At 42.6% G+C, this 244,284-nt stretch overlaps 1 protein-coding gene, 2 long non-coding RNA genes and 2 other non-coding genes across 18 annotated transcripts; 2 read left to right on the plus strand and 3 right to left on the minus strand.

Moving 5' to 3' along the window:
- Positions 1-52,863: 52,863 nt before the first annotated feature.
- Positions 52,864-228,129, minus strand: CYRIB (CYFIP related Rac1 interactor B). 14 transcript variants are annotated; one of them, XM_031013736.3, is made up of 14 exons: positions 227,793-228,129; positions 182,403-182,455; positions 114,728-114,814; positions 113,544-113,582; positions 90,638-90,720; positions 82,647-82,768; positions 73,528-73,633; positions 66,937-67,073; positions 65,588-65,665; positions 63,476-63,592; positions 62,167-62,246; positions 60,599-60,725; positions 58,162-58,232; positions 52,864-53,607 (listed from the first exon to the last, which is right to left on the minus strand). In XM_031013736.3, exons 5-14 carry the CDS (start codon positions 90,708-90,710, stop codon positions 53,544-53,546), a joined length of 975 nt encoding a protein of 324 aa, XP_030869596.1. In that variant the 5' UTR covers positions 90,711-90,720; positions 113,544-113,582; positions 114,728-114,814; positions 182,403-182,455; positions 227,793-228,129; the 3' UTR covers positions 52,864-53,543. The 14 variants fall into 14 exon arrangements, with proteins under 14 accessions (XP_030869596.1, XP_030869600.1, XP_018888060.1 ...); XM_031013740.3 differs by lacking the exon at positions 90,638-90,720 and adding an exon at positions 91,625-91,707; XM_019032515.4 differs by having other exon boundaries at positions 228,036-228,094.
- On the minus strand, positions 79,876-80,002 carry LOC115935692 (small nucleolar RNA SNORA25). Its single transcript, XR_004071311.1, has one exon. It is a non-coding gene; the product is annotated as a small nucleolar RNA SNORA25 (small nucleolar RNA).
- On the plus strand, positions 152,065-154,810 carry LOC129524245 (uncharacterized). The gene is made up of 2 exons (XR_008668000.1): positions 152,065-152,173; positions 154,563-154,810. It is a non-coding gene; the product is annotated as an uncharacterized lncRNA (long non-coding RNA).
- LOC129524244 (uncharacterized) lies at positions 157,906-160,197 on the plus strand. Its single transcript, XR_010135049.1, has 3 exons — positions 157,906-158,062; positions 159,283-159,422; positions 160,009-160,197. It is a non-coding gene; the product is annotated as an uncharacterized lncRNA (long non-coding RNA).
- On the minus strand, positions 215,991-216,055 carry LOC115935679 (U7 small nuclear RNA). The gene has a single exon (XR_004071299.2). It is a non-coding gene; the product is annotated as a U7 small nuclear RNA (small nuclear RNA).
- Positions 228,130-244,284: the final 16,155 nt, after the last annotated feature.

Consider the following 244,284-nt stretch of genomic DNA (forward strand, 5'->3'; position numbering starts at 1 on the left):
AATGTATAGTCTTGGCACCTTTGTAAAAAATGAGTTCACTGTAGGTGTATGGATTTGTTTCTGGGTTCTCTATTCTTTTTTCATTGGTCTATGTGTCTGTTTTTATGACTATATCATGCTCTTTTGGTTACTATAGCTCTGTAGTATAATTTGAAGTCAAGTAATGTGATTCCTTGAGTTGTGTTCTTTTTGTTCAGGATAGTTTTGGTTATTCTGGGCCTTTTGTGTTTCCATATAAATTTTAGGATTGATTTTTCTCTTTCTGTGAAGGATGTCATTGGTAGTTTGATAGAGATTGTATAGAATCTGAAGATTGCTTTGGGTAGTATAGACATTTTAACAATATTGATTCTTCCAATCTATGAACATGGAATATCTTTCCATTTTTTGTGTCCTCTTCAGTTTCTTTCATCAATGTTTTATAGTTTTCATTGAAGAGATTTTTCACTTCTTCAGTTAAATTAATTCCTAAGAATTTAATTTCATTTGTAGCTCTTGTAAATGGGATTACTTTCTTGATTTCTTTTTCAGATTCTTCTCTGTTGGCATATAGAAGTGCTACTGATTTTTGGATGTTGATTTTGTATCTGGCAACTTTAATTTATTTATCACTTCTAATAGTGTTTTATGTTGGAATCTTTAGGTTTTTCCATATATAAGACCACATCATCCACAAACAAGGATAATTTGACTTTTCCTTTCCAATTTGGATGCCCTTTACTTTTTTCTCTTGTCTAATTGCTCTAGCTAGGAGTTCCAGTAGTATGTTGAATAACAGTGGTAAAAGTGTACATCCTTCTTGTGTTCTTGATCTTAGAGAAAAGGCTTTCAGTTTTTCACCATCAGTATAATACTAGGTATGAGTCTGTAGTATATGGCTTTTATTGTGTTGAAGTACGTTTCTTCTACATCCAGTTTTTTAGAATTTTTATCATAAAGGGATATTGAACTTATTTATTCAAATGGTTTTTCAATACCAATTGAAATGATCATGTGGTTTTTGTCCCTTATTCTATTGATATGATGTATCACATTGATTGATTTGTGTATGTTGAACCATCCTTACATCCCTAGGATAAATCCCACTTGGTCTTGATGAATGATCTTTTTAAGGTGTTATTGAATTCAGTTTGCTCATGTTTTGTTGATGTTTCCATCAATATTCATCAAAGCTGTTGGCCTGTAGTTTTTTTTTTTTTTTTTTTTTTGATGAATCTTTGTCTGATTTTGGTATCAGGGTATTACTGGCCTCATAGAATAGGTTTAGACATATTCCCACCTCCTCTATTTTTTGAAATAGTTTGAAAGAATTAATATTAATTTGAAAAAAAATTAGGAGGGAAGTTGATGGGTCCTGGGCTTTTTTTGCTGAGAGACTTTTTATTATAGCTTTGATCATATTACTTATTATTGGCCTACTCAAGTTTTGGATTTCTTCCTGGTTCAATCTTGCTAGGTTGTATGTGTCTAGGAATGTATCAGTTGCCTCTAGGTTTTCCAACTTATTGGCATATAGTTGCTCATAGTAGCCTCTAATGATCCTTTGAATTTCTGTGGTATCAGTTGTAATGTCTCATTTTTTATCTCCGATTTCATTTATTTGGGTCTTCTCTCTCTTTTTTTAGTTAGTGTGGCTAAAAATGGGTCAATGTTGGCAGGTGTGGTGGCTCACACCTGTAGTTCCAGCACTTTGGGAGGCCAAGACGGGCAGATCACTTGAGGTCAGGAGTTTGAGACCAGCCTGGCCAACATGGTGAAACCCCATCTCCACTAAAAATACAAAAATTAGCCAGGTGTGGTAGCATGTACCTGTAATCCCAGCTACTCAGGAGGCTGAGGTAGGAGAATTGCTTGAACCTAGGAGGCAGAGGTTGCAGTGAGCCAAGATCACACCACTGCACTTCAGCCTGGCAACAGAGCAAGACTCCATCTCAAAAAATATTAATTATAATAATAGGAAATGGGTCAATTTTATCTTCTTAAAAAAAGACTTTTCATTTTTTAATCTTTTGTGTTGTTTTCTTCTTTTCAATATAATTTCTTTCCAATTTGATCTTTAATATTTCATTTCTTCTACTAATTTTGGGTTAGGTTTACTCTAGCTTTTCTAGTTCTTTAAGATGTATCATTAGGTAGTTTATCTAAAGTTTCTCTTCTTTTTTGATGTAGGCCCTTATAGCTATACATTTTTCCCTTATTACTTCTTTTACCATATCCTATAGATTTGGGTATATTGTGTTTCCATTATCATTCGTTTCAAAAAAATTTTCAATTTCCTTCTTAATCTCTTTATTGACTCACTAGTCATTCAGGAGCATATTGCTTAATTTCCATGGGTTTGTATAGTTTCTAAAATTCTTCTTGTTATGGATTTCTAGTTTTATTCCATTGTGGTCAGAGAAGATACTTCATATTATTTCAACTTCTTTTAATGGTTTACAACTTGTTTTGTGACCTAACATATGGTCTTTTCTTGAGAATGAGCCATTTGATGAGGAGAAAAACGTGTATCCTGCAGCCACTGAATGATAGGTATTCTGTAAATACCTATTAGGTTCATTTGTTCTATATTGCAGATGAAGTCCAATGTTTCTTTCTTGGGTTTCTGTCTAGGAAATCTGTCCAATACTAAAAGTTGTGGGTTGAAGTCTCCAGCTGTTACTGTACTAGGGTCTAACTCTCTCTTTGGTGCTAATAATATTTCCTTTACATATCAGGGTACTCCCATGTTGAGTGCATATATATTTGGAATTGTTTTATCTCCCTGGTGAACTGACCCCTTTGTCATTGTATACTGACCTTATTTATCTCTTGATATAGTATGTGTCTTGAAATCTATTTTGTCTGATATAGGATAGCTATTCCTGCTCTTTTTGGGTTTCCATTGACATGGTGTATCTTTTTCCATCCTTTATTTTCCCTCTAGGTGTGTCTTTATAGGTGAATTGTGTTTCCTGAAGGCAACAGATCATTGGTGCTTGGTTTTTTGTTTTTTGGGGGTTTTTTGTTTTTGTTGTTGTTGTTGTTGTTGTTTTGAGACACAGTCTCACTCTTGCCCAGGCTGGAGTGCAGTGGTGTGATCTTGGCTCACTGCAACCTCCACCTCCTGGGTTCAAGTGATTTTCCTACCTCAGCCTCCCAAGTAGCTGGGATTACAGGCTTGCACCACCACACCCGGCTAATTTTTGTATTTTTAGTAGAGACAGGGTTTCACCATGTTGGCCAGGCTAGCCTCAAACTCCTGACCTCAAGTGATCCACCCACCCCAGCCTCCCAAAGTGCTTGGATTACAGGTGTAAGCCACCATGCACAGACTTTTTGTTGTTGTTGTTTGGTTTTTTAATCCATTCAGCTAATCTACATCTTCTCACTGGGGAGTTTAGACCATTTACACTCAGTGTTATTAGTGATAAATAAAGACTTACTCATGCCATTTTGTTATTTGTTTTCTGCTTGTTTTGTGAAATTCTGTTCCTTCTTTCCTTCCTTCCTCTCTTATTTTTAGTGAAGGTGATTTTCTCTGGTAGTATGTTTTAGTTTCTTGCTTTTTTTTTTTTGAATATCCATTGTATGTTTTTAGATTTGAAGTTACCCTGAGGCTTCCAAATACTATCTAACAACCCATTATTTTAAACTGATGACAACACTGATTGCATAAAGAAACAAGCAAAAATAAAACTAATAAAAACTATATACTTTAACTTTGTCTCCCCACTTTTTAACTTTTTTGTGTCTGTTTATGTCCTATTGTACTCTATCTTGAAAAGTTGTAGTAATTTTTAATCAGTTCATCTTTTGTTTTCCTACTTAAGACATGAATAGTTTACACACCACAATTACAGTTATAATATTCTGTGTTTTTATGTGTACTTAATATTACCATTGAGTTTTGTACCTTCAGATAATTTCTTCTTGCTCATTAACATCCTTTTCTTTTAGATTGAAGAACTCTCTTTAATTTTTCTTGTAGGACAGGTCTGGTGTTGATGAAATCCCTCAGCTTTTGTTTGTCTGGGAAAGTTTTCATTTCTCCTTCATCCTTGAAGGATATTTTTGCTGGATATACTATTCTAGGGTGAAAGTTTTTTCCTTCAGCACTTTTAATATGTCATGTCACTCTCTACTGGCCTGTAAGGTTTCCAGTGAAAAGTCTGCTGCCAGATGTATTGGAGCGCCATTGTATGTTTTTTTGTTTTGTTTTGTTTTCTTTTCTTTTCTCTTGCTGCTTTAGCTTTGCTTTCTTTATACTTGACCTTTGGGAGTTTGATTATGAGATGACTTAAGGTACTCTTTTTTGGATTAAATCTGCTAAGTTTTCTATAACTTTCTTGTACATGAATATTGTTATCTTTCCTAGATCTGGGAAGTTCTCTGATATCCCTTTGAGTTTTTTTTTTTTTATTTTGGTAGTTTTTGGGGAACAGGTGGTGTTTGGTTACATGAATAAATTCTTTAGTGGTGGTTTCTGAAATTTAGTAGTGATTTCTGAAATTTTGGTGCACCCAAAAGCAACTGCTGTTGCTTTAAAGTTTGTTTCGTCTAATATAAGAATAGCTACTCCTGCTTGCTTTTGCTGTTCATTTGCATGGAATATCTTTTTCCACCCCTTTACCTTAAGTTTATGTGAGTCCTTATGTGTTAGGTGAGTCCTTATGTGTTAGGTTGAAGACAGCAGATATTTGGTTGGTGAATTCTTATCTATCTGCCATTCCGTATTTTTTAAGTGAAGCATTTAGTCCATTTATATTCAACATTAGTATTGAGATGTGAGGTACTGTTCTACTCATCATGCTAGTTTTTGACTGAATACCTCTTTTCTTCACTGCGTTACTGTTTTATAGGTCCTATGAGATTTATGCTTTAAGGAGGTTCTATTTTGGTATATTTGGAGGATTTGTTTCAAGATTTAGGGCTGCTTTTAGCTGTTCTTATAGTGCTGGCTTGGTAGTGGTGAGTTCTCTCAGCATTTGTTTGTCTGTAAAAGACTATCTTTCCTTCATTTATGAAGCTTAGTTTCATGGAATATAAAACTCTTGGCTGGGCCAGGCACGTGGCTCACCCCTGTAATCCCAGCACTTTGGGAGGCTGAGGCAGGAGGATCACCTGAGGTCAAGAGCTTGAGACCAGCCTGGCCAACATGGCAAAACCCCATCTCTACTAAAAATACAAAAACTAGCTAAGCATGGTGGCACGTGCCTATAATTCCAGCTACTTGGGAGGCTGAGGCAGGATAATCGCTTGAACCCAGGAGGTGGAGGTTGCAGTGAGCCAAGATCACACCACTGCATTCCAATCTGGGCAACAGAGTGAGACTCTCTCTCAAAAAAAAAAAAAGAAACTCTTGGCTGATAATTGTTTTGTTTAAGGAGGCTGAAGATAGGACCCCAATCCATTCTAGCTTGTAGGGTTTCTGCTGAGAAATCTGCTGTTAATCTAATAGGCTTTCCTTTATAGGTAACCTGTTGCTTTTGCCTCACAGCTTTTAAGTTTCTTTCCTTCATCTTGATTTTAGATAACCTGATGAATAGGTGCCTAGGTGATGATCTTTTTGCAATGAATTTCCTGGGTGTTCTTTGAGCTTGTTGTATTTAGATGTCTAGATCTCTAGAAAGGCCAGAGAAGTTTTTTCAATTATTCCCTCAAATAAGTTTCCCAAACTTTTAGATTTTTCTTCTTCCTCAGGAACACCAATTATTCTTAGGTTTGGTCACTTAACGTAATCCTAAACGTCTTGGAGGCTTTCTTCTTTTTTTTTTTTATTCTTTTTTCTTTATCTTTGTTGAATTGGGTTCATTTGAAAGCCTTGTCTTCAAGCTCTGAAGTTCTTCCTTCTACTTGTTTGATTCTATTGTTGAAACTTTCCAGTGTATTTTGCATTTTTCTAAGTATGTTTTTCATTTCCAGAAGTCATGATTCTTTTTTGTGCTATCTAGTTCTCTGGAGTTTTATAATCCATACCCTGTAAAACTTTTTAATTTCTTTTTTTTTTTTTTTTTTTTTTTGAGATGGAGTTTTGGAGTTTCGCTCTTGTTTTCCCAGGCTGGAGTGCAATGGCATGATCTCAACTCACTGCAATTTCTGTCCCCCAGGTACAAGCGATTCTCCTGTCTCAGCCTCCCAAGTAGCTCAAATTACATGCACGAGCCACCACGCCCAGCTAATTTTTTTGTAATAAGTAGAGATGGGGTTTCACCATGTTAGGCTGGTTGCAAACTCCTGATCTCAGGTGCTCCACCCACCTCGGCCTCCCAGAGTGTTGGGAATGCACAGGTGTGCCACCATGCTCGGCCTTTTTAATTTCTTTAAGTTGGCTTTCACCTTTCTCTGGTGCCTCCTTGAGCAGCTTAATAATCAACCTTCTGAATTTCTTTTCTGGCAATTCGGAGATATCTTCTTGGTTTGGATTCATTGCTGATGAGCTCATGTGACCTTTTGGTGGTGGTAAAGATCCTTGTTTTGTCATATTACTAGAACTGTTTTTCTAGGACTATATCAGAGGAAAGATCTGAGGCTCAAGGGCTGCTGTTCAGATTCTTTTGTCCCATAGAGTGATACTTTGATTTGGTGCTCTCCTTCTTCCCCTAGGGATGGGGCTTCTTAAGAGCCAGACTGCAGTGATTGTTATTGCTCTTCTGGGTCTAGCCACCCAATGGAGCTACCAGGCTCTGGGCTGGTACTGGGGAGTGTGCACAAAGAGTACTGGGATGTGATTTGTCTTTAGGTCTCTCAGCCATGGGTACCAGCACCTGCTCTGGTGGAGGTAACAGGGGTGTGAAGTGAACTCTGTGAGGGTCCTTGGTCATAGTTTTTTTAGTGTGCTGGTTTTCTCAAATGGCAGTTGTGCTAGAAGTGAAGCTGTCACATGGAAAGACTCAGGATGTGTGGTTATCCAGGATGTTGCAGGCAGTGGAATTAGGTGTTGTTTTCTCCTTTCTTGGAGCAGCAGTTTTATTTTATGAGTTGCTCTAAAGGCTTGAGTTGCTTGACCACCAGCAGGGAGGTGGTGCTTTTAGAAGAGCATCAACTGTGGTAGTATAGCAGGGATACAAGCCTGTCTGGATAAGTATTTGGGTTTCTCAGGCAATGAGCAGAGCCATAGAGCTTCCAAGAGATTATATCTTTTGTCTTTGGCTCCCAGGGCAGGTAGAGAAAGACCATCAGTTGGGGGCAGGGTTAAGCGTGTCTGAGTTCAGACTCTCCTTGGGCAGGACTTGCTGCAGCCACTGTGGGGTTGGTGGTTCTCAGGCCAATGAGGTTATGTTCCCAGGGGGATTATGGCTGCCTCTGCTGCATCATACAAGCCACAAGGGAAGTGGGGGAAAGCCAGCCATGATGGGCCTCAGCCAGCTCTCATGCAGCCAGCAAGGCCAGTCTCACTCTTACCATGCCCCAACAAATCACCAGGTTTATATCCAGGCAGTCGGTGTGCAGGGCTGAGTTCTTGCCCCAGGCTACAAGCCTTCCTGCTGAGAAAGCAAGTAGGGCTTTCCGGCTTCACCCCTACCCACATGCCATGGCTTCTGTGCTCAAATCTGCACTTCCTGTTTGCTCCCCACCCCCGGATTTTACCCTGGAAAATTCACGCTCGGCCAAAATTATTACAAAGTTCAGCTGGAAGTTTCCTTTACCCTGTGGTCCTTCCACAATTCCACTGGCAGCCCTCCCCAAGGACCCCTGTGAGACAAAGTCTTACATGGCCAGAGCAGTGGGAAGAGAGAGAAGGGGGAGGTGCCACACACTTATAAACAACCAAATCTCATAACTCACTCACTAACATGAGAACAGCAAGGGGCAAATCTACCCCCATGACCCAATTACCTCCCACAAGGTCCCTCCCCCAATGCTGGGAATAACAATTAGACATGAGATTTGGGCAGTGACACAAATCCAAACCATATCATTCTGTCCTTGATGCCTCCCAAATCTCATATCCTTCGCACATTGCAAAATACAATCCTCCGTTCTCAACAATCCCCCAAGTCTTAACTCGTTTCACCATTAACTCAGAAGTCCATAGTCCAAAGTCTCATCTGAGACAAGGCAAATCCCTTCCACCTATGAGCCAATGAAATAAAAAGCAGGTTATTTACTTCCAAGATAAAATGGGGGTGCAGGCATTGGCTAAATACTCCCATTACAAAAGGTAGAAATTGACCAGAACAAAGCGGCTAAAGGCCCCCATGCAAGACCAAAACCCAGCAGGGCAGTCATTAAATCTTAAAGCTCCAAAAGAATCTCCTTTGACTCCATGTCTGTAATTCAGGCCACACTGATGCAAGGGGTGGGCTCCGAAGGCCTTGGGCAGCTCTGCCCCTGTGGCTCTGCACGGTACAGCTCCCATGGATGCTTTCATGGCATTGAGTGCAGTGCCTGCTGCTTTTCCAGAAGCACAGCGCAAGCTGTCAGTGGTTCTACCATTCTGGGTTCTGGAGGATGGTTGCCCTCTCCTCACAGGTCCACTAGGCAGTGCTCCAGTGGGGACTCTGTGTGAGGGCTTCAATCCCACATTTCCCTTCTGCACTCCTGTAATACAGGTTCTCCATGAGGGCTCCACCCCTGCAGCAGACTTCTGCCTAGACATTCAGGCACTTCCACACCTCCTCTGAAATCTAGGTGGAGTCTCCCAAGCCTTAACTATTGCCTTCTGCACACCTGTAGACTTAACACCACATGGAAGCTGCTAAGGCTTACAGCTTGAACCCTTTGGAGCAGTGGCCTGAGACATATCTGGGATCATTTTAGCTAAGGCTGGAGCTGGAACAGCTGGGACACAGGGAGCAGCATCCTGAGTTTGTGCAGAGCAGCAGAACCCTGGTCCTGACCCATGAAACCATTCTTATTTTCTAGGCCTCCAGGCCTGTAATGGGAGGGGCTGCCATGGAAGTCTCTGAAATACCTTCCAGGCCTTTTCTCCATTATCTTGGCTACTAACATTCCTGCTCCTCTTTACTTGTGCAAACTTCTGCAGCCAGCTTGAACACCTCGCCTGAAAATGGGTTTTTCTTTTCTGCCACATGGTTAGGCTGCAAATTTTCCAAACTTTTATGCTCTGCTTCCTTTTAAATATAACTTCCAGTTTCAGATCATCTATTTGCTCACACATATAAGCAAATGCTATTAGATGCAACCAGGTCACATCTTGAACACTTTGCAGCTTAAAAATTTCTTCCACCAGATACCCTAAATCATCTCTCTCAAGTTCAAATCTTTAGGGCAGAGGCACAATACCTTTAACCTCTTTGCTAATGCATAACAAAACTGACCTTTGTTCTAGTTCCCAATAAGTTCCTCTTCTCCATCTAAGACCACCTCAGCCTGGACTTCATTGTCCATATCACTATCACTACTATCAGCATTTTGGTCACAATAATTTAAGAAGTCTTTAGGAAGTCCCAAACTTTCCCTCGTCTTTCTTTCTTCTACTGAGCCCTCCAAACTGTTCCAACCTCTGCCTGTTACCCTGTTCTAATGTCACTTCCACATTTTCAGGTATCTTTATAGCAATGCCCCACTCCTATGTAACAATTTTCTGTATTAGTCCATTCTCGCATTGCTATAACTACCTGAGACTGGGTAATTTATAAAGAAAAGAGGCTTAATTGACTCACAGTTTCACAGACTTCACAGGAGGCATGGCTAGGGATGCCTCAGGAAACTTACAATCATGGCAGAAGGCAAAGAGGGAGGAGGCACAACTTACATGGCCAGAGCAGGAGGAAGAGAGAGAAGGAGGAGGTGCTACACACTTCTAAACAACCAGATATTGTGAGAACTCACTATCAGGAGAACAGCAATGGGGAAATCTGCCCTCATAATCCACTAACCTCCCACGAGACCCATCCTCCAACACTGGGGATTATAATTCAACATGAGATTTGGGAGGGGAACACAGATCCAAACCATACCACACAATCACCTCTGTGGCTACCACCACTGGGACTGCACTGGGTCTTGCCCAGAGCCCTATCCAGGCCCAGAGATGCTATCCAGAAGCCAGGGCCTGAAGAAATCTACCTGGTGCTCTATTCTACTGCAGCTGAGCTGGAGCGGAAACCACCCTATCCTTCCCACTCTTCCCTTCTCTTTCCATAGACAGAGGAGTTTCTCCCCATGTCTACCACCACAGGCCCCAGAGAATACTGCCAGGGTACTGTCAATGTTCACTTAAGGCCCAAGAGCTCTTCAGTAAGCTCATGGTGAATGCTGCCAGGCCTGGGCCTTACTCTTCAGGGCAGTGGGCTCCCCTCTGGTAGGTTCAGAGATCTCATCCAACAGCCAAGACCTGTACTTAGGGACCCAAAGAGCCTGCTTGGTGCTCTTCTCCACTGCAGCCAAGCTGGTATCTAAGCTCAAGACAAAGTCACGTTTACTCTTCTTTTTGCTTTTCTCAAGCAGAAGGGGATTTCTCCTCATAGCTACCACAACTGTAAATGTACTGAGTCACACCTGAACCTAGCACATCTCAGAGTCTCACCCAAGGCCCACAGCGTGTACTAACTGGTTACTGCTGCTGATTATATTATTCAGGACCCAAGGGATCTTTAGTCATCTAGTGATAAATCTTGCCAGGACTGGGTCCTTCCTTTCAAGGCAGCAGTTTCCCTTCTGTGCCAGGGTGTGTTTAGAAATGTTGTCCGTGAGCTAGGGTCTTGAATGGGGGCCTCACAACTCTGCCCGGTGCCCTATCCTTCTGTGGCTGAGGTGGTATCCAAGTTGCAAGACAAAGTCCTCTTTACTCTTTCCTCCCCTCAAGTGGAAGGAAGGGGTCTCTTTTAGAGCTACAAGTTGTACTGCCTGGGGTTGGGGGAGGAGTGACATAAGCATTCCATTAGGTTCCCTGGCTGGCGTCTCACTAGGTCAAATGCTACCAAAGTCCACTGGCTCTGAAACACACCCAGCACCAGGACTTGCCTAGGAATTGCAGTCCTTGTGACCCATTCAGCCTTTAAAGTTTTTGTAGAACCCCAGAGCATTTTAGCCCATGGTGAGCCTTGCTGAAACTCAAGTTCTGACTGCTGGGATGGGTGATTCCCCTCTGGCTAAGGCAGGTCTAAATGCTCCCTCTGAGAGCACTTACCGAATTCTGCCCAGGGTTGACAGCACTGCTTTCCAATGCAAAGCCTCACAATCGCTGCACTCTCCCTCCTCCAAGCACACAGATTCTCTCTGTACCACACAGCCAGCCATTGCTGGGGTGATGGAGAAGGGGTGGTGTCAGCAATTCAAGACTGTCTTTCCTATTCTCTTCAGTGCATCTTTCAGCAATATGATGTTAAAACCAGCTACTGTGATTGCTCACCTGAATTTTGGTTCTTATAAAGATGCTTGTTTATGTATATAGCTGTTAAATTTGGTGTTCCTGCAGGAAGTACAATTGGTGGAGGCTTCTGTTCTGCCATCTTTCTCTGCCTCCTCAGGTTGTGGTTTTGCAGTCTTTTGTGACAGTTCTTGTTATCAGGCATTCCTGCATGAGTCCCTCCTGTCATGGCCTTTTCTTGCCCCATTTGTCAGAATTTTTTATGCAAGTGACTCCATTTTTATTCTGAAAAATTTCACAGTCCAACAAACCATCAGTACTTTCTGATTAGGCTTAGAATAAAAGAGGTTTAGTATTATGACCATCATAATAAATAGCCAAGAAAGTTACTGACACATTTTCTTATTCTCCACCCCAAAGCACCCTACAACATCCCAGAGGATGGGTATAAAGGATAAAATATGGGAAACCAAACATGTAGCAGCAGCTAAGTATGTCTGATTCTCCTATGTGGGAAACAGTGTCTTGGTAAGGAAACAGCAATCTTGGAAAACATGAAAAGAAAACTCCAAGATTCTTCTGCAAGGAATCATGCTAAGTCTATAAATAGCACCCTCTTGTTATTTATCTCTACAACAGCCTCTGCTTCACTCCTGGCAAGCCTATTTGGCATCGTCAAAGAAAATCAGAACTGGACAGCAGTTAAAGGGGCAGCAAAAGTAATTTATTTAGGAACTATTGCAGTGAGAGGTAAAATAGATAGAACTCTGCTCAATACTGAACACAACAAGGAAAAGTAGGGAGTTTACCAAAGCAGCATGGTGGGTCAGTGAATGGAAAATTACTATGAAAGTAGGGTAATTTTTGCTAAACTGACCTTGGAGGATTCTTGCTGCAGGCAGGCCAAGGTGATCAAATATCACCTGGGGAATGGTGGGAGAATAAGAAATTGGTCAGATTTGAGGGTGATCAGGTATTTAGGGTGGGAATTCTGGCTAAACCCACTCAACAGGATTTTTTTTCTAAAACTGGGCAACACAGGACAACACAGAAGCCCAAAGTTGAGGTCTAGTTGAGAAGAGGGCTCAGAGGAACCTGCCTAATATGTGGTCAAGGAGGTAGTCTTTGTCTAGATATAGAGGTTAATGAGACAGAATCCCAGACCCAAAGAGCTTGCCTTTTAGTGTGGGAGCCAGACAAGGCACATGTTTTTTAAAAAAGAATAAATATGACAGGTTCAAGGACTAATAAGAGTTATAGGCTGAGTGTGATGGCTCACACCTATAATTCTGGTGCTTTAGGAGGCCAAGGCAAAAGGATTGATTGAAGCCAGGAGTTCAAGACCAGCCTGAGCAACATAGTGAGATGCCATCTCCCAGAAAAATAAACATAGAAAAATTAGCTGGGTGTAGGGTCATCCTCCTGTAAGTCCTAGCTACTTGGCAGGATTGTCCGAGCCCAGGAGTTGAGGTTACAGTGAGCTATGATCTTGCCACTGCTGGACTCCAGTCTGGGTGACAGAGGAAGAGAAAGACCCCATCCTTAAAAAAAAAAAAAAAAAAAAAAAAGTTGTTGACAAAATAAACGAAATTAAATGGCAAAGAGAGAGTTGGCAGTGAGGGTACTATCACAGGGTGCTCACCTCTAAGTTTGAGTGGGACATGAATGATAAGAAGACAGACATGACAAAAACTGGCAAAAAGCATTCCCCAGTGAAGAAAAGCAAGTGGAAAAGCCCTCAGATGGGCACAAGCCTGGCCTGGTAAGGGGCAGGAAGAAGAGCAACGTGGTTGGTTCTTAGAGAACAGAAAGAGGATGAGGAGACAAGCAGGAGCCAGGAAGTCTGGGCCTTTCTCCTTCTCTTTGCCACTTCCAGTAAATTCACTAGGTGCTCACTGGTCTTCCTTGATCCTGGCAAGGACTCACAGCCTAGTTATCTCATTTCTGTTCCCTAAACATCATCCTGCTAGGACGTGGCTTAGGACTTAGGACTTATTCCAGCTACTAACAGAAAGGAACAAGACAGAGCACGAAAGTGAAATAAAAATGGTTTGAAACACTTTCAGTGAATGAATGTTGCCATTTGAGTGTCAGTTAGAGGATTTCCCAGAAAACTTACAGTTGTGGCCTTCCTGTCCTACAGTTTCCCCTCCTAGGGGAACTTCACTTACTCCATAAGGCTAAGGGGAACAATTGAGAAAACATGGGTTTGGGTAAGTTGTCGTTTTTACAAATCTCCTTTCTCTTTATCTTTAAAATAAAGGTTGTTGCAAGATTGGATTACATAATCTGTGCAGTTAATTCCTGGTATACAGAGCTCCACATGGAAGGAGTTCAGAGGCGCTCCCCAGGACCTTAGCGCTCCTGCCCATCCCAGCCACTGACGATCATGTCTACATCTCTTCAGTCCTGTGCTGATGTTTCTCGAGGATTATGGTCTAGTTGGCACAACAGTGAGGCTTCTGGGTCTTTATATTTAACCATTTCATGCCCATCTTCGTGAAAGTTATAGCCTTGTCCTATTTCAGTCACAGCAACTTTGCATAAATGCTTGAAAAGCATGGGTTTTGCAGCACCAAGCAGGCAATTTACACACATATATAAAGCAGTCTTCTAGTTGATGAATACAAATCAGACAGTTTGGTCAGCTTAATCTTAACTACAGTGGCATAAGACAGGCGTATGTTTACCTATTGGAAGGAAAATTCTCCTTCTCTTTGCCACTTCCAACAAATTCACCTGGTGCTCACTGGTCGTCCACAAGATTTCTTTTAGGTTTTTCTTCATCTTGAAAGAGGCTCAATTTATATGATAAATTTTATTAGCTAGCACTAAAAGAAATGAGTAACCCTGAAGTCAAAGCTTTAAATATGAAAAAAAATAAGGCATGAGATTCTTTTAGTAAATGGGATGCAGGATATGTAATGTTTCTTGGCCAGCTACAAAGTTAGTTGATTTTCCTACCTATTGAGGGTTCACCTGTCAACTTCCAGAGGCACTGCACAATGTCCAGCACCTGAGGAGATGTGTAATTCAGAACAAATAAGAAGGTGTTCTTCCCCAACTCTTACTCTTTTCCTCCTGCCTTATATCCCAGGAAACTGTTGGATGGATGGACCGAGAACCATTATTTCTGGAGTAGTGCATAAGAGAAGGGAGAACCTGTATGTGGTAACAGAGGCCACAGAACTGATCAGGACTCCTGTGCTAAAGGACAATAGCAGTATGATTGATTTCAGCAAATGTCCATCCTCGGAATACTTATGTCAAGATACAGAGCCACTGACTGAGTGTTGTGGCTCACACCTGTAATCCCAGTAATTTGGGAGGTCAAGGTGAGAGGATTGCTGGGGCCCAGGAGTTCAAGATCAGCCTGATCAAATGTGGCAAGACTCTGTCTCTACAATTTTTTTTTTAATTAGCCAGGCATGCTGGTACATCCCTGTGGTCCCCACTACTCAAGAGGCTGAGGTGGGAGGATCACTTGAACCCAGAAGATCAAGGCTGCAGTAAGCTGTGGTAGTGCCACTGTACTCCAGCCTGGGAGAGAGACCAAGATTCTGTTTCAAAAAAAAAAAAAAAAAAAAAAACACAGAGCCACCCTAAAGTGGAATGGGGACACCAAGAGCAAGCCAGCCCAGCCTCACTTCCAAGAGGGGACTGGATCCTAATCAGGACCTGTTTCTGGGAGGTCAGAAGGGGTGGGGTAATTATTTCCCACTTCTTGGGTGCCATGAAAACCTGACTCCTGTCCTGAGACTATAATCTAACATTCTCATTTATAGTGCTTCAATATATGAGATTATTCAGTATTGATAAAATTGAAAGTCAATTTAATTATGTGATACTACGTTTTGCTTTGGGTAAATGATGGATTCTAGAAGATCTAAAGGGGTGGCTGCTATACTACATACATGTTTGGTTTTATAGCTGGAAAAAAAAAATAAGGAACCACCAGCAACAAACCTTCGCAGTTAAAGTACCCTAAATGCTATAACATCCTGAGCAGAAATATTTTATGGCATGAGACTGAAAAATCTTCAAGCACATATGATTTACCTAAGTCACTCACAATAACCAACTATATTATTTTAAATTAACTTAACCAAATGCATTTATCAAATGTGTATTCACTTAAAGAGTATGCTAGGGACATAGAAAGTTTGTGAGTGTGTGTGTGTGTGTGTGTGTGTGTTATAATATTAAATAATATGCAATGTATTTTATGTGTCATTTGTCCGCACTTAAGAGCTTTAGAAACTAAAGAAAAGTAACTGGGAAGTGAAATGACCTTCCCAAGTTGAGTTGGTGAGTTACTCCTAGAAGAGGACTCGCCAAGGTTGGTGAGTTAGTCCCGCAAGAGGCTCAGGCCCCACTGAGGTCTTTTGATTCCAAGCCCCATAAACAAAGGCACTTAAACCAAATAAAACATCACTCTCGTTTGAGATTGCTTTGATACCTAGCTTTAGGTATCAAAGAGGTGGACTCCTTGAAATGGTGGACTGGGCTTTGTGAGAAGGAGGCAGAAGCCCTGTATTCTTTCACACAGGGCAGCTGCTCAGCTGAAGTGGTACACTTTGGTTCTTTTCTCTTCTGTGTGTATTTTCTATAGGTATTTTCTTTTTTTTTTATTATTATACTTTAAGTTTTAGGGTACATGTGCACAATGTGCAGGTTTGTTACATATGTATACATGTGCCATGTTGGTGTGCTGCACCCATTAACTCATCATTTAACAAAATATCTCCTAATGCTATCCCTCCCCTCCTGCCTTCCCCCACCCCACAACAGGCCCCAGTGTGTGATGTTCCCCTTCCTGTGTCCACGTGTTCTCATTGTTCAATTCCCACCTATGAGTGAGAACATGCGGTGTTTGGTTTTTTGTCCTTGCGATAGTTTGCTGAGAATGATGGTTTCCAGCTTCATCCATGTCCCTACAAAGGACATGAACTCATCATTTTTTATGGCTGCATAGTATTCTACAGGTATTTTCTTTGTGGTTATTACCACAAGGATTACATAAAACATTTTATAACTACAACTGTGGATTATAGGCTAGTAACAATGTAACTTTAATTGGATAATAAAACTCGACACTTATTTCTCTCATCACTACACTTTACATTCTTCATGTCAGAGTTTATGTCTTTTTAAGATATAACATCTTTGTCACTCAGGCTGGAGTGCAGCAGCACGATCACAGCTCACCGCGGCCTTGAACTCTCGGGCTCCAGTGATCCTCCTGCCTCAGGATCCACAGTAGCAGGAATTATGGGTACACACCACCACACCGGTTAATTTTAAAAGAATTTTTTAGAAGTGGGGTCTGATATGGTTTGAAATGCATCCCCTCCAAATGTTGAACTGTGATCCCTAATTTGGAGGTGTAACTTAGTGGGAGGTATTGGATAATGAAGGTGGATCCCTTGTGAATGGCTTAGTGTCACCAGGTTGATGATGAGTGAGTCCTCACTATTTGTTTACATGAGTGCTAGTTGTTTAAAAAGGCCTGGCACCTCTTCCTCTCTCTCTCTCTCACTTCCTCTCTCACCATGTGACACACCTGCTCCCCCTTTACCTCCTGCCATGAGTAAAAGCTTCCTGAGGCCTCACTAGAAGCCAAGCAGAAGCTGGTGCCATGTTTATACAGCCTGCAGAATCATGCGCCAAGTAAACCCTTTTTATTTATAAATTACAGCTATTTCTTTATAACAATGTAAAATGGACTAATACAGGAAGGAAATTGGTGTTGAGGGATGGGACATTGCTATAAAAATACTTGAAAATGTGGAAGCAGCCTTGAAACCGGGTAATGGGCAGAGGTTACACAAGTTTGGAGGGCTCAGAAGAAGAAAGAAAGACAAGGGAAAATTTGGAACTTCTTAAAGACTTGTTATGTTGGTTGTGACCAAAATGCTGATGGACAGTGAAGGCTAGGCTGATGAGGTCTCAGATGGAAATTAGAAACTTAATGAGAACCAAAGCAAAGGTCACCTTGTTATGCCCTAGCAAAGAACTTGGCTACATTATGTACATGTCCCAGGGATTTCTAAGCAGGGAGTATTCAAGATGTAGCCCAGCTGCTTCTAACAGCCTATGATCAAGTATGGGAGCAAATGAATGACTTAAGGTTGGAACTTACATTTAAAAGGGAAACAGGGCATAAAAGTTTGGAAAATTTGCAACCAGGCTGCGTTAGAGAAGGAAAGAGGATTTTCAAGACAGAAATCCAAGAGGGTTGCAGAACAACCACTTGCTAGAAAGATCTGCATGACTAAAAGGAGCCAAGTGCTGCTAGCCAAGATGATGGGGAAAAAGACCATAAGACATTTTCAGAATCTTCTAGACTGCCCTTCAATCACAAGTCCAGAGGCCTAAAAGGACTGAATGGTTTCAGGGGCCAGGTCCAGGGCACCACTGTGCTGTGCCACCTTGGTAAGCTTGTCTGCCCCATCCCCACTCCTCCAGCTCCAGCCTTGGCTCAAAGGGCCCCTGATACAGCTCAGACTGCCACTTTGGAGAATGCAAGATGCTGTAAGCCTTGTTAGCTTCCATGGCATGTTAAGTCTGCAGGATCAGACAATACAAGAGTAAAGGAGGCTTGGCAGCTTCCACCTAGATTTCAGAGGATGTATGAGAAAGCCTAGGTGCTCAGACAGAAGCCTGGCACAGGGACAAAGCCCCTGCAGAATGACTCAGCTAGGGCAGTGCCAAGGGGAGATATGGGGTTGGAACCCCCACAGAGAGTCCATACTGGAGCACTGCTTAGAGCAGCTGTAGGAACAGAGCCACTGCCCTCCAGACTCTAGGATGGTAGAGCTGCTGGCAGCTTCTGACATCAGTCTGGAAAAGCCACAGGAGCAGAGCTGGCCAAACCCTTGGGAGCTCACCCCTCACACTATGATGCACACCATGGAGTCAAGGATTATTTTGGAGCTTTAGGGTTTAAAGCCTGCCCTGCTGGATTTCAAATTTGTGTGGGACCTATTGCCCCTTTCTTTTGATTGATTTCTCCCTTTAGAATAGAAATGTTTACCCAATGCCTGTACCACCATTGTATTTTAGGAGAAAATAACTTGGTTTTGATCTTAGAGGCTTACAGGTGGAAGGCACATGCCTTGAGTTTCAGATGAGATTCTGGACTTTTGAGTTGATGCTGAAACAAGTTGACCCTTCTGAGGACTACTGGGAAGAGATTATTGTATTTTGCCATAGAAGGATGTGTGATTTGGGGAATGAGGGGTGGAAAGATATGGTTTGGATGTGTGTCCCCTCCGAATCTTATGTTGAAATGTGATCCTCAATGTTGAAGGTGAGGCCTGGTGAAAAATGTTGGATTAGGGGGACGGATCCCTCACGAATGGCTTAGTGCCACCCCCTTGGTGATGAGTGAGTTCTCCTTCTATTAGTTCATTCAAGAGCTGGTTGTTTAAAGGAGCTTGGTATATTTCTTGCTCCCTCTCTTGCCATATGACACACCTGCTCCCTTTCCACCTTCCAACTTGAGAAAAAGCTCCCTGACACCTCACCAGAAGACAAGCAGATGCTTGTCCCTTGCATGAACCGTGAGACAAATAAAACAACTTTCTTTATAAATTACCCAGTCTCAGGTTTTCCTTTACAGCAGTGCAAAATGGACTTGCTATGGACTTGCAATACAGGGTCTTGCTATGTTGACCGGATTGTTTTTCAACAATCTTGATCTCCAGCAATCCTGTTGCCTCAGCCTCCTAAGTAGCTGGGATTAGAAACATGAGCCAACATGCCTAGTGGTTTATATATTTTTATATTGTATATCCATCAGTGATTTGTATAGTTATAGGTATTCTTAATACTTTTGCTTATTTTTTAACTTTATATGAAAATTAAAAATGATTTATACAACACCAATTTACAATATTACAGTTTTCTGTATTTGTATATTTACCTTCTCCAGTGAGTTTTATACTTTCATATGCTTTCACGTTGTTATTTAACATCCTTTTGTATCAACTCAAAGGACTCCCTTTAGCATTTCTGGTAAGGCAAGTTTAATGGTGATAAACTGCCTCAGTATTTGTCTGGGAAAGTCTTTATCTCTCCTTCATTTTGTTGTTTTTAGGGGAAGGTTGTGATTTAGCTTTATTTATAGGTATGAATCTTGACTCCAAGGCAATGAAGAAAACAACCTTAAATTGATTTATACCACATTTTAACTTTATAATGCAGACATACTAACATCTTATGTCTGCATTATAAAGTTATTTCGTATTTGTTTTTGTCTATTTCAACTTTTATTTTAGGTTCAGGCGGTACATGTGCAGGTTTGTTACAATGTGTATTGTGTGATGCTGAGGTTTGGGGTGTGACTGATCCCATCACACAGGTAGTGCGCAAAGTACCCAATAGGTAGTTTTTCAACACTTCACTTAGAATATTGGCCTCCAGCTGCATCCATGTTGCTGCAAATGACACGATTTCATTCTTTTACATGACTATGTAGTATCCCATGATGTATATGTACCACATTTCCTTTATCCAGTCCACAACTAATGGACACCTACGTTGATGCCATGTCCTTGCTATTGTGAATAGTGCTGTGATTAATATAAGAGTGCATGTGTCTTTTTAGTAGAATAGTTTATTTTCCTTTGGGTATATACCAAAAGAAATGGTAACAGGATTGCTGGGTTGAGTGGTAGTTCTGTTTTTAGTCTTTGAAAAATCTCCCAACTGCTTCCTACAGTGGCTGAACTACTTTACATTCCCACCAACAGTGTATAAGTGTTTCCTTTTCTCCACAGCCTTGCAAACATCTGTTATTTTTTGAGTTTTTAATAATAGCCACTCTGACTGATGTGAGATGGTATTTCCTTGTGGTTTTGATTTGCCTTCCTCTGATAATTAGTGATATTGAGCTTTCGGCATATGCTTATTGGCCACTTGTGTGTCTTCTTTTGAGAAGTGTCTATTCATGTCTTCTGCTCACTTTGTAATGGGATTATTTGGTGTTTTTCTGTTTTGTTTTGTTTTGTTTTGTTTTGTTTTGTTTTTTGATGGCGTTTCACTCTTGTTGCCCAAGTTGGAGTACAATAGCACAATCTCAGCTCACTGCAACTTCTGCCTCCTGGGTTCCAGTGATTCTCCTGTCTCAGCCTCATGAGTAGCTGAGATTACAGGCATGTGCCACCATGCTCGACTAACTTTGTACTTTTAGTAGAGACAGGGTTTTACCATATTTGTCAGGCTGGTCTCAAACTCCTGACCTCAGGTGATATGCCTATCTCGGCATCCCAAAGTGCTGGGATTACACGTGTAAGCCACCGCGCCCGGCCAGTTTTTGCTTATTGAATTGTTTAAGTTCTTTGTAGATTCTGGGTATTAAACCTTTGTCAGATGCATAGTTTGTGAATATTTTCTCCCCTCTCATGGATCGTCTGTTAACTCTATTGATAGTTTATTTTGCTGTGCAGAAGCTCTTTAGTTTAATTAGGTCCTACTTGTCAATTTTTGTGTTTGTTGCAGTTGCTTTTGAGGACTTAGTTATAAAATCTTTGTGAAAGTTGATGTCCAGAATGGTATTTCCTGGGTTTTTTTTTTCCAAAGTTTTTTATAGTTTTAGGTCTTACATGTAAGTCTTCAATCCATCTTGAGTTAATTTTTGTATATGGTGATAAGTAGGTGTCCAGTTTCATTCTTCTGCATATGGCTAGCCAGTTATCCTAGCACCATTTATGAATAGAGAGTCCTTTCCACATTGCTTATTTTTGTTGACTTCATAGAATATCAGATGGTTGTAGGTGTGTGGCTTTATTTCCGGGTTCTCTATTCTGTTACATTGGTCAGTATGTCTTTTTTTGTACCCATACCATGCTGTTTTGGTTACTGTAGCCTTGTAGTGTAGTTTGAAGTGAGGTAATGTGATGCCTCTGGCTTTGTTCTTTTTGCTTAGGATTGCTTTCCCTATTCAGGCTCTTTTTTGATTCTATATGAATTTTAGAATCTTTTTTTCTGATTCTGTGAAAAATAATATTGGTAGTTTGATAGGAATAGCATTGAATCTGTATATTGCTTATGGCCATTTTAACAATATTGATTCTTCTAGTCCATGAGTATGGAATGTTTTTCCATTTGTTTGTGTCACCTATGATTTTTTTCAGTAGTGTTTTGTCATTCTTCTTGCAGAGATCTTTTACCTTCTTCATTAGATGTATTCCTAGGTATTTTATTTTTTGGTGGCTGTTTTAAATAATATTGCATTCTTGATTTGGTTCTCAGATTGAATATTATTGGTGTATAGAAATGGTACTGACTTTTGTATATCGATTTTGTAACCTGAAATGTTACCTAAGTAGTTTTACAGTTCTAGGAGCCTTTTGGCAGAGCCTTTAGGGTTTCCTAGGTATAGAATCTTATCATCAGCAAAGAGAGATAATTTGACTTCTTCTTTTCCTATTCAATACCTTTTATTTCTTTCTCTTGCCTGACTGCTTTGGCTAGGACTTCCAGTACTACGTTGAATAGGAGTGGTGAGGCTGTGTATCCTTGTCTTATTCCAGTTCTTAAAAGGAATGCCTCTACCTGTTTGCTTGATGTGACTGTGAGTTGGTCACAGAAGGCTCTTATTATTTTGATGTATTTTATTTCAATTCCTAGTTTGTTAAGAGTTTTTATCATAAAGGGATGTTGGATTTTAACAAAACCCTTTTCTGCATCTATTGAGATGATCATACTGTCTTTGTGTTTAATTCTGTTTATGTGATGAGTCACGTTTATTGATTTGCATATGTTGAACCAACCTTGCATCTGAGGAATAAAGCCTACTTAATTGTGATGAATTAATTTTGGACGTGCTGCTGGCTTTCATTGCTAGTATTTTATTGGGGATTTCTGCATCTATGTTTGTGAAGGATATTGACCTGTAGTTTTCTTTCTTGTTGTGTCTTTGCCAGATTTTGGTATCAGGATGATGCTCACTTCATAGAATGACTTAGGGAGGAGTTCTTCCTCCTTGATATTTTTGAGTAGTTCCAATAGGATTGGTCCCAGCCCTTCATAATATGTCAGATACAATTTGGCTATGCATACATCTGGTCCAGTGCTTTTTTTGATTGGTAGATTTTTTTATTACTGATTAATTTCAAAACTCATAATTGATATGTTCAGGGCTTCCATTTCTTCCTGATTCAATATTGGGAGTTTATGTGTTTCCAGGAATTTATTTATTTTCTCAAGATTTTCTAGTTTGCATGCATATTGGTATTCATAGTAATCTCTGAAGAAATTTTGCATCTGTGAGGTTGGCTATAATGTTATCTTTGTCATAGCTGATCGTTCATTTGTTCATATTTAGATCTTTCTCTTTTTTTCTTTGTTATTCTGCCTAGCAGTCTATCAGTCTTGTTTATCCTTTTCAAAGAATAAAGTTTTTATTTCATCAATCCTTTGTATGAATTTTTAGGTCTTAATTTCACTCATTTCTGCTCTGATTTGGTTATTTCTTTGGGTTAGTTTGTTCTTGCTTTTCTAATTCCTTTACTTGCAATTTTAGATTGTTAATTTGAGATCTATCTGACTTCCTGATGTAGGTGTTTTAGCATGATAAACTTTCCTCTTAACGCTGCCTTTACTGCATCCCAGAGATGTGGATATGAGTGTCTCTGTTTTCATTTTCTTTTATTTCTGTCCTAATTTTGTTGTTTACCCAAAAGTCATTCAGGAGCAAGTTGTTTAATTTCCATGTAATTGTGTGGTTATGAGAGATCTTCTTGGTATTGATTTCTATTTTTATTCCACTATGGTCCAAGAGTGTGTTCAGTGTGATTTCAATTTTTTTGAATTTATTGAGAGTTGCTTTATCACCAAGCATGTGGGCAATCTTAGAGTATGTTCCATATGCAAATGAGAAGAATATATAATCTGGGTAGCTGGGTGGAATATTCTGTAGATTTCTATTAGGTCCAGTTAGTCAAGTGTCAAATTTAAGTCCAGAATTTGTTAGTTTCCTGCCTCAATAATCTAATGCTGTCAGGGGAGTGTTGAAATCCCCCACTATTATTGTGTGGCTTCAAAATCTTTTTATAGGTCTAGAAGTACTTGTTTTTTTAATTTAGATGCACCAATGTTGAGTACATATATACTTAAGAAAGTTAAGTCTTTTTATTGTATTGAACCCTTTATCATTATGTAATGCCCTTCTTTGTACTTCTTGGTTGTTGTTGGTTTAAGTCAGTTTTACGTGATATAAGAACAGTGGCCCCTGCTTTTTTTTTTGTTTTCCATTTGCATGATAAATCTTTCTCCAAGCCTTTACTTTGAGCCAGTGGAGGTTGTTACTGTGAGACGAGTCTCTTGACAATAGCTGCCACTATGTATCTTTTAAGAGGAATATTTAGACTATTCACCTTCAAGATTAATATTCGTATGTGAGGTTTTGATCCAGTTGTGTTGTTAACTGGTTGCTATGTAGTCTTGATTGTGAAGTTGCTTAATAGGATCTGTAAATGTACTTAAGTGTGTTTTTGCAGTAGCAGGTATTGTTCTTTCATTTCCATGTTTAGAACTCTCTGATGACCTTTTGTATGACTGGTCTAGTGGTAATGAATTCCCTTAGCATTTACTCATCTGGAAAAGATTTTATTTCTCCTTCACTTATAAAGCTTAATTTGACGGGATATGACATTCTTGTTTGGAATTTCTTTTAAGGATGATGAAAATACACCCCCAAACTCTTGCAGCTTGTAAGGTTTCTGCTGAGAAATCTACTGGTAGCCTGATGAGGTTCCCCTCATAAGTGATCTGACTCTCTTCTCTAGCTGCCTTTAATATTTTTTCTTTAGCATTGACCTTGGATAGTCTGGTGACTATATGCCTTGGTGATGTTCATCTTGTATAGTATCTTGCAGGTATTCTCTCGATTCTTTTTTTCTTGAGACAGAGTCTTGCTGTGTCACCCAGGCTGGAGTGCAGTGGCGCAATCTCAGCTCACTGTAATCTCCGCCTCCTGGGTTCAAGCTATTCTCCTGTAACTGGGATTACAGGCATGTGCCACCATGCCTGGCTAATTTTTTGTATTTTTAGTGGAGATGGGGTCTCACCATGTTGGCAAGGCTGGTCTTGAACTCCTGACCTCGTGATCTGCCCGCCTCAGCCTCCCAATCTGGATTTCTTATATATGATGTCTCCCTCTCTAGCAAGATGAGGAAATTTTTCTTGAATTATTCCCTCAAATCTGTTATCCAGGTTGTTTACTTTTTCTCCTCTCTCAGGAATGCCAATAATTCATAGGTTTGGTTGCCTTACATAATCCTATATTTCTCAAAGACTTTGTTCATATTTTAAAATTATTTATTTTTATCTGACTGGGTTAGTTCAAAAGATTGGTCTTCAAGCGCTAAAATTCTTTCTTCTGCTTGGTCTAGTCTATTGAGAAAGCTTTCAAAATAATTCCTTAAGTGAGAGTTTTCAACTCCAGAATTTCTGGCTGATTTTTTATGATGTTTATCTTGTCTTTCATTTCCCGAATTGCCTTAGTAGTTTCTTCATATTAATTTTGATCTCATTGAGCTTCCTTATAATCCATGCTTTGAATTTTTTATCTAACATTTCTGGGTTTCCATTTTGGTTAGGAACATTGCTAGAGTGCTAGTGTGATCCTTTAGTGGTGATATGGTTTGGCTGGGTCCCCACTCAAATCTCATCTTGAATTGTAGTTCCCATAATCCCCACGTGTTGTGAGAGGGACCTAGTGGGAGGTAATTGAATGGGGGCAATTACCCCCATGCTGCTGTTCTCATGATAGTGAGTTCTCATGAGATCTGATGGTTCAAAAGGGGCTTTTCCCCCTTTGCTTGGCACTTCTTTTCCTGCTGCCATGTGAAGAAGGGCTTGTTTGCTTCCACTTCCACCGTGATTGTTAACTTTCCTGAGGCCTCCCCAGCCATGCTGAACTGTGAGTCAATTAAACCTCTTTCCATCATAAATTACCCAGTCTCGGGTATGTGTTTATTAGCAGCAGACTAATACAAGTTGTATCACAGCCTTCAAATTTTTCATGATGCCAGAATTATGCTGGTTTCTTCTCATCTGGAGAGGCTAGCACTTCTAATTTTTCTAATTATTTTCTTACAGATGGATTTTTTTTTCTTTCTTCATATATTTTTTCTTTTCCTTCTCCTGCCCCTTCCTAGGATGTGTGACTGTAGAATATATTAAGTAAGGTCTTGCAGCTTTGCTTCTATACCCCTGTGTACTTCTGTCAGCAGGTTTTATTTGAGATTTTGCAGTTTGGCCTACAAGTCAGTAGATAGTGCTTACAAGTAAAAGCCAGCTGCTTCCCAGGCAGATGTGTATGTACTTGATCTTTGTTTACTATGAGATGCTCTCTGTTGTTTCAGGTGATGGGCTGGACAGTGGGTTGCCTGATGCCATGAGCTTCTTCTTCCCAGGATGTAGGGGGACAGAGCTTAACAGAACTGGAGCCCCTGGCTTGCCCACAAAGACACCAATAGTGAGTGCAGACATCAACTCTGATGAGAGTGGCTGGGAGTCATTCCTGGTGAAATGCACTGATGTCTCTCTAGGGGGAGTAGAGGCTGCACAGGCTCCTTCTTTTAGATAGGCAAGAATGTGATCTGTTTCCCTATCACACCCCTGTTCTGGAGCTCATGACTTCTAGGTCAGAGCACACTGTAGTCTACTTCTAGACCACAATGTGGTTAAGAGCCATGAAAAATGCCTGTTTTGTGACTCTCTATTAGAATGGTTTCAGGACAGGACCTCATCATTCAACCCAATATATGGGTAGGGAGTTGTGGGGTACGCAGTCTCCCCATTGTTCCTCTGTTTCTTGGCTGTGACATCAGGGCTGATGGTGAACAAAAATGCCCAATCTTCTTGTTTCCTCCCTGGCCTGAGCGTAGCAGGGGCAGCTGCATTGGCAAAGGTGATTATGAAGGGCTTGTCAGCTACCTCTGGGAAAGTTGGTCCCACAGGAACACAGAGCCACAACCAACTGCAGTGTTCAGGTGGGGATGGGGTGGCTGCACTGGGAGCCCAAGCTAGCAGGTCTTGCCTAATGAGGAGCAGCAGTGGTGAGGAGGGTCACACAGTCTGTCTACTATTCAGTACCATGACTGTAGCATCTATCCTAGGAGCATGCAACAGAGCTTGTCCTTCCTTATTGGTGGGGCTATGTCAGCTGGTGCTGGGCTGCTTAGGGATCAAAAGCCCATAGGGCTACATATGGTCTTGAGCAGTGCCTCTACACAGACTCCAGACAGCACTCTGTGTTGGTCTGGAAACCCAGGGGAGTCAGGGTGGCTTTCCTATGCCCAGAATTGTAAAGTTTTATGGCAGAAGGGTGGATACACTGGGGAATCATTCCCACATTAGGGAACTTCCCCCAGCTCTACCCCCGTTCCAGTTGGTCAGCCACCCAGCTTCATTCCTCTCTGTTGTTCATGGATCCCATTGCTTCCTTGGTGAATCCCAGCATGATCTCTTAGATGGTTCACTTAAAGAGCTAAAATTTAGTTGCCACTTAGTTTTCTCTCCATAAAAGAGGAACACACTAACTGCTTATAGTCAGCTATCTGGAGCAAAATATTCTTCTTCATTTTAGAAAGACACTTTTGCCAGATATAGCATTATTTGTTGGCAGTGTTTTATTCTTCCAGGACTTTGACTGTATCATCCCACTCATTTCTGGCCTCCAATATTCCTGTTAATGAATCCACTGATTATCCTGTCATGGTTTCCTTTTACATGATGATTTGCTTTTGTCTTGCTGCTTTAAAAATTCTGTCTCTATCTTTGACTTTTGACAATTTTTAAATTTTTTTCACAAGAAAATTCAGAAGAGGCCTTTGACAATTTGAGATAATGTTTCTCAGTGTATATTTATTTAGATTCTTCTACTTGATGGTATCTCAGAAGTCCCTTGGGCTCTCTCACTTTTTTTTTTTTTTCTTTGAGCTAGGTTCTAACTCTGTCACCCGGTGCAGTGGTATGATCTCATTTCACTACAACCTCTGCCTCCCAGGCTCAAGCCATGCTCTACCTCAGCCTCCCAAGTAGCTGGGACCACAGGCACAAACCACCATGCCCAGCTAATTTTTGTGTTTTTTGTAGAGATAGGGTCTCATTCTGTTGCCCAGGCTGGTCTCAAATTCCTGAGCTCAAGCAATCTGTCCACCTCAGTCTCCCAAAGTGCTGGGATTACAGGCATGAGCCACCTCACCCAACCCCCTTGGGCTGTCTTAACTCTTTCTTCTCTTTATTTGTCTATATAATTTTAAATTACCTTTCTTTGTGTTTGCTGTTTCTTCCTTCTGCTTCATCAAGTCTGTTAAAACCTTCTATTGGATTTTTAGTTTAATTATTATATTCTTCAGCTTCAGAATTAATGTTTGTTTTCTTTTTTTGGTTTTTATCTCTTTGTTGATATTCTCATTGTGCTCATTTATGATTTTCCTGATTTCATTCAGTTGTCTGGATATGTTGTCTTGTAACTCTCTAGCTTCCTTAAGACTACTGTTCTGAGTTCTCTGTCAGATATTTACAGATTTCTATTTCTTTAGGGTTTGTAACTGGATATTTATTTTGTTCCCTTGGTTATGTCATAGTTCCCTCATGCTTCATGTTCCTTATCACTTTGTATTGGTGTTGACACATTTGAAGAAATAGACACCTCTCCTAGTCTTTATGGAATGTCTTCAAAGGGAAAGACTATCACAAATCAGCCTGGCTAGAGATTTTGAGAGCCTCTCAAATATTTTCTATGAATGTTCACATCCTACATCTCTCCATCTCTCCTGGGAAAGAAAGCTGAAGGTTATACACCTTCTCTCAAACTTGCAGAGCCATGTTGACTGCACTAAGCCATCTGCCCCTTTTCCCTAGGGCAGTGCACTGAAAGGTTGAGACATTTAATGCACATTCTACTATTCTTCCTCTCTCCTTGGAGAGGGATCTCAGGGTTATGCACCTTCCTCCAATCTTGCAGAGCCCTGCTGCCTACAGTAAGCCATCTATCCCTTTTCTTTGTCCTTGGCTGCCTCTAAACATTCAAACTATGCTTGCAGCATTTCAGTAAGGACAGAAACAAGTCCTTTGTGCAGGATCACAAAACGCTGGGATGTTGAATAAAGGTTTCACTCTCTTTTACCCACTAAAGAAGTCATGAGCCAAGGTGATCTCTCAGCACAGAGCTTTGCTGGCTTGGAGGAGGGCTGACTCAGGTAAAGTGAAATTTCTCTTCTTACCTGTTTCAATGCAGCTGTTCTTTGTTTTGTGCTCATCTGGGTTACCACAACTTCTTAACTGGATTCTGGACTTTTCATAAAGGTATTTTTGTCCATATGTCATCATTAAGTCAAAGGTTCTGTGGAAGATGAGGGCTGGAATTCCCACTCCACTTCTTCATGCTTTTGACTGAAAATGAAAGTTGTGCAATTTTATCAGTTAAGGGAAAAGCAGTTTAAAAATAGTATATCAGTTGACTTAACTATATCAAATAACTGTGGGTGCCTGAAAAGGTCAGTGAAGAAAAATTTAGAGTAAACTGAAGAAACTATTTGCCACAAAATGACAGAATCAAAACCATTGCCATATACAATTTTTTTAACTATAGAACTTAACAAATGAGTAAAGGACAAAAGTAGATAACTCATCAAAGAAATACAAAACAAATGAACATTTAAAAGTGTTGAAGATCACTAGCAATAAAAGTAAATAATATTGAGATTGCATTTTCACTTGGATTTAGGAAAGTTATTATTTTATTTTATTTTAGACAGTGTGTTGCTCCGTCACCCAGTCTGGAATGCAGTGGATTAATCACAGTTCACTGCAGCCTCAACGACATAGGCTTAATTGATTCTCCCATCTCAGCCTCCCAAGTAGCTGGGACTACAGGTGCACACCACCATGACCAGCTGATTTTTTTTATTTTTTATAGAGTCAGGGTTTTACCATGTTGCCCAGGCTGATCTCAAACTTCCAGGCTCAAGTGATCTACCTGCCTCATGCCTCAGTCTTTCAAAGTACTGGGATTACAGGCATGACCCTCCACACCCAGATTAAAGTTATTTAAAAATACAAATACTTTGCAGTGCTGCCAATAATATAGTAAAACCTGAACTCATCTAAATATTGGTGGAAACATAAGCTAGTAAAATATTTCTAAGCTTGTAGTAGTAGGTACTAAAATCATTTTTTGAAGTTCGTGTTCTTTGAATCAGTAATTTTGCACATACAAATATGTCTTAAGAAAATAATCCTCCCCTCTCCCTCTCCCTCTCCCCATGGTCTCCCTCTCCCTCTTTCCACGGTCTCCCTCTGATGCCAAGCCAAGGCTGGACTGTACTGCTGCCATCTCGGCTCGCTGCGGCCTCCCTGCCTGATTCTCCTGCCTCAGCCTGCCAAGTGCCTGCGATTGCAGGCGCGCGCCGCCATGCCTGACTGGTTTTCGTATTTTTTTGGTGGAGACGGGGTTTCGCTGTGTTGGCCCGGCTGGTCTCCAGCTCCTAACCGCGAGTGATCCACCAGCCTCGGCCTCCCGAGGTGCCAGGATTGCAGACGGAGTCTCGTTCACTCAGTGCTCAATGGTGCCCAGGCTGGAGTGCAGTGGCCTGATCTCGGCTCGCTACAACCTCCACCTCCCAGCCGCCTGCCTTGGCCTCCCAAAGTGCCAAGATTGCAGCCTCTGCCCAGCCGCCACCCCGCCTGGGAAGTGAGGAACGTCTCTGCCTGGCCGCCCATCGTCTGGGATGTGAGGAGCCCCTCTGCCTGGCTGCCCAGTCTGGAAAGTGAGGAGCGTCTCTGCCCGGCCACCATCCCATCTAGGAAGTGAGGAGCGCCTCTTCCCGGCCGCCATCCCATCTAGGAAGTGAGGAGCATCTCTGCCCGGCCGCCCAGCGTCTGAGATGTGGGGAGCGCCTCTGCCCCACCGCCCCTTCTGGGAGGTGAGGAGTGTCTCTGCCCGGCCTCCCCGTCTGAGAAGTGAGGAGACCCTCCACCCGGCAGCCGCCCCATCTGAGAAGTGAGGAGCCCCTCCGCCCGGCAGCTGCCCCGTCTGGGAAGTGTGGAGCGTCTCCGCCCGGCAGCCACCCCGTCCACGAGGGAGGTTGGGGGGGGTCAGCCCCCCGCCAGGCCAGCCGCCCCGTCCGGGAGGTGAGGGGCGCCTCTGCCCGGCCGCCCCTACTGGGAAGTGAGGAGCCCCTCTGCCCGGCCACCACCCCGTCTGGGAGGTGTGCCCAACAGCTCATTGAGAACGGCCCATGATGACAATGGCGGTTTTGTGGAATAGAAAGTGGGGAAAGGTGGGGAAAAGATTGAGAAATCGGATGGTTGCTGTGTCTGTGTAGAAAGAAGTAGACATGGGAGACTTTTCATTTTGTTCTGTACTAAGAAAAATTCTTCTGCCTTGGGATCCTGTTGATCTATGACCTTACCCCCAACCCTGTGCTCTCTGAAACATGTGCTGTGTCCACTCAGGGTTAAATGGATTAAGGGCGGTGCAAGATGTGCTTTGTTAAACAGATGCTTGAAGGCAGCATGCTCGTTAAGAGTCATCACCACTCCCTAATCTCAAGTACCCAGGGACACAAACACTGCGGAAGGCCGCAGGGTCCTCTGCCTAGGAAAACCAGAGACCTTTGTTCACTTGTTTATCTGCTGACCTTCCCTCCACTATTGTCCTATGACCCTGCCAAATCCCCCTCTGTGAGAAACACCCAAGAATGATCAATAAAAAAAAAAAAAAGAAAAGAATCCAAAAGTTAAACAAATATTTAGGTATAGATACTTATTATGGCATTATTATGATACTAAAGAACTGAGGGTACCTAAATTACCAACATTATGGAAATTAAGTTGGCACAATAACTTAAGTATTATTCTGCATCCTGGAGACCCTCCCAAGAGCAGAGTGGGGAGGGAGTCCTTGTCCTCTCCCTTCCCAAATGCTGAGTCCCAGCTGGAGATCATCCTGATTCCTCTGGGGCTCAGCTCGTCTGAGAAAAGGGAATCCTCTCACCCCATCACTCACTCTCACACTCTGCTACCTATATCTACAACGTCACTATATCTGGTCCAGGGAGCGTCCTGGTGTCAGTTACCACCTATTGGTGGCCATAAACAGAAAAAGGCTAAACCCTCCAAACTTGTGCACTTAGCAGACTCCGCTTCTACAAAGACCAACCATATCCAAAGCAGCTCTCTAATGAGGAGTCGGCATGAGAATCAGATTCACACTTCAGAGAGAGGTCAGAGACTCCTGCTGAGGGCACCAGGAAATAGTGGTGCTCTTCAAGATCATGGTGAACCATACGGTGATTTTAATTTAGAGAGGGAAAGAAAAGAAACCCCATTTTCAAAAATAGCATATTTCGTATGTGTTGACAAGCGGGAAGTGAATGAAGTCAGAAGGTTAATCTCATAGCAGAGCCTGCAAGTCACGACCTGACCACTAGGAGGCAAGCGAGGCGTCTCTGAACACAATCCAGGCCTAGGGGTCAAGGGAACCAATCTGGCTTGTGCCAGTGCAGGAAACACTGGCCTGACACCAAGGACTTAACCCTCATAGCAAGTCAAGAAGGAAAATACTGTGCGGAACTGTTCAATAATTTCCAATAGCCTCTGCTGTGTAACTTCAGAGGAAATTTGAATCCATCTTTAAGTATCAGCTGTTGGGAAAATATAATTAAAAACGAAATCTTCTTCTAACCCAGAAAACCTGTATCCATAGGTAGTAGAAAAAGAAAACACTTTTTTTAATTGAATAAGCATTAAACTACAAGCAATCCACTAAGAGACTGCAAAGACAAGGATAAAATTGTACCCTTTATATATACAAGCAGATATCACCAATTACATACTTGTTTTCAAGATAAGCAATAACTAGTTCCCAAGTATGAGGATCTGACAGCACCATCTGTCAGACATGGTGCATCCCAGATTCACCTGGAAATTGGTGTGACCACCTGTTAGCGAATTGGCTTTATCCAGAGAAAAAACAAACCTCTAATATCTTTATGGCAGGAGGTAATTTTGCAATGTGAAGCAAGATACACCCCCTCCCCACCTCGCCCAGTTAGGGTCCTATCTTCCCACAGAAAATAGAAGATAAGGTTGTTTCCATTTGAAAGACAGGTAGGTTCTCAGGTCCTTGAGAAAGACATTCCCAAGTCGTCAAGCTGATAAACAACCTATCTAGTTTTCAAACGGATTTATATACGGTTTTTTGGGGGTTTTTTTGTTTTTTGTTTTTTTCTGAGACAGGATCTCACTTTGTCACCCAGGCTGGATTGCAGTGGTGCAATCACAGCTCGCTGCAGTCACTAACTCTCAAGCAAAAGCGATCCTCCCACCTCAGCCTCCCAAATAGCCAGAACTGCAGGTACACAACACCACACCTGGTTAATTTTTGTATTATTTGTAGAGACAGTCTTTCACTGTGTTGCCCAGGCTGGTTTTGAAGTCCTGAGTTCAAGCGATTCCCCTTCCTCAGTCTCCCAAAGTGCTGTGATTACAGAAGTGAGCCACCGCCCCTTATTTATACATTTCAAAGAGAAGAGAAAGTACTTACAAGTTTTCTAAATTTAAGAAAAAGGAGGCCAGGAAACTCTCTTCCCTTATGTTCAACTGGGAGAATTAGCCTTATTTTTAATTTCTATTTGTCCTAAACAGCCTTCTCTCGCAAATAATGGAAATGAGACCTTCTCTCCCTGGCTGATGCAAGGAATGGAGTTACATGTCCAGCAATACAACTGATACCAATTCATCTTCACCTTATCCAGTTCAACAGGATCTTTCCCCTAACCTGACAACACGCTCAGGTCTCTGCCATAAACCCTCTTCTCCAAGTGCCTCCCCCTGCCCTCCTCCCCCCCCCCCCCCCGTTAGTTGTCACCTCCTCCCACCCATTGTCTCCTCACAGCAACATATTTCAAGAGTCATTTACACGCTGGGTTGTCACTTCCTCCCCTGGCATTTCCATACACCTCAACCACTGCAGGCCCCCCTCCAGTGAATTTACTCATTAGCCACTAACAAACACAGCTTGATCACTCCATCATAGGGACTCTCTTCTCCCTGGATACCAAGACACCACGGTCTGTGGGGTCTCTTTTTATTGGATTCTATTTTGTCCCTTTCAAAGGCTCTTTTCCCCTCCTGAACACTTAACTTTCTGTTTTATGCTACCTTCAGACCTCAATACATTTCTCTCCATGAATTTGAAATCACCCAAGAAGATGGCGGGCTTGGGAGTGGAGGAGGGAAGGAGGCCCCATGACAGCAAGACGAACAGCAACAGGAAGACAAGCCTGCATGAAAAGGGAGGAAGGAAGCCTAACTTCTTTACCTTATAAAGGCAGTTCTCCAGTGTTAGAGGGCAGAACCATCACTAGAAGGTCCTATTTTAAATGCAGGCTCCAGCTGGGCATGGTGGCTCACACCTATAACCCCAGCAATTTGGGAGGCCAAGGCAGCAGATCACTTGAGTTCAAGACCAGCCTGGCCAACATGGCGAAACCCCATCTCTACTAAAAAAATACAAAAATTAGCCTGGTGTGGTGGCACATGCCTGTAATCCCAGCTACTTGAGAGGCTGAGGCAGGGGAATCGTTTGAACCTGGGAGGCGGAGGTTGCAGTGAGCCAAAGTCGTGCCACTACACTCCAGCCTGGGCGACAGAGCAAGAATCCATCAAAATAAAATAAAATAATAAACGCAGGTTGCAAGGCCTTCTTTCAGAGAGCCTGATTCAGAAGATACAGTGAGGTCAGAGATCAATTTAACAATCATTCCAGATGATTCTAATGCCAGGGGTGGGGAGCCAGGCCACACTGAGGAAAGCTGCCACACCTGGTCTGACAGAGGGAGCTGGGGAGGCTGAGTGCAGAGCCCATGAAAGATTAAGCAGCAATGATCTCAGCATCCCTTGGCTTTCCTAACCAGGCAGCTTCTTCTTCCAGCCGGTCTTCTCATCTCAGATGACAATAAGCACAAAATCCTTCAAGTAGCAGAGTTTCAGAGCTAGGCAGGTCCTCTGCCTGGATCCTGGGCCCTGCTGAGCCCTGACCCCCTTTGGATGCTGCTATGGTTTGGATATTTGTCCCCTCCAAATCTCATGTTGAAATGTGATTCCTAATGTTAGACGTGGGGCCTGGTGGGAGGTAATTGGATTGGGCGGGGGTGGGGGGTGGGGGGCGGGGGGCGGGGTGGATCTCTCACAAGTGGTTTAGTTCCACGCCCTTGGTGATAAGTGAGTTCTTGCTTAGTTAGATCATACAAAAATCTGGTTGTTTAAAAGAATCTGGGACCTCTCCCTTCTATTAATATCTGTCTCTCTTGCTCCTGCTCTTGCCATATGACATACTGGCTTCCCTTCACCTTCCGTTATGATTGGAAACTTCCTGAGGCCTTCACCAGAAGCAAATGCTGGCACCACACTTCCATTACAGCCTGCAGAACCATGAGCCAATTAAACCTCTTTTTAAAAAATAAATTACCCAGTCTCAAGCATTTATTTATAGCAATGCAAGAACAGCCTAATAAAGGCCTCAATACCATTTCAGAAGTCATCTGAGAGCCCCTCCCATCAGAGACCCAGAGGCCTAGGAGGAAATAATGTTTTCATAGGCCAGGCCCAGGGCCCCACTGCCCTGCACATTCTCAGGACACGGCTTCCCTCATCCTTGCCACTCCAGCTCCTTCCTTGGCACAAAGGGGCCCAGGTACAGCTTGGGCCACCACTCCTGAGGGCACAAGCCTTAAGCCTTGGTGGCTTCCACATGGTGTTAAGTCTGCAGATGCTCAGAATGCAAGTGTGAAGAAGGCTTGTCAGCTTCCACCTAGATTTCAGAGGACATATGGAAAAGCCTGAGTATCCAGGAAGAAGTGTGCCACAGGGGCAGAGCCCCCACAGAGAAACTCTACTAGAGCAGTGCCAAGGGGAAATGTGGGTTTGGAGCCCACACAGAGAGTTGCCACCAGGGCACTGCCTAGTAGAGCTGTGGGAAGCGGGCTACTGCCCTCCAGACCCCAAAATGGTAGCTTCATGCAGCTTATGCCCTCTGCCTGGAAAAGCTGCAAGCACTCAACTCCAACCCATGAGAGCAGACATGAGGGCTGCACTCTCCAAAGCCACAGCGGCAGGGCTGCCCAAGGCTTTGGGATCCCATCCCTCACACCAGAACGCAGCACATGGAGTCAAGAATTATGCTGGAGCTTTAATACATAATGCCTTCCCTGCTGGGTTTCAGACCTGTATGGGGCCTATTACCCCTTTATTTTGGTTAATTTCTCTCTTTTGGAACAGGAATGTATACTCAATGCCTGTACCCCCATTGTGTCTTGGGAGTAAGTAACTTCTTTTTGATCTCACAGGTTCATGGGCAGAAGGAGGTTATCTCCAGATGAGACTTTGGGCTTTGAGACTTGGGACTTTTGAGTTAATACTGGAATGAGTTAAGACTTTGGGGGACTACTGTGAAGGTATGAATATATATTGAAATGTGAGAAGGACCTGAGATTTGTGGAACCAGGAGTGAAATGATATGGTTTGGATGGGAAATGGTCAGATGTCCTCATATAGCCCTTAATTTTTAGCAATAAAATATTAGGATGCACAGGGCACAGTGCTTCACGCCTGTAATCTCAACACTTTGGGAGGCTGAGGCGGGCAGATTGCTTGAGCTCAGGGGTTCAAGACCAGCTACTCAGGAGGCTGAGGCAGGAGAATTGCTCGAACCTGGAGGCAGAGGTTGCAGCGAGCCAAGGTTGCACTCCTCCACCTTACATGGAGAACACAAGAAGAAAAAGTCAGGAGTTCACAGGAGTTGTGTTATCTATTTTTAGAAGGTAATTAGAGATCATCTAGCCTACTCCTTTGCTTCTCTGAAGCTCAGAGAAGTGAGGTAGCTGCAATGCCTTCCATGTCACGAGACGGGTTGGTGACCGAGCTGGGCAAGGAAGCCTGTCCCAGACTCCCACAGCAGAGTCAGAGACCAGTGATCCCAGGAGTACATACTGAGGCCCTTCCTCCCACTGTCCCACCCACTATTGGATAGAATAACTTTCCAAAGGTCATGAAGCTGGTGAGAAACAGAGCTGGGGTTCAAACTAAGGTTTCTCTGACTCTGGCTCTGCTGTGCTTAAAGAGCAGCAGATTGGAAACCCCAGGTGTAGCCCCAGCAACACTTGAGGAGGAGAGGTAGAGGCCAGGCCTAGATGGAGCCCTGGCTCAGTGGCCGGGGGAGGAAGCGGTCCATGGTCAAGGAACACCGGCCACTGGGTCAAAGCAGGACATCCTCTCCTTATGAATCTTCCTCAGGTCCCCGAGACACTGCACAAGAGAAGCTCCAGCCAAATGCACACCTTTATTCCTAAACAGAAAGGCAGCGCTGCCTGCTCCTCCATCTCTCTATGTAGATCTCCCACTAAGGATGTCATGGAGCCCAACCTTGTTATGAACATCCATGCTACAGGGAGGACAGATTCATCTGCTCAGGCTGCCATTGCAAAATACCATAGACTGAGTGGCTTACACAATGGAAATTTCTCTCTCACGGTTCTGGAAGCTGGAAGTCCAAGATCAATGTGCCAGCACGGTCAGGTCTGGTGAGGGCTCTTGTCGTAGCTTGTAGAAGGCCACCTTCTCACTGTGTCCTCTGGTGGAGACAGTGAGAGCTCTGGAGACAACAAGCTCTCTGGAGTCCCTTCCTATAAGGGCACTGATCCCACCATGACAGCCCCGCCCTCATGACGTCATCTAACTCCAGTTACCTCCCAAAGGCCTAATTTCCAAATACTGTCACTCTACTGTGAGGGATTCAGTATGAATTTGGAGGAGACACACACATTCAGACCACAACAAAGGGGAAACCAAATGCAGCCCTGCACTGTTTGTTGCAGGGCTGGTAGCTGGAAACCCAGATCTTTTTCTTCTCCTTTTTTTTTTTTTTTTTTTTTTGAGACAGAGTCTCGCTCTGTCACCCAGGCTGGAGGGCAGTGGCACCATCTCAGCTCACTGCAACCTCCACCTCCTCGGTTTAAGCGATTCTCCTGCCTCAGCCTCCTGAGTAGCTGGGATTACAGGCACGCATCACCACGCCCAGCTAAGGGTTTTCATATTTAGTAGAGGCGGGGTTTCACCATGTTGGCCAGGCTGGTCTCGAACTTCTGACCTCAAGTGGTCCACCCACTTCGGCCTCCCAAAGTGTTGGGATTACAGACGTGAGCCACTGCACCCGGCCGCAACCCATATGTTAAAGTTGGAGAGAACTGGAGAACAAATGCAAGGCGCAGGAATGGCATGAGAACTGGCAGTCCTCATCGATGCAGGACCCATCCTACTGAAACCCGGCGCTGCAGGTCACCCGCGTCAGCCGCATTAGCAGTGGCCACAAGCTCAAACAGCCACCCTGGAGCTGTCCCTGCCAGATGCCTGTGGCCCCCACCCGTGCTCTGCCAACTCACCATCGGCTCCTCCCGGTTGTAGGCTATTTCTTCCTCCTCTGTTAACTCGGACTACACAAGGAGAAGGCTCAGGCGGAAACTGTTTCTCGATGTATAACCGCAGGGCGGCAGCAGAGAGCAGCAATAAAGATGCACTATTTTCTCAGCGATTTTGAAGCTGGTTTTTATTGGTGGCGGCTTTTTGTTCATTTAAGTACAGCACAGAGGATAAGACTGCAAACATCATAGCTAGACTGCCCTGGGTGCAAACCCTAGGGCTGTCACTTACCAGTGGTGTGTCAGGGGCAAGTAACTGAACCTGTGCTTCAAATTCCTATTGTTAAAATAGGGATGATAATAGTCAACCTCACCGCGTTGTTGTAAATCACCTAAGACATGTGAAGCACCTGGCTGGGACTTCGCACTCAGAAAGCCGGAGCTTGTGTTCGTATACGAAACTGTTCCGGGATGGCCTCCAGGGAACTTTACATTCAGGTTTCCCAAACCTCCCCCATCCAAACAGGCCTGGTCCGAGAGTCCCTGGGACGGGCTCAGATCGGCCCCCCAGGTTCAGGTACTTTGGCTCAGCCGGCGCCTCTCTATGGAAAACAGCAGGAAAAGCACTTCTTCAAGCAGAAGATGCCTGGGCCTGAGGGGTCACACTGAGGGAGTCTGGGTCAATTAAGGCAGTCGGAGCTGGGGGGCAGGGTTTAGAGAGAACAGAGTCCCCTCCACTCTCAGGCTGACCCCAAGCCACCTCTGTCCTGGTTCTCAAAGTGCAGCAGCACCAGCCTCCCGAGGGGCTGGGGTGGGGGCTTGTTAGACCTGCACCTTCTGGGGCTCCATCCTGGACCTGCTCAGAAACTCTGGGGGCGAGCCCTCCTGGTGATTCTGATGCAGCTAACGTTTGACAGCCACTGCAGTAAATAGATGGAGACTCCTGATTTTGGATGGGAAATGGTCAGGTGTCCTCATATAGCCCTTAATTTTTAGCAACAAAAATATTAGGATGCACAGGGCACAGTGCTTCACGCCTGTAATCTCAACACCCTGGGAGGCCAAGGCGGGCAGATTGCTTGAGCTCAGGAGTTCAAGACCAGCCTGGGCAACATGGTAAAACCCTGTTGTATTAGTTTGTTTTCATACTGTTATAAAGAAGTGCCCAAGACTGGGTAATTTAAAAAGGAAAGAGGTTTACTTGACTCAGTTCAGCATGGCTGGAGAGGCCTCAGGAAACTTACCATTATGGCAGAAGGTGAAGGAGAAGCAAGGCACCATCTTCACCAGACAGCAGGAAGCAGAAGTGCAGAGAGAAGGTGGAGAAGAGTCCCCTATAAAACCATCAGCTCTCGTGACAACTCACTATCATGAGAACAGCATGTGGGAAACTGCCCCCAAGATTCAATTACCTCCACCTGGTCTCTCCCTTGTCACATAGGGATTATGGGAATTACAATTCAAGCTGAGATTTGGGTGGGGACACAAAGCCTAACCATATTACCCATCTCTACAAAAAATTTAAAAATTAGCCAGGCATGGTGTTCCCGCTACTCAGGAGGCTTTTAAATTTTTTTAATTTAAAAATTAGCTGGGTGCACCTGTAGTCCCAGCTACTTGAGAGGCTGAGATGCGAGGATCACTTTAGCTCAGCAGGTCAAGGCTGCAGTGAGCCGTGATTGCACCACTGCACTCCAGCCTGGGTACAAAGTGAGACCCTGTCTGTCTGTCTGTCTCTCTCTCTCTCTTGCTTTTAAATATATATAAAGAGAAAGAGAGAGAGATATCAGGATACTTGATAACACAAAGGGCAAGAGGCAGGTAGGGAGAGGAAGGCCAGGTGCCAAAATAATGGAATACCTGGATCTTCCAAAAATTGCTGGTGAGTTCAGGATGGAAAATTTCAAATCAGAAGTGTCTAGAAGAAAACTGGGGCATCCATTGCTAGAACACACAAAAGCACAACAATTATTACACAAGGCAAGAAGTGTTTCATATGAGATGGTCACAGTCACTTCAGCCTGGGGCAACCAGTGAAGACACAAGCCTTTTCTGTTCTCATACTACTTGATATTTCAGTAGCTTTTGTTTCTCTTTGTTCTTCAGGGGTAAGCAGGATAATGCAGTTAGAACAGCACATGGTTTAGATCTGTGTTGTCCAATTCAATAGCAATTAGCCTATGTGGCTATTAATCACCTGCAATGTACCTATCCCACATTCAGTTGTGCTGTAAGACTAAACTACATACCAGATTTTGAAGGTTTAGTAAGAGAAAAAATAATGTAAAAGACATAATTAATATTTTTATATTGATGATGTGGTAGAATGTTTTTAATATATTGGGTTAAATAAAATGTTACATATTACATTAATTTTATTTGTTTGTTTTTACTTCTTAAATGTAGCTACTAGAAGATTTTAATTATATATGTGGCTTGTGTTGTATTTTTATTGGGTAGAACTGATTTAGAGTAAAGGAAAACAAAAAAAGAATTCACACCCTAGTACTGCTGTGTGTCCTTAGTCAAGTCTCTCAACCTCTCTGTTCCTCTGTAAAACTGAGATAACTTTCATTATATTTTACTCATCTACTTCAGTAACAGAATTTTCATGACATTTGAATGTGATTGTGGATGTGAAAATAATTGTGAAGTGTAAAGAATGACTCAAATTTTAATTAATATCAGTCAGTAACAGGCCATGTGTTTATTTCCATTCCTCCCTTCCACCCACCAGTTGATGACATTATTCTGGAACATTCTCTCCCTGCCTCATTCATCTCAAAAGAAATGACAAGGCACGTAAAGATACCCCAGGCCTTGACAGTGAGACTCAGGAGAAGGCATTCTGCAGCTACCCCCAAATACCCTCCTTCTCTGGCTCATGGCCCTTTAGGTGCAAAATCTGGCAGCCTCCCCAGCCCCCATGTTCTCTGCCCTGCTCCTTCCTTCCCCTGAGACAATGAGCAGAGTCCATTTTTTACCTAAATTGGGTGGGAAGGGAATGAGAAAACCAGGAAATACAGAGGATTTTTTAAAAGACACTATCTCAGTATTTTTTTTTTTTTTTTCAGAAAAATGTGTATAAAGATATTGCACTGGGTTGAATAGTGTCACCCCCACAAAAATCTGTCTATCAGCGATCTCAGAATGTGGCCTTTTTTGGAAATAGGGTCTTTGCAGATATAATTAAACTAAAATGAGGTCTGACAAAGAGTTTCTCCTTAACCAAACTTTAGTCAGGCTCCTCTTAATCGTCTTTCCAACTAGGCTTTGACTTTTGGACTTCCATATCTGTCCTGCATTATCCAAATTTTATGAAGAATCCTGCTAAGTCAGTTTAGCCAGAACCCCCACCCTCAATATCTGGGCACCCTCAATGTCTGACCAAATTCCTCATTCCCACCACCCCCCGAGGTGCTGTGTGATCACTTTGGCCTGCCCTCAGCAAGAATCCTGTTGGGTCCGTGTATTACTCTGTTTTCACGCTGCCGATAAAGACATACCCGAGACTGGGAAGAAAAAGAAGTTTAATTGGACTTACAGTTCCACATTACTGGGGAGGCCTCAGACTCATGGTGGGAGGTAAAAGGCACTTCTTACATGGTGGTGGCAAGACAAAATGAGGAAGATGCAAAAGTGGAAACCCCTGATAAAATCATCAGATCTCATGAGACTTACTCAATACCATGAGAACACTGTGAGGGAATCCACCCCCAGGGTTCAAATTATCTCCCACCAGGTCCCTCCCACAACACGTGGGAATTATGGGAGTACAATTCAAGATGAGATTTGGGTGGGGACACAGAGCCAAACCATATCATTCTGCCCCTGGCCCCTCCAAATCTCATGTGCTCACATTTCAAAACCAATCATGCCTTCCCAACAGTCCCCCAAAGTCTTAACTCATTTCAGCATTAACCCCAAAGCCCACAGTCCAAAGTCTCATCTGAGACAAGGCAAGTCCCTTCCACCTATGAGCCTGTAAAATCAAAAGCAAGCTAGTTACTTCCTAGATACAGTGGGGGTACAAGCATTGGGTAAATACAGCCATTCCAAATGGGAGAAATTGGCCAAAACAAAGGGGTTACAGGGCCCATGCAAGTCTGAAATCCAGCAGGGCAGTCAAATTTTGAAGCTCCAAAATGATCTCCTTTGACTCCAGGTCCCACAACAGGTCAGCTGATGCAAGGGGTAGGTTCCAATGGCCTTGAGCAGCTCCACTTCTGTGGCTTTGCAGAGAACAGCCTCCCTCCTGGCTGCTTTCGTGGGCTGGTCAGTTGAGTGTCTGTGGCTTTTCCAGGTGCACAGTGCAAGTTGTCAGTGGATCTAACATTCTGGGGTCTGGAGGACGATGGCCCTCTTCTCACAGCTCCACGAGGCAGTGCCCAAGTAAAGACTCTGTGTGGGGGCTCCAACCCCACATTTCCCTTCCGCACTCCATGAGTGTCCCACGCCTGCAGCAAACTTCTCCCTGGGCATCCAGGCATTTGCATACATCTTCTGAAATCTAGGCAGAGGTTCCCAAACCCCAGTTCTTGACTTCTGTTCACTTACAGGCTCAACACCATGTGGAATCTGCCAAGGGTTGGGGCTTGCACCCTCTGAAGCCATGACTTGAGCGCTATGTTGGCCCCTTTCAGCCACAGCTGGAGCGGCTGGGATTCAGGGCACCAAGTCCCTGCACAAAGCACGGTGCAGCCCATGAAATCATTTTCTCCTAGGCCCCTGGGAAGACATCCGACATGCCCTGGAGACATTTTCCCCATTGTCTTGGGGATTAACATTTGACTCCTTGTTACTTATGCAAATTTCTGCAGCTGGCTTGAATTTCACCTCAGAAGATGGGTTTTTCTTTTCTATCACATTGTCAGGCTGCACATTTTCAAAACTTTTATGCTTTGTTTCCCTTATAAAACGAATGCCTTTAACAGCACCCAAGTCACCTCTTGAATGCTTTGCTGCTTAGAAATTTCTTCCACCAGATACCCTAAATCATCTCCCTCAATTTCAAAGTTCCACAAATCTCTAGGGCAGGGGCAAAATGCTGCCGGTCTCTCTGCTAAAACATAACAAGAGTCACCTTTGCTCCAGTTCCTAACAAGTTCCTCATCTCCATCTGAGACCGCCTCAGCCTGGACCTTATTGTCCATATCGCTATCAGGCTTTTGGTTAAAGCCATTCAACAAGTCTCTAAGAAGTTCCAAACTTTCCCACATTTTCGTGTCTTCTTCTGAGCCCTCCAAACTGTTCCAACCTCTGCCTGTTACCCAGTTCCAAAGTCGCTTCCACATTTTTGGATATCTTTTCAGCAATGCCCCACTCTACTAGTGCTAATTTACTATATTAGTCCATTTTCACACTGCGGATAAAGACATACCCAAGACTGGGAAGAAAGAGAAGTTTAATTGGACTTACTATTGCACATGGCTGGGGAGACCTCATAATCATGCGGGAGGTGAAATGCACTTCTTACAAGGTGGCGGCAAGAGAACATGAAGAAGATGCAAAAGCAGAAATCCCTGATAAAACCATCAGATCTGGTGAGATTTATTCACTAAGATAACACCATGGGGGAGACTGCCCCATCCACGATTCAAATTATCTCCCACCAGGTCCCTCCCACAACACGTGGGAATTATGGGAGTACAATTCAAGATGAGATTTCAGTGGGGACACAGCCAAACCCTATCAGTCTGTTTAGTAAGAATTCCCCTGATGTTTCCTCTAAACAATTTTCCATCCACCAACCCCACTACTCTGTTACTTGACTTACTTACTCTGTTACTGTCACTACTCTGTTAAATTCCCACTTTTCTTTGTTGTATTTGGAGTTGAGCCTAATCTCTCTCCTCTACTGCAAAACCCCACTTTAGGGGTCCCTATGCCTATGGCAATGGTCCTGTATAAAGCCTTCCATACCATTCTTTAATAAGGGTCTTGAATAAATTTTTCTTTAACAGGACATCCTGAGTGAAAGTGGGCCCTAATCCAATGACTGGTGTTCTTACAGAAGAGCAGATGGAAATACAGAGACCCTCAGAGAAGAGGAGGCCATGTAAAGATGGAGGCAGAGGTTGGAGTGATGCGTACAAGCCCAGGAACACCAAGGATGCTGGCATCCACCAGAAGCCAGGAAGAGGAAAGGAAGTATTTGCCCCTAGAGCCTATAGAGCAGTGGTCCCCAACATTTTTGGCACCAGGGACCAGTTTCCTGGAAGACAATTTTTCCACGGATGTTGGGGGAATGGTTTCAGGATGATTCCAGTGCATTACGTTTATTGTGCACTTTATTTCTATTATTACCACATTGTAATATATAATTAAATAATTATGCAACTCACCATAAGGTAGAATCAGTGGGAGCCCTGAGCTGATTTTCCTGCAACTAGACAGTCCCATCTTGAGGTGATGGGAGACAGTGACAGATCATAAGGCGTTAGATTCTCATAAGGAGCACACAACCTAGAGCCCTCAAATGCACAGTTCACAAGAGGATTCATGCTCCTATGAGAATCTAATGCCTCCACCGATCTGACAGGAAGTGGAGTTCAGGTGCTAATGTGAGTGATGGGGAGTGGCTGTAAATATACATGAAGCTTCACTCACTCGCCCACCACTCACCTCCTGCTGTGCAGCCCATTTCTTGCAGGCCACAGACTGCAGGGTCCTCCAGAGGATCCAGTATCTCAGGGAGGGGGTCATGGGAGGAAATAGGGGGTCCAGGGCACAGAGGCTAAAATAATCTTTGAAAATGTATTGTTAAGAAACAGATCAGATCTTCAGATATCCCTTACTCCATAGCTGGAGACTGCCCCTCCCTTATTTGAGCAGAAGACAGAGTTACTAGGCTGGGGATCACCCGGCACAACTGTGAACAATGGTATCAAACTGAAAATAAAGGAATAGGCCGGGCACAGTGGCTCACGCCTGTAATCCCAGCACTTTGGGAGGTCAAGGTGGGAGGATTGCTCAGGAGTTCGAGACCAGCGTGGCCAACATCGTGAAACTCCCATCTACTAAAAATATAAAAATTAGCCGGGTGCCGTGGTGTGCTCCTGTAGTCCCAGCTACTCAGGAGGCTGAGGTGGGAGAATGGCTTGAGCCCAGGAGGCAGAGGTTGCAGTCAGCTGAGATCATGCCATTGCACTCCAGCCTGGGCAACAGGTGTGAAACCCTGTCTTGAAAAAAGAAAAGAAATGAAAAGAAAGGAATAAGTGATCGTTTACACTTGAAAGGCTACTTCCATCCAGCCCAGCTTTTACTGGGTTTCCAAACAGCAGGCAGCCAGGATTTTGCCTTCCAGGCAGAAGACTGGAAGATTCCTCCCTGGGGACTCAGTTTAAGAAAAAGACCAACTGATACAGACATCTGGTTTCCCTGAGACATCTGATTTCCCCAAGGAAACAGCGGGGCAGATGGTTTGAAACCCTTAGCAGAGGTTTCAGCCCTAGGTGCAGACAGGAATCCACTGGGGAGCTTTAAAAAAAACACTGATGCCTGGGGTCCACCCCACAATTCTGGTTTAATTGTTCTGTGGTAAGGTCATTGAGAAGTTCAAAAGCACTAGATGATTCTAATCTCAACCAAGTTGGGCACCACTGGCCGTTGGTGAAGCTCGCTGTTAATAAGCACCGCTCATCTGCTCAGTACTCCTGATATGCTTTTTAACACCCCTCTCCAAAGTGGGAGCAGACAAGGATCACCAGACATCTCAGAAACAGACAGAGACCAAAACAAACCAAAAAAGCAGATCGGGAGGAACGCATGCAGAAAGAAGAAAGTATATATTGTATTTTTTTCATCATTAACGTCCTCAGAGAAATAGAAGAAAAATTACTGCAATAATAACAAGATGATATTTTTAAATGAACACTGAGAGAACATAAAAAGAACTCTTAGAAATTCAAACTCCGATGGGAGAAATAAAAAATCCAATAGAGGGATTAGAAGATGAAATTGAGGCAGCTTCCTAAAAAGTAAAGTAAAAAGCCAAAAGATGAAAAATAGGAGAGAAACAAGACTTTTAGAGCAGCTGTTGAGTAAGCCTAACATCTGAATGAAACAAGTTCCAAAATAAAAGAACACAGACATTTTTAAAAATGGAGAGGAAATCATCAACAAAATAATTCAAGAAAATATTCCATACTTAAGATATGAGTTTCCAGATCTAAGAGCCCATCAAGTTCCTGACACAAATGGAGGAAGTTGGGTTCACAACAAAACATATTTTCATGACATTTCAGAACATTCAAACAATGTACAAATCCAGAGAGAAGAACAAAAGTTACTTTAAAAAGACCATATGTGAGAATGACTTTAAACTACACAGGAAACTAGAAGTAATCCCTTCCTAAATTTTGAGGGAAAATTATTTCCAACCTAGAATTCTATACCAAGCTTGAAGGTAGAATAAGGACATTTTCAGATAAAGTTTTTTTTTTTTTAATGCTTCCCATGTTTTCATTACCAGAAAGCTGTAAGAGGGTGTGACATATCAAAGTTAAAAGAAATCCAAGAGGAAGACATTAGACACTAGGAAAAGGAGATTTATGTAGACCAGAGACAGAGGAATGCCCAAGATGATACTGAATTCCCGAGAGATTTCTCCAGGAAGCAAAATTAATACTTTGAATCTGAGCATATTAGGAGATTTATGCAATTAGCAGAGTTTGAATTTAATTAGATATACATAAGTGCATAGAAAACAAGGAAAAAAGCAAAAAGGACAAAAGAAGTAAAACAAAAATTCACCAAGAAAGGAAAAATAATCACAGTTTACTAATAAATGAATAGCATTTTTAGTCTTTAAAATAATAATGAACACAGGAAATTAGGATGTATAGTAGTCTCTCTATAAGGTTTTGCTTTAGTGGTTTGTTACCCCAAAAATCTTCAATGGAAAATTCAAAAACTAAGCAATTCATAAGTTTTCAATTGCACACTGTTTTGAGTAGTGTGATGAAAGCTTGTGCTGTCCTCCTCTGTCCTGTGGAGACATGAATCATCCCTCTGTTCTGCATCTTCACACTGTCTACACTACTTGCCCATCAGTCACTCAGTAGCTATAGGGGTTATCACATCAGAAAAAATAACAGATACAGGAGTCGCTACTATCTATGGTTGCCAGCATCCACTGGGGGCCTTGGAACATGGCCAGGTGGGTGAGGGGGAACCAGTGTAACTCCACTGGAAAGATGAGGGATGGGACTTGTACATGGTACGGAGAGAGGGGGCCCCAGATCCTCATCTTCCATGGTCAATCCATGGATACTTTCTAAGGCTCAACAATTGATTAGCAACACAAGCTTGTTCTTTAAGAGATGACAGACACAAAGGACCATATCTTGTACGAAATATCCAGAACAGGCAAATCCACAGACTGATGCAGGTGAACCCCAAAATTGGGGCTCACCCGGGGAGAGTTCTTGGCTTCACCCAAGAAAGAATTCAAGAGCAAGCTTGCAGTGAAAGAAAGAAAGTTTGGCCAGGTGTGGTGGCTCACTCCTGTAATCCCAGTACTTCGGGAGGCCAAGATGGGTGGATCACTTGAGCCCAGGAGTTCAAGATCAGTCTGGTGCAACACTGTCTCTGCTAAAAATACAAAAATTAGCCCAGCTGGTGGCACACGTCTATAGTCCCAGCTACTCAGGAGGCTGAGGTGGGAGGATGCAGTGAGCCATGACCATCCCACCGCACTCCAGCCTAGGCAACAGAGTGAGACCCTGTCTCAAAAAAAAGGATGAAAGGAAGTTTATTAGAGCAACAGCATACAACAAAATAGCTGCTCCACAAAGCAGAACTACCCCATAGGCAGAGGCCCAGAGCAGCACTGGTGGACTGCTGGTGGACTAGCTATATTTATACCCACTCTTAATTATATGCTAAATAAGGGGCAGGTTATTCACAAACTTTCTGGGAAAGGGGCGGGGAGTTCCCAGAACCATATAAGGTAACTTCCAGGTTATTGCCATGACATCACAAACTGCTATGGCACTGGTAGGAGTGTCTTATGCAAATGTATTATAATTAGTGTATAATGAACAATTAGAGCAATGAGAAGTCGCTTACATGGCCTGTTGGTCCTAGCTGGTGTGGGCTAGTTTCTTTGCTATTAGTTCATTCTGCTTTGATCAGCAGGGTGGTGACCAAGGTGGGGAAAACAAGTCCTGCTGATCTCCTGCCTTAAGGTCAGGGCTAGCAAGAACAGGGAGGGCCGGGAGGGAAAGGGGATGGCAAGGAGGGAGGAGGGTCTATTTGGGGGTGATGAAATGTTCTCAGATTGACTGTGGCCAGGTGTGGTGGCTCATGCTTATAATCCCAGCACTATGGGAGGCTGAGCAGAAGGATTACTTGAGCCTGGGAGTTTAAGACCAGCCTGGGCAACACAGTGAGACCCCATCACTACAAAAAATAAAAAGCTGTGGCTGGGTGCAGTGGCTCACACCTGTAATCCCACACTTTGGGAGGCTGAGGAGGGTGGATCACCTGAGGTCAGGAGTTCGAGACCAGCCTGGCTAACATGGCGAAACCCTGTCTCTACTAAAAATACAAAAATTAGCCAGACGTGGTGGTGGGTGCCTGTAATCACAGCTATTCAGGAGGCTGAGGCAGGAGAATTGCTTGAATCTGGGAAGCGGAGATTGCAGTGAGCCGAGATCACACCACTGCACTCTAGCCTGGATGACAGAGTGAGACTCCATCTCAAAAAAATAAAAAAAGTTAGCTGGGTGTGGTGGTGCCTGCCTGTGGTCTCAGCTACTGGAGGATCGCTTTAGCCAGGCTAGGGGTGCCAGCAAGGTCCCATGTGGGGCACAGCCTGGGCCCTGGAGCAGCGATCCAGAGCCTCAGGTACAGGGTTGCCAGAGACCCGGACCTAGGTGGTACCTCAGGTGGCCCCTCTGAGGAGAGCAGGCCAAGGGGCATGAGCGTAGCCACCTGCCCATCCCTGCCCTCACCCCGCCCCTCTCTAGCCCGGTGGCCTTTGGAGACCCTCTCCCTTGGTCCCGCCCATCTGAGGCGGAACCCGTCTTTGGGTGGCACCTGGGCAGCTGTCCCCTCCCTGACTACTCCCCACTGCCCAGTGGGCGCACCTCTGGCACCCCCAGAAACAGGCCCCTCTTGGGTCATTGCCTCCTGCTCCCCACGCTTGTGACTCTCGGGGACCCCAGGCACTTTGGCCTTTGTGGGGCCTTTCCTCCAGAAAAATATGAAAAGTTATCACTTAAGACTGTGTTGGTATAAAGAATATATTAGTACATTTTTGTCTTAGGCATTAAGACATTCTCTTAAGCCTACAAGTGTATTTTTTTCTTCTGATTTTAAAATATAGTCAAATGCTTTCGTGGCCCTTCAATATATATTGTGGGCCTTGGGCCCAGTGCACTGGGTGGCTGCCCTGCTCATAAACCTTCTGTGGCTCCCTGGTGCTCACTGTAGTAAGACGCTTGCTTCAATGTCCAGTGCTATCACAGACGAGTGAACAAAATGCCACCACAGCTCAGAGGAGAGATTAGAGACTCATCCTAGATCCATCCACCCAGAACATTTCACTGTATGTGCCAGGAGGACGACAGAGCGAGATTCTGTCTCAAAACAAAACAAACAAAAAAATTGTGCAGGTTTGCCTAGCACCCACACTGACTGAGGAAAGTAGCTAAACTAGTACTGTAGATTACTCTAGAATGGGAAACAATACATGTTAATGGATATAATACCTACTGCGTTTAATGTAGTCAAATGTCATGATGGCCAGAATAAAACTTATGATATGCATATGACATTGTAGGCATTAAACTAGCACAATTCTCAGGACCACCTTAGAGAGGTAGGTATTTTGAGTATTCCCTGTTATGAGGACACATGAGACTTGCTCAAAGTCACACGGTGTTAAAGAGGGAGACCAGAATAAACTACACTCCACTGCCTAAAGCCTGTCTTTTAAGTATTCACACTACTACTGCCTTTGCAGACAGTATATGAGACATGGAATCAGTGTTAGAGATCATCTGTTTCAATTTTCTCATTTTACTGATGAGGAAAATAGAGTTTCAAAGAAGAGATATGGCTTGGGTCTCCTGACCCTTGACCCACAGATCTTCGCATTGTACCTTCTATGATTGAATCTTACTCTGAAGTTTAAAATATGCTTCGAACAGTAAGAACTTCAAAACTGCAGTTAACTGCAATCTCAAATGGAACCAGAATGACGTTTCAACTCAAAAGACCTAGATTTGAGTACAAATGTCATTAATCCTTATGACAAGTCTAAAATACTTGCAGCAATCTTAAAATGGTCCAGAATGCTTCTTAGCCCAAATCTTTAAAGTGAGAAGCCAGCCAGTTGAAAAGTTCCACTTATCTATGTTGAAGGCTGTGGAAATGTGGCAGTGGTGAGTTAATTATGGGCATGTTTGGTGGAAGAGATGAGGCAATGGATTTCTCTAAATTGTGAAGAAAGGCTGGGGCATAGGCACACTAACCAGGTGCGTTTTAGAGACTAGACTGGGGTTCAAAGGATTTACCTACACCAGAGCAGACTCATACCTCCCTCCAGTGGGCAGTAATTAATCCCGGCTGATATGGTTTGGTTGCGTCCCCACCCAAATCTCATCTTGAATTCCCACGTGTTGTGGGAGGGACCCAGTTGGAAGTAACTGAATAATGAGGGCAGGTCTTTCCCGTGCTGTTCTCATGACAGTAAGTGTCATGAGATCTGATAGTTATTTTAAGGGGGACTTTTCCTGCAAAAGCTCTCTTCTCTCGTCTGCCACCAAGTGAGATGTGCCTTTCACCTTCTCCCATGATTGTGAGGCCTCCCCAACCACATGGAACTGTAAGTCAATTAAACCTTTCGTAAATTGCCCAGTATTGGGGTATTTATAAGTAGCATGAAAATGGACTAATACACTGGCTAAGTCCATGCCTACCCCCCGTAATACTTCACTCCAAGGACAGACATGAGAACTACAGATAGAGTTGGCAGAGAAGATGCCTGCTTGCTCTCTTTGGCTATCTGACTGGCAAGTACTAGATCTGAGGTTGAATCATCTTTTGGCAGCAGAGCTGTCTCCTTTGATCACACTGCACCCTCAGCTTCAATCACACTAGGTTCTCAGATAAACCTACTCTTGGATCTAGTGGAGGGAGAGGAAAATTCTTTCTGGAAAGGGCCAGATAGTAAATATATTTTAGCTTTTGAGGGCCATATGGTCTTTGTCACAACTCAATTCTGCTGCTGTCATGCAAAAGTCTCGATAAATAATGTGTCAACAAATCAGTGAGGCTTAGGTTCCAATAAAATTTTATTTATGAACACTAAAATTTGAATTTCATATGCTTTTCTCATGCCACAAAATATTATTCTTTTGATTGTATTCAACCTTTTTAAAAACCATTTTTAGCTCACAAGCTGTACAAAAACAGATGGTGGGTAAATTGGCCCACAGACCGGTTTGCTAGCCCCTGGGCTTAAGAGATCTGTCCACTCACTCTTCAACATGCAGAGTGTGAACTATGTGAACTGCATAGGCCACAGCAATCTTACTGCATCCATTCCCGCCGCATCATTATTTTTGATTTGTATTCATTCAGTCCACCGAAGCATTCACTTGGCACCTCTCCAAATCTGGGTACTGTGCAAGATCCTTCCTTGGGACACTGAAGGAAAATCAGACACGGCCCTTCTCTCAAGTTCACAGACTCTCCGGTATCCAGATACTACGGCTCTCATAGTATCAGAAAACACAGCCAAAAGCGCAGGTAAGTATCAGAGGTGTTTTACGAGATACATGTATCAGATTCTTAAGGCTGCTGTACCAAAATACCACAAACTGCATGGCTTAAAACAACAGAAATTTATTCCCTCACAATCCTGGAGGCCAGATGTCTGAAATCAAGATATTGGTAGGGTTGGTTCCTTCTCGAGACTCTGAGGGAGAATCTGTGACATGCTTGTTTTCCTAGCTTCTAGTGACTTCCTCCAATTCTTAGGGTTCTTTGGCTCATAGATACATTGCTCTAATCTCTGCCTCCATCTTCCCATGGCCTTCAGCTCTGTGTGTCTATTTCCCCTTCTTTTCTCTTATAAGAGCTAGTCATTGAATTTAGGGCCCACCCTACTACAGGTTGATCTCATTTCCAGGTCCTTGATTTCATCTGCAAAAACTTTTTCCAAATAACATCACACGTGCAGATTCCCAGTGAATGTATCTCCTGGGGGCCACTGTTCAGCCTATTACACTATTCTTAGAAGATGCCTAGAAGGATATGGCCAATGTTATCCAGAAGGCTTCATGAAGGAGGTAATAGAAGCTAACCCTTCAAAGATGAAAGTTGGCGTTCATTAGAGGGTCACAAGGGGAGGAAGGGAATGTTAGGTTCAGGGACCAGCCAGACCAGAGCTAAGGAAGTGACATCACATGCAACAATTTGTGAACAGCAAGCAGTAGGGCCTGGCTGCAGGACAGGGTGTGAAGTGGGGGAGCAGTGATCAGGAGGGCCAGAGAGATCAGCAGGGATGTGATCTTGAGAAGCCGTGTGTGCCATGATCTGGCCCTATTAATCCAGAAGGGTCTGATGGAAGCCTCTGTGATTCTCTTCCATGGTTAAACATTTTAATTGTATTATACCTCGGATATTCCTAAATATTTAAAACACTGGCATGGTTGAACTAGACAACCTTTAAGTAGTTTGTTCCAACCATGAGATTTAGATTTCATGATTTAGGTTTTATGATCTTAAACTGAAACATGTTAGTATTCTACCACTAGTGAGATCATGGCCTCTGCTTTTCTCCTGGGAAGTCCCTCTTATAATCACTCTCTTCCCAGGATTAAACGGCTACTCTGCCTTCATGTTGCTACCCGCTCCCCTGGAAATGGAGAATCAAGCAAGGATGCGGTTTTCCTTCCATTACTACATCCATACAAGAGTAAATCAAGAATAAAAGTCCAGTTAATGAAAAGATCATTGGTCTTAATATACTTAGCAAAATTTTAAAGGCAATTAAAAGTATATACATAGACAATGATCAAAATTCTAATGAAAAGACCCGGCTCTCCCCTAAAAGAAGAAAAAATCTTGTAATGTATATATGCATTCCATAAAAACATACATGGGGAAAACTTCAGAAGCCTAAAAACAAAACATCAGTAAACCAAGCCACACTTAGAAAAATGAAAGCTGATTTTTATTTTATCATCAACAGCCATTCTTTAGACATGAACATGCATACGTAATATTCTACGCACACATCACAGCTTTTAACGTTAGTTAATAAAGGTTAAACACACAACATACATCCTTACAAAAAAAGTCAAAATGCAAACTTAAAACTTTAAACAAAAGTATTACTAATTTAAAAAAAGTTTGTGTTGGGTACCATTTGTACAACACAGTTAATTTAAACATTTTCATTTTGGTTGCACATGAAAAAGGCGGCAGTAGAAAATAAAGTCATTGAGGGTTTTTAAATAGCAGAATAGGCAGTTTTGCCATGCAGGAGAAGCAATATTAAATATTAGTTTCAAAAAAAATCCACATTTAAAAATATTTAGTTCAAGTCACAGAATTTTTCTCAGTAGAGACCCCAATGCAATGCATAATTAGCTGCCTCAGATGGCCCGTTTGAAAGGATGATATCCCTTCAGAGTGTAACTTTACTGATTTTGGCACAGAAAAGAAGTCTTAAGAACAAGAACATGATTAAAAAAGAGGGAAGAGGAACAGAGGAAAGAAATAAAAGCAAGAATAAATGAGATAGTAATTGCAATCACTAAAAAACTGTGCATTCTCAGTCACTGCAGAATACTGTCTTCTGTCTACAGCAGGTGCTTATTCCAGAATTGTTATTGCAGCATGGATTTAATTTGCTTGGAGGTAGTCTCATCATTCAAATGTTTTGTTGTGTACCTAAAAAAAGAAAAGAAAGAAGATCAATTTTAGAAACTTAAAAAAGAATCAGCATCGGGTTCTCTAATTATGACAGGATGGAGAATTGGTCTCGGCAAAACTCACAAAATTATGGCTTCTCATTGTAGCTTTAACCCTGTTCAGGTTCTGCACAGCCTGTCATCCTCACCCCCTTTCTAACTGAATAGCCAGTAGCTGTTTAGTAGCTATTTAACTTAGTTACAACTACATTGCTGAAATGATTGGTTGACCTCTCAAGTAAACAATTAGCTGTAACTTCTCCCTCAGAAGAAAATGCTGTTCTATCCCAGAGGCTGGCAAATTATAGCCCATGGGCCATCCAATCCACCAATTTTTGTGTGGACTGTGAGCTAATTCTATTTTTTAACCTTTTGGATGACTGGGGGGCAAAGGAAGACAAAAAAAGAAATAGTAATATTTCATGTGTTATTGTGGAAATTCTATGAAATTCAAATTTCCGTGCTTACATATAAAAGTTTTACTGAAACACACCAAGTTGATTCATTCATGTATCATCTATGGTTACTTTCTTGTTATGGTGGCAGAGGTGAGGAGCTGTAACAGAAACCATGTGGCCCACAAGGCCTTTAATATCTACTTACTCTCCGGCTCTTTACAGAAAAGTGTTCCAACCCCTTTTCTATTCTGTATTTAAGATGCCTCAATTACTACAGCTGTTATATCTCTAAAATGTCTCAATTCTCCAAGTGCCTTATTTCTAGGCATGTGTTTTGCTACATGCATGCAAATCCAACATAAGAATCCAAAAAAGAATCACAAAGAGTGATTATTATAAAGATTCACAACAGTATTCCCTTAAACAGTAAAAATCCACTAAGCAAGCTTACTATGTCTCAGGCACTGTTCAAGGAGCTTACAACCTAGCAGACAGAGAAAGATAATGATACACTAATATTAGTGACAGGGTAAAGCCTAGCAGCAAAGGAGAGAAGTATAACAAGAAGAGGCTACATACAGAGACAGGAAAACACCATCTCACATGGACACCCAGAGGCCATACATAGTAAGGAGTTTGGAGATTATTTTAAGTGCAGTAAAAGCCAGTGGAGCATACTAAGCAGGAGAGGGGTGTGATGCCACTTAAGTTTTATCATTCTGGCTGTTGAGGTCAAGCTGTGGAGAACAGCAGGAGCAGCAGGGAGGCATTAAATAAGGGGGCTGTTACTCAGCACCAAGTGTGAGATAATCAGATGTCAAGGCTTGGGCCAGATTACATCAGCAATGGAGACAGGTGTTCAATGCGTGAATGTGGACTGTATTTTGGAGATAACCCAGACAGACAAATTTGGTTCACAAGAATTCCACATATAATCTTAAGGATTAGATCGTTTTTTCTAGGGAAAAGGTCTGGCTATATTACCCTGGTTGGCCTTCAATTCCTGGGCTCAAGCAATCCTCCTGCCTTGGGCTCACAAGTAGCTGGGATGACAGGTGTGTGCCACCATGCCCAGCTAGGACTACATCCTTTTCAGCAGGTCCACATAGATCTTTCTGTGTTTAAGAAATTTAAATCCAATTCCTATTAGGTTCATTTCAAATTAATTTAAAAACCGAAGAATGCTTATTAAGTACCTGATATACTGTCTACAATGTTACTGAGAAGTCACTCCCAAACTGTTCTCATGTTTTTGAATAGGTATCAGAGTGCCTGGCACATAACTGGTGCTCAATAAATACTTGCGGAAGGAAGACAAGATAAGCAGCCAGGTTGGAAAGAAAAAAAAAATCCATAAAGGAATATTGACATTAAATGCTAAGTGATGTCGCAAGGATTCAACCTTTTTGTTCTCTTTATGTAAAGTATACGCAATTACACGAAATCCTACAGATGTCTCGTAGTTCTCAAAATTCTTCATTTGTTTCTCCTCCACTTCTTTATACAACTAAATAGTAGAAAGAGCCAAGCAATGTGCACAGTAAAATTTCTACTGCAGAGTAGTGTACTATTCAAAGAGTGCTAAGTGTTTTCCTCTCTACCCATGACGCAAGTTCTCGCTCCTTCTGTGGGATGTGATCTTGGCTTCCTTCTTTGGACAAAGCCAATCCAGAGCACACTGCATCACCACACTCACTTATCAAGAAAAGGCCAATATTATCTAATATATGCGAAAATAAAACATGAAGATATATGGCATTATTTTCCTTTGTGCACAAAAACAAATTTTTTTCCAAGTGCGACTGTTTTACTAAAGAAAACCAATTATTATTTACCTTTACTCTTAAATTTAATAAAGAAGACAATTATCTACTACTGAATCTGAACTCCCAGCTCTCTTTTTTTCTTTCCCTCTTATGATTAAATGTATTTGGTTCCATTTTTCCACCTGCAAAATGGACATATGACTTGATGCCTTCTCTTAGTAGCACAGGAAGTTCTATATAAATAATTACTACAGAAAAGCATTCAAAACAAACATATACATACATATGGAACTATTCTCTCATTTAAAGTCTTTTGGTCTTTAAGTTCTATTTTTTGGAGGTGTGTAACACTCGTGTAGTACTTTTGGGGTTACAAAATGCTTTCTAAACATGTGCTCTCAGTAAAACATATTAAAGGCTAGATGGATTTACTTTAAGAAATATCTTTCAAAGTATCAGCATTATCTACATCAGCTAGGGTGTTTGTTTAAAAGGAAAGTGCCTGAGTCCCAAGTCAGACCTGATTTTGTTGTTTCTAAAAGCAACATTTTATTTTCTAGTTTCCATTATCTATTATAATAGGAAAGAAAATGTACCAAACTGACAGGTGACTCTTGCCTCCGTGGTGCTTTCCTTCCCTCCTCTCTCCCTCAAACACAGATTACTTTGTGGGAGACTTCAACCCTGTCTTTCACTCGCCATCACTGGTCTCCTCTGCTTTCATTCTAAGGAAAAGGAAACTGAACTACCCTTAAAGTGAAACGTAGATTCTGAGTTAGGCATACTACCTTCAAGCTCAAGAAAGAATCCTAAAACCTCCTAGATCTCAATTACCTTTAAGTTGTTAAAAAAGATTTCCTGCCACTTGCTGGCTTCAAAGAGCCTGACCAATCAGAAAGACAAAGTCTTGGGAGAAAAATCAGGTTGACTGAGACACAGGGGGTATTCAGAAAGAAACCAAGGAGGAAAGACTCATGATATCATTAAATATTGGCAAAACCACTGAAGTATGCATTGTAAAAACCCCAAGAATACATAATTCTAAAAACTAGGCTTATGGTTAAAATAGTTTGACATTATAAGGATTTTAAATTATGTTCCTTAATCTTGCTGATGTTCATTTAGAATAGATCACCTTTATTCAGGCTTATGCAACACTTTTCATAATCTTTTAAGAACTATTTTTAAACATTTTTTCATAATCTTAATAAAATCATTTGACAGTTCCGCTTAGCTGAAATGATACAGCCTACATTTTATGTGGTAAATATCATTATATAAATATTTCTGTGTTCATGTAATTTTTGTGTTTAAACCCCCAAAAAATCAAGTAATGGGACATCATCTTTTATGTCATGTGAATACTACCAATTAAATCTCTGTAGTCAAATGTTATAAAGTATTGAGATTTTCATTTAAAAATGTTCTAGCAGCTGGGCACAGTGGCTCATGCTGTAATCTCAGCACTTCGGGAGGCCGAGGTGGGTGGATCACTTGAGGTCAGGAGTTTGAGACCAGCCTGGCCAACATGGTGAAACGCCGTCTTTACTAAAAATACAAAATACAGGCACACGCCTGTGATCCCAGCTACTCGGGAGGCTGAGGCAGGAGAATCACTTGAACCCGGGAGGCCGAGGTTGCAATAAGCCAAGATCGTGCCACTGTACTCTAGCCTGGGTGACAGAGCGAGATTCCAACTCTAAATAAAGAAATAATGTTCTAGCATTTGTAGAAGTTTGAGCAACTAAATCAAGTAAAACTAATCTAAGAAAAGACATTAAATAATGACTACTTAATTTTTATTGTAGGAAATACATAAAAATAACAGAACACAAGTCTGAGCACAAATGTAATTACATTCTATTAAGAGGAAAGAGCTAGTTACAAGCCACTTTGTATGATATTATTTTGTAAAAAGATAACTACTACATAGAGCTATTACCTACATATGTAAAGAAAAAACTCTGGAAGGCTATATGCTAATAGTGGCTTATCTCAAAATGGTGAGATTACATTATTTCTTTTTATTTACATTTTCTTATGTTTTCTGAATTTTATTTATAACTGGTATATAATACTTTTATTACAAAAACAAGCAATCTGTTTGAAGAGAAGCAACAAGTAAAAGCCAAAATCTTCAACCAGAAAATGAAGCTGCTATTGTCATGCATCCCACACATTCCTCATCATAAAATACTGTAACCAGTGTTTGGAAGCAAGATCATCAATAAACAAAATAAGATCTTCATATTTCTAGATTGAACACTTATTTTTATATCCTATTCACACTTAACGCATTTTCTTTACATAAACATCGACCATTTTCCTTACAGATTTTTTCTGTACGTATGTACAGGTACATATACACACCTGAGAGCATTTAGAAGACCTTCTACACTGTTAGGAGGTTGGTCCTTAAGAACTTTGATACAACCTTTCATCTAAAGAAAAAGAAAACAGAAAAGGTAAAACAGCCATTTTTTTCATGTAACATTCCTTTTCAAAATAGTAAAATAAATCAAGACTATAACTATGGAACTCAAGAGATTACATACTATGTCAAATTAATTATTCTTAGAACAGAAAAAAACCCAAACTAAGAGTTATTATTCTCACTTAGTGAAAACAACATCTTTTTGAGAACAAAATCAGTCAAACTAATGTACCACACATGCAATGAAAAACAAAGGGTTTGCTAAGGGAAGACTTCTGGAAAAGGTGCTGAGTGGCGATTTAAAGGACAGAATGGGCTGGGCGCGGTGGCTCAGGCCTGTAATTCCAACACTTTGGGAGGCCAAGGCGGGCGGATCACAAGGTCAGGAGTTCGAGACCATCCTGCCTAACACAGTAAAACCCCGTCTCTACTAAAAATACAAAAAAATTAGCCAGGCGTGGTGGCGGGCGCCTGTAGTCCCAGCTACTCGGGAGGCTGAGGCAGGAGAATGGCGTGAACCCGGGAGGCAGAGCTTGCAGTGAGCCGAGATCGCACCACTGCACTCCAGCCTGGGTGACAGAGCGAGACTCCGTCACAAAAAATAAAATAAAATAAAAAATAAAGGACAGAATGAGTACGTTACTAAGGAAAAGAAGAGCTTTCAGGTAGAGAAACCTCACAGAGTAAAGTATCACACAGAGGATAGATAGGAATTTTTCAGCATTGCACCTGGAGTTATGAGAGGCTGAAAGCCAGGATGAGTCATATGAAGTGTTATGCCTGGCAGCAGGGGACTCACAGGTTATTTTAAAAGGTAACCACTTGATGACGATGGTATTTAAGATATATTAGCCTGGTTGTTATACAAAAGCGTAATACAGCAGAAAGAACACAGGCTTTGGAAGCCAGAGAAATGTGGGTTCTACCTTTTCTAGCAATTCTTTTTTTTTTTTGAGATGGAGTCTCGCTCTGTCACCCAGGCTGGAATGTAGTGGCGCAATCTTGGTTCACTGCAACCTCTGCCTCCTGGATTTAAGCGATTCTCCCACCTCAGCCTCCCGAGTAGCTGGGACTACAGATGTATGCCACCATACCCAGCTAATTTTTGTATTTTTTTTTAGTAGAGATGAGGTTTCACCATGTTGGACAGGCTGGTCTTGAACTCCTAACCTTAGGTGATCCGCCTACCTCGGCCTGCCAAAGTGCTGGGATTACAGGCATAAGCCACTGCACCCGGCCTACTAGCAATTCTATTACTTAATCTGCTAAACTTTAGTTGCCCTGTCAGTAAAGGGAGATGACACCTAAAAGAGTATTTTCAGAGTCACAAGGGAGAACAAACGTAAAACTCCTGGGACATGGCAACCATACGGTAAATATTAACTCATTTCTCTTTACATATGACAGGTGTACATGAAGGCAAGAAGCTTGGCTAGTAATCAGTAATCGAGATCCGAAATGCTAAGAGCCTAAACTAGCTATGAAAGGGAAACAGGAAGACAATTCTCACCCAACATTAATGAACTAGATGTGAGAGGTTGGGGAAAGAAACTACAAAGTAGAGAAATTAGAAAACTATGTCTAATACAAACTTTTACAGAGAGAAGAAAAGTCGAGAGCCAACTATAGTCACAAATTATTATGACTGGGTAGGGGAGGGGAAATACATAAAGTCTTCATCTTTTTCCACTGGAGCATCCTACTGGCTGTCTTTTTGATTTCAAGACAGGGTCTCTCTCTCACCCAGACTGAATGCAGTGGTGTGATCGTGGCTCACTGCAGGCTGGAACTCCTGGGCTCAAGGGATCCTCCCACTTCAGCCTCTCAACATAGCTGTGACTACCGATGTGTGTCACCACACCTGGCTAATTTTTCTTTTTTTTTGTAGAAATGGGGGTCTCACTATGCTGCCCAGGCTGGTCTTCTACTCCTGGGCTCAAGTGATCCTCCTGCTTCAGCCTGCCAAAGTGCTTGGGCTACAGGCATGAGCCAGCACGCCCAGCAGCACTACTGACTTTTTATATGCATTCTGAAATAAACATTTTATTTGAAATGGCCTTGGCCAAAGGAATTAAAGAACATGATTCAAAATTCCTTATATCTAATTATCTATTTATATTGCCAAATATGTAGTAGAAGCCTTCCAGGAGGTACTCATAGACAATATAGTCATCCTTTGATCATTCTATTCCACCTGAATACAGGCCACAAGAAAAACAGCACAGGGACAGAGGAGATGAAAGTCTACCATTTCACAAACTATAAATCTGAGTTTTGTGAGAGTCCGGTTTGCTGGCTCTTATCATAAAATAAAATCCTATGGTTTCCATGGAGAAACTCGTTTGAAATTATTTATATAAAACAATAACTTACATCAATTTTGGAAGTTTTAGCAAATGCTCCCACTGGATGTACGTGGTCATAGAGTATTATGACACCCACCATTACCCTCAAGCAGAATGACACTGTCTCTTCATTTGTAAATCTGCTTCTGTATTCCCTGAAGAGTAGATAAGATATGCATGGAAGAAGTGCATTACAAAATTCTTTTTAAAAACACACACACACAAGAAAACCCTCTTCTGAAATATTTTATTCAAATTTCTTTCCATTAGTTGAATGCAGTATGTTCACAAGTAGCCACACTGATACATTCAAATCTTATGTCTGTTTTCCTTTCCAAATCAACCCCCTGAAAGGGATACAAAATTCTTTAATGAGGTGATTCAACTTTCAGCTGATGCTGACCTGCCCCTTTGATCTCTAAAAGGGATACTAACATTATGCCCCTTACTCCACAATGAGATCCCCAGAGATATGAGAAGATGGTGAGTGGAGCAGTCATCACCCATGTATTCTGGTTTCTATAATATCTGCACCCACATTAGTGCATTGCTCCTCTGCTAGACCGATAGCAACAATTTTAGAGAATGGATGCTACGTAAAGGCTGTTAGCACCTATAGTGAAAAATCACTAGCTTAATAGAGCAAGCAGGTTTGCTATTTAGGTGCTAACTTGATCTAAATACATTATAGTATTACTGGATATCAATTTTACTAAAACTCAATCATATTCTCCTCTCATTTGTGAAAAAGAAAATTGAACTTTTATCTATATATAGAAGGCAGTATATCATAGCGGAAAGAGTACGGAACCAGGATAGAGACATCCAAGCACATGGATAGTGTCCCTTCATTTCCCAGGACCTCACTCCCTGAAGTTGGTGGTGGAGGGAAGGAAGACGATTATGATGATCGTTGCCCTCCTATTTCATAAGGTTTTCCAATGAGATGATGTACAGTATAGTGCTTTGGACCATCATATATGTGGCCCATTGTTGACCAAAACGTCATTAAGCAGCACAGGACTGTATTTATTATTCTGGAATCCAGGAGGGATTCTTTCTGCCTGCTAACAGGAAAAATCCAGCCAGGACACACTGTATCATACATCATAAATGTTTAGAGAGGAGAGGAAAAAAAACAGAATTCAGGTTTGTGTTGGAAAAACAAAAAAAGAGTGACAATTAATAATTGAGAGAAAAAGGGATAAACAGAAGAATAATTCCAGCCCTTTGGCAAAAGGGTAAGATTCTTTACTAAATATGGAAAAAGAACATTTATGGTAAGTATAACCAAGGAACTTTAAAGTTCTTCTCCTACATCCCAGCCTCCAAAAAACCACCACCACATTTCTGTTCTGAGAAGAGAACTAAGAGTCTGAGTCAGTCTGAGTGGTCTGAGGTACCTGAAGACCAACTACCTCTATTTTATACTTAACCAGAAGTTACGTTAAATAGCCAAATTATTTTAAGTTTGTTCATATATTAACATTCAATATTTGGAATATACTTACTTTCCACCTTCCAGATAAAACATGTTTTGAAATATCAGTCATCTCAACAGCACTGTTAAAGTGAAAAAGATCAGCTGATACTCACGGTGTTTCCAGCATGACTCTGCATACACTAGCCATTGTGCTTAAACAATCTGTGGTATTTTCTATTGGTAAATTTTTATTCTGTAGAAGTATATGAAGAACAAAAAAAGTAAAAGTAACAAACGTTATTACTTCAGCACAATTTAAAATTTAGCGTAATATGAAAAATTAGCAACTTTAAAACCTGGTAGGAACCTAATTTTCTAAATAATGTACTAGACTCTAAGCAACTGTTCCAAGCACTGGGGATACAGCTATGAGCAAGACAGTGAAGGCAGGACTCTTCTGAAAGGCATCTGCATTCCAGCAATGTAAGAACAACTGCAACAATGCAGACAGGGGGTCAAAGGTATAGAGTTTTATAGGCTATGAAATAGTTGGATTTTATCCTAAGGGTACTAGGAAGTCACTGGGAACATTTTACATGGTTTATGTTTTAAGATTACTTGGTTGCTCTATGGAGAAAGGACTATATTGGGGCAAGAGTGGAGGAAGTAAGAATGGTCAGGACACGAATGCAGTAATCCAGATGAGAAGTCTGATGTGGCTGGTGGCAAGAAAGTAACTTAAGTTTTCAGATTCATGATATATCAGTATTTTGGAGGGAAAGCCAATGAGACTGTTTGATGGAATACATGTAGGGAGTGAGGTATAGAAAGGAATTTAGGATGATGGCCAGGCGCGGTGGCTCATGCCTATAATCCCAGCACTTTGGGAGGCCGAGGCAGGCAGATCACCTGAGGTCGGGAGTTCGAGACCAGCCTGACCAACATGCAGAAACCCCATCTCTACTAAAAATACAAAATTAGCCGGGAGTGGTGGCACATGCCTGTAACCCCAGCTACCAGGGAGGTTGAGGCAGAAGAATCGCTTGAACCCGGGAGGCGGAGTTTGTGGCGAGCTGAGATCGCGCCATTGCACTCCAGCCTGGGCAACAAGAGTGAAACTCTGTCTCAAAAAAAAAAAAGAAAGGAATTTAGGATGACATAAGTTGTAAGTTTTTGCCGGCACTGGTACTGTTAATTGAGAAAGCAAAAACTAAAGAAAGGGCAGGGTTAGAAAACGCAACCCAGAGTTTGGTTTGGCCGTGCCATCAGCTATCACTGAGGTGTCCACCATCCCTCCAGAGAAACTGCAAATACGTGGACAGGTGTGCACATCGGGGCCTCAGAAAAAAGTGAGGACTCAACACATACATCTGGGAGTCTGCTGGTTTCAAGATGGTATTTAATGTCTTGGGCTTGCTGATATCACGTCTGCCAACAGGGGGATAAATAACAACACAGAGTACCTGCCTAGGCAATGCTTACCTCTGATACAAATTTTGTTGTGGCATCACTCAAGGTTTTCAGCATTGGAGTTGCCTCAGCATAAAACAAAGACATTCGATTTGCCAATTCATTATTTACTTCATTTTCTCCTTCTGCCTGTGGGGAAGGTAAAAGCACTGGATGTTAGTTCACAAATTATTACATACAATAACAATTATAAAAGGACCCAGGCAGGGTGCCTGCCTCAATTACATTTTAGACTCTCATGTATCGATAATACTTAAATATTCTTTTTAAAAAAAAAGTTATTTTTTTTAAAAAAAGATTAACCTCTTCAAAAATATTTTAAATGGTATTAAAGAATTTAAATAAAACCTTGATGAACTGTCTACCACATACAAGAGATTCTAAATGTTATGGAGGACAGAAAAATGATTATAAAATTGTACCCTGTCCTCCATTATGAACAATAAATATCCATACAACATCCACAGTAAGATTCTAACAGGTGATTACACAAAAAGGGAGTCAGAGGAACATTAAGTTGGAACAGAAGAAACTAAGGAGAAGAAGAGTTATCCTTTTGCAGGTCATATTGGGCAGGTAAACAAGGTATTCCAATCTGGCAAGGGAAAGAGTATGTGTTCAAATGATTCCCTAAAGAGTAATTCAGCATATTCAGTGTAATAAGGGGCTGCAACCAATGAAAGATACAGGTTGGGGTCAGACTGTATAGTGCCAATAAATGTTAGCTTAAGTTCATATTTTTCTTCCATATGGAATGGGGAGCCATTTAGTGTGTTAGATGAAAGGAATGACAACTAAGTCAATTTCCTAAAGAAAATTAACTGATGATCGTGGGCAGATTGTACCAAAATGGAAAAAGACTTGCAGGTCCAAAAATGAGTTATGCTGTGCAGAGTGACTGCCAGAAAGAGTGGGAATTAGGCTCTCTGTTGGAACAGTGGGAGGAGGAGATGGAAAGGGGGATGGAGAAGACATTTCAGAGATATTTCACTTGAAAAAAATTGGATTTTACCTGTAATTATTGAGGGTAAAAGGGAGAACCAAGATGACTAATGTCTTTAGCCTTAAGTGATGGCAAGGATGGGTATAGCATAGGATTGGCTGCTTTGCTTTTTGCTTTTACCTTATTTTACATGGTAGGTATGAAAAAGACAGATGTTAAGGTCAGTCTCACACAAGGAACTGGTCTATGCAAAAATCAAATTGATGCAAATTACAGATGTTTCATAAAGAGGAATCTTTTCCTCCAACTCAGTGCCTTAGTGCAAGTGCTTCCTAAAATATTTTTTCAAGGAAAAAGAAAATGAATGATAGTCTTTGATATATATATTTTAAATCTCTTATGCCACTTATTACTCCTTACATAGTTACAGTATTTCTCTATTAAACTATCTATTTGAAACAAGGGTTGATCTTTGAAATTTTTCAGACCAATTATAAGGTTCTCAGAAACACAGAGAACAAGTTAATATTTTCTTCCGCTCTAGTTTTACTTATGGTATTTAGTTCCTTGGAGGTAGAAAAGAGTAATAAACAGCTTAAGAGGAGGATGGTAAGAAGTTAACAGACCGAAAGAAGCCAGAAGAAATGCTATACTAGCCAAGGAGCAGGCACAAAGCCATTTTCTCAAACAGCTATATCAGGCACAGATGTGTTAACAGGCCATGACCTCACTATCACCTCTTGCCAGCATTAACCATTAATTTCTTGGAGGAAAACTGACTTGGGTTCAAGATTTCTCTCCAAGAAATTAACCCACGTCAATTTCTCTCCAAGACTCTTCCATTCTAAGAATATGGAGACAAAAAGCTCGTAACTATGAATTCACAGAATTTCTGTACAGTTAAAATGAGAGTACATCACGAAATTTTATAAGGATCAACGTTATACAGATAAGCAATTTTGTTGAAGTACTTGTGGGAATTTAAGAGACTGTGAAGAAAAACAGGTAAACACCATATGGTTTGTTACAGTTTGCTTTTCCTCCTACAGCTATGGCTGCCCATAATTACTAACTTTATTACTAGCTTTAACACTATCTGAATGAAGAAACAAAATAATAAAATGAACAGGCTGAGCACTAAGTTACTCTTACCATCCCCCTAATTCAAAGCATTAACTTACCGGTACATTGTTAATCCTCATACGACTCAATGTTCTTCTATAATAGCTGAAATCATTCTGTATGGCAGGATTTGTCATCTGAAGAAGACAGTTGTGGAAAAAAAGGTTATGTACTAAATGCTAATGTAAAAAATTAAGTAAAAAATCTTTAGTTTTAGTTAGTATAAAACATTCCATAATTCATAGTATCATTTTAAGACTAGCACTGGTATAATCCAAGGTGGCTTATAACTGTATTCAGTCCTTACTGAACATATAAAACGGAAGACCACAGACAGTATACTTTCCCTTTTCTTTTCAGTTAATTTCAGGTAATGTACTAAAAGCTTGTTTATCAAATAAACAAAAACAAAAAGGACTGTTTAGGCACTTGTTTTTAGTTATTACGATAAAAGTATGTAGATATGGTCAACAGAGCAATCCTCAAACTAGAATTTTACATACAAATCTGACTGCGATACAATTATAAAATGCTGAAGTTTGGAATCCAGCTCTTCCATTTTCTAGACAGGGTACCAGAGGCCCTGAAAAATCAAAGGACCTGCCCAACGTCTCATGACTAGGGTTACTGTGGCAGAGTATAAACTGGAACTCAGGTCTCTTGATATGAGACCTAGTGCTTATTCCTTTACATTCATTCTTTTTAACAACAAGGTATTTATAGTTCCAAACACTATAAACAATGACGGAAGAAAAAAGAAACAGAAAGGAAGAAAGCGGGAAAGGAGGAAGGGAGAAAAAAGAAATTTTAGCAACATTTTAATATAAAAGAATGTTGAAAAAATGGGGGTAGAGGGTGTGAGCAGAAAAGAAAAAGTATTAGAAAAAAAGCTCAACATTTTGTTTCGGAGATTAATTTTTAAACAAGGTTAAATGAAGACTGCTGAGACATGTGGATCACCTGAGGTCAGGAGTTCGAGATCAGCCTGGCCAACACGGTGAAACCCCGTTTCTACTAAAAATCCAAAAATTAGCCAGGCGTGCTGGCACATGCCTGTAATCCCACCTACTCGGGAGGTTGAGGTGGGAGAATCACTTGAGCCCAGGAGGCAGAGGTTGCAGTGAGCTGAGATCACGCCACTGCACTCCACCCTGAGTGACAAAGCAAGGTTCTTCCTCAAAAAAAAAAAAAAAAAAAAAAAAAAAGGATTGAGATGAATACTCAGTAATTTGCTCTTTGCCATGTATCAAAAGACCCATCATAATTTCTAAATCCAGCTTTGCATTTTTATTAAGGTCTAGCAGACATCATTTAAATACATTTTAACAATATTTCCCGGCTCTTCCTCCTAGTACTCATTAAAAGATTCATGATTTTCGTAACAATCAGGGCCAACAGATAATTCTACCTTGAGTTCATCAAACCGGAGTGTGAAATGAAGAATTTCTGCAAACTGTTTAGCAAGAGCCTGCTCTCGCTCTAGATGCTGGGTGGGAGAATATGGGGTACTTGTTAAGGCTCCCAGAAGACCTCTTAATGCTGCTTCTAAAGAAAAAAATTGAAAAAAACATTAAGTTGTTTGTATCTGTGTGATATTTGTTTATTAAAAAGTGAACAATTCATAAATGTTAATTCCCAGAAAAGTTCTCTTTAAAAAACAGATGATCTAAACATAATAAAACTAACTAAGAAGTTTAAACGTTGCCATTGCTAATGTACTACACACATTCTGAATACTATTTAACAGAATAAAAACCTTAAAGGGACTAATTCAAGGGTTTATAATTCTGTAAACCCAGATTGAAAATAGTGCAGAAGTGAATTTGAATTCAACACCAAAGGGCAAGTTTTATAATCACTTCACACAGTGTGGAATTTGGTTTTATGAAATGGTAACTATTATCTACAACTGAGTAACTTTCTTCAATGGCACTGGGTCCACACTGTCTGTATATGCCTATGAATCAATTACCAATTTCTCATACTTTGAATACATCATTTATTTATAACCACAAACTGTTTGCTTTCAGCTACTAAAGTAGAACAAAATATGTGGTTCAATAAGCTTCTTGTCTTAGAACTTGACATTTCAAGACTACAATATAAATATTCTAATTCATTATGTGAGCAAAATGGTCCCTTTGGAAATAAGTGCTACTTTTGGGATGCCAGGCTAATAAATACCATGTTTGATAATGGAAATACTAAATACTAATACTAATATTAAATACTAAATACTAATATTTCATTTCAATATTTCAAAAAGCCATAGAAATCAAATGAATTCAGTTACAGATCACAGAACTGGAAAATGCTGCTAGATTCTGGTCAGAGAAAATAAGAGCTTACAGAGTTAAACTATGATCTGATGTTAATAAATGTCAGATTAATAAATATTAATGATAAATTTAAAACTTTATGTCAGGTCATCAGCCCGTAACTTTAAAAAAAACCCAGTTTTCCCATTTATGAAGATTTACATATGAGTCAACATCTACTGTACACTGAATATAGTCTCCCATTTGATTTTTACCATCAACTATGACATGGTCATTCCAGATGGATCAAATGAGTTTCAAAGAGCTTAGAGCCCAAAGTTATAGCTAGTAAATGCTAGGTATTTCTGACTCCAAAGCCCTATTCTTTCTACCACAATAAACTGTCTCTGAAATAAAGCAACATTGTACGTAGCCTCTGTAACCTTATAAAACATTAACCTCCTGATTACTACCAATAGTACCAATTACTTCTGTAACCCTACAAAACATTAATCTACTGATTAAAAACAATAGTAGGTACTTCCTGTGTGTCTGTCAGATACCAGGTACTGAACTATCTCTTCACAGACATTATTTCTCATCCATATAATAACTCTAAATGACAGCTATTATCCTTTTTTTTCCAGTAAGTCTGAAAATGTACTGACTGGCTACTCTGTGCCAAGCACTGGGAAAATGGATGTAGACAGACATGCTCCCTGTGCCCATATGGAGCCTTATTATATAGAGAGAAGACAGACAAATGATTACAGTTGTGATATGTGCTGAAAATAAGTACAGTGGAAAGGTATAAAAATAAGACCTCACCTAATGGAAGGCCCAGGAAAAGATCTCCCTGAATAAGTGACTCCTGGACTGAGACTGAAGTATGTAGTAAGGATGAACATGAGTTTGCAGACGGAAAGGCAGGGAGACAGACCCTGAACTGAGAAGAGCATGACATACTTGAGGAACTGCAACACCACCAATATAGGAGCACAGACGGCAAGGAGGAGGGTAACCAGGACTAAGATGATTCATACACATATAATTTGTGGAACACATTAAGTACTTGGGCTTTGGCATCCTAATGTCCCTAGAGAAATCATTTAAGCAGAGGAGTGGCGTCAGCAGATTTGCATTTTAAAATGCTACTTCATTTGCAGTGTGGAGCACGGACTGTAGGGGTATGGATGGTGTATCGAGGTGTAACAGTGGATGTGAAGAAGATCAATTAAAAGTCAAACATTTTGGGTTATATTTTAAAAATGTTTACTTCTCCCAAGATTCATTCTTTCTGTTGGTGTTAACTGGAAAACTAAGTAAGAGAGACACCGAACAGAAAAAAACATTTTTACAAAATATTATTATACTCTGTTAAAGAAAAAAAGAAAAATGCATCTGCCTAGACTTTATCAAGTCTCAGGGTTAATTTCAGCATTCCAAGTTCTCTACCACTTTTGGGACTGGAGTCAGGTCGCTTGACTAAGTTGGGATGGTCAGTGACCAGCAGTTGCAGAACTTTTGTCTATGAATGGCTGAGGCCCTCAATGGTAGATCTACGTTGAAAGGGAAGCTCAAGATGATAAAACTGCTAATCTGCCTTTGAAGCAGCTAGATCAGCCTCACCCTGCAGGCCTGTGCTGGCACAAGTCAGTCCTACTAGCCTACAATGCTCTGTCTCAAGAGAGAAACTGGAGACAATCCCACAGAAAATGTCCCAGAGGTCTCTGGATGAGTTGGAGAGAAAGAGAGGACAAAGAAAAGATGCCTGGGATTGGACTCAGATGAAGCTCCTAAAATAAAACCATGAGATTATGATTTTTTAAAAAGCAGATGACCAGGAGAAAATTAATAGTCTATTAAGCCCTAAGTTCTGGAAGAACCAAAGGAAGCTGGCAGATGAGTGCAGGAGCCAAAACCATAGAAGGAGGTTGCAAGGAAAAGACAACTAGAAGGAATGATAAAGATGACAAATCAGTCCACAAGCTAGGACAGGGAAGAATAACTAGTTGATTAAGAAGAGGAGGCCCCTGGGGAGAGTTTCCCTATAGAGACAACAGTCGTTTATTCTCATCAACTGCCATCTATCTACTCTCAAACTCTCAGAAGAGAACCTGAGGACATGGATTCTAAAGGATTTAAGACAACCAAGAGTCATGACCACAATTACGGTGGGCATTTGGGGCCTTTAAAATACATTTTGATAAATTCTGCCCAGTGAAAAGAAGCTAACATGTTGACTTACTCATTATGACCCTTGGAGGCAGTCCCTAATGTAAGCCCCTAAAGCATGAGCAAGACTGAGGAGAGACAAAGCAGTTTGTCCTACTGCCTGACCATACAACCTTCCTTCAACAGGAGGGGCTCCAAGGCCTCAGAACAAAACAAGCAAGTATAGAACAAGCAAGTATGGCAAGTTTACTGTAGGGTCCAGCCCCACAGGGTCGGTGGGGTTCTCCCCGTGTGCAGAGACGAGAGAGTGTAGAAATAAAGACACAAGACAAAGAGATAAAAGAAAAGACAGCTGGGCCCGGGGGACCACTACCACCAAGACGCAGAGACCGGTAGTGGCCCCGAATGCTAGGCTGCACTGATATTTATTGGATACAAGACAAAGGGGCAGGATAAGGAGTGTGAGCCATCTCCAATGACAGGGAAGGCCACATGGGTCACATGTCCACTGGACAGGGGGCCCTTCCCTGCCTGGCAGCCAAGGCAGAGAGAGAGAGGAGAAAGAGCGAAACAGCTTACATTATTATTTCTGCTTATCAGGGACTTTTAGTACTTTCACTAATTTGCTACTGCTAACTAAATGGCAGAGCCAGGTGTACAAAATGGAACATAAAGGCGGACTAGGAGCATGACCACTGAAGCACAGCATCACAGGGAGATGGTTAGGCCTCCGGATAACTGCAGGTGGGCCTGACTAATGTCAGACCCTCCACAAGAGGTGGAGGAGCAGAGTCTTCTCTAAACTCCTCCGGGGAAAGGGAGACTCCCTTTCCCGGTCTGCTAAGTAGCGGGTGTTTTTCCTTGACACTGAGGCTACCGCTAGACCACAGTCCTCTTGGCAACAGGCATCTTCCCAGACGCTGGCGTCACTGCTAGACTAAGGAACCCTCTGGTGGCCCTGCCTGGGCATAACAGAAGGCTCGCACTCTTGTCTTCTGGTCACTCCTCACTATGTCCCCTCAGCTCCTATCTCTGTATGGCCTGGCTTTTCCTAGGTTATGATTATAGAGCGAGGATTATTATAATATTGGAATAAAGAGCAATTGTACCAATTAATGATTAATGATATTCATATGTAATCATATCTAAGATCTATATCTGGTATAACTCTTCTTGTTTCATATTTTATTATACTGGAACAACTCGTGTCCTCGGTCTCTTGCCTCGGCACCTGGGTGGCTTGCCGCCCAGATTTACCAAGGCAGTGTAGTTAAACCCTGTCAGCAAAACTGAGTATCTTCAAATTAAGCAGGTAATCCTTGCCCTGTCCCACTGTAAGTATGCAAACTGGCAAGGGATCAGGGTCCTTCTTCTGAAGTATAACCCATGGTGTATCTGTAGTGCTCAGGCCAAGAAACCTCCTTAGAACTGCAAGATTCTGAAGGATCATGTGTGTCTTCATAGTTGCATGCTGCTCCATGGTGCTGTTTGCGCTGGAATAGCACCCATGATGGGACACACACCACGAGACCGATTAATTCCCATGGTAAAAATATAACACTTAAGTCCAACTAGTTTGGCCTATTTTACAATTATTCTTTGTTTATTGGGATATGCTAAAAGACCAAGATGAGCTTGAATAGCATCTGAGCACCATCAAAAGCAATTTAACTATAAATGCAGCCAGAAACCAGCATAAGAAAAGCTGTATATAGTAGACAAGACAACCAAGACAGAAAACCTAGGCTGATTGGGTTATAAAGTGCAAAGCTACAAACTATAGAGACTCTTGATTGAAAGACAAATATTGTAAAATAACTAATACTAAAATTGGGAAAATAAATTACAATTCTTATTTCCAGTAAGAAAAAGATAATTTACACAATATTTCTATCCAAACTACTATCTGTCTTAACATTACATTTAACAGGCTGCACTGCATCTAAAGGAAAAACAGCAAGTGTCTCACTTTTTTTTAAGAACATAGGCATTTTTAAAAAATGGAACTTCAACTTCAGAAGTTACAAATACAAATGGCCAAATAGCAAATATAAATATAGTAAGATATTAAAAAACATGAAGCAATAAAAACTTATTACAAACTAGAAAGCACAAGTCCTAACTAATGGAGGCAGAGATGGTTTGCCATGTGGTTCTGGCTCTCTAACGTGCAGATCAATTATTGCTAGTTGGAGGCTTAAAGAAAAAAAAAAAAAAACAAAACCATACAGTGACCAAGTGTTAAACCTGGCAACTAATTAGAAATTTTTAAAATTATGTGGGCCAGACAAATCACATCTCTCAAGTCTAAATTTAGCTTTTGGGTCCCCAGTTTGACTTCAGTCTTACAGTATATACCCCCTGGTTTCTGGCTTATGTATTTAAAAAACAATCACAGTATGATTTTCTTATGATTAATTTGTAATGTTTATACATTTCAAAAATTCAAACTATATGGAAGTACGTGTTTTAACTACATTCAAATCGTCCTAATTTCTGACACACATCTATACTATTCCTCTCCTGTGTCTATTCACTGTACAAAATAAAGTGCTTCACATTTACAACTTTAAAATCAAACAAAGAGCTAACTGGCTAAATCTTACCTGCTCTGCCTCCTCCTCCTCCAATAAAGGGAGTTCCAATTTTGCTTACTCATATTGAATACACAATTCTGACCTTTGAATAATTTTTCCCAAGCAAGGGAAAAAGCAAACTGTTTTGAATTCTTTTTGCTTTAATAACTCCCTAGACAACTTTGGGTATATCATTAGCTTTCTATTTCTTTCTTTCTTTTTTGAGACAGGGTCTCACTTTGTCACCCAGGCTGGAGTGCAGTGGTGTGATCACAGCTACTGCAGCCTTGACCTCCTGGACTCAGGTGATCCTCCCACCTCAGCCTCCAGAGTAGATGAGACCACAAGCATGTGCCACCACACTCAGCTTATTTTTGTTTGTTTGTTGTTTTTTTTTTTAGAGACGGGAGTTTGCCATGTTGCCCAGGCTGGTCTCGAACTCCTGAGCTCAAGCAATCTCCCAACCTCAGCCTCCAAGTGTTGGGATTACAGAAATGAGCAAGCACACCCAGCCTATTTCTCATCTTCTACAGTTTTAGATACATAAATTAAGCGTAACCAGTAAAAATTTCAATGAAAACCTCTTTGATTTCTTTGGATGCTAAAGGGTCCTATTATGAGAAATCACTTGGTAGAATCTCTCCATCGCTACAGTAAGTCCTTTTCCCATATATGGGAAAGTAATCCTCAGGCCCTTGGTTAGTCAAACTTTTGTGTTCTCAAAATCATTTAAAATCAATGCTCAGATTCATGTATGTAAAACGACAGATGATGAGGAAAGTAACTTGCGGACAAAAATGGTCTAAATGAATTAAAAGGCCAGGGTTGAAAGAAGATTAACTATAATCTTACAGTCTAACAAGCTTGCTTTACTTATAAAACAGATACTAAGCCAAATTCAGCATTATGAACATAAAAAACTCTAAACTTCTGGAATGAATAAACATCTTTTTCACTAGGGAAGTCACAATTACAAAACTTTCAACTTACCTAACCTCTGAGAAAATTCGTAAAATTTCTTTAATTTGCCTACTAGTGGAACAACTGCACCCCATGCCTTCTCTTGCAACTTCTCATCTGCTGGATGCTGAATTGCCTTCAAAATCCAAAGAATAAAAATAGTTAGAGTTAAAAAAAAAAAAAAAAAGGTTCATTTTTACATTAAAATGTAGGCTTTAGCAAACATAGGAAACCCTGGTATAATCCATAAAATATAGAATATTGAACCTAGGAGTGTTGAATATTTTTTTTTTTGAGAGAGCGTCTCACTCTGTTGCCCAGGCTGAAGTGCAGTGGCGTGATCTCAGCTCACTACAACCTCTGCCTCCGAGGTTCAAGTGATTCTCCTGCCTCAGCCTCCCAAGTAGCTGGGACTACTGGCATGCGCCACCACACCCAGCTGAATTTTTTTATTTTTAGTAGAGATGGGGTTTCGCCATGTTGGCCAGGCTGGTCTCGAACTCCTGACCTCAGGTGATCCACCCACCTTGGCCTCCCAAAGTGCTGGGATTATAGGCGTGAGCCACCACGCACGGCTGAGTGTTGAATATTCTATATTGAGTGCTAAGGGTGAGTCTTCTCAACTCCACAGACACTCCACAGGAGTGCTAAGAGTGGGTCTTCTCAGCTCCATAGATACTTCAACCTTAGTTACATACATAACTAACATAATACATTCTTAGTTATCCTTGCAATAGATATGAACATAATGAAAATTTTAAAATGGTCCAATATGTTTGTTAAATATATTATGCCTTGGTGCCCAGCAGATCCACAAAAAAAAATATTGCATATGTTTCCCATATCACAGAGTCTCTTAGTATTTCTTTGTCAAAGAATTATTTTAGCAGTAGAAAACAAAACTCAAAAAGTAAGACAATAAGATGCCAACTCTGGGAACAGGCTAAGAAATTTCCAATAATTAAAATTCCAGGGTCTAAACTAGCATTAAGAAAACTACCTACGACTTAAGAACCTAAATCAAGCTGAAAGTGTGATTTAAGAATTGTCAGCTGGGCGCCGTGGCTCACGCCTGTAATCCCAGCACTTTGGGAGGCTGAGGCAGGCGGATCACGAGGTCAGGAGTTCGAGACCAGCCTGACCAATGTGGTGAAACCCCGTCTCTACCAAAAATACAAAAATTAATCAGGCGTGGTGGTGTGTGCCTGTAATCCCAGTTACTCAGGAGGCTGAGACAGGATAATTGCTTGAACCCGGGAAGTGGAGGCTGCAGTGAGCTGAGATCATGCCATTGCCCTCCAGCCTGGGTGACAGAGCGAGACTCTGTCTTAAAAAAAAAAAAAGAAAATACAAAAAAGAAGAATTGTCACAGACACTTATTCTCTATAACTAAAATCCTATCCTATTCTAGATAATAACTTTTCTCAGGCTTTCCTGAGTAAGATGAAAAACTAGTTTCAAATCTGAAAGGGAAGAAAATATAATCTAGAGATCCTTAATATAAATGACTTCTTCTATACCCAGTCTTTCAAATCATTAAGTAATCTTTTCTGAATAGAGGGTTATTTCCAAAAATACATTTTTTTGTCTTTATCTTTCATTTGCCCATAGATGTTTTTTGTACTCCTTTACAGAAGTTAACATGTTCTTCAACAACCTGACTTACTTTCTCTAACATCTTGAAACAAACTAAACATACCATCTGAAATTCAGAACTAAAGCAGGGACCTGCTTATAAACACTATCAAGAGGTTATATGACATGTCTCGATACTCCCAAGGCACTAGTATTCTGACTCCATCCACACAAAAAACAAAAATTCAGGAAAGCAAAATAAAATTGAACCCAGACAGATCTAATGGATGCTGTGAACAAATTAGCTGCAAACTGAATTAATGGGCTATATACTGGTTAAGCAATTTACTTTACAAGCTTGGCACCATTTTCAAATTGATGTTTTATTCAATATTTTTAAATGATGCTTAAACCCAATAGAAGCCTGAAGTCAATCCTACTTATGTCATTAATCTAGAAATATTATAATATTGAAGAAAATCTGACATTACAACATGTAACAATCCTTTGTTCATATTCTATAGTAATAAGAACATTTCAAAGAGACCTTGATATGCTGATATATATGAAAAAAATCCTTTGGCCTCAGGCCCAGACTTGGTAATGATTTCTATCAGGTAGTAAAAATTTGTTTCTTGTATTTGTTATTCAGCAGACAAGTAAATAAGCCTTTCTGTCTGGTGGCAGCCATCAAATAAGCCAAGATGGGTACACACAAATCCATCCAGGAGGCATGGAGGAAGAAGTAGTTTGATGTAGTGTGCTTTCACTGATGGCAATACCATCAGCTCTCTTCTCTCCACAGAGATCCTGGCCCCACCCAGCCCAATAAAGTGTGCAGACTAGGCCACACAAGGTTATGTCATATATAGGATTTGTGTGTACTGTGGCGGCTGAAAATGCCCAGTTCCTAAGGGTGCAATGTACAGGTAGCCTGTCCTTTATGGTGGTAATCTGAAGTTTGCTCAAAGCCTTCGGTACATTGCTAAGGAATGAGCTGGACACCACTGTGGGGACGCGTCCTGAATTCTTACTGGGTTGGTGAAGATTCCACGTACACATTTTTGAGGTTTTCCTCATTGATCAATTCCATAAAGCTATAGAAGAAGTCCTGACACCCAACAGATCACCATACCAGTCTATAAGCACAGGGTGATGCGTGGGCTGACATCTGCCAGCTGAAAGAGCAATGGCTTGGATGGTCCCTAAATTCCACAAAACTGTGTCTGGTTCTTGTCATGCAGCTTGGAGAAGGTAGAATGCTCTCCAGCTCCACCTTCACCACTAGTATATGTTTGTATAATTAACATCTAATAAACAATTTACGATAGTTATGTCTGTTTACAGGTGTTACTTTTCAAAAACAGTCTGCAGATTATTTCATGAATGCTTTGTCCAATCATAAAACTTAAAGTGATAGTATGTCTTCTTTCTAGTAAGATAAACTTTGGAGCTACATGTCAAGTGTTTAAAACATGCTGTGTGGTGCAGGAGGTTTACAATAAATTCTTTAGCTCTGCAGATTTGTCTGGTGCATGTGATTAATCTTACAGCTTTATTGGGGTGATGGCAACACTGTGCTGGTTTACTTTCAAGTGGCTGGGTTCAGCAAGTACAAACTTTTTAAGTTTAGTTTTGCTTTAGACATTTGCAGAGTGGGAGGAGGATACCTTAACCCTATGTCGTGATCATATGTAGAAAAACATGGACTCAAATAGAATCCACATTTTTGAATTTAATCTATTGTTCCATTTGTATGACTCCTGTTTCTGAGAGAAAAGTTTCCAAAAATGCCACCATTTCTCAGAATAATAAACGTGTTGCAAGAGGCTTTTCTTAGAATGAAACAAATCTGGGTTAACCTAAACAAAACTGCCTCAGTCTCCACAGTAGCATTTTAAGTTCACATAAAAGTTCCAATGCCATAGCTCTATAGAAATCAATGGATAGTAGTCAGTAAGGCTATTTACACTGGCGTATTGTGAAACTGAATGTTATATAAATATGAATTATTAACCTTAACTTTTACAAACTACTAACCAATGCTAGGATGGGAAGCCAGTAAGCTTTAGATAAATACCTTTCAAGTGTGAGGGTAGAAAAAGTCAACTTTGATCAAGTTTTTAAAATATTTATCAGTAACACTAATTTGTGACCATTATGAATCCCTTCAGCCACATCGGGGAAAATAGTTGGCTATTCAGAAGTATGTACATCATTCTTAGACCAGTTAGCCTTACAAATAAAAACATCTTGAGCCAACCCACTCTGTCCACACTCACAGGCTACAGAGAAAAGTCATAATTGAAGCCAATATAAGTTCCTGGTTTCCAATCTAACCGTATGTGTTGTGTGCAGTTATTTTTCTTGTCCCTGCTCAAACTACCCTAAAATCCTTATCATTCCACAAAGCTGGAACATCAGGTATGTGCCAACATTTACATACCACCACAATGCATTGCATTTGTTTTTATCACGTTTTTCCATAGACTAGGCTACTGTCTACCAGGGTAAATTTGAGTGTGAAGGAAATGCAGAAAAGGAATTGCACAATTCTTCTCAATTCTGGATTTGCTGGCTTTAATTTAAATACTGATTTCTATGGACTAATTTTTCTCCTATCTTCTCTATGGGATTCAAAAGGCTTGGTTAACTGATTTCCAGGGAATATTCATAGAAAGTTCACAGAAGTTCTTGAGATCTAAATTCCTTTCTACTAAAAAAAAAATAATAATAACTTAAACCACACATTTTGACTGTATATAGAGATTGTTCAACTAAAGGAATAAATGTCTATTAAACTAAAAACAGTAACAACAACAACAAAGCAAACAGACAAAACTTATAATTTTATTTTCTTCTCTTAAAGAAGTCAATCCTATTTTCTTGCAAGGATCTAAAAATGCTTTTCTAAATATCAATTCATTCTCACAATATAAAAATACTCTAGCAAATGTCACCCATTTTCATAACTGGACGGAGATAATTATTTCCCTGCCCCTGCCTTGCCTAGATTTAGAACTGAAGACACTGGCTGCTCTCTTATAATAAACATTTTATGGTTCTTCCTTATACTTCTAATTCCTTGTCCTCTCACAATAATTTACTCTGTTAGATAAGGTTTTGGGTCAACACCCATTATAGCCCAACATGCAAAAGGGCACTTAGTAAACGTCAATGGTGAGGTTATTACGGAGCAGGTATAACTTATTTTCAAAAATATTAAACTGGCTGTGCACACTGGCTCACGCCTGTAATCCTAGCACTTTGGGATGCTGAGACAGAAGGATCGCTTGAGGCCAGGAGTTCAAGACCAGTCTCGGCAACACAGCAAGTCTGTCTCTCTGTCTCTATTTATTTATTTTGATGGAGTTTCACTCTTGTTGCCCAGGCTGGAGTGCAATGGTGCAATCTCAGCTCGCTGTAACCTCCACCACCCAGCTACAAGTGATTCTCTTGTCTCAGACTCCCAAGTAGCTCAAATTACAGGCATGCGCCACCACACCTGGCTTTTTTTTTTTTTTAGTAGAGATGCGGTTTTACTATGTTAATCAGGCTGGTCTTCAACCCCTGATCTCAGGTGATACACCTGTCTTGGCCTCCCAAAGTGCTAGGATTACAGGTGTGTGCCACCAAATCTATTTATTTTTTTTAAATTTACAAAAAAAAAGTTAAAACGGTTAGGGACATATTACATTAATGGAAAGTACTTATTTCCCTCTAGGTGGTTAATCCTAGACAATAAGCATTGTTTATTTAATAGATTCTATCTTAAATCAAATTTTATTCTATTTAATAATGTTTAAAAAATTATTTAAACTAAAATATATTAATATATAATTCAACATTATTAGTATAGTAATAATAAGAAAACTCTCAGTTCATTTTAGCTTTGTATCAGACATGGTGCTATGCTGTTTACATGGATTGTCTAATTTTATCTTCATAATAACGCTGTGAATTGCTTCCACATTTTTGCTACTATGAATAAGGCGGCCATACCAGTTTTTACATTGACATTTCCTCTTAAACTACAGTTGTTTGCAATGTTTTATAAAATATAAGTACCTGGTGCAAGAGCACAATTTTATAGTTTTTTTTAAATATACTTCAAACCGACCTCCAAAAAGACTACCCATTTTACAATACTTCTTGCACTAACTGAGATTACTGTTTCTTCACAAACCAACCAAAACTTCTTCACAGTGATGTGCACTTACTAGCAAAGCTGACCATTTTTTGTTGTCTGTGCTTTTTTGCAGGTAGAATAGTTGGCTGCTCTAAGTCTTATTAATTAACACTATTAGCAATTTAATTATTGACCTATGACTGTTGTAACACATCAGTTATTTGTATATTTGGTGTATATTCATCTTTTATTTGTACATTCCTTTCTTAATTTGTTTCTCTACTCTTCAGAAATCTTTTCTCTTTGTATCATTAAACCTGCATCAACTTCTCAACAAAAATTTCAACTGCTTCAAGTTACATATTTGTCCCCGATCTACAGTAGATTTAAATGCAGCTTTTCCATTTTTTAGCTTACATATTTTTTATTTCAATGCCTATTTCTCTTTTATTACTTCATTTATCAACGTTTAACAATGGTACCTTTCTTTATAAGTTGTTTCAAGCCTGGTAAGACGAATCACTTACCATTGCTTTTTACTTTTCCCTTATATTTTGGTGTTCTTCAATGTTATTTTTCTATGTAAACTTTCTCTTTTCTTTTAAACTTGGAGACACTTACTTTCTCACATCACCAATCATGGACTATTTTTGAGTGAACTATGCGTGGCTATGTCTTGTATTTCCTCAGGAAAACAGCACTACTGAGTGACTACGGTATCCTATGCAAAACTTCAATCTTTGGTCATAGCATTACGAGATCCTGGTTTCCCAGCCCTAGAAAGTCTCTTTGATATATCCTATATATAAACTTTTCTACCACTATACTCTATTCCAGAAGATTACAAATGAATCTTAATATGCATTAAATCAAATATATAAACAGACTTTAGAGAAAACACTATTATTATTATTATTTTATTGTAGAAAGCCTTCCCACACACAGAAGCAGAATAATTCTCCCAATCGGAAGTACTGCAATTAAAAAAAAAAAAAACAAAAAAACCCAGGCTGGGCACAGTGGCTCATACCTATAATCCTAGCACTTTGGGAGGCTGAGGCAGGAGGACTGCTTGAGGCCAAGAGTTCAAGACCAACTTGGCCAACAGAGCGAAACCCCATTAAAAAAAGCCTAAGAGTTCTATATTTAAAAAAAAAAAAAAGAAGAAGAAAAAAAAAAAATGAAGAAGAAAGAAAAAAAGAAAGCCTGGGCGCGGTGGTTCATGCCTGTAATCCCAGCACTTTGGGAGGCGGAGGTGGGTGGATCACCTGAGGTCAGGAGTTTGAGACCAGCCTGGCCAACATGGTGAAATCCCATCTCTACTAAAAATACAAAAATTAGCTGGGCATGGTGGTGCATGCCTGTAATCCCAGCTACTCGGGAGGCTGAGGCAGAATTGCCTGAACCTGGGAGGTAGAGGTTGCAGTGAGCCGAGATTGTGCCACTGCACTCCAGCCTGGGTGACAAGAGTAAAACTCTGCCTCAAAAAAAAAAAAAAATCAAACAGGTAATGAATAGTGTTTGTCTCTATAGCGAGTAAGATTTTTCTCTTCATAACAACAAGCTTTAAAGAAGTTTAATGACCTAACACTTATAAACAATTTAAACTAATTTGTAGCACTGATAACCATCATAAAAAATTTTACCAATTAATTAAGATCCTACTAAATCATTTAAATCTTTCACTTCCACAAATGTTTGATTTTTCAAAATACATTTAAATGTTTAGAGAACTTGAATTTCACAGAAATGCTTATATGCCTTAGTTACTGAAATCTTAAGGTTTTACTTGAGCCAATAACAATGCCAAGACCAAAGCCCTTGTATTTATTTGTTCAACAGCTAACCGCTTACTAAGTGCTGTAAGTTTACAATGTACTAGGTGCTGATAATAACAAAATATATAAGAAACCAGGTTTACCTTCCTCAAGCTGGAAGTACAGTGGTACAGAGATAAACACTCAATAGTAATGTTTTACCTCCCCCCTGCCCAAAAAAAAGAATGGTTCCCACAAAACAAATGTGTATAAAGTGGGCAAAAGAGTAAGAGGAAGTAGGAGATTATAGGGGGGCGGGGGGAGGGGGGGTGTTGAAGAAAAAAATGAAAGGAAGGGCATTCCAGACAAAAACAAAGGAAGGGTGCATATCAACAAACAGAATTCACACCAGAATTTCCCTCAGTTAATGACACTACGATCTGCTAATGTAAAATAAAAACAAGGGCCAGGCATGGTGGCTCATGCCTGTAATTCCAACACTTTGGGAGGCCAAAGCGGGTTGGGGCCGGAGGGGATCACTTGAGGCCAGGAGTTCAAGACCAGCCTCGGCAACATGGCAAACCCTGCTTCTATTTGGCAGGGGATTAGCCAGGCATGGTGGTGAGTGCCAGCTACTTGGGAGACTGAGGCAAGACGATCACTTGAGCCCAGCAGGTTGAGGCTGTAGTGAGCTGTGGTTGCACCACTGCACTCCGGCAGGGTGACGGAGCTAAACCCTGTCTCAAAATAAAATAAACACCATGGAATCATTTAACTCTCTCTCTTCCCTTGCCCTAAACATTTGGTCAATCACCAACACATGTTCTGAATCACCACCTTCTGGTGTCTGCACTTGATTCTGCCTTCACTAGTACTCCAAATGTCAGAAGAGAAATCAAGGTGGATATGGAATGTATGCCCCAAAGAGTGACCCTGATGACCTCTGCACTCTTTGTTATAGACAATAATAAACAAAACAGAGGATGGGAAGAATCAAGAAACACAGCACGGGCAATGGCTTCAAGAAATGCAGTAATGAGAAGGGGAGAGATGAAGGCCCAGGGGACAGGGAGTTCCTCTGTGTAGTTCTGGACACCTAAACATGGATATGCTACAGGGAAGAATTCAGTAAAAGAAAAAAGATAGAAGATTTAATTAAGAGAAGAAATAATTAAAAGAGTAGTTTCAGAACACGATGAAGAACAAAGGTAAAGAAGTCAGTCTTGGAAAGAAGCAAGGACACAGCTTCTTCTGAAAAACAAAAGAAACAAAAAATGAGATGAATGCAAACCTGAAAAAGTTCAGCAGTTTCGGAGAGGAAAGCTGAGGGAGACCACACTACATATTTTCTTTGTGATGTAAAGTCATGGGGAAGGTGTACTGACTGCAAGGATGATTTCCACTTTCTCCTAGGAAGCACCACATAAATACTGCAAATTTCAGGTATAAGAGCAACCCAAAAAGTAAATAACATTTTCTTAATTTACAAAAACTACCTATTTATGGAACACAGTTTTTCCTTTTATGCTCATTTCACTGCAATCACTTCTGAAACAATGCCAAGTGAGCATCCTTCAAATATAATACTTAATATGAAATATAGAATTCTGAAGTCTAGAAAACAAGAGATTACAAAGAGGTGGGACAGTAAGTTTTAGTTAACTAGAAAATACATAAATGCGCTTTACCTCTCGTATTTCGTGGCCAGCTCCTCTGTATGACTGCAAGTCCTCCAAGATGCCTTCTGCATCTTTTAATACTACATTCACCTGATTATAAATTTCCTTCTCAGACTCTGTAGGCTGGGCATCTAAACAGCAGGAAAGCACAAGAAAATTTACAGTGACATGAATTTTTTAAAATACATGTGTAACTCTAAGCAATTAACAACCCAACTTTCCAAAGATGAGTTAATTCTAGTTAATGTTAACTTTGAACTTTTAAAGAAAAGACTAATACTTTTTCCATAGTTCTACATTTAAATGACTAGTTTCAAGTTCATAGATATTACAGAAAACAAGGGAACACCAAACATTATTAACTTAGTTTAAGTTCCAAATTAGGACTTGGTATATTAAACCAATCTGAGAATTATAATTAAAATTTTTAATTGTGATAGTTTTAACAATCACTTTTTCTACTACATTCATCACTATCACTGTAAATGCATCAGAAATCACAGATTTTAATGCAAAAGAAAGCCTACTAAAACATGTTGCTCATGTATAGTTTAAGACAAACTATTTTTATTTTCCTATAAAGTTCATTTGACTTTTAATGACTGAGTTTTGATATAAAAAAGTAAAAAAGCTTTAATAGTTTTTAGGTGCTCACCCCCTTTTCCAAGAATCACTTCGAAAGTGTCTCAACATATATGATATTATAGGTTAAAGAAGAGAGGATATATATATATCTAACAACAAACCCAAGAGAGTATCACTGAACTATTCTGCTGATGAACAGAAGGTCAAGAATCCTGTGCAGAGGAGTTCAAGTTATAAAACTGCTCCACAATTACTCAGCTGCTGAAAACTAGATACTTTAAGCTACACTACAATACTACTACTGAAATTTTGAAATACTAAAGAAAATCTGAGTTCCTACACACTCGGGAGTAAGAGAAAAATGAAGGAAGAATTACAGTTATAAAAAGCAGAATCAAGGACACAAACATATGGGCATTTTCACCACCTGTGGTGTTAGCCACAAAACATATGTTAATGAATGACTAAATCTGGATTTCTCTCTGCTTGACTCAAGTTAACAGAAATCTTGCTTTTAATAATACTGGTCATTTGTTTCTCTAAAGACAAATCTTTTATATTTTAAGGAAAAAGGTGGACTCTAAGAGGAAATGAAGGTTTCTTTACAAATCTTTCCAACTAGGCCACATTCAGCACCACAGGTAAGGCATAAAGCACTTAAAATCATAAACATTATGATTATCATATTTTAGAGAAAAATGACTGGCAGAATTCCTCCATGCTAAAATTTTCTCTTATGAGGGAAAAGGAATCAGTCCAAATTTATAAGATGAAGTAAGAATGTTTTTAATACTATCACACTGGTCTTTTAAGTTTAAAAATATTTTAACAAACAAGAAGGTTTTTGGTAAATCTTTGTCTACCAATCATATAAAATTAGTTAACTAGACTTTTCTGCTCCTTTTCACCTCACCACAAATACACAATGATTTATTTATTCCTTTACTTAGAACACTGTAAAGAAACTTTGTTTACACGTGAAACTGGGAGTAAAGATCCCTAAAAACTGTAACGTTATTTTCTGCTTGGAGCAAGTCATAATTCAATTCTACCTAATAAACCTGCCAAATAGTCAAAAATATACCACATATTTTTTTAAAATTCAATAATTACATTACCAAATTTTAAACTCAACATATGTAAAACAGTACTACAGCAACAATAAAGTAACATTCATATGTAAAGTCAACTTAAGAATGTGTTTACATATCTGTTCCCTTATTTTTCAAATTTCTTTTCAGAAATCATTTTTTAGGAAGAAAATACTGTGACAAAATAATTATACAAGAGGAGCCAATTGAAAAATTAAAAAGACTCTCTATCCAAGGCTACAAAGGTATTATCACTAGGAACAAATACTGATATTGCAAATAAATGGTTAGCTTTCTTATAGATCAAGCTTTGCTATTTAGCAGTAATAATTTACTGCTAAATATTTTACATTTAGCCAGACCATATTTTCCAATGTAACAGTTAGACATACACTCTTTTTAAAAAAGCACACTTCATAACTTTTATACTTACATCAGATTCAGTAGAGAAAAATATGTTTTACATGCAAAAAAAGACAGTCTTACACTTTTTCATATGGAATTGTGAAACTACAGACATAACATCAATAGTAGACACGTATTTAGTTTGAATTCATGAAGTGGGAATTCATGACAAAGGACAATAGTTTAGCTATTATATATCAAAGGTATCTGTGAAGTTTGAAAATGCTAGACTATGTATTTTAGGTGTGGTGACTAGCTGTTAACATAAAAATGTGACACTGAGACTTAACATACAAACGAAACATTATCAAGTAGACTTAAGTAGACCTTGTAAGTGGTTAATAACTAGTAAAGGTTTAATAAGTACCAAGAAATTTAAAAATAGAGGAGAAGATTTAAGTTTCCCTTTAGGGTGAGAAAAACACCCAGCACCACAATGATTAAACATTTTTTAGACTGTCACAGGAAAGTCACATTTATAATTTTGAAAGCTGCTGAAGACTGCTATAGAAATGAAGACAAACAGAAAATAGCAGACAAGTAAGCACTACTTTACTGAAAGCAAGTCATGCAAAAGGGTGAAATACTAGGAAGGGGGAAAAGCTGTATAAAACAAAGCTTTTTATTTTATTGTTTTCAAAAAACGGTACTATATAATGCAACCAAGACTTGTCACTTTGATTTTCCATAGAAAAAAATGGCTTTACTATTTAAAAAAAAAAAGTACCATTTAGTCAGCTTACAAAAGGACATGCAAAATTGCAAAATAATGTATCTACTACTGAGAGTAGACATATTCATTACTCATCAAGCTTAGTTTTTAAAGCTGTTCAAGGGAAATTAAGGCATGTTTCAATTGTTCTTATTGAAGGTAAATTAAAAATTTTATTAACTTCACACTAATTTCCTATAGGGTGGAGAGTAGAAAAAGAGTCAATATAACTGCTAAAATTGAAGTCATTATAATATAAAAAGAAGCAAAGATTAACTATGAAATGAAAAAATAAAAAGTCAACATAAAAATTATAATTGTGATAAGGGGTCTTTCTGCTTTAATTTTACATTAATTCATTTAATAAACCTACGCAATCTATCTCTGTAAGTTACATCAAGACAGAGACCAGAATGTACAGTATGTACCACTGGTACATCTGTAAACTCAGTACCTAGATTTTCTGTAATACATTTTGAATGAATGAGAGGGTACAGAGACATAAATAAGCCTCTGGCATTAATTAAAGGAGACTACTATGCTTTTTGATCTCTGAATAACTATGATCCTATATCATTTTTGAAAAATAAATATAAGAAAGATGACACCAGAATAAAGATATTTCAAAGTACAGGGCAAAACCAACTGAAACTATGCAAGAGATAAATGAAAAAATAAGTTAGAGTAGGTCCCAATATTTCTAAATGATAAGGGGGAAACAAGTAACACAAAGGACACAAGAACTATAGAGGAAATGCATGACTCAATGGAAAGGCACTATAACAGAATCAGAGAAAATATACTCTATTTCTCCCTTAACAAATGACTACCTCTATTTACTCTCCCATTTTGATTTCCCTGGAGGTAAGTGAGTCAAGTTTAAAAGATACTTACTGAACTTCTACCATTTAAAAAGCACTATGCTAAGATTGGGAAAGGACACAAAACTAAATAAAAGTCTCTTTTCTCCCAAGAACTAGAATTTAGTGAGCTAGCAGATATGGAAGTTACTGAGGCTAAAGATTTGTCATTAGAATAAGCTATAAATTAACACTGTTGTTATAAAATAGGAAATTCCAACAACTAGAAGAGGCTATGCAGGCTCCCATTCAGTGCTTTTTTTTTTTTTTTTTCCAAAGACAGTTTCACTCTGCTACTCAAGGTGGAGTGCAGTAGAGCAAATCACAGCTCACTGCAAGGGCACACATCACTATTCCCAGCTAATTAAAAAAAATTTTTTTTTCATACAGATAGAGTCTTGCCATGTTGCCCAGACTGGTCTCAAATTCCTTGACTCAAGTGATCCTTTTGCTGTGGCCTCCCAAAGTGCTGGAATTACAGCCATGAGCCACTGCACCTAGCTCGATTGAGTGCTTTTTATATGCTGTCAATAGCATAAATGCTGCCAAATTTTATGGAGCAATTTTGGGCTTATATTTTAACTGAACTATTATTAAATAAAAACAAAATAAAACTTATCATATAGGTGTAATCTGTTCTAAGGAAAAAATCCTTCTATCAAGACTAAACGTTTAACTGAATACAGAATGACATTTCATGCCTTAAGGTCTCTGTCCATGTTGTTCCTTCTTTCTACTGTCCTTTACTATATTAGTTCAAAACATTCTAATTCACTCTCCAAAACCCAATTCAAACATCACCACCAGAAAGTCTTCCATGGTGGGCCAGGTGTGGTGGCCCACACCTGTAATCCCAGCACTTTGGGAGGCTGAGGCAGGTGGATCACCTGAGGTCAGGAGTTTGAGACCAGCCTGGCCAACATGGTGAAACCCCATCTCTACTAAAAATAAAAAAATTAGCTGGGTGTGGTGCTGCATGCCTGTAATCCCAGCTACTCGGGAGGCTGAGGTAGGAGAATCACTTGAACCCAGGAAGTGGAGGATGCAGTGAGCCAAGATCATGCCATTGCACTCCAGCTTGGGTGATGGAGTGAGACTCCATCTCAAAAAAAAAAAAAAAAAAAGTCTTCCATGATGATTCTCAATCTACTCATTGCCATTTAAAGTTAGTATCTTCATGAGCTACACGTTGAAAATAAATAATTTAAGTAAAACTGAGTTTTCTGGCAGGTGGGCACCCGTAATTCCAGCTACTTTTGGGTACTGAGGTGAAAGGGTCACTTCAGCCTGGGAGGTCAAAGCTGCAGTGAGCTGAGATCATGCCACTGCACTCCAGCCTGGGCGACAGAGACTGACCCTGTCTCAAAAACAAAACAAAACAAAATTATGAGCTTTCGTTTCTATCCTCTCCTACTAGATTGAGAGCTTCCAGCATGTTTGGGTTGTATCTTAGTTATTTTGCAACCCCAGCACCTACTGGCTGGTATACAGGAGGCAAGGCATAAATGTATGTTGAACTGAAGTGAAAAACAGTTACAGGGGTCATGAGAGGAGTAAATTAAAGGAATAATGATTTACTTTAAAGACAATCTTAATTTTGTAAACTACAAGATTCCATTAAATTACGTTTCAAATGCACTAGAGTATGTCATCTGTATATAATATGATACAAATAGCCAGGTAATCTGCATGAATTATTTCTATAGTCACCCAACTGCAGAGACATATTGGGATAGACTTAATCAATCAGATTAATAAAACACTAAAACTAAATTACTCTGGTGACATGAATATTAAAGTGCATCTAGAAATAAACAATGTAGTACTAATTACTCTAGCAAAAATAATGTGGCTTTAAGTTATTGAGAATTAGCAGATAACTATGTTGGCAATTTTGAGTCTGGTATAAAGCAGTATAAAACGGTTTAAGAGAACACCCATCTGATAGGCCAAGGTCACCATAGTAGCTTATAAGGTAAGCTTTTACAAACGCATATTTCCAAAAAGAAGAAAAATATACAGAGATTAAATTAAGATAATGCCAATGTTAGAATCAAAAGACAATGTATCTAAAAATCTAAATAAGAAATAACAATGGGTAAAGTCTAGTTTGGTATACAGTATGCTGTCACTAAATTTCATTTATAGTATATCAGTAAGTATAAAACCAGAAGATCTACATTGGCTGATATAGGCAACAATATCTGCCTTTACAGTTAACATTTTATATGTATTTCTGCATTATTGGTTATTACTGTTGTTTGCAATTTTTACCTTTTCCTGTCACTATTATTAAATTATAATAATGTACCAGGTGCAGTAGCTCACACCTGTAATCCCAGCACTTTGGAAGGCCAAGGTTGGTGGATCACTTGAGCTCAGGAGTTTGAGACCAGCCTGGGCAACAGAGTGAAACCCCATCTCTACCAAAAATATGAAAAATTAGCTGGGCTTGGTGGCATGTGCCTATAGTCCCAGCTACTCTGGAGGCTGAGGTGTGAGGATCCCTTGAGCCAGGTAGGCAGAGGTTGCAGTGAGCTAAGATTGTGCCACTGCACTCTAGTCTGGGTGACAGGGTAAGACCTCATATCAAAAAAAAAAAAGGGTGTGTGTGTGTGTGTGTGTGTGTGTGTGTGTGTGTGTGTGTGTGTGTGTGTGTGTATAAAATGATCCAACACTCCCACAGATTGGAAAGCCAAGACCAAGTAATCTTTTAAATACTACATTTAAATTCATGCTTCCCACTTGACCATAACATAATGCTAGGTTTACAAAAAGATCAAGTGCCAAGTCTTGAACAAGATCTTGACTATCAAAGTCAAGATTCTGTAAATGTAAGGAATTTGAGACAAAGAGGAAAAGGGAGACAGAATAGCAGAAAAAGACACAAGACCAAGTTTGAAACAGATGCAAATAAACTAAAATACAGCTCTAATGTAAGTTGCCTCATCTGAAAGAATATCTTCAAGTCAGCAATCTGCTCGACATCCTCAAGCTGATTAAAAGTCATGCTAAACATGCACTTAACATAGCACTGGTAAATTGTTGAGAAGGGTCAAGAAAACTAATATTCATCTAATATTTAATAGTATTTCCCCTAAAAACCCAATTTCCCCTGAAACCCAATTTCACATGGACCTGATATTGATTTACTACTCTTTACTAGCCTGTACACAGTACCCAAACTGTAACAGATCCTTTATAGAAATGGAATAAAAGTAGAAAATAACCAGAGACCACAAATTATTCTACAAAATGGAGATAGCTATAAATTGATGTGTTCATATGAACTGCCATGGTTTAGAATGATTCATAAAATAGAATGAATTACATAAAATTGTAAAAACTAAATTGAAGTTGGAGGAAAAGGCAGTGACTTTCTGGGGGTTTAAGTGATTTATTTGTTTTGTTTTTAAAATCAGAAAATGTCTTAAATTTTAAGTATATAAAAATACATTCTAACACTTAAAAATATAAGGGATCACATGATTAAAAACCTAAGAAATACCTCTTCACCCTTTCCTAACAATTTTCTATTGATCAGTTAAAATAGCATCATTCACACTAAAACACCAATTTAATAATTCTTCTCAATTTAACAATCAGACAAGCTAAAGCGATATCAACAGCCAAAAAAAGCAAAAGCTTTGCAACATGCACCAAGGTCAATGACACTTACCTGCCACTCTTAGACCATATTACAATAGGTCATGCAACATAAAACAAACAGAAGGCAAATTACTTAAAGGTCTGTGAACCCATTATTTTTCCTTTCATTTAGAGTCAGAAAAAATAAATTCCTGAAATAAATACATTCCATTTTTTTAACTTTTCAAATTATCTGCAAAGATTAAATAATTTAGGTTCACACTTACCTTTTAATATTATGCCCAAATTACTGAGCTCTGAATGGCCTTCATGAACAGATTGATATTTGAAATACTTAAATATGTACCCTAGAATAACTGAAACCTGTTCGATTTTTCTTGACTATAAGTTTTCCCCAAATATTGCTTCTATTAATAAATCTTGAGGTAGTACTTGTCCTTTCCAACAAAATTTTTTCATAAAAATGTTTTCATTAGAGAATAGATCGTAAATTACAAAATAATCTCCAACTAAGAGATATGAAATCTCTTATAAAAACTCAAAGACATTTTATCATCACAATTTAATCTATAAAATAGGACTTCCAGTTCTAGAAGGCACCAGAAATTTACTCAAACAATTCATAGCTCAGTCATGCAAAGCAGTTAAAAAGATGGCAAAGTGGAAACATTCATTTAGTGCAAGACAAACGCAGTCTACTGCAGGCAAAGAGAAATAGATATAAAATCATCTTCTCACTTTCAAAATCAAGGAAAAAATTTGGCCCCTGCTCAAGGTCTGTGCATGTCAAAACTTTAAGAAGATTCCCCATGTTAAGGTACCTGTCAAGACAAGAATGAGAAAAGAGAAAATATCCCTTTATAAAAAAGAACATCTGAAGTTTACTTAAAGAAAAATAGTAACAGGGAAAATGTTCATTAGGCCATGAATTCATTCTTCAGGTTACCCAGACTGTGCTCTGGCAGACAGCAAAACGGGTTCTCAAGGTGTTGATATGTAGGACCTAGAGGTGAAATGTGGTTTTCCTGTACACAATGGCACAACTGTTGCTCTAATTCTTCTCAAAATTCTCCCAAGACAAGTTTCATTAATGGCCTTATAATGAAAAATTCTTTAAGTATTCCAATAGTGCTAATATTCTGAAAAAGAAATTTCTGATCAAGAATTATTTACATGTAGTACTGTTAGTATCGCACTGAAACAACAATTTATTTCAAAGCCAAATATTAATACATTTGGCCATGTCTCACCTTTGCATCTCATCTTAAAACAGTATAAAACTTTCTTCCTGCATGCGATTAAATAAAGCATGTATTTCTAACCAAATTTGGATTGTCAATAATTTGTGGAGGTATGGAGACTACTGATTCAAGGTATGCAGCACAATTCTGATTTTTAAAATAAAATTATTACAGGATTATAAGCAAATATTGTTTGACATAGTCACTAAAGCATACTATTAGAATGTTCATCATAAGGCTACTTGCTTCATGGACTAATGAAAGGACAGCACTGGCTACAGACTCAACATGATTTTAGCAAATGAAAAACTAAATTATACATATGATGGTGATGTTTGCCTACGATTAAGAAAAAATCATGCAACCTTTGTTTGATTCCCATGTTTAATTAACAAATATTCTGGCTGGCCTTCACTGTGGTGAGTATAATTCATCTTTCACCTTTACCATTATGCACCAGCTGTGAAGGGCTAAAGAGACTTACTTTCAAAGTCCAAGAAAAAATGTGCTGCATTGTGGTCTATGTCCCTGGTTAGCACCTTAATGAGATTACCCATGCCAGCAAACCTAAAAATAAAAATGGCAACATCATTTAGTTCCAGTAAAAAATTTTAAGCAGAGGCCTGGGATTTGGCAAAGGCTGGCTTGCTCATAATTATCAACAGGTGCAGGTTTATATGCTTTTGGCATTGAGAATTTGGAACAACAAAAGCACATTTGGCTCTGAGTTTATAGCTCCTGTCCCTCTCTTCCACATATCAAAAAAGTTACATAAAGCAAGATGGGAAAAAAGATTAGATTTTGACATATAACTTGCAATATTTACATTTTATTACTATCTATGTTAGTGTTACTCCTTTAAAATTTTTGAGGCATATATTTCTCAATTTAACAGCAAAACTAGATTTCTCAAATAAGTAACTATAGAAACCATTTTTTTAAATAATAGGGATATTTTCCTTCTTGCAGAGTCAAATCCTATTGGGAACACAAAGAAGAAAGTATTCAAACCACATTTAACCATTAAAGCCTAAAGAAAGTTATCAATTAATGACCCATCTAAAAAAACTTTACCACGCATAAAATGTTTTTGATATCTTCTATCTCCTAAGATTAATCAAACTTATTATTTAACTCTTAGACTGAATAATCAACTATACACAACTATACCATGTATGGAACTTAAAAGTTAACACAGCAAACAGGTACAATAGGGAGCCAGCAATTATCACAACTTAGTAGGTTTGCGGAGGAAAAAAAGTGAAAATACGGCATTGGCATAAATGTTGCCCAAGATCTCCATAATGCAGTGAGGATGAAAGTGGGAAATGGGGTCAGAAACATCCAGGAAACCAGGTTCAAACCTGGAAGGCAGAGTAACAAAAGGGGAGGCAAACTATGGTATCACGACTACCCACATCCTCCTCCCTCCAACTGCTGTACTTTTCCTCCAATTGCTATGTGTTTTTCTCCAAAGATCCCGTTGCTGGCAAATGTAAATAAGGCAAAACATAAAACAATATTTTTATTAAGAAAAAAGACAACTTGCCACTCACTCTCATTATAAGAAGCTTGAAAAAAGTTAGCACTTCCCATCACCTGTGGCATCCCCCTCTTCCACCTACTCTCCAACATCAGCATATGTTTCTAACTGTAAGCTTCCCATGAGGAAATACAAATAGCTATTTGCTTCAGAGGTCAAAGTCTGATGTACGGAAACACAAATTTCTTACAAAATGTTAAAAGCAATCCAATTTATTCATATATGGTAAGTACTGAATGGTTCTTCCCTTTCGAAACAATATTCCCCCAATGGGGGAGGTGGAGATCTATCTTCTTTTTATATTAATATTTCTATTACACAGAATTTCAATGGTCTGATTTTGTAAAATACTTTACACAAGTGGATTAGGTGACATTAAGCTAAGAGGGAAATATTTAATATTTCGACTTAATTACCGTATACATTGTAAAACATTTAACAATACCAAGCTTTTATATTAAAGGAAAAGATAAACATTTTTCCTAAATCATCACACCCAAATAATTATCTCAGATTGGTTACTAAAGTTCTTCAATAGATGTTGGAAGAAACCATTTGGAAGTAGCATATTTCACAGCTTTAATTTTTAAAAGCTTTCCAACATATATGGAATGACTGTATCCAAACATATATACGTTTTCTCACTAACAAGAACTGAGACCAAATACACAAAAAATTACCTAGTGGTATCAAAATTGCAACTACAGATGAAAAATAAATCATGAGAAAGGACTATATTTTTAGTAGGAAAAAAGCAGCACACCATTTGGTTTTAGGAGTTTAATCTATGGAATCAAACCAGAAATTCGACTCTAGCTTACTAGCTGTTTGACCTTAAGGATGGTAGTTAACCGTTCTGGGGACTCATTTCTTGATTGGTAAAACACAGGTAATTATAGTAAATATCTTAAATTCCTATTATGAGGGTTAAATTAGATTAAGCACTGACTCAGCTTAGTGTCTGGCACACAGAAAACATTTAATAAATATTGGCTGTTGCTGTAATTAAAACCTAAATATCACAAAATAACCTTTTAAAAGTAATAATGGCTCTATTTCTTTTAACATAAACCTGAGTCCTTATCAACACATTCCAATGTTGTAAATCAGAACGAAGCCCATATTTATCAAGAATATTGCTGAAATGTTGTCCTAAAATTAGTTCTATTAACATCATCAGGTATGCATGGAGAAGAGGGAGATTAGGTTTCCTTACCTTTTTACCTGTATGCACACAGTCCAACCTTGGGGAAAATTTTGGAACTAGCCATGTATGTCTGCTCCATTTTCCTACAGCTTGTTCTGTAAACTTCTTCCTCTGTATATGGTTCTTCTTTCCAGGCACCCGAGGCTAATGTAATCCTCCCCTCCTCATACTTGGGAGTATGACCACTACATCAGACTTGGTCCTGACCTATTTGCTCTCATAAGGATTGAGAATTTCTTGCCTATTTATCCCATACACAAACACTTAGTTTGAAAATGGCTCAGTTGGCTGGGCGCAGTGGCTCACGCTTGTAATCCCAGCACTTTGGGATGCCAAGGTGGGTAGATCACAAGGTCAGGAGTTCGAGACCAGTCTGGCCAACACAGTGAAACCCCGTCTATACTAAAGGAGGCGGCAGTTGCAGGGAGCCAAGATCACGCCACTGCACACTCCAGCCTAGGCAACAGAGCTAGACTCCCTCTCAAAAAAAAAAAAAAAAAAAAAAGGAATTGGCTCAGTTTATCTAACACAGTGTTTCTCAGTCTCAGCACTATTAACATTTTGGGCTGAGGAGTTCTTTTGTTACTGGAGTCTGTCTCACATTGTAGGAAATACACCAACATCTTGGGCTTCAATCCACTAGATACTAGCAGCTACCCCCCCATACAAGCTGTGACAATCAAAAATGTCTCTAGATACCGCCAAATGTCTCCTGGGGGCAAAATCATCCAACTGAGAATCACTACAACAACTGTTGTCCAGCGCAAAAATTCGCTCTACCACACAGCACATAGGACAGATGCTACATAGGCAGCCCATATCACAATGTCTCTTTGAACAAAAACTCATGGAAGTTTTCAAAGCTCTAAAAACAGTCCCATTACAACATTATCGGTTCTCCTATCCTTTATAAGAATAAACAAAAAATTAAAACCATAACCCTATCTTGCTATATTTTAACCTGGCCAAAAACCAACCAAACAAACAAACAAAAAACCCTGCTGTCCTCTCACTGTGACTGTTTTCAACTAATATGACAGTGGTTAAACATCAGCTTAGGTGGGACCAGACTGCCTGGGTCTGAAACCCAGCTCTGCCACTTCCAAACTTTGTGACTTCAGTCAAGTGTTTTTTAACTTCTCCATTCCTCAGTTTTCTCATGTGTAAAAGGTGCATATTAATAATATTCACCTCAGAGGGTTCCTAAAATCATTAAATGGGTTAATATAAGCACCACATTTAGTGCCATACCTGGCAGTTTATTTACTATTACTGTTGCAGCTGTCAGAGCAACCTAACTAGCGGCTCTGTTCCCAGCAGCAGAACTTATGGAATGTGAGGCGTGGGCGGATGTGGCAGTCATACTTCCTGCCCTAGAGGATGGCAGTCTATCACAAGAGAATGAACCAGTATTACAGTGCAAGGTCTCAAAGAGTGTCCTGGAGTCATTAATTTCCTTCCATTCATTCCCGAGTTCCAGCTGTCACTTCTCTCAGTCCAGCTGCTTGATTTTCCTCTGGTTTTAAGATACCCTAGTTTTTTTAAACCAATACCCCTTTTAGCTGTTGAGTTGGATTTCTGCCATCTAAAGGAGACTAGTAAGATTTCTAAGTTTCGGATGAATAAATACATTTGATATGAAAGATACCAAAGAATTTAAGATTTTTTTTGAGACGGGATTTCACTCTTGTTGCCCAGGCTGGAGTGCAATGGTACGATCTCGGCTCACTGCAACCTTCGCCTCCCAGGTTCCAGTGATTCTCCTGCCTCAGCCTCCTGAGTAGCTGGGATTACAGGCATGCACCACCACCACGCCCGGCTAATTTTGTATTTTTAGTAGAGACAGGGTTTCTCCATCTTGGTCAGGCTGGTCTCAAACTCCCAACCTCAGGTGATCTACCCGCCTCAGCCTCCCAAAGTGCTAGGATTACAGGCGTGAGCCACCAGGCCCGGCCGGATTTAAGATTTTAAAGCAGACCCAAAACACTATTGATATATTTTAGAGGTAACAAATATCATCATTTAGAATAATAAACTAAGTCTTACTATCTGAATCTAGAAGGGAAAAGCTAAAGAATCTTCTTTCAAATTATTTTCTATTGTAAGCCTTGGATTTAAACTAAATATTGTATTTACTAAATAACCTAAAAATAAATTTAACACAGATTTAATATACAGAAACCAGACATGGTTTACCTCAGGAGTTGTCCTATTTCTGGTGGAATTTTTTTTACTATGAGCCCTTACATTAGACATTTGTTTCCACGTTGACAACTTATCTGGAAAGGAACACGCCCTTCCTGGCCGGTAGTCTGTGGAATGTATTTTTAAGCTAACAAAAGGCACTTAAATACATTAGACCATTTTCCCATAAAACATTTGAAAAGAAGTTTCCTTACAGAATAATAGCCAATAGAAACAACTATACCCTACAATTACTATAATATTTCCTCTATCTTTCTACAAGCTTCCTAAGAGATGCTGTTACTTCACTTACTTTTTCTCCTCAAGGTACTTTTTAATTTTGTCTCCTCTTCCTAGAATGCTAGTCCCAAAGATTTTCCCATGACTGGCTTCTTTCCATCCTTCAGGGCTCATCTTAAAAGGCATCTCTTTGAAGAGGGCTTTCTCTGCCAACCTTCTCAAAGGAGTTGCACCGGTTGCAACTTCTAGTGATAATCTTCTACCTATCTCTTCACTCAACTTATTTCTTAAGCATATTTATCAGAATCTGAATTTCTCTTGTTTAGTGTCAGTTTTCCTCACATCCAGCTTATAAACGTATTAAAGACTTGTGAGTGGCCAGTGAGAAGGAGGGGGAAGAAAGAAAAGTAACAAACACACTAACCAGCTTCACTTTAAATCAGGGTTTCTTAAACTCAGCAATACTAACATTTGAACTGCACAATTCTTTGCTGTGGGGGACTGTCTAGTGCCTTGTAGGTTGTTTAGCAGTATTCTGGGCCTCTGCCCACTAGATACCTCTTATCACCCCGCTCCCAGCTGTGACAACCAATAACGCCTCCAGACATTGTCAAATGTCCCCTAGGAGGCAAAACTGCCTGTTGTTGAAAGCTGCTGCTTTTAACATATTACCACCAACCTGAAGTGCACCCTCAGTTTTGCTACCTCACTCAATCTCCTCTCCCACTTTCCCAGGTGATTATTCCACACATTAAAAAAAATTCTTACCTTGCTCATGATCTCTTCAAAAAAAAAAAAAGAAGAAGAAGAAGAAAACCACAAAAACCCAACAACCCATCCTCCATTCTCACTTGCAGGAAATGACCTCACTGTATCTTTCACACACAAAACACATAAGCATCTATCTTTTCTACCATCCTTTCTTCAGTAACCATACACCCACCCTCTGTACCTGTTTTCCTGAAGGACAACCTTTCTTCTGGGGCACTACTTCTCCCGCCTGCTTTTGTCTCCTCAAGGACTTCATGTGCCCTCTACTACAACATCATCTTTCCTGTCCTCTTTATAGCAAGACTTGTCAAATGAACTGTCTGTAGATGTTTCTTTCCACCTTTCAAACTCCGATTCCTTCAACTCATTCGTTTGGCTTTTATGCCCACTACAATAAACCTGTCCCTGTCAAGGTCACCAAAACTTGCATTTGGCTAAATCTAAAGGACAATTCTCACACTTCAACTTACTGAACTAGCAGCTCTTGACCCAGTTATCACCCACGCCTTCCTGAAAACACTTTCTTCAAAATTTGACATTCTGAACAATACATTATCTTGAGTTTCCTTCCTACTTCAGTTTTTCTTTTTCAGTACCCTTCTGTTTGGCATACATACATTTATTTCTTCCATCTTAAAACATAAACAGAAATGTACCTTGATTCTATTTCCCTCACCAGCTCCCACCCTATTCCCTTGCTTCTCTTTGCAGCAAAATTCCTTAAAAGGAATAATCTAACACTCAGCATCTTTTGTTTCTCTCCTTTCGTTCTCTATTAAACCCACTGCAATGTGGCTTTTATCCCCATCCCACACCACCAAAACTGCACTGGGAAGGCCATCAGGTAACTTCCACGTTGCTAATTCCAGTGTCAATACTCAGCCCTCACACCTTACCTTGCTGGTCAGGAGCATCTGCCCTGACACTCCCCTCATCCTCCCCAACACACTTTTATCATTAGCTTAAAGGGCAGCACGTCTCACCTCCCCCACTGCCACACCTCCCTACTTCTTGCTACCCTCACTTCCTGCTAGGGTTGCTGGTCTCCCTGTTTCCAACCCAGCCTCCTCCTACAATCTCTTCCACATATAAGAGGCAAAGCACTCTTTTAAACATATAAATCATCCTTTCTCTGCTCAAAGCCATGCAATGACTCACTAACACACTCAGAATAAAATCCAAATTCTTTACCAGGTTGATATGATTTGAATTTGTGTCTCCGCCCAAATTCAATGACAAATCAAAGACAATGGGGAAAATGCCCGAAGGCATCTCAGAGACCTTTGTGGCAGCCCCTCCCACCACAGACTCAGAGGCCAAGAGGGGTAGAATGGTTTCACAGGCCAGGCCCAGGGCCTGGCTGCCCTGGGGACACTGCTCCCTGCATCCCAGCCACTCCAGCTCCAGCCACGGCTAAAACGGTCCTAGATTATGTCTCAAGCTGCTGTTCAGGCAAGTAGAAGCCATAAGCCTTGGCAGCTTCGATGGGTGTTAGGCCTGCAGGTGTGCAGACAGCAAGAATTGTTGAGGCTTGGGAGTCTCTGCCTAGATTTCAGAGGATGTATGGACATGCCTGGATGTTCAGGCAGAAGGTACACTGCAGGGGCAGAGCCCTCATGGAGAACCTCTACTAGGACAGTGCACTGAGGAAATGTAGGGTTGGAGTCCTCACTGAGGCACTGCCTAGCATAGCTGCGAGAAGGGGGCCACCATGCTCCAGACCCTGGAATGGCAGATCCACCAACAGCTTGCACCATGCACCTGGAAAAGCCACAGACACTCAATGCCAGCCCTTGAGAGCAGCCATGGGAGGTAAGCCCTGCAGAGCAAGAGGGGCAGAGCTGCACAAGGCCTTAGGAGCCCACCCCTTACATCAGATGGGCTGGATATGAGACACGGAGTCAAAGGAGATTATTTTGGAGCTTTAAGATTGAACAACTGCCCTGCTAGGTTTCAGATGTGTATGAGGCTTAAAGCCCCTTTGTTTTGGCCTATTCTGCCCTTTTGGAAGGGGAATATTTAAACAATGCCTGTACCCTCATTGTATCTTGGAAGTAACTAACTTCATTTTGATTTTAAAGACTCATAGGTGGAAGGGACTTGTCTCGTCTCAGGTGAGACTTTGGACTGTGGACTTCTGAGTTAATGCTGAAATGAGTTAAGACTTAGGGGACTGCTGAGAAGGGCTGATTATATTTTGCAATGTGAGAAGGTCATGAGATTTGGGAGGGGCCAGGAACAGAATGATATGGTTTGAATTTGTGTCCCTGCCCAAATTTCATGTCGAGTTGTAATCCCTAGTGTTGGAGAAGGAGCCTGCTGGGAGGAGACTGGATCATGGGAGTGGACTTCCCCCTTGGGCTGCTGTTGTGATAGTGAGTTCTCATGAGATCTGGTTCTTTTAAAGGGTGGGGCACCTCCCCATCTCTCTTCCTCCTGCTCTGGCCATGTAAGATGTGCCACCTTCCTCTTCGCCTTCTGCCATTCAAGGTTTCCTGAGACCTTCCCAGCCATGCTTCCTGTACAGCTTGCAGAACCATGAGCCAATCAAACCTCTTTTCTTTAGAAATTAACCAGTCTCAGGTAGTTCTTCACAGCAATGTGAGAACAGACTAAAACAGAGGTCCCACAAAATCTTACACAATCTGCCCCGACACACTCTGGCCTCATCTTTCTTTACTCTCCACTGCACACATGCGCATCTAACCACAAAAGCCTGCTTGCAGTTTCTGCTGCTCAGTAAGGCCTCACCTCTTCAAGAGAATCCTTGAGCTACCTACCCACCTATAAATGCCCTTTCCATCCTCCTCTCTATCCCCTTCCCAAATTGATGGTTCGTACCATCTAACACACATTCCTGTTACTCTTATCTATTTACTCTGTCTTCCTCTGAGTAGGCAGGGGTTTTGTTTTGTACACTACTCTATCCTGAGCACTTAGAACAATGCCTGGGATGTAGTTGGTATTCATAAGTATTTGCTGAAAAAATACATGATTAAAAATAGAGAGGCCAGGCACAGTGGTTCATGCCTGTAATCCCAGCACTTTGGGAGGCCGAGGTGGGCGGATCACCTGAAGTCAGGAGTTTGAGAGCAGCCTGGCCAACATGGTGAAACCCCATCTCTACTAAAAATACAAAAATTAGCTGGGCAGGGTGGCAGGCGCCTGTAATCCCAGCTACTCAGGAGGCTGAGGCAGGAGAACTGCTTGAACTAGGAGGCAGAGGTTGCAGTGAGCCAAGATCGCACCACTGCACTCCATGGGCAACACAGCTAGACTTTGTCTCAAAATAAAAATAAAAATAAAATCCTAGGACCCTTAAGAATTATACTACATCCACTCTGCCTGTGCTCTCTAAATGGTACAACAGAGCCTAGATGACAGCACATCTGTTTACAGCATGGTGTACTCAATATTCTAAGCCCACTATTGAGCCCTATTCCTCAGAAAAAAAATATTCGTTTCAATAAATTACTGCTCACTGACAATGCACCTAGTCAATCAAGCACTCTAATGGAAATGTGTAAGGAGATTAACGTTGTTTTCATGCTGCTAACACAATATCCACTCTGCAGCTCATGGATCACAAAGTAATTCTGGCTCTTAAGTCTTATTATGTAAGAAATACATTTCTTAAAGCTAAACCTGTCATAGATATGGATTCTTCTGATGGATCTGAGAAAGTAAATTGAAAGCCTTCTGGAAAGGATTCACCATTCTGGATACCATTAAGAACCTTTGTGATTCATGGGAAGGGGTCAAACATCAATAGGAGTTTGAAAGAAGTTGATTCTAACTCTCACAGATGACTGTGAGGGGGGGGTTCAAGACTTCAGTGGAGAAATGGCAGATGTGGTGGAAATACCAAGAGAACTAGAGTAGAAGTTCATCTTAGAAGGGCCTTTAAGATGTGACTGAATAGCTGCAACCTTATGATAAAAACTTGAGTGGATGAGGAGTTGCTTCTTACGGATAAGCAAAGAAAATGGTTTCTTTCCTTTTTTTTTTTCTTTTGAGACAGAGTTTCCACCTTGTCACCTTGGCTTTCTGCAACCTCAGCTCTCGGGTTCAAGCAATTCTCGTGCCTCAACCTACTGAGTAGCTGAGACTACAGGCGCAAGCCATCACAGCCAGCTGATTTTTTGTATTTTAGTAGAGATAGGGTTTCACCATAACGCCCAGGCTGGTCTCAAGCTCCTGAGCTCAGGCAATCCACCCACCTCGGACTCCCAGAGTGCTAGGATTACAGGCACGAGCCATTACTCCCAGCCGAAAATGGTTTCTTGAGATGAAATCTACTCTAGTGAAGATGTTGTTTAGACTGTTAAAATGAGTATCACATGAACATTGCTGATAAGCACTGGCAAGGTCTGAAAGTACTGCCTCCAATTTTGAAAGTTGTACTGTGGGTGAAATGTTACCCAACAGTATCATATGCTACAGAGAAATCTTTCATGGAAGTGTCAACTGATGTGGCAAACTTCATTTTTGTCTTATTTTAAGAAATTGCACAGCCACCCAACCTTCAGCAACTACTACCTTGATCAGTCTGAAGCCATTAACATCCAGGCAAGACCCTCCACTAGCAAAAAGGTTAAGACCTGCTGAATGAAAAGGCTCAGATAACTGTCAGCATTTTTATCAATAAAGAATTTTTAAATTAAGGAATATACACTGTTTTTTAGACATAAATCATATCAATAATCTCAGTAACCCTTCTGAAAATATTCAAGGCACCACCCTCATCAAATATTGCCCGAAGTCTGCTTATTGAACGGCTTCTAAGAAACTGTACCATCACTTGAAAGCAGGCCAGGCGCGGTGGCTCACACCTGTAATCCCAGCACTTTGGGAGGCCAAGGTGGGGAGATTACTTGAGGTCAGGAGTTTGAGACCAGCCTGGCCAACATGGCAAAACTCCGCCTCTACTAAAAATACAAAAATTAGCCAGGCGTGGTGGCACGTACCTGTAGTCCCAACTACTCAGGAGGCTGTGGCATGAGAATTTTTTGAACACGGGAGGTGGAGGTTGCAGTGAGTCAAGATTGCACCACTGCACTCTACACTCTGCAACAGAGTGAGAATGCCCCAAAAAAGATAAAATTTAAAAAGAAAAAGAAAAAATAAAAGAAGAAAAGAGAAGAGAAGAGAAAGCAAGCAATGTCACCAAAAGGAAATGAAAAGGTGGGAAGAAGAAAAACAAAGGGATCTTTCAAGTCCTGTCATAATTTCTTCCAGCAGTAAGACAGCTAGGGCTCCAAGCTCTAGCTTCTTGTGGAACTCCCAGCAGCAGTGCATTATCTGGCCCCCTTCAAAGGTCTGAGACTCCAGGCCTATGGGGTTCTTCCTTCAGGCTCCTAAATTCTCCCAAATCCATCTCTTCTCTTTTGTTCCCTCAGCCCTAAAAGTAATTGCTGCTTCTTGTGGTTTCTATTAATATCTAAGTTACCTCAGCAATCTCTTTTGGCTCAGGTTTCCAACACTTGTGAACTAAATACATATATTAAAATCCCTCGTTTTAAAATGATTTCTGCTTTCCTGGTTGGAATTTGACTGATATCAGGGAAGTTCTAGAGAACAGCTTAATCCTTAACCTTACTAACACTATCTAACTCACTGCTATCAAGTACTAGTTTAGCTATTAATAAAGTGATGCTTTGATTCTCCATCTTTTGTGAAATGTAAAGGAAGACACAGAGAGATTAGTACAACAGGATTCAGGTATTCCTGGATGCCAGTGTTAATATCAACATAGTAGTACTAAAATCTCCCCATGAAGCCCTAGCAAATGTTAAGATCCATATATTTTAATTTTAGCTACTAAATTACATGCAGTTAACTCACTTGACTTAAAGAAATGTGATATAACAATGGAATAAAAATTGGGAGACTTGATTTCTAGTCCTGACTATCATAAAATGCGTGCCTTTATACAAGTCAGTTTACTTGTTAGACTAAATCTCTTACTGAGCTTCTGGCTATTATTCTACATCCATTCCACTCCATCTTGCCTAATGCTGACATCTAGTGGATGGATACACTTAGACTTCATATTATAGAATGAAAAATCTTATTTCACCTATTTCTGTTGGGCCATGTGCAATGGATATAATAAATTAGGAGACCAATACTGTTCCTTACGTGGAAGTGAAACACAATAAAATAGTATTAGATCAGATTGTCATGGTATCTTTGAATCTGATTCAAAGATTACTGGCACTCTTCCATGATTCCAGCCATTAAATGTTAAAAAAAACCTGTATTACAGGAGGTAGGAAAAGGAAGAGTTTAACCACCAATGCAAATTACTGTCAGAGCCACATATCTAGACCATGAAAGCACAGAAACACATCCTGCTACAATGGTTTGCATCAAGTACAGACAGAGTATGAGAAGGGCTAGTACAAAGGCTCAAGGCAAGTAATACAGAAGTTTCTGGAATGGAATATGATGGAAATATGCAAAACAACTCAAAATGACCTATTTTATAAGGACTTACTGTGAAAGTTTCTCTTGAAAATACATTATCATTAGACAAATATAGTATTCTGAATTCATTTTGCAAACATTATTTTAAAATCTATGAATGCAAAATGAATTTTATTTCATGTCAACAACTCAAAAGAAAAGCCTGGTCACACAAGTCCACTGTCACATTTAATTACCAAAATTGTCAGACTTTTTTTTTTTTGTGGAGTAGTATTCTGCTTTTAACTATGGCTTTCTTTATATATCATGCTGTAAAATAAATATATGCCAATAGTTTCAATGATTACTTCTGGAAATATTTTATTTTAGAAAAGTTTCATTTCATTATGTATTTCAAAATTACACTAGGCTGATGTAAAACGCAACAGCAATGGGCACAATTGGGTGGAAGTGTAAACTACTATGACAAGTTTGGAAAATTAGTCTGACATTCCTTCTGAAGTTCATGTGCAATATTCACATAATGAACTATAATACTGTGCAAACAAATTAACTCCAGCTACATACGATAAAGATGAATAAGAGAACTATAATGCTATCGGAAAACTGTACACAATATAATACCATTAAATCAAAAATCATATTAAAGATACTGGTTATTTATACAGGGGGAGACAATCATAGGATTGGGCAACTTTAAAGACCTGAGAATTATTCTAGTTCCTCAATTAGCGGTGGATTCGTGGGAGTTTTATTTTTAGGCTTCACAATTTACAAATGAAGTATGCACACTCTTGTATGAATCAGTAATTTTAAATGTTTAAAAATGTAAAGCCATTGATGCTCAGAGAACACGTATGTCTCACTGAAAGATGCCCAACAAAAAAGCTTAGAATGGAATTCAGGTACCTACCTCTTTCTAATACATGTGCTACAATGCATGGATGATCAGTTTTTTAAAAATGTATCATTATATAAGCCTCAGATACTTCTATATATTTAGCTTTTACAGTATCAGTGGTGGTAGTCGTTTTAAATCAAACAACATTTACTTAGCACCTGCCTGCCAATGGCTATGATGAATACTGAATATCTGGTGCTGAGGAATTCACAGACAAGTGGAAGAGACCAGACAAGCAAGTGTGGGTATGCTTTCATAAAGAAAAAAGCAAAGGGCATTCTGAACACACAGAAAAAAGAATACCTAACCCAGTCTTGGTAAAGTAAATAAAAGCTTCCCAGAAGGGCTGATTCTTAATTCTTTCTTGTTTGCTATTTATTTAAATTAGGAAGTAATTCCAACATAAAGTATAAAAAAAAATACTATTCACAGTCTGTCACCCAGATTAAAACTATAACAATTTAGCCATAGTTGCTTCAGATGGGCTACTTTTTTGTGTGTGCAGTTGACCTCCCAACCTCTTTCAATCAACTTTCCTCCCCTCCTCTCTCACTGAAGATAATTAGTATCTTTTTAAAAAAATTATTAGATAGAGATGGGTTCTCGCTATATTGTCCAGGCTGGACTTGAACTCCTGGCCTCAACCGATCCTTCCACCTCAGACTTCAAGTGCTGAGATTATAGGCATGAGCCATCACACTAGGCCTTTTTTTTTTTTTCCAGCATGGTTTCCTTGCCAAACATATTTTAAGATTTTTTACTCCAAAGGTATATATTCATCATAAACAATACAGTATTGTTCTGCTTTTCAATTTGCATACATGATATACTGCGCATATTCTTTGAAAACTGGATTTTCTCACTCAATAGTTTTTAAAAATTATTAATATGTTCATTTTAGCTATTACATACTATTGGATTATTCAAAGAAACCAGTTTATTCATTCCTCTACTGATTGACAATGAGATTGTTTTCCACTTTTAAATATTAACAGTTATGCTTTACACCTCCATACACACACTACATATACTTAAGCTCATGTACAAGAGTCCTATAGGACAGCTGTCTGAAAATGAAAAGGCAACTGTAACTTTACCACATGGTGCTAAATTGCTCTCCGAAGTGCTTCCATCAGTTCTGTTCCACAGGTACAAAGATTTCCTATTTCCTGTCCTCCAAAACCTCAAGTTTAATTTTTAGAGTCTGAAATGTCTCACTGATGTTTAAATTTGTATTTTCTTAACAGTAAAAATGTGCACCTCTTTGTATTATATGTTTATGGGCCATCTGTGAAGTGTATATGCATTTCCTTTGTCACCTATGGTCCTTATTTTTCTGTTGTTTCGCAGCCCCACTCCTACCTTTCTGCACTGCTGGGGCTGAGAATGCAAATGACATTTCCCAGACATCTTTGCCAGCTGGGTTCCTGTTAGGAGGAACTGGAGGGTGAGAAGACAGGAGGAAGAGAGAAGTTACTGATTAGAACAGGCTAGCAGTTGTTGTAGGAGCAGTGTGAATAGTATCCAATACCCTAATTAGGGACAGGTGCAGCCTGTAGGTTCCAGCCTAGTGGTGGCAGCAGCTTGTCTCTGGTAAAAGCAGCATCACAATTTCTTATTTTATTTTTGCTACTCTGTTCTCTCCCTTGTTCCTTTTGCTCTTCCAGCTTTTCTAGTATCTTTGTAACCAATCTTCTATATTAAATTGTTTGAAATATCCAGAGTGGTAAGTTTTCCTAACTTAACTTCAACTGTCATACCACTCTTTTTTCAAACTGAGTGTTAGAAATATATATATATATATTTTTTTTAATTATTTTTTTGAGACAGGGTCTTGCTCTTTTGCCCAGGCTGGAGTGTGGTGGTGTGCTCATGGCTCACTGAGACCTCAACCACCCTGGCTCAATCGATCCTCCCACCTCTGCCTCCTGAGTAGCTGGGACTACATGCCCGTGTCATCATGCTAGTGTGTGTCGGCGGGGGGGGGCGGGTAGGGGCAGGGGGAATATTGTTGTTGTTTGTTTTTTTTTGTAGAGACAGGATCTCATCGTGTTGCCCAGACTGGTCTCAAATTCATGGCCTTAAGCAATCCTCCCCCACCCTGGCCTCCTAAAGTGCTGGGATTACAGGCATGAGCCATCATACCTGGCAGCTTTAGAAATTCTGGATACCAACCTTTTAATGCTTATATACAAGGCAGATACTTTCTTCTAGGCTCTAACATATCTTAACTTTGTTTATGGTGTTGTTTGTCTTAACAGTCCAGTTTTTCATCTTTTCTTCATGGTCTGTGCTTACTGTTTAAATAATAATTCTTCAAAATTGCCTTATTCTTGCCCTTTTATTCACTCATGTGATTGTCAAATTCTACAAAAAAGTTCTGATGGGATTTTGATTTGATTCTGCATTAAATATATAATTGCCATCTCTATAATTTCAATCATTTTGTCATTAAATCTATGAATATGACAGATTACATAAATTCATTTTCTGTTGCTAAACCATTCTTGCATTCCTGAGATCAAGTCTGCTTGGTTGGTTATTTATTTATGTATTTATGAATAAATGAATGAGGGTGAATGAATAAATTTGAAACAGGGTCTTGCTCTGTTGCCCAGGCTGGTCTTGAACTCCTAGGCTCAAGGAAACCTCCTACCTCAGCCTCCCAAGGTGCTACAATTACAGGCGTGAGCCACTGCGCCTGGTTTATTTGATCATTTAAAAATATATATTCCTAGATTTGGTTTTGCTAACATTTCACCTTGGATTATTTTTTAAGACTGACCTGTAATTTTTTTCTCTGTTCCTGTCTGGTTTTGCTGTCAAGCCTATTTTTATACACATATTTTTCTATTATTTAGAACCATTTATAAACAATACAATGTGTCAATTACTCAGTGAGTTTTATAGGAAAGCTCTTCCAAACATCTAAGGAAGTCTACATGTTTCATTTTTGAAACTCCAGCCTAACAGACATTCTGTCACACAGCCAGTACTCAATAAATATTTGTCAAATTAATGAATGAACAATTCAAGTAAAAAGCAGCTTATTTATCCAAAAAGAGAATACCTAAACTAAGGGCATCCCATAAAAAGAGTAGGTTTAGGTCAAATGAAACAAAGTGCAACTTAATAAATTAGGGACTAAGTTTATGGAATAATCCCTTAGTCTTACCTATGAAGAGATAATTCAAATACAAGATCTATAAACATCAAGAAAATCAAGGACAAGGTTAACAGGCAAAGGTTTACTGCTAAAACATTAAAGCTGGCCTGGACAGCAATGATATTTTCCCACAATACTCTTTACCACCTCTGAGCTAATCTTCAATGGTGTTTCCCATGTTCTTATGCATTATCGCAATGAGAGTTCAAATCCTTAAAAATCCTGATGACCAACAGTCATCTTCAGAAGTAGCAATTTTAGTTTTCTGTTTTTGCACAGAGAATAACTAACGGCTACAGAGACATTCTCATCCATTACTTATAAACATGCCACCCACCTCCCCAGAGTGAGAGTCTCTGGTGCCTCTTCCAGTCACCAAACAGCAGCAAAAAAGCAAGGAACTTAAGGACCTACTGCCAAGTAAACAGGCCTTGTGGCAGTGAAAGGATAAACTGTCCATCATTCTTTCTTCTCCTCGGAGATTTCACAGGAAAAGGAGAAAGCGCGGGAAACGGGAGGCCTACAATTGAAAGGAAATCTGCCAGAATTTGGCATATAGAAGTAAAGTGTCATTCCTAGTCACCTCACTATGACTGAAATGGATAAGAGATTCTTAAAAATTGTTCTGCTTTCTCTCATAATTTGAGTTAAAAGATAAGGTATTCTCTGAAGTTAAGTATCCCTTAATTTCTGGGGTTGACTAGGGGCTCTTCTCAACACTACAGTCACTGTGAAGAGTGAAAGACAACAGGCAGAATGGCTTTATATCCCATTACCAATAAATAAGAGAATCTCAGACCAGGAAGGGACCGTTCACGGTCAAATGGAAGACTCACCCTTGACTATTTAACCTTAGTATGAATCTATTCTACAACATATCCACACCAAGTAGCCATCTCACCACTGCTTAAATACTCTACATGACTTAAATTTTAGACTTTGGTCAATTTTTAGAAAAATTTGTAGAAACTTAAGACAATGACTGAATAAGCACAATTAAGACACGAATTCTACCCTCGAAAACCATACAATCCTTGTATTAAACTGAAATTCACCCATTTGTTAACTTCTCCTCCTTGGTTTAAATTCTCTTTGGCCTCCTAGAAATAAACTAAACACAATCCCTGTGCTACTTAACAAACCATTAAATATATGAAGTATCTTAAAACAACAGTCAAATGAGGTCAAAAGAAAGTTACCCATCAGATTATGTATGTTCACATTTGCAAAGGTACAAACAAGACATCTCCTATCTAGTAATGCCAGCCAAGAATTTAGCTTCTGAATAGAGTTTATAAGTGATTTTCTAGGTAGGGAGAGGCATGGTGGGCGGCTAATGCCTATAATCCCAGCAGTTTGGGAGGTGGAGGTAGGAGGATTGCTTGAGCCCAGGAGTTCGAGACCAGCCTGGGCAACATAGCGAAACTCCATCTAAATTTTTATTTTTTGAGACAGAGTTTCACTCTTGTCGCCCAGGCTGGAGTGCAGTGGAGCAATCTTGGCTCACTGCAATCTCTGCCTCCTGGGTTCAAGTGATTCTCCTGCCTCAGCCTCCCAAGTAGCTGCAATTACAGGCATTTGCCAATACGCCCGGCTGATTTTTGTATTTTTAGTAGAGATGGGGTTTCGCCATGTTGGCCAGGCTGGTCTTGAGCTCCTGACCAGGTGATCCACCCGCCTCGGCCTCCCAAGGTGCTGGAATTACAGGCGTGAGCCACTGTGCCTGGCCCCCATCTAAAAATTTTTTTTAAGTTTGTTTTTTTTTAAAAGGAATACTCATCACAAAGACCTTGTTAAACATTATAGGCTAAAGAACCAAGGGCAGTGGAAACTTTTTTCCCTGTGATCTTAACTTCCGTTTCCAAAGCACCCTGCAGAGGGCTTTGCATGACGTTAGTGCTAATGTTAAGTTAATAAATGAACGTTTATTGTGGCACATACAATTCATCCAAAAACAATTAAGAAAAATTTCAAGTGTTCCTAAAAGAAATTAGTACTAAAACTTCTAAGTTAGAAAAAAAATTTCACTGGAAAAAACTTTTTAAAGAAAAGCAGTAAGTATGTTATGGATGGTTGGATGCAGAAGCTAAAAGTAAAATAAATTTAAAAAAGAAAAATGTATGCTTATTAGGAAAAGAAGACGGATGTTAAGAAATGTTCTTAAATAGTTTTCAACAGTTTGTCAGGTCTTTCTGTTTGAGCCTTGTACACTAACGGAATTTAATACAAGTGAAATTACAAAAGGCACAAATGTTTTCCTGGTTCTTGAACTTAATTTAACTGAACTAAAATTAAAATCATTCTTTTAAATGTATCTCCTCCAGGCTTATCATAACCAAACAGAATACAAAAACATATTTTTCTTCTCTTGGTAATAGAATTTTAAAGATACGTACTTGAATAATTTTCTACATTAATAAATCAGTATCTCTTACAGTGCTAAAAAGAGTCCAGCAGAGGTCATTCATTTACATTCTGATGTTGCCAAGGAGGTGGTAATTATAACTGAATATATACAGTTTTACTTTGTCTTTCTTTTTTTTTTTTTGGAGTCTCACTCTGTCGCCCAGGCTGGGGAGTGCAGTGGCACGATCTCGGCTCACTGCAACCTCTGCCTCCCAAGTCAAGTGATTCTCGTGCCTCAGCCTCCCAAGTAGCTGGGATTACAGGCATGTGCCACCACGTCCGGCTAATTTTTGTATTTTTAGTAGAGACGGGGTTTTGCCATGTTGACCAGGCTGATCTCGAACTCCTGACACCTCAGGTGATCTACCCGCCTCAGCCTCCAAGGTACTGGGATTTACAGGCATGAACCACTGCACCTGGCCTTTCATTATATCATTTTTTAAAATACAATTTTACTTCAGAAAGAAGTAAAATTTTACAGCAGAAAGAGATCCCCCTCAGTAAATTTAAAAAGCAGGTCCCATAACTATTTTCAAATGACAAATGACAAGGCCAGGTATCTTTGTAAATAATTTTGCAAAAGCTGGTTTGTTTTATTTTAAAGGCTGATTTATATAAAATAGGACGAAACCTATGTTTTCTTAATACTGTGGAATAAGCTAATTGTAAATGAAATGTTGAGATCATTATTAGGACTAAATGCAGTATGTGCATATCATATAAATTTTTTTAGCTAAGTATGCCATTAATTATTACAGCTTCTAGTTTCACAAAGCATATAAAAAGGAAATGTTTATATAAAGCAAAGTTCAAATCACTAAACCACTTTGAATTTTTACTGTCAACCTACATAACAGAGAGAGGATCACAAAGAAAAGATGTTTATTTCAGAACAGAGCATTGCAATAGGAATATGCATAACATAGTAAACTATGCCATACATATTCAGGGAGGTAAAGGAAGACAAAGGTTTTTAAAGGAAAAACAAGGGTTATATAATAGTTTTGAAATAAATATCCTTAGCTACAAAGATCAATAACAAGGGTGACACCAGTTGGAGGCTGAACAGGCAGTTGCTGGGCAGATGTCCTTGCAGAAGTACTATTTTGTGTAAGGTGGTGATGGCCTTTGTGCAAGGATATGGTCTTTGTAATCTCTTTCATTATCAGGCATACAAGTGTGAGAACACTCTCTTCACAGCCTTCCCTGGCTCTGTACACAGCTTCCCTGGGTTTCCTTAACATTAGTAACTCCATTTTGATTCTGAAGACTTTCACTACCACATGTCTAAAGGCGCTAAGAAAACGGAGAAAGGGGATGACAAAGGATAGAAAATCTGAGCCCAGACTAAGGGGTTTGTGAAATGACTTGAATGAGCTCAACTCCCTAATTTTATGAAAGAAGGGAAATAAAGACTAGAGCAACCTGGTGACTTGGACAAAACAGCAAATGAGTAAAAAAAAATGTGGGGCTTAATCCACTGGCTCTGGCAGTGCAGCTTTTGAGAACCTCTTTAAAACATGGCATCAGGGCCAGATGACATCAAAAGAATTAAGTACCACCACAACAAAGGAAACAAAAACGAAAGTCACGTTCCCAGCTATGTCCCCTTTGAAATGATTGTTAATGCTGTTTTTGCTGTTAATCAAACTTTAACAGACCTGACATTCAATTTGTAGTCAGTGTCAGCTGCTGGGCAAACACTGGGATTCGGGGACATCATTCTAGGCTCTTTCTAGATCAGGCTGAAACTTACCACCGTACAGCTTAAACTACTGATGGAACTGCAAAACAGCTGGTGACTTTCTGCAAGTCTCTACCTTTTTCTTGTTTTCAGAACACAATTATCAGAGCACTACTATTCGTATCCTTCCTATGGCAATGATGGTGTTAAAATTTTGGTGTCTCATACTGATATTTGGGTTTTGGGAGGGCGGTTTTTTTGAGACAATGTCCTGCTCTATTGCCTAGGCTGGAGTGCAGTGACACGATCTAAGCTCATGGCAACCTCCACCTCCCAGGCTCAAGCGGTTCTCGTGCTTCAGCCTCCTGGGTAGCTGGGATTACAGGTGCGCACAACCATGCCCGGCTTGTATTTTTAGTAGAGATGGGATTTCGCCATGTGGGCCAGGCTGGTCTTGAACTCCTGGCCTCAAGTGATCCACCCACCTCGGCCACCCAAAGTGCTGGAATTACAGGCGTGTGCCACCACGCAACCAGCCCTGATACTTGTTTTTTACATATTTACTTCATGTTCTTTGAAGGCAGGCACTTGCCAAGGCTTAACACTTATTTTCTACTCCCTTTCTCCACAAAATTTGAGACTACAGCCTGGGACTACAGGCACACGCCACCACACCTGGCTAATTTTTTGTATTTCTAGTAGAGATGGGGTTTCTGTTATTACGGACCAGCAAACAGAAGCTTCTTCAAAGCTATTTCACAAACTTCTAGCCTACATCATTAGGATACCTTTTTTTTTTTGAGAGACAGAGTATCTAGCTCTGTTGCCCAGGCTGGAGTGCAGTGGTGAGATCTTTGCTCACTGCAACCTTCCAGGTTCAAGTGATTCTCATGCCTCAGCCTCCCGAGTAGCTGGGATAACAGGCAGGTGCTACCATGCCTGGCTGATTTTTGTATTTTGAGTAAAGATGGGGTTTCACCATGTTGGCCAGGCTGGTCTTGAACTCCTGACCTCAGGTGATCCACCCACCTCAGCCTCTCAAAGTGCTGAGATTACAGGCATGAGCCACTGCGCCCACCCTTGTTTTTGTTTTTTGAGACAGGGTCTTGTTCTGTCGCCCAGGTTAAAGTGCCGTGATGCAATCTTGGCTCACTGCGGCCTGGACATCCCAGGCTCAGGCGAGCCACCACGACCGGCCTGATGAGCTAGTTTTGAAAAAATATACTCTGTTTATAACTAAGAAGAACAGGGAAAGGGATTTTAAGCTAGTCATTTTCACTTAAGAACACAAAGTCTGCCTGTAAAAAAAATTACATTTTGAATACTTAATAACTTGTTATAATTAAAACAATTGCAGGATTACAAATGTTTCAGTACTCAGGACCCTTTAACAGTAACTACCTTTTATGGTAACGATTCTTTGTTTCTAAAAAAATTTTTTTTTAAAAAAGGACCAGAACCAGTAACGGAGAGAATTCTTAAGATTATGTGTAAAGTGTCTTCCCTTCTGTTTTCAATGAAAAAAAATATATATGTACATACATATACTTTAAACTACTAAAATTATGGCTTAGAACTTTCTTGATCAACTATACTGGTGACAGCTAAAATGACTTAATTCAAAGGAAAACACATACCTCTCCTATTGAAAGAAAGCTGTTAAAAAAAGTTCTAATTAATTTACATTTTCCCCACCAGGTCCTATTCTAAGCCAAAAACTAAACAATCAATATTTCCTAACAACATTTTTAGCAACTCAATATTGTGTATAGAACATTTCCCTTAAATTATATATAGTTAATATTAGTTTTTATTGAAATCATAACTTTTCATTTATATTTGAATAATCATTTCCCCCAAAGACATATTTACCTTCAGCCAGTGCTGGTGATTCTGTCCTTGTCCTTCTATCTGTTTAAAGAAAGAAAAAAAGGAAGAAAGTCTAAAACATTATTATACTTTAAAACAAGTTTTTATTACAGTTAACTTTAAAGTTTACAAATGCCATCACGCACGTGCACATTTTATACATACACACATATATTTATTTATTTCCTTGGATTACCTCAACCACCATTTATGGAGGACCTATTTAGAGTAAGGCATCATATTAAGCCCTGGAAACAATAGGTAAGACAACCCAGTTGTCACCGTCAACATACTCAGAGAGTAAAAAGTGTACGAAGACAAGTACACAATTCTCATCATAGCTTATGAAGCAAAGGGTAAGAAAAGGAAAGTTAGTTATTCCTCTTTAGTCTTACAGCAGGGGCCTAAAACTATTAAAAGAGGCATATTTATATTTCTTATCACAGTTTAAGTTCATTCAGTTTCAATGTATTAATAATCAGTTTTACTCAAGGTATTAAAATCCTTATTCCGTGACCATAACCTATTATTTGCCAGGGACACATTTGGCAAAATTCAAGTGAACCACAAAGCCCTCTCTAGGATTGGTTTTATTATTTCACTCATTCATTCATTCATTTCTGTGGAGAGAGGGTCTCGCTATTTTGCTCAGGCTGGTCTCCAATTCCTGGTGCTCAAGTGAGCTTCCTGCTTTGGCCTCCCATAGTGCTGGGATTACAGGCATCAGCCACCATGCCGGGCTTGGTTTTACTATTTCAAACACACAATTTTAGGTAAAACGGAATCTTCAGAATGAGTATAACTTTGCAAATAAGGTTATAAGAAGCAAATAAAGACATTAACCCCTTGGAGAAGAAGGTATGGATCACTCTATCAGGAAAAAGCCTCATGTTTTCACTCTAGCTGAGGTACCTCCTTCTGATTGTACTATCTGTGGTTCACCTTCTGCTCTGGGGCTTTGCAATATGAGACATCTACAGAAATTCTTCAGCTATCCAGAGATATAAACAAACCTGAAAATTTGAAGGTGTTAACACCATGGGCAACCCTTGACCAACGAGAGATGGGATCTAGCAAATAAATACCACCTTCTTCCCAGCAAAAGGCATATCTTTATTGCTTTCTCACAGGGCTTCCTCAGGATCAAGCCCCAGTTGCTCACAAAAGTGAGCAGCTCAATAACGCACCCTTGGATTGGTGTTCCCTCTTTCCTAGTTCACTTGTTCCAGTCCTTCAACTTCTGTTTCTTGCTAACAGGTGTGCAAATGAATTACCTGTAAGAAAGCACCCATCTCAGTTTCTGCTTTTGGAGTGAAACTAGGTCAAGACACTTGATTTCCACGATACCATAATCCCTTTTCATCCTACCTCACTGCATGCTCCTTCTTAATTTCGACTACACTTTCTTGCACATCCCATATTCCACCCAAACTCTCACTACCTAAAATCCTTGTGCCTACTATCTCCTACTAACTCAAGGCAGAAGATTCTGTTGCCTAAGCATTATCAGATCTACTGCTACTTCATATTGAAGAGACTAGAACAGAGGTTGCAAAAATGCACATGGAGTTGGCTGGCTGAGGCCACCTTAGGTAAGTGTTAACCAGGCAAATAAACATGTGTGTGTTTATCTAAATGGTGCCACTGCTATCAACATGCCATGCTAAAAATACAGGTGATACAGAGCTCAATATCCATGTAAAACAGATTTTAGACATTAGCAACTAATGAAATAAGTCAGACACTCAATAGGCCAAATGAAACAGTCTAAGGGCTATACGTGGATGAACCACCAGTTTGCAACTTCTGCTCCAGAACCTCACGTTGTCTACAATTTATTATTTAATTTAATTAATTAATTTATTTATTTGAGACAGAGTCTCACTCTGTCGCCCAGGCTGGATTGATTGATTGATTGATTGATTGATTTTGAGACGGAGTCTCACTCTGTCACCCAGGCTGGAGTGCAGTGGCGCTACCTCAGCTCACTGCAAGCTCTGCCTCCCAGGTTCACGCGATTTTCCTGTCTCAGCCTCCCGAGCGGCTAGGACTACAGGCGCCTGCCACCATTCCCAGCTAATTTTTTGTATTTTTAGTAGAGACAGGGTTTCACCATGTTAGCCAGGATGGTCTCCATCTCCCGATGTCGTGATCTGCCCACCTTGGACTCCCAAAGTGCTGGGATTACAATCTTTCACTTTTCTCTATGAGTCAGTTCACAAATGGCAGTCACGTTCAAAGCCTAATTAGTTCTAGCTTTTCTCAAAAGCTTGCCTTGGATCAATATTACTAGAAGTGAAATGAATAAACACTTTTTTTTGCGTTTTCTGCCAAAGATAAAATTTCCTTCACTAAGGCCCACTGCAGGCTCCCAGAAATAAACAAAACAAGTGGCTTGACTGACCACTTTTATAAACCACAGCAGAAAAAACAGTGCCACTTTGCATAAAATCATGGGGGAAAATTCAATTATTTATTCTTAATAAATCAAGACACAATAAAACACTTGTAACTGTATTCACCCTTAGAAATCAAATATCAGGTCATAAATAGTAAATATTAATTACTATTTAAATTGGATAATCCAGGCACCTAAAATCTACAAACCTAGAGATTCCTCAAGTTAAGTGTTAAAATTTACTTGCCTCCATACAAACAAATGGAAGAACATTCCATGCTCATGGATAGGGGAAAAATCAATATCGTGAAAATGGCCATACTGCCCAAGGTAATTTATAGATTCAATGCCATCCCCATCAAGCTACCAATGACTTTCTTCACAGAATTGGAAAAAACTACCTTAAAGTTCATATGGAACCAAAAAAGAGCCTGCACTGCCAAGTCAATCCTAAGCCAAAAGAACAAAGCTGGAGGCATCACACTACCTGACTTCAAACTATACTACAAGGCTACAGTAACCAAAACAGCATGCTACTGGTACCAAAACAGAGATATAGACCAATGGAACAGAACAGAGCCCTCAGAAATAATACCACACATCTACAACTATCTGATCTTTCACAAACCTGACAAAAACAAGAAATGGGGAAAGGATTCCCTATTCAACAAATGGTGCTGGGAAAACTGGCTAGCCATATGCAGAAAGCTGAAACTGGATTCCTTCCTTACACCTTATACAAAAATTAATTCAAGATGGATTAAAGACTTACATGTTAGACCTAAAACCATAAAAACCCTGGAAGAAAACCTAGGCAATACCATTCAGGACATAGGCATGGGCAAGGACTTCATGTCTAAAACACCAAAAGCAATGGCAACAAAAGCCAAAATTGACAAATGAGATCTAATTAAACTAAAGAGCTTCTGCACAGCAAAAGAAACTACCATCAGAGTGAACAGGCAACCTACAGAATGGGAGAAAATTTTTGCAATCTACTCATCTGACAAAGGGCTAATATCCAGAATCTACAAAGAATTCAAACAAATTTACAAGAAAAAAACAAACAACCCCATCAACAAGTGGGCGAAGGATACGAACAGACACTTTCAAAAGAAGACATTTATGCAGCCAAGAGACATGAAAAAATGCTCATCATCACTGGCCATAAGAGAAATGCAAATCAAAACCACAATGAGATACCATCTCACACCAGTTAGAATGGTGATCATTAAAAAGTCAGGAAACAATAGGTGCTGGAGAGGATGTGGAGAAATAGGAACACTTTTACACTGTTGGTGGGACTGTAAACTAGTTCAACCATTGTGGAAGACAGTGTGGCAATTCCTCAGGGATCCAGACCTAGAAATACCATTTGACCCAGCCATCCCATTACTGGGTATATACCCAAAGGATTACAAATCATGCTGCTATAAAGACACATGCACACGTATGTTTATTGTGGCACTATTCACAATAGCAAAGACTTGGAACCAACCCAAATGTCCAACAATGATAGACTGGATTAAGAAAATGTGGTACATATACAACATGGAATACTATGCAGCCATAAAAAATGATGAGTTTATGTCCTTTGTAGGGACATGGATGAAACTGGAAACCATCATTCTCAGCAACCTATTGCAGGAACAAAAAACCAAACACTGCATGTTCTCACTCATAGGTGGGAATTGAACAATGACAACACTTGGACACAGGAAGGGGAACATCATACACCGGTGCCTGTTATGGGGTGGGGGGAGGGGGGGATAGCATTAGGAGATATACTTAATGTAAATGATGAGTTAATGGGTGCAGCACACCAACATGGCACATGTATATGTATGTAACAAACCTGCACATTGTGCACATGTACCCTAGAACTTAAAGTATAATTTTAAAAACTATATATATATGAAAAAAAAATTTGCTGGCCTCCAGCAAGACATAAGTTATTACTTCAGACCATTCTGTCAACCATGTTTACAGCTCTGTAGTATTTCAAATGATGGTACCTTTGATGGCCTGGTGCAGTGGCTCACGCCTGTAAGCCCAGCACTTTGAGAGGCCAAGGTGGGTGGATCACCTAAGGTCAGGAGTTTGAGACCACCCTGGCCAACATGGCAAAACCCCGTCTCTACTAAAAATACAAAAATCAACCAGGCATGGTGGTGCATGCCTGTAATCTCAGCTACTCGGGAAGCTGAGGCACAAGAATTGCCTGAACCTGGGAGGTAGAGATTGCACTGAGCTGAAATCACGCCATTACACTCCAGCCTAGGTGACAGAGTAAGACTCTGTTCAAAAAATAAATAAGTAAGTAAATGGTGTTGAAATAACTCCATGGAAAACTAAGACAGACCCTTCTCAAACTATACATTACACATGGATTCGAGTTTAATTTCTCAAAACTAAATCTCAGAAAATAGAACAAAGAATCTTACTTATCTTTGGAGGAATAATATGCTAAAATATAAAGCACTATAAAAAATTTAAAATGGAAAGATGAATCAATCATGTAAAAATTAAAGATAAGGGATACCAAAATGTCTTAAAATAGTACATGGGAGTGTATATAAATCACATGAAGACAACAGAAAAAAATAAATGATAATTTGTAACAGGGAGGCAAAACAATAAATTATGAAAAAAATGTATACTCCCTAATAATAAAAAGCAAATATAGTAAAATGGTTTAGAGAACTGGTTCTGAAATGAGATAGGCTTGGGTTGCATTTCCAATTATTTAAATTATTAAGTTATTTGAGCATCTTTATTTGTAAAATGCAGATTTTCACTTAAATTAGGTTATCTATGCATCCTTTTCCTTTGTAAAAGAGCAAAAATAAACTCAAAGTGTGTAGATTAATGGAAATGCTAGTTTTGCTGAACATGGTCATTACCTTTTGTATTTAATATTAAAATTACAATAATATGTATCTCTCTACTGACACTAAATCTCAAGTACAGTACTCTTAAGAAAACCATGTCTAACAGCACCAGAACTCAAACACCTGAGGATTCCTCTATGTCATCCTACACCATGCTTACTATCACAAAATAGTTTGATCAGAAGAAAGCACAATGGTTACATTAAGAGCCTCCCTCCTTGATATACCTAGAACTACATTTTCTATATAAAAACAAATATCAAGGCATATATGATACATATAAATCTTAATACTGTGCAAATATTAATACTAAATATTAATACAATATCAATACATTCTTTTTTTATAAAGATTTTTTAAAAATGTTTTTAAATAAAATAGAGATGGAGTCTTGCTATGTTGACCAGGCTGGTCTTGAACTCCTAGCCTCAAGCAATGCCCTCATCTCAGCCTAGCAAAGTGCTGGGATCACAGGCATGAGCCACCATGCCTGACCAAGAAATTCTTAATCTCTATTGTAAACCCATGCTCCAGAAGATTTGAAATACCAACATTTCTAATTATCTCTAAAGTTTTTTTTTAATTACCTCCAGGAAAAAGTAAATTGCAGTAACAGTTGCCTAGGTAATGCCAGGCTTTCAGAACATGACTTGATTTTTGTAGAGTCTAAAAAGTTTTTACAATCTTAATTTTCCCCTTTATTATAAGGGTAAAACATGCTCACTACACAAAATACATAAAGAAAGTGGAAAGAAACAAGTACCACTACCTCTAATCCCACAACCAAAGCTTTAACAATTTATTCTCTTCTAATTTCTTTTATGTATATTTTTATACAATTTAACACCCTTTCTTTGTATTTGTACTGCTTTTTATCATTCACATCATAAGCAATATTTTCACATCATTAAAAACTCTGCCAAAATACCACTTTTAGTCTTTACATACCAACTCATCATATGGTTGTACCACATTTTTTCAAGCATTTTCTCACTGCTGGACATTCAGGTTTTTCTAACCTTTTGCTCTTTTAAACGATGCTATGCCCAAGACTTCCACAAGCACATAAAGACTTTGTGAGATTAGAAGAAGTTATCCCAGTCTAATATAAAAATGTTTATGAACTATTATTTTATCACACAACCTCAACAACTACACAATATAGCTCTGCCTGGGTTGGGGTTTAAGAACCCCAGCAAGCAAACACCCTGGCTGTGCATACACATGCCCCTGCACACAAGGGTCACACTCTTGCCTACTGACAAACATAATCCCTGAACATTAAGGCACATAAACATACCTAAGCCAGTGCCAGGCACCCTTGCCCCAAATTTCTCAAATGAGACTACCAGATCAGTTTCTGTCAGACTGGAGTGGTGGGCAAGTTAGCGAAAGACATCACCTCAGGGGATGCCTGGAGTCTGGAGCTCAGTCTGGACAAGACCATGCTGTAACCACCTGCATGGACAGAGTGTCCTCACAGGAGCTCTCCAGAGTCTTCGCATGCCATAGGTGCTAGCATGGGTTTATGTACCAGGCAACTTACTGTAACCTGGAACTCCTGGCTCCAACATGTGGCCAGAAGGCCCAGAATCCCTTCACTCACCCATGGTCTTCTCAAAGTGACATGTCTATCTCATGTCTGATACACCCACAGGTGTGGCACCCCTTGTGCAGAGGGCCATGTGAACACCTTGAATAATTATCTTAGCTATGAACATAAATCTTTGTTGAAACAACTTAAAAATGTTTAGGATACGTCAAGGTCTTTATACCTAGTGCCAAATTGCTGTCCAAAGATACATTCTAATTAACACTACCATCAGAATGATGCACTGGCCAACTTCACAGCATCCTTGACAAGTGATGCCTTTTTTCACTTTTTTTTTTTTTTTTTTTTTTTTTAAACGAGACAAGGGCCAGGTGCAATGGCTCATGCCTATAATTCCAACACTTCAGGAAGCTGAGGTGGGAGGATCACTTGAGACCAGGAGTTTGAGAACAGACAAGACAACATAGCAAGACCATATACACACAAAAAATAAAATGAACAGCCAGGTCTAGTAACATACAACTGTCATCTCAGCTACATGTGTGGCTGAGACAAGAGGATGGCTTAAGCCCAAGAGTTCAAGGCCACAGTGGGCTATGAGTGCCACTGCACTCCAACATGGGCAACAGAGCCAGACCCTAATTCTAAAAACAAACACGGTCTCGCTCTGTCGCCCAGGCTGGAATGCAGTCGTACAATCATAGCTCACTGTAACCTTGAACTCCTGGCCTCAAGGTGTTCTCCCTCCTTGGCCTCCAAAAGCGCTGGAATTACAGGCATGAGCCACCTTGCCCGGCCTCTCTCCCATTGTTTTGTTAACTACTGAGGCCAGCTATTTTTTCCTCCACAATTGTGTAACTTAGTCCTTCCCATTTTCTATCAAGGCCTTATGTATTTTTAAGGAAATAACTATCAAATCTGAACTTCCTTGATCAGATACTCAATATAAATGTCTAAAGTGAGGTACAGTCTTTTAAAATTGTCCCTTTCTACTCAGCTGCCTTTTTCTAAGTACTTCCTATGTTTTAGACACTGTACTGCATGATATATTTCACATAAGCCTGTGAACCTAATAGGTTAAAATTAAACCCTTTTCATTGATGAGCAATCAGAGGCTTTAAAAGGTTAAGTAGTTTGTCCAAGGTCATGACTAGAGGGTAAGGAATTGGGAAAAGGAGGGGAAGGGACAGAAATGAGGAAGGGAACAGAGGGAGAAAATTACTTTTCAGGAAACAATCTTGTTCAATATTTATTATAATATTCCTTTCCGTAGATGTGATTTCTTGTAAAACAAATACTACTTTTCCACTAACTTCTTTTATTGTAAAATTAAAAATGATTCTTTAAAAAAATAACCCACGGCCGGACACGGTGGCTCACACCTGTAATCCCAGCACTTTGCGAGGCCAAGGTGGGCGAATCACGAGGTCAGGGGTTCAAGACCAGCCTGACCAACATGGTGAAACCCTGTCCCTACTAAAAATACAAAAATTAGCCGACTGTGGTGGTGTGCAAAAAAAAAAAACAAAAATAAAAACAAACAAAACCTACAACAGCAATAATGCTGTTTTCAATTATGAAAAATCTGAGGCAAGGGCTAAATTAAAAGGCAAGAGCTAGATTAAGAGGCTCACCAGGCTTTGAGGACATTATACAGAACCTTCTTACTTCTGGATCTCCTGGTTACTGTCAACATCTTGCCCTGATTACTGACCATCTACAATGGGACTTTTCTGATACTTCAACTCAGCTAAGTTTTGCAACATACAGCCATGGAGAGACTGCAAAATGCATTTTTGATGGCAGGTGCTGCAATCGTGCTAACCTAAAGATTCCACAGGTTTAAGATACGTTCTGTGAAAACAAGTAAGTACCTTATTTTGCAGCTCTATAAGCTCAAACTCTGTAAAATTAAATGCTAGTTAAAAGAAAGAGTTTTTAGTGTTCATTTAATCTACCCCACATGTTCAAACCCCCTTATAACATTTACACACATAATTTTAAAGGAATGGTAAATACAAACAGAGGTAATAACATAAGGCAAATAAAGCTTTACAGTTTATATATATACACGTTCCAAATTTACCCCAGGTTCGATTTCATAAAAGATCAAATAGTTGAATTTATACATCCTGCTAAATATATATATATATGCTCCAAAATTATCTGAAGTTGCAAATTGCACTAGCACTGAAATGACCATTCCTTCCAGCTTCTCACCTGCTTCACCACTCCCCCAGTACCACTCTCTCCACCTCTAGAGTCCAATGCTGCAGTTATCTGAAATTACAAAGTTTTTTTTTTTTTTAATTATGACCAAGTTTGGCTTATCTGAGAAGTGCAAGGTTGGTTCAGAATACCTACTGTTTTCACCACCCTAACAGATTAAAAGAAAAAAGCCATATAATTACCTCAAAAGATGCACAGATGCACTCTGGGGTTGGGGGAAGGGGAGGACTGGGAACAGAGAAGGTGCATCTGAATGAAAACAAAGACTTGGGTTTTTTTAAATTTGCCTTTCTTTATTTTTATTTTTTTATTTTAGAGACAGGGTCTTATTAGGATGCCCAGGCTGGGGCTTTCTTTTCTTGCAAGTCATTTTTTTTTCAAACAATTCTATATGATAATCAACAGGATGAACTAATGAAGGCATATTAAAGAGTGGTTCAGGTAAAATGATTCAGTGAATTCCTAATCTGTGTGTCATGTTTATGGTGACAGAAAACAAGTGTGTTCTCTACTGCTGTTAAAGTTATCTCTACTGCTGATAAATTTAAATACAAAGCGCAAAAGTGAATCCTACAATGCAATACCATGACTTTCAGGAATCTGCTCCACTTTTTTTTTTTTTTTTTTTTTTTTGAGACGGAGTCTGCTCTGTCGCCCAGGCTGGAGTGCAGTGGCGTGATCTAGGCTCACTGCAAGCTCCGCCTCCTGGGATCACGTCATTCTCCGGCCTCAGCTTCCCGAGTAGCTGGGACTACAGGCGCCGGCCACCACGCCCGGCTAATTTTTTGTATTTTTAGTAGAGACAGGGTTTCACCGTGTTAGCCAGGATGGTCTCGATCTCCTGACCTCATGATCCACCTGCCTCAGCCTCCCAAAGTGCTGGGATTACAGGCGTGAGCCACCCCTGGAATCTGCTCCACTTTCAAAATCATGCCTACATAAGCAGAAGCTCTTGAGATAAACCTTGTCTTTCCCCACAGTGTTGTAATTACAGTAAAAGCTTTTCCATAATAATCAGAACTAGAAGTTGTTCAATTAATTGCAATTATTGATAGAAACATTTAAAATGCATACACGTGCATTCATTAGCTAATCCTTTTTAAGAAAACCAAAGCACATTCTTCAATGACAAGCCATTGCTAGAGTATTTTCCAGCCACTCTGATCCAATGTTTTTGTAGAAATTACCAGAGGAGAAAAATATTTTTTTAATTTTTAAAAACTTACAAAGTGCAAATTCCAATTCTTCACAGACTACGTGTGAACAGTTTATGAACCAGTGCTGGTTTGCAAAGTGCGCTTTGAGTAGCACTAGTATAAATAAAGCACGGGCTCTGGAGCCAAACTGTGAGGCTCACCCTTGGACAAGTTTCTCTCTCTCTAGTGGGGATAATATTAATACCTACCACCTAATTGGGTTATTATGAAGATTAAATAAGAATATGTCTAGCATTTAAAACTGTCCCTGCCAGATAAGGACTCTATAAATGAAAGTTGATATTACTATCATTATTACTATTGTATAGACCATAACCATAAATACACTTTTTCTAAAATGTCTAGTTTTTGTCTTTTTTAAATGTAATGAGAAATGAAGATACTGAAAATACAGAATTCTTTATAGTTTTATCCTTTTCTCCAATTTTTTATATCCTGATCCATGCCCAATCATATCACTTCTTTTAAAGTGAGTCACTAGTCACTGCAAACCTGTTATTCACTAAATGTACAGGCTGCAGAGCATGTAGCTGTGTTACTTCCCTGTCCCCAGTGACAAATCCATGAGATACTTTTTTTTTAAATGGGCAACTGAAGGAGAGGATTTGCCAACAAAGACGAAAGTGAAGCAAAGAAACAAAAGCGATAATGCTGGAAATAAAATTCTAATGGAATATAAATGGAGTTACAAAAGAAAGAGTTGACTGTGAGAATGTTGACACCGCTGCCAACAGGGAGACTAAATATGCTAAATATGCAGCCAGAGGAACCTTCTGAAGGTAAACTGATCAACATAAGAGAGTGGTTATGGTGAAAAGGATGACAATGTCTCAGAGGAAGTCACGCCAGCAAAAATCCTTCATATTAAAGGAACTTTTACATATACTTCTTGATATTCACGATGTAATGGATAAAATGTTTGAAGCTGATTCAAATTTAGAAGTATTAACAACTTGTCCAAGGCTTAGAAATGATGCTCACTCCACACCGTACAACAGGGAAGAAGAAACCAGGCACAGTTCTAATTACTCTTGAAAAGATTTTTACAAATAAATAAAACACTTTAGTTTTCAAGGTTTAAATTACACTGTACTAAGTAAATACTAGTTTTACTGTTTTATCCATTTCCCTATACATTTTGCAACAATGAGAGTATGTTTTGACGAAAATTTCTAAAAATCATGAACAACATAATTTCTAAGATTGCTTTGCAAAATTTAAGTCTGCACAAGTATTTTTACATTCCACAGCACAAAATGAGAACTGCCTGTATACAGAACTTTTACAACCTAAGAAGGAAAGCAACTGAATCTAAAAACAGGCAAAAGATTTCAACAGATAATTCACCAAAGTTAAATGGACTGCAAATAAGCACTTGAAAAGATGCTCAACACCATCAGGCACTAGAGAAATACAAACTGAAAATATAACAGATGGCTAAAAAAATACTGTAAATGACCATACCAAGTGCTGGTGAGAATACAGTGCAAATGAATTCCTATACACTTGTGCAAAGCCACTTTAAAAAGTTAAATATACACCTTCAATATGACACAGTCATTCCATCTACGTATTCACCCAAGAAAAATGAAAGCATTATGTTCATACAAAGAATCATACACTAATGTTCATAGCACTTTACTTGTAGTAGTCTCAAACTGCAAGCAACCCAAATGTTCATCAACAAACGAATGGACAGACTGTGGTATTTCCATATGCTGGAATACTATTCAGCAATAAAAGAAACAAGTTACTGACACATCCAACAATAAGTATAAATCTCGAAATCACTATGCTGAGTTGAAGAAGCCGGATATAAAAGAATATATATTGTATGAGTCCTCATATATAAGATTCTAGGAGTCAAGTCTGGGCAACATAGTGAGACCCTGTTTCTAAAAAAATTAATTAATAAAAAAGTAAGATTCTAGGAAATGCAAACTAATATTATAAGGACAGAAAGGGCACAGGTGGTTGACTGGCGTCTAGGGGCAGGTAGGGTGGATAGATTTGAAGCAGGCAGGAAAAAACTTTGAAGGTGATTATGTTCATTATCTTAATTGTGGTGATGGTTTCATGGGTGATTAACTATGTTGAAGCTCCACAAACTGTATGCTTAATAAAACTTTTAAAAATGGTCCATGGACCATCTGCATCTGCCAAAAATGTGGATTCTCCGGCTTGCCACAACCCACTAAATTTTGTGGGTCAAGCCTGAGAAATTGCATTTTCCAAGATCCACATTACTCTAAGGTATGTATTTACTCTGTAATCTAGAGGATCTAGAAGTCTAGAGTCTCCAGAAGAACTATCTCACTGAAGCTTTAGAACTTAAGACATCTTATTACATTCGTATTTATATTTTAACTTTGAAATCTGATATATAGGTGATCTCTGAAATAGTTCAATAAAAGAAAAGCCCATAGAGACAAAAGTTTTAAAGCTAAAAATAAGCTTTATGATTTCAATTTAAAATCATATCTTGTCCCAATTCCATTTCACAAATGGGGAAGTTGAGACCCAGAATGGTTAAATTTGGGCAGAGTCAGTAATAAAATGCAAATCTTCTATTCTACTTTCTTCTGAAATGAAATTCTATCCAACTTTCTTCTACAAAGGCTTCTATTCCTTTGCTTTCAATTTCTCCTAAATTCATATTTATTCTTTGTCATTTCCGTAGCTCAGATTTTTATGCTCTCACTTCTAACTACTGCAATAATCTCCTAAATGGTTAACCTACTTCTGTAGTTCTCTCCCCACTTTATTTCTATCACACAAATACCTGAGTACCTAATATTAGTCAAGCACTATAAGAGACACTAATTTTATCTCATCACTGCTCTATTAAAAAAAAAAAAAAACTTCTAATAGCTCCCAATACTCTTCAGGATACATTCTCAAACTGGCACACTTAGGAATGAATATCCATTCTGATTTCAGGCTACTCCTAATAAACATGCTACTAGAGCAGAGCCCCCTAACAGCCTATGCTCATTCCAGTCCTGAAATCTGTTTCCTCCTAAAAAGGCATTCCTTTCTTCCTTCTAAAAAGATTCTTATCCTTAAAAGGCCAATTTAAAGCTATTCCTACTTTCAACAGGCTTTTCCCGAGGACTCCAGCCCACATCAATCCCTATAATTCTAAAGCATTTTCATCCAATAGTACACTGCTACTCATTGGTTGCAGATGTTAGCTGTATAACTGAGGGAAGATAAAATTTGTTTCTCAAGTCTTTTGTACCCTATTTAATATGCAGTGCTTAAGTATTTTACAATGAAGGGAAACAGCATAGCATATATAGGTAGAAAAGTTTTAGTCTAGAGGCTTTGAAACCAGTCAAATACCAGTTTGAATCCTAGTTCTGACAATTACCATAACTCAGGATCACACAGCTAGTAAGCATTAGTTTCCTCATTTGTCAAATGGAGTTAACAGACCTTACAGCACTGTTGCAAGCATTAAATAAGATTCAATGAGAATGCATGTTTACTGCTTAGGAAAAATCACAAACATTCACTTAGTTGTAGCTATTATTAGCAACACAGATTAAATATCCACCATGTGGCAGATATTGTACTAGGTTCTAGAAACACCAAACTGTTTAAGATTTAAGCGCTGATCTTAAAGAAGTTTATGTATTAATACATACCAATACCATTCATCCATCCAAGTTAGAAAACACCAGTCATCATTCTTACCTGTACTGTAAGACCTGAAAAACCTGACCATTCTATTTCCTGAAGACCTCTACTCACACAACCACTGAACTAGCAGTTCAAGCCAGGACTCCTACTATAGCCTATTTGGGTCTCACTGCTCCACCTCTAATCTTTTCTAACTAATTCTCCATAATGTTATTAGAATAATCCTTCTAATACAGAAACCTGATCACATATCTACACATCATCCTTCCCATTAGTCTATATCTGTAATTGTAATGGCATAGGACACAGAGATCTCAGGCTGACTCAATTCTTAAAAAAAAATTTCCAAGATTTCTCTTAAATATCTTGGCCAGATGCAGTGGCTCAACGCCTGTAATCCCAGCACTTTGGGAGGCCAAGGTGGGCGGATCATGAGGTCAGGAGTTTGAGATCAGCCTGACCAACATGGTGAAACCCCATCTCTACTAAAAATACAAAAATTAGCCAGGCATGGTGGCACGTGCCTGTAATCCCAGCTACTCAGGAGGCTGAGACAGGAGAAGTACTTGAACCTGGGAAGCGGAGGTTGCAGTGAGCCGAGATCGCACCACTGCACTCCAGCCTGGGTGACAGAGCGAGACACCATCTCAAAAAAGAAAAAAAGTCGTTTTTATGTATTGTTAAAGCAGCTTTTTAAGAAATTTAATTATTTCTTTAAATACTTCAGTTGTAGTTTTATTAGAAAATCCACCCTACTACTGCAGTGATTTAATAACAAAAAAATTGGAAAAAGAAAATCCACCCTACCTCGTATTACTTCATTTTCACGTGTTACGAGTGACCACTGGCCAGTACGTACTATCAATAATGGCTGCCCACCACAATTATCCATGGACCACCACCACCCTGTTTTTAACTATGCATGCCACAGAGCTACCACAGCAGATTCTTATTCACCAAGTCTACGGTACACCATGGTATTTGTTTTTTTAAGAAGCCACACAATGTTTCTAATATATAGCCAGGATTGCCCAATCCCAGATTGAGAAACTTTACATAGAAAAGTGACCAGATATGATAATATTGCTTTGTCTATCTAAAGCAGGGGTCTGCAAACCACCCACAGACCATGCCTAATCCCATGGCTTTTTGTTCTACCTGCACACTAGAATGCTTTTTACATTTTCTAAGGGTTGAAAAAAGAAAACAACAATCTTTATCCTGAAAGTAGTTAATGACTTCCTGTGGAAATAATACTTGCATATATAAAAAGTAACAAATTCATAATAATTCTGTCAACACCAAAGTATTGTTACAGACTACAATTACAACAGAAATTTAGAGAACAGGACAATGTGAGATAAAGGTATATTCCATGTGTGAGTTAAAAATCTTCTCTGTAGGCCTCACAGCACATCATATCACTCATCAAAACGCTGGACCCTTTCCCATGACTCAAAGTGGCTACCACAGGCTGTTCATTGTTATCATACTCTGCTCTGCACTAAGCACAATGCCTGAAACATCACAGTCTCCAAAGTACAGATGCTGAATGAGTGAATAAGCAAACATCATAAATAATATAAGTACATTAGAATAAATGCAACTCGTCTAAAGTTAAGGTTCCAAAAGGCTGTCATTCTGCTAAAATGATTTGTTTGGGGAAAAGAGAGATAATGAGAGGTCAATGTATCGTTAGCAGAAAACTGGTAAAATTTAGAAAAATATGTAATTTCTCTCATTAAAAATTAAATAAAGAGACTTCGAATGAAATACTCTAAGGTGTGTCCACCACCGTTTTACAGATACAGTTTTTAAATTATTTTATTTATTTTTTTAAGAGATGGGTTTTTGCCATGTTGGCCAGGCTTGTCTCGAACTCCTGGCCTCAAGTGATTGGCCTCGGCCTTCCAAAGTGCTGGGATTGTGGGTGTGAGCCACCGTGCCCACCCAACCTACAGATAGATATAGTTTTTCTGGACTGATAAAACTCAGTTGCACCAATAAGCATAGATAACCACTTTGGAGTGATATTATATATCTGATATGTGGTAATATATATTACCGCATGTCTTGGCAGCAATAAAACAATAGATTTTAAGACTATGAAAAATACTTTGTCACATAGTGTTAAAAACGTCCTCAAAACTCAACAAAGATCAGTTACAGACTCCCAATAGGCCAGACATTCTATGTATGGCAAAGTACAAAATGCTGTGTAAAAACAAGATCTGCCCTCATAAAGCTCATAGTCTACGAGATGACATGTAAACAAATTACTACAATACAGTATAATTAAATAAAATGCTATGCTGGAGTTCTGTGGTTAAACTGCTATGGGAAAACAGATGAGGGAGTAATTTCATTATGTCTAGAGGAGAATGTCAGAGAAAGCTAGAGAAGTGAGATGTCTGGGTGCCTTACATACTTAAAAAAACACCAGTACTACTAACAACTTCCAAAGACATTTTTATATGCTTCAAATTAAGTCAAATAACTTAATTTTAGGATTTATGTTAGCATATACACTAAACTGGAAAAGGAAAACCTTCTCCTATACAAAGCATTTTAATTACTACCTATGATTGTTAACAATGGGGTAACATAATAAAATAATACTAAAATCCTTAAGAAAAAGGCTTTATTGAACTGAGACTGAGACAACTCCAAGAATTCAGAAGAACACCGGGTAAGATTTTTCAGTCCTAATAAATACAAAACTGCACTGATTTCTTCAATAATTTCTATCCCGTTTGCTATCCATGTTTGAACCTTAATCTGTTTGCCCTTCTGTTATTTCTACTTACTGGATAGCTTATATAATTCCAAATTTGGACTATCAAGTCTGAACTTACAAACCAAATCAGGGGAAAACACTTTCAAAAAAAAAATGTAGTATTCTAAAAATTACTCTTTCATGGTCAGAGTATATATTTATGTAGTAACGTCTTTAGGTCCAGCCTGTTAAATGTCCTATGAAGTGGTTCTTTCTTGTCTATCTTCTCCTCTTTTAAAAACTACCTTACATGTCTTATGAGCTTGTCTCCCAAGTGCTCATTAGTAGCCACATGGAATCTAATGGGTTCAACAGACAAGACATCAATACACACAACTATAAATATATCATATCAGATAGGTTCATTTCTCAAAAGAGCTCATAATTCTTCGGTAGAAGAACTTTATTTTTCCTAACATTTAGAAGTTTCATAGAGATAATTAAGTAGAAATCATTCAGTATTTTCAGATTTTGGCTATTTCTTTATTTCCTAGACTTAAACATCTTAGTTTAAATGATTTTTAACAGATAGGCCCCCCCCAAACATAATGAGTGCCATAACTGTACTTCAACTGCTATGTGACAGACTTCCATATCATCAGTAATTTTTACCTAGGTATTTCAGACTGGAAAAGATAAATAAAATTTGATTTTAAAATAAATTCTGAAACCATTAACTCATAACATCCTGGATGTTTTACCTTCTGCTACCCTACTCATTCACTAATTTAATGCCTTACAAAAACCTGTACAGTTTAGAAATTCCCCTATCCCCTTTCATTTGATTTCCACCAAATGTAGGAGCACTTATGTATTCTAGATTTCACTGTTTAGTTTACTATTTGCAGTATCTAGGAATTTATTTTATCTACAGAGATAGATTTCTTATAATAAGAGACAAAATTTTAGTCATTTGGGAAGTAGACCTTGCTTCCTTGAATTAACAGAAAAAATATTAAAGTGCAAGAATAGGAAAAAAATTGTAAGTACTAAAACCACAAAAATGGAGAAAAATGTTGATCTATGCTAAATGATGTACAAGAAAATACTGATCACCGAAGTGAACAGATCAATATTTATTTTAGCCATTTCTTTCAACCTTCTTCCTAATGTACCTTTTACTCAGACATAAGTCTTATCTATTAAAAAAAAAAGTTAAATTGTATGTAGCCATCATTTGTCACCTTTGCAGTCCATATTGGAGAATGACTGTTAATGCTTCTTTTCAGAATCTGAGATTCATAACAATTTACTTATCTTTCCTCTACACTATTAAAAACTGAAACTAAAACAGGAAGGTTTTCTTCTTCCCTAACTTCTTGATAATAACTAATAGCTATTATTCAGATATACATTAATAGCCATTATTTGAGTGTATGTCCTCTCCTATGTTAGGCTACTCAGTGAAAAGTTTTGGGCAACCAGATATTCACATGGTTTCAAAGTATCACCAAACCGAGACCTTTTACAAGGTCTCACTCTCTCGCCTAGACTGGAGTGCAGCGGCACGATCACAGTTCACAGCAGCCTTAATCTCCCAGGATCACACCACCACACTCAACTAATTTTTGTATTTTTTTTGTAGAGACAAGGTTTCAGCATGTTGCCCAGGCTGGCTGACACCATCTTAATTGAGGGATAAAATTTAGTATCACCAAAAATGTGACAGACATTATATGCCTGATGATGTAATGCAATGGGATGTATTCAACATTATCCTATGTAATAAACTTGTCAGGTATATATAAACTGATTCTATTTATCAAGAAACAAAGCAGACAAATCTTGATTATGAAATATTTTCTATCAGACAGCTTGCCTGGATGAAAAGGAGCAGGTGTGAAGATTAAAAAAAGAAGAGGAGTTCAGTTTTGGACATGTTAAATTTGAGAGGCTTATGAGCCACCAATCTGAAGATGTTGAGAAGGCAATGATGGATACAGAAGTATGGAGTTCAGGGAAGAGGTCAGATCACAAATACTTTATCTACACCCCAGGACTTTGTATCCAAAGACCAAGGACACTTGAAATGGTTCACAGTGGCAACAGTAACAGACCAGTGGCCACAGTGCACTAACCACACTGTTATGGTAACATAATCTGGGCAGTATTTTCTTGCTGCTCATCTGCCTCTGGTTATTGCTCATTTTGTGAAGCTGGGTTCCCACTCTCTCCATCAATTCTATAACCTACCTGTCATCATCCCAACAAATTCCTTTTATGTCCAAATTACCTAGTCAGTTTCTGCTATTTGCAACCAAGGACCCGTTAATGAATTATGAAGAATATTCTGGTCTCGAATAGAAAACTGTAATTTCCTTCCCAATTTAAAGCCATTCCTACAAACAAGCAGAATTTATGTTACAAATACAACTCTGAAGTATAAATACAGATAATAAAGATATTCAAAAATTAAAGACGGTACAGATCAGTTTTTTGAGATATTTAAGAGGTCCCAGGATAATTAAAAAGAAAACTTTGTTTCAAAACATAAAATTTGAACATTAATATAAAAGTAGAACATCCAGAAAAAAATGGCAAAACACCAAGATCATTTTAAAAATATCAAATAAAGGCCGGGCGCGGTGGCTCACGCCTGTAATCCCAGCACTTTGGGAGGCCGAGGCGAGCGGATCACGAGGTCAGGAGATCGAGACCAGCCTGGCTAACACGGTGAAATCCCGTCTCAACTAAAAATACAAAAAATTAGCTGGGTATGGTGGCAGGTGCCTGTAGTCCCAGCTACTCGGGAGGCTGAGGCAGGAGAATGGCATGAACCTGGGAGGCGGAGTTTGCAGTGAGCCGAGATCGCACCACTGCACTCCAGCCTGGGCGACAGAGTGAGACTCCGTCTCCAAAAAAAACAAAAAAAGATGCTTTACTTTGCTTTATACATTCCAAACTACTCCTACTAAGAATAGTAATGAAAAAATTCTCCGGCCGGGCGCGGTGGCTCACTCCTGTAATCCCAGCACTTTGGAAGGCAGAGGTGGGTGGTTCACCTGAGGTCGGGAGTTCTAGACCAGCCTGACCATCAGGGGAAACCCTGTCTCTACTAAAAAAAACAACAACAACAACAACAAAAAAAAAAACAAAATTAGCCAGGCATGGTGGCACATGCCTGTAGTCCCAGCTACTTGGGAGGCTGAGGCAGAAGAATCGCTTGAACCTGGGAGGCAGAGGTTGTGGTGAGCCGATATCGCGCCATTGCACTCTAGCCTGGGCAACAAGAGCAAAACTCTATCTCAAAAAAAAGAAAAAGAAAAAGAAAAAAATCTCCACCTAAGTCTACATTTATGTATATATGTATGTTTGAGACAGAGTTTCGCTCTTGTCACCCAGGCTGGAGTGCAATGGTACGATCTCGGCTCACCGCAACCTCTGCCTCCCAGGTTCAAGGGATTCTCGTTCCTCAGCCTCCCAAGTAGCTGGGATTACAGGCGCTTGCCACCACACCCAGCTAATTTTTGTATTTTTAGTAGAGATGGAGTTTCACTATGTTGGCCTTGCTGGTCTCAAACTACTGGCCTCAGGTGATCCACCCATCTAAGCGTCCCAAAGTGCTGGGATTACAGGTGTGAGTCACTGCACCCGGCCAAGTCTACCTTTAGTCTCTTATTTCATACACTTCCCTCACACGTCAGTAAAACTACTTTTCATTCTTTCTGAAAACTTTTCACATTTCAAATCAAAAGTATAATTGTTGGCTATATTAAAGATTAAACATTTCTTACATCCTTGATAGTACACCATTTATGTACTAAACTCCCTACCTCCATTTAGTACTTTTAAGGAATACATTTTGAAGAAGTAAAACATGAAAAAGAGTAAAAACACTTAATAGGGAATATTTGCTTTAAGGAGGAAAAAAGTACGAATATATGTGAATATCTAGTATGTACCATGCATTCTGCTATAGATGATAATTTTTTTTGTAAAACACTGCAAAACCGGTGATGTTACCTTTTTACAAAAAGTAAATGAGGAAAATTAATTTCAAAAATTGGTTTAGGCCAGCTGCAGTAGCTCATGCCTGTATCCCCAACACTTTGCAAGGCTGAGGCAGGAGAACTGCCTGAGCCTAGAAATTTGAGACCAGCCTGGGCAATAAGTGAGATTCTATCTCTACCAAAAAAAAAAAAAAAAAAAAAAATTAGCCAGGTGTGGTTGTACATGTCTGCTGTCCCAGCTACTCATGAGGCTGAGATGGGAGGACTGCTTGAGACCAGGTCAAGACTGCAGTGAGCTATGATCATGCCACCACACTGCAGCCCAAGCGACAGAGTGAGACCTGCCTCAAAAAAAAAAAAAAAAGGCGGGGGGGGGGGGGGGGCGGGGGGAGGGTGTTACTTACCTCACATCAGTGCTAATAAGAGGTCAGTGTCAATAAGGGGTAGATCTGTTTCCAGAACAGATCTGCCTATCCCAAAGTTGATGCCACTTTATTCACAACAAAATGCCTCCATGAGTACATTCTTCTAAAAATTCATTCTCATTAATTTTTTTATTAGAAAAACAATTGTAACCATTATACTGAACAAGCTGAACCTGTGGGATGTAACTATAAAAAACAATTTTTTGTCCACGACTAGCCTTTAAAGTTACTCTGCAGCCATAGTTAATGTCCCTGAACTTTCATTTAGGCTAGTGATCATGACTTTGGTCACTCCCAAGTTATAAAAACAATCTGACTTTTAAAACTGAAAGATCCAGCTGGGCATAGTGGCTCCCACCTGTAATCCCAACAATCTGGGAGGCTGAGACAGAGGATCACTTAATCCCAGGAGCTGGAGACCAGCCTGGGCAACACAGGGAGAACCTGTCTCTACAAAAAAATTTAAAAAAATAAAAAAACTTAGCCAGATGTGGTGGTGCATACCTATAGTCCCAGTTACTTAGGAGGCTGACGTGGGAGGATCGCTTAGGCCTTGGAAGTCGAGGCTGCAGTGACTGAAAGATCTTTAATATAATCGTCAAATTTTTCTCATTTAAAGTTAGTTTCTCTGCTTTCCCAGCTCAGCCCTACACAGTACAAGAGCACTACGCTTTTACTCCACTCCTTTCCACCTTGCTAACCTTGGGTGGGGCAATTATGTGCTATCAGAGAGCTTAGACACTTTCATGACTCAAAAAATGTTTAGGCCGGGAGCGGTGGCTCATAGCTGTAATCCCAGCACTTTGGGAGGCCGAGGAAGATGGATCACCTGAGGTCAGGAGTTCTAGACCAGCCTGGCCAACATGGTGAAACCCCGCCTCTACTAAAAATACAAAAATTAGCCGGACATGGTGGTGTGTACCTGTAGTCCCAGCCACTCAGGAGGCTGAGGCACGAGAATTGCTTGAACCAGGGAGGTTGCAGTGAGCCAAGGTCATGCCACTGCAGTCCAGCCTGGGTGACAGAGCGAGACTCTGTCTTAAAAAATAATAATAATGATGATGACAATAAAGTTTAAAGCTGATTCTGTTCAGGAATGCTTTCAGGGGTTCCTTGAAAGTTGGGAGCTCTCACTCCAATTCCTGTAATGCATCTCCTCTGGGAATCCAGCCTCCATCCTGTCCCCCTTGTACCCTACTCTTTTGGGTTTTCCCTTATGTGGTCTCACTTCTCTCAGGTGGCCCTCATGTGATCTATGGGAAACACAGATCTCTTCAGTCAAAAAAACTTTGGGAGCACTGGCAGTCCATCTACACAGCAACCTTGCTTTCTTTTGCTGTGCTGCCAAAGCAGATAGTCTCTCTTTCACCCTTGAAAATCTCCAGGTATGAGTTAGACAGACATCAATCCACTGCGTCCCCCAAATTGCAGGAGTTACATATTAAGCTCCTCAAGTGGTCACTATAAAGCCCTTCTATCTTTACTGGAGGGGGAGTACTTCCCATCCCTCCCACAAAGACAGAGGAAAGAGGTTAGGAAAGACTCCTAGAATACCAACAACTGGGTTAAAAAACTTTTCCAATTTCTAACAACATGTGTCAAAAACTCTTTTCCAATTTCCAACTTTCTGAATGAAACCTTTTACAACAACAGATGGATACATATTAGAAGTCACAAGATCCATTTTCTGGCTCTCTTTTGAACACCCACATGGTGTCCTTAAAAATCACTTTAGAAATATGCATCTGTTGACTTAGGGTCAAACTCAGAATACAAGAGTTCCACACATTTTAGCACCTTATTTCGTATTTTGTATTTTCTAAATTTTCCATGAAAAGCAGGAATAAAATAAAAATCCACAACCTTACCACTCAGCCACGGTTAACACTGTCCCTTTATGCCACTTAAAAATGTAAGTTTAAATTTTTTAAAACCTTGTACAATAACACTTCATTTATATACTTTCATTAAGCAATCCAGTTTATCACCTAATTTAAACACATTACCTTTTTCAAGCATCAAATTTCCACTGAACTAGTGTGCTGCTCTTTCTAAAATTTGTCTCACTGTGCCACTCTGAAGTCCAAACCCTTTAATGGCTCCCTACCAGAGATTAAACTTCAGTCTTTTAAAAAGTGTAATCTACACAGTCTCCTAGAGCTGTTACATCTCTAAATATGATTTTGAACCATGTATGCACCATATAAAATCATACTACAAGAAAAATGCAGGTGTCAGAGGAGTTCCTAATAATGGGATGTGACCTACACTAGCGGAGAGAAACATTTCAGAATTTGCGAATTCAACCTTGTAACCCCTCAATGAAGCTGGATCCTGAGATATTTTCAACAGGAACTGGGACCAAATTCTGAAATGCAAAAGAACAAAGGTGGCTATTTCTTTATTAGCACGATAAAACTAAGCTTGCAGTGGGGATCAGTCCTCACATGATTGCAAATAAAATTCTGGCATATACCTACTGGCTCCACACTCATTATCACCAGCTGCCAAAAAGTTAATCTAATACTCAAGAGCAGATTTATAAAAACTTTAAATGTCTAAAACTGGATTTGGGAATTAATTTTGTTATAAGTTCCACACATAATGTGCTCCATTCACAGAGCACACATTTAAAAAATTGTCTTAGAGTCAAGTGCAGTGGCTCATGCCTGTAATCCCAGCACTTTGGAAGGCCGAGGTGGGCAGATCACTTGAAATCAGGAGTTTGAGACCAGGCTAGCCAACATGGTAAAACCCTGTCTCTACTAAAAATACAAAAAAAAAAAAAAAAAGCCAAGTATGGTGGTGCATGCCTGTAATCCCAGCTACTTGGGAGGCTGAGGCAGGAGAATCGCTTGAACCCGGGAGGCGGAGGTTGCAGTGACCCGAGATTGCACCACTGCACTCCAGCCTGGGTGACAGCGAGACTCTGTCTCCACAAGAAAAAAAAAAGTTTTAAAGTCATCTTTTACCAGATGAAGTGAGAAGTAAATTCCATTTTAACATGCTACCAAGAAAAATGCACTCATAGTTCTTAGCTCAAAGAGGCTTCGGTCTGCTAAGAAGTTTAAGTCAGTAAAAATGCACAAAATTACAAAAGTCCCTGCAGAAAGAAAAATAATCAGTTCTCTCTTAAAGCTGACAATAAATGTATTCACTCAAAAAGTACACAAGAACAATGAGCGTAGGCAAATACTGATATGTCTCTATGAATAAATGTGGAGAGTATGTGTCTGTAGTCATCTAACATATATATATGCATAAAGATGGCTGGAAAGATGGTCACCAAAACAGTGACTACCTAGGTGGTGATTTTTGCTTTTTTCTTTTACTACTCTATATTGTTTCAATTTTTTTATAAATATGAGCATGTATGTTTACAAGAATTTTCATTATTAAAATACAGTATGAAAGCTACAGTAATCAAGCCATGTGGTACTAGCAGAATGATAGATCAATGAAACAGACATAAAAGTCTATAGAAAAACCCAAACATTTGTGGTCAACTGATTACCAACAAAGACATCAAGGCAATTCAGTAGAGGAAAGGATAGTCTTTTCAAAAATGGTTCGGAGACTACCGGAAATCCACAGGCAAAAAGTTGAACTTAGTAACTTACACCATAAAGTTAACAAAAATGGATCATAGACCTAAATGCAAGGACCAAAACTAGAAAACTTTTAGAAGAAAACACAAGAGTAAATCTCATAATCTTTGGTGAGGCAAAGATTTCTTAGATATGACACACACTGCACCATTCTTAACAGAAAAAAAAAAAAAGTTAAACTAGACTCTACCAAGTGAAAACGCTTACACCTCAAAAGACACCGTTAACAGCCAAGTGTGGTGGCGCATGTCTGTAGCATCAATTATTAAGGAAGCAGAGGCAGGAGGATTACTTGAGCCCTGAGTTTGAGTCTAGCCTGGGCAACACAGCAAGACCTCGACTCTGAACCCCATCTCTTAAGAAAAAAAAAAAAAAAACCATTAAGAAAATAAAAGGACAAGTCACAGATTGAGAGAAAATATTTGCACATAATGTATCTGACAAAGGACCTGGATACAAAACATACAAAGAACTCTTACAACTCTGTAAGAAGACAACCCAATTAAAAATGGGCAAAAAGACCTGACAGACATTTCACCGAAACAGATGGAAAAAATGGCTTGGTGCCGCACACCTGTAGTCCCAGCCCTTTGGGAGGCTGAAGCAGGAGGATCACTTGAGCCCAGGAGTTCTAGGCTGCAGTGAGGTGTGATTATGCCACTATACTCCAGCCTGAGTGACAAAGTAAAATCCTTTCTTTAAAAACAAAAAAAGAAAAAAGAAAAGAAAAGAAGAAAATGGCTTGAAAAGATGCTCAACATCATTAGTGATTAGGGAAACTCAAACCACAATGTATACTACTTCCCACCCAGTAGAATAATTATAATCAAAAAGATAATGACAAGTGTTGGGAAGATTCAGAGAAACTGAAATCCTCATACACTACTGGTAGGACATAAAATAGCACTGACAGTCTGGTTTTGGCAGTTTCTTTAAAAATTATGTAAGTTTTCCATATGACCCAATAATTCTATTCCTAGGCATCTACGCAAAAGAAAACATATGTCCACACATATCTGCATACAAATGTTCACAGCAGCATTATTTATAACAGCCAAAAACTGTGAACCATCCAAACGCCCATCAACTGGCAATGAATAAACAAAATGTGGCATATCCACAGAATGGAATATTACTCAGCAATAGAAAGGAACAAATTACTGATACACTCAACATGCATGAACCACAAATTAAATGAAAGAAGCCAGACATAAAAGATACTGTATGTTCCATTCATAAGAAATGTCCAGGAAAGAATAATCAAGCAAAAGTGAGAGAGTGAGAGTGTGAGGGAAAGAGTGTGAGAGGGAAAGAGGGAGAGACGGGGTGGGGGGGGGGGGAGAGAGAGAGGGAGAGGGAGAGGAAGGGAAGGGCAGTGTGTAAGAGCTAGAAGATAGGAAAGTGGATGCCTGGGGCGGGGGTAGTATGGAAGATGAATACGATTTCAAGGGATCTTACTGGGTTAACAGACAACATCCTAGACTATGGTAATGGTTGCAAAGCTGAATAAACTGACTAATAATCACTGAATTGTGCATTTGAAATAGATGAATTTTAGAGCGTATAAAGTATACCTCAATAAAATTGTTTTTAAAAAGATGGTGAAAAAAACTTAGTACATAATTATGTTTACTGAAGGAATGATTAGGTTTTTCTAGATGCCAAAGCCAAAAACCAGTGAGAAAACAAAACATTTTAAATGAAAACATAAATTAAAATAGCATACCAAAATGGCACACATACCACTTATCCCCATTTTATAAGTGATTTTCACTTTCTGCCTTTTAGTGGGATACTTCTAAGGGTCATGATTAGGTACAGGAATTTGCTACAAGACTTTATGTGCAATGTAACCTGGATACAGTGGCTAAAACTACCTGGAATAAATTGTCTTAGGGTACCGGTACCTGTTTAGCCCTACTTTATGACTTAGGACAGTTTCTATAATACAGTTAACCAGTTATGCGTTTAAAAACAAAACTGGCGAGGTGCGGTGGCTCATGCGTGCAATCCCAGCACTTTGGGAGGCTAAGGCAGGTGGATCACAAGGTCAGGAGTTCGAGACCATCCTGACCAACATGGTGAAACCCCATCTCTACTAAAAATACAAAAATTCGCCAGGCGTGGTGGCGTGTGCCTGTAATCCCAGCTACTCAGGAGGCTGAGGCAGGAGAATCACTTGAACCCGGAGGCGGAGCTTGCAGTGAGCCGAGATCGCGCCACTGCACTCCAGCCTGAGTGACAGAGCAAGACTCTGTCTCAAAAAAACAAACAAACAAATAAACAAAACTGTTCATTCATCTCTTACTTATGAGACCCTAACAAGATCCTAGAAGGGATCTGAGAGACAAGGGGCAGTAAAAGAATTTCACAAAAAGTTCCACTTGCAGACCTCAACTAGGAAGAATTGTGAAGTGCTTATATATATATATTTTTTAAATTATTTAAATCCATAGGCTACCCTCCTACCCAAACTAGGCACACTGAAAATGGTTTAAAAACTTTAATTTTAATAAAACACTGTTTTTAAAAGTTGCTTATAAGGCATGAACAATGAAAATCTGCTAAAACTAAGTTCTTAAAAGACACATATTTAAAATGTTAATAGACTACTAAGAGGTCAGTGCCACATACCAAAGACTGAACACTGGCCAGTTGTCACCATCACACATACCATAATGGAACTTTGGCACACACATTTCAAAAGGTTGCCAGCCAGGCTACATATTTTGACTACTGCTTCAACATACTGTTCTATAAATAAAAAGACAAAGCTTTAGTTTAACTATATTCACATTTTAATACAGGCAGTTCCAATTATCAAAAAGACTTTCCAAAATGCTTCATCCCTCATTTTCAGGGATCCACCTGCTTTTACCCACTGGCAACTGAGAACTAGCTCCACAGCAAGAAGATTGTTTTAAGTTTCCAAGTCTCTAAATTCACGTATGCTTTAACCCAAATGAATGGAATAAACGAAGTTGACTTCTCCATACTTTTGAAAAAAACTCGGTAAATATATTTACTAAATACCAGGATACATTTAGTATCTAACATTTAAATCAAAATAAATTCAAATATAACAAATAATCTTCAGCAAGTTAGCTTTCAAAATAACATTTTTACAAGACTTGTTTACAGAAAATAACTGGAAGGGAGGATAATTTATAAGATGCTAATAAATAAAATGGAGCCCTGCTTCCCTAAAAAAAAAAAAAAAAAAGAAAAATTGTGAATTTGAACATTCCCTTCACTAACTATGCTAGCCTCTCATTTACCTAAATCTATACATATAAGGGGAAAGAAGCCTCCCTGAAAATGTTTGTAATTGACATCATTTAGTTTCTTGGAATTTGCCAGAATTTAAAGTAGAGAACTGTGGTTTGATATAAAGAAAGCAAACTAATCTCACACCTTGCATCCCAAGATGGTTTTCTCATATTTCACTTAAATTCAATGTCCTTGAAATTCTTAAAACCCTGTAATCTCTTTCAAATTGAAAGATGTATGAACATGTCAGTCATTACTTTTTGAGTAAATGTTATTAAAGTGACCAACTCATCTTTGAGAAAATTAACCTCAAATTTCCACCAAGGTCATTACATATAACTTTGCCCTCAAAAACAGATTAAAAAATGAACAGCACCAATAATAATAATATGTATCATGTTCTTATCACATGCCAGGAACTTTTTTTTTGAGACAGAGTCTCCCTCTGTCACCCAGGCTGGAATGCAGTGGTATGATCTCGGCTCACTGCAACCTCCACCTCCCAGATTCCAGTGATTCTTGTGCCTCAGCCTCCCAAGTAGCTGGGATTACAGGCGTGCACCACCACACCCAGCTAATCTTTGTATTTTAAGTAGAAACAAGGTTTCACCATGTCAACCAGGCTGGTCACAAACTCCTGGCCGCAAGTGATTTGTCCACCTCAGCCTCCCAAATTGCTGGGATTGCAGGCGTGAGTCAGTATGCCTGGCACTTCTTTAAATGTCAGATTTAATGAGGTATAATTTATATATGTTAGAAAATAATTCTTCATAAGTATCTTTTTTTTTTTTTTTGAGATGGAGTTTCACTCTGGTTGCCCAGGCTGGAGTGCAGTGGCGCAGTCTCGGCTCACCGCAACCTCCAACTCCCAGGTTCAAGCGATTCTCCTGCCTCAGCCTACTGAGTAGCTGGGATTACAGGTGCTCGCCACTTCGCCCAGCTAATTTTTTGCATTTTCAGTAGAGACAGGGTTTCACCATGTTGGGTAGGCTGTTTCATAGGTATCTCTTTTGCATACAGTACAGGCAGAGGTACCAACTGCCCTTTGCTCTAGAGAGTATCTTTTCAAGAATGTTTGTAGAGTGAACAGTCTTGAGAAATAAAGATAGTATCTCCTTCTGGAGCAAAGGACAAGCATGCTTACGGTCTGTTCAGTATAATAAATATAATGTATCCCTCCAGAGCAAAGGGCAGGCATGCTTATTGCTCATTAGAAAAGATCTGGGTTCCCTTAACTCAGGGCTTCTCTCCAACAAGATAGCCCACTGTGTGTACAAGTACTACCTGGTCCTCTTCATGTCATCCTGTAGACTGAGGCTCAGAAAACCAGTACAAATGCTGATACTCTGGCTACTACTATTATAGAGAATAATAATCTGCCCTTGATCTTTAACACAGGAGTTTCGTGTCTTCTACCAGATTCCATGAAAATATGGCAGGATAACTTATTAGCTTGCAAGTAGGATAAAATCTCAGACCATCATGGTTCTTGACAGTTATGGGGAAAGAGGATGGGATGCTGATATACCCATAACTCTCTAAGAGAAAGGATAAAGGCCCTGCAGACTGAGTTCTGGGACAAGGGAAGATACCCTGGAATCTGAGAGTGATCCTAGTGGTGGATGGGAAGAAGGTGGGAATAAACACTCCCCCACCTGTTTACCTGTTAATGAACAGGGTGGAATTAATGTTTAGAAACTGAGCAGTGAGAAGTGAGGCTGAAATTAGCCACCCAAATGGTGGGTTGGTAGTTGTTCACTATCCTCTGGGCTGGTGGAAGGAGGGGAGTATCATAACAATAAGGGCAACAAGCCCCATGGTCCCACATGAAAGGCTGTGGCTGTGACTGCTGAGCCAAGGAATCCCCTAAACTAAAAGAAATGGTGTAAGTAATGATGACCTTGCTGCCAACTACAGAGCTTCAAGTAGACCAGAAACACTAAACTGCGAGAGAATGACCCAAAGTGAATATAAAGCCTTGATTACCAGCACCGAGTTGCTCTCTCCCCCTCCACACTCCCTGATCCCTCTCTGCTCCCACCCCCAAACTCTTCTGCTTTAATGAGCAAGATGGTTAGGAATGGGGCTGAGGTCTCCCTGATCCCCAAGATGGACTGAAGGCCAGACATACTAGGAGGTTTGCCCAGAGAAGTTCAGGGAGAGACTCAAAATTTTATGGTTCTCTTGGAAATAGGCACCCAGGTAACCATTCTATCTAGTCCTGTCAGGCAGACACCCAGATTAAGCTAATAGTGTCTGGGCAGGGTTTACAGTGGTTAGAAAAATAAATGTGACTTATGGGTGGGATGTTTTGGACCAATTCAATGTGCTTATTGTTGCCTCTACATCGTAATGTATAGTAAGAACTGATAAGCCGGGTGCGGTGGCTCGCACCTGTAATCCCAGCACTTTGGGAGGCCGAGGCGGGCTGATCACTTGAGGTCAGAAGTTCCGAGACCTGACCAACGTGATGAAACCCTGTCTCTAGTGAAAATATAAAATTAGCTGGGCATGGTGGCATGCGTCTGTAGACCCAGCTACTCAGGAGGCTGAGGTAGAAGAATCACTTGAACCCAGGAGGCGGAGGTTGTAGTGAGCCAAGATTGCGTCACTGCACTCTGGCCTGGGTGACAGGGTGACAGAGTGAGACTCTGTCACACACAAAAAAAAAAAAAAGAAGAAGAAGAAGAACCTGATGTGTTATGTGCTTGTACTTAAAAGACTCACTTAAGAGCTAGTGAGGGTTTTTCCAATCAGAAAGGGCTGTATGTATAAAAGTGTACTAGTACCTTTGGGGCCCCACAATCCTAAGGATCACTTTGAGCCATAAGTCTCATGATTTCACTGATTAGAGGATTTGGCAAAAGGAGGCAGCCTCCACCTACAGGTGCCCCTTGGGGTTTTGAACGCTTTACCTCCCCGACACAGCAATCAAGTTTACGCCTTCTGAAAAGCAGCTATTAGCTTGCTTCTGGATTCCAGTGGAAATTGAATGCCTAACTCATGGAGGCCTCACGAGTCTCCAGCCTGATGTTCCTATTTCGAGGTGGGTCAGCTTACACTCAATGACTAACAATGCAGTAAATCAATGGAAAATGCTTATATGAAACACACCTGGCTTAGTCTTAGCCCCAAGAAGGATCTCAACTTTACATGAAAAAGGGCTGGCACCTAGCCCTTTGGGGAAAACTTTATCCCCTACTCTACCACTGGAGGCAAAGCTACTGGCTCAATGAAGCCCAAATCCAGTAAATCATCACATCTTATAGATTTGACATCATCAATATTCTTTCCTGGACTTTAGCAACAGCCTTTTAACTTGTCTCCCTGTATCCAATCTCACTTCACCTTTAATACATTCTCCAAAAGCAGTCAGGACAATCTTTCCAAAAGACAACTTGAGTATTTTACTCTCCCCTATTAAGATCCTATAATGGTTTCCCCATTGCCTGCAGCTGGAACTGAATGGGACTTGTTAACATGACTCATGCAGATGGTTTACTTCTCGTCCACCTCTTTAGCTTCCTCTTTCCCACTCTTCCTTTACAGCCTCCATTGCTGTCATACTATAACCAGTATCAGTTTCTAACAAGACTTCTCTTATCTTCAGGCTTTTTAGCTCACTCTCTCTTCCTACCCCCATGTAAACTCTCCCTCTTGATTGACAAGTCTACTCTTCAGGTCAGAGTTTAGATGACACTACAACAGGGACTTTTATCTTTACTAGTTAAGATCAGGTACCCAAGGCCGAGGCGGGCAGATCACGAGGTCCGAAGCTCCAAGACCAGCCTGGCCAACATGGTGAAACCTCATCTCTACTAAAAATACAAAAATTAGCCAGGCGTGGTGGCTTGTGCCTATAATCCCAGCTACTGGGGAGGCTGAGGCAGGAGACTCTCTTGAACCAGGGAGTCGGAGGTTCCAATGAGCCGAGATCATGCCACTGCACTCCAGCCTGGGGACAGTGAGGCTCCATCTCAAAAAAAAAAAAAAAAGATTAGGTATCCATGTAACACATATCACTGAATTCATACTCTTTCTGTATCTTCTATTCTTTTGTAAGGAAGAACCACAAATGATTTATTCACTGTGATACAACCCCACTTATGTGCTCAAGAACTACTTGGGTAGTTAATGGCAATCTATATACCACATATTGTGCCAGGTGATCAAAAACAAAATTATTTTTAATAATCATTTGACTTAGAAATACATTAGGAAAATCATATGCTGCCTTCCTTGTTATGCTGAATTGAAATTAACATAAAAATTTCACAACAGTTTAGTGAGGCATGTAAGAGGGACATTATTCCCATTTAATAATCTGAGGCTCTTCATATTATCATATAAAGCAAATGTGTCAAATTAAATTCAATGTTTTTGTCCATACATACTAGAATGTTACAATGAGAAGAATCTCTCAATTAGAGGATTTTTACTGATTAGAGGATTTGGCAAAAGGTCAAGTCAACAAGTCAACAAACTATAAAAGTGTACCTCAAGTCACAGATTTCAGATTTCATTTAAACTAGTGTATTTGATTCTCTACTATCCCCACTAAGACAGACAAATGGCATAAATAATCCTTAAATTATAATATCACATTATGATATGTCATATCATGATAGGTCATAATATATATTATGATACATTATGTCATATTGCGGCAGGTCACGTCTCACTAATGCAGGCCTCCACAACAACTGTTTCAGTACTGACTGAGTAGTTAAATTAAATATTAAAAGCCAGTGTCCTTAAACAAAGCCTGGAATTAACAAAAGCCCATCATGAGTTTTGCCTAGGCCTTTCCTAGGCCTTAAAGCATGATAAAATAATGAAGGAATTCTTAAGAGGACCCATTTAGGGTTAAACAAGTTTTATTGTGGGTCTGAAGAAACTCCCTAGGCCTCCACTAACAACTTTACTGGGGGTCCGAAGGAATTCCCCAAACCTTCATGATGTCGCAGGAGACAACATAAGGGTAATCACCCCCAGCAACTGGACCCATTTAGATTAAGTAAATTTACTGAGGGTCTGGAGGAGGCTCTTCAGGACTTAGACCTTAGTTATAGATTAAAAGAAGTTAATCACTTATGCATTTAGATGAATGCACACTTACACATAGCCATATAGCTTAGAAGGCATATAAGCTCTGGAAAACTTTGTAATTTTGAGTTGGTCTGGCAATAATTTCCAGGCCTTCTCCCTATAACTGGTTGCAGAAAATAAAAACTCTCTTCCTCTCCAGTTCACCTGCATCTCGTTATTGGGCCACGAGAAATAGCAGAGTGATCCTCAGTTTGGTCCGGGAACAGTATGACATATTATGTCACATTATGACATCCGGGACTATGTCATAATTTCTTTCTTAGCAAGTGTTTTCTGAAAATGCTTGACCTAAAGTAGTATTCAGGTTAATCTGGATTATCTGAAGACATACCAACGTATGATTGGAAGGAATAAATATTCTAGATCAATGGTCCCCAACCTTTTTGGGACCAGGAAATGGTTTCGTGGAAGACAATTTTTCCACAGACAGGGCGACAGGGGGAATGGTTTCAGGATGAAACTGTTCCACCTCAGATCACCAGGCGTTAGATTCTCACATGGAGCACAAAACCTGGATGCCTCTAATGCACAATTCACAACAAGGTTCATGCTACTATGAGAATCTAATGCTATCTCCACTGATCTAACAGGAGGCAGACCTCAGGGAGCAATGCCGCTCACCTCCTGTAGTGCAGTCCAGTTCCAAACAGGCCACGGCCCAGGGGTTGGGGACCCCCGCTCTAGACACAGTAGAAAGGGTCTGTATCAATCTAGAATTTAATATATATCATACATAATGCGTCAACTAAAATATACCAAGAAGAGATTACTGCATTAGCAGAAAATAACTGTACAGGACTCAGGCTTCACAGTGTCACATACAATAGTACCTTAATGTTGATGATCAATCTTTTCAAAATGAATAGCTACAAAAATATATCTCTGCATTAAGTCTTCTACTTCAACAAAATCACACAATATCTTTGAAAGTAGTCATTCTGACCCATGGTACCATTATCCAGATGTGAAGGTGTGTTGCAAGAAATGTTTATATTTAAATAATCAAAATTCTAAGAATGATTTCTTTGTTTAAAAAGTTTACAAATGTGACTCATTTGCATTCTAATTATTTGCATAAGTGGGAAAGGGGTGAAGCTATAGCTAGCTGTCAATCCTGTATATGCTTACAGGAGAGTACAGAACAAGTGAACATTATCCATCCTCCTTGGCAGCTGAAAAAGAAATAGTTTTGAGATTTGCTGTTTTAAGTATGTTTTACAAATACTTAATATAAAATATAAGACCTCAAATTAGTAGGTTGAAATAGAATTTAAGTAAACGTGATGGGTTCAAATGCCAGTCTTCAACGTCTCCCACCTGGGAGTATACTTGAACAAGTATACCTAATTGGAAATATTTAATCATGATTAATGGCATACCTCTAACCTAAGGTCTCTGAGCCTTACTTTCCTAATGTTAATTAGGAATTAAATAGAAGTTAACCTACACATTACAGAGTTGTTATAAAACTAACCTAATGGTTATAGAATATGGCAAACAGTAGGTGTTCAATACTACAGCATAATTAAGAGCCAGGATTTAGTGAACTGATCATAATATAGAATGAGTTCACACATCCAAGAACATTTATGTATAATTTTAGAAACTCTAAATGCCCAATAAATTATTTGAATTCACTGTTGTTCATGAATGCTTACAAGATACATATATCAAGTGCCCATTCTAAGCAAACAAATCCATTCTATGAACTAAAGTATAACACAAAATCATGTCTATACTTCCTCACCCAAAGATCTCAAAGCAAATTAAATAACCCAATATAGCAGTCTTTTTTTTTTTTTTTTGAGACGGAGTCTTGCTCTGTCGCCCAGGTTGGAACCGAGTGGCGAGATCTCGGTTCACTGCAAGCTCCGCCTCCAGGGTTCACGCCATTCTCCTGCCTCGGCCTCCTGAGTAGCTGGGACTACAGGCGCCCGCCACCACGCCCGGCTAATTTTTTTGTATTTTTGGTAGAGACGGGGTTTCACCGTGTTAGCCAGGATGGTCTCGATCTCCTGACCTCGTGATCCGCCCGCCTCGGCCTCCCAAAGTGTTGGGATTACAGGCGTGAGCCACTGCGCCCAGCCAGCAGTCTTAAAAATATACAAGATATCTGAAAAAACTACAGCTCAGAGCAATCAACATCTTTTTCAAAATTTTTTGCCACATAATTACAAAATGCTGTTACAGTCTAAGATTCTTTTACCTTGCCATTAACTCAATTGTTCAAAACATAATTATTGAGTATCCACTATGCACCAGGCAGGCACTGTGCTAAACTCTGGTGTAGTTACAGAAAAGAAGAGACCAAAAACAGGAGGTATGCCACAAAGCTATTTCCAACTATTATAGTCTTGTTTTCCTTAAACAATGTAAGAGAAAATTGTAAGTTCTCACAGTTGAATGCATTAATACTTAGTAAGAGTCAAGTAACCTCAAATAAGTGACAATCCAGTATCTTCCCCCATGGAGACTAGGAGTAAAATAAGCACCCCTCTATACTTCTCCATCAATTGTTATTTACTATGTAAAGATAAATGACCATTTCAAATATGAGTCAAATAATCTCAAGAGGGACACTAATTTAACCTGTAAATTTTTAAAACCCGTTTATTCCTGGAGAGTTCAGAAAAATGAATTTTAAGTTCAATTAAGTTAAATGTCAATCAAAAATCTATCAAAAATAAACTGCATTCACTTAGTTTTACTCAACATCTGAAATTATACTTTTTCTGGGGCAGCTAGAATTAACTTACTAACCACACCTCCCTCTGATCAACCAACCACTTTCTCGGGAGACAAAAATCTAGCCTCTACCCAATTATATAATCTAGAATTCATACTATATATCCTAGAACATTTTACAAAGCAAGAGTTTCCTCACAAACAGCTACATCACTATTAAAGTTTTAAAGAATTCTTAAACATTATTATCTAGCAAAACTGTTCTGCAAATACACATTCTCTCTCTCTCTCTCTCTCTCTCTCTCTCTCTCTCTCTCTCTCTCTCTCTCTCTCTGTCTCTCTCATGAGTTAAGAAATCTTACTACTGAAGTTGTTATCCAAAACCTAAGCGGGGACAAACAGCCAAGTACCTTTTTAACACCAAGCTCCCCAAAAACGAAGCTGTTAGAAAATGCTGCCATAAATACTGACAGCAATAGCATCATCATAATGATATGCAGGTAGGTGTACTTTAGGACTAAGAGCCTCTCGTTCGTTATTATGGATATGAAAGTCACACGAAAAAAAAAGTGCTGTCATTTCATTTTATGAATGCTGATTAGGGAGTTTCAGTTAACTGCAACACTTTGCAAACAGGCTATCAAATAAACCCCAGTTATCAAGCAGTTCCAGATACAAAGCTTCTGTTTCTATTACTAAATACAATTAAAGAATTAAAAGGATCAGTGTGTTTTTCTTGAGGTATATTAGTCTAAAATGATTTGCGATAGTAAGTCACCAAACACCCGAGTGACTGAAATTCTTTTAGCTATATAAAACACTCCTTTGGAATGCCGATCTCCCACACCGTAAGACTTAAAACACACAAAATTCATTGACATACATTTTTCACATAGAGATTAAGTGGTAAAAAGGTGGCAAACTCAATACGCTTACACAGAAGTAGCAAAAAACGTGTAAGCAAATTCCAAAAACCTTTGTCTTATCCAGAATGGCACTTTGTGGTACTCCAAGGATTCAGGCATTTCATCAGTATTCCGCACATAGGAGTACTCAAACAATGCTGCTGACAGATGAGACAAGAAAGTCTCACCAACAAACATTTCTACAGCAATGTATTAACAGGTAATGTTGCAAATCAGTCAAGGGACCAAGTGAGGAGGAATCCAGAGGAGTAGAAAGAATACTAATTTTCTGCCAAATTTTACACTCAGAGGAAATTAATCCATCATAGAAGTCTTCCATGAAAAAAATAAAAAAGGTACTCAGTATGACCCAGAATAGCCATGAGGTTAAAACACATACACATACACACACACACACACACACACACACACACACACAGCAATTGCCACTTCCACTAGAGTTTGACAGTTATAGATTTGGGTAATTATAGTAGAAATTGTGTGTTTGGAAACACACTAAGACCACACCCTAAGACTGAGAATCTGGACTTTAAACGCTGATCATTAATTAAAAGGACAACGCAGTATCTAAGTTGGAAGATCCGGCCGCGCAGGTGGAAGGCGAAGTGATAGGGAGCGTTAAAGACATCAACTTCAACACCAGGGACCAGGATGGCTGGGTGTCGAGGCGAGGCGAGGCGAAGCCCGGGGGAGAAGGGGGTGTGGAGCTGGGGACGGGAACAGGGGATGAGGAGGAAAAGCGGCCGCGAAGAGGAAGGAGTGGTGGGAGCCAGGATTGGGGGGTGGGGGACAACGCCGACGCGGGAAGGGACGAGCCGGCGAGCCAGGAGTCACTGGCGGGCGCAGGATCTGGGGTGGGAGGGGGCGGCGAGAGCGCGCGTGGAGGTGCCAATGGCAGGAAGGGGGCGGAAGAAAGGAAGACCCGAATGAATGAGCGCCGGGGGCAGGCCGGGGCCGCGGGGCTGGAGAGGAAGCGGGCCCGGGGCGCCGCGGGGCCGGGGGCGGGCCCAGCGCGCCTGGGAAGGAGGAAGCCCCGCGCCAGCGCGGGCCCGCCGCACTCGCCTCTTCGCCAAAATGGGGTCGCGGAGCAGGAAAGCTAGGAGTGTGAAGGAAGAGGGGAAAATGGCAAAAACCAATCACTCACCCTCCGCTCGAGCCTCCAGGCGCTCTCAGTCCCGCTCCTGCGCCCTCCTGGAGCCGCAGAGGCGGCTCCTCAGCGGCGCTAGGGGGAGCCCCGGGTCCGGAGCGGGGGAGCGGCGGCAGCCGGACCGGGAGCCCCTCAACACCTGCCCCTGTGGCGGAGCCGCGACAAACCAGGCGGCAGCTCCGAGCGGGGAGGGCAAGTGACCCGGATGTACAGGGTAACGACGAGGAGGGGGAGGAGGGAATGCCAGGAAGTGAGGGCGCCGCGGACCTGTCCGGCCGTGCGCATGCGCCGCACGCCCGCCCCGCAAGGTAAATCCTAAGCCTATCTTCTCCGCCCCTCATCCCCGCCCCTCCCGAAGGGGCGGGGCGAAGCCAGAGACAGGTGGTCTGCGGGCGCGGCGTGCTGAGGAAGGAGGCGTGGCCACCCCCTTGCACCCCGGCCTCCTTAAAGGGGCAGCACCTTCGCAAATATCGCGCCGAGATAGCTTCTGAGTGAGTTGGGGTCTTCCAGCCTTCCAGATGTACAGATGGGAAACGGAGGTTCAGAGGTGGCGGTGACCTGCCTCTTGTCAGCGGGCTTGGAAATGGCAGGAACTGGACCTCGGGACTCGATGCTGAGCCCTGCGAAATTGCCATATTCCCCCCACGCCTGGAACCGCTAGGCTGCGGGCGCGCCTCTCCCCTTCGGGTCAGGTACTGAGCCTCGCCCGCGATTCCCGGCGCGGCACGTGTTCCTGGCAGGCGCCCAGCGCCAGGAGACTGTACCGTTACCGCCTGCGATGGTATCGCGGAGACGCCCTTGGGAGGTGAAAAATGATCATTCTGAGAACAAAAATTAGACTCCACTTACAACACTCTCAGATAAATCAGACCCCTGTTCTGGGGTCGACTCTGGGCAAAAATATCTAGTGGGCAGAAACTTGGATGTGACAGAGGGCACAGCCTCTTAATTACTTCCTTAATTCCCCTTTCACTCTTTGAACATAAATGATCCCTTTCCCTTTACAGACAAAAACAGAACATCCCATCTAGCTAGCTTCTCCTAATCCTGTTATAAAGCTGAATTTTTTTTTATTAACATTAAAGGGGAAAAGATGACAATGTTATCTCTCCCAGGGTTGTTTTCAGTTTGACAGCTGAGCAGATCACTAAGATGGAGGTAAATGATTATGAACATTTTGCAGTCACAGGCCCAACTGAAAATACTGTAACAGTATGGACTTTTCCCCCTGGGAAAATACAGACATGCATACACATTTGCATAAAATTTCAGGAGTTTCATGCAACCAGGGAGCCTATCCATGAAATCCTGATTATGAACGAAGCTCTAGTCAAAGAGCTGAGGTTCCGGTAACTATCTGCGCCTTACTGTATGGGGCCAAGAAATCACTCCTTGCCATAAAACACAGAAGGGCAGCCCTTACCTTAGCCTTTTTGTCTTCCTCTTGAGTTATGTAGAAGCCAAATGGTATGTAACATGGTGGGCATATTACTTAGAAACGTGTTGAGTCATGGAGAGATGAAGTGGCTTTTTCAAGGCACACACTAAGGGCAACATTCCTAGGCCTCAGACTTTTACCTTAATTATCATACTTCAGGAGGATTCAGGGATTCTATATTGTAGCTATTATAATTCTGGTCAATTTCAATGAAACTGAAGGAGATTTTTTTTTTTTTTTTTTTTTTTTTTGGTGACGGAGTCTCGCTGTCACCCAGGCTGGAGTGCAGTGGTGCGATATCGGCTCACTGCAACTTCCACCTCCCAGGTTCAAGCGATTCTCCTGTCTCAGCCTCCCAAGTAGCTGGGATTACAGGTGCACACCACCATGCCTTGCTAATTTTTTGTATTTTAGTAGAGACGGGGTTTCACCATGTTGCCCAGGCTGCTCCCGAACTCCTGAGCTCAGTCAATCCACCTGCCTGAGCCTCCCAAAGTGCTAGGATTACAGGCGTGAGCCACCGCCCCTGGCTGGAGATGATGTTTTACAAATGTTGATGCTGATAGAAAAGTCCTCCTAATCCAAGAGGCTTGGTCCACTTGTCTGACATACTGACAACCAACCTCAGATAACCCGGGTCCAGATGGACCACTGTCCTCAATGTGAACAGGAGGAGGAGTTCATACATGTGCACAGTCCCTTAGATATGAGCTCTGAGTAACCACACACCTCTAACCCTATCTCCCACCAGAAGCAGAAATCTTTCATATTATCTTCAACACATGAATATCTAGTTCAGCTCCAATATCTCCAACTACAGGGAGCTCATTACTGCAATCATCAGCCTTTGATTGTGAGGAACCTCTTTTACAGTAAGCAAAAATCTGATGCACAACAATTTTCATCCACTGGTTGTAATTTTCTCTATGGAGAGCAATATAGACATGACGCTGGCCTAGGGAGCTTACAGTCCAGCAAAGAAGCAGTCCACTGAGAAGTAATAATAATAAAATACTGGACCAGGTGCAGTGGCTCACACCTGTAATCCCAGCACTTTGGGAGGCTGAAGCAGGTGGATCACGAGGTCAGGAGTTCGAGACCAGCCAGGCCAACATGGTAAAACCCCATCTCTACTAAAAATACAAAAATTAGCTGGGCGTGGTGGCAGACGCCTGTAATCCCAACTACTCAGGAGGCTGAGGCAGGAGAATCGCTTGAACCCAGGAGGTGAAGGTTGCAGTTAGCCGAGATCTTGCCTTTGCACTCCAGCCTGGATGACGAGCGAAACACGTCTCAAAAAATAATAATAATAACAAAATACAATGAGTCCTGTGAGGAACACGGAATACCCCTCTCACATGCACCTTTCTCCTTAGCTGCCCTGGGTCCATTCCTGCCATGTACAAGAACTCACAAGTAAGTTCTTCCATTACCCCACGTGGGAATTCCCTAAAAGAGGGAGCTGGCTCAGAAAACAAGACTCCTATAAGAAGTGCTGAATTTATTCTTCTATAATCCTTTCTTCATCATTCTGCATGAATGTGATCATATTTTTGCTGAGGGCAAAGCTTTCAAAGACTTATGTTGAAAAATTGAACAAAAGGATGCAAAAAAAAAGGGCTTACATAAGAGCACTAGTCTCTTAATGATGATTTACGCATTGTGGCTAGCTGTATTTTGTGAGTCCTTACAATGTGCCAGGCACTGTACTAAGCTCTACGCTCTTGACTTGTTTTCTTCTTTTGCTTTTTCACAGCCATCCGATATGGTACTATTATCAGGCCCATTTTATAAATGAGGCAACCGAAACTCCGTATGTGACAGATCCAGGATTCAAACCCAATCTGTCAACTTCACAGCTTTTATGGACACTGCATTGTCTCTATCTACTTTTTAAAATTTCACAAGGTCCTGTGGCTTTCCTTCAGTGCTGTTTTCTTGGAAATTTTTATTTATTATTAAATCAGTTTTAAAACCCTATAGAGAATAAATGGTTTCACTCAATCATTGATTCACTCAATCAACACACATTTTTGCACCGCACCCCCCCCCCACCCCGCCCCCCGCACTGTGTCCTAGGCATCAGGCTGAGGGTCTGGGAAGAAGGAGAGTAAGACACCAAGTCCCTGCTCTGGAGGGGCTGAGAGTTTAGTGAAAGGACAGGCTGTCATCTTGCACTTAAAACAAAGCATGACTCATTGTAATTCAGAAGGGTAGAGGAAACAGCTTTCCCTGGGACAATTGTGAAGGCTTCAAAAAGAATGGGACCTTTGGCCAGGTGCAGTGGCTCACACCTATAATCCCAGTATTTTGGGAGGCTGAGGCAGGCAGATCACTTGGGGTCAGGAGTTCGAGATGGCCTAACTAACATGGTGAAACCCCATCTCTACTAAAAAAAAAAAAAAAAAGAAAGAAAGAAAGAAAGAAAGAAATTAACCAAACATGATGGCACGCGCCTCTGTAATCCCAGCTACTTGGGAGGCTGAGGTGGGAGAATTGCTTGAATCCAAGAGACAGAGGTTGCAATGAGCCAAGATTGCACCACTGCACTCCAGCCTGGGCAACAGAGTGAGACTCCATCTTAAAAAAAAAAAAAAAAAAAGAATGAGACCTCTTAGCTTGGTCTTGAAGGGAAGGGGAAAGGGCCAAGGAGAAAACGCAGGGGGCCAAGGGTTGGCAGGGATTGTGGGGGTGCTGTGACACACTGAGATTGTAAAGGACATCATACACCATACTAAGAAATTTGAACTTGCCTTCTGAAGGCAACAACAAGTAACCAAGGAGACACATAATCAGGTATGTTTTATATCAGGATCACTCTGACCACAGGGTCCAATATGGACTACAGTGGTAGGGAGAACAGAGGGCCAGCAAAGCAGTTAAGAGGCTGCTGTGGGGTCCAGGAGAGGGATAAGGAGAGCCTGCTCAAGGAAACTGGTAGCAAGGATGAAGAACAGGCACCGGAATTAAGATGCTACCTGATGCAGAATCTGCAAGTTCAATCTGGGGGAAGAGGAGACTGGGGTTGTCGGGATGATCCAGAGGCTCCTGGCTTAGCAGACAAACTGGATGGTGACATCACGTGATATCAATACTTTTACATGGTTTTCATTCCTCTTATCTTCCAATCTTTATCCATGTAAATGCACTTGCTTTGCCGGGCGCGGTGGCTCACGTCTGTAATCCCAGCAGTTTGAGAGGCTGATGCGGGTGGATCACTTGAGTCCAGGAGTTCGAGACCAGCCTGGCCAACATGGTGAAACCCCGTCTCTACTAAAAATACAAAAATTAGCCAGACATGGTGGCACATGCTTGTATTCCCAGCTATTCTGAAGGCTAAGGTAGGAGAATCACTTGAGCCCAGGAGGCAGAGGTCGCAGTGAGCCGATATCCCACCACTGCACTCCAGCCTGGGCAATGCAGTGAGACTCTGTCTCAAAAAAATAAAAAACAAAAATAAATAAATAAATGCACATTGCTTTCATTGGTTTCTTCAGATATGTGCAACTCTTTCCCAATACTTTTTCATATTTCTACACACATCTATCATTTTAATGACTACAGAGTATTTCATCATACTGAAAGACCTCAGTTTCCTTCAGTTGCTAAAGGTCCACATCCTACATGGCTGGTTTACCCTCTAGACTCATTTGGCTTTGGGTATTTTGCAAGAGATGAGTTGAGCCTTTAGGGAAAAAGAGCCTTTAGGCAAAAGGTGTTGGAGAAGTGTGGCCTCCGGGGAAGCCGCAACTCTCCTGGGAGGGGCCTGGGCAACCGCATTGCTGTATTGCAGGTAGAAAATGCAGAACTATGGAAAGGAACCTGTCATCCATGGGGAGCCTGAGGTCCAAGTTTCCACAGAAGCTGGTTTTCATGTCCTAACTCCCTAATCTATTTGTTCATTCATGTGTTCATGTATTCACTCCTTCTACAAAGCATTCCTGTGAATGCAGAGGGCAACACAGCAGAGCTGAAACCACGTCTATGCTCTGGATGTAACTTAGGCTCTGAAACCTGCTCTACAACTTACACAAGTTATTCAACATCTGAAAGCCTTAGTTTCCCCCACAAGTTTGTTGTGTTAACTCAGAGAAAACTTGTAAAATGCTAGGGACTGAACTAGGCACAGACTAAGCTCAATAACAGTTTTGAGTCTTGGTTTTCTCCTTATGCTTTTTTGACTCCCACCACTGTACCTTGAGTTTCTTTTTTTTTTGTATTTTTATTTATTTATCTTTTTGAGACAGAGTCTTGCTCTGTCGCCCCAGGCTGGAGGGCTGTGACACAATCTCCACTCACTGCAGCCTCCGCCTCCTGAGTTCAAGCGACTTTCCTGCCTCAGCCTCCTGAGTGAGTAGCTGGGATTACAGGCATGAGCCACCACACCCGGCTAATTTTTGCATTTTTAATAGAGACAGGGTTTCACCATGTTGGCCAGGCTGGTGTTAAACTCCTGACCTCAGGTGATCCGCCCACCTTGGCCTCCCAAGGTGCTGGGAGCCACTGCACCCAGCTGTACCTTGAGTTTCTGACCAAACCCACTGGGCAGCCATCCATGAGCTGGAGCTCAGGTCCTGAATCTGCCAGAGTGAACTAGACCCACTCACTTGATCTTTGCTTCCTATCTGTGAAATGGAGAGAAGACAATCTACTTCTCGGAAATGTTGGGAAGCTCTCATGAAGACTGTATAAGAAAATACTTTCAAAGCTCCAAAGTACTATGTCATTATTGACTGTTAACTTTTGTTAGAGACATTTTGTTTTCTTTGTTTTTCCCTTTAAAAAAACTCTGACCTCAGCATAAGCTCCCTGGATTGTAATTACTGGGTCAAAGGATCTGAAAATTTTTTAGATCCTGATTTGTTATTGCCCAATTGTCCTTAGAGAAGACTCTATATTTTGCTGCCAGCCTTCACTCAAAGACATCTTTCAATACGCTTCAGCACCTAGAGTATAGTTTTTGCTGCCTCTGTATCCAGTCTCACTCCTCAATTGAACATTCAGGGAGTTCTATCAACTGTTTCTCTCTTCCTTTTCACAGGATGAATGAACACTGAATCCTTTAGAAAACAGCTCCAAACATTTCCACCATAGTCAGGGAATCCAGTGGTGCCTTAGGGATGAGGACTCCATGGATATTTAACGAAGAAAGGGGAAGAGGACAGGGGACAGAGTCCTGAGAATCCCCTGGGAAGGGATAGAAGCTCATCCAGCATTGAAAGATGACATCAGAGCTGCTATTCAAAAAGAACCCAAGTAAGAAGGCAACCAATCAAACTGACACCTTCCTGTTATTTAGCAAAACATTAACCAATCTCACAGGAGCCATAAAGCTGTCCTTAGAGCCATATTTCCCCCGAGTTATAAGGTTTATCTATGAGCCTCCATCACATTTGCAAATCTAACATATTTCTCACAAGTGGGGCAACTCCAAGTCTCATTTCCCCAACCCTTCAGGTGACCTGCAGGAAGAAAAAAGGGTGCCACTGCATCACATTGGCTGTTCCCTTCTGTACCTCAAGTACTCTTTCCAGTCTCTTCACTTGCCTGTTTGTCAGCCTCCGGATTCAAAGCAGTTCCCCCATCACCCTTCCAAAGGTGAACCCCCCATCACCCTTCCAAAGGTGAACTCCACCTACCTTCACTCATTCCCTAGCATGTCACTGGTGTTTTTCCTTCACAGCGCTTATCACAAACTCTAATTCTTTTAATTTTTTTCTTTTTTTTTGAGACAGAATCTTGCTGTGTCACCCAGGCTAGAGTGCAGTGGTGCGATCTCGGCTCACTGCAACCTCCACCTCCCAGGTTCAAGTGATTCTCCTGCCTCAGCCTCCCGAGTGGCTGGGACTACAGGCACACGCCATCATGCTCAGCTAATTTTTTCATATTTTTAGTAGAGATGGGGTTTTGCCATGTTGGCCAAGCTGGTCTCAAACTCCTGACTTCAAGTGATCCTCCTGCCTCGGTTTCCAAAAATGTTGGGATTACACGTGCCAGCCACTGCGCCCAGCCTCTAATTATGTTACATTTTTAGCTTAAAAATGTTTTAACTAAAAAAAACCCAAAGAAATAAACAACCAAAAACCACCTCTTGTTACAATGTCAGCTGTGATGGCAGAGACAGAGCTATCACCGTGCCCACTGCAGTTCCTGCCATGGTGCCTGGCCCCTAGGAGAGCCTCCCTAAATATGTTGAATGAATGGATAAAAAAAGGGAGGACCCAAGCAGTAAATAAGGTGCCCCGATGCACTATTCACCCTGATTATATGAGTAATACATATTGATTGCAGCAAAAAAATTTGAAAATACATATGAGCAAATGAAAGAAAAAATAAACACCCATGATCCAACCACCCACACCATGTGGACACCCTTCCAAATGTTTTTCCTGTCTATATCTATATAAAGGCAGCACATATTTTTATTAAAATGGTTCATTTACTGAATTGTAATCTACTGTCTTTCCACCTCACAGTTTATCAACCTTCCTTAATAAAGGAACGTCAGCCACATCGCTGTTAAAGGCTATATAACACTCCGCTGTGCAGCTCAACCATGAAGTGTTGAATGATTCTGGAGTTCAGCTGAAGGGAGGTTTCTTCAATGTCAATAAAGGTAAAATGCTTTATTCCAGCACTTCCCCCTTGCCAAGCTTCCCATTTTTTCCCTCTGTGTTTGTATTGCTTTAGAGCTGTATTTCTACAGAACTGTATTCCCCACCGCCCATTCACCACCTGGAGTTATTAGAGTCCTCGTCAACTAGAGAAGCAAAATTGTTTGCAGCCGGAAAAGCTGACGTATGACGAAGCAAGGACGATGCCTTGAAGTTCAAATTGGGAATGTGCTGCTGATACAGGAAACAGAAATGAAGAGTGTGCTTTCTTGCCAAGATTTGAATAGGGAGAAGAGGAAAAGATTTTCTGCACGCCTTCACTTCTTCCCAAGCCCTACCCTCGAGGAGAGGTTTTTCCCAAGGGATAGGCTGTTCCCCACCATGCTGACTGATGCTGTAAGCAGTTTGCAGACCAAGCCCATGGCTCCATTTACAGACTCACTGGCTGCAAAAAAAAATCCAAGAGGGCATGCTCAGAATGTGCCACCCCTTCCACGAACAGCTCTTTCAGCCCCTGGTGTGGTTCAGCAGCACGAAGGACTGCTCACTTGGCATGTTTAGCTCTGACAATCCCATTCCTTCCATCAGGAAAAGGCACAGGCACAGGAGGGCGCCACCTGAAGGAAGGGACAAGGTGCCATAAAATCATAGATGGCTCCAGAGGAACGGAAGGGAGAAAAATGGCTGGGTGGGCTGTTCATTTCTGAGCTTCACCCCACTGTGATCCCAAAACCTATGGAGAGGTTAGTTCATCTCTGCTTTTCCACCCACCTTACATAGCATACCATCAGAATTAAATCTTTGCCTACAGAAAAAGAGAATTCCAGCCAGGTGTGGTGGCTCACACCTGTAATCCCAGCACTTTGGGAGGCCAAGGTGGGAGGACTGCTTGAGCCCAGAATTGCTTGAGACCAGCCTGGGCAACATGACGAGACCCTGTATGCAGAAAAAGTTTAAAAACAAAGGAAAATTAGCCGAGTACAGTGGTGTGAGCCTGTGGTCCCAGTTACTTGGGAGGCTGAGGCAGGAGGATTGTTTTGGCTCACAAGGTCAAGGATGCAGTGGGTCGTGATTGCACTATTGCACTCTGGCCTGGGCGACAGGGTGGGACCCTGTCTCAAAAGAAAAGAAAAAGAGAATTCTTAATTGTGTCCATAGTCATTAATTTTCAATGACATTTTAAAAGATTGATAAAGTGTATTAATTTATCAATGCCGTTAAAAAAAGATTTGTTGTTTTACAGAAATATCATCATTAGAAGACAAAAGGATTTAATATGAAATGTAATGACAGAAGAACTATTACCACCAATATCTCTGATCAATTGCTTAGTTTCTGCCATTATTATAGAAAGTGATTTCTACCCATTTATAATGAAATCCTTACAACATTATGAAAGATATTTTATTACTTCCCTGTTTTCAGATGAGAAAATGGAGGGACAAACAGTTCAAGTACTTTGCCATAGGTTACATACCTATGAGGAGGTGAACCAGGATTCTAGACCAAGTCTTAGCTCCCTGCTTTGCATAAATCATTCCACCTGCCTTGCTTCCCCACCCCGTTTTCCTTTCTGTAAACATTAACTAAATCCCTCAGTGACCAAGCTCCACCTGAAATACTACACTAAGGCTGGGCACGGTGGCTCATGCCTATAATCCCAGCACTTTGGGAGGCCGAGGTGGGCAGATCACCTGAGGTCGGGAGTTCGAGACCAGCCTGACCAACACATAGAGAAACCCTGTCTCTACTAAAAAAAAATACAAAAATTAGCCGGGCGTGGTGGCGCATGCCTGTAATCCCAGCTACTCGGGAGGCTGAGGCAGGAGAATCGCTTGAACCCAGGAGGCAGAGGTTGATCGCACCATTGCACTCCAGCCTGGGCAAAAAGAGCGAAACTCCATTTTAAAAAATAATAATAATAATACTACACTACTCATCTATAAAACAGCCACAATTATCACCTACTTCACTGTGTTATTGTGAGCACTGACTACAATAATAGGTAGAACTTAGGAAATTGCCAATTCCAACTGTCTTTGGCTATAAAAAGCAACAATTACATAGGAAACATAATCAGTAAAAGTTTGGGTAAAACTTAAATGTTTGGTAAACTCTTAAATAAATGTAAGTACCTGATTATCTTGGCTTTTGACATTTGCTTTTTTTTCTTTTAATTTGAGAGTTTGGGGCATTTTTATTGACAATTGCTGTTTTAATATTCAAACTCGCAAAGTTGTATATGATAGAAGGTGACAGTCAGACCCTGGGCTTGGTCAGGCTTAAGTTTTAATCCCTTCATTTTCTCATCTATAAAATAAAGAAAGTGTCTGGGCGCTGTGGCTCACGCCTGTAATCCCAGCACTTTGGGAGGCCATGGCAGATGGATCACCTGAGGTCAGGAGTTCGAGACCAGCCTGGCCAGCATGGCAAAAGCCCATCTCTACTAAAAATACAAAAATTAGCCAGACGTGGTGACGTGCACCTGTAATCTCAGCTACTTGGGAGGCTGAGACAGGAGAATCACTTGAACCCAGGAGGTGGAGGTTGCAGTGAGAAGAGATCGCGCCACTGCACTCCAGCCTGGGTGACAAAGCAAGACCATCTCAAAGAAAAAAAAAAAAATGAAGAAACTAATGGTACTCATTGTCAGATGTAAATTATTTCATGTAGAGTGCTTAGCACAGGGCACAGAAAATTTAAGAGCTCAGTAAATATTAACATTTTCTATTATTTATTATTATTGTTGTTTTTATCAACAGACTTGCTTTCATTAAGATGCTATTGGTATAAAGCTGCCCACTGCAGCATTATTTATAATAAAAGCCAGACACAAATTAAATTTCCCACTATAGGGAAAGGGCATAGTAGGATTCTGAAAGAACCATCTTCAGAATTAATGAAAATCACTTTAATTACAATGTAAGCCCCTGCTTTGCTACTTGGGGGCAGTATGATTTTGAGCAAGTCATTTCTTTTCTCTGGACCTGTTTCCTCACCTCAGAAATGAAGGGTTTGCTCTCAATGACTCCCATGTCTTCTCATGATTTAAAGTTACATAGTCCTGGCCAGACAGGGTGGCTCACGCCTATAATCCCAGCACTTTGGGAGGCCAAGGCAGGCAGATCACTCAAGTCAGGAACTTGAGACCAGCCTGGCCAACATGGCGAGACCCCATCTCTACTAAAAATACAAAAATTAGCCAGGTGTGGTGGTGGGAGCCTGTAGTCCCAGTTACTCGGGAGGCTGGGGCGGGAGAATCGCTTGAGCCTGGGAGACAGAAGTTGCAGTGAGCCGAGACTGTGCCATTGCACTCCAGTCTGGGTGACAGAGCGAGACTCCATCTCAAAAGAAAAACAAAGTAAAAAAATAATAATAAAGTTATATAGTCCTAAGGTTCTCAATACATTAAAATCCATCAACCTCAAGGACAACGTACAACTGAGGACATAAGAAAATGGTAGAAACGGCCGGTTGCGGTGGCTCATGCCTGTAATCCTAACACTTTGGGAGGCCGAGGTGGGCAGATCATGAGGTCAGGAGTTTGAGACCAGCCTGGACAGCATGGTGAAACCCCGTCTCTACTAAAAATACAAAAAATTAGCCGGCCGTGGTGGCACGTGCCTGTAATCCCAGCTACTTAGGAGGCTGAGGCAGGAGAATTGCTTGAACACGGGAGGCAGAGGTTGCAGTGAGCCAAGATTGTGCCACTGCACTCCAGCCTGGGTAATAGAGCGAGACTCCATCTCAAAAAAAAAAAAAAAAGAAAGAAAATGGTAGAAACACAAGAAACTATTTTATAAATTAATATTCCCAATCTTCTTTCACCCTACTCTTTGTTTCCATAACATTTGTCACCTCCTAACATCGTTTGTATTATGTTTATTTTCTTTCTCCATGAACTAGACCTAAGCCCATGACAGTAGGCATTTATGGCTGGTCTGTCCACGAATGTGTCCCCAGCCCCTAGAACAATGTCTGGCATATAGTAGGGGCTCAGTTAGCATTCGTTGAATTTAAAAATGTGAATATTAAGTTAAAAGAACAAAGTACAAAACTACATATATCATAAAATGCAAAAATTACCTTTTTTTTTTTTTTTTTTTTTTTTTGAGAGAGAGCTTCACTCTTGTTGCCCAGGCTGAAGTGCAATGGTGCGATCTCGGCTTACCGCAACCTCCACCTCCCAGGTTCAAGCGATTCTCCTGCCTCAGCCTCCCTGGTCGCTGGAATTACAGGCATGTGCCACCATGCCCAGCTAATTTTGTATTTTTAGTAGAGATGGGGTTTAGTAGAGATGGTGTTTCTCCATGTTGGTCAGGCTGGTCTCGAACTCCCGACCTCAGGTGATCTGCCCACCTCAGCCTCCCAAAGTGCTGGGATTACAGGCGTGAGCCACCACACCCGGCCAAAAATTACATTTATAATTATGTATATTACATGTATATGTATGTATATAATAAATATGTAATAAAGTTATATATAATAGAATGCAAAATTGTATATACAATTAATATAAAATATGTACCCCTATGGAGAAATGGTAGAGAGGATCAGAGAAGGTAAAACTCAATGATAACAAGATGAATGTGGGAGTGAAATAATATTCTTTTTCATTTTCCTTTAACGTTTTGAACCATTTTGTTTGTCCAAAAAGATGGCATTTTAAAAAGGAAGAGTGTGAACAGGAGAAATATGGAAGAGAAGAGGAAGCAGAAGTGGCCAAGGGAGAGAACCTGATGGAGAAAATGAGGAAAGATAGGAGGGGCCAAAGCAAACAGAAGGCTCATGGCTGGTAGTTACTCTATTAATGGAAATAGAATCACACAGGCAGAAAGAAAAGTGAGTAGATAAAGGAAAGACAATTTACCTTGAACTTTTAATTCCAAGCTAATATCTATTAAACTACTCCTAGGTTGATAGAATTTCCCCCATTAACTGCCTCAATCCACAGAAGCTTTGGTAAATTTCAGCACAAAGGAACACTTGGAACTGTTACGTGTTACTGTTCTTCATTCCGAACCTTCTGTTGATCTGCTGCTTTGGAGGCAAGAAGAAAGAGGCCCACATTCTAAGACTAACTGAATGCCACAGGCATTTTCATTAGCCAACTGATCCATCAAGCATTTCATCTAGGGTCACCTACTTGGGGGACATAGAGTGTAGGAAACAGACTTGTCTTCTAGGGCATGAAAGGCACACTACTTACTCCAATACAAAGCAACACACAACTGCCAAATAAATGACACGGATGATATATCCTGTAAAATTAAAGGGCTAGAAGAGTTCCTTCCAGCTTGGGAAGGTCAGGGGAGGGGGGCAGGGAGATGTCCAGGGAAGGACTTGTCCTGCACTTTATCCAATAACAGGGACCCTAGTGCTGTTCGTGAGTGGACTCTTGACCCCTTCACCTGGTCCCAACTTGTACTTGAGATCACTTGCTGCTCTTAATGCCTAGAGCCCCCAGCTACTGGCCTGGGTTCCTCATCACGGCCATGCATTTGCCATTTTGAGCAAACCAGGTCAGATCCCCTGTGCATGTGCTCTCAACCTCTGTGCTTCTTGTTTACAGCACACACCATCACTGCAATTGTATGGTTATTGTGTGGTTCCTTAAACACTGTGAGCTCCAGGACGGTAGCGGCCACACTATTTTGTCACCACTGTATCCCCAGTGACAGCACGGAGCCTGGCACAAGGCAGGCACTCAACAAACAGCTGCAGCTGGTCAAGGAGACGGCATTGGTCCAGCCTGAATCAGCACAGGCCTAGGTTTTAACGCCACTGTGAATCCCCAGCATGGCCACAGAGCTGGAACCAGGCAATCAGATAAGCAAGACAAGGAGGTAAGATTGAACCCTCGCCCAAAATTAGCCTAAATGATCAGGTCACTACTGTGTAACCTAGTATTTGAAATACAGAGATTTAGACAGAATGACAGGAAAAAGTCAAACATAAACTAAAAGTCTGAAAGAGCTTAGGTTCTCACAGTCACTTTTTGAGGCGACAAAAGGAAAGATATTGCATAAACCTTAAAAAAAAAATAGTCCAGTTAAGAAGAAGTGTAACTGGTTTAGCAAGCTTCCCTTCTAAAATCCTGGTGCTGATTTCATGTTAGAACACAGGTTTAATGAGAATGTATCCCTCTCCCCAAGCTGTAATACACAGAAGAGGGCAAAGGGGAGAATGTTACCTTGCCCAAGCTCTGGTCTTATCTCAACCCACAGACTTGGAGAAAATGTCTATAGTCCATTTCAGTATTTACTTAGCTTTTTAATTTTTAATTTTTTTTTGACACAGACTCTCGCTCTGTCCCCCAGGCTGGAGTGCAGTGGTATGATCTTAGCTCACTGCAACCTCCGCTTCCCAGGTTCAAGCGATTCTCCTGCCTCAGCCTCCCGAATAGCTGGGATTACAGGTGCTGGCCACAATGCCCGGCTGATTTTTGTATTTTTAGTAGAGATGGGGTTTCACCATGTTGGCCAGGCTGGTCTCGAACTCCTGATCTCAGGTGATCCACCCACTTCAGTCTCCCAAAGTGCTGGGATTACGTGCTTGAGCCACTGCGCCTGGCCTAGTTTTTTAATTTAATAGGCCGCTTGTACTTATAAGTGCCTGCATCAGAGTTTCTGGATGAAATCAACTAATTTTAGAAATGGGAGAAACTTTGGAATTCACCTTCAATCTAATATTTTTGCTTATGAAAATGCAGGGCCCAAGTGGTTAAGGAACTTGTCTAGGGGCGCGATCCCCCAGTCATGAACTCTGGACCCAGGGGGAAGATTAGAGGGATTTATGTCTATACTGCCTTTATTTCGAAAGGTTAGTCTACATCACTGAGGCATCAGTAAAGTCCTGTGAAATATCTATACTAATAAGCAGTGTGCAACATTTGGTATGGTATCTGGTGTGATCTTTCAGGGTAAAAGTAGGTAAATTAATTGCTGTCCTTATTCGGCCCTTACTACACACAACACAGAAATCTCTTCCACCATTGCAAAATGTTAGAAGATGTATGTGCTGTGGCCGGACGCGGTGGCTCACGCCTGTAATCCCAGCACTCTGAGAAGCTGAGGCAGGCGGATCACTTGAGTTTAGGAGTTTGAGACTAGCCTGGCCAACATGGTGAAGTCCCGTCTCTACTAAAAACACAAAATTAGCTGGGCGTGATGGTGCACACTTGTAGTCCCAGCTACTTGGGAGGCTGAGGCAGGAGAATCACTTGAACCCAGGAGGCGGAGGTTGCAGTGAGCCAAGATCGTGCCACTGCATGCCAGCCTGGGTGACAGAACAAAACTCCGTCTCAAAAAAAAAAAAAAAAGTATGTGCTGCATGATGAAGAAATAAGTGGAAATGCAGGCTTTCTGAGATTTTCCAATCACCCATAATAGCGAGGAATGGTATCTTTCTCGGTCACAACACTAAGCTGCTTACAGAGCTCATGTAAATACTGTTTCTTGCTGTTCCACCTTTGTCTATGCTGTTCCTCTGCTAGGAACACCTTCCACAACACTCCCACATTTCCGAACCAAACTCCTACCTACACATCGAGGCTCCCATCAGAAATCTCTACAGACATCGGAAATCTATAGAGATATTAGATAAGCATTTCAAGGTAACTTATTTCCTCATTTTACCTTATGGTAACAGCCCTATTTACCTCTTACAAGCATTCTATGGTGTATCAAAAAGACCAATAACAGTAAGATGTTTGCACAGCACTGTGTATTCCATTGAGAAAAGTGCTACAAAAACACAAGGTAGCATTTTATTAATTTATTAAATCTGATTCCTTGAGACACATACAAAGTGGTGTTGATGGATGAACCAACAAACCCAAGATTAATAGCCTGGTTTACTGCACTCTTCTCCTTCCAAGCCACAAGCCAAAATAAACTCACCCTCAATTTATAATGTTGCAAAATGTGCTTCTGAGCACCAATGCCTGAATCCACTGTGGTTATTAAAAGGATGGTTGCATCCATCGGGATGGGATAGGTTATGCTGTGGTAACAAAGAACACCTAAATCTCAGCCCTAAGGATGACCACAATGGTCCCTCTGGGGTCAAGAAGGTAAGCCCAGCAGCCCCATCTTTCTCATTTTCACCTGACAATCTGGTTAGCCAACTCTGTGGCTTACATAAGTTTGAAAGATATGACCCTCTCCTTTCCTTCTCCAACCACCTACAAAACTGTCTCGTGGAGCGCATTGAGAATCAGAAGTGATTATCTTTGTAAAACATCGAGAATGCTGCCTGGCATATAGGTAGCAGCCAGTAAATAATAATGATGGCTACTACCATTGTCACTTCCATTAGCCCCACCCCTTCTCAAATAATAATAATAATGATATTATAATTCTCACAGAGCAGTGATTCCTGAACTTAACTTGTCCTGAACATTAGAATCATCTGGAGAGCTTAAAAAAACTAATGCTTGTGTCCCACCCCTGGAGTCTATGAAGTAATTCATCTAGTGTATGACCTTAGGCTTGGGATTATTAAAAGATTGCCAGGTGATTCCAAAGTGTAGACAAGTTTGGAAACCAGCCTCAAGAGGCAGCAAGATTCATATATACACATACATGTCTTTGTGTTTGCACACACACACACACACCTGCTCCCAAGTTCCATGAATCGTGCTCCCTGTATGACAGTAGTGGTTATATCACTTAGGGTGAGCTGGGTTATGCTATGGTAACAGAGCCCCTGAATCTCATCCCTAATGAAAACCAATTGATCACCCCTGCAGGGTCACAATGAGCCCAGAAGCCCTGTTTTTCTGGTCTTTACCTGACAGTTAAGCCTATTCTTTTTTCTTTTTCGGTCTTTACCTGACATTTAAGCCTATGTTTCCTTCCTTCCTTCCTCCCTCCTCCCTCCCTCCTTCCCCCCCCCCCCCCGCCTCTCTTTCTTTCTTTCTTTCTTTCTTTCTTGGCTCTTGCTCTGTCACCCAGGCTGGAGTGCAGTAGCATGACCATGGTTCACTGCAGGCTTGACCTCCAGTGGGAGGCTCTAGTGATCCTCCCACCTCAGACTCCCAAGTAGCTGGGACTACAGACACACACGACTGTGCCTGGCTGATTTTTGTTCTTTTCTTTTCTATTTTCTTTTTGTGTGTGTAGACACAGGGTCTTGCTATGTTGCTAGGACTGACCTCAAACTCCTGGGCTCATGCAATCCTCCCACCACAGCCTCCCTAAATGCTGAGATTACAGGCATGAGCCACTGTGCATGGCCTAAGCCTCTGCATTTTATCCTCAGACCTTTCTCATGTTCTATTTTCTTCTACTTCATACCTTTCCCCAAGTCCAGTTAAAGTTTGCCTGGCCCAGAGTAAATCAGCACCCAAAGATGACACCAACGTGGACAGACTTAGGGGAAATCTGGTTACAGGAAGGCCACTAAAGGCTATCAGTACTTAAGGCTGTACTTTGCTCAATTCTCTGTCCCCAAGACTTAAAACACAGCACACAATGTGGTAGAAATTTGGATAGTTAAATCAGTTATCATCAGTAATAACCTAGAAGAAAAGCAGACACAAGAACTCAAAAAGCACAGCATCTAAGCTGAAAACCTTATTTATCAACTTGTCACCAACCACCATTTGAATTTCAAATTTTTTTATTGCCGGCACGATGGCTCACACCTGTAATCCCAGCACTTTGGGAGGTGGAGGTGGGCGGATTACTTGAAGTCAGGTGTTCCAGACCAGCCTGGCCAACATGGTGAAACCCCATCTCTACTAAAAATAAAAAAAATTGGCCGGTGGGGTGGCACATGCCTGTAATCCCAGCACTTTGGGAGGCCGAAGCAGGTGGATCATGAGGTCAGGAGATCAAGACCATCCTGGCTAACATGGTGAAACCCCATCTCTACTAAAAATACAAGAAATTAGCCAGGGATAGTGGCGGGTGCCTATAGTCCCAGCTACTTAGGAGGCTGAGGCAGGAGAATGGTGTGAACCTGGGAGGCAGAGCTTGCAGTGAGCCGAGATCGCGCCACTGCACTCCAGCCTGGGCGACAGAACGAGACTCCATCTCAAAAAAAAAAAAATACAAAAAATACAAAAAATTAGCCAAGCTAATTAGCCAAGTGGCGCACGCCTGTAATCCCGACTACTTGGGAGGCTGAGGAATGAGAATCGCTTGAACCCGAGAGATGGAGGTTGTAGTGAGCCAAGATCGTGCCACTGCCCTCCAGCTTGGGCAAAGAGTGAGACTCTGTCTCTGGGGAAAAAAAAATTATTAATTTCTCCCTGGATAAAATTGTATCTGCTGGGGTGGAATGGAAGTAGGTGAGGTTGGGGGACCTATGAAGAAAAGAGAGCCTTTCCACCGGGCAGTGAAGTGTGTACACACACACTGGGGGCAGAGCAGTGTGAAAACATTCTGCACCAGCACACAAATGACTTTTGGCAAATCATCTTCCTGATCTGTCGGATGTTACGTCTCTGCAGAATCTGGAGAAAACCAGAAAACCCAGCTTGTTTGCCCTCATTTTGGCAGTTTAATTTAGGAATCACACTGGCTTTACATAAACTCTTTACCAAAAAAACTGTATTCTGTATTTGAAGGCACAAGTTAACATGGGCCCAAGGGAAGGAAGCATTGTATACAATTACATAATAGCTACTCTATTACTTTAAAACCTAATGGCAGCCTTGGGCAGAAAAGTAAAAAGGAGAGAGAAACCATTTCTGTGAAATTATCTGATGCAATCATCTCTTTGGAGACACTGTCAGTTGACAATGGTTCTGCTTTTTCTCTCGAGCTCATTCAATTTCTGTTATTTACCTGAACCTGGAAGCAGGGTTTTCCTCCCATCTACCACTGGTTAAAAAAAAAAAAAAAAAAAAAAAAAGAGGCCGGGAGCAGTGGCTCACGCCTGTAATCCCAGCACTTTGGGAGGCTGAGGCGGGTGGATCACGAGGTCAGAAGTTCAAGACCAGCCTGGCCAAGGTGGTGAAACCCCCGTCTCTACTAAAAATACAAAAATTAGCCGGCTGTGATGGCGGGCGCCTGTAATCCCAGCTACTCGGGAGGCTGAGGCAGAGAACTGCTTGAATCTGGGAGGCAGAGATTGCAGTGAGCCGAGATCATGCCACTGCACTCCAGCCTGGGCGACAGAGACTCTGTCTCAAAAAAAAAAAAAAAAAAAAAAAAAAGGCAGGCAGGATTTCTCTAATAAAAGCTTGAAATGAAAAGCAGTAACTACTCCCAAGGCCCTGCTTATTGTAGAAAAGTCATTCAACAAATCTTTTTAGCCTCTGTTAACAATTTATTTTCTCTACCCCCATCACAAAAAAGCAGAGGAAGTAGTGTAGCAGCCCCAGCCACAGCCACAGCCACACCCCACTTGCTTCCTAGGTGTGTGTGGTGTGTGACTGCCTGCAAGCAACTCCAGCTCTCTGAACTTGTTTCCTCATCGGCAAACTGGAAATATTTATTTATTTGACAAGGATATTATGAGAATTTACTCTGAAAAATACATGTAGAGTACCTAGCATTCAATTAACACTAGGTGAATGCCCTTCTCAGGAACTGTACTAGAGAAGGTGAGTTTCTGGTCCAGTGTGATGACTCACGCCTGTAATCTCAGCACTTTAGGAGGCTGAGGTGGGAGGATGGCTTGAACCCAAGAGTTTGAGACCAGACTGGGCAACTTAGCAAGACCCCATCTCTATTATTAATATTTTTAAAAATAAGAAAAAGGTGAGTGTCTAATAAGAGATAACACTTTTACCCATCTTTGTATGCCAATCCTACCACATCTACTCCACTCCTTCCCCATCAAGAGGCATTCCTCAGTCAAGCACACCTTACCTCCAATTCCAAGGGCAGGTCCTGAATGATCTAAGCCAATCAGTATTATCCCATTTCCCACCACAATTAATTGAAAGATGAATGCATGTCCTGAAATGATCCAATCAGGACAAAGTTCAGGAAGTTTGTTCAGTGGCTCTAGGGAGAGATGGTAGCTCTTTTCTCTCACGACTATGAAGGAAGTCAATCTGAGAAGAGCCCACAGACAGAAGTACAGAGCTGGGAGGATCTTAAGGAAAGGAAGACGGAGCCCTGACCTATCCTACCTCTACAATTTTTGGTTATGTGAGCCACTTAACTGCTTTTATCAATTATCCCATTTGAACTGGGATTTCTGACACTTGCAATTCAAAGCATCTAACTGATACATCCTGGTGCATGGCTGAATAAATCACTGAATGAAAGACTGCACACTTCCAATTATTTAACTCAGACTTTAAGTTCCCTGGGAGCAGAAACCCTGGTCAATCTTGGTCACCCACGACCAAACAGAGTTTCTGTACACAGGCCCTCCATAAGTACTTTTTAAAATAAATGAATGAAATGAAACTTAACAAATCACGATCAGGCGCAGTAGCTCGTACCTGTAATCCCAGCACTTTGGGAGGCCAAGGTGGGTGGATCACCTGAGGTCAGGAGTTTGAGACCAGCCTGGCCAACATGGCGAAACCCCGCCTCTACTAAAAATACAAAAATTAGCTAGGCATGGTGGCGGGCACCTGTAATCCCAGTTACTCAGGAGGCTGAAGCAGGAGAATAGGATAATCGCTTAAACCTGGGAGGCAGAGGTTGCAGTGAGCCAAGATCAATCGCTTAAACCTGGGAGGCAGAGGTTGCAGTGAGCCAAGATCAAGCCACTGCTTTCCAGCCTGGGTGGCAGAGCGAGACTCCGTCTCAAGAAAAAAAAAAAAAAAAAGGCTGGGCATGGTGGCTCATGCCTGTAATCCCAGCACTTTGGGAGGCCGAGGCAGGCGGATCACAAGGTCAGGAGTTCGAGACCAGCCTGACCAACATGGTGAAACCCCCATCTCCACTAAAAATACAATAATTAGCTGGGCATGGTGGCACGCACCTGTAACCCCAGCTCTCGGGAGGCTGAGGCAGGAGAATTGCTTGAACCCAGGAGGCAGAGGTTGCAGTGAGCCAGGATCACACCACTGCACTCCAGCCTGGGCAACAGAGCAAGACTCAGTCTCAAAAAAAAAAAAAAAAAAAAAAAGAAAGAAAGAAAGAAAGAAACTAGGAAACTTACCAATCACCTCACATTTCAGAAGCTTTGAAAGCCCTACTCCCCAGACCTACCTGGATCAAAGGAGGGTCAAGAGGAAGCCCATATGATTTTGGAGCCATCAGACAGGGCTGGGCTCAAATCGTGACTCTAAATAAGCCTCGGCTTCTTCCCCTGAAAAATGGAGACAATAATACCTATTCCCCTGGGCAGGAGGAGCCATGTCAAAGAACCAGGGGGAGGTCTCATTCAAGAAATATTTATTTCCCCCCTGTTCAGCTAACCCTGCTTCATTCCATGGGTTCTGCTCTGGGGTTCAGAAACGGGAGTCATCATATGGACAGAGTGGTGGGACACAGCCCAGATCACCCAGCAGAGCCAGCCCTGGGAGGATGAGAATAGGTGAGGCACACCCTAAGCCTCCCATACCTCAATATCCATCAGTCCCTTTAGGAGCAGCATCCTAGGCAGACAGCATAGATAAAACTGGGCCATCCAGCTTCTTGGTTTTGCTGGTTGCCTCCTTACAGAGGGGTGGGACTAGTGCGACTCCCATTATCATAGATCTGTACAACCTTAGAGGCTGTCATTTAACCGTTTAGAAGTAATATGGAACTTGGTCAGACTGTAAGCTCCAAGAGGGCAGGGGCTTGAATCATTCACTAGTCCATCTCTGGTACCCAGGTAGGCAATCAATGGAGTATTTCCTGAGTACATGAGTGAAGATGAATGAGTGGATAAACAAATATTGATGAAATCAAGATCTCAGAAGAGAACTATGGCAAAACCCTATTATTTAGTAAAGTCTGCTGGCTATGCAGCAGCTAAATCAAATACCAGGCAATGCAAGGGGCTTCTGAAACTAGCAGACCTAGACTGAATTCTGGCCTTGTCAGAGCCCAGGCCTAGGACCTCGGGCAAGTGTTCCTAAACTCTCTGAGCTAGTTTCTTTAACAGACACAATTATCAAGATTAAATAAAAATTTGTTAATTGTGGCCAGATGCAGTGGCTTGTGCCTGTAATCTCAGCACTTTGAGAGGCCGAGGTGGGAGGATGGCTTGAGCCCGAGTTCGAGACCAGCCTGAGCAACATGGGAGACCCCTTCTCTAAACATACAAAAAATTAGCCACGCATGGTGCTGCTTGCCTATGGTCCCAGCTACTCGGGGAGGCTGAGGTGGATCACCTGAGCCTGGGAAGTCAAGGCTGCAGTGAGCCGTGATTGCGCCACTGCACTCCAGCCTGGGCAACAGAGTGAAACCCTGTTTTAAAAAAAAGAAAGAAAGAAAGAACAAAAGAAAGAAGGAAAGAAAAAGAAAAAAAAGTTAGCTAGGTGTGATGTGTGCCTGTAGTCCCAGATACTCAGGAGGGAGGCAGGATGATTGCTTGAGCCTGGGAGACTGAGGCTACAGTAAGCTAGAATCATACCACTGCACACCAACCTGGGCCACAGAGCAAGGCCTTGTCTCAAAAAAAATGAAATAACATAAATTAAAATAAAAATAAACGTGGGGTGATGTCAATTAAAGTGTCTAGCCCAGCATCTATGGCATAAAATAGGGACCCAGAAAATGTCCCTTCCCTATGAATGCCCTTTACGTTTGGAAACAGCTATCATATGTCTCCCCTGTCTCCTATTTCTTGTTAAATATTTCAGCTAATTTAATGGTATCCTTAAATGACTTGATTTCAGAGCCCTCTTCTATCCCTCCCCTCTGCAAAGGCTCCATCTGTTAAAACCCCACTCGGGGTATTGCATAACCAGCTCGCAGAATCAGCAGCACGCTCCTGTTTGCTCATTCATCTGTTAATTCATTCACTGAGTAAACACTGATTAAAAACCTACTATATTGGACATCCTTGGCTTTTGCCTACCCACCATTCACAAACGGTACCCGCATTTCCCTGGAAACCTGCACTCTTTCCCTCATTCTCAGTCTCTGTACCTGAGCAGGTGCAAGCTGCACCCAATCTCCCTCAGGGGGAGGGCATTTGATCCAAGATGGCCAATCAGAGCGTCGCATTTGCCTGCCACAGCGATTGGTTCAGGGCTGTGCATGTTACCCAGAAAAGACCAATCAGAAAGACAGTTGGACTCAGTTCTAAGACTTGTTGAACTACTGGAACAGTGGCCTTTTTTTACCTCCTGCTAGAACCGCTGACAACCATTTTGGACCACAATCCAAAAGAAAAGGGAGGCAGCGTTAAAGATGGTGAAAAACTGTGTAAGCCTTGGCAACACTTTAAGCCTTGGATCCTCCAGGCCTTATGTTTCACTCCTAGATTCTTCAATTACATAAACCAACAAATCCCCTTTCTGCGGAAGCCAGTTCGAGGCGAGATTCTGTTTCAAGGTCGACAGAATCCTGACTAATGAAATCCGAAGTGCTGTGGTGTATGCTGCATGCTGGCTATACACAGATGAAGCAAAGTGATCCATACCATCCTTCCAGGCACTCACAGGCTGATGTGGAGGCAGCTACAAACAATTACAGTTATTTAAAGCCAATAAGATAACTGCTTTAATTAAATACTACACAGTGCAATATGAGCACAGCAAAGCACCTGGGTCCAGGAAGGCCTCACAGAGCAATGGCGATTAAACCTATTCCCTCTCTCTATTCAGGCAGTGAAGATGGAATTACTAGTTGGAGGAGTCAGATAACACTGTTGATTCACATTCATCTTACAGTAAACTAAAACCATTACATCCCACATTGCACAGAAGGGCGATGATACTTAAAGCTCTTAACAGCTCTCTCTGAGCCTACAAAATACTGTCTCAAGAGACCAGCAAAGTGCTAAGGTCAAATAACTCTCACTTGCAAGTGTTTCATCTGAATTGTGCAGATAATGGAACACTCTTAAATACTACCCAGGTCAGTTTTTGTGATTTTGATTCCATACGCTTAAATTTTCATTCCAGTCTTCTTGACCATTTGGATTTCTTGTCCATTTGTGTGTTGATCACATCACAACAGCATCAAAACAGCCCTTTCAAGATGAATAACCTACTTACTGAATTTATTTCCAGATGATCAAGGGAAGGGGAAGAGAGAAAGTCTCTGGTTCTATAAAACATTTCCTGATGGGTTAGAAATGTGGCTGATTGCAGAAAACAACAATAACAACAATAAAAAGCACCTCTGGGAACATCTGTTTTGAGAAGAAAGGCCCCTAAAGGTCAGTCTTTTTAAGTGAACAGAAGCTGGTGTCTCTTAGACCTTTGATGATGCATACTCAACGGGAAAGTTGTAAAGATAAAATAATTCAGGAAACGAGGACATCACAGGACAAATTCTCCTTGCCTTTATTGTTTCTAAACACATCAGCAATTCATGTGGTCCAGAAACACAAGCTACAGCTTTCCAGAACAAAGAATCTTACAGTTGGAAAAATTAGTACTGACTGAATACTTCCATGTGGACTCAAGAGAGGTGCCAGGGACTAGTGTCAGGAGAGACAAAGTTAAGATGCCTCTCAGATAACTCAGATTTCTATGAAGCAGCTGGGTTACCCGTTTCCAAAACACCTTGCAGGCCATCATGGAATTTCCCTTCCTCTACCTGCATGCCACAGGACTTTGCACAACAAAGGTACCATCCATTTTCTTGAAAATGGGATTATCGGGCCAAGCACAGTGGCTCACACCTGTAATCCCAGCACTTTGGGAGGCCAAGTCAGGAGGATCACTTGAGCCCAGGAGTTCAAGACCAGCCTGGGCAAGATAGGGAGACCCCTGTCTCTACAAAATGAAAAAAAATGAGCCAGGCATGGTGGCACATGCCTGTAGTCCCAGCTACTCAGGAGGCTGAGCCTGGGAGGTCGAGGCTGCAGTGAGCCGTGATCGTTCCACTGCACTTCAGCCTGGGTAATCAAGCAAAAGTCTGCCTCCAAAGAAATAAAGAAAAAGGAAAAGAAAATGAGATTTATCATTTATCACACATTTACTGGGCAGCTCTGTAGTCCAGGTATCAGCAGGCAATGGAGAGAACTCCAGTGTTATGGATGTGTGAGGACACCTCCTCACATCCTTACCTGTGTGATCTGTCTTACCTGTGAGCAGATAACACAGGTAATTGCCTGGTGCTTGGCAAATGCTCAATAAATGTTGGTTTCCCATGGGGCATATGCAACCCCACCAAGGAGACCTGCTAAATCTCCTCTATAAACATTCAAAGAAACATAAAAGAACATATAGCAGGATATCTTCCACCCACCCAAGATCCACAATCCCCTAAGCTTTTCCAAGAGGTATACAGAATTCCCCCAGACACTGTGTGTGTGTGTGTGTGTGTCCTTCCAGCAATCGCCTAGGCATAATCAAGCATGAGTATGTGTGTGGGTGGGTGTGTATAAACACTTATACCCTCTTCTTGTTTTCCTACATCTGGCAGCATACCACATATACTTTCCTGCAAATTGCTTTATTCTTAAACTTAAGAATATATCCTGAAAATCATTCCTTCTTAGCAGATATGACCTACTATTTTAAACAATGGCAGAGCAATCTACTTTAAGAATATACATTCAGGCCGGGCACGGTGGCTCACGCCTGTAATCCCAGCACTTTGGGAGGCCGAGGCAGGCGGATCACAAGGTCAGGAGATCGAGACCATCCTGGCTAACACAGTGAAACGCTGTCTCTACTAAAAATACAAAAAATTAACCGGGCGTGGTGGCAGGCGCCTGTAGTCCCAGCTACTTGGGAGGCTGAGGCGGGAGAATGGCGTGAACCCAGGAGGCAGAGCTTGCAGTGAGCCGAGATTGCGCCACTGCACTCCAGCCTGGGCGACAGAGCAAGACTCTGTCTCAAAAAAAAAAAGAATATACATTCAATCAATTCGTTCCTTTTTGTTTTTTGGAGTTTTTTTTGTTCATTTTTTGAGGCAGAGTCTTGCTCTTGTCACCCAGGCTGGAGTGCAGTGGTGCAGTCTCGGCTCACTGCAGCCTCCACCTCCCAGATTCAAGCTATTCTCCTACCTCGGCTTCCCGAGTAACTGGGATTACAGGTGTGGGCCACAACACCCAGCTAATTTTTGTATTTTTTGGTAGAGACACAGTTTCTACCATGTTGGTCAGGCTGGTCTCAAACTCCTGGCCTCAAGTGATCTGCCTACCTCGGCTTCCAAAGTGCTGATTATAGGCATGAGCCACTGCGCCCAGCCTAAATCAATTCCTTATTGACATACATTAAGTTGCTTCCACAGTCTTTCTATTACTAGCAATGCTGCAATGAGTATATGTTACATGCATCTTCACACACATTTATAACTATAGGAAACAGAATTTATAAGAGAAAATCCTTGAAGCAGAATTGCAGGATCAGAGGGTACGTGCACTCAAAATGGTGCCAAATGGCCCTCCAAAGAAGTTGTACTAATTTTCACTCTCATCAGTAGTAGAATGAGTATGCCTGTTTCTCCAACCACAGTCACAAAAGGTTGTTTTGTTTTGTTTTTAAATACAAAAGAAGAAAGGCAGAGCTCACTCTTGTCCCATTGTCTCTTCTTGCCCCTGTGATATCATTAATGACATGACTACTTCTTAAAAATTCCACACCTGGATGCAAAAGCCAGAGATGAAAGTTTAAAAAAGGCTGGGCGCAGTGGCTCATGCCTGTAATCCTAGCACTTTGGGAGGCCAAGGCAGGAGGATCACTTGAGTCCAGGAATTCAAGACCAGCCTCTATAAAAAATAAATTTTACTTTATTTTTAAATTTTTAATTAATTATTTTTTGAGATAAGGCCTCACTCCATGGCCCAGGCTGGAGTGCAGAGGACCAATTCTGGCTCACTGCCACCTGGGTTCAAACAATCCTCCCACCTCAGCTTCCCAGGTAGCTGGGAATACAGGTGCATACCACCACACCCAGCTAATTTATATCTTTTTTGTAGAAACAGGGTTTCGCCATGTTGCCCAGGCTGGTCTTAAACTCCTGAGCTCAAGTGATCCTCCCACTTTGGCTTCTCAAAATGCTGAGATTGTAGGCATGAGCCACCAAGCACAGACAAAAATAAATTTTTTAAAAAATTATCCATGAGTGTTTCTTAAAAAATTAGTGCAGTGGCCCATAATCGCTTCACTGCACTCAAGCCTGGGCAACAGAGCGAGGCCCTATCTCAAAAATAAAAAAACAACAACAAACAGAGTTTAAAATAAAATGAATGCCAAAGGCAGTGGTGTTCTGAAGGTGGCTATACTGACTCAAGAGTCCTAACCATGTTCATTTCTTCCAAACTCCACGTTCAGTGGCATCATGTTGGTAGCTTGAAATTGGTCATGGTGGAAGTATTTACACCATAGGAATCAGCAAATGCTACAAATTAGGGCTTCTTTTCTTTTCTTTCTTCTTTTTATTTTCTTTTTTTTTTTTTTTTTTGAGACGGAGTCTTGCTCTGTCGCCCAGGCTGGAGTGCAGTGGCGCGATCTCGGCTCACTGCAAACTCCACCTCCCGGGTTCACGCCATTCTCCTGCTTCAGCCTCCCGAGTAGCTGGGACTACAGGTGCCTGCCACCACGCCCGGCTAATTTTTTGTATTTTTAGTAGAGACGGGGTTTCACCCTGTTAGCCAGGATGGTCTCGATCTCCTGACCTCGTGATCCGCCTGCCTCAGCCTCCCAAAGTGCTGGGATTACAGGCGTGAGCCACCGTGCCCGGCTTTCTTTCCTTTTTAAATCACTGTAAACATTTACCAGCATACCAATGTAGACTACAGTGAAAACTGAGGGTATACCACCCTCCTTTGAATATTTTGCCCTCGATGGTGACCTGGTCACAAATTCTTGGAACCTAAGGATTGGAAGATGTCTGAAAGGACATCTAATCCTTACGTCTTCTAATACTGCCTCTCCCTTAGTCCCTCTATGTAGATGTAAGTAGTGCCATTGATACTTCTTCACCATTATTTCATATACCCATCTCTTTATCGCTTAGTGCCTACTCTTGGTGATTTCCCATAGTATAATACTTGCAAACACAGACTCAAGGCTACCCAAGACAGCCTGGAGTCAAATCCCAGATCCATCACTTACCAGCTATGTGACCATGAGCTAGTGGCTTAAACTGCTATTTAGTTTCTTTGTCTATAAAATTCAGATGATCATAATAATGCCTCCTCATAATTTTGTTCTAAGGAGTAAATGAGTTAATGCAAATAAAGTACACAGAACAATGGCATGTACTATGCACTTAACAAATTTTAACTGTCATTGTCTCCCAGCTCATTAATTCTCTCTTTAGCTATGTCTAATCTGTCATTTAACTCTTTTGTTGGATTTCAATTTTAATGATTATTTTTCCTTTCAATTCAGCTGCTCTTCAAGTCAACCTATTCTTTTTCCATCTTTCTTTACATTTTTTATATCATCTTTAGTTCTTAATCATTTTATTTCTTTTTTCTTGTGAACCTAAGCTAAGAATCTTAATCATTTTAAATATACCATTTTTATAGTCTCTTATAAATGGTTTTATTATTTGCAACTTGGAATGGTTTCCTGAATATAGTTTTTCATTGTGAACTCGTCTTCAGAGGTCATTCTCACTGTGGGAGTGATGTTAGGTATGGGTTGTTGAAATATGCCTATGGAATGACTTTGCGTTTGCAGTAGAGGTTTCCATGGTACTAGACCAGTTCTTATGTTAATTTTTCAGGTTGAAGGGTCTCATACCTCATAAGTAATAAAAAATACAGATTCCACAACCACATATAGTACAATCCCATGTGTTTAAGTTCTTGCTGGTAACTTTTTTTCCAGTCAAGTCAAGCTTCCTCTCTATTTCTCCAAGTATTGAAGTTTTTCTAGCCCCTTTTCATGAAAAAGTCAGACCTTCAAGGCTCCAGAGCACTCAATTCCACCTTGAGCCCAGGTCTCCTTCCTAGAGCCACTGTGCCATTAAAACTTTGGCCCCCAGGCTCTATAGCTTCTGTGCAAAAGCCCCAGGAGTAGTCATGGCTTCAGCTCACATGCCACCATTTAGCTTAAGTTTGTCCTCCTTTTTTTTTTTTTTTTTTTTGAGGTGGATTCTTGCTCTGTCACCCAGGCTAGAGTGCAGTGGCTTAATCTCTGCTCACTGCAACTTTCCCCTCCCAGGTTCAGGCAATTCTCCTGCCTCAGCCTCCTGAGTAGCTGGAATTACAGGCATGTGCCACCACACCCGGCTAATTTTTGTGTTTTTAGTAGAGACAGGCCTTCGCCATGTTGGCCAGGCTGGTCTGGAACTCCTGACCTCAAGTGATCTGCCTGCCTTGGCCTCCCAAAGTGCTAGGATTACAGGCGTGAGCCACCGCGGCCAGCCTATCCTCATTTTTGACATTTGCAGGTTTCCCTTTCTTCAGCGCTCCCCTAGATAAAATTCTTATATTTCCATCAATTCTGTATTCATACCAGGAAGGACTCACACAAGTCAGCTTAGTCCACCATGCTGCCAGAAGTATTCCAGGTCACTAAATTTAACATAACCACTTATCCACACTTGAGTTCTCCCCACATTAAAATTGTATCTACTCAAGGGTTAGCTTCTAAAGCCAGCATGTTGTGTGAAAATTGAAAGAAGCCAAAATTCCCCTTGAAAAATCCCACAATGAGGTCTCAGGTTGGAGACAAACAAACCATCTTTCATGAAGTCCAACACAGCCAGTCTTTCCTTCAGCACTGGATTTGGTTTCTTAGGTTTGGGCACCATATGTAATAACTGGCTTAGATTTAGGGGCCATGTTGTGTGATAATTAAAATCCATAAATATGAGAAACATACTTGGTGGCACAAGATGCTCACATCCTAAAAAGCCATGAGAACAAATGACCAACAGACGGAATAGCAGATCCATGTCTGCCATTCACACCCACTCCAAGAGAGATGCCCATTGGGTGGAATGACAGGATCATCTACACTATTTAAAGCGGTGTTTTATCCTTTTGCTTTTGTTGAGCAAGTATATTTGGATACGGCTAAGGTGGAAGCATGAATCTATGTTGACAGACGTCAGAATAGTGCTTATCTCTGGGGCAATACTAAGTGCAAAGGGCATGAGGGAACTTTCTAGAAATATTGTATATCCTGATTTGGGTGATGATTAGATGGGTGTAACATATCAAAATTTCACCAAGCTGTACGATTAAGATTTGTGCATTTTACAGCATGTAAGATAGCTCGATTAAAATAAAAGTTAAAAGCATGCCTATGTAGAAATGGCTGTACAGTATTTTGCCAAAGGTCCCCATCCTATGGTTAAGCCTCACCAGTGAGGATCGTTGGGAGTCTAGGAAACCGGGGGAAAAAAGAAGTAGAAAAGGGAAGTGCACTGTCACAGACAGAGGGCACCCAGGCTCCAAGAGTCAATGGTTTTCCGTGAAGGGCCTTATAGGGTTGACAAGACTACATTAGTTAAGAGCACTGACTTTCTTTTTTTTTTTTTTTTTTGAGACAGAGTCTTGCTCTGTCACCCAGGCTGGAGTGCAGCGGCGCAATCTCAGCTCACTGCAACCTCCGCCTCCTGGGTTCAAGCGAGTATTTTGTATTTTTAGTATTTTTAGTAAATTTTGTATTTTTAGTAGAGACGGGGTTTCACCATGTTGGCCAGGCTGGTCTTGAACTCCTGACCTCAAGTGATCCACCCACCTCAGCCTCCCAAAGTGTTGGGATTACAGGTGTGAGCCACTGCGCCCAGCCTATAGTTCTTATTTAAACTAATAATTTGACCTAAAAACCTTGTAGGTTCATGGAGTGAATGAATATTCATAGAGTGAATGAAGGGATGTATATGTATTCTGATTTCAACAGAGGTAGGAGGTTCTTATTTCTATGCAACTGAAATCCATCTTGTAGCCATCACCATCCACTTTAATTTTTCCTCATAGGAAGTGTGGTTAAGAGTGCTTTCTCTGGAGCCAGATGACCATGGTCAAATTCCAGCTCTGTTACTTACCAACTGGGTAACCTTGAGTGAGTTAATCAAATTCCAGGCCTCAGTTTCTTCTCCTGTAAAAGAGTTATAGCAAGGATTAAGCAAGTTACAACAGTTCTCAGTACACAGAAAGCCCCCGGTAAATCCTAGCTATTGTTTTTTTCCCATAGTAGAGGCACAGTTTGGGAATAACAACTCCAAACAGCATTTGTTTGTTTGATTGTTTGTTTGTTTTTTAAGACATAGTCTTGCTCTGTCGCCTAGGCTGGAGTGCAGTGGCACGATCTCGGCTCACTGCAACCTCCGCCTCCCAGGTTCAAGCAAGCATGCCTGGCTAATTTTTTTTATTTTTAGTAGAGACAGGGTTTCATCATGTTGGCCAGGCTGGTCTTGAACTCCTGACCTCAAGTGATCCACCAGCCTTGACCTCCCAAAGTGCTGAATTACAGGCATGAACCACCGCACCCAGCCCCAGATAGCATTTGTACAGTCCATTATATCACTGAATTGTTTTGCAAACAGTTTTCTCATTTAATGCTCAAAATAGTCTGGTATATTACAAATAAATAAAGATTCAGAGAAGTTGGATAATTTGCTGAAGGTTGCACGGCAAGTAAAGAACAAAGACCTAAACCAAACTCCTATGACTGAAGGACAGTTTGGCTGGACTGTGTTGTCCTTAGGAGCATATATGGTGGGGCCAGCACTATCCATGGAGATTCAGTATAAAGGATATTGGGACCCTTGGCTGCAGCACAAGTCTTGGTCCCAGAAAAATGCTCAGTTCAACTTGAGTTTAAAACGGTCTTAGTCATTCTGTCCCCTGAATCACTTCCTGTTTCAGGTTTCTACTTTGCAGAGAAAGAAACACAAACAGGTACATTACGCCAGCCTTGTCACCCTCCAAAATCTCCTACAGCAACAAAAGCTGATGAATTAAAGAGAAGTTTCATAAAACCACAGTTAACATCCCATTTAATGCATTAGCCAGCAGTTAGTGTGAAGATCTGAGCAAAGTCAGCAGTGTCTAGACACTCTTACTATTGAATGGAAGAGAAACAGGATGACTTTTTCTCTGGCCTTTATTCTGATTAAATCTTTAGCTGCCTTAGTGTTTTTGCTTTTCATTGGGTGCTGAAACTACCGGAAGCTACTTAACCAGCCTTGTTTTATTCACAAAAGGTTTAGGGGCCATGTCTAATTGTCCAGAGAGAACCCTATCTGCTGATAATTTCAGCCACTTCGGCTGCTTTTGCAGCTCTCTTTTTGTTTGCCAGTGTAGGTTTTCTTTCTGTCGTTCTTCTTGCTATGGCATGAGTGTGGTTTCACATTCCCTTTTAAATAATAATCACCGAACTGCTCAGTGGCCAAGAAGAGGATTTAAGAACCATCTAGGCCAGGCACGGTGGCTCGCCCGTAATCCTAACATTTTAGGAGGCTGAGGTGGGAGGATCGCTTGAGCCCAGTAATTTAGGGAGCTCTCGTCTCTACAAACGATTTAAAAATTAGCTGAGCGTGGTGGCACATGCCTGTAGTCCCAGCTACTTGGCAGGCTGAGACAGGAGGATCATTTGAGCCCAGGAGGTCGAGGCTGCAGTGACCCACGATGTGCACTGTGCTCCAGCCTGGGTGACAGAGCAACCTGTCTCCAAACAAAATAAAAAAAAGAACCATCTAAGCATACTGCATACTCATAAACTATGTCCTCTTATCTACACACACAGACTCCACACATACCACACATTCATTCCATGTACACACACCACACATACACCATACACACATCCCATGCACACACCCCACACACATCCCAGGAACATACCCCACACACATGCACACCACACACACACCCCCCACATCACTCACACACCCAGCACACCCAGGGCATAGAGTGTGGCTCTGATAGAAGTAACATGGGCCTGTAAACAAGCATGGCTTCTTTTCATTTCCAAGCTATAGGCAGAAAGCCTGGACTACAGCTCTAGAAACCAGATCTCGCCTCCTCTTCAGCCTCATAGCATGCGTCTCATCCCTTCTCAGTCTTTCGGAGAATCTGACTTGGGCGAGTCACTTAATTTCTGTTATAAAGTGAGGACACTCATTCACTCAATAGCTACTGAGCACCTATTGTGTGCCAAGCATTGTGGCCATGGAGATAATTCCATGAATTAAACCGTCCCAGCCACCCAGGAGCTCTCCAAGATTAGGGGAGCAATTACAGGCAGATGAACGCTCGGAAGGAAAGGGGATGAGGCAATCTCTGAAAGGGGTATTTAATTAACTCAGCAGGGGACGGAAAGTGATGGATAATCGAAGAAAGACTTCCCCGAGGAGGTGATACTGAAGCTGAGAAGTAAAAGTTAAGTTAGAATTGGCCAGAGGCAGGAAGGGATCCAGGCAGAGCTCTCGGCACCGGCAAAGGCTGGCAAGTTAGACTGCTGGTCCATTCAGCTAAGCACAGGACGTGGAAGAGGGATGGGCCTCGGTATGTCAGGGGTGGGCTTGCCAGGGTTACCCGCCTGGGCCAGGTGCCCCCCTGAGGTCCCTCCCAGCCCTCAAGGCAGATTCTATCATCTTCTGAGAGCCCAGGTCCTCTCCTTCCCTGACAGCCTTTTCACCAGCATGCTGAAGTCGGCTCCAGAGGACAAGGGGAGTCCCAACCACCTCACGTGGACTACTGCTCCTTCCTCTTTCGTCTCCTCTCAGCAGTGACCAGACAGTGACTCAGGGAAGGGAGCTGTCCTCTATTCGTCATTTAGTTCTTTAAAAAATACTCGCCTATAGTCCCAGCTACTCTAGAGGCTAAGAAAGGAGGATCACTTGAGCCTTGGAGTTCAAATCCAGCCTGGGCAACATAGTGAGACCCTGTCTCTATAAAAATAAAAATTAAAAAACACCCAGCGCTCTTATACCCAACTAGCCTTCTAACCAATTCCCTCCTTTCTCCCACCCAGTCCCTCACCTAGCTGAGAAAGGCTGGATTTCTCTGTGTCCTTATCCGTCTCCTCCAAGAGACTAAGCTTTAAGCTACCTGAGGGCTCATGCTAGGTTTTGGTCATCCTGGTGTCCCCCACACCTGGTACTATGCCTGATGTCTAGTAGATCCCCCAAATGCAGGTGGAACCAAACTGATTCCCCTCCCTGAAAATGAGCACTGCCCAGAGCCCACCCACAGGGCAGCCTGTCTGAGGCCAAGGCAGGAGACCCAGAATCCAGCCGACCCAACACTCCCCGCGCCAGCACTCTGTAGGAGACTCTGCCCTGTGAATCCCAATTTGAAAACTGACAGCTATGTTAGTCTAATTCCCCCATTTTATCAACAAAGAACCTCAGGCCCAAAAGAATGATATGACTTGCCCAAGGTCTCTCAGCAAATGTGATATAAAGTTTTTTTAAAGGAGCAAAACATCGCTTAAATGGAAGCCTATCTATCACCCCAACCAGAAACGTTGCTTATTTTAAGAAGAAAACCCTTAATGTTTGCAAGTCGAATGGAAGCTTTCCTTTCTCTGACCAATTTTGCCATACTTTCATGACTCCTGGGATGCTCTAGGCAGCACTAAAAGTTCCCACTGAAGCAAATCTATTTACAAAGGTGACCAGGAATTGTTTTAGGGATTGGATATATTTTTGATTATGGATCATTTTTAAAGTTAATTATCTATTATGTGATCTAAGGCTATAATAATTTTTTAAACAATTGAGCCTCCCAAACCACTTAGACGCTTCCTGGTTTTTAAAAATGTTTTGCTATTAAACAACTTTACTAGAAGTAAAAAAAAAAAAATCACAGATGATTTTTTTTTTTTTAAACTTGAAACAGGGTCTCACTTTGTTGCCCAGGCTGGAGTGCAGTGGCTCAAACATGGCTTACTGTAGCCTCAACCTCCTGGGCTCAAAGTGCTCCTCCTGCCTCAGTCCCCCAAGTAGCTGTGACCACAGGCACGTGCCACCACACCCAGATAATTTTTTTTTTTTTTTCTGAGACGGAATCTCGTTCTGTCACCCAGGCTGCAGTGGTGCGATCTTGGCTTACTGCAACCTCTGCCTCCCGGGTTCAAGAGATTCTTCTGCCTCAGGCTCCCCAGTAGCTGGGACTACAGGCACCCGCCAGCACGCCCAGCTAATTTTTGTGTTTCTAGTAGAAACAGGGTTTCACCATACTGGCCAGGCTGGTCTCGAACTCCTGACCTCAGGATCCGCCCACCTCAGCCTTCCAAAGTGCTGGGATTACAGGCGTGAGCCATTGCGCCTGGCCTAACTTTTTTTATTTCTTGTAGAGACAGGGTGTCACCATATTGCCCAGGCTGGTCTCGAACTCGTAACCTCAAGCGATCCTCCCGCCTCGGCCTCCCAAAGTGCTGGGATTACAGGCGTGAGCCACTGTGCCCGGAACAGATGATTTTTAAGGAAGACATTTCTACCCATAATCCCGCCACCAAAAGAAAGAATTCCTTACAATTCTGTGTCCTCCTAAACTTTTTTATCCACAGTTCTGTACTCTGGACATATGTATGTATTTCATTAAAACACATTACCTTTAGTATAAAAGATTGTTAAATAGTTTCCTTTTTTCTTAAAAAATAAAAAAGAAAAACTTTTATTATGCAAGTCACTGGCACCATGTTTCTGATAAACGCCATGGAGCAAAACCCAGGCTACAAGTTAAGAGCACCTGGAAATTCTGGGTTTGAGACTTTTAAAGCAACATTTTCTAGCCTGCTTCATTCCATAATTATTCTGACACTTTCCACATCCCACTTAATAGGAAACAGATGAAGGAAAACAGGTGTTTTGCTTATTCTACTTGGCATAGCATGCTGTACTGCAGAAGTTTGCAGCAGTTGCTTATTGCTGTATTTTTCCTGCAAGTGAAATGACATCTCTGGTTTGGCCAGAGTTTAAAAATACTGCAGCCGGGTCCCCACTCAGCATAATTAAACAGACTCTCTGGGGAAGCACCCCAGCACCATATGGCTCCAAAGCTCCCCAGGTGATTTTCATGTGCAGCTGGGACTGACAAGCACCAGGCTAAGATAACTCATTAGTCAAAGGAAGCCCATGGGAAATCTTATCTGGAAATGAAGAACTCTTGTAATTAAATAAAATAGCAGATGTAAAAGTCCCTAACAGTGCCTGTTACCCAGAAGACAATAAATGTTAATTAAACAAAAAAAAATTTAAATAATTACTCCTTCCCCTCAGTGGATTCATCTTGTTATTTTATTGGCTTGTTTATCACTTGTTTTTTTTTCTTTACCATGATTCATTCTATCCCTGTTAATAAAATTATAAACTTATACCTATAATCCTGTTCAATTACAAGAGCTCTGTAATATTTCTAACAACCCTTTATTGCTTTATTTAATAAAACTTTCCCCCAGTACAGTGGCTTATAGCAAATATGCAATAAACATCTGCTATTTATAATAATAATGGATATTCAGAATTACTTTAATTCAGAATTCATGACCGTTTTTCTAAACTAGACTGAAATTTATTTCACATTATTAGGACCAGTTAGCAACAACGTAAAAAATTATTAGGGCAATGTTTAACAAACTTAAGAAAACAGACCTTTAAGCAAAGCAATTCTTTTTTATAATTTCCTGGGAAAAAACTAAATGCAGTCATTACACAGGTGAACTTATCTCCCATTCAAGGGGGCCTTGCTCAGCTGTTCCCATAGTTACCTGGAGAGGCTAATACTGCAATTAGTTATAAGTGGTTTTTCCTTCCAATTTCTCCCTACGGCTGCCTCTCTGAGCGTGAATTTGGAAGGTGATTCTTAATGTTTACATTACCCCTCAGTTCTGAGAAGCCAAACATTTGTTTGAAAAAAAGAAATAGAATTTCTGAATCAGAACAAAGAGTTTTTGTGTGTGTGTTTATGTGTTGTTGGTTTTTTTTGTTTTTTTGGGTTTTTTTTTTATTGAGACAAAGAGTCTGGCTCTGTTGCCCAGGCTGGAGTGCAATGGCGCAAAAGCTGCTTACTGTAACCTCCACCTCCTGGGTTCAAGTGATCCTCCTGCCTCAGCCTCCCAAGTAGCTGGGATTACAGGCATGTGCCACCATGCCCAACTAATTATTCTATTTTTAGTGGAGACGGGGTTTCACCATGTTGGCCAGGCTGGTCTGGAACACCTGACCTCAAGTGATCCACCCACCTCGGCCTCCCAAAGTGCTAGGATTACAGGCGTGAGCCACCGTGCCCAGCCAGAACAAAGAGGTTTCATGAAGGCCGTTTCCAAATGTCTTGCTTTGCTGGCACAAACTTCCCCAGTCATCTTTTCTTGTGTTGTGCCAGACAGAGAAGGCATCTAACAGGTATGTGGGAAGCTGGGCCATGTTCAGCTCAAGATTCACACTCGTTCACAGTAGACCTCCGTATGGCTCACACATGAACTCTGCTATGCTTCAGTTCCTAAGGCCATCCAGCTCCCAAAGTCTGCCATGTCATGTTTTAAATAAACTGGACTCAACACCCAGCCAAAAATAATAATGATGTGCACGTCTCTGTATGTAAATGTCAATAATAAGGTACAAAATGATCACACATGGGCCAATTCCCATCCTATACTATTTGGTATTATCACCTAATATTTGTCCTCACTCTTTTTTTTTTTGAGACGGGGTCTCGCTCTGTCACCCAGGCTGGAGTGCAGTGGCGCGATCTCGGCTCACTGCAAGCTCCACCTCCCAGGTTCACACCATTCTCCTGCCTCAGCCTCCCAAGTAGCCGGGACTACAGGCGCCCGCCACCACGCCTGGCTAATTTTTTTGTATTTTTAGTAGAGATGGGGTTTCACCATGTTAGCCAGGATGGTCTCGATCTCCTGACCTCGTGATCTGCCCGCCTTGGCCTCCCAAAGTGCTGGGATTACAGGCGTGAGCCACTGCTCCCGGCCTGTCCTCTTTCAATGAGATCATAAGCACCTTGAGGGTGGACATCTTGTATTAGCAGTAGTAGAAGTATTAATTTTATTGATTTATTTATTTTTAATAGAATCTTGCTCTGTCACCTAGGCTGGAGTGCAGTGGCACCACCATATCTCACTGTGGCCTCGAACTCCGGGGCTCAACAGATCCTCCTGCTTTAAGCTCCCGAGTAGCTGGGGTACTACTCAGTTGTACAGGCGTGTGCCACCATGCCTAATTGTTTTTTATTTCATGTAGAGACGAGGTCTTGCTATGTGCCCAGGTCAATCTTGAACTCCTGGCCTTAACAATCCTCCCATCTAGGCTTCCCAAAGCTACAGTGGGCCACCGTGCCCAGTCTAATTGTAGTTTCCATCCTCTTAATTGAATTGTCTATAGTGTGTTATATAGCTAATCAGATTACCTGAATAATAAAAATTCTCTTTCTTATGTTTTCATTTAATATTCGATCAGCCAAGCACTAAATGACTATTGCGAGATGGTTGTGGGGCAGGCTTCACACAAGTGATTCCAATTTGTCTTGGTTGATTTGAACTTGTAGGAAAAACCGCAATGTCTGAAATCTCCACTGTAACAGATTTAGAGAGAATCCCTAGAGACTCGAGCCTCACGCTGTGGGCACCATCTCCCCAGGCATGTGCCAGGATCATACAGAACAAAAGATGCACCTTGAAAATGAATGCATTTGGAGGAATCCTCCCCTGTGCTAGAGTTTTCTAAAGTATCCCTCAATCCATTCAGAACATGTCCTTTTATATTAGCCAGGTTCTCTACCGCTCCGTCAATGTGTTATTATTATTTCCCAAGTATGCAGTTCAGAAAAGATGCTAATACATTGGGGTTGGGGGGTGTCCTTTGAAACACATTCCCAGGTTTTAATTTCCTATTCATAACTAGTGCTAACCAGCTAAGTGCGTGTACACACACACACACACGTGCACGCACACGCACACACACACCTTTTTAAAAATATATCAATGTTGGCCGGGTGCAGTGGCTCATATCTGTAATCCCAGCACTTTGGGAGGCCAAGGCGGGCAGATCACTTGAGGCCAGGAGTTCGAGACCAGCCTGGCCAACATAGTGAAACCCCCATCTCGTACTAAAAATACCAAAAAAATTAGCTGGGCGTAGTGGTGTGCTCCTGTAATCCCAGCTACTCAGGAGGCTGAGGCAACAGAATCACTTGAACCTGGGAGGCAGAGGCTGAAGTGAGCGGAGATCGTGACACTGCACTCCAGCCTAGGTGACAGAGCAAGACTCTGTCTCAAAATAAATAAATAAATAAATAATATATCAATGTTTTACAACCCTAATACCAGGAAAACACAAAGTACTTCTGATTTTCAGTGCATGTTTACCACCAAGATGCAAATCCCATACACGTTTTGGGATGCCTTGGAAATAACATAACTGATTCTTGGATCCACTACAAGTTTACAAACATTCTCTGGCTTGGATTTTCTGTCAATAGTAGCATAACATTTTGCTATGCTAACATATGAAGGAATAAAGCCTATTAGAGGTTCTTTTATTCACAAACTGTCTTCTCCGAGACTATAACCTTTCAGGTTGAACCACTATTAGCTGGAAACTTCTTCTGGAAGGATAAGTGAGAACAGCGCCCAGAGTGCACCTTTTGCCCAGAACTCGGGCCCAAGATCTGGGGAGATATTGCTATAATACTGGGTCGTTCTCTTTCAAAGATGATAAACAGCAGGAGGGTCTATTAATTATCATTTCCCAGCTGGCCATGGTGGCTCAAGCCTGTAATCCCAGCACTTCAGGAGGCCACGGCAAGCAGATCACCTGAAGTCAGGAGTTTGAAACCAGCCTGGCCAACATGGTGAAACCCAGTCTCTACTAATAATACAAAAAACAAACAAACAAAAAAAATTGGCCTGGCATGGTGGCAGGCACCTATAATCCCAGCTATTTGGGAGGCTGAGGCAGAAGAATTGCTTGAAGCCAGGAGGCGGAGGTTGCAATGAGCCGAGATCACGCCATTGCACTCCAACCTGGATGACAAGAGCAAGACTCCACCTCAAAAAATAAAAGAAAATAAAATAATTATCATTTCCCTTTAAACTCATTCTCTTCTGGAAACATGAACCATCTTCCAGAACAAATTCTGATGCATGATAAAAATAAAAACACAGTTTCTACATTTTGCCTACCACACTCCTGGCATAGGCTGATCACAGCTTAAGACGCACATCTTCATTTTTCCACAGTATCATGATCTATTGCTTACATAGTTAAAATTGTTTTTAATGGGCCAGGGAAGGAGGTTGCAGTGAGCCAAGATTGCACCACTGCACTCCAGCCCGGGCGACAGAGCAAGACTCCATCTCAAAAAAGAAATAAAAGAAAAAAAGCTGTAGTACTTGCAGCTCTATGTCCAAGTGACAAATCTGCCTTCAAGAAATCTGATTTTTGCGGTGGGGGAGGACAACTACATAGCGTGGTGCTTAACGTGTTGATAAATGTTCAAAAGAAGTTTTTTGACGCTTTAGGCCAATCATCTGTTTAAACCAATAACATTAATTATTACTACGTACTTTAACACGCAGTCTTGGTTTTCAAGAAGTCCAGTTCAGCACACCATTGATTTAATAAACAATATGCGCTGGGCGCGGTGGCTCACGCCTGTAATCCCAGGTACTCGGGAGGCTGAGGCAGGAGAATCACTTGAACCTGGGAGGCGGAGGTTGCAGTGAGCCAAGATTGTGCCACTGCACTCCAGCCTGGGCCACGGAGTGAGACTCTGTCTCAAAAAAAAAAAAAGAAAAAAAAAAACCATACTATGAGGTCAGGCACAGTGGCTCACGCCTGTAACCCCAGCACTTTGGGAGGCCAAGGCAAAAGGATCGGTTGAGCTCAGGAGTTCAAGACGAGGCTGGGCAACATAGTGAAATCCCATCTCCACCAAAAATACAAAAAAATTAGCTGGTCGTGGTGGTGCACACCTGTGGTTCCAGCTACTCGGAAGGCTGAGGTGGGAGGATCGCTTCAGCCTGAGGGGTGGAGGCTGCAGTGAGCAGAGGTGGCATCACTGCACTCCAGCCTGTGTAACAGAGTGAGACACTATCTCAAAAAAAAAAAAACACACACACTCACAAGACAAACAACAAAACAACATAATACGAAGATGGGAAGAAGACAGAGGAGGAAGGAAACAAACTATGGTGTACTGAAAAGCCAGATCCCAATACCATCTCAGTTAAACTGAGAGACAGAGTTAGCCTTCCATCCCCCACCTTTTTCTTCAAGACAAGGTCTGGCTCTGTCACTCAGGCTGCAGTGCAGTGGTGCAATCTCGGCTCACTGCAACCTCCACCTCCTGGGCTCAGGCCATCCTCCCACCTCAGCCTTCAGAATGGCTGGAACTACAGGCACATGCCACCACGCCTTGCTAATTTTTGTTTGTTTGTTGGTTGGTTGGTAAAGATGGGGTTTCGCCACGTCGGCCAGGCTGGTATTGAACTCCTGGACTCAAAAGATCTGCCAACCTCAGCCGCCCAAAGCGCTGTGATTACAGGTGTGAGCCACTGTGCCTGGCTCCAGCCCCACCCTTTTTTAAGTGGAGACATGGACAGGAGCTCACTAATAGATGAGCAAGATAAAAATGATGTTTCTGAAGCAATGGAGAACTGATTATCAAATACTTCCCCAGTGTAAGGATGTATCACTTTTAAAGGTATGTCACTATTTACTTGAAAATGTGACATTTGCAGAGATAGAGAATATTATTTCTGGGTATCTGGTCCAACTCCCTGATTTTATAGGTGAGGGAATCTAAAGTCTGCAAGAAAAGAACACGCCTGGGGCCTGGGAGTAGGATCACAGCAGAGCAGGACCAGGACCAAGCTTCCTGACTGAGCTTCCTCCCATTTCCAAAGCCCTTCACCTGGAGAACTGCTTCCCGGGCTTCAGGTTTCAGTTCAGGGAGCCTGCTGTCCAGACAGGTGCCCCCGCTGGTCCACCCGACCACTGTCCCCCTCTCTCAGAGCACTCCTCAAGCTATAGGCGAAGGACACCATCATCTATTCATCTAGCTTCCCCGCTGGACTGAGAGTAACTCGAGTGGGCATTCCTCTTTGTGTCCTGGTACTGAGTGCAGTAATGACATCATATGGATACTCTGTGTAGTGAACAGGGGATCAACTTGTCCCCATTGGCCAGGGAATTTCCTAGCTTTAGCAATGCAAGTCCCAAGTCCTGGAAAACCCCTCAACCAAGATGGCTGGTCACTGGTAGTGACATCAACAGGATCAGACAGCCTGGTCACACTTTCCCCTTCTCTAACTGTCCTCCAACACCCAGCCCAGGCCCCAGAGCCCTGTCTGTGCCATGCGGTCCCTCCAGCTCAGCCCTGTCCAATAGAACCTTCTGCCTCGATGAAGATGATCTCTGTCTGAACTATCCAATACCTTAGCTTGGGCCACATGTGGTTACTGAGCACTTGAACTCTGGCTACTGTGACTGAGGAACTGAATTTTTAATTTTATTTAATTTTAACTAACCGAAACATAAATAGCCCCATGTGGCTAGTGGCTACTCTGTTGGACAATTCGATTCTGGTTTTCCATTTACGGAATTAGTGTGCCATCACTGCACACAGGGATGAACTTTAAAGCCAGACAGACCTTGATCCAAGTCCTGACTCATTTACCAATACAGCACTTCTTAGGGAATCTTGTTGCTTCATCCGTAATCCTCACAAACTTACTTTGCGACAATGTATGGAAAGTGAAGGGACTGGCCAACAGCAGAATGTCAAGAAACAGGATTTCTCTAGAAGCAACTAAACCAAATATATGTCCAAATGCGAGAAAAATCTGATTCTGAACCAAAAAAGCAAACGCATGAGCATCATTTCCAGCAGATCTCTAAAACCCTTGCCTGTTTTAAATTCTCATTCTAAATTGTCATGGCTGCCCAGCCAGGCTCACCACCTCTTAATTTCTGTCCCCAGGCCTGCAGCTGGCTGTCACCAAGCCACTACAGAAGGTACCGCAGTCAACACAGTCTAGGTACAAACGTACATGTCCAGCTCTCCAAAATGTATACATTAAATATGTGCAATTTTTTTCATATACCAATTACACCTTAGTAGAGCTGTTAAAAAAAACAAAAAACAAAAAAACACCCTTGGAAGTGGCTCATGCCTGTAATCCCACCATTTTGGGAGGCAGAGGAGAGAGGATTGTTTGAGCCCAGGAGCTCAAGACCAGCCTGGGCAACACAGCAAGACGCTCTCTCTATTAAAAAACATATAAATAAGGCCAGGCGCGGTGGCTCACGCCTGTAATGCCAGCACTTTGGGAGGCCGAGGCGGGCAGATCACGAGGTCAGGAGATCGAGACCATCCTGGCTAACACGGTGAAACCCCGTCTCTACTAAAAATACAAAAAATTAGCGAGGTGTGGTGGCAGGCGCCTGTAGTCCCAGCTACTCGGGAGGCTGAGGCAGGGGAATGGCGAGAACCCGGGAGGCGGAGCTTGCAGTGAGCCAAGACTGTGCCACTGCACTCCAGCCAGGGCGACAGAGCAAGACTCCGTCTCAACAAAAAAGAAAAATAAATAAATAAATAAATAAATAAATATATAAAATAGGTATAAAAAAATAACCTGTTAAATCTGCTACATTAACAACAAAAAAAAGTTTTTAAATAAGGAGACACCATTGGGCAGCAGGCACTGGGTAGGAGTTACTGTGCCAGGTCACCCTGAGTGTGGCCCCACACAGCCCCACGGGCAGGAAGGGATCCAGGGCAGGGAGGGATCCAGGCCAGTCCCAGCGCAGGGACCAGGCAGCGCTCACGTGCGCTCTGCACCAGCCACAGGGATGCGGGGACGCGGGGACGCGGGGATGCGGTGACACCGGGGACCGCCCGGGAGCACGTCCTGCGCATCGCCGGGCTCCGCGAGGCCTGCAGAGGACGCAGCCCTCTCCCTCCCGCTGGGTGCGGAACCGGGCGCAAGAGGTCGAAGCGCTGCCCCATAAAGCCGATCTTCTCCGGGGCCCCTCCCAGGCCCTAATGAATACATCCCATTGGCAGGAACCGGCAGCAGGTCCTAGGAGAAGCCAGCCTCTGATTGGAATCACCGGGGAGCTTTTTAAAAATATTGTTCCCCGGAATCGGAGATCAGGGTTTACAGACAGCTCCCAGGTGATGGTGCTGCACAGCTGGGGCCTCTGTATTTTTCCTCTGAATGCCTGAGGAGGTGATCCTGCTGAGCCGCCAAGGCGGGGGAACACCGCCCACCAGCAGGGAGAAGCACTATTTAGGGCTGTGGCAAGAAGTCCTATCCTTAAAAGTCCCCTGCCTCTCTCTGGCTGCAGGGACAACAGTCAGAGGGCTGCAGGGGCCTGAAGCCAGACACGGGACACAAGCTGCTTCCCTCTCCTTGCAGATGGCTGAGCACCTTCCAGTTGCCCAGGACCTCCCCATCCAGTGTCTCCCAGGCAGGGCTGGCAGGGAGGCCCTCTTCCCCACCCACTGAGCATCCAAGTGCGGGAGGCCTAATCCATGCACCTGGCACTTAGGAAGCCCACAGTCACTGCTGTTACTGTGGTTGCTACCCTCATCTCACTGGGAAAGAAGCCGGCTCAGAGAGATGGGATGAGTCACCCAAGGCCACATGATACTGGGGGCAGGGCTGGCACAGGAACACTGGGCTCTAGGGCTCATTCTCCTCCCTGTACCCCAGGATGCGGCCACTGCCCTGCCCTCCCCCAACACCCTTTTTCCTCCCTCTTACAGAAAACAGGCAGGCTCTACCAGTCAGGATAACACTTCATTCATTGCACACGCTAGGGCTTTAATTCATGGGGCCCCACCTGTCCTCCTCAAAATAGTCCTGGGTCCTCTAGGAATGCCCTCCAACCACCAAGTGGTTGTTTTTGTTTTCGTTTTTTTGAGACAGTTTCGCTCTTGTTGCCCAGGCTGGAGTGCAATGGCGCGATTTCAGCTCACTGCAACCTCCACCTCCCAGGTTCAAGCAGTTCTCCTGCCTCAGCCTCCCGAGTAGCTGGGATTACAGGCATGTACCACCACGCCAGGCTAATTTTGTATTTTTAGTAGAGATGGGGTTTCTCCATGTTGAGGCTGGTCTCGAACTCCTGACCTCAGGTGATCGCCTGCCTCGGCCTCCCGAAGTGCTGGGATTACAGGCGTGAGCCACCGCGCCCGACCCAAGTAGTGGTTTTTAGTACAGCTTTGAAGCCTAACACACCAGGGTTGCCACTCAGTAGCTGGGTGATCTGGGACAAGTTTCTTAACCTCTCTGGGCTCAGTTTCCTCTTCTGTAAGGTGGGACTGATAATATTTACCAGTAAGGGTTGTGGTAAGGATTATTAGGTGAGATCATCCAGCGGATGGGATGGGCACCACAGCGGCTGGCAGCAAGTACTAACAGGCAGTAGGTGCCACTATCCAGAAGGCCAGTCTTTCTCACAGCCTCTCCACGCTCCATCCTGGCCCGGGAAAGCTCCACACTGCTCACCCTCTTGCCTTATTCACCCCCTTGAAATTCCCCAGGCTCCATGAGCCGGTGACCCACTGCCTCTCGCTTGCCTAAATTCCTCTTGGGTGCCTGGTCCACCCTGGAGACAATGGTGACCCACCATGTGGCTGGAGGTACCACATCCTCCCCCACCCCCCAGAAATAGTAAACGAGAAGTAACCTTTTTCTATTCCCCATTCCAGACTTCCTTAATTAAAATCAAATATTTGCACACTCTCCAAAGCCTATAAACCTGATTGCTCTCAGAAAAAAAAAATGCTTCAGAGCAAATACAGTGAGTGTGGCACAGGTGGTCTGGCGGGACCTCAGGGTACAGGGCAGCAGGTCCTGAACAACCACACCAGCCCAGAGCAGTCGCCCTCCACTTTTCTCAGTCCACCTCCACAACAAATCAATGCAACATTCACTTTGCAAAAGGCCCACTGAAAAGCCCCTGAGGGTGAGCAGGTGTTGGGAAGGGATGGAAGGGAGGAACAGTCTACCCCAACCCTACCCTGAATGCTTTCAAACCAGCCACTTCCCACCGGCATGGCTGCCCAGCTGTTAAAATACTGAGTCCTTCCACACAGGCTGGGAAGTAGCTGCTGCCCCAGGAGTCCTCACCCTAAGTGTCCCTCCCCCAGCACTCCCAGACCTCCCCCAGGATGCAGCAAGGAAAGAATTAGTGTCGGGGCACCAGTAGAGGCTTCCAGAAAGTACTGTGATCTGTGCCCGAGGTTAAATATTCTGGCCATCACCCCTGAGCACTGGTAAGGGGCATGAAATTCTGGGGGATTCAGAAGAGGGACAAGGTTTCAATAAATGATTGCTAAAGGAAGAGAGAGGGGAAGCAGGTGAAGTGGAGAGAGAAGGGAAAGTGATTCAAGTCGTAGTTCAGTGGCCCCGAGGACAGGCCCCAGAACTGCCCACACCTCCCTCCTCTAGGCCACTCGCTCTATCCCAATTCAGGTCACCATTGCAAAAGTCTCCCTAGCCAGGTGCTACAGTTTAAACATTTGTCCCCCTCAAAATTCATGTTGAAACTTAATCCCCAATGTGGCAGCGTTCAGAGGTGGGACCTTAAGAGATGGCTAGATCCTGAGGGCTCTGCCCTCGTGAATGGATTCATCCATTCATGGATTAATAGGTTAATGGATTAATGGGTTATCTTGGGATTGGGACTGGTGGCTTTAGAAGAGGAAGAGAGATCTGAGCTAGCACGAGCTCTCTCAGCCCCTCACCATGTGACGCTCTGCACAGCCTCGGGAATTTGCACAGATTCCCCACCAGCAAGAAGGCCCTCACCAGATGCAGCCCCTCAACCATGGACATCTCAGCCTCCAGAACTGTAAGAAATAGCTTCCTTTTCTTTATAAGTTACGCAGTTTCAGGTATTCTGTTGTAAGCAACAGAAAACGGACAAGACACCAGGCAAAAGCAAATCCAGCACTGCATGCCAGCCTCCAAGCCCCTTCTGGTAATGGCACTGTCTTCCTCTGGGGCATCCCCTAACCCTCCCCTCATGCTCCAGGGGTGGCACATTACCTAGAGGAGGACAGTCGAAGCACGGAACCTCCAGAACCAATAGACGGCTCAAATGCAGCCATATGCCCCTAACTGGACAATAAGAGACCTCTCTCACACTTTGGCTGAAGCCACTAGGAAAGGGGTACCTTCCCCCTACCCTACAGGGTTGCTAACATGAGTGGATAAAAACCTGAATCCAAGCTGATGGCCTCTTGCCATCTTGAAAGGAGAGACTGCTTGAGAAACAAGAAAGAAAAGCAGGGCCACGACACAGGAGACAAAACCTGGCCCACACAGCTGGGGCCCCTGGATCAGCCATGCCTAACCAGGTAGTGACTTGACACAATAAATGATCTTTTCTAGATTTAAGCTAGCTTGAGTTTGGTTACTGTCACTTGCAACATAGCGCTGACTGACACAATGTTCTGTGGGTTAATGAGAGGCCGCTGGTTGCTACTAGGCCCCACTTCCTACCCTGGCTACCATTTCGGGTCTGACTGTGGCTTGTTGATGGCACCTGGGAGGCTGAGCTAAGTCCCCAAGCCCTCCATTCATGCAAACACACCATCCCTCTCTCATTGTGGGCCCCGGACTCCATTCTCTCGTCTGCCACCTCCCACCTTTTCTTTTCTTTTTCTTTTTTTTATGAGACTGAGTCTCGCTCTGTTGCCCAGGCTGGAGGGCAGTGGCACGATCTTGGCTCACTGCAACCTCCACCTCCTAGGTTCAAGCGATTCTCCTGCCTCAGCCTCCTGGGTAGCTGGGATTCCACAGGCAGGCGCCACCTCGCCCAGTTAATTTTTGTATTTTGAGAAGAGATGGGGTTTCACCATGTTGGCCAGGCTGGTCTCAAACTCCTGGCCTCAAGTGATCCACCTGCCTCGGCTTCCCAAAGTGCTGGGATTACAGTCGTGAGCCATCGCGCCCGGCCCCACCGTTTCTAGTACACAAATCCTCCGCTGGCTCCCACGGCCTACAGACTGGGATGCAAGTCCCTTTAACACAGCTTACAAAGCCACCATCAGCTGACCCTGATGTCTTCAATGTAAAGTTTTTGTATCGGTTGGAACTCTGCGAGCACGCCAACAGACAACACAAGGCAGTGTGGAGCAACATGCTGTTTTAATGAGCGCCTGGATGCAGGCGGGCTGAGGCCTAAAATGGCGTCAGCCCCAAGCGAGGACGGAACAAAGGTTTCATAGTCTCCTGTAACAGGAAGTCTCCTAGTCGTACGAAACTGCTACGTGATACCCGGATGGCCTCTTTCTCGAGCTTCAGGGGTACGTATCTTCCGGCCAGGGCAGGTGTCTTCCGGCCGGCTCTCTTCCTGATTCCGCTATCTTGCTTAGGCACGCTGCTGACGCAAGTAGCCTTGCGCCCAGGGACTGGGCCTGAGAAGGGAGGAGTTATTCATCTCCTTAAGCTTTCAGGCCCCGGGGAGAATCTTACACTCAGGAACCCTCTAATTCAGCCACGTGGACCTGTGAATGTTCTTTGACTATGCTGAGATCCTTTCCACCTCCAGACATTTGCACGTGTCACCTGACAGGAACAGTGTTTCCAAATGTTTAGGAGTCTTAGGAAGCCCACCTTATACCATAAGCTCTCTGAGGATGAGGGTAACTCCTCATGTTCTATAACCCACATCCAGTCCACTGAGGTCAAAGCCTCCGCTCCCTGTGGGCGTTGGATAAATAAACATAGCTTCTTCCCCTCCGTGATTACCAAGGCCCATAATCCCCCAAGCTGTCTAACACCCACACTGGGACAGAAAGAGGCTGAGTTCAATAAGTCCTTGTTATGTAAATTATGGCGGGTGGGGTTCTTTTTTTCCTCCTTGTTTTAATTGAAAAACGACCAGATGTGTACATTTCACCAAGAGCCCTAAGAAAAAGTCTACAAAGAAAACTTCTCTCAACGCTGCACATGAACTGAGAGCGCTTATCATCGCAACGTTGGGAGAGTTCATTTCAAAATAGACCCTGGAGATCTTCTAGTACAACCTTCCCATTTTACAGAAATGGAAACTGAAATTTCAAGAAGTGAAATCACCGTCCAGCATCACACAGCTAGGAGGCTGACCTGCCAGGACAAATACCAGGTTCTGTCTTTTCCCCCCAACATTTATTAATAACTGAATCTTCATTTTCACTTTTCTTTATTACAACACTCATTACGCACTCAAGAATGGAAGCCACAGAGAAGCATATGTGTTTTCGGCTCTTTGCACCACCTCTCAGTGGGTCTCTGGAAAATGGGGTCTCTGTGTTTACCAGCAGGACGACTGGAGCCTTCCAGGCGTTAGACTTTCTGTGGTCTCTCACCCTCTCTCCTACCCGTAAATATTGCCAACACCAGCAGCACAGATGGCAGCTGCCCACTGAGCAATGAAAGGCGGTCTCTACTTCCCAAAGCGGACCGAGGCTGTTCTCAAGTTTCCATCTCACTGATTATTTTGAAGGAACTCAAATTAAGTTACTCCTCAGACAATCTCTGATTTTGGCAAGCACCTAAATCAACACGTAAGGGGCACTCTGAGTCGTTCCCTCTGCAGGGACCAGGGTGTAGGTAGCAGGTGCATGGCCAGAGGGGGTCCTCATGAAGGCAGCAGAGCAGCACAACCAGAAGTCACTCCCACCCCAGCCTCAGGACGTGTTCAAGACCTCGCAAGCCTGATGCCCTTTCTTTTTTTTTTTTTTTTTTAATTATACTTTAAGTTTTAGGGTACATGTGCACAACGTGCAGGTTTGTTACATATGTATACATGTGCCATGTTGGTGTCCTGCACCCATTAACTCATCATTTACATTAGGTATATCTCCTAATGCTATCCCTCCCCCTCCCCCCACCCCACAACAGGCCCCGGTGTGTGATGTTCCCCTTCCTGTGTCCATGTGTTCTCACTGTTCAACTCCCACCTATGAGTGAGAACATGAGGTGTTTGGTTTCTTGTCCTTGCGATAGTTTGCTGAGAATGATGGTTTCCAGCTTCATCCATGTCCCTACAAAGGACATGAACTCATCATTTTTTATGGCTGCATAGTATTCCATGGTGTATATATGTGCCCTTTCTTATTTCACATCGTTGACTTTCCGAGGCAGTAAGAGGGCCACCTCTCCAACTTGTCCTCAGTTTTAGAGCACTTCCCCATCTATGAAGGCACAGTTTTCTTCTCCATTTCTTCTACTAGGCTGTGCTCTCCCTGGTGCCCAGCACAGTGTGGCCACCAAGTAGGTGCTCCATAAACACGTGAATATACATATATGTATATACTGTATATGCATGTTTTATACATACAAACGTGTTTATTTGTAGCATATAGTTGGCATTCAATAAACGCTTGTTTTATGTAGTCTTAACACACACATGCATATGCATGCTTTATATATCTAGATAAAGCATGTTGCATCTATAATACATAATAGGTGTTCAGTAAATGACTGGTATATACGTAATATGCATAATGTTTCATGCTGCTGAGCAAATGAATAGGTAAAGAATAATACGGTGTGTGTGTGTGCATGCATGTGTGTGTGTGTGTGTATATATATTTTTTTTCTTCCCCAAGACAGGGTTTCACTCTGTCTGTCAGGCTAGAGTGTAGTGGCAGGATCACAGCTCCCTGCAGCCTCGACCTCCCAGGCTCAAGCGATCCTCCTGCCTCAGCCTCCCAAGTAGCTGGGACTACAGGTATGTGCCACTACACCTAGCTAATTTCCTTTTTATTTTTTTAGAGACAGCGTCTCACTATGTTGCCCAGGCTTGTCTTGAACTCATAGCCTCAAGCAGTCCTCCCACCTCAGCCTCCCAAGGTGCTAGGATTAGAGTTGCAAGCCACTGTGCCCAGCCAAGACATGGTTTAAAGGTACAACAAGGCCAGGCACGGTGGCTCACACCTATTATCCTAGCACTTTTGAGGGCCAAGGTGAGCGGATCACCTGAGATCAGGATTTCAAGACCAGCCTGGCCAACATGGCAAAAGCCCATCTCTACTAAAAAGACAAAAAATTAGCCAGGTGCAGTGGCAGGCGCCTGTAATCCCAGCTACTCGGGAGGCTGAGGCAGGAGAAATGCTTGAGCCCGGGAGGTGAGGGTTGCAGTGAGCCGAGATCACACCACTGCACTCCAGCCTGGGCAACAGAGTGAGATCTGTCTCAGAAAAAAAAAAAAAAAAAAAAGGTACAACAGGCTGAGGAGTTGAAATGAAAACTCCAGGAGGGCAAATACGGTGTCTTTTGTTCTCCATTGTATCTCTAGGCCCTAACACAGTGCCTGCCTGGCACTAAGTATGTGCTCAATAAATACTGGCTGAATAGAATGGACATTTGAAAGTCTTCTCCAAAACTCATATTGAAACGTAATCCCCAATGTGGCTGTATTGAGAGGCAGGGCTTTTATGAGGTGATTGGATCATGAGGACTCTGCCCTCGTGAATGGATTAATCCATTCATGGATTATGGGTTGGTGAGTTAATGGATTAATGGGTTATCACGGGAGGACAACTGGTGGCTGTATAAGAAGAGGAAGAGAGACCTGAGCTACCAATGTAAGCAAGCTTAGCCCCCTCACCATGTGATGCCCTGCACAGCCTTAGGACTCTGCAGAGTCCCCACCAGCAAAAAGACTCACCAGACGCAGCTCCTCCACCTGGGACTTCTCAGCCTCCAGAACTGTAAGAAATAAATTTCTGGCCAGGCACAGTGGCTCATGCCTGTAATCCCAGCACTTTGGGAGGCTGAGGCAGGCAGATCACTTGAGGCCAGGAGTTCAAAACCAACCTAGCCAACATGGTGAAACCTTGTCTCTACCAAAAAATACAAAAATTAGCTGGGTGTGGTGGCACGCACCTTTAGTCCCAGCTACTTGGGAGGCTGAGGCAGGAGAATCGCTTGAACCTGGGAGGCGGAAACTGCACTGAGCTGAGATTGCGCCACTGCACTCCAGCCTGGGCAACAGCAGAGTCTCAAAAAAAAAAAAAAGAGACAACAGGAAGCTATTAAGGGTTTTAAGCAGAGGTATGGTATGATCCGAGTAACACTTTTTAGGCTGAGCATGGTGGTTCACGCCCGTAATCCCAACACTTTGGGAGGCCTGGCTGAGGCACGCAGAGTGCTTAAGCCAAGGAGTCTGAGACCAGCCTGGGCAACATAGTGAGACTCTGTATCTACAAATAATAGAAAAATTGGATAGGTGTGATGATGCATGCCTGTGGTCCCAGCTATTCGGAGGGCTGAGGCAGGAGGATTGCTTGAGCTCAGGTGGTCAAGGCCCTCCAGCCTGGGCAACAGAGTAAGACCCTGCCTCAAAAAATAAAAATAAAAAATAAAACAAAAACATTTTTTAAAAATCTGATACAATCTGAAAATGAATTGGAAGTGGGGAAAATGTCCCCTCAGGACCCTGCCCACTTGTGAGAGCAAGAAATGACCCTACTGCCACCCCCTCTTGGAACAGTGCTCAGAAAGATAACAGAGTTTCAGCCATCATTACTATGAGTTTACTGTTTTTCATTGCTCTTTAACGAACACTGTGAGGCACTGTGATAAATCCTGGAGACCCTGAGATGAAGGACACACAGACCCTGTTTTCCAAGAGCCTAAAATCCCTAATCTCCAAGATCAGCCAGTCTTTCCAGAGAAGCATTTAACTCAGACCAATACTTTTGGAAGAGGGCAGAGCTGCAGAGCCCTGATCACCCGTTGTTCGTATCTCTACCTTTCTTTATCATGTATGTGTTTATTATACCTTGCCTCTTTCCAAGAGACAGTTGAGATCGCTAACAACAAGAAAAGAACCCGTGAGGATTACAAACAGAAGAAAATATGATAGTGGGAATCATGACAAAGCAAATGGCCTGAACCTGTGGGCTGGTGACAGCTGCTGTGACTAAGCGCAAATTTGTCTCTGAGCTTCCTGGCAGCCAGGGAAGAAAGGAATACACGGCAAGAAGGAAGAGCAACCTTTCCTCTCTGGTAGCATAGTGTTTCCTGGCTGCCTTTAAATTCTACAAAACAAAGGTGGGGCCTACTGTGGATGGGCAAGGCTGGGGTCAGCAGGGTAACCGTGGTTGCAAGCACCCTCTCATTCATCTTGTTCATTACAGAACTCAACATCTTCCCCACCGGGCATGGTGGCTCACGCCTGTAATCCCAGCACTTTGGGAGGCCAAGGCAGGTGGATCACTTGAGGTCAGGAGTTCGAGACCCAGCCTGGCAAACATAGTGAAACCCCCGTGCCTACTGAAAATAAAAAAAATTAGCTAGGTGTGGTGATACGTGCCTGTAATCCCAGCTACTTGGGAGGCTGAGGCAGGAGAATCACTTGAACCCAGGAGGCAGAGGTTGCAGAGAGCCGAGATCACACCACTACACTCCAGCCTGGGTGACAGACTAAGACTTTGCCTGAAAAAAACAAAAAAAGAACTCTGGCTGAACACAGTGGCGCACGCCTGTAATCCCAGCACTTTGGGAGGCCAAGGCAGGCAGATCACTTGAGGTCAGGAGTTCAAGACCAGACTGGACAACACAGGGAAACCCAGTCTCTGCTAAAAATACAAAAATTAGTCAGGTATGGTGGCAGGCACCTGTAGTCCCAGCTACTCGGGAGGCTGAGGCAGGAGAATCGCTGGAACCCAGGAGGCGGAGGTTGCAGTGAGTCAAGATTATGCCACTGCATTCCAGCTTGGGCGACAGAGCGAAACTCTCTCTCAAAAAAAAAAAAAAAAAAAAAAAAAAAATTAGCCGGACGTGGTGGTTCACACCTGTAGTCCCAGCTACTTGTGAGGCTGAGGTGGGAGAAGCACTTGAACCCAAGAAGTGGAGGTTGCAGTGAGCTGAGACCGCACCACTGCACTCTAGCCTGGGTGACAAAACCAGACCCTGTCTCAAAAAGAAAAAAAGGAGTCCTTGTGCCACCACAGCACCTCTGCCTACCTCCCTCAATTCTCCCACCATCTGGACACCATCATCCAGTTGTGTGTCTCTCTCCACCTCTGGACTGTAAGCTCCTTAAAGTCCAGGATTACTGCTTGGTTATATACTGAATTGTGTCCCCCAAAATTCATACACTGAAGTCTTGACTCCTAATGTCAAAGAACGTAACCTTATTTGGATTTAGGATCTTTGCAGATGTAATGAGTTAGCATGAGATCATAGAGGAGTAGGGAGAGGCCTAATAAGGTGATAACCACGTGAAGACACACACACACACAGGGAGAAGGCCACGTGAACACGAGCAGACGGTGTCACACCTACAAGCCAAGGTACGCCAAAGACTGCCCCAAAACTCCAGAAGCTGGAGGGGGTGGCATGGAACAGACTCTCCCACACATCCCCAAGAGGGAACCAACCCTCCCGGCACCTTCGCCTTGGACTGCCAGTCTCCAGAACAGCTCTCAGAGAGTAGATGTCTGTTGAGTCCCCAGTTTGTGAGATGTGTAAAGCAGCCCCGGGAAGCTGATACAGGTTTCTTTATCTTTGTATGCCTGTGCTTAGCACAGTGCCTGCCACACAGAAGGTGGGTTCACCTCTATGGAACTGAACCGCAGAAGCCTGGGTGTTCAAGGCACGGCATCGGGCTGGGGGGCCGTCTACCTCCCAGAATGGGAGGCAGGTGCAGAGAGACACCCAAGCTCCCCGTGTCACCATGTCACCAAGGCCCACAGCAGGCACAGGGCACCTTGCTACAGCCTGGCGGTACACACCAGTCAGGGCTATGGAACATCGACAACAGAAATCAGCTATGACTATTTTATGGAAAAGAGGATTTTGATGAGAAAATATGAGAAACTCCCAGAATCAACAGGCAAAGTGCAGAGCCATGCTCAGACAAAGGACCATGGATACTGTGCAGGGGGAAAATGTGGCCAAGGCCACGTCACAGGACGTCTGCTGCAGACACTGCCACTCCTACTGGGCCTCAACTCTAAACAACCTCTGCCTGCCCCTGCATCTGTGCAGTACTCAGCCCAGGGTCAGAGCAGAGGGTGGCAGTGGTCATGTGGCCAAGCTGAGGCCACAGGCTGAGAGAAAGAATGTGTGGTGCACCTCAGCTTCCATACTGGCAGAAGAGGCTCTGCCTCGCTCCAAGACTTACATACTGAGGGTTCCCCCAACCAGGAAGGTGGGTGGAATGTTGAGCACCCCAAAATATAAAAAGTACCCATGAGACCTACCAACCCACCAAGCTGCAGAATTAAGTAAAGGTAGATCCCTGAGTGCCATCACACCATGACTGAGTCCTACAGAGACCTACAGAATGGACTCAGGCTCCCAGGGTGGCGGAAGTGAGGGAGAAGCCTCTGCATGTCTACACAGCCCCAGAGCCAAGTGTGAACAAAGGAAGTGTTTCTTCATCTCTTACCACAGAGAACAAGTGTGAAGCAGAATTTCAAGCATCTGCTATTGCAAAACATCTAAAGTAGTAGCAAAAGGTCATTTCCAGAAACATCCCTCTTCCCCTACCCTAGAAGCCATTCAGCATCAGTTACATTGTGAATAACACTATCTCAAGCTTGTTCATTCATTCAGCAAACTGTCCTAAGACCCAGATGTGCCTGGCCTCGTGCTGGGCACTGGAGTTACAAAGATGAATGAGTTGCCATCCCTGACCACAAGCTCAGTAAGCTGGAGGAGAGGAGAAAAGAGAAGGCTTCACTGGGGATGGCAACTGTCATGGAGGGTTAGAGGTTAGTGATGTGAATTTGCATTCCAGATGTTTTTTAGCATTTGCTGGGCATCACAGATTTCTAAACACACACACATACACACACACATACTTCCTCCCAGTCAGTTACCTCCTTAGTCAGCCACCGGCCCGAGGACCATGGTCCAGAGGACTAGGCCTGGATATGCAAACCTAGGTCCTTTTAGGAAGGGCTGCAGGCTACCGGGTAGGCTAAAGATGTCAACATGGTAGATGGCAATCTGCTTCCCTGGGTGGAAGACAAGACACAGAGGCTGACCCAAACATGCCAGTTGGCTGTGCTCTTGGGCAGACCTTAGCTCTTGGTCAGCAGCTGGTCCTCAGGAAACTGGGAGATGAACCCTGTTTTAGGTGCCCCTGCTCTACCCCCCACAATCATAATACCAGCGCTTACCATTTGCACTGCACACTCCAGTTTATAAGAAAGACACTTTTACAGGCATCCACTCCTTCATTCATTCATTGAACACCAAGGCACTTTGCTTAGAGCTAAGAATCTAAAGAGTAATTAAACACAGCCGCTAGCCGATTGGTTGCCACTTCCTATGGGAAGCCCTCCTTAACCTCTCAGGCTGGGATCAATGTCCCCCAACCCCCACCTCACACCCCACAGGCCACGGCAGCTCAGACTTCCCTACATCACAAGCTCCCTGTATCAGCACTGGGTCTCCTTCTATCTAAACTTCCTGGTTTAGATGCGAAAGGGACTCATCCACCCCAACCACCACTGCATCCTCTGAGCCTAGTACAGTGCCTGGCACACAGTGAAGCAGAACGGATGTCCTGAGGAAGTGCCAGTGGGAAGACCCAGGAGGACAGAGGGGCCGTGGGGAAACAGAAGCCAAGTGGGAAAGGGCAGGGGAGACTCAAGGTAAGAATCTGGCATTATCATTCCCTACTCATTTGTGGATTAGGACATTTATCTCAGAGAGCTTGGGGGACTTGCCCACAATATTACTGCTAGTAAACTAGCTGGGTCTCTACACTCACTCTCTTCATACCAATTTCCAAACCAACTCTCTACATCTCAGACAGCTTTGAGCCCTCCCTCCTCCACAGCCCGCAGAATTCCATCTCTCTTCCTGTGACCAACTTACTGTTTGGGATCTAATGTATTCTGTACCCTCCCTCCGGGGTATTTTTTTAAGATACCCTGAAGATAGAAGCCTGGGATTAAAAGAAAGAAAAGGATTCCTAACAATGGAATGGCAGGAACTCACTTATTCATTAAACAAATATTTACTGAATACCTAGAGTACGTTCTATTCTAAGTGCAAATATACCAGCGTGAACACAGGCAAAAATCACTGCCCTCTAAGATACCATCATGAAATGGTGTTATGAAAAGCCAGTATGCCTTTGTGAAGGAAGGAAGGAGGGAGGGAGGGAGGGAGGGAGGGAGGGAAGGAAGGAAGGAAGGAAGGAAGGAAGGAAGGAAGGAAGGGGGAGGGAGGAAAGGAGGGAGAGGGAATACCAAGTGATCTATTCAAGATGTCACTTAAGCTGACCCAGGGAACATGGTCTATTGGGGGTTAGGAGACACCACACAATACTTCACCCCAAGACCACTCTATTATCTACTGCAGGATACCCTGTCCTCATTCACTGTCCTTTCAATATCCACAGTAGAAGAGAAACAGACAGAATGAGCCTCCTTTTTTGGCCATTGCTGGCTTCCTAATTAAAGTCAAGGATTTGTGTTTATTCGGGGTCTATAAACACAGACCCAAAAAAGTGTTTAAGAGAAAGCAGATGAAATGTGGGTAAGGACTAGCTAATAAAATCACGGGAAAATGCTGTGCGTTTTCAGTCATGACTGTGATTAAACAAAACTTGCAGGAGGATGCTCTGAGGGCCAAGGCACATAAATGTGTGCAGGGCCTGAGCTTCCAGGGGAAAATGTAAACCATAACTTCCTGCAGAATTAATTGGTCCCTGGTGGGAGATACGTGCTAAGTTCCTCTGGACAGAGCCGGAGAATCACGATGCAGCTAATGTGGGTTCCCCTCCCCCTCCTGCCACTAGGTTGTCACATAGCCTGTCAAGACTGCATTTAAAAATCCTGTGGATTTGCAGGTTCCTTGGGGACAGCCTTTGGAGGAAGAAACTGTGCTCAAATTACAAGAGGCACCTAAAGAAGCTCAGAAACAGGCCAGGCGCAGTGGCTCACGCCTGTAATCACAGCACTTTGGGAGGCCGAGGCAGGCGGATCATGAGGTCAAGAGATCGAGACCATCCTGGCCAACATGGTGAAACCCTGTTTCTAATAAAAATACAAAAATTAGCTGGGCGTGATAGTGCACGCCTGTAGTCCCAGCTACTCAGGGGGCTGAGGCAAGAGAATCGTCTGAACTCAGGAGGCAGAGGTTGCAGTGAGCTGAGATCGCTCCACTGCACTCCAGCCTGGTGACACAGTGAGACTCTGTCTCAAAAAAAAAAAACAAAAAAAACAAAAACACCTCAGAAACGGAGGCTGCCCCTTCCGGAGCACTGTCAGCTCATCTCAGGACCTCAATGTCCACATCTGGCCACTGCACCAGATACTGGCTAAGGTCCCTCCCAATAACAGCTTCTCACACACTACGTCCTTCCAAGTCGGTACCTGGGTACAGAGGAGGACCCTGTTATGAAATATATGGGGGTCTGGTCTGAATTTGAACATGAGTGGCAAAGATGTTGAGGAACCCTGAGGATTCCACAAGGAAGTGGATGACTTTGCAGAGATCAAAGAGAGCAAAGGAGGGGTAACAGCCAGGGCCAGCCTTAATGAAACCCTAACGAACAAGTTTCCACAATTAAGGACAATAATGGGACAGGAACCAGTGGGGCCCAGAAAACAATCAATGCCTTTGATTAAGCACTGCTGACGAAATTTCCCATTGGTGCTTTAATATGGCTCCCCGGGGGGGTTGTTGGCTTTGCAATGTCTTAAGGAAACTCATCTCTTTTTTTTTTTTTTTTAGATGAATTCTTGCTCTGTCGTCCAGGGTGGAGTGCAGTGGCACAATCTCAGCTCACTGCAACCTCTGCCTCCCAGCTTCAAGTAATTCTCATGCCTCAGCCTCCCAGGTAGCTGGGATTACAGGCATGTGCCACCCCACCCGGCTAATTTTTGGATTTTTAGTAGAGACGGGGTTTCGCCATGCTGGCCAAGGTGGTCTGGAACTCCTGACCTCAAGTGAAATATATAAACCCCTTTCTGACTTTTTTCTTCTCCTTCTTCTTTTTTTGAAAATTCAAGACATGGTGCTTGATCAATGCTAAGTAGAACAGAGAGCCAGGAAGCTCATCTTTAATTCAGCGCCGACAATCCTCAGCTCAGCTCAAACTTGGCAAAACGCTTTCTTCCCTCGCATCTATTCATAGCCGTCTGTTCCTAGAGTTAACACTCAATTATTCACCCTAACAGAGGAATTGTCCCATGCTCTGAGAATAACGTGGGGGGGGGGGGGGGGGTGGGAGGCAGGAGGGGCAGAGGAGCAGGGACAGAGTAGAAGAGACCCCAGCTGCCGCCAAGTAGGCAGCCACACTCCTCTGAGAGAGCAGCAAGGTGACAACACCCTCCAGGTATGGCCAGTGGGGAGGAGCCGACCTTAGTCACCAGGGCCCGCAACACACCAGGGCCTGCAACAAACATGCTGAACTGCATCCACCAGGCCTGTCTCGGGATCCCTGTCCACAGGGAAGGGAAGGGAGGCTCAGACAAGTGACATAACCCCCCAGGAACACAGAGTGAGCAAATGGCAGGGCTAGTGACACGATGCAGAGGTGACGCCCACGTGCGCCACGCACCCAAGGACCAGATGCAATTGACACCCTCAGGTGATGAAAACCTTGGAGCTGCCACAGGCCCCAACTCCTCCCAGAACTAAACCTTTTACCAGAATTGCTTCCTGCCTGGTGGGCACCCCCAACGATTGGCTAAGTTGGATGGAATCTCCCACAAGGTTTTGTGCTTTTGTATTTTTAATATGCTGGAGACAGAGTCTCACTCTGTTGCCCAGGATGGAGTGCAGTGGCACGATCACGGCTCCCTGAAGGCTCGACCTCCCAGTTCATGCAGTCCTCCCACTTCAGCCTCCCGAATACCTGGGACTACTGATGAGTGCTACCACGCCCAGAAAATATTTTTATTTTTTTGTAGAGATGGGGGCTTCCTGATGTTGCCCAGGCTGCTCTGGAACTCTTGGGCTCAAGCGATCCTCCTGCCTCTGCCTCCCAAAGTGTTGGGATTACAGGCATCAGCCACTGCACCCAGCCTCCCATAAGGTTTTGATGAGGATTAAATGAGATGATGTACACCCAGCAGAAACCTCTACTGTTACCGTGTCCCCCTTGTGTTTTAGTCCTTCATTTTCTTCCTCTGACCCTCGAAACTGTAAGGACAAGGAGCGTGCATGACTCAGCATGACTCAGCTTGGTGAGCCCAGGGCCCAGCTCAGCAAGTAGCTGAGTTCATTCTTCACTCCTTCAGCCACAGCACCTGACTTACTTATCACTTCCTTTCCCAGGTGCTGAGGAGAAGAGAGCCCAGATGTGAGGACAAGAGAAAGGTAGGGTAAGGGATAGAGATGGGGAAGACAATGAGCAAACCTAGGGTTTTTTCTGGACATTCAATAAATGCCTATTTGAGATGCTAAGACATGTCCCCCTTTTGCATCTAATCACAGAAATACTTATATACACACATCAAAATGATAAATCCTGGGCATGAAATGAATAGTTTTAAAGATGCCAATTTAGGCCAGGCACAGGGGCTCACGTCTGTAATCCCAGCACTTTGGGAGGCTGAGGCTGGCAGATCACTTGAGGCCAGGAGTTCGAGACCAGCCTGGCCAACATAGTGAAACCGCATCTCTACTAAAAATACAAAAATTAGCCAGCCGTGGTGGCTCAAGCCTACAGTCCCAGCTACTCAGAGGCTGAGGCACTAGGATCACTTAAACCCAAGAGGTTGCGGTTGCAGTGAGCCAAGACTGCACCACTGCACTCCAGCATGGGTGACAGAGCAAGACTCTGTCTCAAAATAAAATAATAAATAAATAAATATGTCAATTTAAATTATCAGCCAGGCACAGTGGAGAGAGCCTGTAGTCCCAGCCCTTTGGGAGGCCAAGGTGGGAGGATCCCTGGAGCTCAGGAGTTAGAGGCCGTAGTGAGCCATGATTGCACCTGGACAACAGAGCAAGACCCTGTTTCTAAAAGAAAAAAAAACTAATAATAAAAAATTGTCCTCCCAAAAAAATAATTGTCCACCCAAAGTAGAAAATTAACTCATACACTCATTCATCAAACATATGTTTGGTACCTACCTACCAGGTACTTTCTATTTTTGGTGCCTCCCTTTAAAAAATGGCTGAGGAGCATTGAATCCGAACCCTTCCAAAACACAGGCAAAGATGACAAGTGGGCTGCATCACACACCATAAGAGTCTGTCTGGAAATTTGCAATCCCATAAACGGTTATAGCTCAGCCAGCCGCTGGGGTGCCTTCGTCTGTCTGCTCCGTATGGGCTTCTCAGAGGCAGATGCATCCTTTTCTTCTGCCCCTGCCTCCCACCACAGAGCACAGGAAGAGGGTTCTGAAAAGTGGTCCCTCTCCCCAAGAGAAGTTGGGCGCACCCTCTGCACCCTTGCTCCCTGGACGTCCAGGAGGCAGGAGCAGAGAGATTGGTCAGGTGCTTGGAGCCATAAGGTCACTCACCTTCCATTGAGAACACACTGAACACAGCTCCCACCACCTGAACCAAAGTTCATTTCGCTTTGGAAATTACATGAAGCCCCCAAACAGAAAACACTTGGCAACTGTTCATCAGTGGCTCTCATTCATCTTACCTTTCCCTGAAAATAATTTCTTTTTCTTTTTTTTTTTTTTTGAGATTGAGTCTCACTCTGTCACCCAGGCTGGGGTGCAATGGCGCAATCTTGGCTCACTGCAACCTCCGCCTCCTGGGTTCAAGCAATTCTCCTGCCTCAGCCTCACGAGTGGCTGGGACTACACGTGCGCCACCACGCCTGGCTAGCTTTTGTATTGTTAGTAGAGGTGGGGTTTCACCACGTTGGCCAGGCTGGTCTCAAACTCCTGACCTCAAGTGATCTGCCCGCCTTGACCTCCAAAAGTGTTGGGATTACAGGTGCAAGCCACCACACCCAGCCCTGAAAATAATTTCTATAGGACCTGAAGATGGGTACTGGTAGGGGGATGTCTCTAGATTCCTTAATCCCATCAGCTGTTCACCTGGAAGGAATGGTGAGATTCTAGAAAAATCTTGTGACCTCCCTCTGACCCCAGGTTTCCTCATTTATAAAACAGCAACAATAATGTCTTCTGCATAGACCTAGGAGATGTCTATGGTGGCTGTTACATTCAAGAATTGCTAGCTGTCTTTCTTTAATCAGGCCTGTCTGTATTTCACCTCAGGGATGCCTGGGCCTAAGTTTTACTAATTGATCTGTTTTTGTTGTATATCTTTTAGGAAGAGTCATCTAAACTTTGGTTTTCTCTGTTTTCCTGAAAGCAGCAGTATTTTAGGTTTCTTAGAGAAGAAGAAAAGAGGCCAAGCTCAGTGGCTCACATCTGTAATTCCAGCACTTTGGGAAGCCAAGGCGGGAGGACTGTTTCCGCTCAGAAGTTCTAGACTAGCCTGGGTAACATAGGGAGACCCCATCTCTACAAATAATTAAAAAATTAATCAGATGTAGTGGCATGCACCTGTGGTCCCAGCTGCTCGGGAGGCTGAGGCAGGAGGATCACCTGAGCCAGGGAGGTCGAGGCTGCAGTGAGCTGTGATCACACCACAGCACTCTAACCTGGGCAACAGAAGAGAAGAAAAGAAGAGGAGACTCTTAGTGGAGAGGAAAAAAGAAGGGGAGAAGGGAAGGTTTTCTTACAATAAAAGTAACATAATCACATTAGAAAAAAATGTGCAAATGAGAGAAAGGGAAAGAATATCTCCATATTCTTATCTCCCTCACACAACCTCTGACACCATTTTGGTCTATTTCCTCAAAGTCTTGTTTCCTATAAATGACAGATGGTTTTCTAAGTCTCCTCACAGCCTCCATGGCCCTGACTTTGAGGGGCCGTGTAATATTCCACCATGTGGCTAAAGCATAACTGATTTAAGTATGTGGTTACTGTCAGACACTTAGATTATTTCCAATTTATTTTGTTACTGTAAAAAACTGAGCTAGCCAGGTGCGGTGGCCCACGCCTGTAATCCCAACACTTTGGGAAGCCAAGCGAGGAGGGTGGCTTGAGCTCGAATTTGAGACCAGTGTGGGCAACACAGCAAGACTTCATCTCTACTAAAAATAAAAAAATGAGCCAGGTATGGTGGCAGGCACCTGTGGTCCCAGCTTCTGCCTCTAGAGATGGCACTTGCCAATCTATGTGAGTAACTGTAGTTACTCCAGAGGATTCTGAAGAAGCCTCTGGAATCAAATTAGGGAACCCACTGCTGTTCCCAATTGAACTGAAAACTGAGGTACTCGGGAGGCTGAGGTGGGAGGATCGCTTGAACCCTGGAGGTCAAGGCTGCATCATGATCGTGCCACTACACTCCAGCCTAGTTGACAGAGTGAGACCCTGTCTTAACAACAACAACAACATAAAGCTGAGCTAAAAATCTTTATGCAACATTCTGTCCATATTTTTTACTGTTTTTCTTAGGAAAGATTCCCAAAGTGGGTTCCCTGGGTCAAAGGTTATGAAGATGTTCAAGGCTCTTGACATCAATTGCAATAGTTGCCCAGAAGGGTCACTCGAAGACCTGGTTGGCCACCAGCAAGAAAATGCATGCACCTTCACTGGGGTGACACCTTTCACAGGCATCACAGCGCAGGGTCAGGGACACCTGTTGGGTTTTCTCTGGAGTGAGTTCTTATGGAACATTCTGGTCTCTGCACATTAGCTGCACAATCTCAGGTGCTTTTCAGCTCTGCCCTGCTGAATGAGAGATCCATAATGCATTCGAGGATAAGCTCCAAGGTGGAATCAAATGCTCCCTCCTCACCCAGCAGCTATTTGGGGATGATCAGGGAAAACGAAAGATCAGGTTCCTCTTCTTTTGGTTTTAGGTGTCCAAGGTGTTGGGACAATGATGAGTTTATCTAGGGAGAAGCATTTTCCAACCACATTGATCATGGGGGACAGTGGGGGACGTTCAAAGGTCATACCTCGTTTATTCCTCATTTATTCTGAGACAGGTCCACTCAGGCAGGGCCTCAAGGACTATGGGATCAAATCCAAAGGCCCAGGAGGCCGAAGCCCTTTCAGATCAACTCCTGGATGGGGCCTTCAACTGCAGATTTGAGACGTGCAGGAACGATGACAAAGTCAGAAGGGGCCTAATTCTAGGGGCTGCGGTAACCAAAAAGACTCTGCTTTATTTATTTATCTATTTATTTATTTTGGCCTCACCAGGTCAAGAAAGGCTGTCTCCCTCTGTCCACTCTGTCTCTCACAGCAGACAACTAGACATCCAGAAACTCTCTCCAAGGTTATCACACTCAAGCATGAGAGACCCTCAGATAATCACACATACACAGGTAACACCCCCACTGGGTATCAAGACAACTTCGCACATTCCGAAGATGCCCTCAGTGCATCAAACGTACAATGGGATTCCTCTGTACCCTCATTTTCTTTTTTATTTTTTGTTTAAAGACAGGGGTCTCCCTATGTTGCCCAGGTTGGTCTCAAACTCCTGGGCTCAATCAATCCTCCCACCTGAGCCTCCTGAATAGCTGGGACGGCAGGCGTGTGCCACCCAGCCATACCCTCATTTCACTGAGCCAAATTCAGCTATACTCAAAGGGCCAAATGCTTTTCTTTTTCCATTTTAAAAACCTTAAATAATATAAAAGTGTATTTTGCCTATTGTATTTATTTGTATTTGTTTCTACGGGTTTTTTTGTTTTTTTGTTTTTGTTTCTTAGTGTGGGAAAACTAGAAAGCCTGCTGGACAAATTCTAAAAGAACTATAGTACTCTGTTTCCTATTTTTTGTATATTGTGCATTGTACTTTATCGTATATTGTCTACTGCAGTTTCTTTTATGCATTGACTCACTGATGTTCCTGTACAGCATCACACACACAAAACCAGCGCATGGAAAACCAACCTTCAGGAACAACTCGGGAGATTGTCAGGAATTTTTTTTTTTTTTTTCTTTTTGAGATGGAGTCTCGCTTTGTTGCCCAGGCTGGAGTGCAGTGGCACAATCTCGGCTCACTGCAACCTCTGCCTCCCCGGTTCAAGCGTTTCTCCTGCCTCAGCCTCCCGAGTAGCTGGGATTACAGGCACGTGCCACCACACCTGGCTAATTTTTGTATTTTTAGTGTAGAGACAAGGCTTCACCATGTTGGTCAGGCTGTTCTCAAATTCCTGACCTCGTTATCCATCTGCCTCAGGCTCCCAAAGTGCTGGGATTACAGGCATGAGCCACCGTGGCTGGCCAGGAATTTTTCATTTTTTATTTTTTGCCTACTGTGCTGACTCCTGAACTTCACAGAATTTTTTATTTTTTATTTTTTTGCCTACTGTGCTGACTTCTGAACTTCACCATGAAGATGGGACTCTGTTGAGCAGAGTTTCTTCTCCTTTGGTGCTTTTAGGTCTTGGGGGCACGTGTCTGTCTGTTAGGAACCAGCGGAAAATCAGACCAGCTCGGATCAGAACAGGAAACCAGGACCTAGGCTGGTGGGTGCTAGGGCAGGGCCTCGTGGCTTCACAACCCGCCTCCCAGGGACAGGCTATCTGGTCAAAAGAACTCGCCCTCCTCACTGCTGGGTCCCTTAGCGGGCTTTCACGTCCCTGGCCTGGTCCCTCCTTCTTTAAATGAAGAGTGGCCTAGATGATTGTCACACTCCTGTGTGACACTGGACAACACACATCACCTCTCTGGGCTTCCATTGCCTCTGAACAGTCTTCCACCTTCGACTGGAATCAGAGCCCCAAAAGCGAGATTCTAACAAGAGGTTACATTGTGTGAGATGCTGACCTCCTCAGCATCTAGGGTGATGGGGTCCCCAGGTGGGTCACCTCTAGCTGGGAGATGCTTCCTCTTTCACAGCTCCATCTGTGCCTTAAAAATTAAAAGCTGGGAACCTATAATTCCAGCACTTTGAGAGGCTGAGGCAGGAGGATCACTTGAGCTCAAGAGTTCAAGATCAACCTGGGTAACATAGTGAGACCTCATCTCTTAAAAAAAAAAAAAAATGTAAAGGCTGGAAAAGATGGGACTAGGTGATCTCCACTGTCCTTTCTATCTCACACCAGCCACCCCATGCCCAACACCCTCAGAATAGATGACAATGGGCAGATTACCCTTAATAGATATTTCTCTAACCCAGTGACAGGGACCTCTGCATCAGAATCACTTAGAATGCTCATTAAAAATATGACTCCAGGCTGGGCGCGGTAGCTCACGCCTGTAATCCCAGCACTTTGGGAGGCCAAGGCAGGCAGATCACTTGAGGTCAGGAGCTTGAGACTCACCTGGCCAACATGGTAAAATCCTGTCTCTATTAAAAATACAAAAATTAGCCGGGCGTGGTGGTCCATACCTGTGATTCCAGCTACTCGGGAGGCTGAGGTATGAGAATCGCTTGAACCCAGGAAGCGGAGGTTGCAGTGAGCCAAGATCACGCCGCTGTACTCCAGCTTGGGTGACAAAGTGACACTCTGTCTCAAAAGAAAAAAAGAAGAAAAAGAATCTGGCTTGCCGGGTACAGTGGTGTGCACCTATAGTCCCATCTACTTGGGGGGCTGAAGTGGGAGGATCACTTGAACCCAGGACAGTGAGTCCAGCTTGAGCAACGTAGCAAGACTCTCATCTCAAAAAATAAAATAAAATAAAATAAAATAAAATATATATATATATATATTTATTTGGGAGGCCGAGGCAGGTGCATCACCTGAGGTCAGGAGTTCGAGATCAGCCTGGCCAACATGGTAAAACCCCGTCTCTACTAAAAACACAAATTTTATATATATATACATATATATATATATGTGTATATATATATATATCTGGACCCTCCCACCCAAGAAGCGTAAGCACACCCAAGGTATGAGCAGATTAAAGAAATCCTGCAGAAGGGGGAACACGTGCATAGAGTATGCTGGCAAGGTCACATATAGAAAATGGGTGGGGTGACTTGAAAGCAGAGGTATAAATCCTATGTGCACCTTATTTGCTCAAGTCTACATGGACCAGCATCCAAACATTGAAATTTTCCTTTCAAATTCAATCCCCCAGAGTGTATGGTCTCAGGACCTTTCTTTCCCCCAAATCTTTTCTAGTGGAGATGCATGTATGCAGACAATGCAAAGTGCTACAGATCGCAACACCAAATGCATCAAGAGGTAGATTATTAGTATGAGTCAGTTTCACACTAACTTTACCAAAAACCTCACTGCTCACATTAGCTCAAGTAATCTACTTACAACCACAATTATAAATTCTGAGCTTCCTTGGCTGACGAGTTTGCAGTAGGTGGTTCTTGGCCCTGAGGGCTGCTGAGATGCCCGTCGTTATGAGATGCCCACTGAGAAAACCACCGCCCTCTCCCAGCAGGGTCCAGCAGGAGCAGTGTCTGCTCTTGGCTACACAACTCCATTCATAGACTTTTCCAGTTACGTTTGAGGTTCACCCAAAGGAGGTAGTAAAAACAGGAGGTGGGCACTGAAGCTGGCCTGGTATGTTTGAATTCCAGCTCTGCTTTTTATCAGCCTCCAGGTTTTCTCAGTTTCCTCATCTGTAAAACGGGAATAATATTACCTGCCTCACAGAGTTACCAGGAAAGTAAGAAATAAAATATTCAAAGTATATGACATGGCCGGGCGCAGTGGCTCACGCCTGTAATCCCAGCACTTTGGGAGGCCAAGGCAGGTGGATCGCCTGAGGTCAGGAGTTCGAGACCAGCCTGCCCAACATGGTGAAACCCTGTCGCTACTAAAAATACAACATTAGCTGGGCGTGGTGGCACAGGCCTATAATCCCAGCTACTTTGGAGGCTAAGGCAGGAGAATTGCTTGAACCTGGGAGACGGAGGTTGCGCTGAGCCGAGATTGCACCATTGCACTCCAGCCTGGGCAACAAGAGCGAAACTCCATCTCCAAAAAAAACAACAATAACAAAGTACAGGACACTTGCTCCATGCTCCATAAAAGAAAGTTAATGTTGCCATAAAGGAGACCAAAAAATCACAGAAACCCACGACGTGATCCTGATGGGAGCCCTGTTAAGAGGGGCTTTCAGGCCAGGCATGGTGGCTCACGCCTGTAATCCCAGCACTTTAGGAGGCCGAGGCGGCCAGATCATCTGAGGTCAGGTGTTCAAGACCGGCCTGTCCAACATGGTGAAACTCCATCTCTACTAAAAGTACAAAAATTAGCCAGGTATGGTTGCGGGCGCCTGTAGTCCCAGCTACTCGGGAGGCTGAGGCAGGAGAATTGCTTGAACCCGGGAGGTGGAGGTTGCAGTGAGCCGAGATCGTGCCACTGCACTCCAGCCTGGGTGACAGAGCAAGACTCTGTCTCTAAATAAATAAATAAATAGAGGGGCTTTCTGCCAGGTCCATAGCTGCCTGCACACATAGTCCAGAAATGTGACCTCACTCCCTAGCTCCTGCTCCACTCGCCACCATCAACCTGCTGGCCTGTCATTCATGGTGTCTGGTGACTCTCCCTGCCATCCCATTCCAAACCCCTCAGAAAAGCTTATCCAATTCCTGAGTGAAAAGAATGGGCCTAGAAGGGCTGAGTTTAAGTTAACCCAAAGAAATAAACCCAAACTCCTTCATTCTCCAAGCTGTTCAGGCCTCAGGGACATGTGTGGGGTGACTGTGGGGCGCACACTATCATTCCCCACGTGGATCCATCACGGGGCCTAGTACACAGGAGGTGCACACTCAGTGACTGTTCTGTTGTTGAATGGCAGGATGAATCTCACTCCTCCCTCAAGACCTGAAAACTTGAGAGTTATGAAGGCATGTTTAGGAATGACTGTAAAATACCACTTTTCAGAAAACACAGAAATCTCCATTTGATTCTTTCATTTGCAAGCCTGTTTGATCTGTCTACACACTGGTTGGTCTCTCGTGTCCCAGAAGCAGAGGGCAAGACACAAAACCAGAGTTCAGGGGAGCAAAGCAGACATTTTAGGAAGTTATTGCCCAAGTTTCACTTCCACGTCGTCTTCTGCATTCTACTTCAACTCTGGTTTTGAACAAAGCTGGGGCTGGTAAAGAAACTTCCCTTAGTCTACATGTTCCTCTCCCTGAGTCCCAGCACTGAGGCTCTGTAGACCAGGGACTCAAATTACTGAGCACTCACTGATGCTAGACCCTATGTCAGGCATATTCAGACATCTTCTGACCTAAGAGCCACAACAAGCTGGAAAACAGACACTGAGATGCCAAGAGAGGTTATGCAATGTGCAAAAGACTTCACAGTCAGGGAGTCGGGTCTGAATCAAAGATCTCCTTGGCTCCAAGGTCCTTGCTTCTCAACCTGCCACTGTCCTTTTTCAAAGGTGCCAACCACTAACATGGCAAAGTGTTTCATTTTTCATAAAGCCATCTGAGGAGTTCAAAAGCATCTTTTTTTTTTTTTTTTTTTTTTTTTTGAGACAGAGTTTCCCTCTTGTCACCCAGGCTGGAGTGCAATGGCACAATTTTGGCTCATTGCAACCTCTGCCTCCCAGGTTCAAGCAATTCTCCTGCCTCAGCCTCCCGAGTAGCTGGGATTACAGGTGCCAGCCAACACGCCCAGCTAATTTTTGTATTTTTAGTAGAGACAGGGTTTCACCACGTTGGCCGGGCTGGTCTTGAACTCCTGACCTCAGGTGATCCACCTGCCTCGGCCTTCCAAAGTGCTGGGATTACAGGTGTGAGCCACTGCGCCCGGCCCAAAAGCATCATGAAAAACTGTCCCCCTGCATTAAATTCAGATCCCATCTCTGCCAGAAGGATAGCCCTGGACAAATCATACAGCTCTCACCCACCTGTGACTATGCCCCATGGGAGAAGGATGTGTATATGGAGGCTTTCTGCTAGACTATGCTAGATGCTTTGATACACATTATCCCACTCAATCCTCCAAACATTCCAGGGAAGCAGGTGATAGTAGCCCAGCTTCATCAATGACAATTCTGGTTCTGCAGTGGGATGTGATTTGCCCAAGGTCATGCAGCACTGAGAAGCAGGCCCAGGGCTCCATCAGCCCTGCCATGCAATAGGCTTTGTTGAGTGAGCACTGGATGTAAATTCCAAAGAGCTTAAAGCGGCCAGACAGAGCCAGTGACAGGAGACTCTATTAGGCAGATGAGGAAAGAATGGAGCTTTTCTTCCTCCTAACGCCCAAGCCTTTCCCATCCTTAACTCCTCTGCACAACGGGGCCCTCACTGTCCTTCCCCCACCTTCTTGTCGAAGGATGCTGGTGCCAGGAGGGGGAAAAGACAGAAAGAGGATTAGTCTCTGGCATGGTTTATGTTGATTTCAAAGCTGTCGCTTTTCCCACGTTGGGCCTTCTTTTTCACTTTGGATTTAAGTGCCTAGTCCCCTGCTGAAGGAAGGTCAAGGGCAGAGGCACATTTTGAACTAGGGAAAGTCCTCAGCATCCTCCTGCTCTCACAGCCTTACTGCTAAACACAGCAGTGGATGCAGAGGGTGGCACTGTGGAGCGGTGAGCAAAAACCAGGCTCAGGAGCCAGAGGCCTAGGTTCCAGTCCTGACTGTGCCTCTTGGTCAAGATGCTTCCCCCCAGGGGGTCCCAGTTCCCTTGTGTGTTAAAATTAGAGTACTGGATGCTTAGGCCTGAAACTCTGAGTATGGGGTTTCTGCTCAGTCCTTCAGCTCACACTGCCTCTCCTCCCCCGCTCCCTGAAGGCAGCCCCATCTCAATGGCTCACAGCATCTAGGCCCTCCTGGGCTTATTCGGCACCTGCTGGCAGACAGAGGTGGTCTCTCTCCCACCCCTTCCTGCTCCCAATGTCACCTGTCCTGAGGTCCATCCTAGGCCTTCGTCACTTTGTCATATGTGTTTTCGCATGCCTGCCTCCTCCACTAAGCTACCTTGGGAACCTCCAGGGTCATGTAGAGATTTGCACCATCAGCATCAGCCTGGCTCCTGAATGAATGAAGGGGAGAGGGTCAGGTTGGATGATCTCCTGGCCCACTGCACTCAAAGTATGGTCTACAATCCAGAGGCATCACATCATGTGCAAAAGTGTTCAAAATGCAGCATCTCACCCTGCCCCAGCCCCTGCTCAGAACCTCTAAGGCAATCCCCACGTGATGCGCAGCACACTCAAGTTTGGAAAATTCTCTTCCAACTCCTCCCTCCCTTGCTTCTACCACCTAGAAGCCTCCAGAACTATGGGCCTTAGCAGGTCTCACTAAAACATAGCCCATCATTAACCAAAAGAGATCTGCCTTAGGAACCTTCTAGAAGCCCGCCACTGACTCTCACAAGCAGAATCTGAAATGTGTGCTCCCCGGGGGGACTCCTGGCACACATTACTCAGTGGCCCTCTCCAACCCTCAAGGAAGCCCAGGAAGCTTTCAAGAACGCTGAGGCGGCCAGGCGCAATGGCTCACGCCTGTAATCCCAGCACATTGGGAGGCTGAGGTGGGTGGATCACCTGAGGTCAGGAGTTTGAGACCGGCCTGGCCAATATGGAGAAACCCTGTCTCTACTAAAAATACAAAAATTAGCCTGGTGTGGTGGTACGCGCCTGTAATCCCAGCTACTCGGGAGGCTAGGGCAGGAGAATCACTTGAACCCGGGAGGCAGAGGTTGCAGTGAGCCGAGATCATGCCATTGCACTCTAACCTGGGCAACAAAGCAAGACTCCATCTCAAAAAATAAAAATTAGGCCAGGCATGGTGGCTCACGCCTGTAATCCCAGCACGTTGGGTGGCCGAGGCGGGCAGATCACAAGGTCAGCAGATTGAGACCATCCTAGCAAACACGGTGAAACCCCATCTCTACTAAAAATACAAAAAAAAAAAAGAAAGAAAGAAAGAAAGAAATTAGCCAGGCATGGTGGCGGGTGCCTGTAGTCCCAGCTACTCGGGAGGCTGAGGCAGAAGAATGGCATGAATCCGGGAGGCGGAGCTTGCAGTGAGCTGAGATCGCACCACTGCACTCCAGCCTGGGCGACAGAGCGAGACTCTATCTCAAAACGAAAACTAAAAATAAAAATAATTAAAAAAAAAAAAAAGAACGCTGAGGCCTGGCAGAGTCAGACAGACTGGCTGCCCACTCACCCACACGGATCCCATGTCCACGTTCAGAAAGCTCTCTTCCCTCATTTCTCTACTCTTGACATTTATTCAGCTTGTAAAGAAAAGGATCCTTTCCAAAACACGTCTTCAGTTTTTTAATAAACCCCGCAATTCCTTTAATGATTTCAGATTATCTTAAATATTTATAAAAATCACTCTCAGCAACACTTCTTTAAGCAAACCTCCTCATCAACTTCGATTATTTATATATTTATGAACACGATGTTCAAGGAGCAGATGGCAGCTAGTAAGTCCTCCAAAAGAAGGAAAAAAAAATCAATGGGACAGAATGTAAGCTCCATGACTCGTCCATTTACTCTTCTCGACAAGCTCTGGTACAATGATCTTTCCATTCAGCGGAAGCGCCACACAAAAGTCCACAATTGGTTTAAAATAGCACACTTGGACTTCATAAAGCTTGGAGGCTCCAAGTTTAATCCAGGAATGACCTGCCAGCCAAGGGCTCTATTCCCAAAGGAAACTGAAGCTCTGTCGGGGGAGGGCAAGACATTGGATGCGGGGACAGATGATGGGACCAGGGGAGGGACAGAAAGAGCACCAGGGGCTAAGGGAAGAAACAGACATTGCTGAGCACCTACTAGGTGCCATGCTCTCTGCTGGGCACTTTCCATACAACCTCTGGGTTGATCGTCACAGCAACACTTCCAGGTGGCGACTGTTAGTCCTCGTTTGAAAGATGAAGAGAAAGACAAACAGAAACGAAGTATCTTGGCCAAGGGCACAGAGCTAGTGAGTGGCAGAGCCAGGATGTGAACCCAGGCTGTAGGGCCTCAAAACCTTCACTGCCTCTAGAAAGAGAAAAGGAGGAGAGGAAAAAAAATATATTGCTCTTAACCTCATGCATCCTAGGCTAACAAAGTTGCCTTTCTTTCAGCCTGGTGAGGCCAATCACCCATTTTAAGACTATCAAAGACTTAATTGCCAAAGTTCTACTGAAGCAAAAGGACCTGATCCATCTGAGAGCCCAGAGAAGGATGAAAAACAAGATCACAAGGCATCCGTCTTCAACAGGCCTTTATCAAGTATCCCCTTTAGGGAAGAGAAAAAAAATCAATCCTTCACTCCTCCCACCCGAATTTCTTTCTTTCAAGAAGCTCCAATTCAAGCTAAAACAGAGAGATGAATCTGGCCTTTGAGATGCCTATATGCTTGCTGAGCAAACAGTGATTATTACTGTTGTTGATGATGATAACAATAATCATGGATGGTGATCACTATTATACGGGGTGTGCAATGGGAACAGGGGCCTATGCTAAGGACTTTGCTTATGCTACTGCCAGGAGCAACACATCCCCGTGACATATGCACCCATTTTACAGATGAGAACACTGAGGCTCCAAGAAGGCAACAAACTTGGTTCCATGCACGCGAGCAGTGAGAAAGAAAACCAAGGCATGAATTTGGATCTTACTCTCTTACTCGGGAGCCCTGGGAGACCAATGGGGATTCTTTTGCCTGTTTAGAGATGAGGAAAAGAGGGGGCCGAGAGTGTAGTGACCTCTAGAAGGCTGCACAGCCAAGAGATAGTGAAGGTGTATCTGATATAATTCATACTTAAAACCTGAATTTTCAGCTATACAACACTTCCTTTACAATGCTCAGTGGTGGACGATTTCGCTGAAGACAGCCAAGTCCCAGACCGCCAAAGCCACATGAATCGTGGTCTCTTCAATTAACGAGATGGCAGTAATGCTGAGCACGGGTGAGGCCACAACCTCCTGGCACCCGCGTCCCTCGGGCATCCTTCCTGTTCTTCCTGTGCATGGGTCTCTGGATCCTGATATAAGAGCTGTCAGGGACCAGGATTCCACATAGGGAGGAACCACGGGACAACCATTTCAAGGTCAACTGCAGGCCAGTGCACTGACCTTGAGATGGAAAAAGAATGTACATCCTCAAAGAGCAAAGGGGAACCCATCATTCTTCTGCCCATTCTGTCAAAAGACACGTACTGTTTCCTGCATGTGCCAGGCAGCAGGTCAGGTGCCAGAGGAAGCACAAAGACCACTCAGCGTCTGCAAGAAGAAAAGTGAGCTCTGCAGGCTGAAGACTTAGGCGAGAACCCTCAATCTGCCCCTTCCTGACTGAAGGTCTTGGGCCAAGTCCTGCACTCTCTCTAAGTCTCAGGAAAACGAGAACCCTAGCTCTCCTTTACAGGTAACCCTGGCCACTCCACAGTTCAGTCATTAAAAATGAATCTGGGCCGGGCACAGTGACTCACACCTGTAATCCCAGCACTTTGGGAGGCTAAGGCAGGGAGGATCCCTTGAGCCCAGGAGTTCGGGCAACATAGAGAGACCCCATCTCTACAAAACATTAAAAAATTAGTTGGGCATGGTGGTGCACACCCGTGGTCCCAGCTACTTGGGAGGCTGAGGTAGGAGGATGGCTTGAGCCTGAGAGGTCAAGGCTGCAGTAAGACATGATCACGCTACTTCTGCACTACTTCAACCTCAGCAATGCGTGAGACCCTGTCAAAACACAAACAAAATGAATCTGCACATGCTCAAACTGCAGCACGTTGCTGCACAGAAGGGTCTGCGCTGTCTCTTAAAAATAATAGTAGCACTTACGGGGGTCGGGAGTTGGGGGACCCACATAGCTAAGGATCCTAAGAGAGGCACACAGAAGACTTTGGGAGCTGAGAAAGGAGAAGGGGTGGCTGTCAGAGACAGCAAAATTACTTGAAAATCTCCCAAAGTGAAGGGCAGAAACATATATCGGCCTTTACCTGAAAACCATTTCCAAGTCTCCCTGTGCTGGAACCCACTTCAGCCTCCTGCATCACACACTCTGCCCTTCTCCGTGCTGTGAGCCCAGCAAGGATCTAGAGTGCAAATTCCAATGTGCCTCCTCAGGAAGAAAACTCAGGCCAGCTGACCACTTCTGCATGCCGACCAAGGTAGAAAAGTCACCTCTTCCGGGCTTCCCCCACATTACAGGAACCCCAGGCCTGGGAAACCATCCCAGCCGTCAGCCCTGGCTCAGTCTTGGCTGTTGGCCTCAGCCAGTCACCTGGCGGTGGCAATCAAAATGACGCCTTCTTTTTATTTTTCCCCCAGTGCAATCTTCCAAGAATGGGAGAGTCTCAAAGTCAGAGTTTAAGCCCTTTTTCACAAGGGAGTCAGTATTTTCGCAAGATGGTCTTCCTCAGAGAGGGGAGGAGTCCATCCAACACAGATAGCAAAATTGCTCCCTGGGGATCCTGGATGGATGTTACAGGGCAAGGAAGCCAAAATGTGGAAGCACACCGACTCACCTCTCAAAATTCACCACCCACTCGTTCATCTCACAATTATCTATGGGGTGCTTCCCACGTGCTCCAACGCACCCTTTCTAGGTGCTGGGGATGCAGAAATTCAAGGTGACTGGCAATGACACTTTCTATCACTGCGCCCCCTCCAGGCCAGGAAATCTACGCTCGTTTTCTCAAGGCCCCACTCGCAGCAGCCCATTTCACAGACGGGACCCTAAGACTCAGAGAGGGTAAGCGACTTGCCCAAGGTCACACAGCTAGTAAGCGGCAGGGCCAGGAATTAAACATAGCTGCAAAGTGCACGTGACACTCCCCCGCAGCCCCAGCTCTATCCCTCCGCACCCCTCCACCTCTTGCAGCAGGGTGGGTAGCAAAGGCACACCTCAAGTAGCTCCAGCATGGTAAGACCTCGATTCCTCCTTCGTTCCACTCCTGACACAGGACACACGTTTCAAAGGACACACAGGTTTCTCCCACCCCCAGTGTGTGTGTACACAGCCCCAGGAAAGCCCTGCAGGCTGCAAGGGCACCCACCCGCTAACACTGAACTTTCATTTAGAAAGAAAGATAATGAAAAGATAAAAGGCGAAGAGGAAGTGCTCTTTAAACACAGGCGGGTGGCTACCCCAGGAGGAAGTCTTGAGGCCAGTGGAGATTTTGTTCACCCCCTCTAGTTCCTCAAATCGAATGCGACTGGTCTTCCAAGCCCCTGATGGGAGGTGGCCGGGGGCCAGCGCTGCTCCCGGGGTCAGTCCCCGCACCGACACCCGGCTCGCAGGAAGGGTCTGCCCGTGACCAGCCACCCCGACCCGAGCGCCCCCTGCCTCGAGGCGCACAAGGCGCCGGCTCCGCAGCTGGGTGGACCCGGGCGGCGGCCCCGCTGCGCGCTCCCCTCGCGTCCGCCCGCCGCCCCCCGCGCACTCGAGGCGCCTCCCCCGGGACCCCCGCGCCCGCCGGCCCAGACGCCCCCACCACGGCGGCGCCCCCTGTCCACCCGCCGCAGCGCCCGGCCCGGCGGCCCGGATGGTACCTCCGCCTCTCCCCGCACCCATCACGCGCGCGCCCCGCACCCCGCGCCCTCTCCGGGGGCAAATCGGCTCCAGGGGCGCGCGCGCGGGCCGGCCGGGCGGCGGCGCCTTCAGAGCCCCGGCACGTACCTGGCGGCCCGGGCGGGCGAGGGGAGCGCGGCGCGGGAGCGCAGGAGCCTCGGAGCCTCCGGTGCCGCCGCCGCCGCCGTTTCCGGGTTGGCGGGGCTCACGTCACCGCCACAGGTTTGCGAGCTGCCCCCGCCGCGGCGGCAGCAGCAGCAGCAGCAGCAGCAGCAGCCCGGGCGAGTGCCAGGCGAGAAATAACTATAAAAGGAAGAGGCGCGGCGAGGAGGAAGAGGAAGCGCTGTTTACCTTCGAGAAGCCGAGCCGCCGGCGCTCGCACAAAAGGAGGACGCTCGCCTCGCGACGCGCCTCCCCCCGCGCCCAGTCCCCGCCGCATCGCGGGGCCCCGGCGTCAGCGCGCGCCGCGCCCCGGGACCGCCCCGCGCCGGCCCCCACCCCAGAACCCCGCGCCCGCCTGGCCCGTGTCCTCCCGAGCCGGGGCGCCACGGGCCCGGGACGGTGGTGACCTTGGGCAAGTCACCGCGGGGCGCGCTGCGGTTGGGGGTCATCGCCCTCATTGTGCGAGGAGGAAACCCGGCCCTGAGAGGCGCAAGAGTGACCCCCAAGGTCACGGCCTGTCAGGCAGGGCTTGGGCTCGAACCCCGGTCTCCAGACCTTCAGGCCGGCCAGGTTCCCATCCCTGGGTCGCTTCCCCCTCACCTGGACTTCAGGAATGGTGACAGCGCCTGCCTGGCTCACCTCGCAGCGGGGTCAGTGAGAGGAATGCTGTCCACGCACCCATTCAGCCCTCCCGCAGATACTTACTGGGCCTACTAAGTGCCCGGGCTGTTCTAGGCCCTGGAGCTGCAGCTGCGAACCAAAACAAAATCCCTGCCCGGGAGGGGCAGCGGGGACAGGCCGTAAATATCTGATGGTGCTAAGTGCTGTGCCAGAGGAAAAATAAAGCGGGGTGAGGGGAGGGTGCGGGCTGTCGGTGCTACCCTAAGCGGTTCTCCAAGGACTTTAAATTTAGTACAGAAATTCCCACATAAAAAGCTCCTCGCCGTAATTCCAGTTTCAGGTATTATGGGAGACCTCATCTTTCCCCTGATCTAGAATGGAAAATACTGTGTTTTTCTCCCTGTAACAGGACATGCCTAGGAAACTGATACTCTCCTTCCCTCTGCCTTGCTCCCCTGGCCCAGAAGCCCATCCTATCATTATCTTGACATTCAACCAGAAATTTCTCGGGAAGATAGACAACATTCTCTCAAGTATCTTTCTGCTGTCCTCTAGCAGGGTATCAAAAGGGTTACATCAAAGGCTTCCATTGTCTTTCCACCTCCACCTCCAGCTATAGGGGAGTTGGGGTGTGCTCACATCATACTCAGTGCTGAGTTATCTGATTAGGAGCCAGTTGTTCCATTTCTTTTCTTTTCTTTTTCTTTTTTTTTTTTTTTTTTTTTTTGTCTAAGACAGGATTTTGCTCTGTTTCCCAGGCTAGGTAGCGCAGTGATGCGATAGCTCACTGCAGCCTCAAATTCCTGGGCTCAAGCGATCCTCCCACCTCAGCCTCCCGAGTTGCTGGGACCACGGGTATGCACCACCATGCTCAGCTAATTTTTATAGATTTTTGTAGAGGTGGGTCTCCCTGTGTTGCCCTGGCTGGCCTGTTTCTCCTGGGCTCAAGGGATCCTCCCTGCCTCCGCCTCCCAAAGTATGGGGATTACGGGCATAAACCACCACACCCAGCCCGCCAATTCTTCAACAAAGTTGCCTTGCGCCTTCTCTTGGCCAGGCCCAGTTCTCGGAGCTGGGGACGCTGAGATGGTGCCATTTCAGCAGTACTCCCTGGACTGCTCTCTAAGCTTACCCGAGCGCCAGTGCCTTCATTCCTAAAGGAAGGGAACTAATGTCCACCTTGCTGTGGGGACTGAGAAGTAGGTGGGAAAACACTGGGTCCTGAACTATGACCTTGAGGAGAAGCAGGAAAAGGGTTTGGAAGCAGGCAGAGCTGAGCCGCTTATAAAATGAGCGTTAACAATTCTGAACATTTATAAAGTACTAAGCAGGTGCCAAGTGTGCGCAGGCCCATGAAGCAGGTTTATCATGGCCCAGTGTCATGCATTAAGATACTGCAGCTGGAAGAGAGATGAGATTTGCCCAAGGTCACACGGATTAGACAGCGATGGAGCTGGGTATGTACCTAGATTGTCTGACTCCAGAGCCCAAGCACTTAGCCACTCTCAGCCTCAGTTTGTTCATCTGTGAAATGGAATGGATAATAATGACTTCATTAGGTTATGGTGAGGGTTAAATGAAATAGCGAATATATAGAACCTAATATGGATAGGACCCAGGAGAAAGCAATCACCATTGTTGTTATTATTATCATAACTGTTACAATTTACCTTTTTTTTTTTTTTTTTTTTGTGGCAGGGTCTCACTTTGTCACCCAGGCTGGAATGCGGTGGTGCAATTTTGGCTCACTGCAATCTCTGCCTCCCGGGTTCAAGCAATTCTCGTGCCTCAGCCTCCCAAGTAGCTGGGATTACAGATGTGCACCACCACGCCTGGCTCATTTGTGTATTTTTAGTAGAGGTGGCGTTTCACCATGTTGGCCAGGCTGGTCTCGAACTCCCGACCTCAGGCGATCCGCCCACCTCAGCCTCCCAAAAACCGCACCCAGCCTAATTTTTGTATTGTTCTGTGATGACAAGATTTTGCCATGTTGCCCAGGCTGGTCTCAAACTCCTGAGCTCAAGCGTTCCACCCACCTCAGCCTCCCAAAGTGCTAGGATTACAGGCTCAAGCCACTGCGCCTGGCCTACCATAATAATTGTTAAAGGCATGAGGTAAGGAACTTTCAGGCAAGCTTGGGATCTGTAAATAGTTTGATGTGAGCGTAACATGGAATGCAAATTTGGGGGTCCAGGAAGCAGGGAAGAATAGGTGAAGGTGAGAGCAGGGCTTGGATGCCTGCTAGCCTGCACTGCACTGAATTCTGAAATACATGGGATGGAGAGTCTAACTCTGATGTGTGTGTCTCAGAGGAGAAAGTCTCCATTCACTGGATACAGTGAGGCTGAGAGCATGAGCCTAGGCTCACTCTGATCCTGATAGGTTTGACCAGTTCAAGCCATTGGGAACCTGGGAATAATACCCGGGGAGACCTCTGGCAATTCTGTAGTGACTCCTCTGTTTCCCCGGGATGTCAACCCTGACAATGGTAGGCAGAAGTCCAGCATCCTATAGAGAGCACTGTCTTTGGAGTTGGGAAAGCCTGCCTGCCATTTTCAGCTGTGCAATTCTGGGCAAGTCATTTAACCTCTGACTTCTTGAATGTTCTTATCTGTAAAGTGGGAATAATAACATTATCTTCTGTTGTTGAGAGGACTATGTAAGAAAATGAGTTTTTCATGCTTTATAACTGGAAAGCAGCATGCACGTTTTACTTTCAACATTAGAATCTGGTGCTTTCATTGGCCAAGCAAAGAATCTTGAAAAACCAAGATTTTAAAAATTAAAAATTAAAAAAGAAGGCTGTGCTTTCATAGCACATGTGGTCCACACATTTTTCAAGCAAAAAAAAAATAGCTATTTCCTTCGTATATGCAAAAGCCCCTCAAAAATATTCCTCCAAAATGCATTTCCCTGCTGAGCATTTGCAAGAGTGCTATTATGTACAAAAGGTAACAGAAGGTAAAGTCGGGAGACACAGAGACTCAGTTTTTGTCCTGCTGTTAGTATTTTGCAATTAAGCCCACTCCACATCCCATCGTGATAAAAGCAAACTCAGCGGCATTAGTCTCCTCACACCTCTGGCCATTGGGAACCGAAAGGGAAAACTACGCCCAAGCTCACTAGGGAATGCCGTCCTGGCACTGGAGCACAGCCCTCGGAAGATGCTTCAGAGGCTCAGCTAGCCCCTTTAGGCTGGGAATCCCACTCAGTGAGGTGGAATGACTTCCTGGGACACACAGAGCTAACCCTCAAGTTGGAACAGGGTTTTTACCGGGAGATGCAGAGCCTCGGGCTTCAAAGGCTGATAAGTGATTGTTTCCTGGGGCTGGGAGGAGGGGAGAATGGGGAGTAACTGCTTAATGGATATAGGGTTTCTTTTGGGGGTGACAAAAATATTTTGGAATTAAATCAAGTGTGGTAGTTGCACATTAGTGAATGTACCACATGCCACCCAATTGTTCACTTTAAAATGGTTAGCTATGTGTCATATGAATTTCACCTGAATTTTAGGGAAAGAATAACTTGACGGATAAAAAGCTAGTGAGCAGAACCTTAAGTATATTTTCAGTATTTCAGTATATCCACAATAGCATTGCAGAAATGAACCAATATGTCAGAATCATAGCAACAGAGTGCAGTAACTAAGAGCGGCCGGTTTATGTAACTAATCCTTTCACAATGGAAAGTAAAAGGATTTAGTATTGAATAATGTAGTTTGAATATTATTGTTATTATTATAACTTAATTGGTGCTTTTTGTGTTTTTTGAGGGTTTTTTGTTTGTTTGTTTTTCAGTAGAGACGGGGTTCCAATATGTTGCCCAGGCTAGTCTCGAACTCCTGACCTCAAGCAATCCTCCTGCCTCAGACTCCTAAAGTGGGATTACAGGCATGAGCCACCACAGCCCGCTCATTAATTTGTGTTTCTGAAGAAGAGTGTAACATAGTGGAAAAACCAGGCTCAATTTAGAGAGAGCTGAATTCAACTCCTGCCTTTAGTTCCTATTGGCTGCAGGGGCTTGGAAAACTACTGAGCCTCTCTACGCCTTGCGTTTCCTCATCAGGCAAAATGGGGGCGGAGATGCTGCGTCACCATCATCTCAGGACTGTGGTGGGGACTGGGTGGGACAGCATAGGTGACATTCACCCGGAAGGTGCCTCATCAGTGGCAGCTATTGTTATTGTTGTCATTGTCGCCATCGTTGTTGTTACTATACGATATAGAAAATCTTTCAGAACATGGACCCATGGGGAAAACCGGGTACATCTTAGTCCATTAGGGCTTCTGCGACAAAGCACCACAGACTGCGTGGCTTATAAACGACAGAAGTTTCTTTCCTGCAGTTCTGGAGTCTGGAAGTCCAAGATCGGGGTGCTGGCATGGTCAGATTCTGGTGGGGGTCCTCCAGATTTCTGCCTCCTCGCTGCGTCCTCAAGTAGTGGAAGGGCCAGAGGAGCTCTCGGGGGTCTCTTTTACAAGGACACTTGTGCACTCATGAGGCCCCCACCCCGATGACCTAATCACCTCCCAAAGGCCCCACCTCCTAATACCATCACATTGCGGGGTTAGGATTTCAACTTACAAATTGTTGGGGGGACACATTCAGTTCATCTCAGGGTAATTTTAGAAATTGCTGCCTACAGCCTAGTTCCAAGTCAGGAACTGTACACACTACAGTTACTGATGGGACACAGAACGTTTCCGAGAGGTATTTTCCCCCTGCCCGTTCTGGCACAGAGCACACACAGTAGATGGTGGTGACATGGCTGAAGCAGGTGCAGCAACGTCCTCTCCCTGTCAGCTCCTCATGGCCTCTGTGGACACGAGCTGAGAAGAGGATGCCTGTCATGTTACTGGCACTTTACAAGGTGACAGCTACTATTAAGAGCAAGAAAGCAAACAGAAACACTGCCAACTCCCTGGGATGGCTCAGTGGGAGAGCCCCTAGCCCTTCATACTCCACCAAGAGCCTTAAATCCTCAAGAAAAGCTGCGAAACGTGATTTGTCTTGGAGACACTGCTGTTAAGTGCTTAACTTTATGGGGGGGACAGTCTGACTCTGTCACCCAGGCTGGGTGCAGTGGCAAAATAAATGGGTCACTGTAACCTCTGTCTCTTGGACTCAAGCCATCTTCCCACCTCAGTCTCCCAAGTAGCTGGGGTTACAGGCACACCCCACCACACCCGGCTAATTTTTGTATTTTTGTAGAGACAGGGTTTCATCATGTTGCCCATGCTGGTCTCAAACTCATGAGCTCAAGCAATCCACCTGCCTCAGCCTCCCAAGGTGCTGGGATTACAGGCGTGAGCCACCACACCCAGCCTGTTAAATGGTTACTTACAGAGAGAAGAATTGCATAACTAGGTTAACTTTCATTGTCCAGATAAACTCACTTTTGGAGGTGGGGGGTACCTTATTCCCCATCGAGGTGTTGCTGGCATCCTGTGTCAGTGATGCTGAATGAGACATCAAATGGCCCTGTGTGATAATAGATAGGAGTTGTCTCCCTCTGATCACAGTGAAATAAAACCATCCCCTCCCTACACTTAATATGAATAATTTCTCTAAGCATAAAACATCTGTCTATCTTGGTCCACAAGCATAGGCGTGTGCACACACACATGCACGCACGCCCACGTGCATACTCACACAGGAAGAGGACAATGTTTATGTGAGTTATTTTTTCTAATTCTGAAAGTAACCCATGTTAATCATAGAAAAATCAAGAGAGGGGGCTGGGCGCGGTGGCTCACGCCTGTAATCTCAGCACTTTGGGAGGATGAGTTGGGCAGATTGCTTGAGCTCGGAGTTTGAGACCAAACTGGGCAACATAGTGAAACTCCATCTCTACAAAAATACAACAAAAAATTAGTCGGGCATGGTGGCAGGCACCTCAGAATCGCCTGCACCTGGGAAGCAGAGGCTGCACTGAGCCAAGATCACACCACTGCACTCCAGCCTGGACGACAGAACAAGACACTGTCTCAAAAAAACAAAAAACAAAACAAAACAAAAACAGAAAGAAAGAAAGGAAGAAAAGGAAGGAAAGGAAGGAAGAAAGAAAGAAAAGAAAGAAAACAGAGGAAGAGTAAAGTGTAAGAAAGAAAGCAAAACTCACCCATAATGCTCCAGGGCCAGGCATTCTTTCTTAACATTTAACTTATTATCTCCTGGTATTTGGGGAATGCATTTTAACACAGTTGCCGTCACACTGTGTACATATGTCGAATCCCACGGTTTGATTCACATATAGGTGAGGATGTTAATCTGACATGTTTGTTTGTTTGTTTGTTTTTGAGATGGAGTCTCACTCTGTCACCCAGGCTAGAGTGCAGTGGTACGATCTCGGCCCACTGCAACCTCCGCCTCCCAGGTTCAAGCAATTCCCCTGCCTCAGCCTCCAGAGTAGCTGGGACTACAGGCGCCCGCCACCACGCCCAGCTAATTTTTTGTATTTTTAGTAGAGATGGGGTTTCACCATGCTGGCCAGGCTGGTCTCAAACTCCTGACCTTGTGATCCACCCGCCTCGTCCTCCCAAAGTACTGGGATTACAGGCGTGAGCCACCGCGCCCGGCCTTATGTTTTTTACATAGTACACTGCAAGGCCACTGGCAGCCCAAAACCCAGGCAGGGAAGAAGAGTGTGAGAGAGAAATTGCTGTTTTCCTCTTCAGGGTAATTTCCTCCAGGGCTGACACTATCTTATTCAGACCTTAGTCCTGTACCAGAAACAGAGATGCTAAGTCAAAGTTTCATACATTCATGAATGGGTGGATGAATGGGGAAAGGATACAATGTCAATGATAAAAGGGCCACCAACCTTGCCCGACAGGTCCAGCCACAGGTCTCCTCTGCAGGCTCTCACCCTTCGTGCAGAGAAATCTGCCTGGTTGAGGGTTTAATTTTGCAATCACCTCGTTCTAGAGCCCAGTCAGAAGGTGCCAAAGTCAGTGCTTCTCAAACTCCGATGCATAAGAATCACCCAGGGGCCAGGCATGGTGGTTCATGCCTATAATGCCAGCACTTTGGGAGGCCGAGGCGGGTGGCTCACCTGAGGCCAGGAGTTTGAGACCAGCCTGGACAACATAGTGAAACCCCGTTTCTACTAAGAATACAAAAATTAGCTGGGCGTGGTGGCACGTGCCTGTAATCCCAGCTACTTGGGAGGCTGAGGCAAGAGAATCACTTGAACCTGGGCAGTGGAGGTTGCAGTGAGCCACGATTGTGCCACTGCACTCCAACCTGGGCAGCAGAGTGAGACTCCATCTCAAAACAAAACAAAACAGAACAAAAAAACACCCAGGGAGCGATCATAGAATCTCCAGGAAAAAGCGGAGACTCTATGGCACAGTTTGGTTACTAGCTCTGGCGTGGGGCTCGGAGAGCTGCCTTTCCTGTGGATTCTCCACCGCCCCCCACCACCACCCCGCCCCCCCCCCACCCCAGCCCCCCACCCCCCCAACCCCCACCCCCGCCACCCCCCCACCCCCGCCACCACCACCCCGCTCCGCCCCCAAGCTGATGGTGGTTTCTGCTTTGAGAAATTCTGGCCTGGAGACTGTCTATGATCCGAGTAAAGCTGGAACTTGTCATTGTTGTTTATTGAGCCATCAGCAAGGATTTGGTAAGCCTGCAACCTGCCTCAGTTGGGCTGATAAAAATAGTGTGTGCAATTGACTTGCCAGGAGTTCCCCATCTCACTGGGGAGAGAAATGCTGGTGGAAAATAAGAGTGAGGAGCTAAGTTTTGCAGCAACCTCAGGAGCACTCCTGCAATCTCCTGCAACCCTCAAGAGAGCTTAAGAACAGGAAGCTGCCCACAGACCTATTGCATCCCAAGGAGGGTGGGAGAGAACCAATATTGTGGTTTCTGTTTTTTTGTTTGTTTGTTTTTTGAGACAGAGTCTGGCCCTGTCACCCAGGCTGGAGTGCAGTGGCACCATCTCGGCTCACTGCAATCTCCACCTCCTGGGTTCAAGTGATTCTCCTGCTTCAGCCTCCTGAGTAAGCTGGGATTACAAGCGTGAGTGTGGCCTGGCTAATTTTTGTATTTTTAGTAGAGACTGTTTCGCCATGTTGGCCAGGCTGGTTTTGAACTCCTGACCTCATGTGATCCACCAGCCTCAGCCTCCCAAAGTGCTGGGGATTACAGGCATGAGCCACCACGCCTGAGAACCAACATTTAGCAAGCATCTACCATAGGGACAGAAACTGGCTACTAAAGAGAAAAAGGGCCCATAAGTGGTTTTCTTTTTGCCAGCACAGTGCTGGGAAGTTTGGAACATCTGAATACATTAGGGCACATATTCTTCAATTGTATGAGGCTCCCAGACTCCCTGTGTTATTACGTGAAACCCCCATCTGCTTGGGCTTCCTGTTGGTACCTCAAGCACTGACATTCAACTTCAAGTTGAACATGTTCAAAGCCAAACGGAAGAGTCAGAATTGGAACCCTGGTCTGTCTGATGCTAAAGCCCTGTTTCTTGCAACTTTGCCATGTTGCTTCTTGAAGAGAAGGGATGAAGGTATAAATAATGTTTTGTTAGATGGGGAAGATTCCAGGCTGGGTAAAGTTGAAATAACCCCAAACTCAGTGCCATTTATCATGGTTCTGTCTATGCCAGGTACTGAGTGCCTACCAGGGATCATTTGGGTTTCTTTGTATTTTCTTTGAGATGAAGTCTTGCTCTGTCACACAGGCTGGAGTGTAGCGGCATGAGCTCAGCTCACTGCAACCTCCACCTCCCAGGTTCAAGCAATGCTCCTGCCTCAGCCTCCCAAGTAGCTGGGATTACAGGCACCTGCCACCACGCCCAGCTAATTTTTGTATTTTTAGTAGAGACGGGGTTTCACCATGCTGGCCAGGCTGCTCTCGAACACCTGACCTTAGGTGATCTGCCCACTTTGACCTCCAAAAGTGCTGGGATTACAGGCATGAGCCACCGCACCTGACCACCAGGGATCATTTGTAATTCAGGCAAGGAGGTTTCATGAGTGAAGCAACAGATCAGGAAGGTTAAGTCCTCTGCTCAAGGTCACACAGCTAGTAAGGGGCAGAACTGGGCAGAACCCCCAAAATGTTAACTGTCCTAATTGCTTTGATTATTGAATTTAATCCTGTGGTGGGGCTCAGGACACACCACCCCAAAATATGACTGTAGGAGACCAGAATATGCCAACCCAAAATATACTTCTTTGGCATATTTTGAGCTGGTTATTCTGAGAAACTGCAGACACAGGAGTAGCTCTGAAAAGCTGTCCTTTTGTAAAACAAATTTACATCTATGAAGGAAATCTACATTAGTCAAACTATCTGTATCAGGAAGCGGGCTGCTCCAGACAGCTTCTATTACCTGAGAGAATATTTTTAGAGATGAAATTGCGCTATGTTGCCCAAGCTGGAGTGCAGCGGCTACTCACAGGCACGATCATCATTCACTACTGTCTCAAACTTCTGGGCTCAAGAAGTCCTCCCACTTTGGCCGCCCGAGAGGCTGGGACTACAGGCACATGCCACTGAGCCTGGCTACAGAGGCTGTTCATCTGTGTAACAAGACAACCTTATTCACCGTACATTTCTTCCCATCACCCTCCCATAACTTGTGTCAAAGCCCCCTTGAGAAACCCCAAGCCCTATTCCTTTCTGCAGCTCAGGATGCTATATAAGCTTCAATCATCTGATCCTTCTTCCAGACTCACGTTTTGTGGGACTCCTGTGTGAATGCATGTTAATTCAAATGATTTTTCTCCTGTTAGTCTGTCTTACGTCAATTTAGTTTGTAGCCCAGCCAAAGAACGTAGAAGGGTGGAAGGAAGCCATTTCACCCTCCCCTACACCTGATACAAGAGAATTAAAATCATATGTATTGAGCCGGGTGCAGGGGCTCACGCCTGAAGTCCCAGCATTTTGGGAGGCAGGGACCAGTGGATCACCTGAGGTTGGGCGTTTGAGACCAGCTTGGCCAACATGGCGAAACCTTGTCTCTCCTAAAAATACAAAAATAGCCTGGACCAGTGCATGCCTGTAGTCCCAACTACTTGGGAGGCTGAGGCAGGAAAATCACTTGAACCCAGGAGGCAGAGGGTGGAGGTTGCAGTGGGTGGAGATTGCACCACTGCACTCCAACCTGGGTGACAGAGCGAGATTCCATCTCAAAAAAAAAAAAAAAATCATATGCATTGAATAGCAAAGGCATTTGGTCCTATTCTCACAGCTAGAGAATGGTTCCATTGATATAGCTTTCGTTATACATATAGTTGTTAATGTCTGTGGACAATTAATCACATTTTGCAGTTTCCCCACATTCAACAAACAGCTTTGCTAGAAAGGTTTCAAAGGTTCATTCCAGGCTGGTCATGGTGGCTCATACCTATAATCCAACATTTTGGGAGGCCAAGGCAGGAAGATTGCTTGAACCCAGGAGTTCAAGACCAGCCTGGGCAACATCTCTACAAAACCCCATCTCTACAAAAATAAAAAATTAGCCGAGTGTAGTGGCTCATGCCTGCGGCCCTAGCTACTCAGGAAGCTGAGGTTGAAGGATTGCTTGAGCCCCGTAGGTGTAGGCTGCAGTGAACTATAATTGTACATCTGCACTCCAGCCTGGGTGACAGAGTGAGACCCTGTCTCAAAAAAAAAAAAAAAAGGCCAGGCATGGTGGCTCACGCCTGTAATCCCAGCACTTTGGGAGGCTGAGGTGGGTGGATCACGAGGTCAGGAAATCAAGACCATCCTGGCTAACACGGTGAAACCCTGTCTCTACTAAAAAAAATACAAAAAATTAGCTGGGCATGGTGGTGGGTGCCTGTAGTCCCAGCTACTCAGGAGGCGGAGGCAGGAGAATGGCGTGAACCCAGGAGGCGGAGCTTGCAGTGAGCCGAGCCGAGATCATGCCACTGCACTCCAGCCTGGGTGACAGAGCGAGACTCCGTCTCAAAAAAAAAAAAAAAAAGGTTTCATTCCAGCTTCAGCCCCAGCTCCAGCATTCTGTGAGTTTGCCAGGGCAGCAAAACTCAACCACTATCAAGGCCAGGCAAGAAACATAAATGAGTGAGTGCACCTAACTGCACAACAGGGAGCAGTGGGGACTGGGGCAAAAAGGTGTGGCCCGTCTTTAGGCATATTCACATTCAAACCTTTACAAAACCCTGTGCTCATCACAGCAGGTTCCTGTCTGCAGGTTGCAAGCTTGCAACACTGAGAGCAGTGTCCTCAAAGCACAGTCCTTGGACCAGCAGCATCAACAGCATCTGGGGACTGCTTAGAAAAGCAAAACCTACAGACTCGGCAGACCCGGGGCTGGGACCCAGCAATCTGGGTTTTCACAAACCTTCCAGGTGGTTCTAATGCAGCTGAAGTTCCAGCAACACCTGGGGAACTTCTACCACCTCCAATACGGGCTCAGGCTTCAGAAAGTCTTGAAGTTCTTCAAGTGCCTTTGTTGTTGTTGTTGTTGTCGTTGTGATGGAGTCTCGCTCTGTCGCCCAGGCTGGAGTGCAGTGGTGTGATCTCAGCTCACTGTAACCTCTGCCTCCCGTGTTCAAGCGATTCTCCTGCCTCAGCCTCCTGAGTAGCTGGGATTACAGGCACCCGCCACCACACCTGGCTAATTTTTGTATTTTTAGTGGAGATGGGGTTTCACTGTGTTAGCCGGGCTGGTCTCGAACTCCTGATCTCAGGTGATCCACCCACTTCGGCCTCCCAAAGTGCTGGGATTACAGGCACGAGCCACCGCACTCAGCCCATTTGCTCTTTTCTTCCATGTGGAAGAAGGTTCCCCAGCTCCCCAAGGATGTTCCCTGGCCACGCCACATCAAGACTGCCTGGTCTCCAGTTCTCCCTGAAATCCTAAATAACTGTTGAGTGGGTTTCCTGTGTCCCTGCTTTCCCGCCTGCTTGATTTTCCATGGGACTGTGTTTCATAAGATTAGCACTTCCTACTCCTCAAAGGATTTCCACAGCCATTGTCTTCAGAGCTTTTGACTAACAATCCCGTGATAGAGAGAAAGCAGCGCCATTCCCTTCCATTTGCACACAAGGAAATTGAATCACAGAAAGGTTGAGTGCCTTCCAGAAGGCCACAGAGCAAGTTAGAGACAGATTTAGGACTAAAGCCCTCCAGTGCAGACCCTCAATCCTATGTTCTTTCTAACAGGTGTATTATGAAATTAATTACATTTAATGCTTCTATCAACACTTTCGAGTTTTATTGCTATTCTCATTTTACAGATGAGAAAACTAAGTTTTCCCAGAACATGATCCCAGAGCCACTTACATCAGAATCCCCTGGAGTACCTGTTTAAAATACAGATTCCCAGCCAGGCATGGTGGCTCATGCCTGAAATTCCAGCACTTCGGGGAGGCCTAGGCGGGCAGATCACTTGAGGTCAGAAAGACTTCCAGATCAGCCTGGCCAACATGGTGAAACCCCATCTCTACTAAAAATACAAAAATTAGCCAGGCATGATGGCATGCACCTGTAATCCCAGCTACTCAGGAGGCTGACGCACGAGAATTGCTTGAACCTGGGAGGAGGAGGTTGCAGTGAGCTGAGATTGAGCTACTGCATTCCAGCCTGGGTGACAGAGCAAGACTCTGTCTCAAAAAAAAAAGAAAAGAAAAGAAAAGAAAAAAGAAAAAAAAGTCACATTTAAGCAAGATTCACTGAGTGCCCAGCACCTGGCTGAGTGCTTCACATACACAACATCATTTAACAGTAGGCACTGCTATTATTCCCATCTAACAAATGAAGACACTGAAACCCGGAGGGCCTAATGATTTTTCCAAGGGTCACGGCAGGCAAACAGATGCCTGAACGTGTGCTCTTCGCCACAATTTAATGCTGCCTTCCCCTACAAGTCTTTTTTTTTTCTTTTTATTTACATATTTATATATTTTGAAAATTGATTTGGGGGTCTTGATACATTGCCCAGGCTGGTCTTGAACTCCTGAGCTCAAGTGATCCTCCTGCTTTAGCCTCCCAAAATGCTGAGATTACAGGCATAACCCACCATGCCCAGCCATAAAAGTCACTTTTATCTGCCACTTTAGCATATTTTTTTTCTAAAAGTCATTTTTTAAAATGTTGTTTTTGTATACTTGGCATAGTGCCTGGGACTCAGTAGGTGCTAAGTAAATGAGCCAAATGAATGAATGAATGAACAGAAGTGAATTTTGTAGGACCACTGATGTAAAAAGTTCCAGCATAATCCCTCAAGCTGTATTTAAAAAATGGGGGAGCTGGGCGTGGTGGTTCACACCTGTAGTGCCAGTTTCTTGGGAGACTGAGGCAGGAGGATTGGTCGAGCCCAGAGCTCAAGAAGAGCCTGGCCAACAGAGCAAGACTCTGTCTCTAAATTTAAAGACAGGTGAGGGAAGAATTCTTAAAATAAGTTTCTGTGGTCACTTGCTGCTTTTCTCTTGAAGTCTGTTGAGCCTGAAAACACATACACACACACACAAAGTTAGTCGAAGGCTCTAATTGGAAATACTGTGGCTATGTAGAATCTCACTTGATTTGCTTTAATTGTTAAAGGTTTTGGAGGCAGGAACTGCCACTTCATTCTCCAAATTCTCCATGTCTCAGTTGACTCATCAGTAAAATGAGGCTGATCATAGTCTCACAACAGGGGGTTGCCGTGAAGATTCAGTGAGATAACACAGCCCAGGTGCTTAATGCAGCACACAGCACACGAGAAGCTGCCAACGATGTTAGTGACTGTTATTCTTCTTTTATTGTCACTATTTGTGGGGAAAGGCACAGATATAAGAATTATTCTGGCCAGGTGCAGTGGCTCACACCTGTAATCCCAGCACTTTGGGAGGCTGAGGTGGGCAGATCACTTGAGGTCAGGAGTTTGAGACCAGCCTGGCCAACGTGGTGAAACCCCGTCTCTACTAAAAGTACAAAAATTAGCTGGACGTGATGGCAGGTGCCTGTAATCCCAGCTACTCAGGAGGTTGAGGCAGGAGAATCACTTGAATCCGGGAGGTGGAGGTTGCAGTGAGCCAAGATGGCACCACTGCACTCCAGCCTGGGCAACAGAGCAAGACTCCTAAAAAAAAAAAAACAACAACAAAAAACTATTCTTGTGTCATACTCATGCGAAAGGCAAAGCCCCTGTAGTTTAGGTTGTAAATACAAATAAAGACTGAGAGGTAGCAATGGCACCTATATATTATGCCTAAAAGACTAATTCCACATATATGTACAATTTGCATTTGTCTTTGAAACACATTATGATTTTTCCAAAATATTGTAATTGTGTTTCATTTCCATTTACAATTATAGGTTGCTTAAGCTACTGTCAAAGTATTCCTTGAGCACTAGCTTTGTTTGGTTGATTAGAAGCAGGGGGCCTGTAAAAATGGCTAATGAAAAGACCTTACAATGATATGGGGCTCTAGAGTTTACATAGGGATTTTACACACATTCTCTTTTTTTTTTCTTTTTTGAGGTGGAGTCTCGCTGTGTCACCCAGGCTGGAGTGCAGTGGTGCGATCTCAACTCACTGCAACTTCCGCCTCCCGGGTTCAAGCGATTCTCCTGCCTCAGCCTCCTGAGTAGCTGGGACTACAGGTGCCCGCCACCACACCCGGCTAATTTTTTGTAATTTAGTAGAGACGAGGCTTCACCATGTTGGCCAGGATGGTCTTGAACTCCCGACCTCATGATCCGCCCACCTCAGCCTCCCAAAGTGCTAGGATTACAGGCATGAGCCACCGCACCTGGCCCACACATTCTTGTTAATCCTCAACCACCTCATGTCCCCTGTGGTGAGGTTGGTACTATCACTGCCACCTGACAAAGTTGAAGTGATGTGCCCAAGGTCATCTAGTCATCTATTTATTATTATGTGTGTGTATATATTTTATATATATATATAAATTTTTTTTTTTTTTTTGAGACAGAGTCTTGCTCTGCCGCCCAGGCTGGAGTGCAGTGGCGTGATCTCAGTTCACTGCAAGCTCCGTCTCCCAGGTTCATGCCATTCTCCTGCCTCAGCCTCTCTAGTAGCTGGGACCACAGGCACCTGCCACCACACTCAGCTATTTTTTTGTATTTTTAGTAGAGACGGGGTTTCACCGTGCTATCCAGGATGGTCTCGATCTCCTGACCTCGTGATCTGCCCGCCTCGGCCTCCCAAAGTATTATGTATATTTTTTAATATTTTTCTGAGATAGTGTCTCATTCTGTCGCCCAGGCTGGAGTGCAGTAGCAGGATTTCGGCTCACAGCAACCTCCCCTTTCTGGGTTCAAGCGATTCTCCTGCCTCAGCTTCCCGAGTAGCTGGGACTACAGGCGCCCGCCACCACGCCCAGCTAATTTTTTGTATTTTTAGTAGAGATGGGGTTTCACCATGTTGGCCAGGCTGGTCTCAAACTCCTGACCTCAAGTGATCCGCCCACCCTTAGCCTCCCAGAGTGCTGGGATTATAGGTGTGAGCCACAGCACCTGGCCTATCATCTATTTAGTAGCAGAAGCTGGGCTTGAACCCGTTTTCAAACTCTAAGCCCCACAGCAAGAACTGACTCTAGGATTCCAATTCACTCTTGGATACTCAGTAACCAAGTCACTGGTGTGAAAGTTGGCAGAATCAAAATGGAGTCACTAAGGTTAAGAAAACTCTGGCCAGGCATGGTGGCTCATGCCTGTAATCCCAACACTTTGGGAAGCCAGGTGGGAGGATTGCTTGAGCCCAGGAGTTTGAGACCAGCCTGGGCAACATGGCGAAACATGGTCTCTATAAAAAATACAAAAAATTGGGGAATGTGGTGGGGTGGGGGGAGGGGGGAGGGATAGCATTGGGAGATA

This window comes from Gorilla gorilla, chromosome 7, assembly GCF_029281585.2.
Source record: "Gorilla gorilla gorilla isolate KB3781 chromosome 7, NHGRI_mGorGor1-v2.1_pri, whole genome shotgun sequence".
Taxonomy (NCBI): Eukaryota; Metazoa; Chordata; class Mammalia; order Primates; family Hominidae; genus Gorilla; species Gorilla gorilla.

Excerpts from the sequence above, each read along its gene's own strand:
- CYRIB (XM_031013736.3), bottom strand. The coding sequence starts at position 90,710 with ATGGGGAATCTTCTTAAAGTTTTGACATGCACAGACCTTGAGCAGGGG. Across the intron at positions 67,074-73,527 it reads CGAATTTTCTCAGAGGTTAG|AAGCAGCATTAAGAGGTCTT; the intron begins GTAAGTTGAAAG and ends TTTTTTCTTTAG. Across the intron at positions 63,593-65,587 it reads TGAGGATTAACAATGTACCG|GCAGAAGGAGAAAATGAAGT; the intron begins GTAAGTTAATGC and ends CCTTCCCCACAG.